At 42.3% G+C, this 288,358-nt stretch overlaps 1 protein-coding gene across 3 annotated transcripts; it reads right to left on the bottom strand.

Moving 5' to 3' along the window:
• Positions 1 to 23,345: 23,345 nt before the first annotated feature.
• met (MET proto-oncogene, receptor tyrosine kinase) lies at positions 23,346 to 182,752 on the bottom strand. 3 transcript variants are annotated; one of them, XM_063057851.1, is made up of 21 exons: positions 182,239 to 182,752; positions 142,349 to 143,569; positions 110,711 to 110,902; positions 80,810 to 80,944; positions 73,247 to 73,414; positions 66,068 to 66,225; positions 63,550 to 63,661; positions 61,440 to 61,576; positions 53,879 to 54,043; positions 53,695 to 53,794; positions 43,593 to 43,811; positions 42,224 to 42,376; positions 41,070 to 41,223; positions 40,774 to 40,917; positions 39,133 to 39,363; positions 36,782 to 36,862; positions 36,468 to 36,649; positions 33,347 to 33,456; positions 31,634 to 31,799; positions 27,251 to 27,387; positions 23,346 to 26,341 (listed from the first exon to the last, which is right to left on the bottom strand). In XM_063057851.1, exons 2-21 carry the CDS (start codon positions 143,564 to 143,566, stop codon positions 26,131 to 26,133), a joined length of 4,173 nt encoding a protein of 1,390 aa, XP_062913921.1. In that variant the 5' UTR covers positions 143,567 to 143,569; positions 182,239 to 182,752; the 3' UTR covers positions 23,346 to 26,130. The 3 variants fall into 3 exon arrangements, with proteins under 3 accessions (XP_062913921.1, XP_062913922.1, XP_062913924.1); XM_063057852.1 differs by lacking the exon at positions 182,239 to 182,752 and adding an exon at positions 155,221 to 155,387; XM_063057854.1 differs by lacking the exons at positions 142,349 to 143,569; positions 182,239 to 182,752 and adding an exon at positions 112,319 to 114,012.
• Between the last annotated feature and the right edge of the window lie 105,606 nt (positions 182,753 to 288,358).

Genomic DNA, 288,358 nt, shown 5'->3' on the forward strand with positions numbered 1-288,358 from the left:
AAAGTGCTGGTGAACACAGCAGGCCAGGCAGCATCTCTAGGAAGAGGTACAGTCGACGTTTCAGGCCATAACCATTCGTCAGGGTCTTGGCCCGAAACGTCGACTGTACCTCTTCCTAGAGATGCTGCCTGGCCTGCTGCGTTCACCAGCAACTTTGGTCTCGGCCCGAAACGTCGACTGTACCTCTTCCTAGAGATGCTGCCTGGCCTGCTGCGTTCACCAGCAACTTTTATGTGTGTTGCTTGAAATTCCAGCATCTGCAGATTTCCTCGTGTTTTCACATCTCAAATACGACGAATTGGAATAATGGAAGGAAACAAGAGCGCTTAGTAACGTGTTACATTTCTCCATTCTGTTATTGTTTTAGCTCGACACACCGTGTAATGATTTTTTCTCTATTGTTATGTATTGCTGCTGTTAATAACTTTCATGACATTTGCTGGTGACATAAAATCTGATTCTGTATGAACAGTATGTAAGACAAAGCCTTTCACTGTACCTTGAAACATTATATAGGCATCTGTTAGTCTCATGAGACCATGGTTTCCAGGGGGCAGGCCTGGGCAAAGTTGTATGGAAGACCAGCAGTTGCCCATGCTCCAAGTCTCCCCCCTCCAGGCCACCAATGTTGTCCAAGAGAAGGGCATTAGGACCCATACAGCTTGGCACCGGTATCATCGCAGAATAATGTGTGGTTAAGTGCCTTGCTCAAGGACAGATGTGCTGCCTCAGCCAAGGGTCGAACTAGCGAGCGTTCAAATCACTAGGCGAACGCCTTAACCACTTGGCCACACGCCAACACACCTTGAAACATACGCCAATAATAAACCAACCACAATTCAAATTTTCCTGTGCAATCAGATAATAAACGTTGATATAAGACTGTAAGATATTGGAGCAGAACTAGGACATTTGGCCCATTGAGTCTGCTCCACTATTTTGTCATGGCTGATCCATTTTTCTTCTCAGCCCCATTCTCTTGCCCTCTCCCTGTATTCCTTCATGCCCTGACAAATCAAGAATCTATCAACCTCTGCCTTAAATATATGTAAAGACTTGTTTTTATTTTCTTTTGCATAGAATAGTGGTAGCCAGTTACAGTTTCATGAATGCAGTTGAAAATGAGCTTAGCTTTAGAAATATATCGTGGGTGAATCTCGTCCTCCGCCTATGAATGACTTTGAACTATTGAAAGGTGTGTCACTCACAAAGAGGGCAAGTCAGGGTGTAGACCTCATCATTAGCTATCAAATGAAACATCAGCTTAAATCATTGCTCATATATAAAAAAGAGCCCGTGTACTTGAACAGCAAGTCACTGAAAGCAAACATGCACATGTAACTAGCAGATAACGAGGCAAATGACACATTAGCCTTCTTTGTGGATGTTCTGAGAACAATAGCAAGGATGTCAAACAACAACTAATCTCATTTTTTTTGTGATCTGCTAATTTGTTATCTGTGGATTTGCATACTTGTGAGGTTGAACTTCCATTACTGAGGCTGTTGGTAAGTGTCACTTGGTCCCTCTTCCTGGTGCCTGCGTGTCATGAAGACTTACGCATCTGGAAAATAAAACCTTTTCCTAATGAGCGGAAGACTTAAGTACAGAGTGGGAACAGGGCTCAGCACCGAGTGACTGGTGCCTTGCCTAGAAACCCATGTGGTCCCATGGCTTCAAACTAAGAAACACCAGTTCCAAGAATCAAAAAAGAGTGGCAATTTATCACAGGTACTAGTTGAGCCTTTGGGATTCAGGAAGCCTCTGAATTAGGGTGATGGTTGCCGGGGAGAAGAGTGGGAATCTCAGCAAGCCACTTCCCTCTGAGCACCATTTCCACAAAGTAAGCTTAAAGTTTCCAAAACTGATATAAAACAGGAGGATATTGGAGTTGGCCTTAATGGTACATCTGGTTTTTGTTACCTGTGAGAATTCTGTGCCCACATCCTTCTACGATATCAAGGACTGAGTCTATGCAGGGCGTTAGAGAGAATATCTCTGGAGTACTGTCTGCAGTTTGGGTTCACCTCCTGAGAATAGATATACTTGGCATCAAGGGAATATAACAGAGGTTCTGCAGACTGATTCATTGCCATTCTGGAACTGTCACAGGAGGAGAGATTGAGTCAACACCTCCTGTGTTCCAGAGTAGTGAGAACCCTCATTGAAAGGTACATGATTCTGAAAGGATGCAGAGAAAATCTTTCCCTTAGCTATGGCTACATCACATTATATGATTTTCACATAAAGAATTATATGATATTTACATTAAGAAGATGGCGCCAGTGAGCAACACGGCCAAAGGCAACGTCCTTCGGACAGTTCACAAAACTTCCTTCAACTATGATTCTGCTGCTATTGGAACGTATGACTCGCATTGTGACAGTGCGTTTTCCGGCCGATTGAGTGAGCTGGTGCTTTGCTGTCGATAAGGTTTGGAGTGAAGTCTGTGGCCTGGAGACGGGGTGCGAGCCCATGGGCAACTCCATTTCTCATTGATCTCGCGGATTAGAGTGGAGAGCAAGATTGAAATCAACGAGGGCAAGAGTGAAAGGGGAATGGATGTCCTGCGCCATCTGCTTGCTTTTGACCAGTCTCTCTCTATCTCTCTCTCACTCACTGCTCTGAGGAAGGAGCCAGAGTCTAGGTATAATCAACATGGCTTGTGGATTGGACTCTGTAGTTCATGTTATGACATGGTTACTCCTTCTACTATTGCTATTTTGTGCGATTTTGATTGGGGTGGACCGGTGCTGCAGCCTGCACAATGAGCGACAAGGCGCTAACTTGAACTGAGCCAAACTTTATGAACATTCCGAGGCCATTTCAACGGTTTGATGCTTTATATTCTCACTTTTTGCTGCTTGCATGATACGTTCCTTTTTTCTGCGTGTTGGGTGTTTGATTGTTTTCTTTGAACAGGTTCCAGGGTGTTTCTTTGTTTCGTGGCTGTCTGTGAGGAAGACAAATCTCAGGGTTGTATACTGCATACGTACTTTGATAATAAATATACTTTGAATCTTTGAATTATGTAATCATATCTCCAGTTATGAAGATATATGGTTAGGGCAGAGATATGGAAAAAAAATTCAGTGAGTGATGAACCTGCAGAATTCTCTACAGTAGAATTTTAACCTGGGATGGGGCCAGATCTGGGGAAAATTAACATCAAATTGCTGCTGAGGTCTACACCCATCTAAACCCCTGCTACAGATTTACTTCAATAGTCGAACATGAAGGTATGGATCCCTCATGCTGATAGGTAACGACTAAAAGAGAGCTCATTCTAAGATGCAGTCAACCTCTGGCTCTGTATTCACAGAGCCCATGTCCAGCTCTCAAAAAATTGTAAAACACAATAAAACACCGATTAACAGCGCTCAGATAAAGTAAAGCAAGTGGACAGCCTTCCATGCTGTTTCTAATGAATGGCTAGATATTTTTCACTAGATTAGTTTAGTGTCTTTGGAAGGCATATTGCATGTTACTAATAGAGGAGATAATCAGACTCAGGTTTGTGACATGAAATTTGTTAACTTAGCAGCAGCAGTTCAATGCAGTACATAATCTAGCAGGGAGAAAAAAATAAATAAAATAAAATAAATAATCATAATAAATAAACAAGTAAATCAATAACATATATTGAATAGATTTTAAAAATATGCAAAAACAGAAATACTGTATATTTTAACAAAGTGGGGTAGTGTCCAAAGATTCAATGTCCATTTAGGAATCGGATGGCAGAGGGGAAGAAGCTGTTCCTGAATCGCTGAGTGTGTGCCTCCAGGGTCCTGAACCTCCTACCTGATGGTAACAGCGAGAAAAGGGCATGCCCTGGGTGCTGGAGGTCCTTAATAATGGACGCTGCCTTTCTGAGACACCGCTCCCTGAAGATGTTCTGGGTACTTTGTAGGCTAGCCCCCAAGATGAAGCTGACTAAATTTACAACCTTCTGCAGCTTCTTTCGGTCCTGTAAAACAAAATCAAACCAAAATCATAGATTGTTTCCTAGAAACAAATTCATAGATTTTTTATTAATGAGTAGGCTTCCTTGTACCTGCCCTGCAGCCTTCCCTGGCACAAGGCAATGCTCCGGGTGGGAAGTGCAAATGGGGCATCTCTGTTCCACTACTGAGCTCAATGGTGGTCCAATGGAGGAGCAGATTGTCAGGTGCAACAACGCCTGGTGGCTCTGGCAATCGTTTAGCATAATTTGTTCCATTAAAGATCACAGAAAATTCTACCATAACTTGCAATTAAAATCGCTTTGCCTTGGTCTGGCTGATTGTGCTGAAACCTGGCTGGAAAGCTAGCAGAAGAAAAAAGATGGACTGCCTATCTTGCTATTCCTAATGAATGTGTGATGAATTTTTCACTTGGTTGCTCCAATGTCTTTGTATGCCACACTCATTAAAGAGGGCTTAAAAACAAAACCATAGTCTTTCCCTCTGATGAAGGGCCTTGACCTGAAACATTGACTCTTTATTCCTCTACCTAACCTGCTGAGTTCTTCCAGCATTCTGACATGTTACGTTGGATTTCTGGCATCTGCAGAATCTCTTATGCTCATAGCTTGTCACAAATAGATAGAACATGAAATAGTAAGATAAAAAGTCCTTTAAGTGAGATAATTGGTTGTAGGAACATTTCAATAATGGGGCAAATGAGTGTAGTTATCCCCATTTATTCAAAAGCCTGATGGTTGAGGGGTAGTAATTGTTCTTGAACCTGGAGGTGCGAGTCCTGAGGCTCTGGTGCCTTCTACCCGATGACAGCAGCGAGAAGAGAGCATGGCCTGGGTGTTGGGGATCCCTGATGATGGATGCTGCTTTCCTACGACAGTGCCACACTGTCAAAATCAAGGTCACACTGTTAAAATAAGGCTTTGCCATTCTGGGCTGAGATAGAAACAATTTTTCCACCAACAGGAAATTGAACCTTCTCAATTCCTCATTCAATACAGAGGTCATATGGATTGGATAATAAATGATATATGTCTAGTGCAGTAAAATGTTATTAAGGAATCAGATCAGATTTTGTTTGAATGGCAAAACAAGCATGGGAAGTTGGAAACCTCCTATTTCCGTTTCTTATCTCCCATTTTATAGCCACAAAATCCCAACTTATATCTACGTTTTCCTGAAAACCCTTCTGTCATTCACCCTCCTCCTTAGTCACCTCAGGGTGCTTTAAACTGTTGAGGCTACAGTGGGGAAAATATACCCCCAACATTACTTTCATCTGTATACTGTAAGTACTGCAGTGTAAATAAGTAATCTTTTGCAATTATTTTCCAAAACCAAACTGCAAACTCAAGACAGCTACTTAGATCAGGGGGTTCCCACCCTGGGGTCCATGGGTACCTCACTTAATGATCGGGGTCCATGGCATAAAAAAGGTTGGAAATTCCTGAGTTAGATGATCTTTAGGAACACATTCACCACGGCTACATAGTTTATTTTATAAGTTGCTTTGCGGTTGTTCCCAAATGTAGTCTTCATCATTATATTGCCCTCTAATTTTCTTCTTCCTTCATTTTCCAGAAGACATTCTTCATATGTCGATCCATTTTTAATGCAAGTCGATTAGGTAATTGATCATGGGAATGAGCGAATCCCATAAGATGGTAAGTAGTCAGAATTTGGCCTTTGTCCCATCATACTTACTGGAGCAATTTAGTTCTCCCAAATGCACTAATGCAGAAAACTCTTTAGAAATCTGCACTCTAACTGCAAAAAAAGCTTTATCTTTTGTTTCTATCCCTTTTTTGTATTATTTTTTGAAATATTGCTTAATCATTTACAATTTAGCCTTTTCTTTTCAAGAGCAGCACCCACCCAAAACTGTACTTTCTCCTTTCTGAGTATTACATTTAGGTATCTCCACTGACATCTATCTCCAATCCTCAGCAAACATCATCAATTGAAATAGGACCTAAAAAAAGCTACAGATGCTGGAAATCTAAGATAAAAACAGAAATTGCTGCAAATACTCGGAAGGTCAGGCAGCATCTGTGGGAAGAGAAACAAAATTAATATTTCAGGTCAAAAATATCTGACTTGTAACATTAAATCTGTTTTGTTACCTCAGGAATGGCCTGACCTGCTCAGTATTTCCTGCAATTTCTGTTTTCATTTTAGCTAATCAGAGATCAATTCGTCACCAGGACCCCTAAGTCTAAACTCGAGCCATAAGCAATGCCTTCAGTGACCTCATACTCCCAGTACGGAGAATAAGGACTAAAGTTTGAATGTTGAATTTAACCATAGGTACTTCTTGCAAACTGTGAATGATAATATTGAATTAAATTCTAGTTGGGTGGATAACCATGTCCTTAAGATTGAAATTGACAGAAAATCTCGCCCAACAGATTGCATGTGAGAAAATTTGGGTGTAATGGCCACTTCAACCATGAAGTCTGAAGTGTTGCCAAGTATCAGCATTATTTGTTTATTTATTGACATACAGTGCGGAATAGGGCCTTCTGGCCTTTCCAGCTGCACCGTCCAGTTTTAATCCTGGCCCAATCATGGGACAATTTATAATGGCCAATTAGCCTACCAACCAGAGGAAGCTGGAGCACCTGGAGGAAACCCAAGCATGGGGAAAACGTACAAACTCCTTACAGACAGTGGCAGGACTTGATCCTGGATTGCCTGTACTGTGAAGCGTAGTGCTAACCAGCATGTTTTTGAATAGCACACAGAACATAGAACAGCCCAGCACGGTACAGGCCCCTTGGCCCATTATGTTGTCCTGACAACGTAACCTACTCTGAGATCAATCTAATCCTTCCCTCCTACTTTCCCCTCAAGAGTTTTGGCTTCTATTTTTTTGAGTCTGTGTTTACTAATCATACTGTTATTCTGTAATAAAATGATCCATTTACACCATCTTACAGTGTACTGGTGTGTCTGATTTCACTGTCAGATACCAAGTCTACACATCTCCAAACCCTTTGACAGAAGGATATCCCTGCTATGATTCTGACCTCTATTATCAAAATAAAAACTGGGTGGACAATTTCATAAATTTCTTAACAGGCATCAAAATTAAAGGTGAACTGTTGAATGACTAACAATGTGCTAATCAAAATATTCATAATTACTGAATTTCTGCGTAATTACCCCTTCTGACAGGAAATGGCAAGTAGGAGCATGCATATCGGAATTAGCCAGTCCTGTGCACCATGAATTTACCTTCAGAAAGGCAGGAAGATATGTTCCAGTCTCATTCTTGGAATGGTTTGCACCATAAGATGAGAAAATGTAAAATTAAATTGGGTGTGGATAATAATTAAATGATACAGGTATTTTATAACTTTTTCTTACACAATTTGTTGAGCCAATATAGAAAGTAACATTTTAATATTTTGTTCACATGCTTGGCAGTGTTTTGATACTTTATTTCATGTGAGTGGATGTCGTGTATATACAATCCCAGTCTTGAAAACAACAAGGGGAAATTCATCATGATTACTTTATGACACAGCACATAATGATGATGTTGATGATAACCATGATTATTATCTGTTTATCCTGTTTACTTAATTGCAGCTAAACATGACATTGCTCCAAGAGGACCACAACTTCATCGTGGTTTAGAGGTTTGCGTGCCTCAATGACCCGGAGAGCTATGTTGGCTGGAGTCGGGGCTTTATGCTATGGCTCTTGGATGCGTGACCCCTGCTACACAGGTCAAAGGGTAGAGGTCAGACTAAGAGTGGTCCATGTGTCCTCCAGGTTCAGGGGTTCAGCTCAGGGCTAACAACCTCGATTGGTAAAACAAAAGTGTTACGGAAACAGCGATGAAGAAACCTTCTACAACTGAGTGCGACGGTATTCCTGGCTGACAGTAGTGAAAACTGAGAGTATGCTACTGAAATGGTGAAGGAAGCCCTGACTACCGCTAGAATGGAGGGCCTCCATTGCTGCCCTAAGTGCCAACAATGTAATGAGCAGTAAGACAGTAGACTTGGCATTGGACATTCTTTCTACGAAGTGTCAATCCAACTTTGTTTTGAACAATGTTGTAATTTGGAATCCACGGTACAAAAATGTAGCAGCTTGAGATTGTTTCATGCAATGTTTACATTTTTATCGTCTTTCAGTACATCCAACTCAATGCTGAAATAACCTCCCAAATACCAAATAGCTTTACTTAGATTTTGATTTAGTTTTTTTTTATTGCGTAGTGAAGCCTTTTCAGGTGGGAGAAATTTTCAGAAATTGCTCCTCGAAAAAGGCAGTTTCTCTTTTGCCATATTGACAACCGCAGTAGATTGTACTGCAGGCAACATTATTTACTCTCAGCTGTACCTTTTCTCTGAAGAAACTAAAGCACAGGATTCTAATTTGCAATAGCCATATTTCATGTGTGCTCTGATACTTATAGCTTTTTCAAGGGTCCTGGCTTTGCTGGCAGATTTGTGCAAAAATGCCTGAATTTCTCTACATAAGTGTGAAGAAGTTTGCATTCTCTACATGTGAGCTCAAATGCGGAAGTCCAGAATGTGCTGGCAACAGTCTGATGATGAGTTCTCGACCGTACACTGATGTCGTCATTGTGATCAGTGGCACAAATACTGGGAAATATATAAATCTGCAGAGATTGAAATGTAAAGTAAAAACGTAAACTCTCTTCGTTGATTTTTTTTGAGGAGGTGACAAAAGTGCATGACGAGGTTAAGGTAGAGTAAAGCATTTGATAGGTCCCTCATGGTAGGTTGGTTGAGATGATAATGATACATAGGATCCAGGGTAAATTGCAAGTTTGAATTCAGAACTGGCTTGTCCTTAGAAGATCGAGAGTAGGGTTGGAAGACTGTTATTCTGTCTGGAGTTCCGTGGTCAGTGGCGTTCTGCAAGGATCGGCAATTAAATCAATGGTTTAGTTGAAAATGTAGACCAGCAAGTTTGTGGACAACACTGAGATCAAAAGCAATGAAAAGAACTATCAAAGAATAGAGTGGGATGTACATCAGTTACAGATATAGGCAGAGAATTGACAGATGGAGTTTAATCTGGGCAAATGTGTGGTGCTGTACTTTGGAAGGTTCAATAGGTACACTCAATGTCTGAGAAATGTATACAATATACATCCTGAAATACTTTTTCTTCGCAAACATCCATGAAAACAGAGGAGTGCCCCAAAGAATGAGTGAGAGTTAAACTTCCACGCACAAACAGCAGCAAGGCAACGACCCCACCCACCAGCAAAAAAGTATCAGCACCCTCTGCCGAGCACTCAAGCGTGCAGCAAAGCATCAATAAAGACATAGACTTGCAGTACCCCAACGACTACTCGTTCCCCCGGTAATTCGACATACCATAGACTCTCTCTCTTCTTAATAAGGGAAAAAGAGGTGTCCCTGTTTCACAGTGTCACGCACTGTAAGGTTTCACTGCTAATGTAATGGCTTCTTTGTAATGTTCACTGCTGAAGTAATGTTTTTTCTGTAGCAGCAATGTTTGGCTTATGGCTGGAGATAACAGGACAATGAGATGTATATTAGCCAAACAGGATTTTGTTGCCCTGTCTTGTGAATCTGGAAGCAGTTGATTTTGTGGGCTCTTGCCAGCGAGAGAGAGAGATATGAAGAGAGAAGACGCAAATGGAGAGATTTGGTAGACCGCCAGATGAAGTGGACTCAGAGCGAGGGTCCGAAGGGCAGTGACGATCGGAGGAGGTCAATGGGGACCGATCGGCCTATGAGTGAGCTCCAACTTTGCACACAGACTGTTAATAAGATTGGGCCATTTTTTTTTCTTTTATTTCGTTTCTCTACCAACCCAATAGTCAAAGTAAGCGTTATAAAGCTGAATCATTTAATTGCATATTGTGTACTGTTTGTTATTTCAAAGCACTGATTTGTAACAGGGGACACATCGCTCAGCATCCACCCAAATGAGATTTCTTAAGTTTGGCCAGGCCGGAGGGTTATCACCCCTTATGTTAAGCTGCTAGGCGAAGCGAGAGTTACAACAGTGAGAGGGGAGACATAACAAACAGCTCGCTGATTTATGATGTTAAAAGTCTGTTGCGTTGCTTTTTCCGAGCTCTGTGCTCAGAGAATCGGTCAAATGAAAGGGGAAATTAGACCGTTAATGGTAGGCCCCTTGACAACATTGAAGTACAGAAGGATCGAGGATTCCGAGTCTATATCTCACTAAAAGTGGCTATCAAGTGGACAAGGTGATAATGAAGGTGTATGGCATACAGTGTGCTCTCTCTCAGGGGTGGGGCGGGCTCACTCACCAATCTCCGGTAAGTTATGCTCCAATACCTTAAAGAGATCAACTACAAGGGATGAGATGTTGTTGATTTTTGGACATATTTAAATTGTTTGTGTCAATTTCAATATTTTTCAGTGTTTTGTGTGTTTTAATTTTTATCCCATTTTATAATAACTTTAGAACATTTTAATAGTTGGATTAACATTTTACTACATTTGGGATATATTTCAATGTGGAAATATTGATCCAAAATATTGGTATCTACTGTCACCACACAAAGTATCTAAGGCAATTTAATGATCCTGATTTTGACAAAATTCCACTGTGTGGTGCACAGGGTTGTGTAATGTGTTATTACTTCCAGCCTTGTGTTTACATGCTTTACCCTCCTAAAAGGTCTTCCCTTCTGAAAGACAAATTAAAAAGCTGCCAGCTCTTGCAAAGCTATTCAATAACCAAATAAAAGTTACTTCACAGCTGGAATAACTTGTTACCTGTGGTTTTCACTATCTTTTATTTCAGAGTGGGAGAATAACAGTCTCACCTTTGATTAGAAACATTCCATAACAGCAACTTCGCCGTGGATGGTCCCAAGCCTGGCTGTGAAAGGAAGAGGGTTGGGCCTGGGGCTAACAACCCATCCCATAAAAACCCAATGCTATAGAAACAGCAACAGAAGCTCCATGGACCTCATCCCCGGGAGAGGATGGATGTACCAGGAAGATAGGCTACCTGGGGACAACTTGGAAGGCTTGCCCAGGACAGAGGGCTCATCGGGCTGCTGTCAATGACGTATGCCCCATAGGGACGATGAGCTTAAGTAAGTAAGATCCCATGGTAGGAAAGTATGGTATCTGGAAGTCGAACCTGACCAGAGGGCTTAAAAAGAGGATTTTCATAGCAGTCATAGAGTCCATTCTCACATACGGATGTGAGACGTGGACACTCACCAAGACAATGCTAAAGTCTCTAGATGGTTGCTATGCACCAATGCTCCGGATGGCTCTTGACGTGAGTTGGCAACAGCACATGACGAACGTCGAGCTCTATAACAACCTACCGATGCTCACCACTAAAATCGAGGTGAGAAGACTGAAACTAGCGGGGCACTGTCTACGCCACCCCGAGCTACCTGCCAGCCTAGTCATCATATGGGAGCCCAAGCACGCGGGGATGAACCCTGGGCGCCCTCCCAAGACTATGGTCAACATGCTCCTAGAAGACAGCAGCACGGCTAATGTAGATGAACTGAACACACTGATGAGGGAGAGGGAGAAGTGGAGAGTTCGTCATCGTGCCCGACGCTGGCCCCCTAGGCCTGAGTCGACGTGGTAGTAGTAGTAATAGCAAAGGATGTTGTGTAATCATTTACCTCACATTTCAGCATGGTCACTTCACAAAGATGTCGCAACATAATAATCAGCAACCAATAGTTAAACAGAACTCCCTCAACAAGTCCAAGGCAAAGGGAGAAGTGGTAACGTATGCTTTAACAATATTAAGTCAGTTGTTTTAAAGGATTTTACACATAATGATTCAATCTTGCCTTTCCCTGTGAAAAGGTTCTCAAGTTATTTTCCATGTCCTGCTGAAGTAAAACAAACAAAACTTCAAGATTCATTACATTCAACACAATAAAGCAATTCTCCTTAGCAGCTTGGTGTTTCCATATTTCTAACAACTTAAGTGTCACTCTGCTGCGTCAGCATTTCATAAATTCCTTACATAGTTAACCTTGTCTTCGATGATCTGCGTCAAGTTCAACAAATAATTTAATGGACAGTGATGTTGATGATTTTCGACCAGGCATATTTTCAAATAGTAGAGAGGAAGGTAAATAGAAATAATGATGTATCATGATTTTAAGAGGCACATGAACAGGCGGGTTGGTGCAAACGTTGTGGGCCAAAGGGCCTACCCCCTTACTGTGCTGATCTCTATGCAGATTTATATACAGTATGTTCACTCGTTTTGTTCCGTGTTGTATGACGTAGGCCTTTCCATGGCCATGATTGTTCCTGGCAAATTTTTCTACAGGTTTGCCATTCTCTTCTTCTGGGCAGTGTTTTTACAAGATGGGTGACCCCCAGCCATTATCAATATTCTTCAGAGATTGTCTGCCTGGTGACAGTGGACGTGATGTGCACCAGCTGGTCATATGGGCCATCTACCACCTGCTCCCATGGCTTCACATGACCCTGATTCGGGGGGGCGTGAGGGGGTTAAGCAGGTGCTGCACCTTTCCCAGGGGTGACCTGTAGGCTAGCGGAGGGAAGAACTGCCTTACACCTCCTTAGGTAGAGACGTATCTCCACCTCACCACCCTATATATGTTACACGAGTTTAATTTTGTAGCCTATGATTCATTGGTACCTATCCACAGGAAAATCAGGAATAATGCAATGCTCAGAAAGCTGGAGAAACTGAGCAGGTCAGACAGCATCCACGGAGGGAAATCGATAGTCAATGTTTCAGGCTGAAACCCTTTATTAGGACTGAATATTGGATAACTGAATAATTTTGGACAGTCAAACCGGGGAAGGACTTATACAGTGAATGGTAAAGCACTGGCAAGTACTGTGGAACAGAGGGACCTGGGGGTACAAGTGCAGAGTTCACTGAAGGCAGCCACACAAGTAGACAGGGTAATGACTGCAGTATTTATCATGCCCGCCTTCACCAGTCAGGGCATCAAGTTTAGGAGTAGGGACACTATTTTGCAGTCATACAAGTTGCTGGTGATCTTGCATTTGGAGTACCATGTACAGTTTTGGTCACCCTGTCATAAAAAGACGTTATCAAGCCAGGGAGGGTGCCGAAGAGATTTATGACGATGCTGTCAGGACCTGAGCTATAGAGAGAGATTAGCTATGCTGGATCTATATTCCCTGAAGCATTAGCAGAGTGAAGGGGTATCCTCACAGAAATTTATTAAATCATAAGGGTTATGGGCAAGGTAAATAGTGATAGACATTTCCCCAGGACTGAGGAGCCCAAACCTAGAGGGCATAGATACAAGAGGGGAGAGATTTAAATAAGACTCAAGAGGCAACTTCTTTTCACAGAGGCTAGCGAGTATCTAGAATGAGCCGCCAGAGGTGGGTACAATTGAAATATTTAAGAGCCATTTGGTTAGATACCTGGATGGGAGGGGATGGGATTGCAGGTTTATGAGCTGAACATGTGCACCTGGGACTAGCAGGGAAGATGTGGTGGGCGTGCACCAGTTGAGCCAAAGGGCTTGTTCTGTGTTGCATTACTCCATAACTAATCTTTAATCGCCATGGAAACCTCACCCCGACTTTGCATAATACTGACCTTTGAGTTGTTGAGCTCATTGACTCTCTCCCATCTTACATTACCTTTTCTCCTGCTTTCTCATGGTTGACTCAGTCTGATAATATCAGCTTGAGAAGTGACTTTCAAAAAGACCAAGACAAAGAAAATTTAAAAACTTCCAAAGAGCTGCTATTAAAATTCACTATGGTAAGGTACAGAATAGGATTTATTTTAAACATACATGGTTGAATGTACATATTTAACGTGTTCCCTTCAAGACAAAGATTCATGGTGCTTTATCAGCTTATGTAGATGCTGCCTGACCTGCTGTGTTCCACCAGCAGTTTGTGTGTGTTGCTTGAATTTCCAGCACCTGCCAATTTCCTCCTGTTTATGAGCTTATCTTGTATAGATGTTTGATCATTCGTGCACACCCTCTCGATTGATGCCAGTATAGTCTGTGTTTGCAGACACATGCAGTCAGCAAACCTGAATAAAATAAACTTCCTACAGTATGAAACTCAGATTCATTTTCTGTATATTGAGATATAATAATTATGTATATATAAAGCACACAGAATGTCCATATTGAGTACATCTGTATGGACAGCCATCACAGGAAGGCAACATCCTTCAACAAAGACTCCCACCATCGAGGCCATGCTCTCTGCTCACTGCTGCTGTCAGGAAGAAGGTACAGGAGCTTTACATCCCACACCACCAGGTTCAGGAACAGTTATTATTCTTCAGCCATCAGGTTCTTGAACTGCGTTTAACTCTAACTTCACTCAGCCCATCACTGAACTGTTCCGAAACCAACGGACTCACTTTCAAGTATTCTTCATCTCCTGTTCTTAATATTTATTGTTTATTTGTTTGTTTGTTTACCTATCTATTTATTTATCAATTTACTTATTTATTTACCTATTGACTTATTTATCTACCAAAGTATTTATTATTATTTTAATTAATTTATTACTATTATTTGTTTATTATTATTGTTTTCAATTTATTATTTATTGTTTTGTTGATCGATTGATTCATTCATTCTTTTGTATTTGTACAGTATGTTGTCGTCTGTCCTGATGGGTAAGGTCTTTCACTGATTCCATTGTATTTCTTGGATTTACTGTGTATGCCCGCAAGGAAAGGAATCTCAGGTTTGTATGTGGTGACACATATGTAATTTGATAATAAATTGACTTTGAAACTTGACATTCCCCTTCTCCTCTGCGGTCAGATTTCTGAATGGAGCACGAACCCATGAATATCACCTCTCTATTCCTCTTTAGTGCTATGTATTTATTTTTAATATTGTAGCTTCTAGTGATTTCTTTTATGGCTTGCGCCATACTACTGTCACAAACCAACATGTACCACAACTTATACCGGAGATAATAAACCTGATTTTGATTCTGATCAAAGACAAAGCCTCATTTTGACCAGACACAACTGTCAGAAAGGTGATTTGCGTCGACAATTAAGCCTTGAAAGCAGGCAGAGATATTGTAGTCCACGACTAGTCTGGGTTTACTCACTGGAATGCAGGTCAGAGTTGTGCTTTTTTATCTGAGCTAGCAGGCAGCCATTCATTGTTTGGACACGTCAACAAGAAGCTGAAGGGTGTTAAACGAAGGCAGTCAACGTCTCTTCTATGTGGTTGGGATAGGTGGTGGAAATGATTTCAGAAAGAATCCTGTCATGTGAAAGAAGGAAAACGGCTCTTCTTGTGAGGGAAGTTCTGTCAAGTTCAGGATCAAAGGAAGAAGTAGAACAAAGAGGGAGGTCCTCTGCCTGTGGGACGACAGAGGCCTTGTAGATCTGTGCTTGGAGGAGGCAGCAGGAAGAAATCACAGCAGATGCTGATGACAGGAATATTGTTCCTTGAGCATGGACGTATTGCAGAAATACATTTAATGATCTCACATGAGAGTGATCATGAGGGTGAATTCACCCTCAAATTGCACAGGCTACCACTGAGCCCTTCTGCTCCTCAAATACAACTCTACCTCTCTTCTGTTGATAATCTCTACCCGCTGAGGTGGCACAATTCCACGTCCATGTTCTTCACCTATCTCTTACTCCTTTAGTATGTTGGAAGGCTCACGCACCCAGCTCACCCATGTCCACGCTGGCAGCAATTCATCCCTAACTGTGTCTTATTTACTATACTACATGATACCAATTGACACATTTCCAACTTCTTTTGTAGGAGAACAAAGTGCACAACAGTAGACAGCCAGTAAGCACTGAGGGAGGACCCAGTGCCTGCCTTCCACACAGGAGATGCACGTCACAAGGTAGCTGGTCACAATGGGATTAACCGGTGGTGATAATTTTTGTCTATATTGTGTCAGGATTGACTTTGTACATTTGGATTTTAATGTGTGCTATCTTCAGATTTTAATATGTGTATGGTAGGAGAGAACTGTGAGTTAGTTGGCGATTGCATAACAGGAAAGGGTGTGGGAATGTTGCTGATTGTGATTGAGATCACTGCATCATTCACAAAATATCTGATAATTTATTTATTTATTGAGTTACAGCGCAAAACAGGCTCTTCTGTCCCTTCAAGCCGCACTGCCCAGCAACCCCCTATTAATCCTAGCCTAATCGAGGGTCAATTTACAATGACCAATTAATCTACTAACCAGTACGTCATTAGACTGCAGGAATAAACCAGAGCACTTGGTGAAAACCTTCACATTCCACAGGGAGGACGTAGAGATGATGCTGGAAATGAACTCTGAACTCCGATGCCGCGAGCTGTAATAGCTTCACACTGAAGTTGGCACTGAGCCAGGGCAGAAATAGATGGCTGGCAGTGAACCTGCCCCTTCTTTGTATTTCTGTGCTTTCTGGTGGACACAATGGGAAAGCCGAATACCTTTCCGTTCATGTAATGCCACTAGGAGTACAAACAGTGGTATTTTGCATCGTGCAGAAACATCAGTCTGTGTAAACACTTGTGTTGGCTATTGCCACGTCAGCAACAAGAGGGAAAGATAAGGAACATGTTTCAGAGTCATAGATAGGCAGCATATTTTGCCCCAGTCAATGACTGAATATGAGCTGTTCCTTTTATCCACAGCAACATCCTGGAACAAGCCATGCATATAAACATTGACTACCACATGACTTTGAAAGAGTAGCGTTTCAGAACTTGCCCTGCTATGAGACTGGAACTGGGACTACATCTGTTGGCACAGCTTCACCACAATCAAACATACATGCCTCAAATATTCACAAAAAAAGATTCTGGGAATGAAAGGGTTAACATATGAGGAGTGTTTGATGGTTCTGGGCCTGTACTTGCTGGAGTTTAAAAGAATTTGGGGATCTCACTGAAACCTGCGGGAGGAGAGAGAGAGCAGGGCGCCGCGCGTGCGCAGCCCTCCGGTGAAAAATGATATCGTATCCGTTAAATAGGGGCTGTGGACAATTCTCATTTGATGGAGACGGACATGAAAGCACAGAGGAACATCTGGAGAAATTTCTGAAACGCTCGTTCGCTGCTGTCGTTACTGCGTGGTCGGGAATCTTCCAGAGGGAAGGCCTCAAAATCCCCGGCTTTGCCTGCTGTTGGCGACCGAGATTGAGGAAGAAGAAAGAAGAAAGAAGGGACAGAGCCAAAAGCAGCGTTACATCCTTGCTTTTATGTTCTAGTCCTCTCAAAATGAATGCTAGCATCGCATTTGCCTTCTTTACCACCAATTCAACCTGCAAGTTTACCTTTAAGAATCCTGCACAAAAACTTCCAAGTGCATTTCCACTTCAGATTTTTGAATTTTTCTCCCCATTTAGAAAATAGTCTATGCCTTTATTCCTTCAACCAAAGTGCATGACCAGACACTTCCCTACACTGCATTCCATCTGCCACTTCTTTGCCCATCCTCCCAATCTGTCTAAGTCCTTCTGCAGCCTCCCTGTTTCTTTAACACTTCCAGCCCCTCCACTTATCGTCGTGTCATCTGCAAACTTGGCCACAAAGCTATCAATTCCATCATCAAAACCATTGACAGGTAACATGAAAAGAAGCTGTCCAAATTCTAACCTTTCTGGAAGACCACTCATCACTGGGAGGCAACTAGAAAAGGCCCCCTTTATTTCTACTCATTTCCTCCTGCCAGACAACCAATTTGCTGTCCATACTGGTATCTTTCCTGTAATACTATGGGCTCTTATCTTGTTAAGTAGCCTTATGTGCGGTACCTTGTCAAAGGCCTTCTGAAAATCCAAGTAAACAACATCCACTGATTCTCCCTTGTCTATCTTGCTTGTTATTTCCTCAAAGAATTCCAATAGATTTTTCAGGCAAGATTTCTCCTTAAAGAAACCATGCTGACTTTGGCCTATTTAATCAAGTGCCTTCACGTACCCCAATCCAGAAGTCAGGCTAATTTCCCTATAATTTCCCACTTGCATACAAGCATTTATTGGATGGAAAACATGCACTGAATCCCCTTTCAGTTCTTACCTGTTGCTTAAGTTTGACAATTAAGCTGAAAAAATAGCTCCCAATGCCAATACAACCTCCTGTTGCGTGCTGCGTCTACAAGCAACTTGTTCTGCCCTGTGTGTGCCTTGCAAAGAGAGTGACATACCACACCTAACAGCATCACACAGAAAATGGTCGAACTCAGGAAGCCAGTTCCCTTCCATAGATGCTGCCTGATTTACCCATCCATTGAGACGTTCCCACAACCAACGATTGCACCTTAAGGACTCTTTATCTTGTTATTTCATGTTATTTATTTCAGTGTGGGCACGTGGTTAAGGCATTTGACTAGCGACCTGAAGTTCGTGAGTTGAAGCCCAACCCAGGTGGCGTATGTGTGCCCTTGAGCAAGGCACTTAACCACACAGTGCTCTGCGACGATGCGGGTGCCAAGCTGTATCGGCTCTTGCCCTTCCCTCGGACAACATTGGTGCTGTGGAGAGAGGAGACTTGCAGCATGGGCAACTGCCGGTCTTCCATACAACCTTGCCCAGGCCTGCGCCCTGGAGAGTGAAGACTTTCCAGATGCAGATCCACGGTCTCCCAAGACTAACAGATGCCTTTATTGCTATTTATTTATATATGCATTTGCGTAGTTCATTGTCTTCTGCACTCTAGTTGACCTTTCATTGATCCTGTTGTAGCTACCATTCTATAGATTTGCTGAGTATTCCCACAGGGAAATGAACCTCAGGGTTGTATGTAGTGACATATATGTACTTTGATAATAAACTTTACTTTGAACTTGAGTTCCTTGAGTGTCTTATGTGTGATGCTAAATATTTCCAGCATTGGTAGAACCTCTTATATTTGTGACCATGTCTAACAGTGATTTGTTTCAGCAAGAACTCTGATTGACGTGTAAAGAAAAACTTACTCTGACATTAGGTAGAAGAATCCCTGTAGAATACCGACATTTTAAATAGTGACATTTGGGATTTTACTAACTGGCGGAAAAAAAAAGGTGACATTATTGTGGGAATAGACACAGCTCAAGGGCTAAAGCAGTTCAGAAAGACACTTTCTCAAGGGCAACTAAGAATAGGCAACTAAATGCTGGCCAGCGAAGCCCACATCCCTCAAATTAAGATAAAAATAGGGTTATCAGTTTGTGCCTTCTCTCTGTAGTATTGGTGGGCAATTATTCATTCCGTTTTATGTGGTAATTTTAAGATTGTAGTACTGGGCTAAAATGAATATCGCACATTTAATAATGTAAATGCAAGAGATCCTGCAGATGCTAGAAATCAAGACACATAATCAAGATGCTAGAGATGCAAGACACATAAAATGCTGGAGGAAGTCATCAGGTGAGGCAGTACGTATGGAAATGCAGAAAGAGCCGATGTTCCTGGTCAAGACTCTTTGTCACAGTCTTGATGAAAGGTTCTGGCAGGAAACATCGACTTTGTTCATTTCTATGAATGCTACCTGACCTGCTGAGTTCTGCCAGTATTTTCTGTGTGTTGCATTGACTAATGTCACAATCTTCCTGCTCTGCACTTCGTTGGCAGTCATTAGATGCCAGTATGCACACTTCTTTACTAAGATGAGCTGCTTTTTAAACCATTTGTTCTGGCGGGGGAAGGCAAGTTAGCAACTTCTGAGTAGAGGCCATACAGCCCAGTTTCTCTGCTGACAATCTATATGCCAAGGCAGTTGTTTGAGGATAAGCAGGTCTATTTTACATGCTGAATATGTCTTATTGATGTCAAATATACCGTGACAAGCTGGCAGGATCATGGATGATGCTGTCTTATGAACCTCATCTGGATTCATAACCAGATGTAAAGTGGGTATTGATTAACTCATTACTCACTATTTTCATTGTGAAATTTCCTCATAGACAGTAACATGGTAAAGGTGGAAATTCTCCAATTTTGGATTGTACCTGTAGCTTCCAATCACACCAATGCCAGAATCAGATTTAGTATCACTGGCATATGTCATGAAATTTGTTGTTATGAGGTAGCAGCATATTGCGATACAAAATAATAAAAGTTGTAAATTACAGTTTTTATATATATATTACAAAAAGTTAAATACATAGTGCAAAATGAGAGAAAAAAGTAGTGAGTTGGTTGAATGTCCATTCAGAAATCTGATGGCAGAGGGGAAGAAGCTGTTCCTGATCGTTGAATGTGTGCCTCCTGTACCTTCTCCCTGATGGTAGCAATGAGAAGAGGGCGTGTCCTGGGTGATGGGGGTCCCTAATGATGGATGCCCCCTGTCTGAGGCATTGCTCCTTGAAGATGTCCAGTATGCTGGGGAGGCTGGAGCCCACGATGGAGCTGACTGAGTTTACAGTTCTCTGCAGCTTACTTTGATCCAGACGGTGATGCAGCCAGTTCGAATGCTCTCCACGGTACATCTGTAGAAATTTGCGAGTTCTTTGGTGACGTACCAAATATCGTCAAACTCTTAATGAAATGCAGGCAATCTCGTACCTTCTTTGTAACAGCACCAATATGTTGGGCCCAGGGTAGATCCTCAGCGATGTTGACACCCAGACCTGCATCCACATCAACTTAATATACCGTCTTAAAAATTCACACAGTTTAAAAGGACACATGCTGGTCTGCTCAGCACCTGTATTGTCATGTCTCAATCCTTTCCCCCATAAAGACAAATTCTTGACTGCCAATGAAATGGGAAAGAACCAATCTGAGGTGAATTACATCCAAAATCAGTTATTTTCCCTGTCTTAACCCAGGACTTTGTAACTCCTTTATCCCTTACCACTGGTATCCAGGACTGTGTGATTGAGTTAATCGTGTAATTACTGCTCAAACAACACAGCAGCTGGCAAAACCACACTGTAGTCTTGTAGTACAGTATACCAATGTAGATCATGTTAAATCCATTGCACTCTCGAAGGTTATCCCACTTAAGGGACATTGTTGAACCCAGCATTGTTTGTAGTTAGCAAAGGATCAGCAATGTGTCTGCAGAGTTGCAGAGATCGTAATTATGTCAGTAGACTATCAATTAATACATAGTAAACCAAGAAATTAAATAATGAAGCCCTACAGTGATTGAATGATGTTATTTATCCTCCTGTTAAAAAACAAACAGCAGAGATTTAATTTTCTTTCCATTTTATTTCTCTCTGCGTGAGAATATCGGAAGGCTTTTGTTTTGCTCTAGAACACGGTAGTGATAATCTGCAGATTTAACAGTAGTAACGGAGTTGTAAAGAAATTATACCTATAAACAATAAATAATGAAGTAACACTATTTGAAATAATGCACAATCATGAGTTCATAACGAGAAGCACATTTTCTAAACATAAACTATAAATTATAGTCATTTTTAAAAGTCTCAGTGAGTTTTAAAAAATATTCAGTTCACAGAGAAGAACAATGGCTCCATCTAGTGGCTACTACGTGCAGAGCAGTTCACCTATTTTAGTACTGTGTACAGTGTACTGCAGTTTCACAAGTCTGTTTGAAATGATTCAGCACTGAGCAATGTGATGCCCCAGTTTATGAACAAATATGTCCTTAATGCATAATCACATATTTAATTTTATTACTAATCTCCCAGCTGTACACTGTGTTTTTCTTTTATTGTGGGCAGGGATTGGAGGTGGGCAGCTGGTTAGAAATTGAACTCTTTTAATTTTTGTTTTTGGCAGTAGCAGCAGTAAATGGTTCAATTTGAGGGCTAAATGGTCAGGCTAATTACTGAGAACAGAAAACTGGATTACTTGGTAGCACACGCATGTAGGGACATGTGAAATTCCTGTCGACCTTCGTGTAACACCAGTAATGTTAAATTAGGTCCTGTCGTAACGTTCTCCATGCCATTAAGCAAATAGGTAAAACCTATTATTGAGTCATGGGTGAGGCATCCTCTCACTACCCCATCACTAATGGTATATAAAAGAATGGTCTCTTACTTGTACCTTTTTTCAGGACCAAGTTACCATTGTGGGGAGTGGAAAGTTACAAGGGCACAATGGTTGGGCCTGTTGGCATTGAGATGGCATTGGTTACCTCCACCACATCTGAACAGATGGGCTCCAATCACCAGGACAAGTGTTGGAGTTGGACGCCCTTCAGTTCCTTGACGTTACGCTCAGCCTTTCTGACTGGGATAGAGAGTGCCTTAAACAACTCACGTACAGGTGCTCACCTGTACTTTTAGTAGCAAAACCCAGAAATGACCCATCCTCTGCCACACAGGTCCTTGTCCTTTTGCTACTGTCACAGTCATCACGTCTGGATCCTGGTTCTAATCTGATATTTAAATCACAGTGTTGCTGGTGATCATGTACAGGGCGGATTACCTCCACCTCAACATACTTGCTGGGTCTGCTGGCTGCTCACAAGCAGCTGGGATTCCTGTTGCTGTTCCAGTTATGGGGGGGGGGGGGGTGGACTCTCTCCCTCAAGGTACTGAATCAGTACAGGCACTTAACATCCAGCGATCCGCTGCTGTTTTGGGTTTTAATCTTCAGTATTGACCCAGAGACTCACCAGTGATGGGACACTGAACTCCAGGCCTCATATTCCAGACTCACTAATTCACTAAAGATTGTGTTTCATCTTTCCAATGAGTTTGCCAGGGTATAGAATTCACTAGGAATTTCTCCCCATTCAGCTTCAAGTGATATCTCCAGGAAGAACAGGTAGGCAATCAAAGGCAATGCTGACTTCTTGAGGAGGCTAAAGGAGAAGGGCAGAAGGTCTCTGGCTAGGAAACTCTAACCCCTTAAGTCTTCTGCAAATCACATCCTTACGTCCAAGTGTCCATAAAACAATAGATTCAAAGCTTAAGGATTTGTCTAGCATTTCTGAGTAGAGTTAAATCATTTTATCAGCCAGAGCTCCTGTACAATGCACAGGTGGCTGAAGGACCTTAAGAACAGAGTTACTGTCCGACTCAAGTCGTTATTGTCTGGATATGTGTAATATTCAGTTTGAAGCTTGCTACTGCATGTGGAATTTTAGGGATTTCTCCAATCAAGGTGGCACCAAGTCTCCTAAGTCGAGGTTGTGACTCGGACTTAGTTGTGTTTTAGGTTCACAGGGATGGCTTTAGGGACAGGGGGGGAGTTAAGGGTTAGGATTTAGGGGCTGGGCGGAGACCAGGCCTCCACTTCATGTTCTGTGTTCTGCATCTGAAGGCCAGCGGTGTAGGACATCAGTGGATGGATGTTGGGCCTGACGAAGACCTGAGAGGATGAAGACTGGTGGCCCGCCAGATCCGCGAGTAACCCCGGGTTCCGGGATCGGAGGTCCTTGCAGGCAGGAGGTATCAGAGCTGGCGACCCCCCTAGGGCGGTGAATTAGTGAGTCTGGAATATGAGGTCTGGAGTTCAGCGTCCCATCACTGGTGAGTCTCTGGGTCGATATCGAAGATTAAAACCCAAAGTCGTTGGGGGGGGGAGGGGTCTGGAAGTTAAAGCCCAGTGGCCAAAGTCTTCAGTCTGTGAGTCTACTGGGGAAATCAGAGGCCCGAGGCAGCCTGCCCTGAGGTTGGAGGACTGTCTGGGTGGATGGATAGGAAGGAGGGAGGACATGGGCTTGTTATGCTGCTGCTGTTGTTTTTATTGCTGGTGCTGCTCCACTGACATGGGGGGAGGGGGCTTGCTAAATTGGCACCGGAATGTGTGGTGATGATACTTGCCGGCTGCTGCCCTGTACGTCCTTAGGCTGCATAGCCTCCTGAGCTACGCCATCATTCTCAGTAGCCACCCCTGCAGTTTGCTCAGCCCAGTATCGCTTCTGTTGCCAGGGACAAGGAAGTATGTGACAAAGTGTGTGCCTGGCATGGTTGGGTAGGTCCACAAGCAGAAAGCGTGTGGGTGAGGAAGTACCTGGGTTTTCAGGTAGAATTTGTCCATGTTTCTGTTCCTTTTGAGGAAGCAGCCACGATTTTGCATCCCTTGGGGCTATTATTCTGGACATTGATCTGTTAGGTCACAGGTGTTCCAATTCTGTGTAAGGGCTTCCCGTGACCATACCTACTCTCAGCACTTCTAGGTGTATTAGAATGGAGTGGGGTGTGCACCATGGCGCTATGGCAGCCTTGTGCTCTCCTCAAACTGTACAATCATTTCCAACAATTGTTGGATTCATTGGTCACCTGCCCTTTGAGACACACAGTGTATTAACTGCTTGTGGTCAGTTTCAACAGGCGGACAGGAACACTGACATTAGTCAAGCTTAATGTGTGGTCAGAGAAGCATCAGGATTTTCAATTCCAATGCGGACGTGTGTTTGCATGCTATCGACTTGTGGGGAAAAGTCTCCTCCGTGCCGTTTAAGCAAATATATTTTTATGGGGGTTTAGAAATGTCCAGCTCACAGCCTATCTATATAGCCTCCAAAGAAAAACAAAATTTAGCCTCCAAAAATATTAAACCATTGAGATACAAACGATCTGTGGATTTCTTAATTGTTTATATATATTTTCATATTGACAGCAACTGTTTTGTATTTAATAATTTAATACTAGATACAGTAAATTGCAGAAACAGGAGATTGCATATACCACAGTGGTTATTTAACATCTCACTTTCACTGGACTCTGGGAAAAAAAATGCATTACTGGTGATCCTGAAAGAACAAGTATATTTCATTAACAGAGGTACACAGATGATGTATGAAATTAAGAAAAAGCATTAATTTATAAAAGGTTTTGTACGCAATAATAATATGGTCCAGTTTTACTGTTGCTATTGATGGTTAATTAATTAAAAATAAACCTATCTTTGTTAAAAAAATAGAACACTCCATTAAATTTTCAGGATGGAACTTGTCTTTAAATCTATCATGACTTTTTTCTCTCCTGCAGTCCACAGAACAGCCTTATTCTGCAGCAGAAGTTACAAACAAGATTCCCAATGACAACAATAAAACCAGAAATGCTTAAAGAACTCAGCACAGCCGAGCTGCATCTGTGTAAAGAGAACTCATCAATGTTTTGGATCAGCAAACCTTCCCTAGAACTGGGTGGGTGGGGTGGCGGAGACAAGTGACTACAGATACTGAAATGTGGAGGACATAACGACCTGCTGGATCAACTCAGTGGGCTGAGCAGCAGTGGAAATCCTCACAGCTTTCAAAACAGAGCTCGGGGAAGTGAGAGAGGTTTAAGGCAGAACACCAAATGGTGATAGGTTTAGAAAGGGGTAACCCATGAAAAATACTCAGCAGGTCAGGCAGCATCTATGGAGAAGGATGAAGCAGTTGATGTTCTGGGCCAAGTCTCTTCATCAGGACTGGAAGAAGCCAGAATAAGAAGGTGGGGAGAGGGGACGGAGTAGAAGCTGGCAGGTGATAGGTGAAGCCAGGTGATCGGGGATATGGAGTATGAGTTTCAACCGTCAGTCAGGCATTTAGAAGAAACGGGGTGAACAACGGGCATAAGCATGATAATGGTAAATGATGACAGAGGTTTACCATAAGTTGGAAAATTAATTCACTGTTCACTTCAGTGCCTGGAAAGAAGACAAGATGTTGTTCTTCCAGTTTACACTGTGGCAGTGGAGGAAGTTGCAGGCAGCAGTTTGGAAAGGGGTGGGATTGAGAATGGAACAGGAACGACAGGACACCTCCTGACAGACTGAGTGCAGACACTCTGCTCTGCCATTAGTCAGTCTGATTTCGGTTTCTCCAAGGCAGTGAAAGCCACATTGTGTGGACTGACTCGAGTGGGAGAAGAGCAAGTGAGGCGCTGCTTCGCGCAGAATGATTGTTTGGGTCCCTGGATGGTGAGAAAGAAGAGGTGAATGGACAGCCACAGGAGTCAGGAAGGAAGTGGTCCCAGTGGAATGCAAAAAAAAGACAGAAGATATTACTAGTGGTGGCATCATGTTGGAGCTGGTAGAAATTGGGAAAGACAACGTGTTGAATGGGAAAACTGGTGGAGTAGGAGCAGAACTTCATCTTTGTTCTTCTTTGGGGGAGAGGGGGTTCGTTTCCCAGTGATGTCAGACAGCTTTAACTGGAGTTCATCTCTGTCACTTCGTTCTGCAGAGTTCATCACAGTTGATACCGTTGAGCCAGCAGTGCGTTTAATATAGGGCTTCTCCCTTGTAATGGCCAGAATGGATTTCTTGCATTCGCCTGCTGATAAAATATCCTTTCCTGAAAACCCGCCTTCCATCATGCATGGGCATCCCTGTCCTCACTGTCTTGAGATGAATAAACGGGTGGATAGGGGACTCCACAGTTTAAGTTGACGTAGGTTGTATTTAACTGTATGTAGTGATCTCCAGTAATCGTGGAAAGAATTGATGACAGGTTCGAAACAATTTCCGAAAATGTTGGCCGGATTTCCTGCTTTGGGTGCCAACATTTTAGCATTATTGCATACCTGTAATGAGGGAAGAAAACGGATTAATGTTCTGAGAACATAAGAGCACAGATGCAATGCACAATGCTCAGAATCAGATTTAATATCAGCGACATATGTCGTGAAATTTGTTAGCTTTGTGAAGTACATGATAAATAGACAATAGAGAAAAAAACTGAGTAGTGTTCATGGATTCAATGTCTATTTATAAATCGGATGGCAGAGGATAACAGTATGAAGTGGGCATTTGGAGGTGGTGGGGGTCCTTAATGATGGACTCTGCCTTCCTAAGACACCGTTCCTTGAAGATGTCTTGGATAATTATGGAGGCTGGTGCTCATGATGGAGCTGACAAATTTTACTAGTTTCTGCAACCGTAGCCCCACCCTCTCCCCATACCAGATGGTGATGCAGCCAGTTAGAATGCACTCCACGGTACATTTGTAGAAGCTTTCAAAGGTTTTAGTTGACAAACCAAATCTCCTTAAGCTCAAGCTTCTTCTGACACCCAAATACGAAATATTTCCTTTAATAATGAAGAAGGACACCACGATAACTGGGACACCGCGGAGGTTCTGATGCAGACAAACACCAAGCAGACACAAGTATTTTTAGGAGCGTGGTTCTCTTCTGATAACGCCGTAAACAAACATTTCGAAATAGACAACATTTATGAACTCCTAAGAGCCAAAGAAATGTGGGCCAATAGAATTCAAAGGTCAGATGAAGGGGTAGCCAATCAGGACCGAGGCTAGCGATTGAGGGGAGGAGGGGGAGAGCTATATAAACGCGAGCAATCCCAGAAACACCAGCAACTGCGCACTGAGGATGTCATCTTCGACGGGTGAGAAAGCATCCGTAAGTCATTTGCCAAGCTTGGTGAACACTACAACATCAAACACCTTCCGTAATTCTGAGCCATCTACTTACAGCGAATCTGGACAGTATTCAGGTTGCAGCAACCTTCTGCCTTGTAACAAGTAAACAGTAACATCAAATGAATCAACATCGGGATAAGGTGGCGCTCCTCGTGTCATCAGCTCCCACAGCAGTACACCAAAAGACCACTGTTGGAAACAAAATCATCATGATTCGCAAAACTCAATTTCAAAGAATAAGAATGACAATGCAATATTTCTTTTTGAAAAATACAGAGCTACGAAGTTCTAAGAGCAATAGATTAGCATTAAGGAAGTCATCTAGGCTCAGCAGTTGACGATTCTGGTTGAGATGAAGGGTCTTGATCCAAAATGCCACATGTCCATCTCTGTCCACAAATGGTGTGTGACACGCTTAGAATCATCCAGCATCCTGAGTTTTGCTAAGTGTATGATATGGTGCATCTGCCTCTAAATGTTAATCTGCTGACTTGATATTACAATGGCAAAGAGTTTTTAGTCAATGGAGTTTTGATTATATTCCTAACATAGCCAGCACAACTTGGATATATTTAGTCCAAAAGGAAAACTGCAGATGCTGTAAACCTGACATTGCATTTACATAGCATCATCAATGCAGCAAAACCTCCCAAGGTCATTACTGAAGAAAATAAATGATAGATGGAACGAGAGAGTGGTTAGCTACCTTGAGGCAAAAGCAGATCAGTGTATAGCCAGCAGTGATAAACCAATTAAAACTGAGATGATTAAGAGGCCAGAGTACAAGGTTCTCAAAGAGATAACAACTCAAGGGTATGGAAGAAGACAGGAGAGAATTTTTAGAGGGACTTAAAAAGAAGAATGAGAATTTTAAATCTCAGACAAAACCACTTAGGATCCAATGTAAGTCAATGAGCCCAAGAAAGATTAGGGTAATGACTCTGGCTGTGTTTAAATTAAAAATATCCAAACCATAAAGACAAATGTTATTTTTGTCACATGTACGTTGAAACGTGCAGTGAAAAGCATCGTGTGTGTCAAATCAAATCAGTCAGGATTGTGCTGGGCAGTGCACAAGTGTCGCCACGCTTCTGGAGTCAACAGAGCATGCTCGCAACTCTCTAACGCTAATCCATGCATCTTTGCTGCAATGCGAGAGGAAGCTGGAGCACCCTTGAGGTCATGGGGAGAAGGTACAAACTCCTTCTGGGAATTGACTGGTGACTGGTAACGCCATGTGCTGATATGCTACCGCGCTGCCTCATGGTGCCACGTGCTTTGGCCAGATTAGTTTTGTTGTTAAGTCTTGGTTTAGTGCCAGATGTTGCACAATCCATGCATCATGAGGCTTTGCGAAAGAGTGATTTTCTGTAATCTTCTCCCATTTCGGACATGGCAGAGAGTTAAGATCATAAGATATAGGAGCAGTATTGGCTCATTGAGTTTGCTCCACCATTTCATCATGGATGATCCATTTCCCTCTCAGCCCCAATCTCCTGATTCTCTCCATAACCTTTCATGCCCTGACGTATCAAGAATCTCTCAACCTCAGCCTTAAAAATACCTAATGACTTGGCCTCCACAGCCACCTGTGGCAATGAATTCTGCAGATTCACCGCTCCCTGCTTGAAGAAATTCCTCCTCATCTCAGTTCTGAATGGTTGTCCCCCGATTCTGAGGCGCTGTCCTCTGATCTCAGACTGCCCCGCCACAGGAAACATCCCCTCTACATCCACTCTAATTGAGGAGTCAAAGGGAGGTCTGAGATCGAAGGAAGGGATGGGCTGGGATGACTTGTGACCTGGGCAATTGGGTGAAGAGATGATCTGGGTATTATGGTCAGAGAAAAGACCAAGAAGAATGATACGATTTGTAAATGTTAGAATGATGTGATTTGTAAATATTAGCAGTAAAGGTGACAGATGCTGTGGTTGGTATGAAGTGACCCCTGAGGAGGAAAAGGAAAGGAAAACTATTACTGGTTCTCCCCAGATTATGAACATCTGACCAGTGCATACATATAAGAACAATTATAATGTTTGAGAGGCATTTACATAGAAAGGAATGACTCACAGGAATATGAGCCAAATGCAGGCACATGGAATTAGTGCAGGCAGCATGGGAAAGTTGGGATGAACAGCCCATTTCCATGCTGTCTAGCTCAATAAACCTATTTTATGTAATACTGTATATCCAGGGACTCCTGTGTCCATGGAAATGCTGACAATATTTTCAAGGACCAATTAAAGATAAAGATTAGCTTTATCTGTCCTACGTACATCGAAACATACAGTGGAATGCATTGTTTGCGTCAAATCGAATCAGTGAGGATTGTGCAGGGCAAGCGTCACCGTGTTTCCAGCACCAACATGACATGCCGACATACTAAGTATGTCTTTGGAGCGTGGGGGGAAACCAGAGCAGGAGACGAAGCCCATGGTCACGGCGAGAACATACCAACTTGTTACAGATAGTGGTGGCAATTGTACGCCGATCTTACGTTGTAATAACGTTACACTAACCGCACCGCCCATTTTCTTCTACAACTTGAGGGTAGCTCCCTCAAGCACAAGGCATTGAGCATTTTTCATTAAATACTAAAGATAAAAACTGCTCCCTTAAACTGCAGAGGAAACACACACAAAAGACAGAGTCGTAGAGTGATGCTGCATGAAATCCGACTCTTTGGTCAGACATCCATACTGATTGAGATGCAGTTAAGCCTACCAGCCCTTGTGTGATCCATTTTTCTACACTGGTTTCTCCCCCCTCCCTCCTGCTACACTGTCATTTTGAGTCCCACCTTCCCTGTATCACGAGTTTAAACCATTTGTTTGATATGTGCTGTGTCATACAATGCGGGCGGTCTTGGTCTTTTCATGACCATAATTGTTCTTGGCAAATGTTTCTGCAGAAGTGGTTTGCCATCGCCTTCTTCTGGGCAGTGACTTTACAAGAGGGGTGACACCAGCCACAATCAATGCTCTTCAGAGATTGTCTGCCTGGCGTCATAACCAGGACTTGTGACCTGCACCAGCTGCTCATACAACCATCCACCACCTGCTCCCATGGCTTCATATGACCCTGATCGGGTGGCTAAACAGGTGTCCACGGGTGACCTGCAGGCTAGCGGAGTGAAGGAGTGCCTTACGCTTCCTTTGATAGAGACGTACTGTATCTCCACCCTGCCATCCAGCGTCTAAGCTATCCACTTGTAAACTTCCCTTCCAGAATGTTGGACCCCTTCCATTTCATTTGCAAGTCATCCTTCCAACTGCTTCAGAAGAGATTCCAATAATTCAAATATCTGAAGCCATGCCCCTTGTACAAGCTCCCCTGCTACACATGTAGCTGTTTCTATTCCTAAATATTTTATTTCTATTTCTAGATTTACTGCCTTGTGGCACAGGGAGGAATCCTGATCACTCCTGCTATATAACACTCTACTGAACTCCCTTTGCAGGATCTCATCATTCTCCATTCCCGTGTTAATAGCACCAACACAGACCACAACCTCTGGCTGCTCACCATCCCCTTTTAGAATGCTCTGCACCCACTCAGTCAGCCCCTTGACACCCTGGAGTCACGCCTGCAGCCACAGCAATGCCTGCCTGTTGCGGAAAGGAGCATTTTGAAGCCTCTCCCAGTTTTCTGATTAGCGGGATTTATGTCTGCCCAAAAGGAGGTGAGGTAAGGACAGCAGCCATTGGAAGGGACCACAATTGCTTGATTTTCAGAGCATTAAGGCTAACAAGACAGAATTGGAAAAAAAAATGGCTTTGTGCAAGAAAATGGGCCTTTATATTTGATAGCAACACACACAAAATGCTGGAGGAATTCAGCAGGTCAGGCAGCATCTATGGAAATTAATAAACAGTTGACATTTCAGGGCGAGACCCTCCTTCAAGATTGTTATATTTGAAAGTCACATCAAGTTGATTATTGTACTTGATAGTCTGAGTAGAATAGCAAACATTGTTCACATTTATAAACACAAGAGGCTCTACTGATGCTGTAATCTTTGAGGAACACACACACACACAAAATGCCGAAGGAACTTAGCAAGTCAGGCAGCATCATTGGAGGAGAACAAACAGTTGACGTCTTGGGTTGAGAACCTTCATCAGGATTTGAGACATTGACTGTTTATCCCCCTGCCTGACTTGCTGAGTTCCTCTATCATTTTGTGGATCTTGTTCACATTTAACTCTGTTTTTGTCTCAGACATTTTCAAAGTCAAATTCCCATCATTATACACCTACATAACATTTTTCCTTCTTCAAATGCACTGTGCATTAATGGAAGTAGTGACTTCTATGCTGATTAACCACAAAAGAAGATTATTTTCTTCTCCATTATGTCACATACATATATTAGTATACTGTATTTTACATTGCAGTATTACTAACATCCAACTAATGAGATTGTACATTACCACATCAGACTTGGTTGTGAATTTCTGAGTCTGCAGACTTTCCAGTGCCATCCACTTCACTGGCAGTTTGGCACCACTTTTATTATTAATGCTGTAATATTCCTTCTCATAGATATCTCTTGCAAGCCCAAAATCGGCCACTTTTACAGTGTAGTTCTCATCCAACCTGGAATGGAAATATCACAGGGTTTTATACTGATGTTAGTACATAGATTTATTGCTTTGTTTCATTAATTGTTTGTCATATTTAAACATAATTACTTCCCAAGAAAGTTTAGAACATCTGCAAGTTACTCAGGCATTTTGTAAAATAATTTTATGTTTTATTGTGTGTGTGTGTTTGTTGAGTGGAGAGAGGGCGACAGCTATCTTCAATCTAAAAGAAATATCCCCCTTCCGAATGGACAAAATGTGAATTTTATTTTTTTTGGAACTAATTTTTATCTATCTGGAAGTCAAAAGCAACAAAAAAAGTTATTGGTTTTGTACCCTTCCTGTTGATTTAAAAAAAATTATGTAACAAATGTGAACTTGTGCCATTTATCCTCATTCAGCAAACTCTAATCCAACCATTCTCACAACATGAAACAGAGGCTATTTACAGGTTTTCAGGTTCAGGCTCGCAACAGAGTTGCTTGTCTGTTTTCTTACTATGGATTCTGGGGTATAGAGAAAAGCGAGCCCACCAAGAATGCACCAACATCTTCCTTCAGGCTGATAAGGAGTTAAATTTAAGACCATTCCCATTGTGAAAGAGATCAGCTATCTGCATCAACTTAATCCTTCCACTGAAAAAAGCATGAATTATGGATGAAAGTAGAAAGTAGGACAGACATCTGTGTTATTTGTGGGAAATAAAAGTCCTCAAAATCAGTTTCAACATACTCTTAGAGGATTCGTTGCCAAAAGACTAAAATCAATATTCTTCTCTTGTAAGAGTTTTGTTTGGTGTAGAGGAAGAAAAATTGCAAGTCATATTCTATAGATCAGGTTGCAATGTAGACCATATTAATAATTGACAGCTAGTTTAGGACACTTTAACTTATTTAGCAACTTTAATAGAGGACAGAAGGAAGACAAAGGTATACCTAGCAGTATTGGAATGATCTGGGGAAATAGCTTGGGTAGTTTTGGGGTACTGTAAGAAATGACATAAGGAGAACCACTGGAGAGTTGGGTGGGCTGGAGGAAGGAGTGAACAGGGGGAGGACTGCCCATTAGTAATGGAACTGTGGAAATATTAGACTGGAAGAAACACCAGTAGTCCAAACCACTTGAGTATGTTGAGTTGCAGGAGTCTACAAAATTAGTGAACAGTAAGCAGGAGAGTTTAATTGAAATAAATGGGCTGGGATGTGAGTCAACTGGAACAATCAGGGGAGCAGGTGAATTCTGTTGAAGGGCAAGCTAGCATTTTAAAGGAGGACAAATTGGGATATGTCTTGGAACATTTATAGGTTAATTAGTACAACAGCGTCATTTGCAGCGGTGTAAAACTCATGCTGGAAGCGCACAGTACATCATAATCAATCAATAGCTGTCCTTGACTTGTGCCTTAAACAAACACATGCACTTTAAACAAACACAGATGCTAGTTAAGTGTAGCAAACATTTTGAGTAACTACTTGAACACAGCAATAGTACAGCACACAGTTCTGGCAAAAGAAAGGTATCTGCGGTAACATGCAAAGCATGTTTGATTTTTGTACTCACATGCAGTTTCTTGCTGCAAGATCTCTGTGAACAAACTTTTTGCTTGCAAGATATTCCATCCCTTTCGCAACATGAAGTCCAAAATGAATAAGATCCTTTACTGTTGGATTCTGTAACACAGGTTTCCGTAGTTATTAGTTATAGGCAATGAAACAAATATTCAATGGTTTATAATGATGAATATTCTTAGGATTTTGTGGTTTGCTGGTCGTGGTTAGCAATTCTTTCACCTTTGAACCACATGCTTTGCATTCAAAATCAATTCTACTTATAATTAGAGTATAATCTAAACTGGTATTTGAATGAACCAGATACTTTGCATTCAAAGTCAATTCCACCTGTTACTCGAGTATAATCTAAACTGCAATTTGAATGTAATGTAAACAAAGTTTAAGATGACTACAACCAGAGGTCATGGATTAAGAGTGAAAGGTGAGACGGTAAAAGGGAACACGAGGGGAAACTTCTTCATAGAGTCGTGAGAGTGTGGAATGAGCTGCCAGCACAAGTGGTGCATGTGAGCTCGATTTCAATGTTCAAGAGAAGTTTAGGTAGGTACATGGATGGTAGGAATGTGGAGGGCTATGGTCCCAGTGCAGGTCGATGGAAGTAGGCAGTTCAAATGGTTTTGGCAAGGACTAGATGGGCTGAAGGGCCTGTTTCTGTGCTGTACTTCTCTATCACTTCATGACTCCATGAGATTTTAGTGCAGTACTTGGGAAGTATTCTGAGTAAGCCTATGTCATCACTGGGATTTATGTTCAAAGAGGGACAGTGTTCCCTTCTGGCCAGCATTCTTCCTAATCCTACCTTCAGCATCGATCTGCTTGAGGAACTCAGTGGGTTGAGCAGCATCTGAGAGGGGGAGAAGGAGGTGTTGACATTTTGACCTGAAAAATCAACAATTCCCTTCCCTCCACAGGTGCTGCTTGACTTGCTGAGTTCCTCCAGCAGATGATATGTTGCTCCAGATTCTGCAGTCTTCCACATCTCCACTTCCTTCCTGGGGTTGGAGGGCTCTGTTTGTCTGGGAGGAATAGGGCATGTTTCGTTGCTGGTTGTGTTCCATGTTTTCTGCTGACCGTGGTGGGCATTCTATGTTGGTGCCAGAGTGTGTGGCAACACTTACGGGCTGCCCCCAGCACATCCTTGGGTGTGTTGGTTGTTAACAAAAATGATGCATTTCACTGTATGTTCTGATGTGCTGTATGATAAATAGATCAGAATTTTGAATATGGGTGAAGGTAAAGATGGCACCACATGGTGACTTCTCCAAGCTCATCAGCGAAATAGTTAAACTCTTTCTATTCTAATGTCTCTATTTTCCTTTTCAGGGTCGCTGGGGTCCTATCAAGATCTTTGATGTACAACGGCACTCAAAAGCTGTGGTTCTGCATGATGGCATGTTCCAGTTCTCGGAGCTCGCCGATTGCCCGCGTTACAGTACGTCCAGGTTTGGCTTGAAATCGGGTGACTTCGGGACCTGTGCGGCCCTGTGGACACAAACTCTCGCTGGTGTTGTGTACTGAACCGGAACATCGAAGGCAGCGAGAGTAGCTGACGGAGGATTCTGCACTCAGTAATCGATTTGCCGACTCTTGAAAGTGCAAAAGCAACGCTTCAGACTGACCGTGACATCGAACTAGTGACTGCTGCCTCCCCTGTCACTGTGGAAGAAGCGATATCTGTCTTTCCCTTGTTACTGAGAGAGAAAGCCCATGGGATGTTGGAGTGAACGGTTAGTTTTTGATGGACTGTAGGCCATTTTCTCTCTTTGGACTTTGCTGTTGCTTGCAAGCCAGGTTTTAGGAATGTTGATGTTTTATGCTAGAATAATTTGGGGAGGGGAGGGGGAGGGTTGATGCCGTTTGTGCGTGGGAGGGGGCAGGGGGCTTTGGGGCTCTTACGTCTTTTTCCTGTAAGTCATTCTTTGGGGGTTCTTCTTCTGTTCTGAGGATGTCTGCAGAGAGTAAGAATTTCAGATTGTTTATTGTATACATTCTCTGATATTAAATGGAACCATTGAACTATTGAAAATGATTTGCAGAATCTTGCTGAGTGTAATTTGGGAGCAGCTTCTGTTTATATTAATTACAGTGACTTAACTTCAGAGATAACCTAAGAGGTGTGGAAATTTAATGATACAACACTCGATTTAAGTATATGTTTAAGTTCAAAGAAAAAGAGTTAAATGATTTATCTGGCACATCACGGCTAACGCCTTCCCAACCATTGAGCACATCTACAAGAAGCACCGTCGAAGGAAAGCAGCATCCAACATCAGGGACCCCTACTGCCCAGGACATGCTCTCTTCTCGCTGCTGCCATCAGGAAGGAGGTACAAGAGCCTTAGGAACTGTTACTACTCTCAATCATCAGGCTCTTGAACCAAAGGGAATAACTTCACTTAACTTCACTCACCCTGTTATTGAAATGTTCCCACAACCAAAGGACTCACTTTCAATGACTCTTCATCTCATGTTCTCGATATTTATTGCTTATTTATTTATTATTATTGTTTCTTCTTTTTGCATTTGTACAGTTCGTTGCATCCTGCACTCTGGGTGAATGCCCTAGCTGGACGGTCTTTCATTGATCCTGTTATGGTTACTATTCTATAGATCTGTTTAACATGCCCACAAGAAAATGAATCTCAGTGCTGGATATGGTGACATATATGTACTCTGTGTTACAATATGCACCCAAACGTGCCACCTTCCGGGGCTTAGATGTTACAATACTCCGGAATATGGATACCCTTTAGAGGTGCAGGCCTGCCCCGCTAATTGGCGGCCATGTTTTGGCACCATGATTTTAATATTTGAAGAGCATCTGAACTGACTTTTGGGAGCTCAACGATCAGCTCTACTTGGATTCTCGTCCAGTGTCTAGTTTAGAACCCTGTCTTCGTTTCAGTCTCGTATCCTGTCTCGATTCTAGTCTCGGATATTCCAGTACTTGAGGCCTCACCATCCTCGCCTAGGCCCCTTGTCATTCTTTGATAAAATTTACTTTGAACATGACTATGCACACCAGATTTCAAACAATCCAGGTGTGAAGTGAAATCTATTTAGTGCATCTTGTTCAAGCTTTTCCCAATGCATGGATGTGATTCACTTACATGACTCTCATCTCTGATAAAGTTCCGTAGGTCACCATGTTTCATGTATGGTAGAACAACCAGAGGGGATCCTTGGTTCGGAAGGCAGATCCCAAGCAGGGAAAGAACATTAGTGTGTTTGAAATCTTTCATTATTAATCCTTCCCTCAGAAATTGGGTAACTTGTTCTATGCAAGTGATTCCTGTGCAAATAGATATCATATATTATGTTTCACATAGAATGCTTTGCAACTCAAAGTGAAGAGCTTACTAGAAATTTGCAGCATTGCAGAATATTCATTGGGAAAATGAAATTTACAGGCTTGTTTACTTACTGTTCAGACACTTCACTGCACAATGTATATGGTTCCCATCTGGAGCAACAAGAGTTCCATGGCATACACAGCCAAAGTGGCCTATTAAATTTTGAGGTAACAAGGAGAATAAAGCTTTAATGAATAAACATAGAGTGATTATGAGCAGACTTTACTGTCGAAATACATACAGTTAACTTCAATTTGAAAAACAATAGTTAGATGTATCGAATCATTGCAGTCCATGAAATACTTGAAAGAGCACATTTGCCCAGGGAACTCATCAATTCTCCAGGGAACCTAAGGCAGCCTTTACAGAGGCAAGGTTATGTCTTGTTCTGTTGAGAACAAGAGCAGAGGCAAAATTACCCTGAGAAGCCCTAAAGCCAACTCCAGTTTTTTTTTATCATTTGCAATAGGTGAGTATCATTAATTTCTGTCAAACGTCCATCCCTAATAAGTAGATGGCAAAGAGCTTATTTGCCTGAGTGGAGAGATTTTCACGCACATCTGGGTCCAGGCTGTGGCGTGGGGACTTGCATCGTGATCAGAATTCCCTCAAGTACAAGCCTCACTGACTGCACCCACATCACTGTGGGCTTTTTCACCACATGCTGTTGCTCGTTTTGAATCTCCACAGAAGTTTGATCCTGGATGGAGCAAAGGCATTTTATTTGTGTCGGATGACTTTGGGTCAGGCATGGCTTTCAGAGTTCCCTGTCACAGTTAAGAGATTTGATTCTGCCTATCGCCATCATAGTAGGCAGTGAAGCCGATCCATGCCTTTACAATTATGGGATGCTAGCCCTGACTAAGTAATCCCCTTAAACATTGTAGCAACGTCTTTACTCTTCTGCTGTAGGCTGTAGGCTATAGGAAGGGGAAACTTGAATAAAAGAAAGTTAAGAACCAAGGGGATAGATGCAGACCCAGGCTGTGTGGTTTTCTTGACCCGTCTGCCAATCAGACCTGACTGGATCTTGGCCTCTACTCCCCTTCCATGCTTGCTTCTATACCCTTTGATTTGCCTGTCGTTGTCTTTGTCAATGATTATGAACAGAACCTCAGACTTAATATTTCCTCAGCAGGCTAAAGAAATTTTGCACGTCAATCAACCTTTATAATTTTTTTTTATTGACGCTCCATAGAAAGCATTCCATAACTGCTCGGCATGGCAACCGTTCTGTGTGTGACGGCAAGAGTTGTGGACATGGCTCAGCACATCATGGAAACCAACCTCCCTCCTATACTTGTCACTGGCTCAGTAAAGCGGCCAGCATAACTGAAGACCCTCCCCACCCTGGGCATTCTCACTTTTTCCCTTTTCCACTGAGGAAGTGATACAAAAGCCTGAAAGCCCATACCACCAGGCTTAAGGGCTGTTACTACCCTGCTCTAATAAGACTATTAAATGGTTCTCTAGTATGATAAGGTGGGCACGTGGCCAAGTGGTTAAGGCATTGGACTAGCGACCTGAAGCTCATGAGTTCGAGCCCCAGCCGAGGCAACGTGTTGTGTCCTTGAGCAAGGCACTTAATCACACATTGCTCTGCGACGACACTGGTGCCAAGCTGTATGGGTCCTAATGCCCTTCCCTTGGACAACATTGGTGGCGTGGAGAGGGGAGACTTGCAGCATGGGCAACTGCTGGTCTTCCATACAACCTTGCCCAGGGTGAAGACTTTCCAGGCACAGATCCATGGTCTCGCAAGACTAATGGATGCCTTCTAGTATGATAAGGTGAACTCTTAACCTCACAATCTACCTTGTTATGATCCTGCACTTCATTGTTTACCTGCACTGCACTTTCTCTGTACCTTTTACACTTTATTCTGCATTGTTTTAATTTGTTCCGCCTCAGTGCAGTGTGTAATAATCTGATCCATATGAGCAGTATGCAAGCCTTTCACTGCGACAATAATAAAGCAATACTTGGTCTTCTCTGCCCATTCTTCAGATTTCCAAGTATTTTCTACTATTAGTAAAGCAAAGGTCAACAATCCTGCAGTTTGCGGCTATGCTTATGGATCTGTGCGAGGAGTGGCGCCTCACACAGGCTTCCAATCTGTACCTTGTAAGGCATGAAAATGCCCGACGCAGGCCTCTCATGGTCTGAGTCGATGTTCCCTCCCCTCCCCTTATGGATCACTGGTAAATGCAAACCACGTAGTGGAACTTAACCAAAAAAAAGAGCAAGATTTGATTCCTGGTCTATGCTAAATCTCCACCAGCGTGCCACAAAGACAACATTTAAACAATGTGGCAGTTATTTTTACCTGCTAAAAGAAATGGAAGAAGTCTAAAGACATATTAAAATATTCAAATATATTTCCTTGGCTTGCTATTAAAGTCAGGATCTGTTTGAAACTTGCCTCTTCCTATCACCTCTGTGGTGTGCATTGTGAGAGCATCGGTGCTGATAACCATGTGCTGCACTTCTTTCAGTAGCTCAGAGTCCAAGCTGCTGAAGCTGATGTTCACGTCGCCCTGCAGTAATGGCGTGGTTGGATCCAAGTCCCCAGTTGACAATATGCAAGTCAAATCTGAGTGCGAAAACTGGGCCTGTCTATATGATGCTCCTTGCGTCAAATTCTGAAAAGGATCTGTAAATGAGAAGGTGTCAAGTTATTTTCATGGAACATAGAACAGTATAGCACAAGAAGGGGACCCTCAGCCCGCGGTATCTATACTGAGCATGATGTCAAATTTGACTGATCTTAAAAATATATTTCACAGGCATTTGCTAAATAAAAGTCAGCATGATGATTTTTACTCTCTTAGCTTCAGGGAGCAATTTCATTCTATCGTCCGGCAGCCTGGATTTCGCTAACCTTCCCTTAATTACAGGTGGCTGAAGTAATTTCATGGGTTTGGAGCTCTGAAGAATGAGTGTTGCAACTAAATTTCTTCCAACATCAGACATTGTGAAGGATATTACAAATGCTTATTAACCACTGGCAGCATTTGTTCTCAGCCAAGCAAATCTAAAGTTAGCTGAAAATATTGTTTTATTATTGATAACAAGAAACTCACATTTTCTTGCGTCTCCGCCAACACAAGGAGAATTTAAATTAATGTGAATTTAAACAGTCTGACCTATTTCCACACTGACACGTCCGCCCTAGGCCTCCCCCACTGCAGGATGAGGCTAGGGGCAAACTAGAGGAACAGCATCTCATATTCCACCTGCGTAGTCAGAAAAAGTATTAAATTCTCTAATTTCAGGTAAACTGCCACCCCCATCTCTCTCTCTCTCTCTCGTTCTCTCTCTCTCTCTCTGTCTATCTGTCCATTCTCTGGTCTCCAGCAGGTGGTGGTAGATTTAAAAAAAAATGATTTATCAAACTCGTTCCTTCTTGGGGAAATCCAGCAAAGTCTCTGACACTGACCGATATCCTGCAAATTTTATGCATAGCTTGTGTGAACACCTGCTAAGGGAAGGGTGGGATCTCACTGATGAAATAGCTATATCTTCTTATGACTACACAGCTATTTGGTTCCTCACAGTGCTTCTGTAGGCATCTTCAAACGACAATGCTTCAAAAAGATGTCATCCATCATTAAGGACTCCCACCACCCAGCATACTCTCTTCTCATTACTACCATCAGAGAAGAGGTAGAGGAGCCTGAAGACATACACTTTACATTTTAGGAACAGCTTCTTACCCTCCACCACTAAACGTTTGAATGGGCAATGAAATAGCTATTTGTGTTCCCTTTTTGCATGACTTATTTATGTTTCTAATATATACATATTTCTTATTATAATTTGTTGTATATTTTATGCATTGTACTGTACTGCTGCTGCAAAACAACAAATTGCACGACATACGTCTGTGATAATAAACCTGATTCTGACTCTGATCCTTAAAATGAAGAACAGTCACTTGGGTCAGGCATTAGAAAACAACTAAAAGCAGAGCATGCATTTAAGATCTTGGTCTCAGGAGAATGCAGAAGATTGCAAAGATGTGCCTTAAATTTAATCTCAGGTATGGGCTAGATAATCATACCTTCTTGAAGGGTTGTTCGATAGTCAGAGGATTCATGAGAGATCATTTCTGCAGTGATACTGTTTCGTGCTCTTGTATTCACAAGCCTATCCAGGTGCAGTGTATGTGTCCCTCCATCAAACCGCGCGATATCTGGGTTTAGATCTATCAACGAAACAAGCTAAGCTTACAGAGTGCAAATGGAGAACCTTGCAGCTTAAATTAGCACAAGACCTTATTGGCAAGAAAAGTGATTTTTTTAAATATATACTGCTGCATGCATTAAAATTGTCCAACAATTGAGGAATGGTATGTACCTTTCATCTGTTGCTTCTTGTACCTCCAAATAAATATTCCAAGTGTCAAAAAAAGCAGCAACATTATCACGACCATGCCAACAAGTGTAATAAGATTCTTATTTTCAAGTATGATTACTTTTCCCAAATAAATTGATGAATTTGCTTTTTTCCACTGTGAGGAAAGAAATATATTAACAAAGATATTAATTATTACATTTGAGTGAAACTGATTCTATTTGCTGATATAATGGAAGCTGGCCTAGAACTTTATATATCAAATGTTTCAAAAGAAAAAAAAATGTTACTTACAGAGTGATATAGCAGAGAAACATTTTAGTTTGCCATTATGCTCTGCATAGACATCATGGACTGAAAGATATATTCCTATGCTCTGATGTTCTAAAGCAGCTTATTAGCCTATGATGTCCATGAGGCCAATCAAGTACCTAGCTACTCTAATCCCATTTTACCCGCACTTGGGCTTTCATGTCTTCACTCCGGAACAGTTTGTACAATATGCTGAGGTTTTGGACCACAGTGAAAGTGGCCTCAGATCTGTTTTTAAAGGAAATTAAAGGAAATAAGAGTTTAAAGAACAAGCGATGAAAGGCGAGGCATCCTATGATAATACCTTGAGGGGATAGGAAGACAAGTGTTGGAAAGGCTGCAGGTGACAAGCTTAGAAATAAGTTGGAAGGTCCAGTGATTCTGACGAATTAGAAATTATTCCAAGGGTTGTAAAAAAATAGTTGCGAGGAATTTTAAGCGAAACCTTAATTCTGACACCAACTAAGAAACAAGATGCTTCTAATTTTTTATCTTAAGCTCTGGATATACCAGATGAAACATTGTATTACGAGGACAACATTTTAAATCGGTGCTTTATGGTTTTTGAGTCATCAGCTAAAGGGAGCAGTTTTCCCCATTTAACTTCTCGAATTTTTAATACAAGTGTTTAACACACTGGTAGTATCACTGAATAAATTATACTAGTAATTAATGCCAGCTTCTTTCATCATTCGTTCACCGCCATGTTCAAGAGTATAAACTAATATCACACAGAGAATATAAGTAACTAAACAACCAGACTGAAGTTTCTGTCACATGATCATTATATTCTAATAGTCTGATAAAATCTAATCATGCAAGTTTGAATGTTAAAAATCTCTTACTTCTACATCGAATTCTCTTCTTGAAGCCAGAAATTCCTTGGGTATGATACAGACTAAAGCATTTGGCTTCAGGTGAATATGCTCACAGCTCCGGTTTCCAATTGTTAGTATTTTACCATCAATAGCTTCAGCTTTAATCTGCGTTCCTTGAAACTTCAAACAAAAAAAAATCTAGGTAATTTGCTATTAGTATTGCAAAAATGATTGGTTATGCATTAAACACTTTTGGACAGATGCACAGCTATAAACTTCAATCCACTTCTTGAGAGGAAAGCCCCAGGCATGGATCAATAGCAATGAAATCCCAGATCCATTAAAGTTCTGCTATAATGCAGCATGTGAACACATCTCCCTTCGACTGCGATGAGTCACTCTTAGGGGTTTAGCATAAGACAGTTGTTTCAACACTGGGACAGAAAGCAGTATTTGTGGACAAAACAGATGACTACTTTTCTGATTCAAGGTGCAGGGACCAGAAAGCAGGTTATTTATCTGGCAACTCAGTTCTAGACAGAAACTATGGAAATGGCTTTCAATTTTGAATGAATGAATGAATGAATTAATTAATGCATGTTGGTATTGTTCTTAGAAAGATGGTTTTTTTCCTCTACAAAAAAAATATTTTGCCAGCCAGTGAGGAATAAAATGAACAACAATACTGTCTGACACGGATCTGCAATGCACAGGGGCTTTGAGCTCTTTTGGACGCAACCTGCTCTACCCTATTGAGGACAGTTCCCAGAGGCGCAGTCTCAAGAAGGCAGTATCCATCATTAATGACTCCCACCATCCAGGGCACGTCTTCATCTTGTTAGTACCATTGGGGAGGAGGCACAGGAACCTGAAGATCCACACTCCAGGTTTTATATCAGCTTCTTCCACTCTGCCATGAGACTTCTGAACAGTCCGTGCACCCACAAACACTACCTTGTTATTCCTCTCTTGCACTATCGTTTTTGAAACTTATTGTAATTTTTATGTCTTGCACTATACTGCTGCCACAAAACAATAAATTTCACAACATATAGTATGCCAGAGATAACAGCCCTGATTCTGACTCTGAATTATGCTGGATAGTGATCAGTGAATATGTATCTGCTCGAAGTTGATTTCAGTATTTTTTGATATCTTGTAAGCAGCCATGTTCTGCTTTATCTGGTTTACAGCTGTATACTTTAAAAGATGTTCCTTGTAAAACTCATTAACCATATTTCTTAGGAGACTTTGGGAGAAACCATTTGAAAAATCATCACTTCAGAAGTAAGATCACATAAAGTCATGTCGTAATACTCAAGTCTTAATGGTTTGTTTACAGGCAACACATGCTTAAAAATAAATGATAAACATGTTTCGATTTCATTCCACTTACTTTAATCTCAAGAGCATTACTGCCACTCTTTTTGATTTCCTTCGGTACTTGAAATGTCTCAAACAGAGGATCTTCTGCATATCCAAAGTCAAAGGATCCCACAGTGACGTTGTCAAAGATAAAAGATGCTTTGCCCTGCGTAGGCAGTGTGAGTTTAAAGTGATCCAGAGAGGGAGTTGGACAGTAGATCACCTTCATGTTAACTTCATATCTACATGCCTAGTTATGGAACAAAATGTAACATGATTCCATGAATTAAGTGGAAATGCAAAGCTTCAAACATGACTCTGCCTTTAATGTCACATTGATTTGCTGATGCAGTACAGGTTTTTTAAATCAGGAAACTTAATTAAAGCGGAAGCTTTCACCACTTCTGTGCAACATTAATTTCATGTTGTCTGTTTCTGATAAATGAACTAAATGATTTCAATATCTCAACATCATCATTATGTGCTGTGTCACAGGATGCAGAAACCATGGTCTTCCATCTTTCTTTAATCTGCCCGTGGTGAAGACCCCCTTCATGCAACACACACAAAATGCTGGAGGAGCTCAGCAGGCCAGGCAGCATCTATGGAAAAGAGTGAATAATTGACGTTTTGGGCAGAGATCCTTCAGTGATGAAGGGTCTCGGGCTGAAAAGTGGAGTGTTTACTCTTTTCCAGAGATGCTGCCTGGTCTGCTGAGTTCCTCCAGCATTTTGTAGGTGTTGCTTTGGATTTCCAGGATCTACAGATTTTCTCATGTTGGTGAAACCCCCTTCATGTTCTTATTTCTTCTATCTGTGGCTATAAGTATTCTTGGCAAATTTTTCAGAAGTTGTTTGCCATTGCCTTCTTCTGGGCAGTGTCTTTACAAGACGGGTCACCCCAGCCATTATCAATACTCTTCAGAGATTGTCTACCTAGTGTCAGTGGTCGCATAACCAGGACTTGTGATATGCACCAGCTACTCATATGACCAAGCACCACCTGTTCCCATGGCTTCACGTGACCCTGATCAGGGAGGCTAAGCAGGTGCTACACCTTGCCCAAGGGTGACCTGCAAACCATCAGAGGGAAGGACCGTCTTACTCCTCGGTGCAGACACATCCCCACTCTGTTACCCAAGACATATGCAACATTTAAAATGTGTAAGCAAACTAAAAAATGTCCCAAATGCAGTACTTCAACTGCTAAACCAAAATAAAAACTACGAATCAAAGGCATTAAACTTTAAATGGAGTGACAGCCTAAAATCCCTTTTCACAGATTAATATAATTGTGTTTATTTATAAGTAACTTGGACTTGTGTCCAAGGGACAGAGTTTTGAAGTTTGCTGATGTTACAGACCATGGCAGTGACGTAGAATGCACAGGTGGTTTCAAGGGGAAAGAGTGAGATGGCTAAAATGAATAGAGGTCTAGCGGACAGAATACAATGTAATAAGTGTGAAGTTATCTCCTTTGGTACAAGATAGTATGGAAAGGTAACATAAGTTAAATGAAATGGAGTAGCAGAGTAGGATGTTGCCAGGTCTGGAGGACCTGAGCTATATGGACAAGTTAATAGATTAGGACTTAATTCCTCGGAACACAGAAGACTGAGTGGAGATTTGATAGAGGTATACAAAATTATGTGGAGTATAGATAGAGTAAAAGCAAACAGGCTTTTTCCACTGAGGTTAAGTGGGACTACAACTAGAGGTCATGGGTTATGGGTGAAAGGTAAGCAGCTTAAGGGGAACATGAGGGGACACTCCTTCACTCAGAGGGTCGTGAGAGTGTGCAACCAGCTGCATGTGAGTTCAATTTCAATGTTTCAGAGACGTTTAGATGGGTACATGGAAAGCAGAGGTATGGAGGGCTATGGCCCCAGTGCAGGCCAATGGGAGTAGGCAGTTTAAATGGTTCAGCATGGACTAGATGGGCTGAAGGGACTGCTTCTGTGCTGTACTTCTCCGTGACTTTAAGACTCTAATTGTTCAACAGAGGAACTGAGATGTATAATCTTTTTAAGGTGGCTGGGCAAATTTAGATGATATGTTTATGGAATACTTCACTTTGTAAGCACAGATAACAAGTACAAAAATAGATTATACTAAGTCCTGTGCAAATTTCAGGTTGGCCTTTACTTTGAATACTGTGTCAAGTTCTATGTGCTACCATTTAGATAGATTTGACAGCACTAATTTCAGCGCATGGTTATCAGAATGATACCCAAGATAACGGACATGATGGACTTCAGTTCTGTGGGCTAAAAAAAAGTTGAAATATTTCTCCTTTACTTTATACTTTATACTTTATTGTCACCAAACAATTGATACTAGAACGTACAATCATCACAGCGATATTTCATTCTGCGGTTCACACTCCCTGGATTACAAATATGAAATATTATAAATATTAAAATTAGTTAAAATTAGTAAATATTAAAAATTTAAATTATAAATCATAAATAGAAAATAGAAAAATGGAAAGTAAGGTAGTACAAAAAAACCGAGAGGCAGGTCTGGATATTTGGAGGGTACGGCCCAGATCCGGGTCAGGATTCGTTCAGCAGTCTTATCACAGTTGGAACGAAGCTGTTCACAAATTTGGCCGTACAAGTCTTCAAGCTCCTGAACTCCCGGAGGGAAGAGCGAAGAAAAGTGTGTTGGCTGGGTGGGTCATGTCCTTGATTATCCTGGCAGCACTGCTCCAACAGCGTGCAGTGTAAAGTGAGTCCAAGGATGGAAGATTGGTTTGTGTGATGTGCTGTGCTGTATTCACAATCTTCTGCAGCTTCTTTCGGTCTTGGACAGGACAACATCCATACCAGGTTGTGATGCACCCTAGAAGAATACTTTCTACAGTGCGTCTATAAAAATTAGTGAGGGTTTTAGGGGACAGGCCAAATTTCTTTAGTTTTCTCAGGAAGTAAAGGTGCTGGTGGGCCTTCTTGGCAGTGAACTCTGCTTGGTTGGACCAAGTCAGGTCATTTATGATATTGACCCCGAGGAACTTAAAGCTTTTGACCTGTTCCACTTGTGCACTGCTGATGTAATTTGGGTTGTGCGGTCCGCTACTCCTTCTGAAGTCAACAACCAATTCCTTCGTCTTGCTGACATTAAGGGATAGGTTATTGTCTTCGCACCATGCCACCAGGTTCTTAATTTCCTCCCTGTACTCAAACTCATCATTACCCAAGATACGGCCTACAATTGTTGTGTCATCAGCAAACTTATATATTGAGTTTGATGGGAACTTGGCTACACAATCATGGATGTACAGTGAGTACAGCAGGGGGCTGAGTACACAGCCTTGTGGGGAACCGGTGCTCAGAATGATTGTAGAAGAGAGCTTGTCCCCTGTTTTTACAGCCTTGGTCCTGTCTGTGAGGAAGTTGAATATCCAGCTGCAGATCTGAGTGCTAAGGCCCAGGTTCCGGAGCTTAGGAATCAGTTTATTTGGAATGATGGTATTAAAGGCAGAGCTGTAGTCAATGAAAAGGAGCCTTATGTATGCGTCTTTATTCTCCAGGTGTTCTAAGGAGGAATATGGGGCCAGAGAGATGGCATCTGCCGTTGACCTGTTGCTCCGGTAGGTGAATTGCAAAGCATCGAGGTTGACCGGTAGGCTGTGGTTGATGTGTGCCATAACCAATCTCTCAAAGCACTTCATAGCAATTGATATCAGAGCCACAGGTTGACAGTCATTCAGGCATGCCACCTTGCTCTTCTTCGGCACTGGGATAATCGTTGCCTTCTTAAAACACGAGGGGATCTTAGACTGAAGCAAGGAGCAGTTGAAGATGTCAGCAAACACTCCAGCTAGCTCGCTTGGACAGAACTGAAGAACCTGTCTTGGGACACCATCTGGGCCCATCGCCTTCCTTGGACTTATCTTCAGGAAGGCCCTTCTAACGTCCTCCTCGGTGATGATGAATCTCGATGCCACCAGGTCCCGGTTCACTTGGAGGGAGTGGTACACTCCTCTTTTGTTCGAATCTTGTGTAGAATATGTTCTGTTCGTCAGGAAGAGAAGCGCCACAGTTATTGATATTCCCAGCCTTTTCTTTGTGACCAGTGATCTCACTTAGACCCTGCCATAGTCTACTGGCATCCCTTTGGTTAGCCTGGGCTTCCAACTTGGCTCGATATTGCCTCTTGATGCCCTTAATGGCTTTCCGGAGTTCACGCCTGGATTCTGTGTAGCGCCTGATATCCCCGGACCTAAAAGCTGCAGCTCTAGCCTTTAAAAGGGATTTGACCTCATAATTCATTCAAGGTTTCCGGTTAGGGAATACTCGGGTCGTCTTGCGAGACACACAGTCCTCCGTGCATTTCCAAATAAAGTCCGTGACAGCTGAGGCTTACTCATCGAGGTTAGCTGCCGAGTCCTCGAATACTAACCAGTCCACCGATTCAAAGCAGTCATGGAGGACCTCATCCGTTTCCTCCGTCCAGTGCGACACTACCTTTGACACCGTGACCTCCCGCTTCAGTTTCTGTTTGTAAGCCGGGAGGAGGAGTACGGCCTGATAGTCTGATTTTCCGAAGTGAGGTCGTGGGACGGAACGGTAGGCATCCTTGACTGCTGTGTAGCAGTAGTCAAGTATATTTGGGCCTCTAGTGGGGCCGGAGACACGTTGGTGTAACTTTGGCAGCGCCTTTCTGAGGTTGGCCTGGTTAAAGTCCCCGGCTGTAATGAGCAAAGCCTCCGGATACCTGGTCTCAAGTTCACTGATGTTGGCATACAGTATATTCAGAGCACACTCCACGTCCGCCTGGGGGTGAATGTAGACCGCTGTCAGTATGACTGAGGCAGATAGTAGGGATGGCACTTCACTGACAGGTATTCCAGGTCCGGGCTGCAGGAGCTTGTCAGTGCCACTGTGTCCGAGCACCATCCAGTGTTGATCAGTAGGCAGACACCACCTTCCCTCATCTTGCCCGAAGATGTCGTGCGGTCCATCCGATGGATCGAAAATTCCTCCGGTCGGATGGCACAGTCTGGGGCGGCAGGGGAGAGCTAGGTCTCGGTGAAACAGAATACACAGCAGTTCTGCATCTCCCTGAAGTAGGTGAGTCTCCCTTTAAGATCATCCACCTTGTTCTCTATGGCTTGCACATTAGCTAGTAGGATGGTGGGCATAGGGACCCTGAAGCCCCTCAGCTTCAATCTGACCAGTAGCCCAGCTCTTTTCCCACACTTCCTCAGTAAGTAGTACATCTTTCCAGGTCTCCATTGATGCAGTGTGTTGTTGTCAGCTCTTTGATGTTGGTGGATGCGTCCCGCGGGTCGCGTCGTCGTGCGCTCTGGGTCGGGCTGAGTAACGGGGGAGGCTCCGCTGCCACTTCCAGTTGCCGGGGGCCCGGGCTGTTGATTGGGTTGGGCCCCGAAGCCGACACTTAATCCTGGATGGCTGGATCCTTGCTGAAACAAGTCCGTAAGCCGAGTCACGGTTGCGGAGGCCTCCGCTCCAGTCGAGCCTCGGGCTCGATTTCCCAGGTCATCAGTGGAGGCCTCACTTCTGGCAGCTGTGTATGGCCACCAACGGAGACCCTAACCCCGACCCTAATGATACAATATTTGTTGTTTGATTAGAGATAGGGAAAAACTATTTCCTCTTGCAATTGAGTGAGCTTCATAGGTTATTGATTTAAAATAATTGGTCAAACAAACTAAAGGGAATAAGATCAAACATCTTCATATTGAGGGTTGTGAAGATCTGAACTGTAATGCGTGATGGGCGGAATTAGCCACCAACATTAAAAGGTGATTGGATGTACTTGCACCATGATAATTTTCAGGGCATTGAGGATAAAGTTGGGGTGCAGTATAGCTCCAAAACACACAATTAAGTATTTTCATTAATTCCTTAATTGCCTTCAGAAGTTGCTCACTCATTATCAAAGGTTTGCCTGTATGAACCTTTGGTCCTTCAGCTCTTGTGCCTGCCTATTCCCCATGAAAATTATACAGGACCGCTAGACAATGATGCTGGAGAAATAATAATGGGGGATAAGGAAATGGCAGATGAATTAAAAGAGTATTTTGCATCAGTCTTCACTGTGGAAGCCACTAGCAGTGTGCCAGGTGTTGAAGGGTGTGAGGGAAGAGAAGTGAGTGCAGTTACTATTACAAGAGAGAAGGTGCTCAAAAAGCTGAAAGACCTAAGTCATCTGGACCAGATGAACTCAATCCTTGGGTTCTGAAAGAGGTAGCAGCAGAAATTGTGGCATTAGTAATGATCTTTCAAAAATCACTGGATTTGCCAAGGTTCCGGAGGGCTGGAAAATTGCAAATGTCACTCCACTCTTTAAGAAAGCAGGGAAGGAGTAGAAAGGAAATTATAGACCAGGTAGCCTAACCTCAGTGGTTGGGAAGATGTTGGAGTCAGTTGTTAAGGATGAGGTTATGGAGTAGTTGGTGACACTGGACAAGACAGGACACAGCCAACATGGTTTCCTTTGGGGAAGATCTTGCCTGACAAACCTGTCAGAATTCTTTGAGGAGATTACAAGTAGGATAGATAAAGGGGATGCAGTGAATGTTGTATATTTGGATTTCCAAAAGGCTTTTGACAAGGGGCCCCACATGAGGCTGCCTACCAAGTTAAGAGTCCGTGGTATTACAAGAAAGTTATTGGCATGGTTACAGCATTGGTTAATTGGTAGGAGGCAGTGAACAGGAATAAAAGTATCCTTTTCTGGTTGGCTGCCAGTGACTAGTGGTGTTCTGCAGGGGTCAGTGTTGGGACCACTTCTTTTTATGCTGTTTTTCAATGATTTAGATGGTGGAATAGATGGCTTTGTTGCCACATTTGCAGAAGGTACCAAGTTTGCTGGAGGGGTGGGGTAGTATTGAGGAAACAGGAAGGCTGCAGGAGGTCTTAAAACAGATTAGGAGAATGGGGAAGAGAGTGGCAAATGAAATACAATGTTGGAAAATGCATGGTTATGCACTTTGGTAGAAGAAAAATGTGCAGACTATTTTCTAAATGGGGAGAAAATCCATAAATCTGAGATGCAAAGGGGCTTGGGAGTCCTTCTGCAGAACATTCTGAAGGTTAACTTACTGGTAGAGTTGGTGGTGACGAAGGCACATGCCATGTTAGCATTCATTTCAAGAGATCTTGAATATGAGGGCAGGGATGTGATACTGAGGCTTTATAAGGCACTGGTGAGGCCTCACCTTCAGTATTATGAACAGTTTTGGGCTCGTTATCTGAGAAAATATGCGCTGGCATTGGAGAGTTCAGAAGAGGTTCAAAAGGATAATTCTGGGAATAAAGGGATTATCATATGAGTAATGTTTGATGGCTCTGGGCCTGTACTCGCTGGAATTTAGATAGATTAAGGGGGATCTCATTGAAACCTTTTGAATATCAAAAGGCCTAGACAGAGTAGATGTGGAAAGGATGTTTCCCATGGTGGGGGAGTCTAGGACGTGAGGGCGCAGCCTCAGGATAGAGGAGCATCCATTTAAAAGAGATGTGAAGAAATTTCTTTAGCCAGAGGGTGGTGAATTTGTGGAATTTGTTACCACAGGCAGCTGTGAAGGCCAGGTCGTTGGGTGTATTTAAGGCGGAGATTGATAGGATCTTGATTAGTCATGGTATCAAAGATTATGGGGAGAAGGCTAGGGAGTGGGGCTGAAGAGGGTAGAAAAGGATCAGCCATGATTTGAATGGCGGAGCAGATGCGATGGGCCAAATGGCCTAACTCTACTCCTATTTCTTGTGTTCCTTAATGTCTCAAATGGTCACAAATCTCCAAGCCTTATTTGCTCCTCATTCGGGATGGTAGCTAACCCATGAGTCTCCCTGCATTCCTTGAGTGCTCTCTACCCAACCTCGTTTGGGAACCAGGTCAGTTGCAGTCGGCACTCTACTGGACAGTATTTTTCACCTGTTTGCTCATACATTTTCAAACCAAATGTGAATCTGATTTGTTCACCCAGCCCAATTGCCTGTAGTCATGTACACCTGCTGAAACAAGAACGTGGGAATTTACTGTTCACTTTCTAAGGAATTCTCTTGTGCAGGAGCGAGATATAATGGCTAGTTGAGTGGTGTCGCAGCAACAACCTGGCACTCAATGTTAGTAAGACCAAACAGCTGTTCGTGAACTTCAAAAAGTGTAAGACCAAGGAACACACACCAGTCCTCAAAGAGGGATCAGAAGTGGAAAGGGTGAGCAATTTCAGGGTCCTGGGTGTCAAGATCTCTGAGGATCTAACCTGGTCCCAACATATCGATGCAGCTATAAAGAAGGCAAGACAATGGCTATATTTCATTAGCAGTTTGAGGAGATTTGATTGTTACCTAAAACACTTGGAAACTTCTACTGATGTACCATGGACACCATTCAGACAGGCTGCCTCACTGTCTAGTATTGGGGTGGTGGGGGGCAGGACAGGACAGAAAGAAGCTACAGAAAGTTGGTAAATCAGTCAGCTCCAGCTTGGGTATTAGCCTCCATAGCATCCAAGACACCTTCAAGGCGCGGTATCTCAGAAAGTGAGCGTCCATTATTAAGGACCCCCATCACCCAGGACATGCCCTCTTCTCATTTTTACCATCCGGAAGGAGGTACAGAAGCCTGAAGGCACACTCTCAATGATTCAGGAACAGATTCTTCCTGTCTGCCATCTGATTCTTAAATGAACATTGAACCCATGAACACCACCTCACTTTATTTTTAACATTATTTCCGTTTTTGCACTATTTTTAATGTAACTATTTAATATACATATATACTTACTGTGATTGATGTATTTATTTATTTTTCCCTATATTATCATGTTTGGCATTGTACTGCTGCCGCAAAGTTAACAAATTTCACAACATATGCTGGTGATATTAAACCTGATTCTGAAATACTTTTAAAAGTTCTTTCCCTTCTCCCTCATCAACTTTGTAGCCACTGACTCATCTTGAGCAAGTTTATGCACTGACATAATATTATTTAAAAAGCTGGTCTTGGACTTGCTTATTTTTCTTGTTAATCAAAAACCCCACCTAGTTACTAAGCAACTGAATCCTGAATATTTTTCTTATAAACTCAACTGCTCAGACACTTAACCTTTAAAGATAATTTTAAGTCATTGGGCTGTGACAGTATTTTGAGCTCTGGAATAACGGATGGCAATCCTTTAATGATAAGACCAAAGGAAAATGGTAATTAAAAAGGATTTTGGAGAGGACAATCATCGTATCAATGAAAGTTTCCAATAGAGTTAATCACTGTTTAACATGTATCAACCTGAATATTAAGCAGGGTTAATTATAAACCTGCCTTACATTCCTCCAAATCTAGTAGATTTATTGGAAGACCTTAAAATTGTGAAAGGTTTAACAGTGAGACGGCAGGGTAGCATAGAAGTGAGCACAACTCTTTATAGTACCAGCGATTTAGGTTCAATTCCCACCGCTGCCTGTAAGGAGTTTGTACGTTATCCCTGTGACCAGCTGGGTTTCCTCCAGGTGCTCTGGTTTCCTCCAACAAAGATGAACCGGTAGGCAGCTTAATTGGTCATTGTAAATTGTTCTGTGATTAGGCTAGGATTAGTTCAGGGGATTGCTGGGCGGCGAGGCTCGAAAGTCCGGAAGGGCCAGTTGTTGCATAGCAATAAAGAAAAGATGCACAGCAGCTAGTTTTTCCTATCAGAAATTCAGAACAAGATGATAGTTTGAATTATGGATGGGCCTTTCCAGAGTGAAAAAAAGGATAAACATGGTATTCTGCAGATGCTGGAAACACAGAGCAACACACCCAAAATGATGAAGAAACTCAGCAGATCAGGCAGCATCGACTGAGAGGAATAAATTGTCGATATTTCGGGCTGAGACCCTACTACAGGACTGGAAAGGAAGATTACACATGATTGTCACGGCAATCTGGAATTCTCCCACCCAACGAGATGTGGTAGTCAATTGATACAAACAAATCCACAGCTTATTAATGGTAAAGTTCCTGGGGGAGATGGAGCTGAGGGAGACAAATGAGATTTGACTGCCTTTCTACCAGGTCCTAATTGAATTGCTGCAAATGGTTCAAATGCAGACAATCAGCATATTTTCCTATCTTTTGGTAAATGGGCATGTTTTGCCAGCCAGGGGTGAATGGAACACTTACCACATGAAAAGTCTTTGATATTTGTTGTATAGTGATTACCATCTGGGGTGATTGCACAAATTTCAAGTTAATTCCTTGCACTGTCACTGTACTGCCTCCACTGTAACGAGAGAAATACCAAAAGCTTTCATTGCAACACTCTTAGACAGGAGAACAGGTTAGAAAGAACATGACATTATCTTACCTGCTGAATGACCAAACAGGATAAATATTAATGATTGACGGACTTTCCACATACGTGAAACAATCTTTGAATTCACGGACAGCAGCGTCTATTTTCAAAACTACAGAATACTTCTGCAGGGATTCATGGGCGGGAGTAACGCACTCAATCCTCATCTTGGAAACGCTGGAACGAACAGATTGAGAAAAAACAGCGGGGCGTGAAAGGTTGGCTTTCAGAGTAGGCTCCCTGTGGAGTATAGTGATACCAAAGAAAAACTACAGAATTCCAGCTCCATTTCATTGCCCGCGTTAAGAAAATCATGACTGACCAACATCTTGGGTAAGGCAAGAAAACTCAAAAAGATTAAAAAAAATCTTTCGCTTTTGATGGCTGACTACTGACTTCTGCAGGAAGTTGGCAGAGAAATTGAGAGATAATGGATTTGTCATCAATGAGATGCTTTCCTCAGTGAAATTTTATTTGGATAAGTTACATTCTGCAATGGAACTGGGACTATAATAATAAATGCCCTAATAGAGAGAAAGGGGCCAGAATTTATTCTTCTCTGATACGGTTTTAGGCAAAATGGCTCTATTGATTCCTGGGAATGAGGAGCTTGTCCTGTGAGGAAAGAATGGCTTAATTTATTGGAGATTAGCAGAATGATAGCTATTCTAACTAAATGGGTACCATTTTAGTTCTACTTCCCATTCCCATTAGTCCATGGCCTCTTCTACTGCCACAGTGAGGCCACTTTCAGGCTGGAGGACCAATACATATTCTGTCTGGGCAGCTTCCAACTTCATGATATCAATATTGACTTCTCTAACTTCCGGTGATTTCTTCACCTCTCCCTTCTCTCTTTTTCCATTTCCCATTCTGGTTCCCATCTTACCTCTTCTCTTCTTTTACCTACCCATCACCTCCCTCTAGTGCCCCTCTCTCCCTTTCCCACATGCTCCACTCTCCTCTCCAATCAGATTCTTTCATCTTCAGCCCTTTATCGTTTCCACCTATCACCTCCCAGCTTCTCACTTCATTCCACCTTCCCCTCACCTGGCGTCACCTTCTAGTTTGTACTCCTTCTTGTTCTGGCTTCTTCCCTCTTCCTTGCCAGTCCTGATGAAGGGTCTTGGCCTGAAAATTGTCTTTTCACTCTCCTCACAGGTGCTGACTGACCGGCTGAGTTCCTCCAGCATTGTGTATGTATTGCTCTGGATTTCCAGAATTGGCTGAAACTCTTGTGTTTATCGTCTTCTAACTGAAATATGTAAACTTAAACAGAAGAAAACCTGCAGGTGCTGGAAATCCAAAGCAATGGACATAAAATTCTGGAGGAACTCAGCAGGCCAGGCAGCATCTATGGAAAAGAGTTCTCCCCTTCCTTTCCAGTTCTGATGAAGGGTCTCGGCCTGAAACATCGACTGTTGACTCTTTTCCATGTAAACTTAAAGAGAGGTATCGGCAGGGGAGATGCTGAGCAGTTATTTCCTCAGACAGCTAGATGTGGAACTGGGTGATATTACTGCAGGGTGTCCTCATCTTTTTTTTTTATGCCTTAGACCCCTATCATTAACCGAGAGGTCTGTCGACCCCAGGATGGGAACCCCCGTGTTAGAGGAAGGGATCAGTCCCATGTGACTGAGATGAAGAGGGTTGATTATCTTTGAAATAATTAATTAGAAACATAGAAAACCTACAGCATAATAAAGGCCCTTTGGCCCACAAAGTTGTGCTGAACACGTCCTTACCTTAGAAATTACTAGGGTTACTCATAGCCCTCTATTTTACTAAGCTCCATGTACCTATCCAAAAGTCTCTTAAAAGACCCACCTCAGGCCAGCAGCCCATTCCATGCACTCACCACTCTCTGTGTAAAAAAACTTATCCCTGACACCTCCTCTGTATCTATTCCCAAGCAGCTTAAACCTGTGCCCTCTTGTGGCAGCCATTTCAGCCCTGGGAAAAAGCCTCTGATTATGCACACGATCAATGCCTCAATGGGGCTTGCAAAAGATCAGTTGCTAGTTACGTTTGAGGCTAGGATTGAAAGAATTCTGGTCAAGACAGAGAACTCGGGGACATAGCCTCAAGATTCGGGGGAGTTAATTTAGGATGGAGATGAGGAGGAACTGCTTTTCCCAAGGAGTTGTGAATCTGTGAAATTCTTTGCCAAAGAAGCAGTGGAGGCTACCTCAGTAAATATATTTAAGAGAAGGTTGGATAGATTTTTGCATAATAGGGGAATTAAGGGTATGGGGAAAAGGCGGTAGGTGGAGTTGAGTCCATAGTCAGCCATGATCTTACTGAATGGCGGAGCAGGCTCCATGGGCCAGATGGCCTACTCCTGCTCCTATTTTTTACGTTCTTATGTTCAAGGAATATTGCAATCATGGGACAAAACTCAGGGCCCAGAGTTGGTGTTTCCATATTACTTTATGGTGACAGAGGCACCATAAAGATCAGAGAAAGGCCACTAAGTCTTTGCTGGCTCATGAAACTAAGGCATTTTCCACCAATTTTCTGTATAATCTATTCTCTTCATTTACCAATTAACTCCACTCAGGTTCTATTGCTCATTCACACGAGGCAAATTTAACTGCCATAAAATCTGCCAATTACATCCCTTTGAGATGCTGGAGGAAACTGGAGCACCAGAGGAAACTCTCACAGTGATTGAGAGGATATTTATTTATTTACTGAGATATTGCATAGAATAGGCCCTTCTGGCCTTTTGAGCTGCCTCACCCATCAATCCCTCTAGCCTAATCACGGGACAAATTACAATGACCAATTAACCTACCAAATGGTGTGTCTTTCATCCGTGGGAAGAAACTGGATCACCCAGAGGAAAACCCACGCAGTCATAGGGAGTACATATGAACTCCTTGGAGGCAGCGGCGGGAATGGAAGTCATGTCACTGGTATGGTGAAGCATTGCACTATCCACTATGCCACCGTGCCAGGCTAGGATTGAATCTAAGTCACTGGAAGTCAAGATCAGGGGAGGCAGTGGGATTATGGGATGATCACACTACCTCCATGGTAGTGGGGGTTGGAAAAGCCAATTTGAGAGTCAGGCACAAATAAAATGTGTTGGCCGGGGAGTGGGTGGTTAGTTGCAGATAGGATGGGGCCACAGAGAGTTGGAAGATGGTGGGCTTTGAAGTTGGAGGTTGCTGGAAAATGCAAATGCACACATTGTATTTTCTATAGTATTACAGTATTTACTCAAATGCACACAGTGTATTTTCTACAATATTCACTATGTAACCACTGTTAGCTCATTAGAAGGTATTCACTATGTAGCCATGACTTTTGACCTGTTCACTATTAATTCATGAAGAGAACTAGAATGAAATCAAGTAGAAAGATAACGGTGGCGAGTAAGGTGATGAAATATGGGGCAGTAGGTCAACGCAAGACTAATTAAGAAATAACTGTGGTTAGGGATGAGAAGACATATGGTCTAAAAATGTAAACTAGGACATAGTTAAGTTGGGGAGTAAAACAATAGTGGAAAATCAAGAGCGGATATATTGATGATATGTAATCACAGGCCGACTGGATATGATAAGATAGGAGAGTTGCTATAAAAAATGCTATGTACAAGGTTTGACGGGCAGTCAGCATCTAGCTTTCTGATTGTCTCAGCTTTGAGTTGCAAATTAAAGTTTAAAACGTCTTGAAGGATTTTCTGCGTCTCCTTGTCGTTTGTGAGAAACGAGAAACGACGACAAGGTTCGGCCATGTGTTCAAGAAAACAATGTGCTGAACACTTAATAGCTTTGTGGAGAAGGAGCTTCCGCTGCTGAAGAGGGAAGTGGTTAAATTGGGTGAGGAAGCCCCTCTATTATTGTGGTAGTTACCACCTGGGGGCCACACGAGTGGCAAATGTTCTACTAGATTTAAGAACTAAAAGCATTGGCTATGAACGTAAGATGGAAAAGAGATTGCATGGCCTTTCTCTTAAATGTAATTTTGTATTATAAATATACTTTATTTTGATATAGAAGTGTTTTTATAGTGTCAGGGATTAGGGGAGGGGCGGTGATGGTTGGGCTTAGGAGCCCTTAGTCATCAGCTGTGAAGCTGGGATGGTGAGTTAAAATGGCAGCAAGTACTGTGATACTTGAGGAAAAAATGGGCGTGCCTGGCTCTTTGAAAGCAAATCAGGCAGTCTCAAAAATGTCTCAATATTCAGGTGAAGGCTCAATTTACAGTGAGCCACTTCCCAGAGATATTGGAATTTTGAGCAATTAATAAAATATACTTTGCTCATCCTCCATGTTTCTGGTGGGCTCTGCATTATAGGTTGGATTTGGTGCATGTTTTCAAAGTTCAAAGTACAAAGTACATATATGTCACCATATACAACCATGAGATTCATTTTCTTGTGGGCAGACTCAATAAATCCATAGAGTAATAACCATAGCAGAATCAATGAGAGACCACTCCAACTTAGGCATTCAACCAGTGTGCAAACGAAAACAAAACAGCATAAAAACAAAAAGAAAGTAAAAATAATAACAAATAAATAAACAATAAATATGGAGAACATGAGCTGAGGAGCCCTTGACAGTGAGTCTATAGGCTGCGAGAACATTTCAATGATGGGATGGCGAAGTTATCCCCTTTGGTTCAAGAGCCTGATGGTTGACCGAAAGTGTTTGACAATCATGTTTAGCAGTTGATCAAATTCAATCAGAGAATATGCAAACATGATGTGTTACACAACAGAATTACCAGACCTCTATAAGTAAAAACTGGCAATATCCAAAAAGAGTATATATCAGTAACCAAACAATTTTCAAAGATGGGATTTAAAAACAGAAGCTCAGTTGTGGACTATACACTAACACACAAACAAATGCTATTACTGTAATATAAATTACAGAATACATTGTCATGATTGCACAATCAGCAGCACTGGTGAAGTTCAAGTGTAGGTTTTCTGATGAGCAAATTGACACAGAGAAGTCCTCAACCTTTATATAAAACAATAAACACAAAATACTCTGCAGACGCCGGGGTCAAAGCAACACTCACAACACGCTGGAGGAACTCAGCAGGTCGGGCAGCACCCGTGGAAAAGATCGGTTGACGTCCCGAAGAGTTCCAGCCCGAAACGTCGACCGATCTTTTCCACGGATGCTGCCTGACCTGCTGAGTTCCTCCAGTGTGTTGTGAGTGTTGCTTATATAAAACAATACTGTTTATTTAAACGAAAGGTAAAAGGCTAGATTTTTAAAAATCATCACTTTAACTACTAACACGAGAAAACCTTTCCCAGGGAAAAGGTCATGCAGAATAAACTCTGAGCCAACAGATATAATTGATTACTGAGGACTTCTTCAGGACACTGAAGTGATTTGTAAGTGATGAAAATCTTCAAACTGAAATATTCACCTGTTCTCTTCGCACAGATGTGCTGAGTATTTCTAGCGTTTTCTGTTTTTCATTTTAGATTTCCGGCACTGTTGATTTTTGTAAATTCTTACAGAATGATAAGTATTCACCTCCACTGTCACAATGGCGGGGGCATTGGGAGCAAGGGTGGACCCAAATGCAAGACACATCTTGTGAGGTTACTTCGATTTAGTTTATTGTTCGATACCAGGAGAGCAAGGCAGGAGTAGGAATAGCGAACTGGACAAGGACTCAGGACTACGACTAGGCTGGGGCCAAGGGTCTGGGCTTGGACTCTGAATCGGATCCCAGAACTAGAGGAGACGTGAAGAGGCTAGGGTATGGACTCTGAGCCAGAGACTGGGCAAGGACCCAGTACCTGGGTCTTGCCTCTGGCTCAGACCCCAGAACCAGGCAAGGACATGACATGGGCTAGGGAGAGGAGGAACATGGAAAACAGAGCCTTGGTCTCGGGAGAGCAGGTACATGGAACCATGGACACATATACGGAACACAGAGCCGGGACCCCTCCTTGGGTACAGGACATAGGGCCGGGACTCGCACACAGAACAGAGAGCCGGGACCCCTCCTTGGGTACCGGACATAAGGCCCGGAACTCACACACAGAACAGAGAGCTGGGACCCCTCCTTGGGTACAGGACAGAGGGCCGGGATTCATGACCCACCGCGGGGGAACGGCAAGACAGCCTGACTTACCCCATGGAGGCGAGGACAAGACAAGACATGACCCCTCGCGGGGCAACGGCAAGACGGCCTGACTTATCCAATGGAGGCGAGGACAAGACAAGACAAGACATGACTCCCTGCGGGGCAATGGCAAGACGGCCAGACTTAGCCCACGGAGGCGAGGACAAGACAAGACCAACATGAATGAACACCAGACAGTACCTATCTAGCTCCGGTGATGGAACTAGACCGAAGTGCAGGCGGGGGCTGCAGACGAGGGCTAGAGGCGAGAGGGGCAGAGAAGGGATTCAGACAAGGGGGTTGGACAGGAATCACTGACCGCCAGGGCCAAGACTTGACTAAGACCTGGGAAGCCACCAGGGCCAGAACTTGACTGGGTGCTTGAATGCCACCAGGACCAGGACTTGACTTGGTGCTTGAATGCCATCAGGGCCAGAACTTGACTTAGTGCTTGAATGCCGCCAGGGCCAGAACTTGACTTGGTGCTTGAATGCTGTCGGAGCCAGGACTTGACTTGGAGCCTCCGGGTAGTGGCGAGCTCTCGACTCGGACCGGGAACAGTAGACAGCGGTTCTTGATTCCCTCCGGCGGGTTAACTGACGGACCCACCTCGGTGAGGAAACTTTGCAGGCTCGCTTTGGTGAGGTAACTGGACAGGGTTGCTCCAGTGAGGAGAGGCGAATTACCGGCATTCGCTTTGGCAGAGACTAGGCTTGCTCCGGCCAGATGACATCCGCACGCCGTGACTTTGCAGACGCTCCCGCGCCGAACGGCTGAAAGCCGGAGACTATAAACTACCGGTTCAGCTGAGTGTTAATTGCCTCTAATCACCAAAGCTGAGGGACACAGGGGAACAGGGAATCAACGGTCCGGATCGTAACATAAACAAGGTAAATTTAAAGGGACCCCGATGCGGACCATGACATCCACTTACCATAAGACTATAAGGATCATCTGTGAGAGTTTCCAGCTGGAACAGTAGGTGGAGCTATTGGGTCAGCATCGGGTTTTCCACTTTTATATGTGGTTTCAATGACCACAGACTCGCTATCTGGCAGAACAACTTGTTGTGAAAACTGCTTTGCTCTTCCCAAAATCCCCTGGTCCTCAAATCTGCATTTTTCTTTCAGTCATTTACAGCTCAGCAGGTCACATGAATATATTGTCAGTGAATACAATGTACCGACAGCAATGAAAACAGGAATTGCTTGAAACACTGGTTATAGAGAAGGCATCTTTGGAAGGAGATTCAGAGTTAATGCTTAATGTCAATTGATATAGCATGGATTTCCTGAATAAATTTCAAACTCCACCAACTACAACATTGTGTTTGTGTATTAATTATACCATATTCAAATTTATGCAAATATTAAAAAAATAGGAGGCTAAAAAATTGGATCTTGCGCTCTAAACTTTTTCTTTTGAGAACCACCAAATTTTTTTTTAAAAATGAAGAACATACCTTTTGAGATCACACACTCTTCCTCCGATTAAAACTTCCCTTCTGCTTCCGCTGTCCAAGTACTTTCCCATGATTGTTAGTACGGTTCCTCCTGATTTTGAACCGTGTTGGGGAGAGATGCGAACAATACCTGGATTCTGTTACCCCATCCCAAAGAAAAGGAAGCTGTCAAACTTGGCATCCTTTGTGAGTAAAATTTAAACATTTGTTAACCATACTTTTAAGATGTGCTTGCCTGTATCTGTTCATCAGTCTCTCTACTTTTTAGAAGGTACAGAAATATGAAAGCCTGGACAAGTAGACTTCTTCTCCAGTGCTATCAGACTTCTGAATGAAACTCCTCTTTTACCTCCCTTTCCTGGAGGGGCTGCCATGTTCTCAAACCCTTCACTCTACTCTGTTACGGTCACTTCAGCACTCCTCTTCTGCACCAATTCATTTTGTGCTAGCATACTTTGCACCACGCCGCCCAGCAATCCTTCAATTTAGCCCTAGCCTAATCACGGGACAATTTACAATGACCAATTAACCTAATTAATTATTAAGTTAACCTACCAACCGGTACGTCTTTGGGCTGTGGGAGGAAACTGGAGTACCTGGAGGAAACCCACGCAGGCGCAGGGAGAACATACAAACTCCTGACAGGCAGCGATGGGAGCGGAAGCCAGGTCACCAGAACTGTAAAGCGTTGTGCTAACCACTGTGCTACCATTTTGCACGTGTCATTGTACTATATTGCTGTACTAGTGTTTACTACGTATACTGTTTATTCCGTGCACTTCATGTGAGCAAGGACTCTCGTTACATTCTGGTGTATATGATAATAAGCTAACCTGAAGCTTTTCGTTCTGAAGGCTGATTGTTGTGGTGCGTGGATATTTGCCAGCACTGAGACTCTCAGCCAAGTGACCATTCTGCTCAGCAAGATCTTCAAGTCAGTATCCATCTTGTTACTCAACAGTAAGCATCACGTCCCTGGTCGCTACCATCACTGCATTTGCAGCAGGATATTCTAGATGATGTTCCCCTCTCTAATTCAGTGATGATGAAACTAACTGTAATGGATAAGCCCTTGCTCTGGCCTAGAACAACAAGCTCAGCCTGGAGAGGAAGTATGGCAGGTTCAGGCCTGACTACCGAACCGCAGGGGTACAGAAACTCAAAGCTTTACACTTCAAATTTATTGTCAACATGTACTGATCATTCAACATGGACCATCTTCAACTGAAAATGCGCGAATATTGTAACAACTGCTCAAAAACCAGCCAATGATATTCAAAGTCTGAAGAGAAATATGAATCCATTGATTGATCTCTTGTGTATTGTAATTCTCTTGTCCTTCTTTCACAGCAGTTTAGACAATTCGTAGCAAAGAGGTTAATTTGGTCAAATGACAATCAGATGTTGCTAGCTTAGTGGCAGGTTCAAGCCATCTAAAAAAAATCTATCTTACTTTGGATGATACATTCACTGGCTTCCAGCTGCAATATGTGCATTTTTCTAACAGGTTTCTACTTAGTGGCGATCTCTTCTGAAGTTCACTCATATTTTTATTGGCAATCTTAACATCGTGAGACAGGTTTGTGCTCGCTGATATGTGCATCAGATCTGCAGTATTTCAACTTGCAGAGGGAAAATAACCCATACATAAAAAATAGTTTTGACGATAGCTCTGTGAGGGTTGGTACCGAGGCAAATAAGATCATTAGACCATAAGACACACAGTAGAAGCAGAATTAGGCCATTTGGCCCATCATATTTGCTCCACCATTTCATCATGGCTGATTTATTATCTCTCTCAACCCCATTCTCCTGTCTTCTCTTCTTAACCTTTGATATCCTGACTAAGCAAGAATCTATCAAACTCCGCCTTAAATATACTGTGGTCTCAATGTTAACTGTTACGTTACTGATCTCCCTTTCTTGGAAAAGTTGTATTAAAATGAAAAATGTACTATCTTGCCAAAGAAACATGGACCAGTGGCCAAATGCTTAACAAAAACAGTTTTGTATAGTCCTGCTCACAATTAACATAATTATCAAAAGCTCAGACTGTCACATTCCAAAAGTGTAGGAATACTTAAAAAATGAAAAAGAAAACCTTTCTTACCACAAAAGAAAAGTTGGCTGCTTGTGTTGTCAAATTTTTGTTCAGCGTTAAATTAATATGGACAGGATTATAATCTTGTGTGGTGTTAAATGCTTCCAATATGCAAAGAAGTCTTTAGAGAAAAAAAATGTTAACTGACGTTACAAAATAGGAAACAAGACTCATACTAATATAGCTTTGTTATTCTTTATATTCTCCCACATTAACTAAAATGATGCATGAAAAATTGATTTTTATTATTATCTTTATCTGAATGAAACATTTTTTATTGAAGCTGTAGATCTAGAATCCTCAAATAGATGAGCTGGATTTCACACAACCATTATTGCAGACTTTAAAGGACAAAAAAAAGAGGGAAAAATTAACGTCACGAAAACAGAAAAAGCAGGGAAGCTCAGCCAGTGAGCAGCCCCTGTGAAAGAAGAAACCAGATAACACTTTGGAGCAGGGACGTTTTCCCAGAACTGGGGGAAGAATAGAGAGGTTACATTCTTTGGGTGGTAATGGGCAAGAATATGGTGTATATTGGACTATATAGAGGCTAGTTAAGAGCAATCTAATGACAAGCACGAGGACTGACTGAAGGGGAGGCACTTTATGGAAACAAAGTGAGAAAGAGGGATAAGCATGATTATGATAATAAACACAAGACATTCTGCAGATGCTGGAAGTCCAGAGTAACACACACAAAATGCTGGAGGAACACAGCAGGTCAGGCAGCATCCATGGAAAGGAATACAAATCAACATGTTGGGCCAAGACCCTTCATCAGAACTGGTTGGTGTGCTAACATGATAATGGACAATATAATGTCAAACCAGGATACAGGGAAATAGAGAAGAGGCTGCATTTTTACACTCTCCCTGCTTCCCAAGATTTTCAACTTTTTTGTCAAATTGAGTTTTTTGTCGTGTACAAAGCATGGTGAGGTACAGGTTCAATAACAAAATTTGCTTGTAGCAGCATCATAGGCACATCAGTACAGGCAACGTGCAGAATCTAGGTTGTACAAGACAAGAGAGAGGGAGAGAGAGAGAGAGAGAGAGTGAATGAGAGAATGAGAGAATGACACAAACTGAGACAAGTCCATGGTAGTTCAGGAGGTGGTCTGCAGTGCTCCATTGCTGAGGTAGAGATAAGGTTGGGCATGCTGGCTGTAAGAAAGTAGCTGGCCTGAACCTGGTGGGGTGTGGTACTTCTGGCTTCTGTATCTCCGATGTGATGGTGGCAGCAATGAGCGGACAGGATCCCGATGGTGGGGATCCTTGATTATAGTTGCTGCCTTTCTGGAGCATCTCCTGTACTGACGTGGAACACGGTTTGGTAGTGACAGTATAATGGAATATGTGGGTTTTGGAACAGAAGACATGTATCCCAACACAGGTAATCTGAGTTTTGTTTTAATGTCACCAGCCTCATTCTGTCCCACACTCAGAAAACAGACAAGTTAAGTAATGGTTACGTAGCCTAGAACAAGACCTTAGGCAGCAGGAATTTGTCGGTAGAAATTGGAGAGAGTGAACCCCCTTGCATCGTTTTAACTCATTGGGTGGAGGACTGTTGAAGCGTGATTTAGCCCAGGACAGAGGAGGCCCATAATTTACTTGTTTGACTGAAATGAAGCCCGCAGGTTGCTCCCAACCCACATGAAAACATTGCATACAAAACAAAAAAAAAATACGTATTTTAATTGCTGCCTTCTGTGATTGCATCCAAACTCCCAACAGCTTTCCCTGTGGGTCCATAGTGTTACAATCTGACATGTGGTTCCTGAAGTACAATGGCCAAAGATGTGGTGTGTGTAACGAGTGGTCCCAATAATGCACTCTGCACTGAAACAGACATCAATTTAAAAAAATTCAAGTTGTGTTTTCTTGCAAAAACTATAAATAATTTATATTTGTCTTGTGAAGGCTGCTTAGGACACCATGGTAGCATAGCGTGACGCTATTACAGCTTAGGGTGTTTGGAGTTCAGAGTTCAATTCTGGAGCTGTCTGTACAGAGCTTGCAAGTTCTCTCCATGAGCACATGGGTTTCCCCTTATAGTCTAAAGATGTACTAGTCAGTGGGTTAATCGGTCATTGTCCTGTGATTAGGCAAGTGTTCAGCAGGTGGTTTTTTGGGTGGCACAGGTCGTTGGGCCAGAAGGGCCTGTTCGTACTTTTTCTCTAAGTAAAATAAATTGTCTGATGCTGTATGCCTGCAATGCTGCTGCAAGTAAGTTTCTCATTACAATTGTGCACACATGTACTTGTGTATATGACAATAACCTCAACTTTGACTTTGAACGAACTGGTCTATATACAGGTGACACTCAATTAACTTTGAGCAATAGATTTTAACCGTAAATCACACAAACCTGTGCCAGTGTTCAGACCTGTAAATTTGGGAGAAACCAGGTAATCAGATTCAAGGGATCATTCATCTGACAGAATAGAAAATGTTATAATAGGACTGTCTTATGTATCTCATTGGAACAGTTAATATTTAGCCACAATTGCAGATTCTTAGGATACCTGTTTCTGTTGCTTCTGTATGCCTCCAATTTGCAGACAGTATTTCCAACACTAATGGAAGTCATTTTCGGATTTATTTTACTTTTCATTGATTCAAAATTCCTTCCACAAATAATCAGCCTTGTTCCACCCTCCAAAGGCGCAGTTAACGGGGAGATCTGGAAATTGTTAAAGGAAGTGAAAAAAACAGTAGGCATTTGCAAACACTTTGAGTGAAAAGCCAGAGAGAAAATCAAACAACACACAGAATGTCCAAAAATGTTCAATTCAGAATCAGAATCAGGTTTAATATGACTGGCATATGCTGAGAAATTTGTTAACCTAGCAACAGCAGTACATTGCAATACATGATAAATATAGAAAAAAACTGAATTATATTAAATATATATGTATATTGAAGACAGTTCAAAGGCAGAAAAAAAAAGTGAGCTAGTGTTCATGAGTTCAATGTCCATTTAGAAATCAGATGGCAGAGGGGAAGAAGCTGTTCCTGAATTGCTGAGTGTGTACCTTCAGGCATTTGTATCTCCTTCCTGATGGTAACAACGAGAAGAGGGCATGTCCTGGGTAATGGGGGTCCTTAATAATGGACAGCGCCTTCCTGAGGAACCACTCCTTGAAGATGTCTTGGATACTATGGAGGCGAGTACCCATGATGGAGCTAATTTTACAACCCTCCGTAGCTTCTTACAATTCTGTGCAGTAGGCCACCCCACCCCACAGACGGTGATGTAGCCTGTAGAATTCCCAATTCTTGGGGATGCTAAATAAGTCCTTTCACATTGAACGTTCAAGGGATTACTACAAGAAGACATAAATATTAGTTATATAAGTAGCATTGTTCCTTTAGTGTTACACACAAGAAACCTGGAAATTTCTAAAAAGAAACAGGTTTTTAATCATTTCTATGTTGAACTGCACTACTCTAGAAAGTAAACCAGCCACTTTCAACCTTGAATCATCATTTGTTTGTTATGTGCTGTGTCCATGATTGTTCTTGGCAACTTTTTGACAGAGTGGTTTGCCATTGCCACTTTCTGGACAGTGTCTTTACAAGACAGGTGACCCGAGCCAGTATCAATACGCTACAGAGTTTGTCTGCCTGGCGTCAATGGTCGTATAACCAGGACTTGTGATATGCACCAGCTGCTCATTCCACCTGCCACCATCTGCTCCCACACTTGTGCTAATAGTGCAATTTTGAAGTCAGTTGCAGATGCGGATACAGAAGGTTTAAGGAAGGATGGCAGCAGGAGGTGAGAAGACATAGTCTGTGCCTAGAGGTGGAAGCTAGTTATACTGGTCATAGCATGGTGATATAAGACCCAAAGGGCAGAGAGAAATGGACAACAGTCCCAGTCACCGATGTGCTTACTGGATGAAATAAATGATCACATGAAAGAGGTACTGGAAAGGGCTGCATTTTCATCTCAGTCTATTTCCCTCCTTCTAAACCGTGTCAATGCCCAAGGACACCTTCTTTGGGGTTCACTAGATAAAATCCACTGTTTTATTTTGTTCAGCTCATTAGCAGTCCCTTGAGATCAAGAATGATTTACTTCTACTCTGCTTTTGTAGGGTATGACTGCTGATACATACCATGGAAACCAGCCTCCCCTCCATGGTTTTGTCTTTCCTTCTCAATGCCTTGGTAAACCAGCCAGCATAATCAAAGACGCCATCTACCCAGACATTCTCTCTTCTCCCCCTTCTATCGGTCAGAAGATACAAAAACCTGAAACCACCCGGCCCAAGGACAGCTTCAAACCCATTGTTATCAAGCTATTGAATGGTTCCCTTGTACAAGAAGATGGACTCTTGACCGTGTTATGATCTTGCACTTTATTGTTTACCTGTACTGCACTTTCTCTGAAACTGTTACACTTTATTCTGCATTCTGCTATTGTTTTACCTTGTTCTACCTCAATGCACTGTGTAATGATCTGATCTGTATGATCAGTATGCAAGAGAAGCTTTTCATTGTATCTCAGTACGTGTGACAGTAAGAAACATAGGAACTGGATCTAATTCCAACGTGAGTCAGCGCAGAAGGGGTGAGAGCAGACGCACTTGAGATGTCCTTTTTGTTTCTGAACTGTGGCTTCCACTCTACCATGATTAACATTGACCTTCACTGCATCTCATCCATTTCCCATGACTCTGTTCTCATCCTCCTCCTTCGATGGAGCAAGGTCAAGGTTGGGGTCACCGTAGCGAGGCACAACACTACTATAGGTCGGAATGTTCTGGAGTTCAGAGTTCAGCTTTGGTGCCATCTATAAGGAGTTTGCACATTCTCCCCGTGAACCGCGTGGGTTTCCCCTGCATGCTCTGGTTTCCTCCCACAGTCTAAAGATGTGCCAGTTAGTTGGATAATTGGTTATTGGAAACCGTCCTGTTATTGGGCTAGGGTTAACTAGGTGGGTTGCTGGGCCGAGGGGCCTGCTCCACACTGTATCTTCATAAAAAAAATGAACTGTTTTATTATTATTGTCACATGTAATCTCTTCCTTATTGTCACAGTAAAAAAGTAATCTCGTATACTGTCTACTCACGTAGATCAATTGATTACAGGTAGTATAAGTTAATATAAACGCAGAGTGACAATAAAGTGCTACGATACAGAGAAGGCACAGTGCAGGGAGACAGCAATGCGAAGATCATAAACAGGTAGAATGTAAGATAAGTATCCTTCTTACCATACTAGGAAACCATTTTTACAGCTGGGTAGTAGCTCTTTTTGTGCCTGGTAGTGTGTTTTCAGGCTTCTGTGTCTTTTGCATGATGTGGGAGGGAGAGGGGAAAAGAGAGAATATCCAAGTTGTGTGGGGGTCTTTGATTATCTGGCAGCTTCATCCGTGATGCAGTGAGAAGTGTAGTCAAAGTTCACGGAGGGAGCCCAGTTTCTGTAATATTCTGAGCTGTGCCCACAACCATCTGCAGTTTCTTGCAGTCCATTAATATTTTATATTTGATTGGACACAGAATAATCTCCTTTGTATTGGAAGCATCAACAGATATTCATTTGAAAGGTTTGGCATACCTTCTGGTCTCTGTGTGATAAAGGGCTTTTGCAAAATTTAATTCCTCTTTATAGCTTATGGCTTTTCTGCCTTTGGCCTCTTCAGAACAAAGTCCAAAAAAGAAATGTGAAGAACATGACTTCATCCATAAACTCTTTGGTCTGGCTTGACACCAATATACCCTACATTTATGTCATACAGTACATGGGATTGCTGGAAAAGTGAAGTTTGCTATCTGATGATGAGTGGGCGAGTTGGCCATGTTTCTTAGGGTGACGGGAGATAATTGAGTATGGTAGGTGAAGATCACAGGTAGGTAAAGCACCCTCTCTTTAGGAATTTCCTTTTATTCTGACCTCTGAAGATTTATTAGTAGTTTTTTTTCAAAGAGGATTGTGGATAAAATTAAACGAATAGGCAAGAGAACACGGGAAATGGAACAGGGTGAGAGTCAGAGAGTTTTACATGCATGTACCCAAACTCATTGAAATTTGTTACAAATCCACACCACACAAAAACGAAAAGTTTCCAACTTAAAAGGTATCTTTAAAGGGTAATCTATAATGCAGTTGTTTTAAAACAAAGGCAGGAAGGAAGTTCAAGAATTTACCTTGTGCTCTGGGACACAAAGAGATGAGGATAAATCCAATTTATTGACCATTGCAATTCTTAGACTTTGGCCGAAAGATTATTTCCTGCTGGGGATGGAAAGTTGAAACAATGGAGCACAAGAGGCTTGTGGTAGGTTCGTCCAATGACTCTTGTCAGAGAAATCCTATCATACCCAAAGCCCAATGCGTTCAACACTTTGAACACACAGAAACATTGGGGATTTTGCCCACTGGCATTCCCACTATGAATCCTGTCATTGCTGGTGTGGTGGAAGGAATCAGAACGGCAGTGAATTGTGGGTTGGGTGAAGCAGTATAATGATGGGAGGGAGGGTAGGTGGGTGAGGGGCGGGGGGGGTGGTAGGTTTGCTGGTAGACCAGGTCAACAGATGGAGGGCCAGTGGGGGAGGAGAGTATTGGTGGCAGGGGTGAAGGAGGCTGGATCAGGATGTAGGGATAAGGCAGTAGTAGAGGATTGAAGATTGTAACAGGGATGTGATTGAGTAGCATTGGGTTAGTAACATGGCTACGTGGTGATGAATAGTAGAGTCCGGCCATCTTGAGAGGAGATCCTGAGATACTTACAATCAGAATGGGAAAGAGGCAAATACCAACAAACATAAAGAGTAGATTAAAAGTTCAAGGTTCAAAGTAAATTTATTATCAAAGTACACGTACACCACATACAACCCTGGGATTCATTTTCCTGTGCGCATACTCAGCAAATCTATAGAATAGTAACTATAACAGGATCAATGAAAGATCGACCAAGGTGCAGAAGACAACAAACTGTGCAAATGCAAATATAAATAAATATCAATAAATAATGAGAACGTGAGATAATAAGATAAAGAGTCCTTAAAGTCCTTAAAATTATTGCCCTTGAAGATTATGGAATTGAAAAACTTACTAATTTAATCAGTTATATTTAATTAATTAATAGGCATCTGTTAGTCTTGTGAGACCATGGATTTGTGCCTTGGAAGGTTTCTAGGGCGCAGGCCTGGGCAAGGTTGTATGGAAGACCGGCAGTTGCCCATGCTGCAAGTCTCCCTCCTCCACGCCACCGATGTTGTTCAAGGGAAGGGCACTAGGGCCGATACAGCTTGGCACCGGTGTAGTCGCAGAGCAATGTGTGGTTAAGTGCCTTGCTCAAGGACACAACACGCTGCCTCAGCTGAGGCTCGAACTAGCGACCTTCAGATCACTAGACCGATGCCTCAACCACTTGACCACGCGCCAACACTCAATGACATTTATGAGACTGGAATAATAACAGAAGAGATGAAGAATCAGTATTTATCACTCTTCCTAAGAAACCTGGAGCAATAGAATGTGAATTACATAGGACCATAAGTTTATTGAGTCATATCACCAAGATACTTCTAAGAATTTTGATGACAAGAGCTAAAAGTAAGATACAAGCTGAAACAGGCAAAGGACAATGTGGATTTGTGAAAAACAAAGGCATAAGAAATGGAATATTGATGTTAAGGATACTATCAGAACGAGCTATTCAAGTGCAAAAAGATTTCTTTGTTTTATCGCATACACGAAAGCATTTGATAAAGTGAAGCACAATAAGTTATTTGAAATATTACAGGAAACTCTAGATCTAGATTTGAAAGATCTCCGCCTAATCAGAAATCTGTACTGGGAACAAACTGCCGCTGTAAGAATAGATAGGGAAGTGAGTCAGTTTACAAAAATTAAGAGAGGTGTTAGACAAGGGTGTGTTTTCTCCCCTGATTTATTTAATGTGTACAGTGAAACAATATTACAAAAAATAAGAGACATCTTGGGAATCAAAGTTGGCGGTGAAAACATCAATAATCCTGACACTGTGTTAATTGCAAGTATCGAGGAAGAACTACAAAACTTAATTGATATAGTTGTTGAAGAACGTGCAAAAATGGGTCGATCTATCAATTGAAAAAAGACAGAATGTATGGTGATATCCAAAAAGCAGGAGAATCCTATCTGTAGGCTGAGAATAAATGGGGAAGACATAAAACAATTACAGAACTTTTGCTGCTTAGGAAGCTGGGTGACATCAGATGGCAGGTGCGACATGGACATCAAAAGAAGAATAGGGACGGTGAAAGACACCTTTACGGAATGAAGAGTATACTGACCAACTCTAAACTAGGCATGACAACCCGCCTCACAGTATTGAAATTTTATGTTTACCTAGTTATGTTATATGGCTCAGAATGTTGGACAATATCTAGTAACATGAGGAAACGAATTGAAGCAACAGAGATGTGGTTTTTGAGGAGGATGTAAAGAATATCATGGACAAAACGAATATCTAATGAGGATGTCATGAACAAAGCAAACACAAAAAGAGAAGTAACGTATGAGATCATGAAAAGGCAATGTAACTCCAATTGGACATGTGATTAGGAAAGAGGAGTTAGAATGCAGAGTAATTATGGGAAAGATTGAAGGGAAGAAAGCAAGAGGAAGACAAAGACAAATGATGATGGAGACAGCAGCCAGAGAACTGGAAATGAACACTAATGAATTGATCCACTTGACCTGAAACAGGAGTGTGTGGGCCATGGCAGTCAAAGCTCAAACTGGGCATGGCACCTGATGATGATAGTCATAGTCATACTTTATTGATCCTGAGGGAAATTGGGTTTCGTGACAGTTGCACCAACCAAGAACAGAGTATAGATACAGCAAAATAAAACCGTAAATAATTAAATAATAGTATGTAAATTATGCCAGGAAATAAGTCCAGGACCAGCCTACTGGCTGACGATGAAAGAGAGATCATTGGTTGTAAGAACATTACAATGATGGGGCAAGTGAGTATAGTTATCCCCTTCTGTTCAGGAGCCTGATGGTTGAGGGGTAGTAGCTTTATTTGTCATACAGTATGTACATCAAAACAGGAAGAGAAATGCATCTCTTGCACTGGTGATGTGCTAGGGCAGCCCACAAGTGTAACCACACTTCGGGCATGAAAATAGCATCCCCACAATTTACTGAACCCTAACTTGTACATCTTTGGAACGTGGTCAGAAACAGGAGCATGGAGGAAAACCCACGTGGCCTTGGGGAGAACATATAAACTCCTTACTGACAAAGGTGGGAAAGAAACACACTGGTTAAAGGAGAGCCTACTTGTAAGACAATGAATATCTTAAACTAATGTGGAACTACGCTTCAGCTCTCTAGTTGATGCTTGCTTCAACATGTGTACTTAAGGTGTCTGAGGGCGCCGTTTTGGATCAAGAAATTGCAAAATATTTGAGTAGGCATGTTGTGTTTCATATGTACGGACGAGGCAGGCTGAATGGACAGCAGCATTCCATAAATATGTCGAAGTGGGTGTGCTTTGAATCCACTTCTGTTACTTAGAGTTAAAATATATTGCTCTATGCAATCGACATTTAAATCAGGATTTTTTGTCATAATATCTATTTTTGTTTGGAAGATTTAGAAGAAATTCATGCAATGCACTTTTCAAATTCCAATCAATATTACCCAAGTGAAAGCAACTTAGCATTTGTTTCACCTTAAGAGTTTCTTACCTGGCTGATAACAGGAGGGCAGATATTCCACTTGTGAGTCATACAGTCTTGCATTCTGGAACACCTACCACTGCACCACGCACAGCCCATGAAAGAAGGAGCTGTTAAACACTTTGTGCATGACAAGAAATAGCCACACCGTGCAGCTGTTAAAGGTAGTTTGCTTATCTGGTAAAAAAAAACACACACACAAATTTTTATTATACAAACAAGAATTGATTACATATAAAAGCCTCTCCATTCCATTAACAAAGGAGGTAAGGAAGCTATTAATCTGTTCTACATTTAAAACTGACTGGTATTAACATTCTAAATATATTGTGCTGTCAGGATCAAATTAAGCATACTAGACCCAGCCGATGCTCTCTAATTGTCAAAATCTACTCACATTTTCCATTACAAAGGTGCCATTCAGCCCATTGAGTCAATGCCAGCTTTCTCATCAGCCCTTTCCCTTGCGAGTGAAAGCATGAGAAAATGCAGATGATGGAAATACGAAACAAAAACAGCAAATGCAGGAGGTACCCAGTCTTGACACAGAAGCATTGAAACAGTCTTGAAATGGCCTCACTGGCTGAATGTTTCAAGCATTTTCTATTTTAGTCTCTTTCACCCACATACAACGTAGAACAGTACAGGATCAGGTCCTTTGGCCTATAATATCTGCTTTGAACATGATGACAAATTAAACTAATTCACTCTTGCGTGCATACAATCCATAGAGACAGAGACAGAAACAGGTGAGTTGATTATGGGGAGCAAGGACATGGCAGACCAATTGAATAACTACTTTGGTTCTGTCTTCACTAAGGAGGACATAAATAATCTTCCAGAAATAGTAGGGGACAGAGGGTCCAGTGAGATGGAGGAACTGAGCGAAATACATGTTAGTACGGAAGTGGTGTTAGCTAAATTGAAGGGATTGAAGGCAGATAAATCCCCGGGGCCAGATGGTCTGCATCCTAGAGTGCTTAAGGAAGTAGCCCAAGAAATAGTGGATGCATTAGTGATAATTTTTCAAAACTCTTTAGATTCTGGACTAGTTCCTGAGGATTGGAGGGTGGCTAATGTAACTCCACTTTTTAAAAAAGGAGGGAGAGAGAAACCGGGAAATTATAGACCGGTTAGCCTAACATCGGTGGTGGGGAAAATGCTAGAGTCAGTTATCAAAGATGTGATAACAGCACATTTGGAAAGCGGTGAAATCATCGGACAAAGTCAGCATGGATTTGTGAAAGGAAAATCATGTCTGACGAATCTCATAGAATTTTTTGAGGATGTAACTAGTAGAATGGATAGGGGAGAACCAGTGGATGTGGTATTTTTGGATTTTCAAAAGGCTTTTGACAAGGTCCCACACAGGAGATTAGTGTGCAAACTTAAGGCGCACGGTATTGGGGGTAAGGTATTGATGTGGATAGAGAATTGGTTGGCAGACAGGAAGCAAAGAGTGGGAATAAACGGGACCTTTTCAGAATGGCAGGCAGTGACTAGTGGGGTACCGCAAGGCTCAGTGCTGGGACCCCAGTTGTTTACTATATATATTAATGACTTAGATGAGGGAATTAAATGCAGCATCTCCAAGTTTGCGGATGACACGAAGCTGGGCGGCAGTGTTAGCTGTGAGGAGGATGCCAAGAGGATGCAGGGTGACTTGGATAGGTTAGGTGAGTGGCCAAATTCATGGCAGATGCAATTTAATGTGGATAAATGTGAGGTTATCCACTTTGGTGGCAAAAACAGGAAAACAGATTATTATCTGAATGGTGGCCGATTAGGAAAAGGGGAGGTACAACGAGACCTGGGTGTCATTATACACCAGTCATTGAAAGTGGGCATGCAGGTACAGCAGGCGGTGAAAAAGGCGAATGGTATGCTGGCATTCATAGCAAGAGGATTCGAGTACGGGAGCAGGGAGGTACTACTGCAGTTGTACAAGGCCTTGGTGAGACCACATCTGGAGTATTGTGTGCAGTTTTGGTCCCCTAATCTGAGGAAAGACTGGATCAACTAAGCTTATACTCGTTGGAATTTAGCAGATTGAGGGGGGATCTTATTGAAACGTATAAAATCCTAAAGGGATTGGACAGGCTAGATGCAGGAAGATTGTTCCCGATGTTGGGGAAGTCCAGAACAAGGGGCCACAGTTTGAGGATAAAGGGGAAGCCTTTTAGGACCGATATTAGGAAAAACTTCTTCACACAGAGAGTGGTGAATCTGTGGAATTCTCTGACACAGGAAACAGTTGAGGCCAGTTCATTGGCTATATTTAAGAGAGAGTTAGATATGGCCCTAGTGGCTAAAGGGATTGGGGGGTATGGAGGGAAGGCTTGGGCGGGGTTCTGAGTTGGATGATCAGCCATGATCATAATAAATGGCGGTGCAGGCTCGAAGGGCCGAATGGCCTACTCCTGCACCTATTTTCTATGTTTCTATGTTTCTATATCCCTTTACTCCTTGCATATTCATGTGCCTATCTTACAGACTCTAAATGTTACTCTCATATCTACTTCCACCACTTCCCCACCATTCTGTGTGAAAAAACTTGTCCTGCACATCTCCTTTCAACTTTCCTCCATTTCACCTTAAATACATGCCCTCCAATACTTGATATATCTACACTGGGATACGGATTCTGATCACTTACCCCATCTATGCCTCTCATAATTTTCTGAACTTCCATTAGACTTCCCTTCAGTCTCTGGTGCTCTAAACAAAACAATCCAGGTTTGTCTAACCTCTCTTTAAAGCTCGTACTCTCTAATCTAGGCAGCTATCTGCACCCCCTCCGAAGCTTCCACATCCTTCTTGTAAAGGGGTAACCCGAATTGCACACAATATTCCAAATGTGGCCTGAATAAAATTTTATACATCTATACCATGATTCCTCAGTTTTATAATAAATGGCTCAACTAATGAAGGAAAGCATACCATATGCAGCCTTTGACACCCTTTCTATTGTATGGCCACTTTTAAAGAGCTATGGAATTGGACTCCAAGACTCCTCTGTACCTTAATGTAAATATGGAACCTATTTCCCCTCACACACCTTTCAACTCTTGTAGATATAAGCTTCTTCTTCAGCCGTCCATCGATTTCGATGTTGACTGAGGCCTGGGCAAGGTTGTATGGAAGACCGGCAGTTGCCCATGCTGCAAGTCTCCCCTCTCCACGCCGTCGATGTTGTCCAAGGGAAGGGCACTAGGGCTGATACAGCTTGGCACCGGTGTCGTCGCAGAGCAATGTGTGATTAAGTGCCTTGCTCAAGGACACAACACACTGCCTCAGCTGAGGCTCGAACTAGCGATCTTCAGATCACTAGACCGACGCCTTAACCACTTGGCCACGTGCCAAGATATAATATGGAGCACTCAATAACCTATCAGGTCTTTTAGACATGTGAGGAAACTGGTGCTCCCAGAGGAAACCCATTTGGTCACGGGGAGAACCTGTAAACTCCACATGGGCTGTAGATGAGATCAGGAGAGTACCCATGCTGCTGGAGCTGCAAGGCAAATACTTCACAGGGCAGATCAGCTCACCAGCCTGCACATTGCTGGTAAAGGTATATCAGAACTTGTTTTTATATCCAATCTGGAAAAGAAATTCAAGATTTCTGCTGGAGCAACTTAGTAGATTCAGCAACATCTGTTGCTGGGGATGGAGTGAAGGGAAGAATTGACAATGCTTTGGGGCAAAGTCCTGCAACAGTTGACAACTACTTTCCCCACAGATGCTACTCGACCTAATGAGTTACTTGCAGTTGATTGTTTTGAAATTCAGGCTTACATTTATTAACTGAACTATTTGTGGTAAAAAATTCCCTTCAACCCAGAAAGTAGGTACAGCACTAACAGAGCATCTGGGATCCTTGTAAAGAGTGGGACCAGCGTGTTAACAGCCTTGCCAGTGACACTGGGCAGATGGAAAAAAAAAGTTAAGAATGACAGAGAAAGAGGGTGAATTTGAGTCTAATTAGCAATGAAAGAGAAATAAGCAGAGGGAAAGACTGAATTACAAAAGTGGGAAATAAGAAACAGAACAGAAAATAGGAAAACACCTCATTAAAAAAATTTAAATCCTTAAAAAGGCATTTGCTTTCCAAAGGTAATCCTGCATGGTGTGTTGTCTTGGGGGTATGGCAGTAATCTATTTTCAGCAGGAAATGGATTTTCACATTGTTAACCCTAATTTCTGTGGCCAAATGAACAAATTCATAAAACACACACAGGGAAACTTGCTCTTGCAAGATTACTGGTGGAGATATGAAAATCATGCAGCAATTTGTGGTGACATATAACTTACAGGCATGCCTACCTACAAATTGCTGGTTCATTATACATTTGACATTAACTTTCAAACAAATTACAGGTAAGAAGTACAATAAGAACATTTTTGCTTTCTGGAGAGATCAACAGGTTATTGCTAAAAAGCAAATATGGCAAATGCTGGTGATCTGAAATAAAACCAGTAAACTCTGAAAATACATCAGCCAGCATCTCTTAAATGTCAGGTCAGAAACTTTTCATCAGGATGAAAAGTTGCAGTGAGGGAGCATAGGTATTAAGACAGAACAAAGAGAATGTCTGCAATAGGGTGATCTGGATGACACAGGTAACGCTTGACAGGGATAGCAAAGGCTCGTTTATTGCAATCTGTCTGAAAGAGGTGGAATTAGAGGAACTCTATCTCTCTCTCTTCTTTGCAAATTAAACGATGCTGATTTTGTAAGTTATCCTAGTTCTGACCACAAGATCACAAGACAAAAGAGCAGAAGTAGGCCATTTGGCCCATCGAGTCTGCTCCGCAGCTCCTCCATGAGCTAAACTATTCACCCATCTGGTTCCAACTTCCGGCTTTTTCCCCATATTCCTTGATACCCTGACTAATTAGATACCTGTCAATCTCCTCCTTAAACACCCTCAATGATCGGGCCTCCACAGCTGTATGTGGCAACGAATTCCACAAATCCACAACCCTCTGGCTAAAAAAATTTCTCCTCATCTCTGTTTTAACTGGGTACCCTCTAATTCTAAGACTATGGCCTCTTGTCCTGGACTCACCCACCAAGGGAAACATCCTTTTCACATCTACTCTGTCCAACCCTTTCAACATTCAAATGACAGTGCATTTATCTGAAATGGTCAGTCTATCTCTCCTTTGATGCTGTCTATTTAAGATCATAAGACATAGGAACAGAATTTAGGCCTTTCAGCCATCGAGTCTGCTCCATCAATCCATCATGGCTGATCCCAGATTCCACTGAACTCCATACACTTTCCTTCTTGCCATACCCTTTGGTGCCCTGACCAATCAGGAAGCTATCAACTTCGGCCTTAAGTAATCCCACGGACTTGGCCTCCACCAAAATGCATTATCATACATTTCCCAACACTGTATTCCATTTGCCACTTCTTTGCCCATTCTTCCAATTTGTCTGAGTCATGCTGCAATTACATTGCTTCCTCAGCACGACCTACCCCTCCACTATTTTTGTATCATCTGCAAACTTTACCACAAAGCCATCAATTCCATTATCCAAATCATTGACAAACAATGAAAAAAGTAACGGTCCCAAAACTGATCCCTGAGGAACACCACTAGCCACTGGCAGCCAACCAGAAAAGGCTCCCTTTATTCCCACTCGCTACGCCTGCCTGTCAGTCATTCCTCTATCCATGCCAGTATATCTCCTGTAATCCTATAGGATTTTGTCTTGTTAAGCAACCACATACATGGCACCTTATCAAATACCTTCTGAAAATCCAAGTAAATGACATCCACTGCCTCTCTTTTGTCCACCCTGCTTGTTACTTTTTTGAAGAACTCTAACAGATTTCCTTTTACAGAAACCATGTTGACTTTGACTTATTTTGTCATTAGTCTCCAAATACCCCAAAACCTCATCCTTAATAATAGACTCCAATACTTTCCCAACCACTTGAGGTTAGGCTAATTGGCCTATAATTTCCTTTCTTTTGCCGTCCTTCCTTCTTAAAGAGTGGAGTGACGTTTTCAGTCTTCCAGTCCTCTAGGACCATGCCAGAATCAAGTGACCAATGCATCAGCTATATCTTCAGCCACCTCTTTCAGAACTCTGGGATGTAGTCCATCTGGTCCAGGTGACTTATCCACCATAAGACATTTTAGTTTGCCTAGCACTTTTTCCTTTGTCATAGCAATGTCACTCACTCCTGCTCCCTGACACTCATTGACCTCTTCCACACTGCAACTGTCTTCCACAGTGAAGACTGGTGCAAAGTACCCATTAAGTTCACCTGTCATTTCCTTGTCCCCTATTGCTACCTCACCAGCATCACTTTCCAGTGGTCCAATATGAATTCTCACCTCCTTATATAACTGAAAAACCTACAGTTTCCTGCTTTATGTTATTAGCTAATTTGCCCTCATATTTAATCTTCTCCCTTCTTATAGCTTTTTTAGTTTCCTTTTGCTGGATTTTAAAAGCTTCCAATCATCCAACTTCCCACTCACTTTTGCTACTTTATATGCCCTTTCCTTGGCTTTTATGTAGTCCTTAACTTTCCTTGTCAGCCATGGTTGCCTAGCCCTGCTATTTCAGAATTACTTCTACTGTGGGACATATCTATCCTGTGCCTTGTGAATTATTCTCAGAAACTTCAGCCATCTTTGCTCTGCTGTCATCCCCACCAGTATCCTCCTCCAATCCATCTGGGCAAGCTCCTCTCTCATGCCTCTGCAATTCCCTTTACTCCACTGTGATACTGATACATATGACTTATGTTTCTCCCTCTCAAATTGCAGTATGAATTCAGTCGTACTATGATCACTGCCTCCTAAGGGTTCCTTTACATTAAACTCCCTAATATGATCTGGGTTATTACACAACACCCAATCTAAGATAGCCTTTCCCCTAGGCTCAAGCACAAGCTGCTCTAAAAAGTCATCTCATAGGCATTCAACAAATTCCCTCTCTTCCTATCTGACACCAACCTGATTTTCCTAATCCTGTTACATATACATATTGAAGTCCCCCGTTACAATTGTGTCATTACCCTTATTACATGCCTTTTCCAGCTCTCTTTACAATCTCAACCCCACATCTTGGCTACTATTTGGAGGCTTACATATGATTCCCATAATGGTTTTTTCACTCCTGCAGTTTCTTAACTCCACCCACAGAGATTCAACATTCTCTGACCCTGTATCACCTCTTTCTAAAGATGTAAATCCATCCCTTACCAACAGAGCCACACCACCGCCTATGCCTTCGTGCCTGTCCTTTTGATACAAAGAATATATTTTGATGGTAAACTCCCAATTATAGCCTTCTTTCAGCCACGATTCAGTGACGCCCACAACATCGTACCGGCCAATCTGTAATTGCACCACGTGTTCGTCAACCTTATTCTGAATGCTCGGCGAATTTAAATACAGCGTCTTCAGTCCTGCCCTTTCCAGCACTATTGGCCTTATGTAAGTATTCCCAATAATTATATCAAACAGCACACATGTCAACTCTAATAGTTGAAGGCAGAAAGTAAAATGATTAAGAAAATATATACAAGCAACAAGAATTACCTTCTTCCCTGTAACGACGACTATGTAGCCTTGTTCAGATCCAGATTGCTCAACTAATATTTGAGGGGATACTGAATTTGAGTCCAGCTGTAAATTGAAGTGAGGTGTTGATCGCTCAATTCGTGAAAGCACCACCTGCAAAAAAATATATTTGAAGCAATTTTTAAAACATTCTTCTATTTGTTCAGCACAGAGTCACAAAAGGCAAATTCCTCGCAGCAGTAAAGTTTCTCACAAGAGATTTTAAACCTGCTGTGGGTTAAATAGAAATTTAAGTTATTTCCTAAATTAAGAATCCCGGCTCTGAACCTTGATTAAATGTGATCATTTTCCTGTGGCCGACTGAAGTGAAATGATCCAAATGTATGCAGGCTGTCAATGGTGAATCATGATTTCTTTTGGGAATTTGGTTTGGATGTCCTGAAAATATAAAAGAAAACTCAAAATATCTTCTGCTGACCACATCTACAGGAAATTCAAAGGTCTGTGGATACTTGAAGCGCTGGATTACCTTGGAACCAGGGTCAGATGGATGGAAGCCAACACCATACACACAAAGGTCTGGGGTGCATTTCAGAGAGATTTTAATTAGAATGGGCTCTGTTAGAATAAAAATCTCTCCAAGGCTGTAGTTAAAATAAAGTTTATAACTAGGTAGTGTTCCTGCGAAAAGGTGCAATCATCTGAGTCTCCCTCTCCTAATGGCCATTAATCAGAGATGTTGAATCAGAATCAGAATCAGGTTTATTATCACAAGCAAGAGAAAATCTGCAGATGCTGGAAATCCAAGTAACACACACAAAATACTTGAGGAACTCAGCAAGCGAGGTAGCATCTATGGAAAAGAATACAGTTGACATTTCGGGCTGAGACCCTTCGGCAGGATTATCACTGACATCTGTTGTGAAAGTTGTTGTTTTGCAGCAGGAGTACATAAAATACTATAAATTATAATACACCCACATATACATGTAATTAATGAAGTAGTGCAAAAATAACGTAAAAAAATCCCAGACTGTATTGATGAAATTGAATAGAACTTTCCACTAAATGGAAGGAAAGACAAGGTGTACTGGGCAAATAGAAGCAGCAGGCTTGAAACAGGAACCATACAGTAATCTCAATTGAACCTCAACGGTGGACATAATTGTGAATCTTTGTATCAATTTCAAAATTCAATGTGGCCAGCAGCAACCATAAACTGTTTCCAACCACTCAAAGACATCAAGTTAAAGTAGCATTAATCAAACAGTCAAGTATTTTTGTGTAATATAGTCACACTGATTTACAACACAAAACAGGCTCCTTAGCCTGTCTCATTCATTCGTATTGATTCCTCATGCCCCCCCCCCCCCACAACTGATTCTACTTGCTGGTATCAGGTCCTTATCTTTCTGTGCCTTGCCTATTAAAGTGCCTGTCGAAACATGCCTTAAATGTGGTGATTGCATCTGATTCTCATGTGGCTGTGAGCTCCAGATATCAAGCACACTTTGTGTACAATATCTTTCCTCAAATCCCCTCCCTCCCTCCCTGGATTGACTCACAACCATGTTGTATATACTCTATAGAAGAGTCATGGAGTTTTATAGCACAAAAGAAGGCCCTTTTGCCCAACATGCTGACTGTTAGGGTGTACTCTGAAAATTAGGATATACGGCAAACAGCAGCCATTCTTCAGATTAGAATGTGGATTGCAGACTGAATTCACAACACAGCTCAGGACAATGGCCTTCCTGGTGCTGCAGGCTGCGGTCAACTGAAAACAAAGAAACACTCAATTTACACCTCAGATGCCTGCATATGCAAGAATGTGGCCCAGAGTCAATTTGGGATTAACATTCATTTTGGGTGTCTGGAGTGTGGGCGCGAAGGAGGAGGTGTTTGAAAATTATATGTAATTCAAAGGAAGCATTGTAGATACATTCTAATTACAGAATTGTCCTGCTGATACCTTTGATATTTAGCATATAAAAATGTCATGTAAAATTGGGTTGTGCAGGCCTCTCCTTCCAAGAGTGTCTTGGAAATGATGCCTGTATACTCGTTGTACTAGAATAAATGCTTCTATATCCAGCAACATACATCAAAGTTGCTGGTGAACGCAGCAGGCCAGGCAGCATCTATAGGAAGAGGCGCAGTCGACGTTTCAGGCCGAGACCCTTCGTCAGGACTAACTGAAGGAAGAGTGAGTAAGGGATTCCTTACTTCAGTTAGTCCTGACGAAGGGTCTCGGCCTGAAACGTTGACTGCGCCTCTTCCTATAGATGCTGCCTGGCCTGCTGCGTTCACCAGCAACTTTGATGTATGTTGCTTGAATTTCCAGCATCTGCAGAATTCCTGTTGTTTGCTTCTATATCCACTAGCTTCAGTGTCTCTATGGTGACTTTGTTCGCAGTTACAACACTGACCAAGGTCTCTTCTTGAGCTAGTCCCATTTACCTGCATTTGCCCTATATCCCTCTCCTATTTATGTACCTGTTCAAATCTCATAACTGTTGTCATTGTACTCACAAAATCCTATTACAGGAAAAGTAAAGCAGCTCCACTTGTACGGTGATAGGAAACACACTATATCTCCGGTCTTTCTTCACAGTGGAAAATGAAGATGAAACATATTTCTACGTACTTCCCCTTGACCCTTGTCCCCCTTGACACTGGGGTAATAGTGCAATCAGAAGCTGAAGCATTTCACTGACCCTGCAGCAAGCAATTTGTTTTTCTACCATTTCACAGCACCAAGAGTTGGCACAGATGTTGCAAATTGATGGGACTACATTTGGGGATATGAAATTCTCATGGATCTGCATTATAGTAGCAATATCCACAGACCTAGACCAGTGGTCCCCAACCTCCGGGCCGCGGACCGATACATTGCCGCGAAGAATGCAGTGGTGCAGCGGTAGTTGGAATGCACTCAGCACATCTTTAAGAAAAATGCTGAAATAAACAAGCTAGTTAATTAGGTGCGGCCTGGCACGTAAATGTCAGCCCAGATCAGAGGCGATTGCCGATTGCGTCGCCTCTGATCTGGGCCGACATTTACGTGCTGGGCGGCACCTAATTAATTAGATTGTTTATTTCGGCTATGTGCTGGGTGCGTCCCGGCTACCGCTGCACTACTGCATTCTTCGCAGTAATGTATCGGTCCGCGGCCCAGGGGTTAGGGACCACTGACCTAGACTCATAAATCTGAAGAAATGAATTTAGTTTACATCACACCTTAACAGATTGGGAATTTAAATTCAACTTGACTAGATACATCCTCAAATAAAAATTGTCAAGTATGATCTCCACTTTTGTAAATCCATGCTGACTTTGATCATGACATGCACAGCCTGCCTGCAACATTTGAGCTGGTGAATATGGCCGAAAGAGCTACAGTAATAAGCCAGAAGACACTTAAGATGGTGACAGCATTTTATCTCAACCAAGCAAAATAAAACATGAATGTATTTGATTCCCAGTTGTTTCTGACAGCCCTTCAGCACCAATGCAAATTGAAGACAAATAAGAAAACAAGAAGAATTGCAGCCATTTTTCTTTTTTAAAAGGGTATGTGAAACAAATTACAAAAATGAAACAAGAAGGCTTAATGGATTTCATGATGATATTAAACAGATTTGTGTCAACTACTGGGATTCAGAGTTACAGCAATACATAGCCAATATGCATAGGTATCTCAGGAGCGTTCTGTTTGAAAGTCAATTACTAAAGCTCAGTTCCCACCCTGTTGCATTGCCCCATCTATTCTGCCCCCACCATGGAGTTGAGATTGAAGATTTAGTCACACTTAATTGCTGGTCAGTCCTTTTAATCCTCGTGGAAAATTACCCGTTAAGAGCATATACTAAATCAAATCAGCAAAAATGGTTTTGAGCACAGATTGCTTTTTCAAATTTATTATAATAAAATTAGGGCTCTTACATAACCTAGCAAACCACTGCACCACAGTCACAACTCCTGCTAAATCAGTCACCTCATCATTATATAATTTAACTGCATTTTTAAAATTTAATGTTAATCTTTCTTAAATATATAACTGATCAGTGTTTTAAGTCCATGCCCAGAACTTCATCCTTTATCAGCAGTGCTAAATGTTCTATTTATTGGTTAAAATTTGTTAGACTGCATCTGAAATTAATTTCACATATGCACCTACATGACTATGCATTGCATTAGGCATAAATCTCCTAAATTGATAACCAAACACATTTAATTATTTTTATTTTACTAAACACCACTTGGAAACATCACTTCAGAACTATGCAACTGTCAGAATATCATGTCTTTTTTTGAGGCACAATACATGATTTCTGAACTACTGCTTGCATTAGGTGATAATTTTTTCCATCTGTACATCAAGATTTTGATGCCCAGAATTTCTTAAGGAGGAAACAGCAATTATTCATCTGGAATCATTGAGCCATAAAAAGCAAGGCACAGAGGGAAACCATTTAGCTGTCTAATAGATTACAAATCTTGGTGTCTGTACTGTCTCATTGCAAATGGATAAATTTAATGCCAGTGCTTTGTTTTCTCCCCATTGCCTACCTCCTTCATCTGTTTCAATTATTTTGCAAATTCTGTCTTAAAAGATGCAGTGCCTCTGTCTTGAGTACTCCCTAATCTGTGTTCCACCATTTCCCATAACCTCTTTCCTCCCTCTGATAATTTAAAATTGATGATCCCTCATTGCTGTTTTCTGAACCAGAGAAAGTAATCGTTCCCAACTCACTCTTTGTAATTCTAAAAGGCTCCTCTTTGTCTTATGCTACTCTCTGCTCTGGTACAAATAATTTCAGCCTCTAAAAGTCAATGGTTAGCTTTATTTGTCACATGTACGTTGGAGCATCGGAAAATGCTGTGAAATGTGTTGTTTTGCATCCACGGCCAACATAGTCCGAGGTGTGCTGAGGGCAGCCCACAAGTGTTGCCATGTTTCTCACGCCAATATAGCATGCCCACAATTTACTAACCCTAACTCATACATCTTTGTCATGTGTGAGGAAACTGGAGTACCCGTGTGCTCACAGGGAGAACATACAAATTCCATATGGACAGCAGTGTGGACTGAGTCCCGATCTTATGCTACAAACCACTGAGATATCATGCTAACAACAGGAATTCTGCAGATGCTGGAAATTCAAGCAACATACATCAAAGTTGTTGGTGAACGCAGCAGGCCAAGCAGCATCTATAGGAAGAGGCGCAGTCGACGTTTCAGGCCGAGACCCTTCGTCAGGACTAACTGAAGGAAGTCCTTTAGTCCTGACGAAGGGTCTCGGCCTGAAACGTCGACTGCGCCTCTTCCTATAGATACTGCTTGGCCTGCTGCGTTCACCAGCAACTTTGATGTATGTTGCTTGAGATATCATGCTGCCCATTTTTTATTGTTCTTATCCATAATCATCCTGAAAAAATACTCATGATCTTAAACCCCTTCTCTAACATGTTGATTCAATGTATAATGATTTAAATATTTAGGTTCCAGTAGTGTCTTGTTTATAAAATCCAACATGAGAGTCAATGTTTTTCTTCATGAACTTCCCTGCAATCCATCTCTCACACACAAAACACACCTTTCTGGTGTATTTCCTGTCTTTTCTGTCAAGCTTATTGTCATTTAATTATATACATGTATATAACATATATAACCCTATAATGTGTAGAGAAAGGAGACGTTTCTCCGAACCAGGGTGTAAAGCACAGTAGTACACCTAACACACAATAACTTATGAAAGTAAGGATAAAATCTGCAGGGTGAAGTATTCATAAATAACAAATGGAAATGCGTAAATTAAATATTGTGAGGTACAGAACAGATTAACCAGCGACATTTCAAATGCGATGCGGCAGGGAGAGCAGAAGCCTAATGGACTGAGGGAAGAAACTGTTTTCTCTTTTTTTTTGCATTGCCATCTATCTGCCCTGCCCTCGTCTTCTGCAGTTCTCAGTGTTATTTGTGGTCTACCATATGGCCCACTGCCAATTGTGCCCCACCCCAATTTCCCCCAACTTGTGCAGTCAGACCGGGGATGTCAGAGGTGTTTTTTTTAAAACACAGAGAGAGGTGAGTGTATGAAACTCACTGCCGGGGCTGGAGGAAGAGACAGATACATTAGGGACATTTAAGAGAGTCTTGGATAGACACCTGGATGAAAGATAAGTGCAGGGATATGTAGGAAGGAAGTTTTAGATTGATCTTGGAGTAGGCTAAAGGTTGGCGGAACACTGTGGGCTCAATGGCCTATTCTGTGCTGTACTCCTCCATGTTCTATGAACTTCCAGCATCTTCTATTTTGCTACAAACAGACAAACTGGGCCTCAGTGATTATTGTTGAACATACCTTTTCACAGAAGCAAACAACTCAGGCCTACGCAAGGCTGTAACAGCAGAAATAGGGTACAGATGGCACATCTTGGCATCAATGTTTCTTTGTATTAGAGTCTTGATGGCGTATCAGATGTCCACAATGAGAATAAGGAAGGGGAATCACTAACATTCAGTGCTGCTATATGAGAAGTTGTTGATCTGGACTGACTATAGAACATTACACACAATACTGGTCCTTTGTTGCACAATGTTGTTCGAACTTTTAAATCTACTATAAGATCAATTTAATTTAACCCTCCCCTCCTACATAGCCCTCCATTATTTTTATCATTCATATCTATCTGATGAATTTTCATTGAAGTTTCATAAATTTATCTTTTTATCACATAAATAAATCTTTTTCCAAATATTTATAAAATTGTGTAATCCTTTAACAGATTTTAACCTTAACTGATGATTCATTTCTTAATGTACAGATTAAGTATAATTGATGAGCTGGAATGTCTGACTAAAGGTTCGTCAACTCAATTTTGGGTAAAACATGTAGGAACTAAGTTTTTGTAACTCTTCTGCTCCTTGGAGGAAATGATTGTCACTTTTTTCTGGGGCGAGGGAATGGGGGCTTTGATGCTATTGTTGCTGTTTCTGTTCTGCGAGGAGGGGGTGGGGGGATTGGGGTTTATGAGTTTTGTTTCTTTTTCTTTTTTGTGCTGGTAGGGGGCGTTGATGTCTTTTCTTTCCGTATTTTATGGTTATCTGGAGAAGGTGAATCTCAGAGTTGTATTTTACGTACATTCTTTGACAACAAAATGAATTTTTGAACCTTTTTGAACCTTTGACAGGGAAACAAGAATGGGAAATGGTGAAGGAGGGTGGGCAGTCAATTACCAGAGGTTTGAGAACCGGATGTTCATGTCATCAGGTTGGAGGCTACTCTGTTGAAATATAAGGTGTTTCTCTTCTAATCTGAGTGTGGCTTCATCATGTCAGTGGAGGAGGCCATGGATAGACATATCGGAATAGGAATGGGAAGTGGAATTAAAATGGGTGGCCACTGGCAGATCCTGTTTCTTCTGGTGGATGCAGTGTAGATGCTCGGCGAAGCAGTCTCCCAATGTAAGTCAAGTCTCACGGATATACAGGAGGCCACACTGGGAGCACCGGATATACAGATGACCCTAACAGACTCACAGGTGACATGTTGCCTCAGCTGGAAGGACTGTTTGCGGCTCTGAATGGTAGTGAGGGAGGAGGTGTGGGGGTCGGTGTGGCACTTGTTCTGTTTGCAAGGATGTACCAGGAGGGAGGTCAGTGGGGAGTGATGAGTGAACAAGGGAGTCGTGTCGAGAGCGATCCCTGTGGAAAGCAGAAAGATGAGCTTGGTGGTGGGATCCTGTTGAGGATGGTGGATGTTATGGGGAATTATGTGCTGGATGTGGAGGCTTGTGTGGTGGTAGGTGAAGACAAGGGGAAACCTATCCATGTTGTGGCGGTGGGAAGATGGGATAAGGGCAGACACACGCAAAATGGAAGGGATGTGAGTGAGGGCAGCGTTGATGGTGGAGGAAGGAAAGCCCCTTTCTTTGAAGAAGGAGGTCATCTCATTAATTCTGGAATGAAAAGCCTCATCTGAGAGCAGATGCAACAGAGACAAAGGAACTGAGAGAAGGGGATGGCATTTTTACAAGTGACAGGGTGGGAAGGGTATAGTCCAGGTAGCTGTGTGAATCGGTGGGTTTATATAGATATCGGTAGAAGGACTCTCTCTCTCTCGAGAGCGAGACAGAGAGAGAGAGAGTGAGAATGAATGGGGAGGGAGGTGTCAGAAATGGACCGAGTGAATTTAAGGGCAGTGTGGAAACTGGAGGCAAAGTTAATGAAGTTGACGAGCTCAGCATGGGTGCAAGAAGCAGCACCAATGAAGCTGTCGATAAAGCAGAGGAAGAGTTGGGGGATCATACCAGTGTAGGCTTGGAAATTGGACTGTTCCACATAGCCAACAAAAAGGCAGGCATATCTAGGCCCATGCAAGTGCCCATGGTTTGAAGGAAGTGGGAGGAGCCGAAGGAGAAACTGAGCGTGAGGACCAGTTCCACCAGACGGAGGAGAGTGGGGGTGCAGGGGAACTGGTTGGGTCTGTTATCCAGAAAGAAGAGGAGAGCATTAAGGCCTTCTTGATGGGGATGGAGGTGTGTAGGGACTGGACATCCATAGTAAAAATGAAACAACCGGGGCCACAGAACTTGAAGTCATTGAAAAGATCATGAGGATATGAAGTGTCATGGATGTGGGTAGGAAGGGACTGAACCGGGAGGGGGGGATAAAAGAGAGTTGAGGGTTGCAGATATAAGCTTGGTGGGGCAAGAGCAAGCAGAAACATTGGGTGTACCTGGACTGACAGGAGAAGTGGAGGAGGTAGAAACAGGATGTGCAGGATAAGGAAACTATGAGGTATAGTACACATACTTTGATAACAAATGTACTTTGAACTTTGAAGGTTTCCAGCACCTGCAGAATGTCTTGTCTATTTTCTTCTGTCTTATTTCTCTCTCTCTCTCTCAATCCTATCATTCTAGTTATTTTGTTTTCCGTATGTTATGTAACAATTAATTGAGCTTGAGGCTGTGTATCTCAAAAAAGACTCTTCAGTCTGATGACTACAAGAACTGATGTATAGGGCAACTCAGTAGTTTTGAAGAGGCCTTAAAGATGGAAGCCTCCAAGAGGACCACAACTATGTCGTCGTTTGGAGGCTCGCGTGCCTCAATGATCCAGAGAGCTATGTTGGCTGGAGTCAGGGCTTTCTGCTTTGGCTCTTGGTAGGGTCACCCATGGAAAACAGGTCAAAGGGTAGAGGCCAGACTAAGAGTGGTCCGGGTTCAGGGGGCTCAGCTCAGGGTGAACCACCCTGACAGGTAAGACAAAACTGTTAGAGAAATAGCAATGATGAATTCTACATCTGAGTGCGATGGTATTCCTGAGTCTCCACCTGGGACGTGCATGAGTGGCAGTAGTAAAAACCAAGCTACTGACATGATGAAAGAAACTCTGAGCACTGCTGGAGATGGAAGACATTCATTGCTGCCCCAAACGCCAGTGGCGTACCATGCGGTCTTTTAACGGGGCATGTGGGAAGATCTGAACAATACAGTCATAAACAATAAAGTGATACTTGCTAAATGAGTCTTGATAAAATTCAGTGTTTAATGTTTACATTTGTTCCCATTCACAGAAGATACTGCAATAAAAGGAGCAGTAACATCACTGGAGGTAAAAATGGGTAGATATATTATGCATACAGAAACAAAGCAATTAGTACAATGAAGAAAACCTCATTGATTGCAATATACCTCTAGATCTCGAGGCATCACCCTGACAGATTAGATAAAAAGAATTATTTGCATTATTGAGCAATTGCCTTATTAAGTTAATTTTGCCATTTCCTTTGAAGAATGTGAAAAGCAGATATCCAACTATTTCCATGATAGACATCCAAATGATTGGCCATGAGAGCGACTCAGAATATAATGCATTTAACATTTTTAAGACTGAGCTAATATTTGGAATTAATTTGGCTCATATAGCTTTTGATTTCACTCACACTGCTGTGGAATGTCCTTCCGTGTCTACCTGCTAGCTGCACACGTAATTTGTGTGGTTTCTCCAATGAGAACTTGTTCAATGAGGTTAACTCTGACCTGAAGCCCTTTGAACTCTCAGTCCTGATTCAGGGTCCACAGATTGAATGCTGCCTCACCCTTTGAGTTCCTGCTGCAGTATGTTTTTTTTTGTTTCAGTTCTGATCTGATTGGTGTGACACTTACACAATGCAGCATAGAGAATTCTGACTACAAATCACTTGGGAAAACCAGATCGAGGAGGAGTTTGAGTGTAAGAAAGCCAAATACCAGGAGCCGCTAGAGCACTGCCAGAGATGGGTTGGAGGGTACAATGTGAGCCTATAGAATTGGGGTGTAAAGGTTTTGCTGGCTGTTTGCTGTGCAGAAGCTACTCTCTCTCCTTGGCATTAGGGGGTTGCAAAGAAAAGAGACACCAGGACCGTCAGAGAGGCTGCTGTGTGAGACTCCAGGGGGCTATGGATCAAGAGCTGGGACCCGTGGACCAAAACTTCTGGGACACAAGCCAGGGCCTGATCAACCCTGGCTGGGTCGCCTGGGTAGAGAGCCTGTTGCTGAAAGACCCGAAACACCTGATGACCCCAGGTTACATCACTAATGGTGTATCCCAGCACATCCTAGGATGTATCTCAGCACCACAGGCACACTTTGACAGCCACAAGGCTGAATCGACTGTCAAAGCTATCAAAGACCTTATATGCTCTGCCAAACACTGCAGGAAATCACTATATGTGACGAACAATTGGATTTTAAAAATAAAAACAAAATGAAAACTTTAAACAAACTAGAAAATATGTAGAAGTAATTTATTAGATTTAAAAACGTAAATACGAGGAATTCTGCAGATGCTGGAAATTCAAGCAACACACATCAAAGTTGCTGGTGAACGCAGCAGGCCAGGCAGCATCTCTAGGAAGAGGTACAGTTGACGTTTCGGCTGAGACCCTTCGTCAGGACTAACTGAAGGAAGAGCTAGTAAGAGATTTGAAAGTGGGAGGGGGAGGGGGAGATCCAAAATGATAGGAGAAGACAGGAGGGGGAGGGATGGAGCCAAGAACTGGACAGGTGACTGGCAAAGGGATATGAGAGGATCATGAGACAGGAGGCCCAGGGAGAAGGAAAAGGGGGAGGGTGGGAAAAAAAAACCCAGAGGATGGGCAAGGGGTATAGTCAGAGGGACAGAGGGAGAAAAAGGAGACAGAGAGAAAGAAGGTGTGTATATAAATAAATAACGGATGGGGTGCGAGGGGGAGGTGGGGCATTAGCAGAAGTTAGAGAAGTCAATGTTCATGCCATCAGGTTGGAGGCTACCCAGATGGAATATAAGGTGTTGTTCCTCCAAAATATTAGATTTAAGTTAGGTTTACTGGATCAAACAATATTAATTAGCTGCAGTTGATGGATTTCATTGAACAGTCCAGGAAGAACTACAGGAAGTCTGCACCTCATTCTATGGGGAACCTTTGGAAAAACAGTTGCGTTCAGCAGTGAGGAAGTTTGGGATTTCTGTATCTGTACACCTGTACACAGGAATCCCAAACTTTATTTTACAGCAGATGTTCAAGTTTTGCACTGTATTGCCAACCTTTTAGCAAATGCTTCCCACAAGGGATGCTTCAATAATGCTGTCCAAACCTGCAAATTCTGACTCTGATGCATGATTTCAGGCACATGGTTCACAACTTCCTGTAGTTCCCCCAAGGTCATAGATCCTAATTTGGAAATGTAATTACTATTCATTCCTTCATCACAGCTAGGCCCGAATTTTTGGAGCTCCTTGTATTATATTAAATACGAATCTGCAAGATGGAAACAGTTACGCGCCCTTCAAATGGGCATTAAATAGAGTTACAGAGCACTACAGCACAAGAACAGGCCCCTTTGGCCTAATAGTCTGTGCTGGCCTGGTTTTCTGCCCCACCCCAAACCATAGCCCTCCATACCTCTCTCATCCGTGCATCTATTCAAACCTCTCTGAATGGAATACAGTGTTGGGAAATGTATGATAATACATTTTGGTAAAAGGAACAATAGGGCAGACTATTATATAAATGGGGAGAAAATTCAAACATCAGAGGTGTAAAGGGACTTAGGAGTCCTTGTGCAAGACTCCCATAAGGTGAATTTACAGGCTGAGTCTGTGGTAACTCAGGCAAGTGCAATGTCGGCATTTATTTCAAGGGGGATAGAATATAAAAACAAGGAGATAATGCTGAAGCTTTATAAGACACTGGTCAGGCCACACTTGGAGTATTGTCCACAGTTCTGGGTCCCTTATCTCTGAAAGGATATGTTGTCATTGGAGAGAGTCCAGGGGAGGTTCACCTGGATGATTCTGGGAACGAAGGGGTTAACATACGAGGAGCATTTGGCAGCTTTGGAGCTGTACTCATTGGAATTTAGAAGAATGCAGGGGGATATCATTGAAACCTACTGACTGTTGAAAGGACTAGATGGGGGTGAATGTGGAGAGAATGTTTCCTCTTGTGGGGGTATCCAGAACTAGAGGGCACACTCTCAAAATTGAGGGGCGACCTTTTAGAACAGAAGTAAGGAGAATTTGTTTTAGTTAAAGAGTGGTGAATCTGTGGAATGTTCTGCCACAGTCTAGAGTGGAGGCCAAGTCTGTGGGTATATTAAAAGCGGAAGTTGACAGTTTCCTGATTGGTCGGGGCGTCAAGGGTATATTAAAAGCGGAAGTTGACAGTTTCCTGCTTGGTCGGGGTGTCAAGGGGTATGGTAAGAGGCCAGGTGTATGGGTTTGAATGGATCTGGGATCAGCCATGATGAAATGGCGGAGTGGACTCGATGGGTTGAGTGGCGTAATGGTCACATGGTCTAACATGTTAAGATTGAACCTGCATCTACCATTTCTGCTAGCAGCCCAAAACACTCCTTCTGATCCATGCCTGGACTCCCACCTCTAAGTTCTTCAGTCCCCTACTATTCCGGGCCTGGGACATCTCCAATCTCATTTTCATACTCTGCATGAAGCAGTTCCTGTGTTTAGTGCAAGGCCTGTTCAACGTGGCTGACAACTTGAGCTTCCGGTACTACTGACATTCCAAGTCAGTGTTTCCACCACCAAAACTGTGTGTCTGGCAGTGGCCAAGGTGCACTGAGGAAGCACTGGGCGAGTGTACTTTAAAAGGCACAACATTGCCGGTGCGATCAGATGCATGAAGCACTTTGTGGAGACTATTTTAATTTGAAAAAAAATGATTACTAGCTATTTTTATCTATTATAAGAATAAATCATGTCATTGTGTCCAATTCAATTACTCATGTAAGGCATTAGTAACGTGGTCAAAGCTGCTTTTCCTCTCATTATTTTCTAAGAATGAGGGGCTATTATTTATTGTATTAAATTGCCAATTAAGTTGATGACGGAAGGATGGTTCAGACCTGTTAAACAGTAACAGATCTGGCACCAAGCCTTGGTTTTAGCTCATTACCCAGCTTCAGAGACGATGACCTGGGTTTAGGAATTGGCCCTGATGTGAGGAGAGCTCAAGTCTTTCAATCAGGGAACGGCAGGAGAGAAGGTTTTGACTGGAAGCCTGCCTTTAAAATGTTTCACTTCGCTGTTGTTCAGCAATAAGTAACTCAGGTCACTGATTCTCTGATAACTCGGGCCTCCCTTCAAAATGTTTCACTTTGATGTTTTTCGGCACACAGGTAACACAGGTCACTGTTTCCGTGGTAACGCTGGCCGCCCTTCAAGAAGGTTCACCACAGAAGTTTAGCAACAGATAACTCAGGTCACTGACTTTTTTCCTCTGAGGTCTTCCCGACATGCACCCTGGTACCATGTGCTTCCTAATCTGTTGCCAGTCAGCATCCGCTTCCTGCCTGTTCTGAAGCAGTTTTGGCTTTTTACATGTTAACAAACTTGAGAATGAAATGTAGATCCAGTAGACTGCAGAAGCAGCCAGAGATGAGATTTTGACTCAGCCTGTTACCTAACCATCTAGAGCTAAAGACCCTGATATTAAGGCTCCTAGGCCAGAGAAATTCAAGGGCTGTATGTGAGGGTGAAATCAGTGCACTTCTCTCTATTTACTTGTGACACTGAAAGGGGCCAATTTGACCCCCTGATTCGATGCAGACTCAGGACAATCCCTATCCCGACCTTGCTATTCCACCGACCTATTCCAACAACTTTCCCATCAACCCCGCTAGATTGTACCATTAACCCACCTACTAGAGCAATTTATAAACACAGAGGTACTGCAGATGCTGGAAATCCAGAGCAATTGACACAAAATACTGGAGGAACTCAGCAGGTCAGGCAGCATCTATGCAGAGGAATAAAGAGAGGATGTTTCGAGCCGAGACCCTTCATCTAGAGCAACCTACAGTGGCCAATGAATCTACCAACTTGCATAGCTTTGGGATGTGGGAGGAAACTAGAGTACCTGGGGCAAACGCACACCATCATAGAGAGAACATGCAAGCTCCACAGACACACCATTGGAGCCAGGATTGAATCAGCAAGACAGCTGTTCTTCCAGCTGCACCAGTGTGCTGCAACGGTTGCGTGGAATACTGTTTGCAATTGCACTGTTCAAATTAATTTTCATTTCTGGCTGCTGTACTTCCAGCTGTGAAGGCTGTCCACGGGGTGTGAGCGTGGATGAAGTTACAGAATGCACAAGAGACCATAGATGCTGCTTGACCTGTTGAGTTCCACCTGCAGACAGCCTGTTGCTGAAGTTAAAGGAAGGTGTGCGAAGAGAAGCTATAGGAGCTCAGGAAGAATATCGAAGAAGAGGCAAGGGTGCATCCTCTTCATTGGAGTTGCTGCTCATGCGGTCATGGAAAATGGGCAGAGATCACACCTGCAAGGACAGAAGGAATCTCAATGGCCAGATTCGCACTGGGCCATTCACTAGGAGTACGGCGAGTGGGCGGGTAGAAGAGTAAGTTGCAACCATATCCAACCTCTGCTTTTCTGGCCACAATGCTGAAAATGGAGGCAGAAACGGAGGAGGAGGAAGACACTACAGGTGCATCAGCAACTTCACCGGATATTGGCAGGCATAAATCCCAAATTCTCCATACTACCTGGAGGATGGAGAAGCTCAGCACCATTGTTAATGGATCATTAACAAAGGGAATGCCTAACATGGAGTACCAGACTCTGTGGAGGCTCAAGACATGACCGCAGCCGTTAAAGCTTTGTGTGACAGTTGGTCTGATGCCATTAACAAGGTACCAGGCAACCGATCTGTAGCTTTAGGTGTTGCATTAACATTAACCAACGTGGTCCTTGGCAGAGCTGCAGAAATAACAAGGTGTGGAAGCTGAAGTGATCAGTGAAAGAGAGTGACCCCAGTCCAAGAACTTTCAATGCTTATCCTTCTCCCTTTCAGCCAATAGACAACATGGTGTCTTAACTCCTTGTGGCTGAGTTTGCCCTCCATGAGTACAGATAAAATATTTTTTACAGGGAGAAGTCCAATCTCCAAGCAATCAACACATGGACCTGAATAAATTCCCCTACCGCTCTCTCTGAAGCACTGTATAGATGCAGTCAGAAGGATAAAGGGCTTGTAAAAGGATGCTTGATAAAATGTATAAAAGGTTACGGTGTTGAAGAATACCTCCAAGATGCATTGAATCACATTATTTCCCCATTAGTGCCCTCTTGGCAGTCACATGACTCATATCTGATTAGGCCTTTTTCCATCTCCCTGGGAAATGGAAGGCTTGAACAAATGCAACCCTGAGGTGACACCAAGATATTGCCAGCAAAATCCCAGAAAATGAGTCACACAGTATAACGTACACAAACCTCATTGTTTTCTGATAAAGTTCAGTGATCAATCAGGTAGCATGTGATTCAGGTAAAATAAATTTACCTTATTCATACCTAATATTGGTGTGTCATTAACTTTTGGAACTTATTATTTGGGTAGTAGTTAATATTCTGGTCAGGTAAATTAACCCATATCTCCAGTGTTACAACTGTTATTAAAGGCCCACCAGCATCTTCACTTCCTGAGAAAACTAAAGAAATTTGGCCTGTCCCCTATAACCCTCACTAATTTTTATAGATGCACCGTAGAAAGCATTCTTCTAGGGTGCATCACAACCTGGTATGGAAGTTGTCCTGTCCAAGACCGGAAGAAGCTGCAGAAGATCGTGAACACGGCGCAGCACGTCGAACAAACCAATCTTCCGTCTTTGGACTCACTTTACACCGCACACTGTCGGAGCAGTGCTGCCAGGATAATCAAGGACACGACCCACCCAGCCAACACACTTTTCGTCCCTCTTCCCTCCGGGAGAAGGCTCAGGAGCTTGAAGATTCATACAGCCAGATTTGGGAACAGCTTCTTTCCAACTGCGATGAGACTGCTGAATGGACTCTGACCCGGATCTGGGCCGTACCCTCAAAATATCCAGACCTGCTTCTCGGTTTTTTTGTACTACCTTACTTTCCACTCTATATTTTCTATTTATGATTTATAATATAAATTTTTAATATTTACTATCGATTTGTAATCCAGGAAGCGGGAAGCGCAGAATCAAATATCGCTGTGTACGTTCTAGTATCAATTGTTTGGCGACAATAAAGTATAAAGTATAAGCATAAAGTTATTACCTGAGACCAAATGCTGGAAAAGTCAAGCTACATTAAAAACATTTAACCCAGGAATTCTTTGATACTGGGAAAGGCAATGTTAGACAAGCAGTGTGTGGTAGGCCAATGTATATGCCCATCAATTCACTGGAATATTTTGGGCAACATCTCAGGCAAAATTCTACAGTACACAAAGAAAGCTGTGAATTGTATGACTAACGTACACAAAGGACTTTCCTCCATTTATTCTGCCACTGTGGAGCAAGCAGAAGAAAACAGGTTACAGCTAGGTGTCAGAGAGCGAGGTTCATAGGTGGGGATGGGTAAGATTGGGATCTCAACCATTGAGTTGGAATATAAAGAGGTCAAATCAGTGATTGGATAGAGGGAGAGCTGTTAAGATGAGATAACATTGGAAGTAGGGAGCCAGATTTTGCTTACCTTATGGCCCAAGGGACAAGCCAAACAATAAGTTAGCTTCAAAGGGCACTTACTTTGAACAGATTCCCACTACTGGACTCTGTAGACTCGAATCTCCTCAGAGTGGTTCCTTTTAAATGTTACCCAATCCAGCTTCATAAACATGAAGATCAGGCTAGCCCAAGCTTGCTGGCCTGAAGAATGTACCAGTGGCCCAAGGTTTGCTGGGACACATGCTGAATACGTGTTCTGCAGGGCTGTGTGTTTAGCCCTCTGTTCTACTCGCTTTACACTTATGTGTGGCTAAGCACAGGTCCAATGCCATATTCAAGTTTGCTGATGATACCACTGTCGTAGGCCAAATCAGAGGTGGGGATGAATCAGCATAAAGGAGGGAGATTGAAAAACTGGTTAAATGGTGCCAGACCAGCAACCTCTTAGTCAAGACCAAGGAGCTGATTATTGACTTCAGGAGGAGGAAACCAGAGGTGCATGAACCAGTCCTCATCAAGAGATTAGAGTTGGAGATGGTCAGCAACTTTAAGTTCCCCATTGTTATCATTTCAGGGGCCTGTCCTGGGCCTAGCATGTAAGTGCAATTACGAAGAAAGCACGACAGTGCCTCTACTTCATTAAGAATCTGTGAAGATTGGAATGACATCTAAAACGTTGACAAACTTCTATAGGTGTGCGGTGGACAGTATATTGACTGGCTGCATCAGAGCCTGGTATGGAAGCACCATTGCCCTTGACTGTAAAATTCTACAAAAGTTCGATACAACCCAGTCCATCATCGATAAAGCCTCCCCACCACTGAGAACATCTACACCGAGAGTGGTCGCACAAAAGCAGCACAGATCAATAGGGATCTCCACCACCCAGGTCATATTCTCTTCTCGCTGCTGCCATCAGGAAGGTAGTACAGGAGTGTCAGGACTCACACCACCAGATTCAGGAAGAGTTACTCTCCTCAACCATCGGCTCTTGAACCAAAATGAATAACTTCACTCAACTTCACTTGCTCCATCACTGAAATGTTCCCACAACCTACAGATTCACTTTCGAGGACTCTTCATCTCATGTCCTCGATATTTATTGCTTATTTATTTATTATTATTATTTATTTTTCTTCTAGTATTTGCACAGTTTGTTGTCTCTTGCACACTGTTTGTATGCCCATTTGATGTGGTCTTTCATTGATTCTATTATGCTTATTGGAGTTATTGAGTATGCCTACAACAAACTGACTATCAGGGCTGTATATGGTGACATATATGTACTTTGATAATAAATTTACTTTGAACTTTGAAAACATTCCTGAGCAAGTCTATTGTATAACATTAAAGCCATTTGCCTAAGCAACTGTGATATTATTCCTCAAATTCACACCATTATCATCAAGAAGGACATGGATATTGGGCTCATTGTTTAGGATTTCTCCATCAGGGTTGGGAATGTATTACTGTTCCTTTAGTATTGGTGGTCTAAATCATAAATCAGAGGTTCAAGGGGACTTGGGGGTCTTGGTGCAGGATTCCCAAAAGGTTAACTTGCAGGTTGAGTCAGTAGTGAGGAAGGCGAATGCAATGTTAGCATTCATTTTGAGAGGACGAGAATATAAGAGCAAGGATGTGGTGCTGAGGGTTTATAAGTTATTGGTCAGACTGTATTTAGAGTATTGTGAGCAGCTTTGGGCCCCTTACCTCAGAAAAAACATTCTGGCATTGGAGAGTGTGCAGAGCAGGTCAATGACAACAGCAGAATCATTAACAGCACACATTTTCTGAAAACAACTATGATGTGATCTGTCCAGGGTATTTTGCTTTAGAAGAGTATTTGATATTCATAAATTTAAATACAAGTCATCTATGCAAAATTCTATTGACTTTGTCCATCCAATGCCAACTCAATGAAGACACTAATTAATTTCAATGTTCCAGTAATACATTATAATGAGAACACAGCACCATTATTTATTTCAATTAATGTAAATTCACTCTAACCTCATCTTAACAACTTTAATTAAGCCAGCTCTATCCTGGTTCACAGCTTCCTTCTCATCCTGCAAGATGTCCTTATCCACTACTGCACCTGTGCCATCCAATACACAGGAGACCTCAGTACCATAACTCTACAGGGAGGTAGAGCAAACATTCCCCAGGTGGTAGAATGCCAATGTCCCACCACTAGCTCTGTCCTGGTGACCCTTGTCAGCCTACTGCTATTAAGGATAATTTCACAATGTTTAAATGACTCTGTTGTTAGAGACATTGTTACATACCTCGTGGGTATCTTGTGACTGTCTTATGACCATGATGTAAGTGAGTATCTTGTGAGCCTGATGTAATGGTCTCATGATGGTGGGATGATGTGATTTTCCCGCCAGTGTGAGGTCATGTGACGACACGTTCTCAACAGGTATATAACGGGAAACCCCTGTTGTTACGCAGGTTGCAGTTTAGTTCGTCAGTTAATTTGACAGTTACTCCGTTATGCTGCGTATTCGTCTCAGGACACAGTTCTGTTTTAAAGTGGAGTTTTACTTTCTATTGTAAGTCTAGTATTGGAGAGTGAAGACCTTATTAAAGTACGGGAACCTGAAGGATCCAGTAAAGTTGGTGTCGTTTGGTGGTTTAATATAGGATTGACCTTATGGGATCTTCTTTCAAAAATTGTGACCTGCATCTGAGATAACTCCTGCAAGGTCTGGGAAGTTTGTGCAGTGTTCACTCGCCAGAAAAAGGTCAGTCCCTTTAAGCTGTTTTATTTCCTTTGTCGTGAATCCTTTGAACAGAATCAGCAGTAATTGCACGTCTCCGAAGAAATCTGTTTCCAGAAAAGTCTCTCCTAATTGACTGTGTAAATCACTTGGATTTTCGAATTTACCGCTTTAAGACTGTGTTCGAATTTACCACCTTAAGAACTGTTCCAGATTTGCCGTATAGCCGTTAACTTCTGGTTAAGTTACTGGTTTGAATACTTTTTGCTATTGTTGAGCGGAGTTTAATAAATGTTTGTTTTTTTAAAACCTGACTCAATTATATTTTCATTGTTGCTGGTCACGTGACAAAGACTGGGGGCTCGTTCTGAATTGTTCCGATTTTGAGCTTAATTGCTTGTTTAACTATCAATCTGATTTGGAAAAGGGAAATACCTGATTCTTTTGAGGGTGGTATTCGGCAGCAATGAATATTGACGACTTTATGGCATTGCCAGACCCGGAGGTATTAGCGAAGGCAAAAAAGGGTGAAGTATCCGAGATTGCTAGAAGGTTGGACCTTAAAGGAATTACGAAGGGTACAACAAAGCCAGTAATTCAGAGGAAAATCGCAGCACACTATAAAGAGTCGGGTGTTTTTGATGAAGAAGTGTTAGATATATTTCCATTGAGTAATCTAGAGATGCAGTTACATATCCAACAAATAAAGCTAAAGCAATTAGAAGCTGATTTGGAATGAAGTCAGTTAGAAGCTGCAAATAAACAGAAGGAATTTGAAGCTAGAGAAGCCCATAGGAAAAGGGAATTTGAAGAAAGAGAAGCAGAGGAACAGAGGAAATTTGATCTAGAGATGGAGAAATTAAAGTCCGAGAATCAGTCCTCTGGTTCTAGGAAACAGTTTGTTGCTAGTCGGGAAGTTATACTGGCTCCTCCATTTAATGAAACAGAAGTGGACAAATATTTCCAATATTTTGAAATTGTTGCTCTGATTTCAGGGTGGCCGAAAGAGAAATGGCCAGTGATATTATAAAGTGTAATTAGAGGGAAGACACAACAAGTTTATACAACTTTAACTGCTGAGGAAGCACTTGATTATGATATTGTGAAGCAGCATATACTAAAAGTGTATGAACTGGTTCTGGAAGCTTATAGAGAAAGATACAGAAATTTGAAGAAATCTGTGGAAAAAACTTACGTGGAATTTGCCTATGATAAATCTGTGTGTCTTGAGATATGGGTTTCCTCTAAAAATGTGAATGGGGAGTATAAAAAATTAAAAGAATTGATTTTATTGGAGGAATTTAAAAGGAGCATCTCTGTTGAAGTAAGGACATACTTAAATGAGAGGGACACTGCCACATTGCAGGAGTCTGCTAAATTAGCGGATGAGTATGCTTTAATCCATAAGAGTAAATTTCTTCCAGGTAGAACTTTTAAAAGGAAAAATAGCACAGAGAGTCTAGATAAACCAGGAATTAAATCAGAAGTTAGTGAGAAAGGTAAGGATGAAGGGAAACATGTGAGGGAAAGACATTTTGGTCCTATTTGTAATTATTGTAAGAAACCTGGTCATGTAATAGCTAACTGTTTCCGATTGAAGAAGAAGGAGAAGGAAGCAGTCCCAGATGCTTGTGTGCAACACACTGAAACACCTGTAAATCCACAGGGTTCAATAAGTACAAATGAGGCTTTGTCGGAGTCTGACCAAGTTAAGAGGGAATATGATCATTTCATAACCGAAGGATTTGTATCCTTGAAAGAGGGATCCACTCCAGTGCCAATAAAAATCCTTAGGGATACTGGAGCTTCTCAGTCACTTATGTTAGACAGTGTTCTAAAGTTTAGTGATGAGTCTGACATTGGTGAGGTAAAGTATATACGAGGTGTTGGGAGTGCCCTTATGCCTGTATATTCGCATAAAGTAAGTGTAAGGTCAGGGTTAGTTACAGGACTTGTTAAAGTAGGACTCAACCCAGTTTGCCTGTGAATGATGTTTGTTTATTGTTAGGAAATGACTTAGCAGATAGACAAGTTTTTCCTGAAATGTATTTGACAATAAAGCCCATTTCTGAGGAACCAAAGATGGATTCTAACACGGATTCCTCCTGTGTTGTAACCCGAGCTACGGCTAAAAAGATTGATGTGCAGGATGGGTCTGTTACCCATGACTGTTCAACTCGGGATTTGAATTTTGAGGATGTGTCAGAAACTTTCTTACCTTCATTGTTTGATCAAGATTCTGGTAGTAAGTCTGACCATGAAGATTTGTCTCTATCTCAGAAGGAGATGATAGCAGAGCAGAGTAGAGACCCTGAGATTATCAAGTTAAAGGAACAAGCTCTTCCAGATAGTAAAACTGAGAAGGTGTCAGTAGGATATTATTTCGAGAAGGGAGTATTAATGAGGAAGTGGAGATCACCTACAATTCCTGCAAGTGAAGAATGGGAAGTTAATCACCAGGTAGTAGTTCCTAAAGTTGATCAGAATGAGATTTTAACTATGGCTCATAGTATGCATTTGGGTGGCCATCAAAGTGTGAAGAAAACTATGAACAAGGATTTTAAACATTTTTACTGGCCTGGTTTAAGAAAAGATGTGGTGACATTTTGCAGAACATGTCATACTTGTCAAATTGTGGGTAAACCTAATCAAGTTACTCCAGTGGCCCCACTGTAACCTATTCCCGCATTTAGTGAACCGTTTTCAAAAATTATTATAGACTATGTAAGCCCATTGCCAAAAACCAAAACTGGCCATCAATATTTGCTGACCATCATGCGCACAGCGTCTAGGTTTCCAGAGGCAATAACTTAGGAATATAACGGATAGAACTGTAATAAAGGCTGTTATAAAATTCTTTACTTTCTTTGGGTTGCCTAAGGAAATACAATCTGATCAAGGTAGTAATTTTATGTCTGGATTGTTTCAGCAGATAGTTTATAAACTGGGAGCAAAACAGATGACCTCATCTGCATACCATCCAGAATCACAAGGCGCTTTGGAGAAGTTCCATTCTACCCTCAAAACTATGATTAGTACGTACTGTGTGGAAAATGAAAATGACTGGGATGAGGGCGTATATTTACTTCTATTTGCAGTATGGGAGTCAGTGCAGGAATCCCTAAGTTTTAGTCCTTTTGCACTTGTGTTTGGGCACAGAGTGAGAGAACCTTTGGCCTTGTAAAAAGAACAGTGGATTAATAAAGGGTTTGTGACGAGAATACACATAAACTAAGATGTTTGCTGGCCTGGGCTAGCACCAGTGGCATCAGCAGTTGGTCTGCCACTTGTCCTCAGGGGAGGGAGAGATAAGGAACAATGAAGCAGCATTTGGAGATGTTAATGAAGGAGCCATCAGTCTGGGTATTGTCAAGATCGGCTCCCCCTTTGAACCCTGAACCGTTTGAAGTGATGGACAGGCGATCTGGAGATGTGTAATGAAGGGACGGGAGAGAGAGTTGTCTAGAGCGGCTCCCCCTTTGAACCCTGAACTGTTTGAAGTGATGGACAGGCGATACCCCAGCAGGGGGATAAAAAGGGACAGGTTCGCTAAGGCAGGACACACATGACACCACGAGGTAACGAGACCCTGGAATCGGTGCCCCCCCCCCCGCAAGTGGCGGGAGTCGGTTCGAAGGCTGGTTACGGAACCAAGCCTTAGACGCACAGGGTGGAAAGGTACGATTAGCGGGAACCTGGTGTGTGTCCGCCCTTGCTTGGGTGCCGGGTTCACTGCAGAGGATTGACCGCATCTGGAGGAGGGGTCACAGTCGGTGACCCCAGGTGACATCACAAAGGACTCGCCCGAAAGCTGCTTGTGAGCAATATCGCAGGTCTGTGAGTGGAAGCCGTTTTGAATGATCATTCGTTCTCGTTCTCTCTCTCCTTCCCCCCACACCGTCCATCGCCATGGCAACGATTACTGCGAACTGAACTAAATTGAACTGGACTTTATGTCACTTTGAAATTGGTCATTTACCCCTAGACAACGATAGAGCTTGATTGATCCTGTTATCTTAATTCTGTGCACATGTGTGTTTATCATTGCTGAACTGTTGCATTTATTATCCTTTCCATTACTGTGTTGCTTGTTTCTTTAATAAAACTTTCTTAGATCTAGTAATCCAGACTCCAACTGAGTGATCCATTTCTGCTGGTTTGGCAACCCAGTTACGGGGTACGCAACAGGTTACATACTAATTTGCTGGATTATTTTTTAAAATTTAAGGAAAGATTGCATAAAGCTTGTAGCTTACCTAGGGAAAATTTAAAATTGGCTCAGGAGAAAATGAAAACTTGCTGTGATAAGGAAGCTAGAATGAGGTTATTTAAGCCTGGAGATAAGGTGTTGATTCTTTTCCCGGTGCAAACGAACCCTTTGCAAGCTAAATTTCATGGTCCTTATGAGGTTATATCAAAGTTAATGATGTGGTTTATGTGATAAAAACACCAGATCAAAGAAGGCCAACACAGCTTTGTCATATAAATATGATAAAACCATATCATAAGAAACAGTCTGCTACTATGACCGTTGCGGTGAATAATAATGAGTCTGATCCCACTAGGAACTTAATAGATGATTCATCTGAAACTCATTTTAAACCCAGCATTATTTCTGCCAGATTACCAAACTCAACAGTTCTGGAAAATATTGATGAGAAATTATCTCATTTAAAGACAGAGCAGAGGCAGCAGATGAAGTGGTTAATTTTTAAATATAGGGATTTATTTCCAGACGTTCCTAAAAGAACCACAGTAGCTTCACATGATGTAGATGTCGGAGATGCCAAACCTATAAAGTAACATCCATATCGGATGAACATGGAAAAATGTGAACTTGCTAAACAAGAAATTAAGTATATGTTAGAGAATAATATTATTAGACCTTCTAATTCAAATTGGAGTTCACCATGTGTTATGGTGCCTAAGCCAGACAGTAGTATTTGATTTTGTACTGATTACAGGAAGGTGAATGCTGTGACAAAAACTGATACATATCCAATCCCTAGAATGGATGATTGTGTGGATAAAGTGGGAAACGCAAGGTTCCTCACAAAGATTGATTTGTTAAAAGGTTATTGGTGTGTTCCATTGACGGATAGAGGTAGAGAGATTTCTGGATTTGTAACCCCATCTGGGTTATATGAATATAATGTTCACCCCTTTGGGATGAAGAATGCACCAGGTACTTTCCAGCAGATGATTAATTCTGTAATTCATGGGTTAAAAGATACAGATGGCTATATTGATGATTTAGTTACAGGAAATGACACTTGGGAAACACATATTACTGTGGTGGAGAAACTATTTGAAAGGCTTTCAAAAGCTAACTTAACTATTAACTTAGCTAAAAGTGAATTTGGACATGCCACTGTGACTTATCTTGGTTATGTTGTGGGTCAAGGTAAGTTAGCTCCTGTTCAGGCAAAAGTTCAGACAATTTTAGAGGTACCCACTCCAACAGGTAAAAAATTCTAAGGAGATTCTTAGGAATGGTAGATTATTACCACAAATTTTGTAAAAATTTTGCTGACATTGCCCTTCCATTACTAATCTCTTGAGGAAAAGTGAAAAGTTTGTTTGGACAGAGCCTAGTCAGGAGGCATTTAATAAATTGAAACCTATGCTATGTCATCAACCTGTGCTCAGGTCACCTGACTTTGAAAAACCATTTTCATTAGCTGTAGATGCTAGTGATGAGGCTGCAGGAGCAGTGTTACTTCAAAGCAATGAGGGTGATGAGGTTGATTGTCTCATAGCTTACTTTTCTAAGAAATTTAATTCGCATCAAAGAAATTATTCAACCATAGAAAAGGAATTATTATCTCTTGTTTTGGCTTTACAACATTTTGATATGCATGTTGGTACAACTCAGAAACCACTCATAGTTTACACCGATCATAATCCATTAGTGTTTTTGAGTAATATGAAAAACAAAAATAGAAGGTTACTGAATTGGAGTTTGATGTTACAGGAGTATAATATTTTGATAACTCATATTAAAGGCAAAGATAATGTGATTGCTGACTGTCTATCTAGATGTTGAATGTACAATGTAAATTTTTTTGATGGAGTGGTATTTTAACATTTGTAACACTCCTACTGTATATTAGTTTGCAAGGTTCTGTATGATAATACTGTGGATATTGTGTATGTTGTAAATTTTATACATTTGTATTTTTTTTGTGAATATAGTTGTTAAAATTTTGCTCATACAAGACCAAAATTTTCCTTTTTTTGGAGGGAGGTGTTACATACCTTGTGGGTATCTTGTGACTGTCTTATGACCATGATGTAATTGACTATCTTGTGAGCCTGATGTAATGGTCTTGTGATGGTGGGGTGACGTGATCATTCCGCCAGTGTGAGGTCACGTGATGACACGTTCTCAACAGGTATATAACGGGAAACCCCTGTTGTTACGCAGGTTTTAGTTTAGTTCGTCAGTTAATTCGACAGTTACTCCGTTATGCTGTGTACTCGTCTCATGACGCAGTTTTGTTTTAAAGTGGAGTTTTACTTTCTATTGTAAGTCTAGTATTGGAGAATGAAGCCCTTACTAAAGTACGGGAACCTGAAGGATCGAGTAATGTTGGTGTTGTTCGGCAGTTTAATACAGGATCAACCTTATGGGATCTTCTTTCAAAAATAGTGACCTGCATCTGAGATAACTCCTGCAAGATCAGGGAAGTTTGTGCAGTGTTCACTCGCCAGAAAAAGGTCAGTTCCTTTAAGCCATTTTATTTCCTTTGTCGTGAATCCTTTGGACAGAATCAGCAGTAACATCATGTCTCCGAAGAAATCCGTTTCCAGAAAAGTCTCTCCTAATTGACTGTGTAAGTCACTTGGACTTTCGAATTTACCACTTTAAGACTGTGTTCGAAATTACCACCTTAAGAACTGTTCCAGATTTGCTGTATAGCTATTAGCTTCCGGTTAAGTTAGTCGTTCGAATACTTCTCGCTATTGTTGAGCAGAGCTTATTAAATGTTTTTGTTTTTTTAAAGCCTGACTCAATTATATATTCATTGTTGCTGGTCACGTGACAAAATAGATCAACTTAAGAAAATGCCAGTAGGTTTAATTGTAAGTAGATTAACTTAAAACAAATTAAAGAAAAATAATCAAAAAACTTAACTTGAATATATCTTTCTTATGATGACATTGATCTGAATAGATCAGGGAATATAAATTAAAATAGCTAAAATGTTTTGCATTATTTCTTGCTTTGCATTACAAGAACAAATAAATTAGGGAGAAATTATTTTGGCATTTAATAAGATTCAAAGCCCTTCTTAATTTCTGTTTTATACAACACGTTTCCTGTTCCAAGCTTTGGTTGACCTTGAGCAGATATATATAAAGCATGAGGTTCAAAATTATTGCCTGATAACATGCATTAGCTGGAGTACTGAAAGAAAGATATGGATTTATAATCACAAGTCTGCAGATGCTGGAAATCTACAGCAACACACAGAGTGCTGGAGGAACTCAGCAGGTCAGCCAGCATCTGTGGAAAAGAGATGAATCTGCTAGGGGTGTCTTATCACGTCCGGTGCTCCCAATGCGGCCTCCTCTACACTGGTGGGACCCACTGTAAATTGGGGAACTTTGTTGACCACTCCGTACCATCTGCCACAAGCCGGAATTCTTGGTGGCAAAATATTTTAATTTCGATTCCCATTCCCGTTGATCAATGGTCTCCTCTTGTGCCAACATAAGGCCACCCTCAGGGTGGAGGAGCAACACCTTATTTTTCGTTTGGGTTGGCTCCAACCTGATGGCATGAATATCGATTTCTCTTTCTGGCAACAAATTCCACCCCCCCTCCTTGAATCCCCATTCTGACCTTTCACTTCTTCTAGCCCGACTATTTCTTCCCCCGGGGCCTCTCCTCCTTCCCTTTCTCCTATGGTCCACTCTCCTCTCCTATCAAATTCTTTCTTCTCCTGCCTTTCACCATTCTCACCCACACGGCTTTACCTAACAACCCCTCCCCACCTTTTTATTCTGGCCTCTTCACCCTTCCTTCTCAGTCCTCAAGAAGGGTCTCGGCCCAAAACATTGTTTACTCTTTTCCATTGTTGCTGCATGATCTGAGTTCCTCCAGCAATTTGTGTGTGTTACTATGGATTTATAATGATTCATATTAAACAAGTTTCATTTTGGAAAACATCTGTGCTAAGCTTCCAACTGAAAGTTGTGTCTGGCAACTTTGGTCAGCTGATTCCACTTCAAAATACTCGATACCGCTTTAGCCTGTGTATCTATCGTTCCTTTGTAATGATTACAACTTTTCCATTCAAATAGCACCTTTAATGTTGAAGAAGACAGTCACATGGACTTAAATACATAATCAGATACAAATGGATATAGCAGGAAAGAAGGTGACATAAGAAGGACATGAAGCTAATGGAAAAGTTTGTTAGATTGGTACTAGATCTGATTGGAAAGGCTGCCCATACTGAGGGTTCTTTGAGAATTGAAGTTTTAGTTGTATGAAAACTCTGAAAACTTATCAGAGAAGAAAAAAATGACGGCCTTAAACTAAAATCATAAATATAAAACAGTCACTTATAAATGAAGTAAGGAATTCAAGACCAATTGTCAGAACCTAAATAAAATGTCTCATCAAATTAGAAGTTAGAAAAATACATGATAGAGCAAACAATGGGCTTTTGTTGTCACAGTTAATTTGTGAGCAGCAGAAATAACAGCTCACATCTCTTGAACCAAATGATTATGTGAGTATCAGAGAATTGTTTCACTGTTAAAGGTGAGGAGGGTTCAAAGAAGACGTCTTAAAGGAAGCAAAAGTAGGTAGGAGGCAGGGAGTATTAGGAGGGATCTCAAGACTGTGCATTCTCCATCAACCATCTTACATTGAGAAAGATGGTGGACAATGGAAAAGAAAAAGTCTGGTTCTCAAGGTTCATTCCAAAATAGGAAGTATTTCTAACACAGTAGCTTTAAACCACTTGGGGGAGGAGAGCCTGGTTATCTGACTTGTGTGTTAGGTTCAAGACAGATATACAGTATTGTTCATTCGCTACGTGCCATGTCATATGACCTGGATGAACATGGTCCTTCCATGACCATGACAGTCTTTGGCTAATTTGTCTACAGAAGTGGTTTGCCACTGCCTTCTTCTGGGCTGTGTCTTTACAAGATGGGTGACCCCAGCCATTACCAAGACTCTTAAGTCAGTGGTCACATAACCAGGACTTGTGATATGCACCAGCTGCTCATACAACCATCCACCACTGCTACCTCCTCCCATGGGTTCATGTAGCTCAGATCATTGGGGGGGGGGGGGGATCTAAGCAGGTGCTACACGTTGCCAAGGGTGACCTGCTGGGAAGGAGCCTCTTACACCTCCTTTGCTAGAGACGTATCTTCACCCTGCCACCTGACACAGTATACACACTCATAAAAAATTCAGATAAAATATGATCAGGATGGGTATTATACATCAGCAGAGCTTTTCTGATGAGATGCATTTAGTTTGAAATGGCTACTCCAGTTAAGCACCAGATATGCTTATGTCAGCAATGTTTGGACTTGTAGAAGTAAATATCAAAGCTGTGATGAGAAAGCAACTGGGGGAACATAATGGTTTCTCTAATAAAGATAATATCAGGTCAATGGGAAAGGTCAAAAGGACAGGCAACTGGAAATAATATGGTGACTGAAATACCAAGATTAGATAGTGAAGCATTAAAAACTGCACTTCCAAACAATTTTATTTTAATGCCTGCATTGTTTTGTGCACTTTATGCAGTCCTGGGTAGGACTGTAGTCTAGTGTAGTTTTGTGTTGTTTTATGCAGTTCAGTGTAGTTTTTGTATTGTTCATGTAGCACCATGGTCCTGAAAAATATTGTCTCATTTTTACTGTGTACTGTATCAGCAGTTATGGTCGAAATGACAATATAAAGTGACTTGACTTGACATTATTTTGTGAAGTGGCCTTGTGTGGGATCAAGAACAGAAGCAGAGAGGTCAATGGAACTGGCAAAGCTTGAAGTGGTGGTTGTGAACAGGGATAAGGGATTTTCAATGGAAAAAGAAAGGTAAGTTCAGAGAAATGAGGAGGAAATGTAGAGACTGAAGAAGGAAGATATTTTGTTAAGAAATTCAGAGCAGTGCATTAGTGAGGTTGCTGAATAAAAGAAGGATAATATATTTTAATAGTCTACCTGCATAACGCGACCATCGGAAGTTCCCAGATTTGCAACAGTCACTTTTCCCATTGTGAAGACTGCAATTGACGTTAACAAGGTGTTTTGGAATTGCCCAAGAAACAAGTCGAGCCGTTGTGCAGGAGTTGTGCTTTCCATCTGAAACCCATCATTGTTTCCTCCGCAAGCCTTCTCTTTGGGTGTGAGGCTCTACAGGATTAAACCAAAAATTAGAACAGAATTGTTCAATTCGTTTTGCAATGACATTCAATGTGCTACATGCAAGTTGCTTTGTGAGAGTTATTTATTATGTAAAGTGGAGACATTGAATAGATATTAGTAAAGCAGAAATATTCAAGCTAATTTTCAAACTAGCTTTCAATCTTTCTAGCTTTGTTTCCTTTTGAAAGCATCATATAGAACTCTATAACACAAGTCAAAGACTGTGGACAACAGTGTTATTCAAATATCCTTCAGGAACAAAACATGTTCAGTAGAGAGGAAAACATTCAGATTTTAACTTCAGTGAATAAACTGAACTTTTCAGCTAACAACTCCAGGATCAGGAATAATAAATTTAGATGCTGGATACGTTCAACAGGTCAGGTTTGGTAGCATCTAGAGAAAACGAAATAACGTTAATTTTCCCCTTTTAAGCCCCTTCATCACAAGGTAGGGAAAGAAAACAAGTTAATTTTAAGTTGAAGAGGGTTGAATGAAAAAGGGAGTGAGTAGTAGAGATCGAAGTCCACACAAGGGACCTGCAAAGGACACAGTCCTTTCAGAAGCAATACACGAACTGCAAGATGACCTCAGTGGGTCAAGCAGCATCCGTGTAGGAAGAGCAACTGTCGATGGTTTGGGTCAGGAATCTTCATCAGGACTTACAGAATTCTTAAAGACAATAGGAGGGCAAGAGATGTCTGGTTGGAGGTGGCGGTATTTTCAAAAGATTATCTACTGAATGTGGAGACTAGTGGAGTAGACAAGGACCAGAGGAACTCTATTCTTGTTCTATCAGGGGGTGCGAGCAGAGATGTAAAAAAAAATCAATGAGCTGTGCTCAATTCAAAAACTATAGTGGAGAAAATGTATCTGACAGTCAGAGACACTAAACCAGATACTTTCACTGACAGCTTCAGCAGAAGGCAAAGCTCAAGCTCCACATTCTGTCTAAGGCTAAGGGGTGCTGTGGGGGCGATATCTCTCTGCAACACAGCACAAAGTCTAAGCTTGACAGCGGACTGGAAGGTGCTGAGAGCCAGCATGATCAGCCTTCTGCTCTGGACGACGTAGGGAGAATGAGATGGGTACTGCTGCAGGTAATTCAGGACAGCTGGTTCACTTAGCATTGCCAGACCATCTTTTTAAATTAAATTTCTAGTTTGAACTACATTTTGTTTTAGCAGAGCTACATTACCTTCTGTATTACCAGCTTAGCACAGTGGCGTAGCTATCCCTTTAGATGCCTGCAGACTTTAGCTTTTCACTATTTATAAAGTATCATCTTCTACATTCACAAGACTAAAGCGCATGAACTTGCATTTATTAATATAGCAATCAATTTGCCACAGTTTTGGGGTTCAGATAATAGCTATAATTTATGCATTCAGCTACAATACTTACAATGAAATTCCATCTTTGTCTCATTGCCAAAGGTATATTTCTTTCTGAAAATCAAAGTAAAGTCTACAGTTGTTGAAAATCTAAAATAAAATCAGAAAACTTTGGAAATACTCAGCAGGTCAAGCCGCATCTGTGGGATGAGAAACGAGCAATAGGATTCAGATCAAAGACCCTTCATGAGAACTTCTGAAATAACTTCACATTGATGCAGCTTGATTTGCTGAATGTTTTCAGCATTTATTGTATTTAGTTATTTCTTACCCCACCAGCTTGGTCACTAATAAATATAGAGAACAACTGAAGTCTCAACAAGATTCCAGGGGGACATCACAAGTCATATCTTGCCAATTTGAGCACCTTCCTGATATTCTCACTCCCTGCCTCCCACAATGACCTAATTTTGTAATCAGATGAATACTTTACATTCTGTTACTTTAGTAATATCTTTTAAATATTCAACAAGATCTGAAGCATCCGGGGAACAATGCCAAAGATGTTTGTAATATGCCAAAGTAGTAGTGGCTGCCACGACAGAAGTACAAATCCATACTTCACTAATGGGTTCATAACAAAACCAATGTCAGTGCTGACTGGAGACACAACAGACCACAAATGCTAAAATCTGGAGCAACAAACAAGATGCGCAGGAGAAACTCGGTGAGTCGGGCAGCATCTGTGGAGGGAAATGAACAGGTTTCAGATTGAGATCCTTCATCCTGACCCCTCCTTTGGAGGAATCAGGGCTGTCAGTTGCCAAACTGGATTGCATACGTGCTATCACACTTTTCTCACTGTAATGCCGCAGTTCCCCTCTAACAAGCTTCCTGCTGGAATGGAGCTAATCAAAAAGGATAAACATGTTCCAATGGAATTCAGGTGATAGGAAGTTGGCAGCCTGTTTCACATCTCTGGGCCTTTTTTTCTTCTAGTGTCACAAGTGATCTTCCTCCTTTAACCCTATTCTATCACTTGTATTGATTAATTTTGCTGGGAACTTAAAAAGCTTGTTGGCTTACCACTTTTTCAAGGTATATTTGAGTTTGACATGATCTGCTGCTCTTTTGCCCAAGTCCTGCAAATGTAACTTTTTCCTCGTGTATTTCTAATTCCATTTGTAAGAAGAAACTATGAAATCAGTGTCCATCACCACAGTACGCCACAAATGCTAGCTTCTTCTTCCCTCCCAGATCAGCCACTTCCCTAGTTACTGCCAATTATTTAAAGTCGGAATCCTCTGGTTACTGACCCCCCCATCACGGACGCAGTCACTATATATTAAAAAAAATGTCATGGTTTTGAAACTCCCTGCTGACTACTTCCCCCATTTTCTCTGCTATCGTCTCTTTGGTAACTGAAATCTGTGAGACCATTCTGGTAAATCTCCTCTGCACCCTCTCCAAAGCATTATACCCTTCTTGGTCAGTGGTGCCTCAACTAGGCACTGTGTTGAACATGAGAAGCATGGAAGAACTGGGTGAAGATGCGGGAGGTGGGAGACTGAGGGAAGCAGTCAGGGGAAGGGTAACGGAGAAGGGGAACTAGAGTAAGGAAGGATTCAGAATAGGATGGGTCTGCAAGTGAGGAAAGGTGGCATCAATGGGTGAGTGTCTCTATGCATGAGTAGGTTTAAATTGTACAGCGCAGCCAATCTCCTGTTGTATTCGAACCATTTGCAATCGGCATGTTCAGTCCATCAATTCTGCATGTCCACCTAAAAATAAATCAAATATTGGACTCAGAATTGTGGAGGAAGTAAATTTTCTTCAATGCTGAGAGACTGCACAGATGATTACATTTTGTTAGCTATGGGTAACTCGGAGGTATCTGATTCAGAGGCAGAAGACTTAGGGATCCGTGTTTGCTTCTAGTGATGGCAACATAAAATTACAGGCCAATGCTCGAGATCTGCATCAGTAAAATTGCTGCTTCTTGTGTAAGATGTTAAACTGTGGCCTCATCTTTTTGGACTGGATGCAAAGATTCCATGGCAATATTTTGAACAGCAAGGAAGATATTTCTGCTATCCTTGCCAATATTTATTTCTTAATCAACATTATTGATAGAGATTATCTGATTATAACCAGATTGCTCTTTGTAGTGCTTAGATTGCTATCTTTGTTACAACAATGACTTAATTCTTTGGCTGGAAAGTTACTTTGAAAATCTTGAAAGAACCATGAAAGGCACTGTATAAATGCAAGTCTTTCCCTTCTTTAATTTATGGATACAAGCTATATTTCAGGAATGCCAGCAATATCAGGTGTCATTAGTCATTGTCTAATTTATTTTGCCGCAAATTCAGCATCTGAATTCCACTCCAAAGATAAGATTGAATATAGATTTTCCATTAACACTGACCTCTCTGTCATTTTCTCTTCAGGGAGTGTGCATCAATCAATTTTGTTTCTGTCAGACAGAGAATATTGGCAGTTTTAAAAAAATTATTTATAGCAATAACCACCGATCAGTAAGCCCAAGGCATTCAGCCTGAAATTACTGATTTTAGGTGCTCTCACCAAAATGTTCAAGGCTGGTAGAGATGGAATTAGCAGTACGGACAATTGGATATAATCTCATCAGGAAGGATAGAAGGAAAGGAGGAAGGAGAAAAGTTTAAGACTTGGCTGACGTCCATCATTATACTTCATGCCTTGTCATTAAAAGACTGATTCACAAGTCCTAAAGTGCAATTAGGATCAAGCGCAAAAGAAATTCCCCATGATGAATAGCCCTGTTCAGGCTCCAATGTGAACACTATCTTGATGAATTTTGACTGGTAACATGCTACTTAATTTTCCTGAAAGAATGAGTAATCTTTTCCCTTAGGCAATAATTTAAAAAGGAAATCTATATTCAAGCACAGACTGATCACAGAAACATCGGTTGCAGTGTTTACTATTAAGATTGGAATAATGATATATACAGTAGATAATCTTACTGACATGATGAATCCTAAAGGTATTTATGAGGATGCATTTTTGAACTAAAACAACTATGTTAGTGCCTTTAACACATCAAAACATTTCCAGTTGTACAGAATTATCAACAGATTGAGCAACGTAAGGATATATCAGTGAGGTGGCTCAAACCTTGGCCAACATATAATAAGGGGAGAGATTCAGAGTGGTAAGACAACAATCTGCTGGAAAACTATCCAGAAGTCTCGACTTGTCTTTTTTTTTTGCTCATTGTGTCAACCATCCATTAACCAATGAAACAAGGCAGCAGCTTAATAAAAAGGTGGAATAAAAAAAAAGAGTAGCAAATCTGGTGGGATTTTATAGTACTTCTGAAAATGTACTTAAGCACAAGAATAAACAATTTTAATTAGCCTGTCTAGCAGTCCACTTGTGAATAATCTGATCTCAAATGACTGGAAAGGACTTAAAAACTAAATGGATTTTTACTGGAGTTCTATTGTCAGTTTCCTAATAAATTATATTTTATTAAAAGCTTTAGCATGACTTTTGCCTACAGTAATTGCTTCTTTTCATAGGGAATAAAACACATTCCATTACCAAACATAAAAGAAATTATTACCAAAACATATAAGGGGCTGTTAGAGGAAGCCATTCAAAAGCTTGTAAGAGGAAGTGAATTTTGAGAAACTGACTACAGCAGCAGAGACGAGTGATGAGGCGAGGGAATTTGAGATCTTAGGGCCTTGATGGTGACGCCAAAATCATCAATGGAGAAGCAACTATGATGTAGAACAACCCATAATCAGAGTCTAGATATTTTGGTAGATTAAAAGGTTATAATAGATTACGAAGGATAGGATTCAGGAAGGAGTTGAAAATATGAATGTGAATCTTAAAATAAAGGTGTTGTTTGAAACAACAATAGGAATCAGAATGAGCCAATGAGCACAGGGTGAATAAAATAGTGAAAGTTAGGGCTGCAGCTAAACTCAGGAGTTCTGTCTGATCCACTACTTAAAGGCAGCAGTGTTTTGGATGATGCAAGTTCACTGAGAATGGAACAAAGAGAGGGCAGCCAGGAACGCAGTCAAATAGATCTATCCAGAGGTAACAAAGGCAGGGTGAAGTTTGCTGCAGTGGATGAGCTGAAGCAAGGCCAAAGTTAGAACTTGCATCATTGGTGGAAGCAGGTAATTGCAGGAAATCGGGTCCCAAAACCCAAACAGATGACACTGAGGCTACAAATACTCTGGCACAATCTGAGGAAGTTGCCAGTAGAGGGTGGGGGTGGGCGGGTGTTAGGAGGGAAAGGGTGTTGGAGATGGTGAGAGAATTGGAAGAGTCTAAGGATGCAGCAAGGGAATGGAGTTTGTATTGGGCCCTAAAGGCAATGGCTCCAGTCCTCCCAGTACTTGAGGAAGTTTCATTTGACCCATTTCTGGATTTGGACAGGGAGACTGAAAATCTAAAGACACTGAATAGATCAGGATAGGTGGCGATGTAAAGTCTGTGTTCATCAGGAAGTCAATTGAAACGGAGGTTCTGTGTGTGTCTGTGTGTGGTTGATTGAAATGCAACATGTAGATGAGAACCTGGAGATGAGCAGGAATGGAGCTTTGGGGAACTTTGGAGGTGATAGTGAGAAGAGACACCATGACCCATGATTACCTGGCTGCACCAGACAGGTAAGAATGGAATGATTGTGCATTTGATGGCATCAAGACAATGGAAGGGGAAAATATGCACTGTGCCAAAGGCTGCAGAAAAATCAAAAAAGGTAAAGGTGGTTGGATTTGATTTGTCATAATCATATTAATGACTTTGATCAGTCCATTTCAGGGGCAGAATCTGAGCTGACTGATTAGGACAATCAGTTCCAGGTAAATAGGCAATAGTTTGCGAATCCATAGCTCATTTAAGGAGAGGAAAGGGAATTGGAGAGGGGGCAGAAACACGGGATGGTCAATGGCTGGGTTTTGAGGAGACCAGTATTGATGGCATTAACAATACCAGCTGATGCGGGCCCAGAAAGGGGCTGGATCATTGGTAGATATGAAAGAACTTACCAAAGGCAGGGAGAAGAGAAAAAAGACAACCCAGAGAAAGACGTGAGTTTGGGACAAGGGATGGAAGTGACAGGGGAGGTGAAAGTAAGTTAAGGGGCAGAGGGACAGAATAAACAGCTTCATTCTTGATGAAAAAGAGGATTATACCTCCTCATGGTGTTTTTGAGAGGTTTTGCTGAAAAAGTTCTTCGAGGGTTTTAAAATGACTTGAAATTAAGAAAAGAAGCTATGGGTTATCACTGCTGATCTTGGAATGGATGGACCTACCGACACTTTATGTCATCTATCAAAGCACTTCAGTAAAATATTAAACCAGTTGCTTGTCACGTCTATTTAATTCTTTATCTGTTGGATTTAAAGGAGCAAAAGTGAAGACTATACCAGTAGCTTGTGGAGGTTTAAAGAAATTTAAAGTTTTAAATGAATCTAGAGTGTCAAAGCTGGAAACAAGTGGTTTGCTGAACAGTTTGAGATGGTTAGGTTTGCAGAAGTCCAACCATTATGAACCAGGAGTGAACCTCCTCCAGGGGCAGACAAAGGAAGAAGCCAGGAGGAATTGGATGGAGAGCGAAATAGGGAAGTGAATGAAGACAGGCCTACCAGTAACTGAGATGATGAGAGTGATAAACCCACAATGGATGATGTGGTGAATCAAATGAATAAGGCAGGTTGGTGTTTACGCGGAGGCAGAAAGTGATGATAGTAGGGAAGTAAACTCCAAGGTCAGACAGTAGGTTATTTGAGATACTGGTTGAAATCATGAAGGATTAGCAGTCACACAATGGAGAGGATGATGGCAAAGAACAGTGAAACTAAGGCCTATCAAGAGCTTTCTTGAAGGTCTACTACAAGTACAACTAGCAGAATTTTGACGAAATTATTATTTTAGTCTGGGGTTCTGCATGCATTTGTGGGTGGGGTCGACTTCTAACTAAATTAGCATAAATCTTCAAGGAAAATCATGCTGTGCATTAATTCAGTTCTACCTTTTGTTGGAAACCACTGTTTCTTAAAATAATACTTTTTATAAGATTTGTACTTTTTAACAAACTCATGTATTTTTCACTCACCGGCAGAAAGCGTTACAGCAGCTAAACTAACAGCTTATCACTTTAAACAACAGGAATTCTGCAGATGCTGGAAATTCAAGCAACACACATAAAAGTTGCTGGTGAACGCAGCAGGCCAGGCAGCATCTGTAGGAAGAGGTGCAGTCGACGTTTCAGGCCAAGACCCTTCGTCAGGACTAACTGAAGGAAGAGTGAGTAAGGGATTTGAAAGTTGGAGGGGGAGGGGGAGATCCAAAATGATAGGAGGAGGGGGAGGGATGGAGCCAAGAGCTGGACAGGTGATAGGCAAAAGGGATACGAGAGGATCATGGGACAGGAGGTCCGGGAAGAAAGACAAGGGGGGGGTACCCAGAGGATGGGCAAGGGGTATATTCAGAGGGACAGAGGGAGAAAAAGGAGAGTGAGAGAAAGAATATGTGTATAAAAATAAGTAACAGATGGGGTACGAGGGGGAGGTGGGGCAGTAGCGGAAGTTAGAGAAGTCAATGTTCATGCCATCAGGTTGGAGGCTACCCAGACGGAATATAAGGTGTAAGGGAACATCAACTTCTCTAACTTCTGCTAATGCCCCACCTCCCCCTCGTACCCCATCTGTTACTTATTTTTATACACACATTCTTTCTCTCACTCTCCCTTTTCTCCCTCTGTCCCTCTGAATATACCCCTTGCCCATCCTCTGGGTCCCCCCCCACCCTTGCCTTTCTTCCCGGACCTCCTGTCCCATGATCCTCTCGTATCCCTTTTGCCTATCACCTGTCCAGCTCTTGGCTCCATCCCTCCCCCTCCTCCTATCATTTTGGATCTCCCCCTCCCCCTCCAACTTTCAAATCTCTTACTCACTCTTCCTTCAGTCAGTCCTGACGAAGGGTCTTGGCCTGAAACGTCGACTACACCTCTTCCTAGAGATGCTGCCTGGCCTGCTGCGTTCACCAGCAACTTTGATGTGTGTAGCTTATCACTTTTCTCATTTTTCATTGGCTAAGTATTAGCACATTACCCATGTGAGGCAATTGTATCAATTATGTAGCCTAATTCATTCCTATCTAAGGAATTTTTTAATCTTATCTCTAAAAGTGATGCTAGAGGAGGAGAAGACGGCGGCGCGATGCAGCTCGCTGCAGCCACTCCGGTGGTGATATCTGTAATCTGTCAAGTATTGTGCCGTGCATAATCCTGATTTGATGGAGACGGATGTGAGAGCATGGAGGAACATCTGGTGAAACTTCTGAAATGCCTGCTTCACTGCCACTGCTACTGTGTGATCCAGAATCTCTGGGGGGGGAGGCCCCAAGTCCTCGGCTTTGCTTGTTGCTCAGCGGCCGGGGCAGGGTCAAAGTGCTCGGCAGAGGATAGTGCTCAGTGCTCGGTGTTGGAGGGCTGGTTGGGGGGCTCGAAGTTTTCAGACGGACTCAGAGTCCGCTGCGGTTGGGTGCTTCCAATGGTGCGGCATCGGCAAATTTGCGGCGCTTGGAGGTTCATGGCAGGAAGAGTTTCTCCCTTCTACCGTCTGCGTGAGACGATGAGACTATCGGAACTTTGAGACTTTTTTTTTACCGTGCCCATGGTCTGCTCTTTATCAAATTACAGTATTGCTGTGCACCGTTGTAACTATATGTTATAATTATGTGGTTTTGTCAGTTTTAGTGTTGGTTTGTCTTGTGTTTCGTGTGATATCATACTGGAGGAACAATGTATCATTTTTTAATGCATGCATTTCTAAATGACAATAAACGAGGACTGAGCATCCTCATAATCTAATCTAAAAAAAGTGATTGATTTTTCAGAGGCACCATTTTGTCTTCTTGGCCATCTTTATTCCTTTGTCTTACACCTCTTAGCATCATTTCTCAGCTCTTTATCTAGTTTGATTAGTATTTGTAAGTTTGTACTCGAAAATAAACTGAAATCTTAGAATTAAGGCTGCTTGTCATTCTTGGCTCATGGAAGAACCCCAAGGATCAGAAATGAACAGAGATCCAACAACTTCGTTGATCTTTTGAGACTGATTTCAGGTAAATTCCAGGCCAGAATAAAAACAAAATTACCCCATATTCGACTCTGTTTATCAGTTTAATATCAACTAGCTTTAAATAATCCTGAGTACAATAATTATCCCCACAAAGACTACATAAATCTCACAATCAAAAAGAAATACCATATACCCATTTTGAATTTTTGCTAGATTTGACAATCAGAAACAAACTATGCTCATCATCAGTGTCCAATCACATGCACAGATAAATGCATTGTGCAGGGGATGAACTTTGAAAATAATCTTTCCATAATTAGCAACAGCAGAATAAAATTAATTGTATACACTCAGAATTATAAGCTTTTATTAACAGCAGCCTTTTCACTGCTTAAACATCCCCAGAAACACACGCTGTCTGCCACACTTCACACCACACAATTCATAACCAAAGTCTATTATGCGAAACTTGCTGATCAACAGTCTCTTTCCTATATTGTTGAAAGCAGCTTTGTTCACTGACATGATGCAAGTAATAGATGAGGTTTCTATCTAAGTTTAGATCATTTTAGTGGTGAAAGTCATTGCCGCAAGCTAGTGATATTCAAGGTAGTAATATTACTTTGTATGCTCCAATATTGGACAAGGATTTATTTTCGCAAATTTCTTTATTCAAGTTTCAAGTTGTACCATGTAACAATAATCACCAAGCATCCCTAGGCACTTTTACTGTGATACCATTTCAACGTGTGCACTAAGTTTAGAACAAAACACCTAACACGCAGTACAAAAATAATATACAACCAAATACAATGTCTATCATTATGAAAAACAAAACTCTGCAGTCTTTCTTTTCACACCACAGAAACTTCCATCCTAATGTAGCTTCCTGGTGTTTTTCTGCACTTCCAATGGACTGAGAGATTGAATAATCCCTCTCCTTGCCCAGAATCTCACTCAGAACTCCCTCCTGCTTTCAACTACTGGTTTTGTCCAGCTGACATGGTTGACATCTCCGGACAATCTGCTGCTGCTCCCTTGCTTTGGAAGGCTGGTATTAATCATGTGTTACACATCAGTATAGCAACTAACCATGAAGCAGTTATGTGCTTGACAGTCATTCAACATTCACACTCACTACACTTGGTGCATTATCTGCAATTGTAGGAACCATGGATCCGTTCTCTATCTGCATTGTTCTCTGTGTTGGATGTTTATTATGCTTATTGCGGGAACAAGTTACGAGTGGGAGCCTGGTAAAGGCAAAGGGAATAAATCACATATTCTTGCTTATTTCGTGGCAGTTTGTAGCTTGGGATCGGCAGAGCTTGTACCTTTTGCTGACTGCTAAGAGAACACTGAATAATGCTTAGCTTACACCTGGGTATGCTTAAGTTCATTGGTTCAAGATTGTAAGTTTGCAAACTGCTAACAAAGGATTGAATAAAGGATTCGAATTTTGAAGCAATCTGTGGAACTAGGGGTGTGTCATGCAAGTATAACAAATCCCTAGGGTCGCAGGCAGTGGCAATTGTTTTGTTTCGGTTTTGGTTTAGTTTTGCTGCTCAACAATGTTAAAAATGTTTCTTCAAAGCCCACAAATTTTCCACCTGGAAGGAGAAAGGTAGAGAAACCACGAAACCCTCTACAAGTTCCCTTCGAAGTCATGCAACAATTGTAGCATATCAATTGAAACTCTCGATGCAACAACGGTGGAGATATCTCCAGTTATGGGAAGTGCCCAGCTTCAAAGTGAAAATCCTGACATTCTTGATGTAAATTAATGGTAGTCTTGTCATTAAAAAAACACACCTCATAGATGAATAAAACATAGGATATAAAGCAGATGCAACAATCAGAAATGTTCTGGGTTTTGTCAAAGCACTTTTCATTAAGATGGTTAATACACGTATCCATTCACTACATGAGTGTTGAGATCATGTATAATTAAGAAGTCTATTATTCATTTTTGTCTATTAATTAAAAATTGTGATTAATCCTATTAGTATTTCCCAATTAGCTACACAAAGCAAGTGGAAGAAGAAAATAAACTGATTACAAAAGCCTTGAGTTTTGCTTCTACTTGAGTAATTAATGTTGGATAGATAATCTTAAACTTGCGAAAACCCTCCTTACTGACTTCCTCTTCCCACCAGTCCTCATAACGTTCAAGATACAAAGTATGATCCATGCATATTCTGCCACAAACACAATAAATTATTCTTATCTTCAAATTTTATCATCACCCTGCTCATTTGTAAACTTTCCTATTCTTGCTTTATCCTCAAAGCTTTATGCAATTCCATGGATTCCTTTTAAGCTTCATGTTCTGAGAGAGGCTCAGCAACTTTAAATTCTTCAGTGCTACAGACATCCCACCTCTCCTGGAAGTTCCGGAAGTCTCCCACATATTAATAGTGGCTCCCTGATGCCCGCAAATTATATACAATATCCCGGAAATCAATTTTTTGAGAGCGAGCGAGAGCGCACGCGAGAGAGAGCGTGAGAGAGAGCAAGACAGTGCGCGAGGGTGACCACGAGAGAGAGAGAGAGAGAGCGAGCGCGTGTGAGAGAGAGAGAGAGAGAGAGTGCGCCATGGCTGAGTGTTCCAAAAAAAGAAAATATAAAAAGTACGTCACCCCAGACTACCCTAAAGTGTACCCCTGCCTAAAAGGGGTCAAAAATAATGACAGTGTTACTCGCTGCACTGTTTGCAACAGTGACTTTTCTATTGCCCATGGTGGGTTAAGACTGTAAAAGACATGTTGAGGTGTCATTCGTTCATTAGCATAGCTAACGTTATTTAAACTAGCTGGCTCGCTGCTAAGGAGCTACTCTATTGCAGACATCCCACCTCTCCTGGAAGTTCCGGAAGTCTTCCGCAAATTGATGGTGCTACTTCCCTGAAATGAGTTTTTGCAGGGTGGGATGTCTGGTGCTACCATTTCAGAAGACCTGTCCTGGGCCTAGTAAGTGCAATTAAGAAGAAAGCAAGGCAGCACCTGTACTTCCTTAGGAGTTTCCAAAGATTCAGCATGGCAACTAAAACTTTGAGAAACTTTTATAGAGGTGTGGTGGAGAGTATTTTGCCTGGCTGCATCATAGCCTGGTATGGAAACACCAATGCCCTTGAAGGGAAAGTAGTGGATATGGCCCAGTCTATCATGGGTTAAAGCTCTCCCCATTATTGAGCATATCTACACAGAGCATTGTTGCAGGAAAGCAACATGGACCCCACCGCTCAGGTCACACTCTTTCCTTGCTGCTGCCATCAGGAAGAAGGTACAGGAGCTTCTGGACTCACACCACCAGGTTCAGAAACAGTTATTACTCCTCAATCATCCGGCACTTGAACTAAAGTTGATAACTTTACTCAACTTTCCTTATGCCATCACTGAAATGTTCCCACAACCTATGAACTCACTTTCAAGGACTCTTCATCTCATGTTCTCAATATTTATTGCTTATTCATTCATTTATTATTATTTCTTTTTTAAATATTTGCACAGTCTGTTGTCTTTTGTACACTGGTTGAGCATCTAAATTAGTACGGTCTTTCAATGACTCTATTCTGGTTTTCATTCTATTATGGATTTATTGAGTATGCCTGCAAGAAAATGAACCGCAGGGTTGTACATGATGACATATATGATAATAAATTTACTTTGACCTTTGAACTTGAACTTTGAACATCAGGCCCCGACAGTCTAACTGGCCAGGTACTAAAAGCCTGTGTCAATCAACTGGCTGCAGTGGTCAGGACATTTTCAACCTCTCACTCTTGGGATCTAAGGTTGCCACATGCTTCAAAGGGGCAACAATCAGCTCAAGAAGAGCAGGGTGAGCTGCCTCAAAGACAATCGCCCAGTAGCACTTACATCTACTGTTATGAAGTGATTGGTTATGACTAGAGCAAGTACCTTAAACAGCTGCAATTTGCCTACTACTGCAATAAGCCTAGAACAGATGAAATCTCACTGGCTTGTCACTCTGCTTTGGAGTGCCGAGACAGCAACAAAACATACATCAGATTGCTGTTTATTGATTACAGCTCAACATTCAATACTATCATTTCCTTAGTATTAATCAGCAAGCTTCAAAACCTGGGCATCTATACCTTCTTTGCAGCTAGATCCTTGACTTACTCATTGGGAGATCACGTTTAGTGCAGATCAGTAAGAACGAACCCGCTTCACTGACCGTCAACACTGGCTCACCTCAAGAATGTGTGTTTACCCCACTGCTCTACCCTTTTTACACTCACAAATGTGTGACTAAGCACAGCCTAAATGCCAACTAGAGATTCACAACGACACCACTGTGATTGATGAAGTTTCACATGGTGATGAGGAGGTGTACGGAGGTCAGATATGTTAGCAGGTTGAGTGGTGTCACAACAAGAACGTTGCATTTAACGTCACTGAGATCAAGGAATTGATTGTGGACTTGGTGAAGGGATAGTTGGGAGAAGTCGTACCCGTTCTCAATGTGGGGTCAGCAGTGCAAAGGATGAACAGCTTTAAGATCCCGGATGTCAACATGTCTGAGGATCTATCCTGGGCCCAACACATTGATGTAATTGCGAAGAAGGCACGCCAACAACTTTACTTCGTTAGGAGTTTGAGGAGATTTGGTATAAATGTATAGTGCATTTAAAGTTCAAAGTAAATTTATTATCACAGTACATATATATCACCACTTACAACCCTGAGATTCATTTTCTTGCAGGCATTCACAGTAACTACAAGAAAGACAATAGAAGCAATGAAAGACTGCACACAAAGGGCGGGCAAATAAACAAGGTGTAGAAGACAATGAAATGTGCAAATACAAAAAGGAAAAAAAAAACAAGTAATAAATATTGAGAACATGAGGTGAAGAGTCCATGAAAATGAAGCCATACGTTGTAGGAACAGTTGAGTACTGTGAATGGTTTTGGGCTCCTTATCTAAGAAAAGATGTGCTGGCTTTGGAGACGGTTCAGAGGAAGATCACAAGGATGATTCTGGGAATGAAAGGGTTATCATACGAGGAACCTTTGATAGGTCTGTGTCTGTACTCGCTGGAATTTAGATGGATGAGGGGGGAATAACACTGAAATCTTGGAATGTTGAAAGACCTAGACAGAGTATATGTGGAAAGGATGTTTTCCATGGTGGGGGAGTCTAGGACAAGAGGGCACAGCCTCAGGAGGGAGGAGCGTCCATTTAAAACAGAAATGCAGAGAAATTTCTTTAGCCAGAGGGTAATGAATTTGTGGAATTTGTAATCGCCTGCCACTGTGGAGGCACGAGATTGATAAGCTCTTGATTGGCCATGGCATCAAAGGTTATGGAGAAAAGGCTGTCGAGTGGGGCTAAGGAGGGGAAAAAAGGATCGAATGGCAGAGCAGGCTCAATGGGCCAAATGGCCTAATTCTGCTCCTATGTCTTATGGTCTTGTATTTTGAGGTCCATGCAGTAACTTACACATAATCTATCATAGTATGTGGATAAAGAGTGTTATCTTACTTTAGGTTTTGAACTGTATTCAATTTGTAGCATTTGACAAATTAGTCCTTGACATTTGCTAGGAAGACTTCAAGTCTCCAAGCAAATACAACAAAAATAGGCAGACACAAAAGTGAAAAAGAAGTATGCTGAACATTACTCCTAAGTGAAATAGGATCTGCCAAACATATCATGTACTTCAGCTTGGAGGCAATTCTGAACATGAAGTGGTTTTGATTTCAGCCTTGAGCAAAAGCTACAAGCCTTTTCACGTTGCTCAGCACAGCCCTAGATTCTACAGTGCGTGTCATCCTCAGGTTCATTATGATGTTACGAGATACAGCCCAATAACCACAGAACTGCAATGGTGAATCTGTGGCAACATGCTCCCTTTGCCACTTTCCTTCCCTAGTTGCTACTGTACCATTCTTACACTGAAGTGCACTGTGGCGTTAACACCAATTTCATGACTTTGTGAATGAGAGAAAACAGTCAGGTTGCTATCTTCCCTTAAAAAGGAGTTGAAAAATTGTTGCCATTGAACACACACTATCATACTTGCTTCTTGTAAGTAATAAAATAGCTTTTATTTTACTGTATTTCAGATCAGCTTGCATTCTTTTAAAAATCTCTTTTCAGAAGGGTTGAAACTAAAAGACTACTGATGGTATTTCTTTTAGCCACACAATATAACATCTCTAACATCAATGCATATAAAACTAAAATCCAACTTTATATTAGCATGATACTTCCAAAATTATCACTTGTTTCAAATAAACTGTAACCTGCCATTTATTTTGTAAATACCTGGAAATGTTATCTTCTAGCTGGGTGAAAAATGAGGGCAATTGTGTGATATTAACATTCAAAATGGGGGCATCAATTAAGCTTCGAGTTGTACAGATAGAAACAGGCCCTTCAACCCACTACTTCCATGCTGACCCCTTTGCTCATCTACACTAATCCCATTTACCCATATTAGGATAGCATTTCTATGCCTTGTCTACTTCGCTGTCTGTCTAAATGTCTCTTAAAAGTAGAGATAGAATCAGAATCAGAACCACTAACGTAAGTTGTGAAATTTGCTGTTATGTGGCAGCAGTACATCGCAATACACATTAATAAAAATTGAGAATTACAGTAAGTATATATAAAGCAAATAGTTAAATTAAATACGTAGTGCAAAAAGACAGAAAGTAGTAGTGAGGAAGTGTTCGTGGGTTCAATGTCCATTCAGAAATCTGATGGCAGAGGGGAAGAAGCTGTTACTGAATCACTGAGTGTGTGCCTTCAGGCTCCTGTACCTCCTCCCTGCTGCTTGTTTCTGTCTCCTCTGATGTGGCTCCGATGGTTTGCTGTAGATAATGAGAGAAACAAATTTGGAGACACAGGAAAGAATGCAGATCATAAGCACAAGAAAGCCTGCAGAAGCTTGTAATCAAAAGCAACACACACAAAATGATGGAGGAACTCAGCAGGTCAGGCAGCATCTATGGAAATGAATAAACAGCTGAAGCTTTCAACCGATACCCCTGAGAAGGAAGGGGGAAGATTATAGAGCAACACAAAAATAAACGGCAGAGAAATTCAGCAGGTCAGGCACCATCAATGGAGGGGAATGAACAGTCAATGATTCAGGCTGAGACTCTTCAACAAGACTGGAAAGAAAGAGGGCAGAAGCCAGAGTAGAAGGGTGGGGGAGAGGGGAAGGAGGACAGGTTGTTAGGTAATGGGTGAATCCAGGTGGAGGAGGGGGGAAGGTGGAAGGTAGGTATGTGGGGGAAGGGGTGGAAGTTAGAATGAGAGGAGGTGTTAGGTGAAAGAGGCAAATAAGTGATGATGGAAACTGATAGGAGAGGATAGTGGACTGGAAAGCAGAGAGAGGAGGAGAGGATGTGCCTTGTGGGGGGATCCTGTTGGAGACAGCAGAAGCTGTGGAGAATATGTTGGATGAGGAGGCTCATTGAATGATACGTGAGGATAAGGAGAACACTATCTTCTATGTGGAGGCAGGGGTGAGGGTAGATGTGTGGGAAATGAAGGAGATGCAGGAGAGAGCTCAATGGAGAAATGTCCTGGAATGGAAAGCTTCATTGTGCAAACAGATATAGCAAAAAAGTTAATAGCATCCTCTCAAGTGACAGGGTGGGAAGAGGTGTCGTCAAGGGAACTGTGGGAGTCAGTGGGTTTGTAAAAGATGTTGATAAATAATGAGATCAAGAAAGGGAAGAGAGATTTTAGAGATGGACCTAGTGAATTTGAGGGCTGGCTGCCTCCAGGCTGTGGTTCCTGCTCCCCGGGTTGTAATCTTGGTCCCAATTGCTCCTAGAACAAATCCTCTCATGGCTCTGCTGGGTCCTACTGCCCCTCTGCTTCCTCCACTACTCCTCACCCACCTCTGGTCTCTTATGCCTTTTCACTGGAACATGGGTTGTTCCACAGAGTCAAATCTACATACCGATTTTTTCTTCATTACATTGATGACTGCATTGGTCCTGCTTCATGCATGGAAATTTTATCAACTTTGCCACCAACTTCCACCCCAAAACATCAACTATTCATTTCCCTCCATACAACTCCCTACCTGCTTCAAAAAAGCAGCAATACCGGTGCCCAGGAAGAGCAGGGTGAGCTGCCTCAATGACTATTGCCTAGTCGCACTCACATCTACTGTGATGAAATGCTTTGAGAGGCTGGTTGTGACTAGAATGAACCACTCTGCTTTGGAGCACTTAGACAACAGCAAAACATCTGCCAGACTGCTGTTTATCGATTACAGCTTGTCATTCAATACCATTATCCCCTCAGTATTAACCACCAAGGTTCTAAACCTAGACCTCTACAACTAGATCCTTGACATCCTTACTGGGATACCACAATCAGCCTGGATCGATAAAAACATCCTTCTCCTCAGTGACAATCAACACAAACTTAGCCCAATTCTCTACTCACTCTATATTCATGACTGTTGTGGCTAAACACAGCTAAAATGCGATCTACAAATTCACGGGTGACAAAGCTGTTGTTGGTAAAATCTGAAATGACAATGAGAAGGCATGTAGGAGTGAGATAGATCAGCTGTTTGAGTGGTGATGCAACAACAGCCTTGCACTCAATGTCAGCAAGACCTAGGAATTGACTGTGGACTTCATGAACGCACCGGCCCTCACTGGGGGGTCAGCAGTGGATAGGGTGAGCGGCATTAAGTTTCTGGGTGTCAATGTCTCTGAGAAGCTGTCCTGGGCCTAGTACATTGATACAATCATGAAGAAGGCATGCCATGCGCTTTCCACTTTAAATATGTCAGGAGATTAGTATGTCAACAAAAACTCTGGCAGATGTCTACAGATATACATTGGAGAACATTCCATTCAGGAGCTAGCAGAGTTGACGCAACGCTCCCCACCATCAAAGACATCTTCAAGAGGGGGTTCCTCAGACCCTCACTATCTGGCACATGCCCTTTTTGTCATTACCATCATCAGGGAAGAGGTACAGGGGCCAGAAGACACACACTCAGCAATTCAGAAACGCTTTCTCCTCCTCAGGCGTCAAATTTCTGAACTACTTATGAACCCATGAACACTACCTCAAGATTTTTTTTTGCACTATTTATCTATTTTGTTATTTATAGTAATTTTATGTTTTTGCATTTAACAGAGGCTGTAAAGCAACTAACGTCTCTACATATTAGGCTGTGATAATAAACCTGATTCTGAGTCTGAGATGATAGTCTAACAAATGGAGGTTTTATTCCTCAAACCAATATCTTATCACTGTATAGACACATCACCCGTTCTGCTGGTATAATAATGACCGACATATCATTTCACATCATGAATTTACAAAACAAATGATTGAACTGATTCAAAACTGGTACTTTAGTTTTAAGTGGAAGTAAGGCCAAATGCAAAATGAATGTATGTTCCAAATGACACAGAATTTCAAAAATACTTTTACTCTGGTGCTTAAAAAGTGTGAATGATGAAATCTGAAATAAAAATAGAAAATAGTGAATACATGGTACTTTGATGTTATAGTGTTGCCGAGCTTGGCAATTAGCTTGCAGACATTTTATCCCCAGTCGAGGCGACATCCTCAGTGCACAGTTGTTGGGAGCTTCTCTCTGGGAGTGCGCGCGTTTATATAGACACCCATTTGCTTGCCTCAGTCCTGATTGGCTACCCCTTCAGTTGACCCTTGTTAACCGTGGCGGTAGCCAATCAGGACTGAGGCAAGTCAACAGGGGGCTATATAAACCTGCGCACTCCCGGAGAGAAACTCCAACAACTGCGCACCGAGGGTATCACCTCGACTGGTGATGACACGTCTGAAAGCTATTTGCCAAGCTCGGCAAACACTGCAACATCAAATGCCTCAACGCGAGTTACCAATATTCACCACCATTTTACATGATATTTTAGGCAGTATTCACGGAGGGGAAACAAGGATGAACAATACAGACTTATGGTCATTCAAGAAAATCTACAGCAGTTTAGTTTTGCATCTGTGCTGACCAACCATGTCCAAAATGGAGATGTAAACCAGCTTTCATATTCTAGGCATTGAGATTAAATTGAGTTTGTTAATATTAATGCTTAAGAAAAATCATGAAATGGTCTGGTAGAAAAAAAAGTTGAAAATATACAATTCTAATTCACAGTTATTTCCAAATTAGTATTAACGTGTTCCCAGTTAAAACTATCAATTTTCTTTACACAATACTTGTGGTTTTTGTTTCATTTCAACATTCGTAGTCGAGACAAATCAATATTGATCATTACCAGACATTAGTCTCAACCCATGAGGGACACAGACTATCACAATATAAGTGCCTTCACAGGCAGAAATCAATTTGCTATGTCAATTTATGTAATTAAACAATGAGGTATGGGTACACTCACAGAACTAATGAATTTAACATGCACACGGGTTTCCTTCGAGAAATCTAAAGGGTTTTAATCAATATTTCTAAAAAAGGAATTGTTTCTATTTTCAGTGTATAATACCATGGTCTACAGCAGGCAGATAAGTTAGCATTAACTTATGCAATAGCTTTTCTGGTCCCCTTTTGTTTATCAAAGGTTAGTACAGTATACACAAGATGCTACCACAGACACATGACTTTGCATTACAGATGCCACCATGTTAGTCAGCAGTTTAATCAAATTATCCCTGAAATAATGCTAATTGGAATCAGTTAAACATCTTCATAGCCATTAACCCAAAATAATGGTTTCGTCTACATGAGTGATTAGAAGACAGAAAGAGGAGGAAAACTAGAATTGAAAAGGAGCAAATCGATGAGCCTGTTATTGTGAAGGATTGTGGAATGGAGGTGAAAAAAAACAGCATCAGAAATAAAGCAAATTTGCCAAAAAATTAAAGCTCTTTTACTATTAAACATCAGCTGAAATTTGGCCCCTGATCAAACTTCTTTTGGATGAGTATCTCCATGTAAAAATAAGTTATCTATTTCAAAGTTGAGAAGTTCAAAGAACATTTATTATCAAAGTACGTATACCATATACAACCTTGATTTTCGTCTTTCTGCAGTCAGCCACAAAACAAAGAAATACAATAGTGCCCACACAACAAAGGCTGTCAAATATCTGTAACCCTAGTGGCTTAATCTAGAGGAAGACAGCCCTCGGCCCAGCCAAACTTAAGAAATCTTGTTTGGGTGGTTGCTACATGATGTATTCCCCTGTTACAAATCAGTACCATGAAATAACCAACAGTACACAATATGCAATTAAACGGTTGAGCTTTATAATTCTTTATTTGACTATATGGTTAGTAAAGAAACAAAAAAGGGGAAGGGCCCATTCTCATGAAACAGTCGCAACGTTGGAGCTCACGGTTCTGTCCATTCGTTCCCCGTCCACCTCCTCTGAGCATAGCTGACTTTTGGATCCTCGCTCCAAGTCCATTCCATCTGGCAGTCTACCAACTCTCTCCATTTGCGTCTTCTCTCTTCACCTCTCCCTGACAAAAGACTGCGAAATCCCTTCTCTCAGACCCACAAGAAAGAGCAACGTGCCTCTCATTGGATGGCACACATTCCAAAGCCCCCGTTATCTCTAGTCATAACCCAAACATTGCTGCTACAGAGAAGCCATTACATCAGCAGTGAAACATTAGAGAGGCCATTACATCAGCAGTGAAATCTTACAGCACGTTACACATCCAAATTGTGAAAAAAAACAAAACACACCAACAATAAAAAAGTAAACAAATAACACACAGAACATGAATGATAGAGTCTTCAAAAGCCAGTCCACAGCCACAGAGCCAGTTCTGATGGCTGCAGGCCACAGACATGGAGTCAGTTCAGTGTTGAGATGAATGCCGATGGGTAGGCCACAGCTGCAGTTACTTCAGCGCTCAGGTGGGCTCAACATCGGTTTGTCCTCCATTCTTGTCCTCAACACCTTGATCGTTTTAATCTGGCGCAGCGCTTAAATCAGTTAAACGTCAGTTCATTTTTTGCTCTCGGCCTGGGCCCCATCGCTTCAATCAGGCCCAAAATCCGCTCCTGTAATAGCCCAGCAAATAAAGCAAATTTGGAATTTGCTTTAAATTTCAATGCTGTTAGCTTATCCTAATGGAATGCCTTAATGGAATTATCCTAAATGGAATGTTAACAACAGACAATCCATTAAAGGAATAATACAGAAATACACATAATTCAGAAAAAAAAATTCTGTACTACTTATTTCTTTATAAGTGGACGAGGTTCTGACAGAGCCTGTAAATAAAACCTTAATTTCTGTGCAAGAAAACGTAACGAGATTTTTCCCTAGAGTAATTGAATTGCATGAATTTCCTCACCGAACCCTATTGCACCCTCACTGCGGAACAAATCCATCGTGCTCCTCTTGACAACTGATGACAGCAATCTGTCTCACAAGCTATCTTTAAAAGCATGCAGTTGTGCACAGAACCTGTGGCACACTGGTGCGGCAGGTAGTGCTGCTGTCCCAAGGTTCCAGTGAGCTACGTTCCAATCTGACCTCTGGTGCTGTCTGTATGGAGTTTGCATGATTGTGTGGGTTTCTTCTGGGTGCACTGGTTACTCTCGTATCTCAAAAGAAGTTTACTTGACCGCTGCTTATACCTTGCATTTCATAAATGGATGGTAGGCAAATTATGGGGAGTAGCTTGTATAGGCATGTAAAAGAAATCAAGCTACAGGGGAATGCAGACATCCCACCTCTCCCGGAAGTTCCGGGAGTCTTCCGCAAATTGATAGTGGCTCCCTGATGACCGCAAATTATATACAATGTCCCGGAAATTGATTTTTTTGAGAGCGAGCATGAGACAGTGCACGAGAGAGAGCGAGCGCAAGAGCAAGAAAGCAAGCGCGAGAGCGAGCGACCACAAGAAAGAGCGAGAGAGTGCGTGCGAGAGAGAGTGAGCGAGAGAGAGAGAGAGAGCGAGAGCGAGAAAGCAAGCGCGAGAGAGCAAGAGAGAGCGAGAGCGAGAGCCGGAAAATGAGCGCGAGAGAGCGAGAGAGTTCCAAAAACAGAAAATATGAAACGTACATCACCCCAGACTACACTAAAGTGTACCCCTGCCTAATAGGGGTCAAAAATAATGACAGTGTTGCTCGCTGCACTGTTTGCAACAGTGACTTTTCTATTGCCCACGGTGGGTTAAGACTGTATAAGACATGTTGATGTGAGTTTAACAGGTGTCATTCGTTCATTAGAATAGCTAACATTATTTAAACTAGCTGGCTAGCTGCCAAGGAGCTACTCTACTGCAGACATTCCACCTCTCCCGGAAGTTCCGGGAGTCTCCCGCAAATTGATGGTGCTACCTCCCTGAAATGAGTTTTTGCAGGGTGAGATGTCTGGGAATGGGATTGCAGAAAATGCTCTGAGATAGAATTAATGCATTTTGTCAATGTTATAGGAGAATAGAGTAGATTCAAACAGAAGAAATCATGACATAAATGCACACCTGGGGTTTAAATCAGCGGTCCCCAACCACCGGGCCGCGGACCGGTACCGGGCTGCAAAGCATGTGCAACTGGGCCACGGGCCGCGAGCCGCGAGGAAACGATATGAGTCAGCTGCACTTTTCCTCATTCCTTGTCATGCCCACTGTTGAACTTTAACGCACGCGAGGTCATCAGTGACCCAAGACGCAAATGACCCAAGACGTGCAAAGGAATGGGTCCGTGAGCCATTTGTGAATGTTTCCGGTGAATCATCCATGTCAGCGTGGGAAAAAGATCAACTCCTCGAGCTTGCAAATGACGGTGGGCTGAAAAGTATGTTTGACATAACATCTCTGCTGACATTCTGGATCAAAGTCAGGGCTAAATATCCTGAGAGAGCCACAAAAGCACTGAAAACGTTGCTTCCATTTCCAACATCATATCGCTGTGAAGCGGAGTTTTCTGCGATGAATGCAACGAAAACTAAATTGTAGAATAGACTGGACATAAGGAACCCCCTTCGAGTATCGCTGTCTCCCATCACCCCTCCACGGGACCATCTTGTTGCAGGAAAACAAGACCAAGGCTCCCACTGATTCAGCGATATTGGTGTGTTGCAACAATTTTATATGTTCATACGAGGAAAATATGCGTTGTGTGTTTAATATTCAAATGTTACTTAAAATGTTATGATGCTATTGACTCATAAGTGACTTATAATTCAGTTGTCCCTAACCTCCGGGCTGCGAAGAATACAGCGGTGGCCAGAACGCACCCAGCACATCTTTAAGAAAAAAGTCGAAATAAACAAGCTAATTGATTAGGTGCTGCCCGGCACGTAAATGTCGGCCCAGATCAGAGGCGATGCAATCGGCAATTAGAGCATTGGCAAAAATCGGCATCTTAAAGATGTGCTGGGTGCGTTCCGGCCACCGCTGTACCGCTGCATTCTTCACGGCAATGAATCGATCCGTGGCCCGGAGGCTTGGGACCACTGTTATAATTGACTTATCACTATATTCATGCGAGGAAAATATGTACTGTGTGTTTAATATTAAATTCGTTAGCTAAACCCCTTTAGAAACGAAATTGAGTGTATTAGCCACTTATAAGTGACCTATCACCTATATTCCGGTTGTGATTAACACCCACCCCCCCGCCCCCCCACATCCGCAAGAATATTGTTAATATTAAACCAGTCCGCGATGCAAAAAAGGTTGGGGACCCCTGGTTTAAATCATCAGTTGTATACAGGTTTTAGTGAAACATGATAGTGTTCTCACATCATCATAGTTCAGGCAAAACCTGACTCTCGCTTGAAGGTACCTAAGGTGGGACAGTGATATCTCGGTTGGGCTGTGGGCCCAACTAATGGTTCCCAAGTGGACAATATTGACAACTCCCTGAGAACAATGGGAGTTTCTATGGGACAACAGAGATAAAGGGGTGGTGGGGGGGGGCACTCAGTACCAAGGGGGCAGTTGAGGGATTACAGGCTTAAGTTAAGAAATGAATTACTTATTATAATCATTTGATTCTCAGTGCCTCATAATTGATTACAATGATCTCTTGCTAATCCACCTTTCTCTTAGACTTTGCTTGAAGCACATTATAGGTGTTTAAAAGCAATGGGATACTTCTGTATTTGGCATATCATGAGAAATCTGGACTGAAGATATCATGTTATTTCCAGGCCTGGCCCATGCATTACTGCCATTCACTACTGTAGTGCAGCGTTAACTAGTACAATTCCCACACTATAATCACACAGTTACACAATTCCTATGAATTACGGTAGGTGCTCAATGGGGTAAAGTTCAGAATTTGCCCTTACAAATGGTCTTGACTGCATTTCTGTAGCCCACAGCCCAATCGAGATATCGTTGCCTCCCTGTAAGCAGGGAGTCAGTTTGCCTGAGCTATGATGATGTCATAATTTTCCGCTTTATTGACTGCAGTATTGGAGGCTGGAATAAAACAATACGCAATTGACTGTGGGTCGTTAATCTACAATGAAAATGGCAGAAGCAGAACAAACAAGAAAGAAGTGTAGACAGTATAGTGTGGTGTATCTGAAATGTGGATTTATACCAGCACCAAGCAACCAACAGCAGCCAATGTGTCTGTTGTGTGAAAAAGCTTTTTCAAACAAGACAATGAAATTTGGCTCCCTGAACGTTTGAAGAGAAGACATTCTGATAAGCAAACAAAAACTTGGCTTATTTCCAGTCACTTTGTGAAAACTTTCAGAAACAAAAAACTTCAAAACATGTTTGCCAGTAATTCACAACAAAACAGTGATGGTTTGCATGCTTCGTGCAACATTTCATTGCTCATTGCTAAATCTGGAAAGCCTCATACAACTGAAGAAGAACTAATCCCATTATGATAGTAACCTCCCTGTTTGCTGGAGAAATTGTGGAAATCAAAATGCAAACCATTATCATATTTTCTGGGAATGACCCATTGTCAAAGATTATTGACGTGGAATACACAATGCCCTACAAGACATTGTGGCGACCCACTTTCTAGCGCACACAAACCGGCCCACATTACCTCCGACAGGGGCGCCCAGTTCACCTCCAGCCTGTGGTCGGCTATGGCCAACCTTTTAGGATCGCAGCTACACCACACAACTGCCTACCACCCACAGTCGAACGGACTAGTGGAGCGTTTCCACCGTCACCTGAAATCGGCTCTCGTGGCCCACCTGGAGGGGCCTAACTGGGTGGACGAACTTCCCTGGGTCCTGCTCAGAATCCGCATGGCGCCCAAGGAGGATCTACATACCTCGTCAGCCGAGTTGGTGTACGGCGCACCCCTGGTCGTCCCAGGAGAGTTCATACCAGCCCCAAGGGGGCAAGAGGAAGAACCCACAGCAGTCCTGGACAGACTACGTGAGAGGCTCGGTAACCTGGCCCCCATACCCACTTCACAGCACGGACAGAGCCCGATCTGCGTACCCAAAGACCTGCTGAACTGTAAGTTTCTTTTTATACGACGGGGCGGACACCGGGCACCGCTATAGCGGCCCTATGAGGGGCCGTTTCAGGTGATCAGGAACAACGGGTCCACGTTCGTGCTGGACATTGGGGGGAGAAAGGAGGTTTTCATGGTGGACCGACTCAAACTGGCCCATGTGGACTTGGCGCAACCGGTCCAGGCTCAGGCACCGCGGCGCAGGGGCAGACCTCCCAAACAGAGGCCGATCCAGACGGTGGACATCGGGGGAGGTATCGCCGGTTCTGGGGGGGGGGGGTTATGTGGCGACCCACTTTCTAGCGCACACGAACCGGCTCACGAAACAGCGCGCACAAGCAGAGGGCCGGCAGCAGAAAGGGCGCCAGGCCATCTTCACCAGCAGGGGGAAAATCCCGCGCGCGGGAAGGGTCTGGGAATATGCATTCCCCACAGCAATCCCGCCCCAGGGAGGGCGGTAATGGGAAGGCTTTAAAAGCAGGCCGCGAAGTTTGAATATATCCCTTTCATCGCAACTCTAACTCACCGACTCCGTGTGGTTATTCTAGCGCTGTGTGTAGCACACTGCTACAACATCTTTAAATGTGAAATATCCTTAGAAAGTAGGACCATATATTTTGGGTATGTACCTCAAGAATGGTTGAAAAGAGATAAATATTTAATGAATATACTGCTGGTGGCTGGTAAAAAGACCCTTACCAGGAAATGGTTATCACAGGAGAGCCCAACTTTAAATGTATGGATGGAAATTACAATGGACATTTACAAAATGGAGAAGGTAACAGCATCTGTTAATCATAAGCTGGAACAGTTTGATTCATACTGGGAAAAATGGTTTAACTACATAACACCTCATAGGCCTAATTTTATTCTCACAAGTTAATGAATATGTTGTAAAAAAAGATCATGCCCTACTTTGTACATAGTTTTCTTCTTTTGATTGTTCTTCCTTTCCTCTCCTTTTTATAAATGTATACCTCAGATAAATATTATGTGGAGATTTGTGACAAATATGACTATATGATATATATGTACAGTATCTGAAATACATCTTATGGAAAGTTTTGTTTGATGATGAACTTCAATAAAAAATAAATTACAAAAAAAACAACTGAAGAAGAACTGACTCTGTCAGCAGTAAGGGATGTTCTGAGCAGGGTTTGCATGTCACCAGATCAAATAATTAAAGCAATTCCATTCAGCAAAAACTCTTGTTCAAAGACAAATAGATGAAATGTGGAAGTCACATTGTGCAACATACTTAGGACAACAGAACTTGCTCGGCATTTGGATGAGTCAATTTTGCCAGGCAAAAAATCTTGGCTTTTTTGTGGTAAATTGGATCAGCAAATTTCTCAATGACATCAACATTAGGGGCTTAGTGGACATTGAGGAAGGTTATCAAAGATTTCAGCGGGATCTGGTCCAGCTGGAAAAATGGGCTGAAAAATTGCAGACGGAATTTAATGCAGACAAGTGTGAGATGTTGACCTTTAGGAGGACCAACCAGGCGAAGACGTACACAGTGAATGGTAGGGCATTGAGAAGTGAGATAGAACAAAGAGTTCTGGGAATGTAGATCCATAATTCCTTGAAAGTGGAGTCACAGGTAGATAGGGTTGTAAAGAGAGCTTTTGGCACATTGGCCTTCATAAATCAAAGTAGTGAGTACAGGAATTGGGATGTTATGTTAAAGTTATATAAAAGTTTGGTGAGGCCAAATGTTGTGAGCAGCTCTGGCCACCTATCTACAGGAAAGATATCGATACGATAGAAAGAGTACAGAGAAAATGTACAATGATGTTGCTGGGACTACAAAACCTGAGTTATAGGGGAATGTTCTATAGGTTAAGACTCTATTCCCTGAATCATAGGAGAATGAGGGGAGCTTTGACGAAGGTTTACAAAATTTTGAAGGGTATAGATATTGTACAGGCAAGCAGGATTTCTCCCACTGAGGTTGGCTGAGACTAGAGCTACAAACCATAGGTTAAGAGTGAAAAATGAAATACTTAAGGGGAATCTGAGGGGTAACGTCTTCGCTCAGAGGGTGGTGCGGGTGTGCCAACTCATTCCCTGGTGTGACGTTTCAGAGGATCCGTCCTGGGTTCAGCACATAAATGCCATTACAAAGAAAGCAGAGCAGTGACTCTCTTTGAAGTTTGCAAAGATTTGGCATGTCATCTAAAACTTTGACAAACTTCTAAGATGTGTGGCTTACAGCATATTGCATCACAGCCTGGTATAGAGACACCAACACCCTGAAAGGGTAAAGTAGTGGATTCAGCCCAGTCCATTGCAATGAGGACCACCACACCTTTGAGCACATCTGTATGGAGCGCTGTTGCAGGAAAGCAGTGTCCATAATCAGGGATCCTCAACATCTTGTGACTGTCATTAGGAAGGAAGCACAGGAGTCTCAGGACCCACACTACCAGGTTCAGGACCATCAGGTTCTTGAACCAAAGGAGGTACCTTCACTTAACCCAACACTGAACTGCTCCCACAACCTAATGGTTCACCTGCAAGGACTCTTCATCTCACATTCTTGATATTTATTTATTGTTATTTTTTTTCACTTTTTTTTCTTTTTGTATTTGCAGTTTGTTGTCTTTTGCACACTGGTTGCTTGTTTTATTATGTATGGTCTTTCATTGATTTCATTGTGGATCTCTGCATTTATTGTGAATGCCCGCAAGAAAATGAATCTCAGGTTTGTATATGTACTTTGATGATAAACTTACTTTGGACTCCGAAGTGGTGGATGCAGGTTTGACTGCAACATTTAAGAGAAGTCTGAATAGGTACACGGATGTAAGAGGTATGGAAGGCTATTGTCCCTGTGCAGGTTGATGGGGTTACGCAGCACAATGGAGTGGATGGGCAAAATGCCTGCACCTGCACTGTAATGCTCTATGACACTCTGACTCTAAAATCCTGATGAAATGCTTACTCAGTTGGAGAGCTGGGCTGATGAGAGTTAGATGTCACTTAAGATCAGGACTCAACTTACAATGTGTTAAATCATCGGCAGGCACATTACTGCCAATGATGAACTTCAGTAGTGCAGAGAAACATGGCCAAGAATTAATAACCAGATGCATGTCTCTAAAGTGATCAATACTGTTAAGATAAATATTGGTCAAGACAGCATGAAAATTCCCCTGTTTTTCTTGGAGCTGTGTCAGTCAATCTTTTGCATCCATCTAACTTGGGAAGATGGAATCTCAGCTTAACATGTAAACTGATGGATAGCCCCACAACAGAGCCACACTTTCTCAGCAATGTCCTGAGAAAGATATGGGGCCAGATTTCTGGATGGTACTCAAAGCCAGCAGGAGGTATTCAGAATCGGAATGAAGGTTTATTATCATTGACACGTGTCATGAAATTTGTTCTTATGCAGCAGCAGTACAATGCAATACATAATAACAAAAACTGAACTACCATAAATATATATATATATATTTCAAAAAAGTTGAATGAGTAGTGCAAAAAGAGGAGGAAAAAAAGTAGTGAGGTACTGTTCATGGGTTCAAAGTCCATTTAGGAATCGGATGGTAGAAGGGAAGAAGCTGTTCCTGAATCACTGAGTGTATGCCTTCAGGCTTCTGTACCTCCTCACTGATGGTAGCAATGAGAAGAGGGCACGTCCTGGGTGATGGGGATCCTTAATGATGGATGCTGCATTTTTGAAGATACCCTGGATTATGAGTTCTCACTAAATCTGGTTGCATACCCATTTTAAAGTGGATGAAAAAAATTGAAGAGATTTGGAAAAGATAGGTGATATACTGATTGATTAACTGGCATAATGACATGGCAATTCATTTCCTGTCAATGGTACTAAGTGTACTGCACATGTAGATCAGCATGTTACACTTTGACTTTGAAATTCATGGCACTGACTACCATGGATTAAGTTTCTGAGGCAGAGGAAAAAATACCGACAACTACCCAGCGCAGGTGTTCCCAACTTAGGATCCACGGATCCCTGGCTTAATGATATTGGACCAAGGTTGGAAACTCCTGATCTGGAGTATTTAGTGTTGTTAGACATTGAACAAATGAAGGAAATAGATTTGGAGGTGGCCGGTGGACAGGTGATTGAAGACATCATATCCAAGGTACTGGAAATAAAAAGAGTAAAATAATAATAGACTTTATAACAAGGGAATAACAATGTAAAGGAATTCCAGGTTAGAGCATTTTCAGTGTGTGCTGGGTTAACCCTTTTTGAGGAAAGTTGTGAGAAGCCATGCCTCCTCCGACTTTAGTAGCATAGAAGGGCAAGTATAGGGGTTGAAGGATATTGCCGAAGAGAAGAGTACTGGGGCCTGGGCAGGAGACCTGATTAGAGGGAAGGGAGTGAGTGCTAGGGGAGATAGGAATGATGATAAATGCACAGTGAGACGATCAAGGTAGAGCTGAGGAGTGGGGAGGGTGGAGATGAAATCAGGGGGTTAGAGAGATAAATGCAAGCGAAGAGGCAAAGACTGTTGGCAGCAGGCAGGCTGGTGATTGATGTGATGGACACAGGAGAAGTTAAATCAGTGAGGGGCTGGGCAAAAAGTATGGTGGGGAGATCCATGGGGCCATGGAGGAGATCAAAACTGAGTGGAAACCATTCACAGCAGGGTGGGAGATGCTGGTACAATGTGGGATGTGAATGGGCCAGTCACTGAGGATACAATACAGTCAGAGAGACACAGCATGGAGACAGGCTTTTCATTGTACTGAGTTTGTGCCAATTTACAACCACCTCTTTAAACTACTTCATAATAACCTTCCCCACATCCTTACAAGATGAGGACAGAAAATTTTGAACCCTGCCTTGACAGAGATTACATGAACTCATGATTTAATTTCTCCATTTCCCACAAGGGTATTACCTAAAATGTAAAAAAAAATGATGCAGAGATTGGTGAATACATGGAATAAATTGCCTGAGAAGGTGAGGGTGACTGTGATGGGATAGATTTTATTTGCTGATAGCAATGAATTGGATATTACTCAGGAAGGAAAAAAAAATCAATGGAAAGTATGTTAAAGGCATTGTGGAATATAGCATTATTCAATTATTCCAATGGCCTTCAGTAACTTTGCACATTCCATATTTTTATAGATGCAAAATTATTCTTAAAGGAACCAAAGTCTTCTCAATGCCTTTGACAGACCACGTTAACATCAGCCAAGCTCTTTCTTCTAATGGAGGTGTTAATTAGTTTAGAGTAAACCAGTTAATAGCACGGGTTAAAGAACAGAAGAGAAAGGAAATTGATACAACTGCTTTAGGCATCTGCACAATTACATTACGGAGAGCCTTTCATTTCTCCTTCCATACATTACGAGTGGGAAAAAAGAATGACTCATCTATTGCAGCGATCAAACTGATATGAAAAATCCATCTGGTTAAATGCATCAGGGGCCCATTCTGAATTACCAGTTCAAGCACTCGTGAAAGACACATTGGCATTCTCCCAACATTTGCAAGGTAATGTATTATAATATTCTGCAGGAAAATGTCTCTTTTTTGGCTTCATAAGTCAGAGATAAATCATGATACTATTACTTAAATGTCAACTTACTTCACTGATGCAGTATCTATCGGCACCACTGTGAAAATGGTGAAGGCCTTTTGGAAGATTTTCTTTCTGACACCTGTCAATGAACAGCTCAAAGAATTGATTGATGAATTTTACAGAAAATGCACAGACTGTTGATCTGTTGGTAGGCTCCAAGGACTCCGGTTTACTTTGTACAAATACTGCAAAGAGTACATCCTCTTCAGCAGAAACCCCCAGTTGCTCAGCAAGGTCTGCACCCGGTTTGGCTACGTATGCAGCCTGAAGGATGTTGTACACTTCTATACTTGAGGACCTCTTTCTTCGCTTCTCACTGATTATACATTCCAGCGGCATTTCAACATAAGAGTTCAGGAAAGGATCTGAAGTGCACAGTCGAATAATTCTGGTGTGAAATGACTTAGACTGCAAACTTTCTCTTTGCACAGTTAAAAAGTACACGTAGTTCCCACTTTCAAAAGTGTAAAGATACTTAATTGGGTAGGTGTCCCTATACTGTGGAATAACATCCATATATGAATGATCAGAGATGAACTGAAAGCCATCTTCGGATTCCTTTAACCTCCTTATAGATACTGAATGTAACCGGGAATACAGAGGAGCAGAACTCAATGTTGCACCGATGTACAAATTCACAAATCGATCGTTCTTCTTTATCAATACTTTTGTACCTAGGGGGCTGGCAATACAGTCTGGATACATGTCATGGTTATTGTTGGCAAATGAGTACATACACCGGGCATTGTTTGAAAAATTGGCAAGAGCATTTTCCTCGAGATTGTGAAGGAAACAAACGCCGTTCCTTGCGCTGCCACAGCTGATAAGTTGATCTCCATAGAACGTCTCGACCAGCAAAACCATGTTCGTATTGTTTCTCCACACAGACTCAGAGTGGTTTGCCATATCCTCACAGTTGTCACATGGTGAACAATTCAAGGATTCCAACACGGGGCCTGTTTTGAACTCAGAAATCTTTTCTAGTTTACTGTTCAGGACGTAGATCTTATTTGTTGCTCCCACATAGATGCGTTGTTTGTGGAGGACCACGTTCTGTATGAAAGTTTCTGTGCTGAAGCTGGAAAGGCTGTACTGCATGTTCAAGTCCAACTCCACATCCTTTTTTGCATCCTCACAGTCTGCACTGCTCAGCTGAACCAAGCTCCCCAGAAGCATCAAGAGACCCCAATTTCCTGCTGGAAATCTCATGGCAGAATGTTTCATGAGCTGTAATACAAAGAAGACTATTTAATACAAGGCATATGACAACTAATAACAGGGCAACTAACTGAATGTTATAATGCATGTATTTTTAACTTATAAGTAAATCTTTTTACAACATTGAAACAAATTACAAAAATTAGCAATTTTTTGATAATTAGGCCAGTTTATTTAATGCACAGATAGCTGTACATAAGTGGATTTGGCCCAGTACATCACAGGTAAAGCTCTCCCAACCACTGAGCACATCTATATGCAACGCTGTCATAGGAAAGCAGAATCCATCAACAGAGATCTGCACCACTGAGATAATGTTCTATTCTCACTGCTGCCATCAGGTAGAGGGTATAAGAGTCTCAGGACTCGCACCACCAGGTTCAAGAACAGTTACAACCTCTCATTCACCAGGCTCTTTAATAAGAGGATAACTGTACTCAATTGCCCCATCATTGAGATGTTTGTACAACCAATGATCTCACTTTAAGGACTCTTTATCTCATTATCTCTAATTCTTCTTATTTATTGCTATTTATTTATATGTTCATTTGCACGGTTTGTTGTCTTCTGCACTCTGGTTGATCTTTCATTGATCCTGTTATATTTATTACTCTGTAAATTTGCTGAATAGGCCCATAGGAAAATGAATCTCAGGATTGTATATGTACTTTGATAATAAATTTACTTCAAACTTTGATGTCTGGCCAGCAATCTGACGAGTAAGTGGGAGATCTTAGGGAAGGCATGGTGGGATTGTTAAGATGCTTAAGTAGAAGGAGAAAGATGCAACTAATTACCAATCCAGAGATTCCCACTGACTTCAGGTTAGGGTTGCCAACTGTCCCATATTAGCCAGGCCATCCTGTATATTGGGCTAAATTGGTTTGTCCCATACGGGACCGCCCTTGTCCTGTATTCCCCCAGCTAAGGTAGAGCGTTCCTATGAAACCTTTCGTGCCGAAATGGCGTAATGCGAAGAAGCAATTACCATTAATTTATATGGGAAAAATTTTTGAGCATTCCCAGACCTAAAAAAAGCCTACGAAATCATACCAAATAACACATAAAACCAAAAATAACACTAACATATGGTAAAAGCAGGAATGATATGATAAATACACAGCCTATATAAAGTAGAAATAATGTATGTACAGTGTAGTTTCACTTAATAGAATCGGGAAGATTAAGCCAAAACCGATTTGTAGAAAAAGATCCGCATGTACACGCATGCGCACGTCATGTATGTGCATGTCACACATGCGCACACAGGTGCCCGCGCAAGGCTTCTTGGTCATAGTAGTCTTTCTTGGGGTAAGCACAAGAATCCCGTATTTGACTGCTACTTTTGTCTCTTATTTGGGAGTGAGAAAGTTGGCAACCCTACTTCAGGTCCTTCCACTCCGTTCCTGTCCACTCAGTCATAATAACACACCACATAGGCTAAGGCCCACAGCATAACAAGCAATGCACAGTGATATTCAATTAAGAATCAGTAGCTTGGGAATGTAAGGTGATAAGATGATAGGAAAGAAAATATTTGGTATTTCCTCTGACTCAAGCAACAATTCATCAAATTCCCGAAGCTCAGTTATCAGCAGATACTTTAGTGGAAGTGTGAAAGGTTATGAACCTATTTAACAGTACCAGGTGGTATTTCAATATTGACAACCATAAATACATGGTAAATTCCAAGTAGGGTTACACTGGGCAGTATATGACAGCAATTTTCTTCATGCTGAAGCAGGAATGTTGGGCCCAATCATGCCAGCATTCAGACATCCCCAGGAAACTCAGTCTTTGGTCTTGTCAGACTAACATAAATTCATGACCAACTGGATGGAAGGAGTTGCTACATCACTGCCACCAGAAAAGTGCCAGTAAGAGGCCAGCAATATCATGAAGGATCCCACCCACCCTGCTTACGGACTGTTTGACACACTTCCATCAGGGAGGAGGTTACACAGCATCCACAACAGGACCACCAGGCTCACAATAAACTTCCCCCAAGCTGTCAGTCTGATCTACAGTTCCACCTACTAACCAGCCCACCAGCCCCCACCACTATTACATCCACGTCAACCACTTTACTATTTCCTGTCAGAGCTAACTTATGTTCCGATCGTCCTGCAGCTAGCATCACTTTATGTACACCCAATCAGTCTATTTATATAAACTGATCTTATGTATATGACCACACCCAAACAGTTACTTGTACATTGTGTTTTATAGGATTGCTTTTATATTTACTGTAAACATGAGAAAGTTTGCAGATGCTGGAAATCCAAAGCAACACACACAAAATGCTGGGAGAACCCAGCAGGTCAGGCAGCATCTATGGAAATGAATAGTTAACATTTTGGGCCGAGACCCTTCTTCAGGACTGAATAGAAGTGGGAAGACACAATTATAAAAAGGTGGTGAAGGGGAGGTGATAGGCAAGAGGTAAGAGGCTGGTGGGGGAATGGAGGGAAGAGGGAAAGGAATTTTTTTTTTAAAAAAGGAAGGGGAAATCAATATTCATTCCATCAGGTTGGAGACATAAGGTGATGCTCCTCCACCCTGAGATGTGACTCATCTTGGCACAAGGGGAGGTTATGGACCAACATGTCGGAACGGGAAATGGAATTAACATGTTTGGCTAATGGGAAGTTCTGCTATTTATTGTGGTTTTTATGCTTACTATATATTTTTATGCTACATTGGAACAAGAATCATTTCGTTCTCCCCCTACACTTCTATACTGAAGAATGACAATAACAAATCTTGAATCAGTCACTCTACTTCATGGCTGGATTTCAAGTGGAATCCAGAATTGATACCCTATTTTGCTGGAAAATACAGCTCTCTGAACTTATGTTAATTAGAATAGGGAGTCATAGCTTGGGGATTTAGAGAGAAAAAAACACTGTGATTAAGTTACAGTATTTATTTTTACTCATTTAATTCGGCTCTAAAGTTTTTAATTCTTCAGCTCTGAGTTTTCATTAGAAATAAAAATTGTGTTGATCTTATGTTTGTTAACAGTACATATTAAATCATTTGCTCTATGCTTTGAAATGTCTACCACTTCACTTCCTATATTAAAATAACTCATTACTGATGCTATTTCCCATAGTATTTGCTACAGGTAATAATGTCATTAATTACTTAAAATATAACTTTGGTGAACCTTTCACCTTCATAACTACCTTATTGTTCACCATGGACCTTATTGTGAAATGTGTGTGATACTGAGTTCCCACGAGATGTTGTCTTATACAAACATCATTCCCTGTAAACTTTTATTCTCATAAAGCTTCATTGCAATCTGTAGCTCTCTGTACTTGAGGCTTCTGTGAGCTGGCAACTGCATTCTTAACCTGCCTTGGGGATACAACTTTAACTGTACTGACCATAGGTCAGGGTGCAATTCCTATCCCAGCAAGTGTCTGGGAAACACACAGCTGGGCTTTAACATTTCTTAAACCACAATTACCACAATCCCACCATGGCAGCTGGGGAATTTAAATTCAGTAATTAAATAAATCTGGAATTTTAAGAAAAGCTAGTGTCCATTATGAAACTACAGACTGTTGTAAAAACCCATTTGGTTTATTAATGTTCTTCAAGATGGAAATCTCCTCTCCATACTTCGTCAGGCCTACAGGTGATTTCAGACCTTTTGAGATCAATGCCTCCTTTAAAGATAATAGGAAAGAGTAGCAATTGTTAATTATACCCTTGAAGTCCACAACACATTAATAAATTTAAAAATATATATTCTTAAAGCATTTTGTGATCATTTTGGTGATTTCTGAGTTGGCATTTGGGTGCCACAGTAGCGTAGCCATTAATACAATGCTATTACAGCTTGATGCATTCTGGAGTCTGGAGCTAAATTCTGGCACTGTTCTGTAAGGAGTCGTCGTGGCTATCCCTCAAGGTCGAGGGTGATGGTCTTCGTTCTGAAGAAGTGGCCCACAGAGCGAAGACGCCTGTGCATTTGCTTAACGTGTACTTGATGTTGCACTCCAAGAAGCACACGATACTTCACAAATCAACCAACTGATTCCAATGGCATGGAAACCACGACGATTGGAGCTGATGGATTTGTTGCAGCCTTCATCCGCCTTCACAGCCGCTGAGTTCGAAGTAACTTTGTCTGCCTGTTCCACCGTTGAGGTCTTGGTTGGATTGTTCTTTGTCAGGGACCTCACCCTCGACCTTACCGCCATGGGTGACCCTACCAGGAGCATAGCTCCAGACGGCATCGCTTTCGGGATCTCAGGACCACGCAAGCTTCTCCACCATGACAAGGTGACAATCCACTGTTCTGTAAGGAGCCTCTGAAAGCTGCCCCCCCCCCACCCTATGGAATGCATGAGTTTTACAGGGGTGCTCTGGTTTCCTCCCATAGGCCGAAGACGTACCAGGTAGGTTAACTGTTCATTCTAAATTGTCATGTGATTAGGTTAGGGTTAAGGTAGTTAGCTGGTGTGGTTTGAAGGGCCGGAAGGGCGAGACTGCATGCTAAATAAAACTCGGCCTATTTAAATATTTATGGTTTTATTACTATTTATTATTTATGGTGCAACTGTAACGAAAACCAATTTCCCCCGGGATCAATGAAGTATGACTATGACTATGACTATTCAGCCAACCATAAACAGCACAGCAATTTCAAAGGGGAACCTTAATGCATTTAATTATGTATGTTTATATATTTTAATTTTCATTTTAGAGTACTTAGAGCCAATTTTTAAAATGCATCTAAAAACGTCATCAGAATTTTCCAGGAAGTGAAACTCTGTCCCAGCATTCTCTCTTGTCAAAGACTGGTGGAAGGGTGTGAAGCGGGGCCTCAGCAGTAGACTGCAATGATCTGCTCACTGCACTTCACTGGAAGTCTCCTACCTGCAGGGTATCATAGAAAACAGGAGATGGCCAATCGACCCTTTGAGCCTGCTCTGCTATTTAATGATCATGGTACATCTGACTGCAAATTTATGTCCTCTTCATCCTACCCCATTCTACAACTTCTCTGCAACTTCAAAATAACTTGTTCTCTCATTTCTAACAAGGGGCCTTCAACCTGAAACTCTAAGTCTCCTTCTCTTCAGCAGCTGTTGCCTGACCTGCTAAGCACTCTTGGCATTTTCTCACTTTATTTTACATTTCCCACATCTTTGGAGTTTGATTTTCCCTTTGCTGCTGCCTGATCTCTCCACATTGTGACTACTGTTTTTTTAAAATTGTAGTTTCAGTGGGTAACACAATAAAAAACAAGGCAAGCTACGATCAATTCTATAACAATAAATTTGGCTTTACAATAAGTTGCATAGTGGTTCAGTCTTCCTTCATTGGAGAAGAGTAATGAAGCTAAAGCTTTGCTCAGGTACAAAATTAAAACCAGGTTAGACCACTCAAGCCCACTTACTATTATTTCCATACTCAACATGACCTACCATAGACATAAAAAAAAACAAATCTCGGGCATTATTTGTGAAGATGCAATACCAAACATGGATCAAAAGAGATGACATCAATACACAGTGACATTAAACGAATCATCCTTAGCTGAACAAAGTACTGACTCATGTCTGCCCAAAACATTGAATATTCTATCAGGAGTCTTTCGTGGAAGAGAAGTTATCCTTGGACCTATATAAGTGCGCTATAAATTCAGAACTTACTGAGTGCTCCATGCTGATGCAATGGCCATTCTGCTGTATTGCTGGCTTCCATGAATAGATAGAGCCAACCTGAAGACAAAACCTTTAACTGAATATACACCTGATCCAACTTAAACTCAATCCATAGGGTCAGATTCCTTCAAGCTCAAGACAAACTGACACTCCAGTATCAGGTTCTGCAGTTGGTTGGCCATCAATTGCAACATTAGAAATATGCAGATGTTTTAGCTGTATCTTAAATGTTTCTGATAAGAGTAATGAGCAGGCAGTTATTAAATCACAGGTTATAGATCCATATAGCCCAAAAACTGGCCATTCTGTCCACTATGTCCTTGATAACCACTGTACCTATCTATAATAATCCATTTTACTCAACCATGTGAGTCAATTCATCTCACAAGCAAGGAGAAGGCCTTGTAGTCATAGTCATAGAAAATTACAGCACAGAAACAGGCCATTCAGCCCATCTAGTCCATGACAAACCATTTTAACCGTCTCACACAATGCACTGGGTGGCAGCACTGACCTCAAGTCTGTCTGCCTCCAGAGCCACAAAAATCCGGCACCCTGAAAGTGCGCTAGTCTTCTAGGCTGTGTCCTTGGCATATCGAAAAGCAGCTGGTCATGAGATATGGAGGTCAAAACTAACCACAGCATACAACAGAGCAACATTATTTAAAATGTTTATTAGATCCCAAGTTGCCCACTGATGTAAAGCAGTAGCCACTGTGCAGCCATGCTAAAGTTATGGTGAAAATTTAGAATCATTGCAAAAACCAATCCCAAATGGAAATATTGTACTTCTTCCTGGAGAAGGCATCTCACGTAAGGACTATATTATTGCGGGTGTTCTTGTGGTGGGTAAAAGTAGTTGAAAAATTCCCACATGTGGCTTAATCTTTCTGGACATTTTTTACACTTGCAGTTAATGTTAGTACATAGAGAATAGAGATAGTTTTTTTAATTTTTCACCCGTACATTGAAGCACACAGTGAAATGCATTGTTCTGCATACATTTAAATCAGCTTCTGGCTCCAACATGGTATGGCCATAAATTACTAACCATATCCTGTTCATCTTTGGAACGTGGGAGGAAACTGGAGTACCCAGAGAAAATCCATGTAGTCACGGGGAGAACGTACAAACTGCTTACAGACAGTGGCAGGAATCGAACCCCAATCTTACAGCTGGGAGCTGTGAAGTGTTGTGATAATGTCTATGCTATTGTGTGCCACCGCTGCATACAATGCAGAGTCCAGTCTCCAACTAGGTAACACACGAGGATCTGCAGATGTTGGGAAACTTGAGCACACAGACAAAATGCTGGAGGAGCTCAGCTGCTCAGTCAGTATCTATGGAGGGAAATAAATAGTCGATGTTGGTCTTCTGCTATTGTCACCAAGTATGCCAGTGCACCTGAGGAGGAAGATACTATTGCAGGATTTTCCAAGCTCAAGCTACGGACAGCAATAGGGTCAAGGTAAGACAGAAAACCAGCAAACTCTCCCTTTTGCCTTCAACTTGCTTTTACATTAATGGTACATCTATAAGCTGGTAATTATAATAAGAACTCATCAGATAAAAGATTTAATATATAACACTGCCTGTGCAAATATTTTCATTTTTAAACGTACAGTCCTTGTGAGTCATTGCTAGAGTGTCTTGTAAATGATTACTAATCAATTTCTGCATAATATAATGCCTTTTGTGTGGTTTGGGTTATTTTCTGCAATAAATCCATTATTATGATATCTTTGTTATCAACAGCATGTAAAATAACCCTTCGTCTAGTGCCTTTCATTTGAATATATAATGTGGTTTATTATGATCCTTCACCTTTCAAAGATAGGCTTTCACTCGTCTTAGTAATTTCCCCAGGGAACCGATCAGTGGCTTTTGTGGATCTTATGTATATTACCACAGCAAACAACCTACTGACTCATGGAAAGTAACAGTACTTGCTCTTCAAAATTACATTTCCATCCACTGATCTAGCCTAATGCTGTATATCAATCAATTAATTTCATTTAGACAATTATAATTCACAAATGCGCATTTTGATCAACAGCCTAAAATTAGTTTAGTAGTGGAGCCAATCTTTGTGATTGATACAAATTAGACCATTTTGAGAGCAACTTAAGTTGGATACTTCTGTAGGCTATTTATTTTCAGGCGGTGTAAATGGAAAATAAAATAGAGCTGTTTTAACGCAGGGCAAAACTAAAATTTATTTAGTTTCTGGTTTCAGGTTGGCACTGCATTCCATAACACTGGACAACAAAGATTTTGCTTCCTAAATACTTATGGGTGTATCTTATGAATTTTGGGCTACTGGCCATGAAAATCACCATGAAAAGTCTCTATCACGCACCATTATTTTGAAATCGCCTATATTTATTATTCCAGTTCATAATTCAAGTCAATTAAAATGTTGCCCACAATGTAAGCTGTGAAGTTTTCTATCTTATCCAGACATGCCTGGACATTCTTAGGCAGGGCAGATGCTGCATTGCAGGACAGGATTTAGAAAGGCTATAAAAGCAGACATCCCACTTCTCCTGGAAGTTCCTGGAGTCTCCCACATATTGATTCCAGCTCCCTGACGCCCGCAAATTATATACAATATTCCAGAAATTGATGTTTTTGAGGGCGAGCGAGTGAGTGAGAGGAGGAGAGAGAGAGAGAGACAGACAGATAGAGAGAGCGAGTGACAGACGTAGCGAGGGAGTGACAGAGAGAGCATCCTGATTGGTCTCTCTTTGTGCTAAGTAGACCTATCAGTTTCCTCTGTGGGCGGGCTTTGCAGTCGACCTCTCTCTCTCTTTCATTGCTCATCAGTTCAGTTTAGTGTCCTGCAGCGCCATGGCAGAGTGTTCCAAAAAAAGAAAATATTATAAGTACTTCACCCCAGATAAGTACTGTATCCCTGCCTAATAGGGGTCAAAAATAATGACAGTGTTGCTCGCTGCACTGTTTGCAACAGTGACTTTTCTATTGCCCATGGTGGGTTAAATGACTGTAAAAGACATGTTGAGGTGAGTCCTTGATCATGTCTCAACTAACCTTGAAGGACTGGTGCCAAACTACAAAAGTTTGCCAGTTGATGAGTTCTGGGGGAAGCTGTCCAAAGTAAAATCTGTGAGCAAGGGGCAGTTGAGATTCAAAGAGCTCTGTCAGTTGATGAAGCTGCTTTTGGTGCTGCCAATTTCTAATTGTGATGTAGAAAGGGCATTCAGCATTAAGACAGAATTCAGAAGTCAGTTGTCTCACAAAACACTTGTGAATCTGATATCTTGCAAAATTAACAAATTCATTGACACAGTCTGCTATAAGGTTGAGACTTCCGGTTGAGACCTCCCTGAAATGAGGGTGCAGGGTGGGATGTCTGTAAAAGCATCATGCACACACATTCTATGCATTACACTTACATGTCTTATTGGTTTGCGATCACACTGATGTGCATGCTCTACGTGCATTGTGTATTGTGTGTACTCATTATAATAAAGTAATTGTATTTTCCAGAGTATTTGTGATAGCAAGATGTCTCACCAATGCTGCAATAGCCATGATACTTTCTGTTGTGGTGAGCATGCACTTAATTCTCAAAGACAGAGCATGACTCCATTTATTAAGAAAGCCTATGAGCTCTACTTTGGGTGTAAAATTGGCAACCAAGACAAAGCCTGGGCTCCTCACATTTGCTGCACAATATGCACTGTCAATCTTAGAGCTTGGCTCAGACGTACTCGGAAGTCAATGCCGTTCACTGTCCCAATGATATGGCGAGAGCAGAAGGATCATGTGACAGACTACTACTTCTGTCTGACCAGTGTGTCTGGTTTCCCTGCTAAAAACAAGAAATCCACTCAATATCCCTATCTCCCTTTAGCTATGAGACCTGTGCTGCATGACGATAGTCTTCCAGTCCCAGAGCCACCAGAGACATGGAGTCTAGAGGAACCAGGCGAAGATGCCATGATGCATGAGTCAGATACCCTTTATGTCGAGTGAGTTTCATCTGATAACTTAATCTGAGTTAAATGATCTGGTCAGAGACTTGGATTTGACAAAGGCAAATGCAGAATTACTGGGTTCAAGACTGCAAAATTTCTGTGAAGAATTTTGCTATTTGAGACAGATGTTTCTCAAAAAAACTGATGCCAAGATTAAAGAAGGCAGGTCCACAAATCCAACAGGTCATACCTGCAATTCAAAGAATTTCTAGTGAGACTGGAGAAAATCTCATGGAAGGCATTCAAGGATGTTGTTGAAATTATTCTTGGCAACTACAGAGCACCAAACTGCAAGGGGGTCACAAATCCAACAGGTCACATTTATTTTTCAACATAGTCCCCTCCTACATGTACACACTTAGTTCAGCAGTCGTGGAGCATATGGATCCCTTCTTTATAGAAGTGGTCCACAGCAGGGGTGATTGATAGGTTCCTGGCCTAAGGTAGAAGGAGATGAGTTATTAACTTCAGACTTTCTGCATTATCACTCAAAGAGTTGAAATGCACGTGCATGTAACGAGAGCTTCTTAGACCTCCAGGTGGTCCACAACAGGGGTGATTAATAAGTTTGTAGCCTTGGGTAGAAGGAGGTGAGTTATACAGCTCTTGTTACGTGCACGTGCAGTTCAACTCTTTGAGTGAAATTGCGGAATGTTTGAAGTTAACAACTCATCTCCTTCTACCTTAGGCCACAAACTTATCAATCACCCCTGCTGTGGACCACTTTTGGAGGTCCAAGACTATGATTTCTACAAAGAAGGGATCCGTATGCTCCACGACTGCTGGACTAAGTGTGTAAACGTAGGAAAAATAAATGTGGTAGGTTTTCTAAAATTTACTCCTTCTACCTTAGGCCACGAACTTATCAATCACCCCTCGTACATGCAGCTGGTTGACTACATGCTTTAAGTATACAACACCATGAAGTGCAACTAGTCACTAAAGATTTATTTTCTGCATTCTCATTTAGACTTCTTCCCTACAAGTCTTGGCTCTATCAGTGATGAGCATGGTGAAAGGTTTCACCAGGACATTGCAGTCATGGAGAAATGCCATCAGGGCAACTGGAATCCGTCAATGTTGGCTGATTATTGTTGGACACTTAAGTGAGAAGCCGCAGACACTGAGTACAAATGAAAATAATCAACAAAACATTTTTAGCTCTGTTGAACAATTGCAAAGCATCAGCACTGTTATGCAATTAAATGCACTATATTCAATAAAATTTAATTTCCTGTTTCTCCAAATTCCAACGTGATTTAAGGAGTCTGAAATTATATTTGTGTTCAGCTTCAAGTGGTCTATCATAACCACACAAAAAAAATTCTAAGGAAGCAACACCTTCGAAAAAATTTGCTGTCCTGAGTAATTATATAGGATGGACTGAAAAACCACTTTATCAAAATCTCAAAAGAAGCAATCTATTTTTAACGACATGCAAAGAGTTTTGCGGGTGTCACGTAAACACGACAGGCAATTTCAAAACTACAGCAATTATAAGTCATCAACAAATTTGGGTCTATTGAACATATTATTTCCTGTGTGGCTGTCATATGGAGAGATTTATTTCAGCAAAATGGAACTAACATTATGCCCTGATTACAATTAAGAAGCAACTATCATTCTTTGGTCTCATCCGACACAAATTAATATAATCACCAGTGTCCATGAAGCACTAGGTTCAATATTGTCAGATGCTATTGTGGACTAAAAGAAGGTGGTTAAATTGATAAGCTGTAAAAGAATGCTTACTGTGGACTTCACACATAAACAGCAAATTCCTTTGCTTTAGCTCAGAACCTTTTCCCAGTTTGGCAATCTACATCAAACAGTGCAACAGTTTGTCCTTGCTTCCAAGGGTTACTGAATGGACAAAAGACAAACTTATTTCAATCGTATAGGTGAGCTGGAAATACTGTAAAAAATCTCAGAAAATGCTCTATTTTTAAAAGTTATACATATTGAAGCAACATACCAAAAATAGCAGATGAAACTATCCCAAAACAGGTCAGCAAACTTTCTAAGCAGGCTACTCAAAAAAAGCTAAAATGATAGATCTTTTTTGGAGCTTCCTGTTGCAGCATGTGCAGGCTCTTTTGTCTTCATAATCACGGAGATCGTTCAGCATTCTGCCAAGTCGTACTGCTTTGCTGGAAGGCACGTTAAATAAACTGTTCCTACACGGAGTCAAAAGTGCAGAAACAGATGCCTTGCCAACTTGTGCATGAACCCCACAGCACAGTGACACTGGGTCAACAGAGAGCATATTTGTTCTTGGAGGCGTAGTACATTCAACAGCAATCGCATGACTTTACTTTGAAAATATGCTCAAATATTGAGCCAGATGATGCTGAAAGTCATCAGTTAGCTCTGTAGAGAAATGCAAGGTAACCGCAGTCCATATGCAAGCTCATTCAGCATATGCATGCCTATTTACTACAGCCCTGAAACCAGTAGGCTACAACACAGAAGCAGGTCCTTAGGCCCAGCTGGACCATGCCAACCAAGATGCTCCATCCCAAGTAGTTCCATTCACAAGCATTTGGGCCATAATCTTCTAAACCAGTGGTTCCCAACCATTGGTATGCCGTGGACCCCTACCTTTAACTAAGTAGTCTGTGGACCCCAGATAGGGAACTCCTGTTCTAAACCTTTCCAAACCATGTACCTGTACAACTCCCTTTTAGAAGTTGCTATTGGACCTGCCCCAAACGCTTCTTCTGGCAGTTAATTCTACACAGATACCACCCTTTGTGTAAAAACCCCTCAGGTTCCTCTTAAATCTTTCCCCTCTTACCTTCCACCTATGCCCTCTGGTTCTTGATAACCTATCTCTGGGTAAAAGACTGAGTGCATTCACCCTATCTATGCCCCAGATGATTTTAGACATCTCTGTAAGATCACCTCTCTGTGTCCTAGGCTCCAATGAATAACTTGCTGGCCTGTCCAACCTCCACCCAACAACTTAGTCTCTCATGTCCTGGCATCATCCTCCTACATGTTTTCTGCATGACTTCCAGTTTAGTAACATCTTTCCTATAGCAGGGCAACTAAAACTGAACACAAGTACAGCCTCACCAGCATTCTGTACAACTGCACCTTGACCGCGCAACCTTTATACTCAATGGCTTGAGTGGTAATGGCCAAGTGCCAAGTGCAATGCAATTCAACCCATTGACTTAATGAGATCAGAGGCTCTCTTGTTGTACACGATGTCCGTAAACAACGAACTTCATATCAGGGGAAGGTTAGGAAATCTGCCCTATGTTTACAGTTAAAGTGATGAAAATTAACAGGATTCTTAAGCGCAGAACTATTCCATGTTTATGGTGACCTAAATTGGGAATATATCCAAGGCATATTACAGGTATGTCAATGGCTGCAGAAGAGACATGAGGACAGGAAGACAGTTTGAAAGTGTCATTTTGTGTGTCGGGGGAAGGACTGTGGTAACTAAGACGAAGGGGTAACCGAAGATCACCTTGGGTGTATTGGAAATGATGGGATTAGAGAGGTCACTTGCAAGGTCAAGGGGTGGCTTTGGCATTAGCAGAGCCCAACAGACAATTGTGCGGTTGAAACTGCAGATGCAGTATTTTTTAGGAGTATAGATTTTCTGATCACCACTAATCCAGTAAAAGGTAAACACCGTGGCAATTACTTGTGATTCAATATCAGTAATGAAGTTCCATCGTAAGGGAGCCAAATCTTTAGAACTTTTCCACACCATAGATAATGTGTGCTGTAAACCTTGATGGATTTAATACCTTTGCCAATTACTTTTACGATGAAATCTATTCTGGTCTCTGCTGTTTCCCTTTGGTTCTAAAAGCAGGAATAAACACTTTGCTGATGGAGCTAGTTCTACTGCATCATTAAAGGCTAGTTTAAGCTGGAGAACTGGGTTGGCTTTTGCAGCTTCCATGGGAAAATAATGACATTAATGCATGCATGCATGTACACAATAAAAATTGGCACTGAAGACTCCAAAAACCTTCAAGTAACAAACATGCAATTTGAAAATAAGTTTGTTTAATTCATAAACAAATCTGTCAGGACCCAGGAAAAAATTATCAGCCCGAGTTCTGATTGGAAAAGCCATTATCAGATCAATGAAAAGTAAGATGCCATGTCTTGTCACCTTGCTATTGAAGAATTACAAGGATTACCCCTTAGTAATAATGATCAGTGAGGCACCAGGATAATCTGTATTTACTGACAAGTACCTTTGTTGGCTCAGTTCACAAGCATGTGAATTTACACAACCGAACACCAGCTTGCACACCCTCTAGTTTTCCCTGACCCTCCATGAAGAGTCAAAAAAGAGGAAAGGTAAAATCTGGGAACAAGAGTCTATGCTAGCCAGGCATTCTTGTGGTCCCAATGTGATCTCTATGTGTCCGATGTGGGATCATCAATATCCACAATGGTTAGTCTCCAGAGAGCTGTCGCTGTCTGAGCTCCCAGATCTTCTATTTTTATCCTTTTCCTTATCAGTCTATGATGTTATAATTTAATTGGCATGAGTTCACCTGACTGACCTGTATCAGATTCTCACTCGATGTATCTCAGAGCTATCCACAGTATTGTTTATGGCCTTGTCCTTCAACTTAAGTAACTTCTTTTGTTCTATTCTACTCTAACTGTTTCAAACCAGTCAAACAGGATCACCCAGACAATGGATCCAGAAGATGAGATTACTCCTGCAAACCTACCATCTTACACAATAAAAAGCTTCTTATCTGAGAATGGTCTCATAGGCAGCAGATCATTAGCAGAAACTCGTTGCGTCCACATACAATTGCTATGATTAACTTATCCTAAAGCAAGAAACGGTACATCAAACAGTTCACAAAATGGTGGTTGCAGGGACTGTCTCACAAAATGGCTGCCTCCAATCCTGTTCACTGATTGTAGTTCCTTCTGGCCAACAGGAGGATGGTTATAAGGCCACTTATAACCAAATTCGGGCTAACTGTCGATGTAATGAGATGTCGGTACAGCTGATCCATTGGCATCTTGCAAAAACCATCTGTTAGGATTGAAAGTACAAGATTTTTCTGCCGAGAAACTGTTCAATACAGATAAAGGTATTGGTCACTGGCTAAAACGTCTTTAATATCGCCAGATGGGATACATGTTAACGGCATAGGGAAAGAAGACTGGAAGTGTTGAAGGACAACACCCACACTATGTCCATAAATTAATCCAGTTCTAAACACCAGTCAATTTAAGCAAAGTTATGATAAGGGGGTGTGTAAGAGAACCCTTTCCTTGGGAAGTAATAAGGCATTCCTGAATATTTCATTAATATTCAATGATTGTTGACAGCATGGACTTTGGATGATTTTCATCAATTTACATCTGGAATTGCTCTTCTTCCTTTAATTCTGTCCAGAGCTTTATCAGCATGAAACATAATATCATGTTGCCTTATGAAACAATGGCTGCTGTTGCATGAACGAAGTCACCAGAGAGAAGTACTGGTAAAAATGAAGTAGTTTCTTTACTCGACAAAATGAGACTCAGCAGACACCATATTGAGACCCTTTTTTGGAGCAAGAGGGCTGCTTGACCCAACAGCACATGGCATTTTATATGCTAAAGATCAAAGGACAATTCTACATTTACAAGTGTCTACAATGCTTCCTTTGAATTATGTAGAACTTTTACACCCCCTTCTTCGCACCCACACTACAGACACATAAATGAAATCTAAATCAATATTTATGATCTTCCAGTTAACTGCGGTTCACAACTTTTAGGAACCCACTGTCCAGAGCTGCATTTAAAATTTAATCTAGAGCCCCTATTCAGATTTGAAGATTAGTGGCTGAAGTTAGCTGCTGAAGTTATTTGTTATATGTGCTAACCCCAAAAATGCCCTAACAGGTGCCCCGGAATACCAGTCAAATGAAATAGCTTCACCTTTATATTTCAAAGTATGTGTATTCTGTAACTTGTGTGCCATGTTGTTCCACGGCATTTGCATGCATGTGCTTGTCCAACAGAATGACAACATTGACCTTTAGAAATGGCCAGATGCATTTTCAGTTCATGGGAACCTTGCCCTCCTTTTTGACGTGAGCACTAAATGGGTGAAAATCCTGAGACTCCTGGACAGGTACATGGAGCTTAGAAAAATAGAGGACTATGGGTAACTCTGGGTAATTTCTAAAGTAAGTACATGTTCAGCACAGCATTGTGGGCCTGTATTGTGCTGTAGGTTTTCTATGTTTCTAAAACAATAAAGAAGAATACTAGAAATGTCGTAGTGATCTGGTTAAAAGAGCATGGAAACAGGCCAATGAACCCTCTGAGTCTATGCTGAGCGTCTTTTCAGCCCCTGGTCTAAGTAAATCCCAAAGACTTTAGGTTATGGGTCAGTGATACTGTAAGGGGTTTCTTCTTTTATGTTACTGCATTGTCCAATTAAAATGGCTTCTTTGCTATGTTATAATTGAAATGGCTTCTTTGTTATGTTAACTGCTGAGAAAGTCCTCCCACTAGCAGTTTGTTTGGATCATGTTACTGATAAGAGGGTGAACAAACCAATTGGGATAGATGTTACTCTATCTGTGTGTCTGTAAGTTAGTGTGATGCGCGGGTTTTTGGGCAGAGGGTGGGAGAGAGAGACAGAGGATGGACCAGGTGCTGTGAGTCCGCTAATGGGGCCGAGCAGGAGTCCTAGTTCCAGGGTGTTCGGCGAGGAGAGGGGACGGAGACGGACTCGTGTGGAGTGTCTGGTCGACCACCATTGTTGGTCCCAGGCCGCAGGTCGAAGTGGTCCAAGGGTGAAGAAGGAGGGTCCTGAGTTCCAACTGTTTGTGCACGAAGAGATTGAACTTTGATAAGTGCAGCCCTTTTATTTTCCTTTTATATTTTATTCTCAATAACTATTTAGTTACAGTAACATCTATAAACTGTAAATCATTTATTCGTATCCGCTGTATTGTCTTATTTAGGCGGGGTGTGGTACATCACACAGTATCCACACAAACTTTTACTCAATTTGGCAGGGCCAAGGTCTGTTTCCCTAGACGACAGCGAGCTGAGCGACCCTGAGGCTGGCCAGGGGGGCTACAATACCTGTGTTCTATAGACAAACACTACTTGCACCGCTCACGATGGGAAAAACAGCTCATGCAATGACTTAATGAAATTAACCAAAATACGATGTGTTATGCCCTTCGAGTCAGAGGACTGAAGATTCAAATTCCATTTGCCAAAATATTGGGTAATACTTTACTGCAATGCAAGACTCTTCCATGGTTAGAATACCCACTGTTTAAAATGAGATAGTATGTGGTGGATGAAGCCATTTCTTTCTGGAAGATTTGACAGATCTTTATCTTTCGAAGGAACCATTATCTTAGCTACTGTTAACCTACAGTCAACACGACTAGTAAATGAATACATAGGTGTTCGTTGGAACTTGCTGCATGCAAAGTACATGATATATAACCTTCACTATACACCATAGGCTGCTCTTTGGAAGTTTGTTTTCATATGTAAACTGATATCTGAAGGCTGAGAAAACACTGAATGAAAAGAACAATATTTAAATCATTATTCAAATCTTAAACAACAATCCTGTGAACAAAGGTATCACACTCCATCAGTTCTCAAGTAGACTAAAGGAAATCATTCATCTCTAGAAATGTACAGAATTTGCATGTAGGATTAAATTAATCAACTGACATTTGATTAACTTCAACTTTTCTTTCTTTTGTTTTTACAACTTTGACCCTGAGAACTGGACCTCAAATTTGAGTAACTTTGTTTACAACTTTCACCTGTCTACCCAGGACTACTATTCAGTTAATCACCTTCCCCATCACTGCACCATTCCCCCACTTTCTCCCCCATCTGGCCATCACCTCACCTCCTTTCACAAATACCTGGATTTCTTCTCCCTTGGTTCAGCTTCCCTATCCCCTCCTTCACTGGATTCCTTCTGCCCGTCATGGCTACGTTATTTGGTTCCACCAATCAGCTACGAGCCACTGTCTCTCCATTCTCTCCTTCCCTACCCACCTAGTTCCATCTGTCTAACTGTGTTTTTTTATTATGCTTCCACCTCAACATCATCCCTCCAGCTGGCTCTGTTCGTCCATCATTTCCCCCTGCCCACACCCTTCATTTGATTATTAGCCTTCTCCTACCAGCGTCTGCCTCATTCCTCTCACTTCTACGAACAGCCTACTGTTGGATACAACTGTTTAAAAAATAATTGTCTGCTTGTATCTTAATTAGCCTTTATATGTGTAACAGTTTAATATGCCCCCAGTGCAGGGGTTCCTAACCTTGTTTAATGGCATTGGTGAGGAACCCTGCTCTGATGACCATACAGAGTATAATTCTGGAAGCATTGTTCCTCATTAAGTGAACGTGTTTTCTCATTGGCTATTTTATACTGCAGTATTGAATAAGTATTTCAAATTAGTCTATTATTATCTATAGATTGAATTGAATTTTTCTTATCTTTTGGTATAAAAGCAGTTGTTTTGTGCAACGTGCCATCTTTAGTTTCTCTCTTCTTTAAGTAGCAGACGTCTCTCCCTGTTTGTTTAACTTCCCTATATTCTATCAACTCTTAAGAAAATGATCGTGAAGCAGCAAGTGTTGTGCCTCCTTCCTGAATACTAAAGGAACCTTGGACTTAAACACCAAAATCCATCACACATTCTCAGTCCTGATGTAGGTTCTCAACCCAAAACATCAGCCACCCCATTTGCCTCCACAGTTTTTGCTCTTTTATATTTAGAGGTACAGCACAGTAACAGGGCCTTCCGGCCCAATGAGCCTGCACTGCCCAATTACAACAAAAGTTCAAAGTTCAAGTTCAAGGTGTACATTTATTATCAAAGTATGTATATATTATACAACCTTGAGATTCATCTCCTAACAAGCAGCCACGAAACAAGGAAATTGCAAGCAAATAGCATTCTGAACTGAAGCCCATAAAGAGAGTCACTGACCCTGAGTAACGCGTACATCTTTGGAATGTGGAAGGAAACTGGAGCAACTGGAGGAAAGATCATGGTCATGGGGAGAATGTACAAACTCTTTACAGACAATGGCAGAATCGAACCCAGGCTGCTGGCACTGTAATAGCATTGCACTAGTCGCTACTCCACCGAGTTCTTTCAACAGTTTATAATTGCCTCAGTTTGAATATGCTGTTTTGGGCTACTTGGACTTTAAAAAGGATAACATACTTAGTACTTCATTCTTCTGCTACCAAATTAAACAATGGCCTTAGATTTAAACAAGATAAGAATGGAGCAGGCAGAAAGTACATGTAATTCAGAATCTTGATATCTGTCATGAATATCAGACAAAAAAAAAACCTGAGAAACAGCCAGTGGTGGGGCCTAAAGGGGCTCCAGGAAAATGATACATCTGGGCACAGGCATGGAGGCAGGGGAGCGTAAAACAAACTGCACAAAGTGAAGAGTGGAAAATAATATAGAGGGAGAGGAAAAGGGAGAATGGGAGGGAAAAGAGAACAGTCCTTCAGGACAGAGATAATGAGAAGCATTCTCACTCAGTGATTATGGATACATGGAATGATCGCTATAAGAAGGTGTGAGATTCAATCAGTTAGTATGTTCACTGGACTGGAAGCTTAAATATTAAGGGAATCAAGGTATATGGGGTCAGTGTAGAAAAGTGGTGATCAGTTATGATCTTACTGAACAGCACAGGATAAGTGGTCCAGCCTGGTTTTTATTTCTTAATTATGTTCTTAAAAGAGAGGTGTGGTAAGAGGCTGAATTAAAAAGCACTCATGGAGAGGGGAAGAGTCGAGAAGAGAGAATATGGTGGAAAAAAGAGACAAAGGATAAACCATTCAGTCGATCTGTTGTAGTGACTCTTCACTCATAGAAAAGTTGGGAATTATAAGGATTCACTGCTGCTTTTATGGCACTCTTTCAAACATAAAGAGTCTGAACAAATTGCAAATGAACAATGTGGCTCACTTATAGTTCAAGTCTATCCTGAATATAATTTGTGTTGCAAGGCTCCAATATGATCTTTGCTCTTATCAGTCCCATAAAATGTATAAAAGAATTGGCTCTTTCCCAAAGCAGTAAGAAACAAAAAGTTCCGATCATAGTCATAGTCATACTTTATTATACTTGGGAATCAAATTAAAGAGGCTAGGCGTGAGGAGGTTAATTCACAACAGGGGGATGGGAACCAGTGCAGAGAGACAGAGGGGTGTAAAGTGAGGGTAGAAGCAAAAAGCACTAAGGAGAAAAGTAAAAGTGGCAGGCCGACAAATCCAGGGCAAGCATTAAAAAGGGCCACTTTTCAGCATAATTGTATAAGGGCTAACAGAGTTGTAAAAGAACGCCTGAAGGCTTTGTGTGTCAATGCAAGGAGCATTCGTAATAAGGTGGATGAATTGAAAGTGCAGATTGTTATTAATGATTATGATATAGTTGGGATCACAGAGACATGGCTCCAGGGTGACCAGGGATGGGAGCTCAACGTTCAGGGATATTCAATATTCAGGAGAGATAGACATGAAGGAAGGGGAGGTGGGGTGGCGTTGCTGGTTAAAGGAGAGATTAACGCAATAGAAAGGAAGGACATAAGCCGGGAAGATGTGGAATCGATATGGGTAGAGCTGCGTAACACTAAGGGCAGAAGACGCTGGTGGGAGTTGTGTACAGGCCACCTAACAGTAGTAGTGAGGTCGGAGATGGTATTAAACAGGAAATTAGAAATGTGTGCAATAAAGGAACAGCAGTTATAATGGGTGACTTCAATCTACAAGTAGATTGGGTGAACCAAATTGGTAAGGGTGCTGAGGAAGAGGATTTCTTGGAATGTATGCGGGATGGTTTTTTGAACCAACATGTCGAGGAACCAACTAGAGAGCAGGCTATTCTGCACTGGGTTTTGAGCAATGAGGAAGGGTTAATTAGCGATCTTGTCGTGAGAGGCTCCTTGGGTAAGAGTGACCATAATATGGTGGAATTCTTCATTAAGATGGAGAGTGACATAGTTAATTCAGAAACAAAGGTTCTGAACTTAAAGAGGGGTAACTTTGAAGGTATGAGACGTGAATTAGTTAAGATAGACTGGCAAATGACACTTAAAGGATTGACGGTGGATATGCAATGGCAAGCATTTAAAGGTTGCATGGATGAACTACAACAATTGTTCATCCCAGTTTGGCAAAAGAATAAATCAAGGAAGGTAGTGCACCCGTGGCTGACAAGAGAAATTAGGGATAGTATCAATTCCAAAGAAGAAGCATACAAATTAGCCAGAGAAAGTGGCTCACCTGAGGACTGGGAGAAATTCAGAGTTCAGCAGAGGAGGACAAAGGGCTTAATTAGGAAGGGGACAAAAGATTATGAGAGAAAACTGGCAGGGAACATAAAAACGGACTGTAAAAGCTTTTATAGATATGTAAAAAGGAAAAAGACTGGTAAAGATAAATGTAGGTCCCCTGCAGACAGAAACAGGTGAATTGATTATGGGGAGCAAGGACATGGCAGACCAATTGAATAATTACTTTGGTTCTGTCTTCACTAAGGAGGACATGAATAATCTTCCAGAAATAGTAGGGGACAGAGGGTCCAGTGGGATGGAGGAACTAAGCGAAATACATGTTAGTAGGGAAGTGGTGCTAGGTAAATTGAAGGGATTGAAGGCAGATAAATCCCCAGGGCCAGATAGTCTGCATCCTAGAGTGCTTAAGGAAGTAGACCAAGAAATAGTGGATGCATTAGTGATAATTTTTCAAAACTCGTTAGATTCTGGACTAGTTCCTGAGGATTGGAGGGTGGCTAATGTAACTCCACTTTTTAAAAAAGGAGGCAGAGAGAAACCGGGGAATTATAGACCGGTTAGCCTAACGTCGGTGGTGGGGTCAGTTATCAAGGATGTGATAACAGCACATTTGGAAAGCGGTGAAATGATCGGACAAAGTCAGCATGGATTTGTGAAAGGAAAATCATGTCTGACGAATCTCACAGAATTTTTTGAGGTTGTAACTAGTAGAGTGGATAGGGGAGAACCAGTGGATGTGGTATATTTGGATTTTCAAAAGGCTTTTGACAAGGTCCCACACAGGAGATTAGTGTGCAAACTTAAAGCACATGGTATTGGGGTAAGGTATTGGTGTGGGTGGAGAATTGGTTAGCAGACAGGAAGCAAAGAGTGGGAATAAATGGGACCTTTTCAGAATGGCAGGCGGTGACTAGTGGGGTACCGCAAGGCTCAGTGCTGGGACCCCAGTTGTTTACAATATATATTAATGACTTGGATGAGGGAATTAAATGCAGCATCTCCAAGTTTGCAGATGACACGAAGCTGGGTGGCAGTGTTAGCTGTGAGGAGGATGCTAAGAGGATGCAGGACTTCAATTTTTGCACTACCTTACTTTCCCTTTTCTATTTATGATTTATAATTTAAATTTTTTATATTTACTATTGATTTGTACTCCAGGGAGCACGAAGTGCAGAATCAAATATCGTTGTGATGATTGTACGCTCTAGTATCAATTGTTTGGTGACAATAAAGTAAAGTAGACTGAGCACACAACCATAGGAAACACCATTCTTGAGGTCAGGGCAGATGAAATATTATGACTAATTCTAACTGATTGAAGTCTATCAGTTACAATGTTCAGAAATTAGTTATAGAGGCTCCGTCATCCCCAAGAATAACAGTCAAAAGTTTGGTGATGAGCTTATTAGGTATAATGTTGTTGAAGGCTAAACTGTAATTGGTAAAGGGTTAGGTGTCATATTGTTGATAATATTTATTGCTCAATTGTTCCAACGTGGGAACTAGCCTCCATAGTATCCAGGCCACCTTCAACGAGCGGTGCCTCAAAAAGGCAGGACTCCATCACACAGGACATGCTCTCTGCTCATTGCTACCATCAGGAAGGAGGTACAGAAGCCTGAAGGCACATACTTCAGGATTCAGGATCCCCTTTGCCATCAGATTTCTGCACGGACATTGAACCCATGAACACTACCTCACTACTTATTTAATTTACTGTTAAAATTTTACGGCATGTGCTGATGATATTAAACCCTATTCTGATATTTTATTCTGACATCCTACATGTTGTCTTGTTCAGGAAAGTTTTGCCAACCATCTGACAACACTGGAACTTTTCCTCAGTGACTCATATCGTTGAAAATTTATTTGTGTTACCGTAACCAGTGGTAGCTCGTCTGTGTACATCATTACATACCACCTTTGATTCAACATCTCTCTTCCACAGCCACAATGTCACCAATTCATTGTTCAGGCATTGCTTCTGTATTACTTTCTTCCAGTTTATTCAAAAAGATGTTGCAAAAAGATGCAACATTCATTGCACACACCCACTACCTTTACAAGGCAGTGGTGAATCATCTTTCTGAGCCACTCCAATCCGTTTCAATATGATGAAAGCATGACTATGATGCAAGTAGGTAGCAAATTCCAAGGTTTTGTCCTAGCAGCCATCTCCCAATCCTTAGCTTTCTAGAAGGAGGAAGAGTCTGCATTAAAGATGGTGAACAAAAGGTCATTCAAAGGTCTACCTTGTTCTAAATAGGGTCAATCTTCTTAAGTGCCATGGGAGCTGAACTCATGTATTCAACACACTCCTTATTTGTGCCTTGTGAATGATGAAAGAATTTAAGAGTTTGGAAGAGAATTATTGATTATAGAATTCTCTACATTTGAGCTACTCTTACAGTCAAGTTATTTATAGGGCTGATCCAATTAAGCCCCTGGTAAGTAACGATTCCATTGGCTGTTGCAGGTGAGACTTAAGGAAAGCAATGCATTGAAACCTAAGGGGAGTCCGTTTCTATTGACACTCAGGATGATGAATTGCTATAGAAATGTCAGTGAACGTAAAGGCATGGTAGTTAAGCTTATGTATTGAGTAGAGACACGGAACACACAAATATTACTTGTCATTTATTGGCCCATGCCTCAAAAGTCTTTGATGTCTTGTTGTATGCAATAATATTCCACTCTAATTTCAACTTGAGCATTCGGTGCAGAAGTCTTATTTTTATTTTCATCTTGCTGAGCTAGATACCTGGAGGAAATTAAAGGTTATTCTGTTTTATTTCCAGAAAGCTTACTTTGATGTAGAGTTCAGTCATTAACTTAATTATGCTTGAAACATGCTAAAGCAGTTACATAAAGGAACTTCTGATAATTGATACAAATTACAACCTTAGTCGATATGATCTGAAGTATAATGAAACAAAAATAATTTACGGTATCTGGCTTCCAGATGACATCCCATTCTGTCATTTGAAAGCAAACAACAGGAATTCTGCAGATGCTGGAAATTCAAGCAACACACATCAAAGTTGCTGGTGAACGCAGCAGGCCAAGCAGCATCTATAGGAAGAGGCGCAGTCGACGTTTCAGGCCGAGACCCTTCGTCAGGACTGTCATTTGAAATCCAATTCCTGGAGCAGGAGATCATTCATTCCATTTAGATTATGTTAGCCCATTAATCTAATTCCTACACATTTTTAACCTGTAAATTATTCTTTCACACGTACTTTGATTCCCTATCAAGGCACCTCACTAGGGGTGATTTAAAACAGCAATTAGCTTATGGCCATCAAATCTATGGGAACTTGGAAGAAACTAGAGCAACCAAGATTAACAAATGGTCACAAGGAGAAGGGACAATCTTCACACAGACAACACTAGAGGTCAGAATCAAACACTAGTTTGTTGGATCACAAACACGAGAAAATCTGCAGATGCTGGAGGTCCTGCAGAAGAGTCTCAGCCTGAAACATGGACTGTTTACTCTTTTCCACAGATACTGCCTGGCCTGCTGAGTTCCTCCAGCATTTTGTGTGTATTACTAGGTTGTCGGAGCCGTGAGACATTTCCTGCAGCATCAACGTGCTATCCAAAAATTGCATTTATAGAAAGTGAATTGCTTGCTCTGACTGGGATTTGAACCATGGTAAGTGTGGGTAGAACACAGAGTACTCATGAACAAGGGCAAACAATACAATTACAGCACACCTGAGTGATTACAGACTATGAACATGTCACAATGAGGTGGCTAGGAACGGACCCAAGTGCAAGACACACACACTGAAGTACTAGAGACAGGATTAGGATACAGGGTGAGAGCAAGGACATGGACACGAAAACCAGGAACCCGGAACAGGACTGGACAAGAGAGCTAGGAGCCCGGGCTTGGACTCCGAGCCAGAGACTGAACAAGGACCCAGTACCTGGGTCTTGCCTCTGGCTCGGCCCCCAGAACTAGGCAAGGACAAGACTTGGCTGGCAGTCAGGACAAGGCTGTAATCTTAAGGCTTTAGGCTAGAGGCTAGAGACTCGAGGCAAGGCTTGGCAGGAGGCAGGAGTCTTCACGCTTGAGGCTAGAGGCTAGAGACCTGAGGCGAGGCTTGGCAGGAGGCAGGAGGCTGGAGTCTTCAGGCTTGAGGCGAGCCTTGGCAGGAGGCTAGAGGCTAGAGACTTGAGGCAAGGCTTGGCAGAAGGCAGGAGGCTGGAGACGAGGTGAGGCTTGGCAGGAGGCAGGAGGCTGGAGACGAGGCGAGGCTTGGCAGGAGGCAGGGGGCTGGAGACTTGAGGCGAGGCTTGGCAGGAAGCAGGAGGCTCCTCCTGGGCAGGGCGCGGTACTCCTGGGCAGGGCGTGGATCTCCACCTGACGGAGGCAAGGGACAGGAAGGGACAGAACCAACTGCAGGTAATGGCAAGATGGCTTGGCTTACCCAATGGAGGCAAGGGTTAGGAAGAGACAGAACCAACTGTAGGTAACGGCAATACGGCCTGGCTTACTCAACGGAGGGAAGGGACAGGAAGGGACAGAACCAACTGTAGGTAATGGCAATACGGCCTGGCTTACCTGATGGAGGCAAGGGACAGGAAGGGACAGAACCAACCGTAGGTAACGGCAATATGGCCTGGCTTACCCAACGGAGGCAAGGGACAGAACCAACCGCAGGGTAATGGTAAGACGGCCTGACTTACCCGGCGGAGGCAAGGGACAGGAAGGGAGCTAGGTACGGGGTGGCTCCAGGACAAGACTGCAGGCGAGACGAGGGTTACCAGCAAGACAAGACAAGGCTTCAGGTGAGGAAACAGAAGGCAAAGGAAGGGATACAAGGAGTAAGGACAAGAACAATCCAGCAGCCACGCCCTGGTCTCTGAAGGTATTTATGCAGCCAGCCCCAACGAGCATCAGCTGCCTCAATTAGAGCTCAACAAGAACAGAAACAGGGTAGACAGGAAAACCTGGAGCAAGGGTAGATGGACCGGACCGTGAACTGGAATACGGACTTCACGGATTGGACCATGACAGAACATCAATGCTGACTTTATTAGGAAATGCAAGACATGGCTGATGAGTGCACAATTTGAATAACAATGATTTTCCAGGAAAACATTAGCAATTTGCTCCAGGGAGCTCACTGCTCTATCCTCACTAGTGACATCCTCAATACTAAATCTACCTTCCTGAAAATTCTTTTGATTACCTATGCCTTATATTATCTTGTGTCAGATCTTGTTTGAGAATGCTTGTGTACTTCGACGGTTTCCTGATCTAATCATAGAACCATAGAACCATAGAAACTACAGCACAGAAACAGGCCCTTTGGCCCTTCTTGGCTGTGCCGAACCATTTTCTGCCTAGTCCCACTGACCTGCACACGGACCATATCCCTCCATACACCTCCCATCCATGTATCTGTCCAATCTATCCTTAAATGTTAAAAAAGAACCCACATTTACCACCTCGTCTGGCAGCTCATTCCATACTCCCACCACTCTCTGTGTGAAGAAGCCCCCCCCAATGTTCCCTTTAAACTTTTCCCCCCTCACCCTTAACCCATGTCCTCTGGTTTTTTTTCTCCCCTTGCCTCAGTGGAAAAAGCCTGCTTGCATTCACTCTATCTATACCCATCCTTAACTAATTATAATCTTTTGGTTGCTTCTTTATTAAAGGCACTCTATAAGTAAATACCATTGCTAATGTTGATTAATGACTCAAACTCGTACAGTAAAAGTGATTGATGGCATAAATTGGAATTGTGATCTGCAGGCAATACTTAGAACAATTCTGCTCAGAATTGCAATGCAAGTAAGAAGCAATCACTAAATCATAAAATCATACAAAATTCATGAGACAGGAGGTGGCTATTTGGCCCTTTAAGTCTATGCCAGTTATATAAGAGCTACCTAGCCTAAACCCACTTACAGAGTCAGGGTTTTGGCCTGCAGGTTATGGATCTCTAATTAGATTTCCAAGCTTTTTGTTTACAATGAGGGTTTCTTTCTTTTTCATCCGTTCAGCCAGTGAATTCCAAAACTTTGTGAACGTTTTCCTCATCTCCTGTCAAGTTCTTCTAAAAAGACTTCAAGTCTGTATGGCTTGCGTGGTGTATTTTATATTCAGTAATCTTGTAAATATGCTGTTGATTAAGTCTTTGTCGATTTAAATAGTTATGGGTTATAGGTAAAAGAATGTGCATTGCATACGTCACTCTACGTGTGATACGTACGGGCCTCGCTTAAAGTAAACCCAAAGGTAGACCCCCATTCCCGGACTCCCGTGTCTTCCGTTGAATCAGCTCAAAGCTTTTAAGTTACAAACCACGACAGCTTGGTTTTGAATCCTGTCATGAAAATTAGATCCTTCCTATTTACTCTATCCAACAGAGTCCTCATAAATTTATTTACTTTTAAATCTCCTCTTAGCCTCCTCTGTATCAGAGAAAACAACCTTAGATTGCTTTAGCTCGTGGCTATAACTTTGTCTATCTGATACACCTTTCTTACTCCTGCGTCCCTTATGTGTGATCATATTATTCTTGTAACGTACTGACTATAACTATATTCTGTACTCAAGCTGTGATATGAAGCATCTTACAATTAAAGTGCTTCAGTATATTATATTGTGGTTAAAAGAAATTACCAGAAATGTGCTTGCCCATACGTGGCCCTTCACCTTCTACAAACTTCAGTGTATACATAGCTCCATCACCCACGACATGCCCTGTTCTTATTGCTACCATTAGGAAGGAGGTACAGAAGCCTAAATGCACACACTCAATGATTCAGGAACAGCTTCTTCCCCTCTGACATCTGATTTCTGAATGGACATTGAACCCATGAACACTATCTCACTACTTTTTAACTTCCATTTTTGCACCACTTATTTAACTATTTGATACATACATATATATATATGTATTTACTATACTTCAGTTTTTTCCTATTATTATATATTGCATTGTACTGCAGCCGCAAAGACAGCAAATTTTATTACATATGCTGGTGATATTAAACCTGATTCTGATAACCAGAGGTAATTTCCTCAAGATAACATCAATAATATTTATTGATCGCAAATGGAGAAATTTGGTGCCACTATTATACCGTAAATGCCGCTTTTAGCTACTCTTAAAGTGTTCCTACCCCAACCTAGGTTTGAAAGTGTTTTGGGGTTTTCAATGGACTATCCCCTCCAATGGCAAAATTCTAGATTAGTGATCAAACCACATCTATGGGAAGAGAAACAGTCAATGTTTGAGGTTGAGATTCTTCATCAGAATGCTCTGACCTGAAACATTGATTCTGTTTTTCTTCCTACAGATGCAGGAATTATTTCCAGCATTTTCTATTTTAATTTTAGATTTCCAGCATTTGCAATTTCTTTTAAAATTTTCACTAATTTTTTCACTCTGTGCCTGGGTGTGAGAAGATACTGAATACTTCTGATCACTGCTTGTAGAGAAACTGCACTTTTCTAAACAAAAAAAGTTGTAGCACACAACCGAAAATCAATTTCCCTCATCAACTCCATCCAGAGCTGCCAAAAAGAATGTGTGGCATTTAGTTGAATCACCTGAAGTGCAATGATTTGGAATTTTCTGAATGCCTCTGATATGAAAGTTATTCTATACTCTGATGAGTTGTTTTTTGTATTAACAATGAGTCTGTGTATCAGTCCTGATGAAGGGTCTCGGCACAAAATACTGAGTGTTCGTTTCCCTCCATACATGCTGCCTAACCTGCCAAATTCTTCCATTTCTTTATGCTGTCAATTTTCCTTACAGTCTTACAGAGAGAGTGAGTAATTTCAAGTTCCTGGGTGTCAAGATCTCTGAGGATCTAACTTGGTCCCAACATATCAATGCTGATATAAAAAAGGCAAGACAGAGGCTCTATTTCATTAAGAGTTTGAAGATATTTCATTTGTCACCTAAAACACTCAGAAACATCCACAGATGTACTGTGGAGAGCAATCTGACTGGCTGCATCACTGTTTGGTATGTGGGGTGGGGTGGGGGGGGGGGGTGGGTGGTGCGGGAGCTACTTCTCAGGGACCAAAAGAAGCTGCAGAAAGTTGTAAAATTTGTCAGCTCCACCTTGGGTACTTGCCTCCATAATATCCAAGCCACCTTCAAGGAGTGAAGCCTCGGAAAGGTGACGTCCATTATTAAGGACTCCCAGCACCCAGGGCACGCCCTCTTCTCATTATTACCGTCAGGAAGGAGGTACAGAAACCTGAAGGCACACACTCAGCGATTCAAAAACAGCTTTTTACCCTCTGCCATCCGATTCCATGAACACTACCTCACTTCGTAAAAAATATGTATTACTTCTGTTTTTGCACTATTTTTAATCCATTTATTATACATATATATACTTATTGTTATCACATATTGTATTGTACTGCTGCTGCTACCAAATTTCACCACACATAATAAATCTGATTCTAATTCTGATGTGTTTCAATAAGATTGCCTTTCATTCTTCTAAACTCCAAAACAGTCCCAGCTTATACAGATTATTCAACTTGCCCACATAGGACAGTCCCTTCAGACCCAGGACCATCGATTGAGCTTGATTAGAATAAATACACGACTTTGACAATGGTAGCATAGTGTTTAGTGCAATACTTTACAGTACCAAGGACACAGGTTCAATTCCCACCGCCATCTGTAAGGAGTTTCTACGTTCTCCCTGTGACTGTGTGGGTTTCCTCCAGGTGCTCTGGTGTCTTCCCACAGTCCTAAGACATACTAGTTGCTTGCTTAACTGGTTATTGTAAATTGTCCAGTGATTAGGCTTGGGGTACATAGAAACGTAGAAATCTACAGCACATTACAGGCCCTTCAGCCCACAATGTTGTGCCGACCATGTAACCTACTCTAGAAGCTGCCTAGAATTCACCTCTACCATCGTCGCCAGCAGTGCATTCCACGCACCCACCACTCTCCTTATGAAAAATTTACCTCTGACATCCCCCTTGTACCTACTTCCAAGCACCTTAAAACTATGCCCCCTCATGTTAGCCACCTCAACCCTTGGAGGAAGCCTCTGGCTATCTACACGATCACCTTATGCACCTCTATCAGGTCACCTCTCATTCTCTATCACTCTAAGGAGAAAAGGCCAAGTTCACTCAACCTATTCTCATAAGGCATGCTCTCCAATCCAGGCAACTTCCTTGTAAATCTCCTTGCACTCTCCCTCGATAGTATCCACATCTTTCCTGTAATAAGATGACCAGAACTGAACATAGTACTTCAAGTGGGGTCTAACTAAGGTCTTATATAGCTGTAACATTACCTCCCGGCTCCTGAACTCGATCCTATGGTTGATGAAGGCCAACACACCATATGGCTTCTTAACAACAGTCAACCTGTGCAGCAGCTTTGAGTGTCCTATGGACGTGGACCCCTAGATCTCACCGATCCTCCACACTTGGAGGATAATTCGGGGTTTGCTGGATGACGCAGCTTGAAGGACTGACAGGGCTTATTCCGGGCTGTATCTCAATAAATAAATAAAATACTGCCCAAAACCTGAAAAGATTGGAAAAAAAAGCTGAAGATGCCAGAAATCTGAAATAACAGAAAATATTGGAAACATTGAACAGGGCAGATAGCATCTGTGAAATGTGAATAGAATTCACGTTTCAGATCATCACCAGCCTTGGAAGAGAAACATATTTGTAATTTACATTTTTGCTTGTACTACTGAAGCTGGCTGTGCATAAGATAGTGGTAGAATCAATAGCTTGGTTCCCGACTTTCGCTACCCTCAAAACAAAGATTTAGTTTGCTTTGTTTTGTTTGGCTTCTTGAACAATCGCCTAATTTAACCAAGGAACTATGGTCATCATCAGACTATCCAAAACAAGCCTCAGAATCTGCCTGAACTTGTATAACTTCTATTTTAATGTTTTTTTTGCACATCTCCATAGAAACCATGGTATTCTCAGATTACAGCTAGCAAGTTAGATGCAATTCTCTAAATCTGAAATAAAATGGAACATCAGCGAAAATACACCAGGTCTGAGTACAGAAAAAAACAGAATTAACTGCTAAAAACAGCAATAGGAACAGAAATAGGCCATTCAGCCCTTTAAGCTTGTTCCATCATTCATTAAATTGTGGTTGATTCAATATTACTCAAGTCCACCTCCTGATTTAGCTCCTTGACTCCATCACCGATTAAAAATCTATATCAGCTTTAAATACATGGAACTCAACTGTCACAGTTTCCTGGGGCAAATTCAAATGACTGGCATCCTTTTAGAGAAGAAATCACTCATCTCTGTTTTAATTGAGCACGCACTAATGTTGCATCTGTGACCCTTGGCTCGCCCAACGAAGGAAACATCCTCTCAGTATTTATCCTGTCAATTTCCCTAACAATCTTTCACATTTCAATGTTGACTCCCATTCTTCCAAACTCCAATACAATCCCAACATTTAGCCATCCCACACAGGACAATCTCTTCAGATCCAGGAACATTGTTTGAGGTTGGTTAGAGTATAAGGACATAAGGAGGGATAGACATGAAGGAAGGGGAGGTGGGGTGGCGTTGCTGGTTAAAGAAGAGATTAACGCAATAGAAAGGAAGGACATAAGCCGGGAAGATGTGGAATCGATATGGGTAGAGCTGCGTAACACTAAGGGGCAGAAGACGCTGGTGGGAGTTGTGTACAGGCCACCTAACAGTAGTAGTGAGGTCAGAGATGGTATTAAACAGGAAATTAGAAATGTGTGCAATAAAGGAACAGCAGTTATAATGGGTGACTTCAATCTACACGTAGATTGGGTGAACCAAATTGGTAAAGGTGCCGAGGAAGAGGATTTCTTGGAATGTATGCGGGATGGTTTTTTGAACCAACATGTCGAGGAACCAACTAGAGAGCAGGCTATTCTGCACTGGGTTTTGAGCAATGAGGAAGGGTTAATTAGCGATCTTGTCGTGAGAGGCCCCTTGGGTAAGAGTGACCATAATATGGTGGAATTCTTCATTAAGATGGAGAGTGACATAGTTAATTCAGAAACAAGGGTTCTGAACTTAAAGAGGGATAACTTTGAAGGTATGAGACGTGAATTAGTTAAGATAGACTGGCAAATGACACTTAAAGGATTGACGGTGGATATGCAATGGCAAGCATTTAAAGGTTGCATGGATGAACTACAACAATTGTGTTCATCCCAGTTTGGCAAAAGAATAAATCAAGGAAGGTAGTGCACCCGTGGCTGACAAGAGAAATTAGGGATAGTATCAATTCCAAAGAAGAAGCATACAAATTAGCCAGAGAAAGTGGCTCACCTGAGGACTGGGAGAAATTCAGAGTTCAGCAGAGGAGGACAAAGGGCTTAATTAGGAAGGGGAAAAAAGATTATGAGAGAAAACTGGCAGGGAACATATAAACTGACTGTAAAAGCTTTTATAGATATGTAAAAAGGAAAAGACTGGTAAAGACAAATGTAGGTCCCCTGCAGACAGAAACAGGTGAATTGATTATGGGGAGCAAGGACATGGCAGACCAATTGAATAATTACTTTGGTTCTGTCTTCACTAAGGAGGACATAAATAATCTTCCAGAAATAGTCGGGGACAGAGGGTCCAGTGAGATGGAGGAACTGAGCGAAATACATGTTAGTAGGGAAGTGGTGTTAGGTAAATTGAAGGGATTGAAGGCAGATAAATCCCCAGGGCCAGATGGTCTGCATCCTATAGTGCTTAAGGAAGTATACCAAGAAATAGTGGATGCATTAGTGATAATTTTTCAAAACTCGTTAGATTCTGGACTAGTTCCTGAGGATTGGAGGGTGGCTAATGTAACCCCACTTTTTAAAAAAGGAGGGAGAGAAAAACCGGGGAATTATAGACCGGTTAGCCTAACGTCGGTGGTGGGGAAACTGCTGGAGTCAGTTATCAAAGATGTGATAACAGCACATTTGGAAAGCGGTGAAATGATCGGACAAAGTCAGCATGGATTTGTGAAAGGAAAATCATGTCTGACGAATCTCATAGAATTTTTTGAGGATGTAACTAGTAGAGTGGATAGGGGAGAACCAGTGGATGTGGTATATTTGGATTTTCAAAAGACTTTTGACAAGGTCCTACACAGGAGATTAGTGTGCAAACTTAAAGCACACGGTATTGGGGGTAAGGTATTGATGTGGATGGAGAATTGGTTAGCAGACAGGAAGCAAAGAGTGGGAATAAACGGGACCTTTTCTGAATGGCAGGCGGTGACTAGTGGGGTACCGCAAGGCTCAGTGCTGGGACCCCAGTTGTTTACAATATATATTAATGACTTGGATGAGGGAATTAAATGCAGCATCTCCAAGTTTGCGGATGACACGAAGCTGGGTGGCAGTGTTAGCTGTGAGGAGGATGCTAAGAGGATGCAGAGTGACTTGGATAGGTTGGGTGAGTGGGCAAATTCATGGCAGATGCAATTTAATGTGGATAAATGTGAAGTTATCCACTTTGGTGGCAAAAATAGGAAAACAGATTATTATCTGAATGGTGGCCGATTAGGAAAAGGGGAGGTGCAACGAGACCTGGGTGTCATTATACACCAGTCATTGAAAGTAGGCATGCAGGTACAGCAGGCGGTGAAAAAGGCGAATGGTATGCTGGCATTTATAGCGAGAGGATTCGAGTACAGGAGCAGGGAGGTACTACTGCAGTTGTACAAGGCCTTGGTGAGACCACACCTGGAGTATTGTGTGCCGTTTTGGTCCCCTAATCTGAGGAAAGACATCTTTGCCATAGAGGGAGTACAAAGAAGGTTCACCAGATTGATTCCTGGGATGGCAGGTCTTTCATATGAAGAAAGACTGGATGAACTGGGTTTGTACTCGTTGGAATTTAGAAGATTGAGGGGGGGGATCTGATTGAAACATATAAAATCCTAAAGGGATTGGACAGGCTAGATGCAGGAAGATTGTTCCCGATGTTGGGGAAGTCCAGAACGAGGGGTCACAGTTTGAGGATAAAGGGGAAGCCTTTTAGGACCGAGATTAGGAAAAACTTCTTCACACAGAGAGTGGTGAATCTGTGGAATTCTCTGCCACAGGAAACAGTTGAGGCCAGTTCATTGGCTATATTTAAGAGGGAGTTAGATATGGCCCTTGTGGCTACGGGGATCAGGGGGTATGGAGGGAAGGCTGGGGCGGGGTTCTGAGTTGGATGATCAGCCATGATCATAATAAATGGCGGTGCAGGCTCGAAGAGCCGAATGGCCTACTCCTGCACCTGTTTTCTATGTTTCTATGTTTCTATGTATATATTTGATTGTGCCAATGAGGCCCAGATCGTGAAAAAGATTGATAAATTGAAAGAAACTGGGTAGAATATAGAAGTGAAATGCTATCCTGTTTCCTTCTCCATGGATGCTGTATGACCTGTTGATTTTCTTTCATTGTTTCTGGTTTACAATGATGGTAACATTCTTAATGTGCTAGTTTACATACAGATTGACAAAGGAATTGGATCATCAAACACGTACAGGGCTATGTCTGGGGTTTAGGTAACTAGAAAGCTCATACCATAGCAACATGGGTGTAAGGTTCCTGTTATGACTCTCTGAAAATTATCGAGCCACTCTGCTGCCTAGTTAGTAGTTTCATGGTAGATCAGAAAAAAGCACCTAGCTGGCAAATGTAACCCTAGGATAAATGTTGTCCAAGCCTAAAAGATGCAGATCACTAATTGTTGAATATGAAAAGCTGTAAAGTAAAAGTTTGCTGTGCAGCTCCCAAAAAGTTAGAACAGATACACCTGATAGTTTCACTTGTACTTAGAGAACCATAATCAAAATGACTACAGGCCAATTAGTAGACCAAGGGACCACAATATAAATATTCTTTCAAGAACATACATATATATTAGCTAATATGGTGATTTATTTAATAAGATGGAAGTAGGTGCACAGGGGAGGGGCGAATGGTTCTGGTTTCTTATGACCCAAATGATAGAGGGGAGGGGAAACCTATCTGGAACATATAAGTTTCCCCTCCCCTCTATCATTTGGGAACATGTATGACCATTGCATTGCTGGAGCTCTGTTATCCATTCACTGGGACAGTCCGGACAAGACAGGTGGGGGGGGTGGAGAGGGAGGGGGAGAGGGAGGGGGGAGAGGGAGAGGGAGAGAGGGAGAGGGTGAGAGAGAGGGGGAGAGGGGGAGGGGAGAGGGAGAGGGGGAGAGGGAGAGGAGAGGGGTAGGGGAGAGGGGGAGGGTGAGAGGGTGAGAGGGGGATGGGGGAGGGGGGAGAGGGGGAGAGAGGGAGAGAGGGAGAGAGGGGTGGGAGAGAGCGGGGGGTGGGGGAGAGGGGTTAGGAGAGAGCGGGGTGGGAGAGAGCGGGTTGGAGAGAGGGGGCAGAGAGGGGGGTAGAGAGAGAGATGCAGAAAGAAAGAGAGGCAGTGGTAGATAAGGTTACTGTTACCATTATCTGACTGCTAGATAAATGGCTGGACATAGACTACAATTCGGCATTCCCTCTGTGCCAAGGGCCATACAATCTCTTGTATCACTCACTGAATGAATTCATTAATTTATTGCATTTTTTCTCAGTCTGATATACAGCAATTCATTAGGGTGTTAAACAGCCTCCAAATCAAACCTCTTGAAAAACATCCACAACAGTTGATGTTTCCCTTGCTTGTACAGTTCAATATTTCTCTTCTATAGTGAAACACTTCACTCACTCAACAGTTAAAAAAAACAAATACAATTTGGCAAGAGCCAATGTTGAGAGAACATTGCTGGAATTTGATCAGTTTCACAGCAGATAAGCAAAGGTGTCTGCTTATCTTCTGAGTATAAATAGATTCCTTATTTTTCACTCAATCCTGTGCATTAATGTGGCAATGGAAATTGTTCTGGTTTTTCATTTAGTGTGTGAGAAAAGTCATGGTCATAGAGTGGTATGACACAGAAATGGGTCTCTCCACCACCATGCACATGACAACATTTATACACACTTACAGCATTCCTACTTGCTTGTATTAGGGTCTTCATTCTTTTATGCCTTTTTTACTTAAAAGTCGGTCTGAGTGTCTCTCAAATGCAGAGAGTTCATCTGATTTTGCCATCTCCTCTGGCAAAATGTTCCAGATAAAACCACTCTCATGCTATCAACTTGTGTTACAACTTCCAGGAAACTGGGAACTTGAACCATAAGCTCACTAACATTCCTTAACACCTACCATTAACTGTACATATCCTATTTGATTTCCCAAATGCATCACCTTGCTCTTGTCAAAATTAAACTCTATCTTCCAGTGGTCTGTCCAAATTTCCTCCTGGCCTGTATTCTACCTTAAGCAGCCTTCCCCACATTACACAACAACACCAACTATCAAATTGCTCCCAATCTACTTTCACCTGGTCCTCTCTGCTTCTCCTCCTCCTGGTGATAAGTGGGCAGACAGGGGTGAGATAGGTCAGCTGGTTGAGTGGTGTTGTAACAACAACCTTACGCCCTATTTTCACATCCATTATGTTAGTACATTTCGCAAGCTAGGATCCCAGTACTGCTCTGGGTCACAGATTTCCAAACAGAAAAACATCCATACACCACTACCTTCTCTCTAAACCAATTTTGGATCCAATTAGCCAATCCAACTTGGACCTCATATGCCTTAATCTTCAGGACCAGCCTCCCATGCAAGAGTTTGTCAAATGCTTACTGAATCCCATCTTGACCATATAGATGTCTACTGCCCTCCCTTCATCAGTCTTAGTTAACTCCTCCAAAAGCTCTATCAAATCAATGGGACAGGACCTTCCCTATGCAAAGTTGTGCTGACTATCCATGCTTACTGCCTGCTTTCCAAATGTATATGAATTCTATCCTTCAGGGCTTTCTCCAATTATTTCCATAACATTGATGTAATTCTTACTTAACATCCCTGCTGCCCTTCTCAAATAAAGCTATCCTCCAGTCTCCAGTATCTTCATCTACCATTAACAAAGATGCAAAAAATCTCTGAAAGGGCCTCAGCTTTCTCCTCCCTTGCTTCACATACCAACCTGGGATACACCCTGTGGATTTGTCAATATTTCTCAAAGGGCACACTCAATTTCAGATGCCAAACCTGCCATTTGCTTCTTTAATAAAACCTTCAATATACTTTGTCATCCAAGATTTCCACATCTTGACATCTTTGCTTTTCACCATCACTGGATCATGCTGGTCTTGCACTACTACCTCCCTTTTGAATAACTCCCTCTTGCTGGCTGTCCTTTATCTGCAAGCATCTGCTCCCAATCTACTTCCACCTATCCCTCTCTACTGCTCCTCCTCCTGGTGATAAGGGAGCACACGGGACTGAGGGAGGTCATCTGGTTGAGCGGTGTTGTAACGGCAACCATGTCAGCAAAGCCAAGGTACTGACTACAGACTTCGTGCAGGTAAAATCAAACAGGGAAACAAGCACCAGTGCTCACTGAAGGTTCTGCAGTGGAAAGGGTGAGCAGTTTCAAATACTGAATGTCACTATATCAGGGCATATAGACGCCGCCATGGAAGCATTCCAACTGGCTGCATCACCACCTGGGATGAGAACCCAATGCACAGTAACACACGAGGTTACAGAGAGTGGACTCAGCCATTTCCATCATGGGTTCAACTCTCTCCACCATCAAGGTCACCTGCAAAGGGCAATATGTCAGGAAGGTGACTTCTCTCATTAAAGACCCCCCAACATCCCTCTCGCCGTTGCTGCCATCAGGCAGGAGATATAAAAGCCAGAACATCCACACCTCAAGGTTCAACAGCTTCTTCCCCACTGCCACCAGGGTTTTGAACCAAAACCTGAAATACCCTAACCCTATCCTGGACTACATTTTTCTCCTCTCCGTCAACTTCCATTAATGCTGTCATGGTTAGTTTTGTTTAATTTGATAAGTTAGATAGGTACTGTATATTTTATGTTAATCATACACAGTGCTGCTGCTGCAAACTGCTAATTTTCATGACATCTGTACCCTGAGTATATATGCCCATGACAATAAAATTGAACCTGAATTTGCTAGGGAAATCAGCTTTCCACGAATTCGTGACCAGGTGGAAGTAGATTAGGAGGGGAATAAAACCCTATCCTTTTCCTTAACTACCCTTAAACTTTTAACATTGAAATGAACTATGGTCATTGTGTTTCCTCAGCAGTCACTGCCTATCCAGTTTTGTTCTCTCGGAAAAGGGCGATAACATCCTTGTACGATGATAGCTCTGGTCAAGCAACATAGCCCAATTCTAATTTATTTTTGAAGAATTAGTTAACTAACAAACTATAACAATCGTTACTTTCGGGGGAAGCACGCCCCTTCCAATGTAAATGACTATTCCTGTTCAGCAGAGCAAGCTGGGATCGTTTGGATCTGCACAAAATCGTTAACACTTTCTCTGTTCCACAAGTAATGATCACAGAAAGATGAATCACGCTGAGCACATGATCTAATCCCACAATTGATTCTTCAGTTGTAACAGTTGGTGTAAAAATCAGACAATTTGCAACGTACACAATTTGAAGAAGAAAATCAAACGTCATCAAACGCCGTACAAAGTTTTCATAACTACAATCTATCCGAACTCAGACATCCTTAAAAATTAAAAAAAAACGAAGCCGAAAGTTAACAGATTGCTCAACCTCACAGAATCCGCACTGGCTTCATACCTGAACCTGCCCTGAAGTTAGACTCGGCACGATTTTTAAATATTCTTTAAAAGCCGGGGCAGCGCTTCATCCACTCGCTCCAGTGCACTTCTCGCATTCCTCCTTCGCTGCCGAAATTTAATCAACAAGTCCCTCCGGACAATTGCTCTAGGAACAGATTTCCTCTCCTATCATATGTTGCGATTTTACCGCTTCTCTTCTTTCCACGTTGTCGAGTCCGCTACTACGGCCAGACTTGCCCTGTTCCCCACTGTCCGATCATGGTCAGCTGAGGGAAGCCAGCCCTCCTGCTTCAGCCCCTCAGGTGAGCAACGCCCCACGAGCGACCACCCTGCTATCAACACAAAGTGGATGACTTGCGTGAGACCAGTGCCAGTCTGTGAGTTCCAGGGTGAGTAACCTGCTACTGCTGACGCACTATCTAATGATCCTGGCGCTTACGCTCCGCCCCGGGGCATGTTCGTGCACTAAGGTGCGCGGATCTGTCCTTCAGCGCTCTGTGCCCAGCGGCGCAGATCCGTGCGGCGCCCATGCCTTGCAGGTCGACTGCGTACAGAGCAACCGCTTCCCTTCGATTCGGGAGGGCGGTCTGCCATCATCCAATCATGTTTACGGGCTGCATGATAATACTGAAAGGTGGGCAGCTCAGTACTCAGGCTGCCTTACTAGACCACGTCTTTTCGTATGGAGTCCATACTCGGCCAGATCCTCAGTACGGAGAGTCCATACAGGGCCGGATGCGAACTACATGATGACCATAACGGACTAGACCCTTTGTACGCAACCTCTCTATAAAGGACTCGATTATTAGTACAGGGTCCGTATACTGGACCAGATCCTTAGTCCATCCACATAGGGTCAGATCCTCAGTACACAGTCCGACCGTACAGGGCCAGATCCCAAGTATAGAGTCCGCCCATATGTCCTGAGTGCAGTCCATTCGTACAGGACCAGATTTTCACCACACAGTCCGTTCAGAAAGGGCAAGATTCTCACTACTCAGTCTGTTCAGAAGCGTTCCCCGGAGCATAGGAGGATGGCTTATGGAGGAAAATAAGATCATGAGGGAAATAGATAAAGTGGATAGCAAACTAGAAGACAGCATTTCAAGACAAGAGAAGAAAAAATTAAAATGGATCTGAATTTATTTTTTAATACAGAGGTGATGAGTATATGGAACAAGCTGCCAGAAGAAGTTGTAGAGGCAGGTAAAATTGCAATGTTTAAAATACATGTGGATGAATACATGGATAGAAGAGATTTGGGCCAAATGCAGACAAATGGGACCAGCTCAGATGGACATCTTCATTGGCATGAAGGAGTTGGGCTGAAGGTCTGTTTCTATGACTCCATGGCCAGATCTCAGTATTGAGATTGTGCATACAATGACACAAAAATACCATCAGCAAAATGTCTATGAGCAGCAATAATGAGCACTGGCCCCTCAAACCTGCCCCACCATCTTGTAAGACCATGCCTGATCCACACTGGCTTCTACTCTTTTGTTTTGCTAAATTCCCATAACCCTCAACTCACCCATCTTTCAAGTATTTATCTATCTCTACCTTAAATATATCTGATGGTCTGGGATCTTCCATCCGCTGGCAGAGAATTTCAGAAATTCACCACCCTTTGAAGAAAAGAGTTTTTTACAGACCTCAGATGTAAATGTCTGACTTTCTATTTTGTAACGATGTTTCCTGGTTGGGGAAATCTCTCACGCGTATAAACACCTCAACATCCACCTTATCAAGCTCCTCTCCACAGGATTTTATATGTCTGAATAAGGTCATCCTTCATTCTTTTAAACTCCAAAGAACAGGATGAGGAGAAGATGGCGGTGCGTCACAGTTTGCGCGGCCACTCTGGTGAATGATATCTGTAATCTGTCAAGTAGGGTGCCATGCCCAATTCTGATTTGATGGAGACAGATGTGAGAGAACAGAGGAACATCTGGAGAAACTTCTGAAATGCCTTTTTCGCTGCCGCTGTTGCTGTGTGATCCTGAATCTTCGGAGGGGAAGGCCCTGAGTCCTTGGCTTTGCTTGTTGCTCGGCGGCCGGGATGGGGTTGAAGCGCTTGGCAGAGATGGTGCTCGGTGTCAAAGGGCCTGTCGGAGGTTCAAAGTTTTTGGACGGACTCAGAGTCAGCTGGGGTCGGGTGCTTCCAATGCATCGACAGTTGTCTGTGCCTGGAGGTTTATGGCAGAGAGAGTTTCTCCCTTCTGCTGCCTGCTATCGTGGACTATCGGGAGTTGATCGGAACTTTGAGACTTTTTTTTTACCATTCCCATGGTCTGTTCTTTATCAAATTATGGTATTGCTTTGCACTGCTGTAACTATATGTTATAATTATGTGGTCTTGTCAGTGTTAGTCTTTGGTTTGTCCTGTTTTTTTGTGATATCACTCTGGAGGAACATTGTATCATTTCTTAATGCATGCATGCATTTTTAAATGACAATAAACGAGGACTGAGTGTCTTCATAATCTAATCTAATCTTCTCATCCCAACAAAGAGCCCCTTGAATTTCCTTTTGAAGAGCCTCCAATGCAGCTATTTCCCTTTTGTTTGGGGAGATACCAAAAACTTCACAGTATTCCAGGTATAGCACCCTACATAACTATGACAAACCCTCACTATCCTTAAAACTCCAAGCTCATTGAAATAAAGACCGAAATGAAATTTTGCCTTCATAATGACAGTAGTTATTGGACCTGCCTGCTAACATTTTGCGATTGATGCACTAGAATTCCCAGATCTCTCTGAACTCTACTGATTTGCAATCTCACTCTACACTCTATTTACATAATAATCCACCTTTCAATTCCTCTTGTCAAAGTGCAAGCTGTTCTACTTCCCCACAATAAATTTTATTTGCCAGGTATACACCCATTCTTATAAGCTATCCATATCTCATTGCAAAATCATGATGTTCTCATCACAGCATACCTTTTCACTTATTTTGCATCTTATTGGGTAACTTGGAAACATTACATTTTAATCATTCCTCCAGGTTATTAGTGTAAACAATGAATGATTCAGGAGCAAGAACCATTTCCTGGAGTACTCAACAAGTTACAGTTATAGAGTTGCACAGCATAGAAGTGTGTAACCCACTGCATATGTGCCAACTGTTATGCCCATCAATAATAATCTCATTTGCTGGCGTTAGTTACATATCCTGCTATGCCTTGCTCAGTCAAACGCCTGCCCAGATGCCCCTTAAATGTTACTGTTTCCACCGCCACCACCATCTCTAGCAGCTCATTCCAGATACCAACTATTCTTTGTGTGAAGAATTTGTCCCTCAGATAAATCTCTCTCTCAATTTAAACCTATGCCCGGTACTTTGAGATGATGCTACTGTGGGAACCAGACTCTGACTATCTGTCCTGTCTATGCTCTTCTCAACTTTGTATATCATCTTACCTCTCAGCCTCCTTTATCCAAGGTGAACAGACCCAGCTTTTCCAATTTCTCCTAATAACTCAAGTCCTCCAATCCTGGCAGCATCTTAGTGAATCTCTTCTTCACCCTCTAACTTATCCACTTCTTTGTTGCAGAGTGGTGATCAGAACTGTACACCGTGCCCCAAGTGTGGCTTACTAAAGCTTTGTTCAACAGTAACATGATGTTCCAACATTTGTACTCAATGCCCTGGCCAACAAAGTATGCCAAATGCCTTCTTCACCATCCTTTCTACCTGCGCGGCCACTTTCTGGAGACCACATACTTGTAGCCGGAAGTCTGTCTGTTCAACAACACTGCCCAAGGCCATTCGCAGTGTATGTCCTGCTCTGATTTAATGATCATCTGCCTTGAGTTAAGACCCATCTGCTATTCCCTTTCCCATTTGGTCTACACCCTGTTATAAACAGACAACCATCCTCACCAACTATTATACAATTAACTTTGAAGTCGTCTGCAACTCACCAGTCTCAAATGTGGCAACTATTTTACTGCCTACTGGAGATCGAACTGCACTATTTCTACAGGTTCCCCTTTATCAACTCTCCTCAAAGAATTTGGGCAAACTTGTCAAACATGCTTTACCTTTCATAGCATCATACCAACTATAGATGTCAAACAAACTGACTTGTATTTGCTCCCCTTCTGTTTTCACCAAAGTTTGAATAAGCCAGTCACATTGACTTTTTTGCTATTTTCTTGTCATCTCCCAAAACTTGGCATGTTTTGAAAACTTTCAGCTGATAGGTCCACCAACTGTAGCCACCTCCATTAAGAAACCCTAATGTGCAGGTCATTGTGCTTATTGATTTGTTTGCTTTTAGCGACATGAGTTTCTCAAATACCATTTAGAACAGAGATGGGGAAGGATTCCTTTAGCCAGAGAGTAGTGAATCTGTGGAATTCATTGCCACAGGTGGCTGTGGAGGCCAAGTCACTGGGTATATTTAAAACAGAGGTTGATGGATTCTTGGTTAGTCAGGGCATGGAGGGTTACAGAGCAGAGGTAGGAGATAGGGGCTGAGAGGGAAATAGATTAGCCATGATGAAATGGCAGAACAGACTCGATGGGCTAAAAGGGTTAATCCTGCTCTTATATCTTATGGTCTTATGGCATTGGTCATTTTTTGCCATGTTCTTATTGCTATAACATGGGCAAGGGGAATAATGTAAACAACAGTCAGTTAACATTGTTTGATTTATTTGTTGGCAGTTAGATGCCGGCGCTTACAAAATGGCCACAACTGCAGCCCGGAAAGGAATGGCGACAGAACATCTGCATTAAGAGTACCAAACCCATAGGGTCATCGTCTCAGGGAATTACACAGCAAAGAAACAGATCCTTCAGGCCACCACCCCATTTCAACCATCTTTACTAATTCCATTTACTAGCACTTGCCCCCTAATTTTAGACATCTCTGCAACATTTCTTACTGTCTACCTTATCGATGCTGTTAATAATTTTGTAGAATCAGGTCCAACCTCAGCATTTTTCAATTCAATTCAAACAAACCCAATCTAGCTAAACTTTTCTCATAATTGGAATGTTCCATCTCAAGCAATATCCTGAAAAACCTACTCTGTGCCCTCTTCAGTGCAACTATCTCCTTCCTGCAGCACGACCAGATCTTCACACATTACTCCAGGTGCGGCCTTACCGATGTTTAATAAAGTTGTACTATAATCTCCTTCCCCTTACTGTGGAAAAGTGATTCTGTCTTACATCTTTATCATCACCTTGTCTGTCTGTGGTGCTACCTCAAATTATCCTTGGAGTTGTACACCTTGTGTTCCTATTGTTTACTTTAGATCTCATGGCCCTTAATTATCTGGCTTATCCCTGTTGTCCTTTTTGAATGAAGATAATACAGTTCTGAAACTTAGCCACAGCAGATCCCTTCTGCATCTGCAGTGTGATGGGACAACTAGAAATTAATGTCTAATTTTTGTTAAGAAGTCATAGTTTATCTGAAAAGTGCTAATTTCAGGAGCAGTTCAGACTGACAGTTATCCATTAGTTTTTAATCATATGAGAGGTGATTGATAAGTTCGTGGCCTACGGTAGAAGGAGTCAATTTTAGAAAACCTAGCACATTTATTTTCCAACATAGTCCCCTCCTACATGTACACAGTTAGTCCAGCGGTCGTGGAGCATACGGATCCCTTCTTTGTAGAAGTGGTCCACAGCAGGGGTGATTGATAAGTTTGTGGCCTGAGGTAGAAGAAGATGAGTCATACAGCTCTCGTTACATGCACGTACAGTTCAACTCTTTAAGTGAAAATGCAGAAAGTTTGAAGTTAATAACTCATCTCCTTCTACCTTAGGCCACAAACGTATCAGTCACCCCTGCTGTGGACCACTTTCTGGAGGTCCAAGACGCCAACTTCTACAAAGAAGGGATCTGTATGCTCCACGACTGCTGGACTAAGTGTGTAAATGTAGGAAAAATAAATGTGCTAAGTTTTCTAAAATTGACTCCTTCTACCTTAGGCCATGAACCCATCAATCACCCCTCGTACAGGAGGTATCAATGTCACTGGTAATACCAGCATTTACTATCTATTGGTAATTATTATAGAGCCAAATAAGAACCAGGAACATTTCTGTGCCTGCGGTGACCTGGAAGCCAGACCAGGTAAGGATGGCAAAATCAGTGGTTAACTTGGCATGGGTATGGTGCAGAAGTGCAGGAAATTAAGAGCTGCTTCTTAGTAAAGTTCAGTGCCTTTTCAGCATGTTAAGGAGACTTTGCCACATGACACTAGCAGGAAATTAAATCATCAATTCTATGCATTGAGCAAGATGAGCAAGGAGATTCCAACATATCCATCAAAAGTTTTATAACTGGTTTTGTTGAGTGGGATTTTCAGCTTTGTAAGTAATATTATATTTCCACAGAAGTACAGAATGCACATAATGCAATTAAACTTTATGGTTATATATTGATTTGGACACAGACATTCTGTTGAGAATCATTTTCTTATTTTCATATTTCGGTAAGATCTATGCAAATGAAGAATCATTGAAGACTGAAATCTTTTGCTAATACTGCATTAGGAGTAAGGATCTCTAATGGAATTTCAGCACGTGCACTGAAATGCAACGCAATAAGAATAATATGTTCCTATTAGTAGCTCAACTATTTCAAAAAAGAGATAATCACTCAGTAGTTTATCGTAATCACTTTCATTCCAAAAGCAAATTCATGTTTCAAACAGAATAGCTATATTTAGTTTGCGTGTATTAGCTAATAGCAATCCCGAACATTCTCCTGTCTTCTACAATGTTTATGGTAATGTGAAAGCTCCCAGACTGATTAAAATACTCAGTCATTTAGACCAGCCACATTCCTTTATTCCAGTATAAAATATGGCAAAATTCTTGTTGTTACGATAATGATAATCCAAGATTTCAATCAGTCATTTAGGAGAGCCATTAGTGACTAATAAGTTTGAATCACGTTATTATATATGGTATAAAATGATGATCCCTGTGCCCATCTGTTACTAAAAGATAGCTCAGCCTTACAATATATGCCAACTATAAGTCAAAGTAAGATTTCACAATCAAAGAAATTCAGCTAAATAAACCACACAAGACTTTAATCAATTATAAAGCATTGGTGTGAATTATGATGATCTGAACAATTTTTATGCTCTCAGTTGTTGCACTAATATCAACATACATTTTGACCAAATAACTCTTGAGTCTGAAAGCTGTTCTGACTATTTTTCCACACTTTTGTCAATATTAGCATTTTCCATTGCAGATCAAATATTTCCAGTTTTCAGTCATTCCACAATTGCCTTTTGTTGGTTTTCTAGAAAATATCTACACAGAGATCCATGGATAGGTTTTCTACTGGCAATTTGTCAGCTCATCAACGTCAATCTTATATATATATATCTGTAAGAAATGCTTAAAGAAACATTTGCAAGTGCCCTGCTTTCCCTCACTGTTTTTGATGAGCATTGAATAACCTCGGGAGAATACTGGTGGTATATTTGAGGAGCTCATTAATTATGTGAACATGTTGCCTGCTCTTGTCCATGGTATTGTTGCTTTGTCTGTATTCTTGATGCTCAACAATCCCATAACAGTTTCCTCCCAAATTCCAAAGACCAACCAGTTAGTAGGTTAACTGGCCATTGTAAGTTGTCCTGTGACTAGGCTAGGAGTTAAATCGGTAAAATACTTTACAACTCCTCCTTTGGAGGGTCAGACACCCTGAGCCGATAGGCTGGACCTGGACTTATTTCATAATTTACTGGCATAATTTACATATTACTATTTAACTATTTATGGTTCTATTACTATTTATTATTTATGGTGCAACTGTAACGAAAACCAATTTCCCCCGGGATCAATAAAGTATGATTATGACTATGACTATGGTATGTTGCTGTGTGATGTGGCTTGTTGGGCCAGAAGGCTTAATCTCTAAATGAAACTAAAATAATTGAATAACCTAAGAACAGAATGAAAGTACAATAACTTCCTTTAGCAAGATGGTGGTGAATCTTTGATATTCATTGCCACAGATGGCTGTGTAATCCAGGTACTGGATATACTAAAAGCAGAGATTGATAGGTTCTTGATGAGTAAGGGTGTCAAGGGTTACGGAGAGAAGGCAGGAGAATAGGGTTGAGAGGGATAATAAATGAGCCACGATCGAATGGTAGAGCAAACCCAATTGGCTGAATGGTCTAATTCTGTTCCTATATCTTACAGGCATGTAATTCTTAGAAAGTGCTTCCCTGGACATAGCAGTAAAGTTCAGACCTACAGCTGGCGATCATGTCTTCTGTTTGCTGGCGGTCTCTACATACCCAGACCTCTGACTTCACCGGCCAACCAAAATGACCTCCAGTTGACTGCACCCATGGGTGAAGACAATTTGACTAGCAAAGGTAGCACTAGGCAGTTTAATTTATCCAGGTAACTAGCCCACAGAAGTACAGCATAGATCCCATTGTTAGAGTGTAGAGAGATGTACATATCATAGAGTTAAAAATACACTTGGACTGAGATGTTAACTGTCCTGTGCTATCACCAGTGGGATCATCAGTTGATCTGCTACCTGTCTTCAGGAGTTTCAGCCTGCTTATGATCAAGGCTCCCTCGAGGTGGTGGGCCAGCAGTGCTAAAGCACCACCTCCCACTGGTGAGCTTAAAAACTTGGTATCTGCCTCTATCAGTCACTTCCATCCAACAGATAGTCTGCTCTTCAGGTGTCTATGCAACTACTGAAGGTTTTGCCAGATATGTATACACTGTCTGACTATCTGCCCCTCTGGACATACTTGGTCCACACCCATGCTGATTCTTTCTCTGCTGCCTCAGCTACAGCCCTGCTGGTTGACTTGATCTCTCTTCGGGTGAAGCCAAGGTCATGCAGCCACTTCTGGAAAGTGAATGCAATAAACCCACGGCAGCCTACTTCGAATGGATAGCATGAGACCTTCCACCCTCTGTCTCTGCACTCTGATCTTAATTCTGCATACTTGGTTAACTTGCGCTCATGGGCTTCATCGATGTTGTCTTCCCAGGGGACTGTGAGTTCACTAATAACCACTTCTCTACCGGTGTCAGACCATACGATTATATCTGTACACAATGTGGTGAAAGCTATTTGCTCCGGGAAACTGCCTTTCCCATCCAGGTTGGCCTTGACACACCAATCATTGGCTGAAGAAAGTATGCTTGATCGTGAGCCTGCACTGTACACCCTTGACTTGGAGCCTTCTTTCACAAATGATATGCGATGTTCTGTGCAGCATGGGGCACGAGATAAGTTGTGCTGCAGTACTCTCTGCTCAACTGCTTCTGTCACAACTTTGAGAACATTGTTATGTCTTCAAGTGTACATGCCGCTGAAAAGATTGACTCTGCATGCACTCAAAATATGTTGAAGTGTTCCCTTCTTGCCACAAACAGCACACCTGTCTGTCTTATCTTCATACCAGATGCTGAGGTTGGCAGGTGTTGGGAGCAGGTCGTACACTGCTCTGCATAGAAAAGAAATGCGGAGCGGTTCCATCTGCCACAGAACATTCCAAGATAGATGTCGTTGTTCAACACTTTCCCACCAGGTCCAAGCCCCTTGTTTGGCCAGGCCAGCTGTTTTAGCTAACCTCTTCTCCTCTTCTACCCCTCGTACTTCTTGTGTTGCAAGCTCACAGCGCTCCTTACCTGTAGAACATGACACCACTTATGGGTAGTCCACCCAAGTCCCTGGCGGCCTCTAATACATATTAGAGGGTACATAGTTAATATCAGATGTATAAGAGAGGGCATACTTAATATGGAAACTACTGATATAAGCAAGAACCCATCTATAAACTGCGTCAACTGGATTTCCATATTGTACCATAAAATTTTATTGATTCTTACAAGCAGTGAACAGCATTGAAGTCACTAGATACTTGTGATATCTCATAGACCACACTCAGTTAGAACAGCAGCAGCAGCAGATGATTGATCTCGACTGTAGCCACTTGAAAGTAACCATACAGTGTGTTTACGTAGCAGGCAGCCACTTGGTACAAGTGCTTCTGGAAAGGAAACACACTACTGTACTTACACATTATAATTGGTTCCTCAACATGCCCGTGTTTACAGATACTGAAACAGAGTAATGCTGACATGATCGTGAGGATGTTTGGTCAAATGGTGACATAGAGGGCTATGTCGAGACAGGGGAGGCTCCGAGCTGTGCAATACCTCACAGCCCGATCGAAATGCCAAACCACAGCACATCAGTGAGATCAAGAAAAAGAGAAACAATAAATCAGGGTACTATAAAAAGATGTGGATTGTACCATATGAATGAGAACAGTTGCTGATAAACAGCAGTCTAGGTGTTAGCCATTTAGGCTACTGCTTATTTTAAAATTAAGGTATTTGGCACCATGAAGACTTAGGTAGCAAGATGGGCTGCTTGTGTCAAAATTAATTATGACACCTTTGGGTGTATTCAAAACAGCTACCTGATGCTGCCTAGCCTCACCAATACTGGCTACGGCCACACTGGATGAGTAACTATCATCTGTCCTGAGCACAAGTGACTCTGCAGATGCTGGAAATCTCAGACAGCACACATAAAATGCCGGGGAAACTCAGCAAGCCATGCAGCATCTTGGAAGGGAATGAACCGTCAATGTTTCGGGCCAAGACCCTTTATCAGGACTGGAAAGGAACGGGGTAGAACCCATAATGTGAGGGGAGGGGAAGGAGCACAAGCTCGCAGATGATAGGTGAGACCAGGCAAAGGGAAAGGTGGCTGGGTGCCAGAGGGGCAATGAAGTAACAAGCTGAGAGGGGATAGGTAGAAGAGGCGAAGGGCTCAAGAAGAAGGAATCTTAACAGGAGAAGGGAGTTGACCATGGAAGAAAAAGAAGGAGGAGGGGAACCAGAGGGAGTTGATGGGAGGTGAGGAGAAGAGAAAAAGTGCAAGGGTAACTGGAATGAAGAATGGACAAAGAGAGGTGGGAGGGGAGAAATAACCAAGTTAGAGAAATGGATGTTCATGTCATCAGGTTGGAGTCTATCCAGATGGAATATGAGATGTGGCTCCTCTGCATGTCGTGCATTCGTATTGTATTTAAAATTATAGCATTCAAAGTAATTAGATTCTCAGGAACTCTTTGACTTGATCTCCCTTGCAGATATGCTTACACTGAGATTGATTGAATAAAGGCTTGTTGCATCTACATCTCTGGTCTCCAACTGCCCTTGAACCATAACATGCCTTGTCTGCACCTTTTAATGCTTGGAAGAGACAGAAGGATCTACTGGCCAGTCTTTCTTTAGATGATTAGTGGTCCTCCTTTAAATAATATTAGCTGTTGTCGTCACTTCCTTTAGGTGAAGGTGAGCGTGGAGCCAGTACCTGAAAAGAGCATCAAATATCCTTCATTTTTATGTTTGCCCTGTGACTGGAAGAAACATAAACTTTTTCCTTCCCCCCCCCCCCCCACCTCACTCTCCCCACAGGCTTTATAAGGTAACTTCTAGACCAGGGGTTCCTAACCTGGGGTCCACAGACCCCTCGGTTAACGGTAGAGGTCCATGGCATTATAAAGGTTGGGAATCCCTATTCTAGAACCTCTGCTGCAGTTCCTCATCCATTCCCCATGACACCCACTTTGGTATCAGCAGAGGCCACTAACTTGCCTTGCCTGATCCAATCTCACTCTGTTTTAAAAGGGATTTGCATTCTCATCTGCTCCTGCTCCTACTGACCTTCTGTGAAGAGTTAAAATTGGGACTGATTTTTTTTTCCCTCTGGTAGTGTAGTTAGGTATCCACACTTCATCCAAATCTTCTGTGTAATGTATCCATTGCAAGCAATTTCTGTTTGAGTAGTGAATATTTTTTAACTGAATGGAAAATTATGTGGTACAGAAGGGAAGTGATTAATACATAAAGAATTGGGCTAGTGATTGATGTTGCTGTAGATATTAGTTTGTCTGATCAGAGGAGCTGCATCAATCTGAGATTACACTTTGATATACTTGGATCCTTTTAATAGTTTCTTCAATGTTTAAGAATGCTCGATCGAATGCTTGGACAGCCAGGGGCTGGATATACAAGTACTTGGACAGCCAAGGGCTGATTAAGGATAGTCAGCCTGGCTTTGTGCATGGTAGATCATGTTTAACAAATCTTGTAGAGTTTTTCAAGGAGGTTACCAAGAAAGTAGATGATGGAAAGGCTGTGGATGTTGTCTACATGGACCTTAGTAAGGCCTTTGACAAGGTCCCACATGGGAGGTTATTTCAGAAGGTTCAGCCACTAGGTATCCATGGAGAGGTTGTAAACTGGATTCGAAATTGGCTGTGTGGGAGAAGACAGAGAGTGGTAGTGCATGATTGCTTATCAGATTGGAGGCCTGTGACTAGTGGTGTGCCTCAGGGATCTATGCTGGGACCATTGTTGTTTGTTGTCTATATCAATGGTCTAGATGATAATGTGGTAAATTGGATCAGCAAGTTTGCTGATGACACTAATATTGGAGGCGTTGTGGACAGCGAGGAAGGCTTTCAAAGCTTGCAGAGGGATCTGGACCAACTAGGAAAATGGGCCAGAAAATGGCAGATGGAATTTAATGCAGAGAAGTGTGAGGTGTTGCATTTTGGAAGGACAAATCAAGGTGGGACATACACAGTAAATAGTAGGGCACTGAGGAGTGCGGAGGAACAAAGGGAGCTGGGAGTTCAGATATGTAGTTCCCTGAAAGTGGCGTCACAGGTAGACAGGTTTGTAAAGAAGGCTTTTGGCATCCTGGCATTCATAAATCAAAGTATTGAGTATAGGAGTTGGGATGTTATGGTGAGGTTGTATAAGACATTGGTGAGGCCAAATTTGGAGTATTGTGTGCAGTTCTGGTCACCTAACTATAGGAAGGATATCAGTAAGATTGAAAGAGTGCAGAGAAGATTTACTAGGATGTTGCGGGGTCTTCAGGAGTTGAGTTACAGGGAAAGATTGAACAGGTTAGGACTTTATCCTTGAAGCATAGAAGAATGAGGGGAGATTTGATAGAGATTTACAAAATTATGAGGGATATAGACAGCGTAAATGCGAGTAGGCTCTTTCCACAGATTAGGAAAGATAAATACGAGAGGACATGGCTTTAGGGTGAAAAGGGAAAGGTTCATGGGGAACATTAGGGGGAACTTCTTCACTCAGAGAGTTAATGCCCCTCCTTCCCTTCTTACCCCATCCCTTATTTATTTATTTTTATTCCCCCCCCCCACTTTTTTTCCTCTCTCTGCCCCTCTCATAATCACTCCTTGCCTGCTCTCCATCTTCCTCTGGGGCTTCCCTCCCCATTTCTTTCTCCATAGGCCTCCCATCCCATGATCCTCTCCCTTCTCCAGCTCTTGTATCCCTTTTTCCAATCAACTTTCCAGCTCTTGGCTCCATCCCTCCCCCTCCTGTCTTCTCCTTTCATTTCGGATCTCCCCCTCCCCCTCCCACTTTCAAATCTCTTACTATCTCTTCTTTCAGTTAGTCCTGACGAAGGGTCTCAGCCAGAAACGTCGACTATACTTCTTCCTATAGATGCTGCCTGGCCTGCTGCGTTCCACCAGCATTTTGTGTGTGTCACTCAGAGAGTGGTGGGAGTGTGGAACGAGGGGCCATCTGATGTGGTAAATGCGGGCTCACTCTTAAGTTTTAAAAATAAATTGGATAGATACACGGATAGGAGAGGTCTGCAGGGTTATGGACTGGGAGCAGGTCAATGGGACTAGCGGAATAAAGTTTCGGCACAGACTAGAAGGGCCGAATGGCCTGTTTTCTGTGCTGTAGTGTTCAATGGTTCTATGGTTCTATGAAGTGGCACAATAATAGGAGTGTTGTACACCAGGATATGAACATCTCTTGCTTATGAACACATCAAATTGTCTTGAATACAGCTAGGTTATTATCCTTGTTTTCAAACCTCCTTCTGTTCTCTTACATCTCTCTGCCTCTGTAATGTCCTTCAATCTCCGATATACCACATCTGAGATCATGCTATGACCTTTGTATCCACTATTGATGGCTGTTCCTTCAGCTGCCATGGCCCTAAAGCCTGGAATTCCTATCAAAACCATCTGGCCTCTCTACCTCTTTTCTCCCCTACCTCTTCAACCAAGTCTTATGTCTCCTTACGTGCCTGTTGTGACTTTTCCATCAGATGAAGGCAAATCCTGTGGACAGGTTTGGCCAGTTCTTTTTAAATTTACCCATGCTGCTGTCAAGGGGGAAAAGGCAGGCATATCAGTTTTTGTTATATATCTCATAGCCACCATGGATGATAGAGGAAGAACAGTATTTCAGAGCTTTAAAATGTCATCTTTTATTTTATAGCCTTTGAGTATAAATTGTTTGATGATATCCTGAAGTACAGTCACTGTAGTAGCTAATTGGGGCACAGCTTTCCTACAAGACAGCAATGTGTTAGTGACTAGATGACCTTTCAATTTTATTTTGACGCTGAGGGACAAATATTAGGAAGGAGACCACAGAAAACCCAATGGCTCTTAATCAAAAGTTTGCATCTTTGGATCTCTTATGTTGACCAAGAATGCCTCTTCTGAAAGAAAGGACTGGAGTATTAATTTAAAAATGTAAACATGAGGAATTCTGCAGATGCTGGAAATTCAAGCAACACACAGCAAAGTTGCTGGTGAACGCAGCGGGTCAGGCAGCATCTCTAGGAAGAGGTACAGTCGACTGTTTCGTCCTGATGAAGGGCCTCGGCCCGAAACGTCAACTGTACCTCTTCCTAGAGATGCTGCCTGGCTTGCTGCATTCACCAGCAACTTTGATGTGTGTTACTGGAGTATTAATGCCAATTATTATGCTCATATCAGTGGCATGAGTCTTGAATCTGGAGCCTTCTAGTGAATGGTAAGAGGGTGAACTACTAGGCTTGAGGAAGGACTTGAGATCAGGTAACATGTCCACCAAGCTGATAGGGTTGTGTATTCAACCAGACATCCTGCCTGTTTTGTTTCACTATAGGCAGTCAAGTAGATATTTCCTCATAAGATTGTTGCTCTTCTTGTCATCTCACTGACTGCCAACAGCAGCCGATAGTTTTGACCCAGTTCCTTTTCTTTCTTTTAGACTTCACAATCTGAATAAAAACAGAAGCCATTGATGGTACGCATATCTGTATCTAAAAATGTGAAAGCTGCAGAGAGTCATACAAAATGGAACCAGGTTTCTACCAGCCAATTGTATTAATCCCAACTTCTGGCACTTGGCTTGTACACTTCTGTGCCATAGTGATTGAAGTGCAATTTAAGTCAATATTTCAGGCTGAAACCCTTCATCAGGACTGATGAAGGATCCAGACTCAGCCCAAATCGTCTACTGTTTATTTCCCTCCACAGGTGCTGCCTGACCTACTGAGTTCCTCCAGAATTTTGTCTGTGTTCTTCAAAATGCTTATCACAAGGAAACTGCTGCTGAATTGGAAAGAGATTAATCCTCCCACCACATTTCATTGGTTCTCTCAAACTATGTTGTGTTAAAACTTAGAAAAAATTAGAAGTGTTATTTATGATCCCGCTAATAAATTCGAAAAGACTTGGGAGGCCATTTATTCAACATTTCCATACGATGTAATTTGACCTTTTCCAAACTTATTCTATTTCTTTTTAATATATGTTGAGAGGGGCAGAGTCAACGACACTAATGGTTCTTTTTTTTTGATGTTACATAACAGCCCATGTCTTTTTTGTTAGTTTAGTTGGCTAACACTGTTTAGGCTAGTTTTTCTTTTGGGGTATATTTCTATATATTTTTTTTTCCTTTTTCATGTTTTTTTTTCTTTTTTTGTATATTATATTTGTATCCTGTATGATTGGGAGGTTAAATACCCATGTGTCAGCTGGGTTTATATTTAACTATGTTAATCATAACAATGTAATCCCAATAACTTTATATCAATACTATGGTATGTTTATCATTATGAAACCAATAATAAGATTGAAAAAGAAAAAAAGAAAGAAAAAAGGAAACTTTCCCAGATGTTTTACTAAAGGCAGTTCAACTTTTATCTTCAGTGAGTATATCTGGTGGTTGGAGTAGGCCGTGCCCAAACTCTAACCAACTCCACACTGAAGAGCTCTGAGTTTGTCATTGGATTCCAATTTCCATATCAAAAGTTGTCTTTCTATTATAGTGCAGTATTTTGGATACGCAGTGATCAAGCCCTCTAAATATGAAACAGCTGTGTTGCTCATGTCAATGAAGACAATTATTGCCTGTTAACACTATTGTAGATAAAAGCAGTGAAAATTGACCTATGGCTTTTAATCCATGAGAGATAGTGAACTAACAAGACCACAACTTCAATTACTTTTCTTGACGCCTTCCAAGAGATTCCATTACACTAGCTGTATTGCATGAGATTTGGGACAAATGTTAAAATAATTATGAGTTCAAAGAAAGAGTTTGGGGCAATTTTCATCTATCAAACGGGCACAGTGACAACAGAATATTTTAGGAAAGGGAAAAAAATAGAAAAAACAAGCAGCCTGGAAGAGACACCTGAGGTGATTTCCAAGCAGGCCTTGAAGTGGATGGTTGGTATGGCATGCCAAAGAGATGAGGAACTTGTTTTGTTCCTTTACCCTGCGTAAAGACTTTAGCCATATAGCTAAATCTTGTTCAATTACACTAGCTTAAAACAGGTGTGGAATCAATCCCAGAGCTTTAGGCACAGTACAAAATATTCCATTTGTTTTGCTGTTCTTCCCCTCATCATTGAATACTTTAGGTTTTGTAAATCACACTAATTCAAGTTCTGTATTTACTGTTTCCTTAATTAAATTCTTGTAGTTCAGTCACATGAAAAATGATTACAAGCTGTGCCTAACATGCATAAATCAGAGGGAGAAGACTCGGAAACTAAATTTTGTACCTGAATGAATATATGGTGTGAATTCAAGCAAGTTTAACTTGTTTTAAACCCATTTATTTATTTTTAAAAATTTCTTGAGATGTAATGCAGAATAGGCTCTTCCGGCCCTTTGAACTGTGCCACCCCTGATAGAACCCTAGCCTAATCATGGGACAATTTACAATGACCAACCGGTACGTCTTTGGACTGTGGGAGAAAACTGTAGCACGTGGAGGAAACCCATGTGGTCATGGGGAGAACATACAAACTCCTCACAGACAGCAATGGAAACTGAACCTGGGTCAGTTGTACTGTAAGTTGTTTTGCCAACCACTACTCTAAACCCATCTGTACATTATGGTGCTTAATAATGAGGTTTGCAGGAACTTGAAAGTCAATATTACAAGTTCAGAATCAAGTTTATTATCACTGACAAATATGAAATTTGTTGTCTTGTGGCAGCAGTACAGTGCAAGGTATAAAAATTACTGTATGCTACAATAAAATAAATTGTGTAAAAGAAGAATAGTGAGGTAGTGTTCATGGGTTTATGCACTGCTCAGAAGTCTGATGGCAGAGGGATAGAAACTGTTCCTGTAAATTATCCAATCAATTTATTTTTAGCCAGCTTCGCACTTAAAGTATTTGCCAATTTCACCGTCATGGAGTTAGCATTCATTCTGAGAATATAGAGTAGGACAATTGGTTGGTTCTTCTGTATTAAAATATGACAAAAAACAATTAAACACAATAAATTTAGCAAAGTTGCTGAGCAGCACCTTGTGTGTAAGCCTTTTGACAATTGCAACTGAAAATTTATGACTATTAAGCTCGCTCTGAACAGCTTCAAGCAACAGAGCAATGCACAAGGAATCCCCATTCTCCCATCCTCAACCCTCACGGATTTGCGGTAAAGTTTCCTTACTCCATAACAAAGGGGAATCATAACAGCGTTGACCCATGCAGAGCTGCCACTTACATTAATGTTTAAGTACATTTGATTCATCTTTCAGTCTCTCCCTATTGAACTGAGAATTCAAACAGACAAGCAGCCAGATGCAATACCTAACCAGAAAAGTACTGGGAAATGTTTTGTGAGATAGACTGATGTTAAGATGTTAATATCATTAAAATAAATATATAGGAACATATTAATACAACTGTGTCTTATTGTAGCGAAGTACTTGTGAATCATCTTATTATGTGTGTGAAAGTATACGCAGTCACATTAGGCCACTCATTTCAAGGTATATTTTGGTTCCTTGGCATGAACTCAAGGTTTCCTTTTCTATTTTTGCTTTGATTTTGGTGAGGGCATTCACATTGGCGCCTCTGATTCCCAAGAGGCTGGTTAATGTGATGATGTGGTGATGTTACTCTGCCTGTGCTAAGAAACACTTTGGGTAATTTTGCAGCAATTAAACATATTTTTCATATTATTATGTCCAGGAGGAGCAACTGATCAGGGAGAAGTCTAATGTGTTTACAAAGTTTTCTATGTCTGGCTTCAGCTTTAGAGACCTAAATTAAGAAGACGTCATTTATATTGTGATCTGAGAGCTGTAATTCAAGTCCTAATCCATTAAGATGCTGGTGTCTGGAGATTGAATTGATTGGCAATTGACCCTGTATAAGCACCAAATTCAGCAGCATTAACCCTCTAAATGCTGCCACAAGAAGATTGGAATAAGCAACAGCAAAATGCATCAGAGACAAAAATGCTTTGTTCTTTCCCATGCTGCAGGAGCTCTGGGTTTCAATATGCCATTCTGCTAGGAGTTAGGAGGTTTTGTCCTTTTTGCAGACAAAAGAGATTTGTCACCAGGACTGAGAAGTTCTGAAATAAGATTTTCATTGGCTTTCATCCACTTATAGGACAAGTTATAGTGCAGAGGACACTCTGTCTAAGGAGGGATACCATCACTTTGATGACACTCAACTTCAGTAAGGTGAAAAATTAGTGCTTTTCCTGGATGTCAGGATCCTGGCGGCACTCATAATCTTGGCCAGGGGCAAGGACAAGCATTGGGGTCACGCAGAAGCGACTGTCCCTGAGAAAGATCTGATAATCCAACAAAATGAAAAACACAAGGTTATGTGCACAAACATGTTTGCACCAACATGATGAATGTACTCCAAAATGAGCAGATTTAGAAGTCTGTGCACGTCCATGGAGGTGGGTGGGTAAAAAAGTTGGAACGTTTGGGATCATTCAACTCAGTTGTCTATTTTTTGCCTACATCTCATCAAAGGGCATTAAGAGACCAGGTTCAATCTACAAACCCACTGAACAAATGAATCACAAACCACTATAAAGAGGATGGCTTTGATCTCGGGTGCTTTGCATGTTGAATCACAGAAATAGGAGGCACCAGTCTGAAACCACCTCTTACACTTCATTAAAATATCAAAGTTGTTTAAAATATTTAAACTTAATTTACATCTTCCACTCATAAAACAATTTATTGTTATTGGAAGTTAAGATTACTCCTTGCTGGTGGTCTGGTAGAAGTTTCAGCACTGAAGAATCCTGAGCTTTGCACTCTCCCTCAAGCAAATTGACAGGTTGAATTAACCAGACGTTCTAGCATCCGACTATGGAGCCACCAGCTTACAATGGAGAAAAGAAGGAATTTCTGTTTTCAGAGTGTCATGAATCTTTGCAGTTTTCTATTACAGAGAGCTGAGACATGGAATACATTAAAGGATGAGTTAGATTTTTTGGACCAGAAGATGAATGTGGGTTATGGAGAGCAGGCAAGAAAGTGTTGAGGTTAAGTTCTGATCAGTCTTATTGTAACTTATAGTAACTCACAGCAAAATGCCAAATTTCACAACATATGTCAGTGATAATAAACATGATTTTGATTGTGATTGTGACTGAAAAGATGGCGCCTGAGTACAACGCTCCTTCAGTTGACATCTTCTGGATAGATCATGAAACCATACATTTCACTTCTTTTATGTCGTTTACATCTGTTTTTAATCTTGAATGTGATTTAATCTGGAACTGATGGAGCCTGTGATTTGCAGTTTGGAGATCATTTGGGTGTTTCAGGCTCTGTATTCTCTGAGAGGATTCTGGGAGGCAGAGGCAGCGTGTGGGAATCTTGTGGAGAGAAAGCTGAGAGCTGATGTCCAATTACATTTTGCTGATTAAAGCTATGAGGGAGATCAAAACATCGAGGCCTATGCAGAAGGTGAGTGCTGGCTGTCTGTCTTTTTATCTCTGTGGGATCGTTCTACTACCAGCGAGGGGAGACTACCTTTTGATCCCTGGGAAAATCGCTCTGCTGCTGAAGAGGAGAGACTGTTTTCTGGTCTCTGGCAGAATCGCTCATTGCCAGAGAGGGAAAGGGCTGCCACTGTGCCTGGAGAATGTTAACCAGATTTTCTGTGTTTTGGATATGGAGTTGAACTATGGACATTTTTTTCAGTGTTACAGTATTTTATATTCTGTGTTTTTCATCCAATCTTTCTCGTTTTCTTTTGTGTATGGGGAGGAGGTCAATGTGCCTGTTCTGTTTTTGTTTTTTTTTGTGGAGGAGGGATTTAGAGGTTGATGATTGTATTGCCATTCTCTTCTTTCTTGATTTCACGGCTATCTGGAGAAGAAGAAATTCAGAATTGTATAGTTTGATAATAAATGAACCATGGAGTTTTGAATTATGGAGCAAACTCAAGGGAGCTGATGCCTTGCCATGCTTCTATTCTTTATCTTCTAGTCTTTTTAATTGATTGATGACCTCTGGTCATTAGTGTGGTTGGCCCAGAATTAGTCAGGTTTGTGCCTTGCACAGTATTTGACACCCTCAAATCTTCAATTACTTATGCAACAGAAAATATTAATCAAGGAACCATTAATTTCCATATGACCATAAGACATAGGAGCAGAATTAGGCCATTCAGCCCATCAACCACTCTGCCACTCTATCATGGCAAATTTATTATCCATCTCAACCTTTTCTCTTGCCTTCTCCCCATAATCCTTGATGCCCTTACTAATCAGAACATTTCAACCTCCATTTTTCTTGGAGATTCTAGGATTTTTTTTTATCTCTGCCTGAATTTTAAACTTCATGGATAAACTGAACCAAGCTTTTTTTAGGCCCTGAGGTTATTGGAACATTGGCATTGCATTGCTTATTATGTTAGACCATAAGACATAGGAGCAAAGTTAGGCCATTCAGCCCATTGAGTCTGCTCTGCCATTTCATCATGGCTGATCTATCTATAGAAGTCAGATAATATCAAAGCATGGACAGGGCAGCCACACTATCACAGTAAGTTACCCACAAAAGATGAGCTTTTGCCACAAGATCAGGGCATTCCACCTGTGCTCTCATCAGCTTCTTCATTATACAAAATCATTTATCTTTAATTAGTGCTATGTTAGCAGCCAGGCTCTGTGAAGCTGAACTGTTTCATTGCTAGGAAGAGGAAAGGACTGCTGGGAATTTGATAGAGAGTGGAGGAAGGATCACATTCAAAGGCTCTCCCTTCTACTTTAGCAGAAGTTGAACAGGAACCATTACAGCACTGGACAGGCCAGTCAGCCCACAATGTGTGCTGAACAATACTAAATGTTCTCCTTAGTATCATCCCCACCACTCCATTCCCTTCATGTTCACGTGTCTATCTAGAAGCCACTTAAACTCCACCAAAATGCCTGCTTTCACTCTCACTCCTGGTAGCACCCCACTACGACTCCAGGCATCACCACTCTCTAACCCTAGAAGTATATCCTTTGGTGTTTGACATTTTTACCCCGGGAAAAAGATTCTGCAGTGAACCCTATTTAAAAAAAAACTCCATTAAGACTCTCCTCTGCCTCTGATGATCTAGAGAGAACAACCCAAGGTTGTCCTTATAGCTCATACTGTCAAATCCAGGCAGCATCCTGGTAAACCTCTCCTTTGCCCTCTCCATAGTCTGCACATCCTTCCTATAGTGGAGTGACCAGAACTGTATGCAGTACTCCGAGTATGGTCTGACTGATTTTATCTAGCTGCAGCATGGCTTCCTTATCCTTGCACTCAATACCCCCACGAATGAAGGCAAGCATGTCTTACCTTGCTTTAACCTTGCGTTTAACTAACACCTTTTTGATTTTGTTTTCATTTTTTTTGTCTGTACTTTTATCCTATTGTAAATCACTTTACATCATCTGTAGAAAAGTACTCTATAAATAAAGTTATTATTTTTCATATTATTATACAACTTTTTTACCACTTTATCCACTTCCATAACCTCTTTCAGAGAACAATGGACCTAGATTCCTCTGTATTTTAATTGCTCTTAAGGGGTCTACTATTAACTGTATACTTTCCACTTTAATTTGATCACCCAAAGGGCAACAACTCACTCTTCTTTGCGGAACTCCATTTGCCTCTTCTCTGTCCATATCTGTAAGCGATCTATATCCTGCTCTATTCCTTGATAGTTCATTACACTGTTCACAATGCCACCAATCTTGGTATCAAATGCAAATGTACTAACTCACCCATTTACATTTCCATCCAAGTCATAGATATTGTATATGTATCTCAAACAACAGAAGTCCCAGCACCAAACCCTGTGGAACACCACTGATCATAGAGGGGAGGGAACGTTGACTCAGACCATGAGAGGCCTGCGTCGAGCATTTTCATGCCTTACAAGGCACAGATTGGAAGTCTGTGTGAGTCGCCACTCCTCGCACAGACGAAAGCAATGTGTGATTAAGTGCCTTGCTCAAGGGCACAAACACACTGCCATAGCTGAGGCTCGAACTAGTTACCTTGAGATAACTAGATGAATGCCTTAACCATTTGGCCAAGTGCCCAACACAGATCATGGAGCTCCTACCAAAATAACTGCCTACCAACACTATTCTCTGTCTTCTATGTGCAAACCAGTTCTGAGTCCCAATTTACAATTCGCCCTGATGCCATGCATCTTTAGCTTCTGAATCAACCTACCATGACAGATCTTATCAAATATCTAACTACATGTAGGTGTGACACAGTAGCTTTACGGTTAGCATAATGTTTACTGCACCAGCTATAGGAAGATTGAGGTTCAATTCCCACCGCTGTCTGTAAGGAGTTTGTACTTTCTCCCCGTGACTGCGTGAGTTTCCTCCCAGTGCTCCAGTCTCCTCCCACCTTCCAAAGATGTACAGGTTATGATTAGTATGTTATGGACATGCTACGCTGACACTGAAAGCCAACACTTTCAGGCTGCCCCATCACATCCTCGGCTGTGTTGGTCATTGACACAAATGACATGCTTTACTGTATGCTTTGATGTACATTTGCAAATAAAGCTAATTTTTATAATAACCACTATCTTCTTCTTACTATGCTCCTTAGTCACCTCCTCAAAAAACTCAACCATGTTTGTAAGGCATGACCTGCTCTGCAGAAAGCCATGCCTCTCCAAATGCACATAAATTTGATTCTTCGGTTTCCTATCTATTGATTTGTATGTGAGACTCACTGGCCTCTAATGATCTGAATTATCCTTATTTCCTTTCTTGAGCAAAGGCAAACAATTGCTACTCTCCAGTCTGCTGGGACCTTGCTTGTTGCTAGTGAAGACACGCTGGGAACTTATCCTCCCTGTTTTTCAGAAGATCCAGCACCAACCCAGCTCCTCAATCTCAACATGTTTCAGCCTACTTAGTTTTCACTATCCTCCAGTTCCTTCTCCTTGGTAAATACTGACACAAAGTACTCACTTAGCACCTCAGCCACTTGTTCTGACTCCAAGCACAAATTTATCTCCTTCATCCGTGAGCGTGCTTGTCCTCTCCTAAGTTTACCTCCTTTTTCTTAATAGTATAACATATAAAATGCCTTGAAATTCTTCTTGATCCTGCTCACCAAGGATATTCCATGGCCCCTTTTGGCCTTCCTAATTCGCTCCTCAAGCATTTTCCTACTATCTTTATATTCCTCAAGGGCCCAGCATGATTTTAGCTTCCTAAGCCTAATGTATGCCTCCCTTTTCTTCCTGACTAAATTTAGGACTTGTTGGCTCAGCTATGTTTCTCTTACCTTATTATTCTTGCTCTTACCCCTTAATAGACCATGCCAATCCTGAACTCTGCTCAGTTGCTCTTTACACACCCTCCGCATGTCAGATGTTGACTTGTGTACCAGCAGCTGTCCCAATCAACATACGTTAGCTCCTGTCTTATTCTGTTGTGATGTGCCTCAATTTAGTACTTTCCTACAAGGTCTGATTTTATCCTAATCCATAACTACCTTTAATGAGTTGTTGTCACTATTCCAAAATGTTCACCCAGTATCAAGTCTGTCACCTCTCCTGGCTCCTTTCCCAAATCTAGGCCAAGTATGCACTCTCCTCTAGTTGGACTCTCCACATACTGCTTCAAAAACTCTCTGATTCTGGTTCCTTCTGCTATTTAAAAATGCAAACACGGGGAATTCTGCAGATGCAGGAAATTCAAGCAACACACATCAAAGTTGCTGGTGAACGCAGCAGGCCAGGCAGCATCTCTAGGAAGAGGTACAGTCGACGTTTTGGGCCAAGACCCTTCGTCAGGACTAACTGAAGGAAGAGCTAGTAAGAGATTTGAAAGTGGGAGGGGGAGGGGGAGATCCAAAATGATAGGAGAAGACAGGAGGGGGAGGGATGAAAGGTCTCGGCCTGAAACGTCGACTGTACCTCTTCCTAGAGATGCTGCCTGGCCTGCTACGTTCACCAGCAACTTTGATGTGCGTTCCTTCTGCTATTTACCGCTTTCCAATGGTCCCTATTACCACCTTCTTTGCTTATCAGTGTCCAACTCTAGTAGCTGATTGTGTTTTAGTTTCTCTCCTTCCATCAGCTGTCTCAAATCTTTACACATCTCTCTCCCCACCTTGTTCCACAAGTGTCTCAATTATTATTTCTTTCTCTGCCTCAATCTATTATTAACCTATCTCTCCCAATTCCACCTACACTCTTGTCTACTACCTGCCTGCCATCTCATACTTCTTCTCAGTCTACTAATGACCTCAGGCTCCTGTCTCACCACTCCCTTTCTCCTCTTTATACTGGGAACCTTGCTTCTCTACTCTCAATACAGATGCAGGTTTTCTACTCGAAATATTGACGATTCCTTTCCTCCTATGGATGCTGCCTGATGTGCTGAGTTCCTCCAACAGATTGCTTGTGGCTCCATATTCTAGACTTTGCAGTTCCTTGTGTCTCAGTTGTGAACTTTAATTATGAGATTGATAGAGTTTTATCCCTTCAGAGATCATCGGATTTGCAAAAAAGTTGGGAGTAGGAATTTGGACATGGAGTGCCTATGACCTGATTAAATAGTAGATTGGGTTAAAGGAGCTAAATGGCAGTTTTGTATTCCTATTTATTTCTAATCCAACATAGAAGAAGGAAAGAAAATCAGTTGATAGTTATACATTGGAAGAAGGAAGAGTTTTAGATTTAGTAATTCCACCAGTCAATAAATGAGTCACAAACCACAAACAGCTTTCCTGTAGCCTTTGCTTCCAAGATAACCCCTGCTTCATGTGGAAATGATTAAAAATCTGTAAGTATTATTGAAAGCCAAGGAAGTAGTCAGAAGCTGGCAAATACTTCAGGAAGAGTGTCTGGGGAGTACGCGACATCATGTCATGGTGACTATATGTGGCTTGCATTGGTAGGTTCAATAACAGTTGCTGATTGCTTGGATTTAATGACTGGAATTTGTTGTCATGATATTTGAGCCAAAATGCTCTTAAGTTTCCAGAATTTCAATGGCCGATTACCTTTCAGCAGCAGAGTTTCTATCATTTATCTCTCTAAAGTGTAGATGAATATTGATTTTTTTTTGCTTCTGTAAAACAATGGTTCAGATTGTTCCTACTTTTAGCCAGTGTTGCTGTGAGGAAGATCTGGTAATCTTCCTCCACCTGATAGGTCAGATGAAATCATAGCTGAAGGAATGGTGCAGGAGGAATTGCCTTCCGTTGTCACCCCTAACCAGCCAACCTTCCCCCTCAGCTATCACTTGCCAGCTTGTACTCCCCTACCCCCAGCCTTCATATTCTGGCTTCTACCTCCACCCTTTCAGTCCTGATGAAGGGTCTCATCCCGAAATTTTGACTGTATATTTCCCACCACAGATGCTGCCTGACTTGCTGAGCTCCTTCAGCAATTTGCGCATGTCGCTCAAAATTTCCAGCAATCTGCAGAAGCTCTTGTGTCTTTATTTTAGCGGTGTTGCCTGGGAGAAAATCTTGGCTGTGAGGATGGTTCTACATAGGCTAAACTCCATCTGGGACAGAGGTTCCTGACCTGGGGTCCATGGACGCCTTGGTTAACGGTAGGGGTCCCTGGTGTAAGAAAGGTAGGGAACCCCTGATCTAGATGATAGTGCTGGATGGGAGGAGCATGTCCCTTTGCAAATCACCACCAGCGCTACCAGAACCAGAGTACCAGTGCTTGGATACTAATATTGGAGAAGGTAATGCCCTGCATTGGTATGTTAATAACAGTTGCTGACTGCTTGGGTGGAGATAGAGGAATTCTCACTGGGGGAGTATTTTCGAGAAGCTGACCGTAACTACGTATTCATTAAAGTGTTTACAGAAAAGGATAGGGATGGACCGCTAATTAAATTCTTAAAATAGAGTAATGCCAATTTCATTAACCAGAGGGTGGACTTGATAAAGGTAGATAAGGAGCATTTTCTTTCAGGCAGGTCTACATCTGCACATTTAAAGGAGAAATAACTAGAGTTCAAAGTCAACATGTTCCTGCAAAGGTAAAAGCCAGGGTAAATAAGTATAGGGAACCAAGGATGATGATAGATATTGAGAGCTGGATAAATAGGAGAAAGGAAGCATAGGCTGGTTATCAGGAACGAATTAAAGAGGAGACACAGGTGACAGCAGATGCTGGAATCTTAAGTAGTGATTCTCAATCTTTTAAGGCCATGGACCCCTATTATTAACCAAGGAGTCCGTGAACCCAGGTTGGGAACCCCTGTGCTAGAGGAATTCAGCAGGTGAGCAGCATATGTTCACCACTAGCCATGCCACAGATATATTTCTGAGCCAGATATCAACTTGGATCCTTTGTGTTCCAATCAACGTGTACTAGAGATACAAATGGACTAATGTAATGGGATATAATGTTAAGGCAACCACTTCAGTAGAAAATATAGAAAAACAGATTAATTTCTGAAGGACAAGAAATTAAATCAGTGTCCAAGGTAATATTGGTGTCATTGAACACAAGTCACTGAAGCTAATATCAGGTACAGCAATCTATACAGAAGGCAAATTGTGCTTCTGTAATAATTAATTGCCATCTCCATGCACCCTGCAATTTACCTGGATAATATAGTTTAAATTATGTTGATTGTGACCTAGTTATCCTGGAGTCAGCTATGGTAAGAATGTTTGAAATTTAAGCCAAAGTTAAAGTTTAACATGAAGAGAGAAGATGTAATTGTATAATATGTTTCATAACCCAAGGATTATTCAGACATACTCAGAAGAATAAATGTAATAGTAAAAATGTAAATACTATTATATCATGTAAGCATGAAAACTGTTCCTGTTGCTGCCTGGAAGGAGCTTATACATCCTTCCCATGACCGTATGGGTTTCCCCTGTGTGCTCAGGTTTCTACCCACAGTCCAAAGATGTACCAGTTGGTAAGTTAATTGTTGATTGTGAATTGTCCCATAGTTAGGCAAGGGTTAAATTGGGATTTAGTCATAGTCATAGTCATACTTTATTAATCCCAGAGGAAATTGGTTTTCATTACAGTTGCTCCATAAACAATAAATAGTAATAGGACCATAAATAGTTAAATAGTCATATGTAAATTATGCCAGTAAATTATGAAATAAGTCCAGGACCAGCCTATTGGCTCAGGATGTCTGACCCTCCAAGGGAGGAGTTGTAAAGTTTGATGGCCACAGGCAGGAATGACTTCCTATGACTCTCTGTGCTCATCTCGGTGGAATGAGTCTCTGGCTGAGTGTACTCCTGTGCCCACCCAGTACATTATGTAGTGGATGGGAGACATTGACCAAGATGCCATGCAACTTAGACAGCATCCTCTTTTCAGACACCACCGTGAGAGAGTCCAGTTCCATCCCCACAACATCACTGGCCTTATGAATGAGTTTGTTGATTCTGTTGGTGTCTGCCACCCTCAGACTGCTGCCCCAGCCCACAACAGCAAACATGATCGCACTGGCCACCACAGACTCGTAGAACATTCACAGCATCGTCTGGCAGATGTTAAAGGACCTCAGTCTCCTCAGGAAATAGAGACGGCTCTGACCCTTCTTGTAGACAGCCTCAGTGTTCTTTGACCAGTCCAGTTTATTGTCAATTCGTATCCCCAGGTATTTGTAATCCTCCACCATGTCCACACTGACCCCCTGGATGGAAACAGGGGTCACCGGTTTGCGGAGTGAACTGGCTTGAGGGGCTGAAGGACCTATTTCATGCTGTATCCCGACAAATATATAAATAAGTAATATCTTACAAAATCGGTATGAACTTTGAAATGTTCAAAGGTACTTTTCAAAACATTCCTTTTGACAGAAAAGACAGAAAATAATGTTACATTTTCAGTTCACCTTGTAGTGTCAATTAATTACCTCGAATTATAATTACTTTAATTTGTTACCAAATTTAATCAAGCAATTGAGCCTGGGAAAATTATTCCTCTATGCCATGGATGCATGATTATAAGGAGGAAAAATATTAAGGCGTTCACTTTGATAGAAAAAGTAGAAAGCAGAGTATTTTCTAAATGTTGAGAATTTAAATACATTGGGGTCCAAATGATCTGGATGTCTTTACTTGCAAATAATTGAAGGTTAATGTGGAGGTATCTGGTTTAGCACTCAGCTTGAAAAGCAAACTGAGCACTGGGCCCTGAGTGCAAGAATAAAGATGCTATTCTGAGATTATGTGCGTCTGGAATATTGTGTAAAGGAAGGAAACACTTGCAAAAGTGGGAGTACAACAAACATTCAGTCAATTGTTTCTCGAGAAGGAGACATTGTCTAAGGAGAGATTAAGCAAACTAATTCTATGCTCTCTGGAGGTTAGAAGATTGGAAGGAATTTCATTAAAAACTGACAGAATTTCGCAGGAATCGAGTGATATGCAAATGTGTGGAAGTAGTACTGATGTAAAAACATCAGCTATGACTTTTTTTGAGGTAAAAAATCAATCATGGATGTCGAGGCAGGACTTTTTTTTCTATTTCTTATGCTGTCCCGTAACTCCATTTTGAAATGTGAACACTAAGATAGCCCTCCAAACAACAAGCACTGCTTAAAATAAGTTTTCCTAAATTCATTTTTCAGCTGTACTTATACTGAATGGTAACTGAAACACTGCTAGGAAGAAAGCATAAGAAATAAGCATTAAGTCAATAATAGCACCTTTATTTTTGGACATTCTGTGGTTGAAGTTCTGACTGGGATACAATCCATAGATCATGTTCATCAAAGCAGTCGTGTGCTGAGTCAGACATGAACACAATTGTGGAAGCTGGTGCCTGGAGCAATTCCTGCTATATGAGACCTTCACTCATTTCCCTTTATTTTCCTGTTCATCTTCTTCTGAATGATTTTCTTCTGGCAATTAAATCAATGAGGCCATGTCAAGGTAGCTTTGGTGATTAAGACTAGCATCCCAAGGAACAGTATAGTTTGTCGAACAAAGGAACGAGTGGGAGACAGATCTGTAACAAAACTGGCAGTTTGTTCTAAAACCAAAGTACTGTATTCGAATTTATCAGAATGCCTGAAGTTAGATTATTTAGATTATGAGAACACTCAGTCCTCTTTTATTGTCATTTAGAAATGCATACATGCATTAAGAAATGATACAATGTTTCTCCGGAGTGATATCACCGAAAACAGGACAAACCAAAGACTAACACTGACAGAACCATATAATTATGAGGTATAACGTATTACAGCAGTGCAAAGCAATACCATAATTTGATGAAGAACAGACCATGGGCACGGTAAAAAGAAGTCTCAAAGTCCCGAGTTGATCGATTCCCGAGTCCCTGATAGCAGGTGGCAAAAGGGAGAAACTCCCTGCCATAGACCTCCAGGCACCGTCAACTTGCCGATACCTTGGAAGCAGCCGACCACAGCCGACACTGAGTCCATCCGTCCGAAAACTGAGCTTCCAACCAGCCTCTCTGATACAGCCTCCCGAGCGCCATCCTCTGCCGAGTGCCTTCGACCTCTCCCCGGCCGATGAAACATGCAAAGCCGAGGATTTTGGGGCCTTCAGCTCCAGAGATTCTGGTTACCACACAGTAGCAGCGGCAGCGAAGCGGGCATTTCAGAAGTTTTCCAAATGTTCCCCCGTGCTCTCACGTCTATCTCCATCAAATCAGAATTGTGCACGGTCCCCTACTTGACAGATAACAGATATCATTCACAGAAGTGGCCGAGCACGCTGCCGTCGCGCCGCCATCTTCACCCCCCTCCCGGGAGTTACAGAGAGTTCTTTCATCAGTGAGGTGGTTTTTAAATCAAAATAGCTTCCAGAGTCTTGATCTGAAGTTGATTTTGATGTCTACTCTGGATGCTGCTGGTGATGGATAAGGATTGGTCAGGGATTTGGGACCGATATTATACCTGAGCTGAGGTGATTAAAACAATTGAGTAGTTTTCATTTATAGATTTTAATTTCCTTTCTCTATAATAAAGCTAGACTATAATTATTTTACAAATATGCTGCTCCTAAAATAGTATCCAGACCTGACTGTGCAGAACTGTTTTGTTCTTTTACTTCTTCATGAAGTATGTGAGGAAGTAAATCTTTCCAGGCCATTTTCTAGTGGATGGTACGAGAAGCTGTCAGTCCAGGTGGATGAGGGAATAATAGTTGGTGATGTCTTTCTATCCGTGCTAGACAATGGATGTGCACTCTACAAACTTTGATACCTCCACATCAAGCATTGCATTTTCATTGATGACGAGAAAAGCTGATTTTAGAAAAACAGAGTTGGCCCTGTAAGTCACAACTTAAAATGCCATTGGCTGATGAAATTGGACAATATGTAGTCATGGTCTTGGTTTATTAAAATCATTGATTATATGATGGACTCCCTAGCCATAGCCAAGAATGTGATTCAAAAATCACATTTTTACCAAGTCTTTAACTTTAGGACCACTCTTTTGGCTTTGCCCTTCCCTTAGAGTAGGGGTTCCCAACCTTTTTATGCCATGGACCAATGCCATTAAATAAGAGGTCTGTGGACCCCAGGTTAAGAACTCCATGCTTAGAGTATATCATTCCAGTTGTGTCCACCTTCTGTCCTGTTTAATGTAGCTTAATGAATACAGAGGCTTCTATGAGCACTATTGATTTTGGAACTTTTTCCTGCATAAGATGTCAAGACAATGCACCAGGCATCAAAAGTGGAAGCTATTTTGCTTCCTTTCTTGGCAGTTGATGAAAATGCAAGGTTGCTATTAAATGAAGTGGGTTAGAGTAACTCAATTATTAGAAAATTCAATCAAGACTGCATGCTTTGGATTTTGTCATCAGTTTAGGGAGAGTCATATATGGCATGAAATATGTCATTTAACCAAGTTGTCTACTTGAGCTTAGTCCAGTTTGCTCATGTTTCCCTTGATCCCAGCTCCCTGTACATGACCTACGCCTCCAGCTTTTTCCTGACCCAAACCTCAATATCCCTCATGAAGGAGGGTTCCCTAATTTTGGCAAACTTGATCTTCACTCTAATAGGAATACGATAGCACTGAACTCACTTTTAAAAGCCTCTCACTTGCCTGATGTGGTCTTACCAGCAAACAGCAAATCCCAATCAAACTTTGCAAGCTGCTGTCTAATGCCATCAAAGTCCGACTTGTTCCAATGTCGGCCTTTGACTTGTGGAGCATTCCTATTTTTTTTCCTGTACCTATTTTAAAACCATTAAGTTATGGTCAGTGATCCCAGGTGCTCCCATTGACACTTCAGTCACTCGCCCAGCCTCTTTTCCCAGTAGGAAGTCCGGAGTTGCCCTTCTGGAAGGACCATCTACATCTTGCTTGAGAAAATGTCATTATACAGTACTAATGTGTACAACTACCTCTTGCTGCTCCCCCTGCCCCTCAAGAATGTTCAGCAGCGCTCATGGCATCTTTGAAGCTGGCACACTGGAGGCAGCAGACCATTCTGGAGTCTTGTTCATAGCAACAGAAGCTCCCATCTGTCCACTTCTCTATCGAGTCTCCTATCACTTACAGGTCTCCTTGCCCTCACGCTGCCCTTCTGTGCATCAGAGCCAGTCGTTATGCCACAGACATGGCTGCTGTTGCTGTTCTCCTCTGAAAGATCAGCCGGCCCAGCAGTATCCAAAACAATGCACTTATTAGTGAGGGAAATGGCTAGAGTTGAATCCTGCACACTATGCCTTCTCTCTCTTCCTTTTCCAATGTTCACCGAACTACCTGCTGCCTGCACCCTCAGTGTGACCACCTCACTAAAACTCCTGTCAATGAAGCTTGCAGCATCATAGTCCAAATACAGCTCTAGCCGAACAATGTGGTCAGTCTGGAGCTGCAGGTGGACACACTTCCAACAAGTATAATCACCAGGGATGATGACAGATTGCCTGATCTCCCATATCTTGCAGGAGCTGCTCTGACTGTCACCTCTAACTCAACAAGACTGCAGGGGAAAATATCAGCCTGGTAGTCAGCCAAATTGAAAGCATGCCAAACAGAAAGCTCGCAGTATCAGATCAGGCAACGGATCTTAGCTTATACGCATCAGCCTCCGTGCCGAAGCCTTTTGAGGCAAAGCCTCAGCACTTACAACTCACACATAGCCACTCTCATGACAGATGCTCCAAAATACTCCTCCTTTTAAATTCTCTCTTCAGGGTTTGCTTGCTATAACTGTGGGGACCAGAAACCAAAAATATGTGATGTCTTTTGGTCACGTTGGCTAAGAACATTATCAGTATTGTTTATGGATCAGCTGGCCCTGGGGTACTTCTCAGAAGCATACCTGTCCTGGTCCTTTCCTTCCAATACCTGTGGCTCATTCTCCCTGCCAGTTCCTGCCTGTGATTCCTACTGATGCTGGCATTTTTCCACAATCAATCCTCCCCTCTGATTTGTTCCTGGTGTGATTACTGACCAGCTGTGGTGCCTGCTCCTGGATCACGCTGCAGTCTTAGATGCTTCATGCGTGAGCTCCATATATCTGATCTTAATCCGCATCAGGATCTTGGACCTCCACAGTCTTTTACCCTTCATGGCCTCTTCCACAATGATTCTTCCACCACAATCACTTCTTCCCTCCTATGTCTTCCTTGGGATCTCTTCCCAGCCATCACTCCTCAATGCCTTACCCCTCTTGTTCTCTTCTCTCCTTTTATCTCAGCTCACTTCTCATTCCAAGCTTCTCATCCTTCTCGTGCTAAGACGTTTGCCTGCCTGATCTTATACTGCAGGCTTTCTGACTTGGTATGCTTTCAATCTGGCTGACTACCAGGCTAAAAAAAAAATCATGTAGTTTTCGCTGTTAAATTCGACCTGCCATCCAAGGCTCTGGCTGTCCTAGATTCTCCAACTGCAAGCAGCTTGCCTTCCCCCTTCTCACCTCGCTGGAGACCTTGTGCCTGAAAAAAAAGCGTGGAATACCTACATGTGGGAGGAATCAATTAACTTGGAAATAAGCACTAATTGCTGATCTATCACAACGGTATAACTATGACTACCCAAAATTTGTCAAATGTCCATCCTAAACAAAAGTAAACATAACTACCACAGATGAAGGAAGAGAGCCATCATGGGTTAGATAGAAAACGAGTGTTACCATGCAACAATAAAATGGTGGATTGTAATCTAAATGCTTGAGATACATATTCTATAGTGATGCTGTTCTTCAGTGTTGGATTGATAATATTTAATTGTAATAGTTATGCTGATGATACAAGACACCTTGAGCTGTTATAAGTTTGAGGGTGAAGCAAAACAACTGTAAGAAAGATTAATGGCTGCACATTAAAGGAAAGAACTTAGAGGTAGCTCTCTTCCAGTTTCACTGTGATATGGCAATTAGTAAGAGCAGCAGAACGAGAAGGCACACTGCCAGGCCTGTAGGATTCCAATCTACTGACATTATGTTAACTTGGTACAGTGCATTAAAAAGACTGGACTTAGAGTAATGCACTCATTTTTGGTTATCATTTCTCCACTGGGAGATCGGTGCATTAGAAAGAGCAGAGTAGAGTAATCGAGAAGTTCCAGACATCAATTGCCTTTGCTTTGAAAATAGGTTAAAGGAACAAAGAATATTTCTCCAGCAAAACCAAAAGATCAAAGGGGAGCCAACAAAATTTTTAAAAATTAATGAGACGTGTAGACAAAGCAGAAACTCTGGGGATCTCTGTAAAGGTCAAATGCCCTGCGTTGACAGCAAATCCCATTAAATGAATTGAGAACAGAAGACAAAAGGGGAATGGATTTGTATTTAAGAAAAGCATTAGCTGAAGCAAACAGATGTAAGTCCCCCCTCTCACATTAGCTTATCAACTAGTGGAATGACCTGCCCCCTAATATACTGGAGGTACCTTTGTTTAATTTTGCTATCAAGTCACGGGATCAAAAGTTGTTCAATTGGGAGTGCTAAGAGCAACACCTGGCACCTAAAATGGAAACTGTAATACATACAGTCCAGACCAAACAATCAAAGCAGTATGCACCAGACAGAACTAAGCAATCTGACTGCCAAGGAGCTGAGGCTCTGCAGTAATACCATATCTGGACTTGGTTGGCGGTGGGCAATGAAACAGGAGCTTCGCAACCATTCCTATCCTTTCGATTTTGAGGGGCTCAGCACACCACTGTGGGATGAAGGGCCCCTTCCTGTGCTGTACTGTTCTAAAAGCAAAGGCTGAAGCATTTGCAACCGTGTTCAGATCTGTATGGTGAGTAAATACCATTTCAGCTTTCTCCTGAGTTTCTCTTCATCAGGGAAGCCAGTCACCAGTCAACAGAGAACAGTACAGCACAGGAACAGGCTATTCGGCCCACAGTGTTGCACTGAACCAGCTAAAAAGCAAATCAAAAACACCCAGACATTAATCCTTCATAACCTATACCATCTCCATATCTCTCCATCTTCATTTCACCCATGTACCTATCCAAACAGCTCTAAAAGGCCTCTGACATATTTGTCTCTACCGCCATACCAGACAAACACGACTCTCTGAGTAAAAAATTTACCCCTCATGTCCCCTTTGAACCTATCCCCTCTCACCTTCAGTGCATTCCCTCTGGCATTAGACACTTCAACCCTGAGAAACAGATACTCTGTCTTCCACTCTCTCTATGCCCTTATAATCTTGTAAACCTCTATCAGATCTCCCCTCAGCCTTCAGTGCTCCAGAGAATTCAACGTGTCGTGAAAGCACGTGCCCTCCAAACCAGGCAGCATCCTGGTAAACCTCTTCTGCACCCTTTCCAAATCTTCAACATCTTTCCTACAATGGGGCGACTAGAACTGTCACAATACTTCAGATATGGTCAGAGGTTTATACAGCTACAACATAACCCCCTGTTTTTTGAACTCAGTGCCTCAACTAATAAAAGCATAAACCTTCTTAGCCACCTTATCGACCTGTGCAGCAACTTTTAAGGAGCAATGAACTTGGATCCCAAGATCTCTCTGCTCATCAACATTGTTAAGTATCTTGTCCTTAACAGTTTACTGTCTCCTTGCATTTGCCCTAGCAAGGTGCAACATCCCACATATATCTGGGTTTTACTCCATCTGCCATTTCTTAGCCCATACCTATGACTGAACTATATTGTGCTGTATTTTTTGCCAGTCTTCTACACTATCCACAACTCCATCAATCTTGGTATCATCAGCAAATATACAAACCCACCCATCTACCTTTTCATCCAGGTCATTTATGTACATACATCACGAACAGCAGAGGTTCCAGCACAGATCTCTGCAGAACTCCACTAATTACAAACCTCCACCTTGAACAAGTCTCTTCAACCACTACCCTCAGATTTATCTACTGAAGCCAGTTCTGAATCCAAACAGCCAATTCACCGTGGACCCCATGCATCTTAATCTTCTGGATTAGCCTTCTATGTGGGACTTTGTCAGACGTCTTAGTAAAATCCATGTAGAAAACATTCACTGCCCTACCCTCATTAATCTCTCTCCTCGCCTTGTCAAAAAACTCAATCAAGTTGGTAAGACAAGACCTGCCATGCACAAGGACATTCTGGCTCTCCCTAATTAGGCCATGAGTTTCCAAATGCTCATATATCTGGCATAGTTTGCATACTGTTGTTTGATTGTTTGTGGTTTTTGTATTGCTATATTTATGCTCTAGGTTGGTGCAGCTCTAACGAAACCCAATTTCCCTCGGGATCAATAAAGTATATCTATCTATCTATCTTTCTATCTATCCATCTATCTATATATCCTATCCCCAAGAATTTTCTCCAGCAATTTCCCTACAACTGATGTGAGACTCACCAGTTTATAGTTCCCAGGATTTTTCCTTGATCCCTTTTTAAACAGAAGTATAACATTAACCACTTGTCGGTCCTCCGGGACCTCGTCTGTGGCCAGAGAGAACACGAGCCCAGTGATCTCGTCTCCTACTTCCTTCAATAACCTGGGGTAAATGCCATCAGGCCCTGGGGACTTATCCACCGTACTACTCATTAGGATGCCCAACACTTACTCCTCAATCTCTAAACATCCTAACATATTTATGCACTCAGGTCCTTCATAACCTTTTCCTTGCTAAATACTGGAGCAAGGTACTCATTAAGTACCTCACTCACATTCTCTGCACCCACCCTCTCCCTAGTTATCCTCTTACGCTTGATGAATGTATAGAATGCTTTGGGATTCACGTTAATCCTACTTGCCAAGGACTTCTCATGGCCAGTCCTGGCTGTCCTAATTCCATTCTTTAGTTCCCTTTTGTTTTCTTTATACTCCTCATGTGCTTCATTTGATCCTAATTTCCAAAGCTTTACACATTTTTCCGTTTTTTCCTGAACTAAATTCATCATCTCTCTGGACATCCAAGGTTCTCTTATCTTTCCATCTCCGTCCTTCCTTCTAACAGGAACATCCCTTTCCTGTGTTCTGTGCAATTGATTCTTAAACACCCTTCACATGTCTGATGTGGACTTGCCAGATAAAAGATGTTCCCAAATAACGCTTCTTAGTTCTTGCCTAAATCCCTCGTAATTTGCCTTATTCCAATTTAAAATTCTCTCACAAGGATTGTCCCTATCTTTATCTATAGCTGTGCTGAAAGTTAAGGAGTTGTGGTCACTGTTCCTTAACTGTTCACCCAGTGAAAAGTCAGTCACCTGGCCTGGTTCATTACCCAAGACCAGATCCAGAATGGCCCCTTCTCCTGTTGGACTGTCCACATATTGATTTAAGAAACCTTAATAAATTCTGCCCCATCTAAACCCCTTACACTAAGAAGGTCCCAGTTTATATTAGGGGGTTGTATTCACTCCAGGTGGTATTAACAATCAGCGGAGAGAAATGGATACTGCAAAGGTGTGATCACTGAAGTTGAGCATGATGTTCTCCCAAAGGGTTATTCCCTAAATGGAGACTGCCCGTGTGTGACTTTATTTAACATGGGGAGGCTGATCCATGGGCAGTTACCACACAGTCCATGACAGATTAGGTTTAATGTCTAGGGGCATAGCATCCAAGATGACTGGGGACTCTTCACTTCACCTTCGCTGCCTTTGTGATGTGTCATATCTTCTGCCAGTTCCACCATCGAGGTCTTGGTTAGATTACTCTTTCTCTGGAACCTTCCCCTTGACCTTACCGCCAGGGGTGATCCTACAAGGAGCTAAGCTCCAGGCGGCATCACTCTTGGGATCTCAGGAGCTCGCAGACCTCTCCATCACGACAAGCCGATGATCTTCGGAGAAGAGCAACGGTTATTCGACTAGACAACGTGTGGTACGAAGGACCTGTGTTCCATAATGAGCTGAACCTCTGGCTAAGCTGTTTCAGTACAATCGCAACACTGGTATCGAACCTAACAATTTGGAAAGTTACCCAGATATGTCCAGTTCACAAAAGAAAGATTATTGCTCAGTCAGTCTTTTCCTAATCATCAGAATAGAGACAGAAGCTGTTACTGAGATCACAAACAAAAGACTCCCATTTACTGATAGCTTACTCAACAATGGTTCCAAGGTTGTCAAGCCGAGGAGTGGTAGTGGGGACAAGCTCTCACTACCTAAAAGTGCTGCTCACAGCATGCACCTCAAATAGCCTCTGACAACCAAGTCCAACTCCTGGCCTTCTCGTGTGGCTTAGCCTCTAAGCCCGGCGGAACTGTTTCGACTGACAGGAGAAGGGGCGAAGGCGGGTCCTGCTGTCTTAAAACCAGTGCTTCGGGTAGATGGAGCTCGTCAGCCTGGGAAGGCAGTCCACCTAAGTGAGGGAAATCTCTAATTTCAAACCTCCGCTGCCTTGCAGGCATACCCACTCATGGAAATGCCTTTGGGAGTAAACCCTGAGGACAAATCCGGAGCTGGAGTCCCTAAGGCAGTCCGACATTGCCCTCAACCTCGTTCTGGCAACTCCTGCGATGACACTGGTGCCAAGCTGTATCGGCCCTTGCCCTTTCCTTGGACAACATCGGTGTCGTGGAGAGGGGAGACTTGCTGCATGGGCAACTGCCGGTCTTCCCTGCAACCTTGCCCAGGCCTGCGCCCTGGAGATCCAGGCGCAGATCCATGGTCTCGCGAGACTAACGGATGCCATGTTTGGGTTTTCACCAGCATCACTTGCCAACATTTGACTGAGTCTGGCATCAGGGTGCCATGCTAAAGATGAGCACAATGAGCATCAAAGATAGGAATCATAGCTTGCATTGATGAACAGAGTTGGGGGTAAGTCATCTTCGATGACAATGAACAAGATTGAAAAAAGCTGTAGGGGATTGTAGACCTAGCCAGTTCCATCATGGGAACTAGCCTCCCCAGCATCGAGGATACCTTCAAAAGGCAGTGCATCCATCAGTCCATCATTGAGAACTCTCACCGTTCAGGCCATCTTCACATTACTACCAACAAGGACGAGGTACAGGAGCCTGAAGACACACACTCAACTTTTTAGAAACAGGTTCTTCCAATCCACCATCAGATTTCTGAATGGTCCACGGACACTATATCACTATTTTGTTCCTTCTATTTTTAACACTTTTTTAAAATTGTAACCTATAGACATTTTTGATGTATTGCACTGCTTGGCTGCTGCAAAACAAAAATTCGTGACATATATCTGTGAGGATAAATCTGATTCTGAAACTAATTCTCTCTTCAATCCATATAGCCACTTACCTGGTGTAGTTCACTTCCTCCAGGTTCGACAATGTTTATTCCAAAACATAAAGAAAAAATAATTATTTCCAGTATTAGTAGAACTTTTAATTCCTCAAGGTATTCAGAAGGTAGATCCCTGCAACACTAACCTTTGTGGATCACAATGTACTTCGTTTAATCCTGATCTTTTCCGAAGAGCTGTTTTTACAACAATCTGAAATAATGAGACTAAAGATAATTTGTTTTTTTGGCGATACACAGGCTATCTCGGGGAAAGTTCACTATGGTGGGAGCAGGTCATTTGTTCAAATATTTGGGACATTCAGTGGATGAACAGCAGACAATGAACATCCTTATAGTTACATAAGAGTACTCAACTAAGTTAACAGCTGCCTAAGAGCAGTGTACAGATCTGGGGCACAATGAAATGCTAGTAATTCCAGCTGTCCATTTGGACTGAGGGAATTCTCCAGCTATCCTTGACTCAGAAGAATGTGATTTCACATTTTATTAAAAACTAATTGAGTTCCCCACCGTTATGTGTGGATGAAACAGGGCTTCCCGACCTCCTTAATTATTTTTGTCCTATTCATTTTTAAATTTTTCTAGTTTTTTTTTCATTCCCCAATTTTACAAACAAAGAAACATAGAAAATAGGTGCAGGAGTAGGCCATTCGGCCCTTCGGCCCTTCGAGCCTGCACCGCCATTCAGCCCTTCGAGCCTGCACCACCATTCAGTATGATCATGGCTGATCATCCAACTCAGAACCCTGCACCAGCCTTCCCTCCATACCCCCTGATCCCTTTAGCCACAAGGGCCATATCAAACTCCCTCTTAAATATAGCCAATGAACTGGCCTCAACTGTTTCCTGTGGCAGAGAATTCCACAGATTCACCAATCTCTGTGTGAAGAAGTTTTTCCTAATCTCGGTCCTAAAATGCTTCCCCTTTATCCCCAAACTGTTACCCCTCGTTCTGGACTTCCCCAACATCGGGAACAATCTTCCTGCATCTAGCCTGTCCAATCCCTTTAGGATTTTATACGTTTCAATGAGATCCCCCCTCAATCTTCTGAATTCCAATGAGTATAAACCTAGTTGATCCAGTCTTTCATCATATGAAAGTCCTGCCATCCCAGGAATCAATCTGGTGAACCTTCTTTGTACTCCCTCTATGGCAAGGATGTCTTTCCTCAAATTAGGGGACCAAAACTGCACACAATACTCCAGGTGTGGTCTCACCAAGGCCTTGTACAACTGCAGTAGTACCTCCCTGCTCCTGTACTCGAATCCTCTTGCTATAAATGCCAGCATACCATTTGCCTTTTTCACCACCTGCTGTACCTGCATGCCCACTTTCAATGATTGGTGTATAATGACACCCAGGTCTCGTTGCACCTCCCCTTTTCCTAATCGGCCACCATTCAGATAATAATCTGTTTTCCTGTTTTTGCCACCAAAGTGGATAACTTCATATTTACCCACATTAAATTGCATCTGCTATGAATTTGCCCACTCACCTAACCTATCCAAGTCACCCTGCATCCTCCCAGCATCTTCCTCACAGCTAACACTGCTGCCCAGCTTCGTGTCATCCGCAAACTTGGAGATGCTGCATTTAATTCCCTCATCCAAGTCATTAATATATATTGTAAACAACTGGGGTCCCAGCACCAAGCCTTGCGGTACCCCACTAGTCACTGCCTGCCATTCTGAAAAGGTCCCATTTATTCCCAATCTTTGCTTCCTGTCTGCCAACCAATTCTCTATCCACATCAATACCTTACCCCCAATACCGTGTGCTTTAAGATTGCACACTAATCTCCTGTGTGGGACCTTGTCAAAAGCCTTTTGAAAATCCAAATATACCACATCCACTGGTTCTCCCCTATCCACTCTACTAGTTACATCCTCAAAAAATTCTATGAGATTCGTCAGACATGATTTTCCTTTCACAAATCCACGCTGAATTTGTCTGATGATTTCACCGCTTTCCAAATGTGCTGTTATCACATCTTTGATAACTGACTCTCGCAGTTTCCTCACCACCGATGTTAGGCTAACCCATCTATAATTCCCTGATTTCTCTCTCCCTCCTTTTTTAAAAAGTGGGGTTACGTTAGCCACCCTCCAATCCTCAGGAACTAGTCCAGAATCTAAAGACTTTTGAAAAATTATCACTAATGCATCCACTATTTCTTGGGCTACTCCCTTAAGCACTCTGGGATGCAGACCATCTGGCCCTGGGGATTTATCTGCCCTTAATCCCTTCAATTTACCTAACACCACTTCCCTACTAACATGTATTTCGCTCAGTTCCTCCATCTCACTGGACCCTCTGTCCCCTACTATTTCTGGAAGATTATTTATGTCCTCCTTAGTGAAGACAGAACCAAAGTAATTATTCAATTGGTCTGCCATGTCCTTGCTCCCCATAATCAATTCACCTGTTTCTGTCTGTAGGGGACCTACATTTGTCTTAACCAATCTTTTTCTTTTCACATATCTATAAAAGCTTTTACAGTCAGTTTTTATGTTCCCTGCCAGTTTTCTCTCATAATCTTTTTTCCCCTTTGTAAATAAGCCCTTTGTCCTCCTCTGCTGAACTCTGAATTTCTCCCAGTCCTCAGGTGAGCCACTTTTTCTGGCTAATTTGTGTGCTTCTTCTTTGGAATTGATACTATCCCTAATTTCCCTTGTCAGCCACAGGTGCACTACCTTCCTTGATTTATTCTTTTGCCAAACGGGGATGAACAGTTGTTGTAGTTCATCCATGCGATCTTAAATGCTTGCCATTGCATATCCACCATAAACCCTTTAAGTGTCATTTGCCAGTCTATCTTAGCTAATTCACGTCTCATACCTTCAAAGTTACCCTTCTTTAAGTTCAGAACCTTTGTTTCTGAATTAACTATGTCACTCTCCATCTTAATGAAGAATTCCACCATATTATGGTCACTCTTACCCAAGGGGCCTCTCACAACAAGATTGATAATTAACTCTTTCTCATTGCTCAATACCCAGTCTAGAATAGCCTGCTCTCTAGTTGGTTCATGTCTTCTTCCCAGTCACTTCCTTGAACCAGTAAGTAAATAGGCGCTGCATTGATAAACTGTTGGGAAAAGTGACCAGAAGTAGCCCTGGTCAGGTGGTGTGGGTACAACTACAGAGTCGCCACTAGATGGTGCTGATTTACAGGACCCCAAGACATTTTGGATCAAAGCATTTCTGCAGTAAAAGTGAACACAGTTGCTCTAGATTTCCAGCACTTGCAGAATCCCTTTTGTTTAGAATTGTTTCCCTTTTCTTTCTATTCCAAAAACATTCCCTTTGATGTACTTTATAATAGTTTTAATAATGCAAATTATAACAAAATGCATTTTGGGATCAGGATCTGATTCTGATTCCAATATTTATGAGTAACCATACATGGACTCTCCACAAACAGGGGGCTGCGCAGGAATTTAAATATACTTACCTCTGCTATGGGGGAGTGTATTCATACATCTTTAATGTAATGATGATAATGGCATGTGTCCATCTCGGAGGACAATGGAATCAGCACTGGAGAGACCTCTCCAGGGCACAAGTCTGGGCAGAAAGTATGGAGATCCTGGGATACCCAGTGGTCAAAATCCCCCTCTTGGCCTCACCAGTGTAGTTCAAAGGAAAGCTTATGAAGCAATATGGTTGGCACCAGCTTGGATGCAGGAGCTGCTGGAGGGATGTTCAGTGACATCCAGCTGCCTTAGGGGCTCCACTCCAGATTTTCTGTCTGTGTTTACTCCCGTAGCCTTTGTCTCTCCTGAAGCTGCCCGCAAGGCAGTGGGCCATTTACCCATAGCTGGGGATCTAGTTCACGAGCACCAGGGCATCACTTGTAACAGGGTAAGCTTATCTATGCGTATCCATAATCGCACATGGCATTTATCTTTTAAGCATGATGTTTGGGGTGTCCATGCTCCTTTTTGGTCCAGGTTAAATGTGCAACTAACTACAAAACCCCCATACAAATAATTTAATTGGCATCAGTGTCTTAGGTTGGGGTAATCTTTCAAAAGATGCATAAAGGAATGAACTCAGTTTGAAGATCAATTGAAAACCATGAGGTGAGATCTTGCCATCTTTCAGAATCTCAGGGCAGTTCTGTGAGTGAGAACCTATATAGGGTAATTTAACCTTAAACCAGAGTATAGACTTGTGAAGACTACAAACATAAAAGATTCTGGGGGTAACTCACAGTGCATTTTGAAGGTGTGAGTGGTCACCTGTAGATGACCACATTCCATATTTTTAATCTCAGTCCTGATGCAGTGTTTCAACCCATAATGTTGACAGTTCCTTGCCTCACACAGATGCTACTAGATCTGCAGAATTCCTCCTGCAGATTATTTGTTGCTCCAGATTCCAGCATCTGTATAACATTCTTAATCACTCGAGAAATATTGTCCTTCCAACTCTTGAGTGCCCACTGTATTTAGAAACCCACAGCTGATCCTGGTCCTTTCATAGTTCAAACTTTACATGTGTTTTTCTTTTGATCAGGTAAAAAACAGGAATATTTGCTGACTTATCTTTCCATAACTTGGTGAGGATGGGGGTAAGCTTGTTGAAATAAATTGTAGTCACCACAGTTGATGTTAACAACTCATCTCTGCAACTTACAATGTAAGCAAGGGGCAAGATATAGGGAGTTCTTTAATGCAATAACTATTGATTAGGAATGTAGCAGGCAGTGGGAACAGGTTCCTTTGTAGTTTATCCATTGCTCTTTTGCAATGACCATTGTATAGAGGTGGGGTCCTTCTTATCATAAAAACAGAAGAACGTAAGGAATCGGAGCGGGGTAGGTCATCTGGTCCATCAAGCCTGCTCCACCATTCAATAAGATCATGGCTTAAAATTATGAAAGGGATAGATAAGATAGAGGCAGGAAAGTTGGTCCAGGTGACTTATCTACCTTCAGATCATTCAGTTTCCCAAGAACCTTCTCTCTAGTTATGGTAACTTCACACACTTTATGCCCCCTAACTCCTGGAACTTCCACTATACTGCTAGAGTTTTCCATAGAGAAGACTGATGTAAAATACTTACTCAGTTTGTCTGCCATTTTGTTGTCTCCCATTACTACCTCTCTAGCATCATTCTCCAGCGGTCTGATATCCTCTCTTGCCTCTCTTTATCAACCAACAATCACATGATTGAATGAAACCTTCCTGGTCTGTGTTTATAGGCCCTTTCTTAAGCATTTACCACAATAACTTGTGTAATACTTACCATCAAAAAGATGTCAAGAAACATAACAGAAACATGCTTAGACCAAAATTAACCAAGGGTTAATATTGGAACCACATAAACAGATGAAATTACCAGCTGCTGGTAAAGGGAAGAGGGGTAAAGGTGGATGATGTTGGTGAGGTGTGAGTGGCAGCCTTTGCACTGTGATGAATAACTTTGACACAGTTGAACTGAAGGAGTTTTCAGCTCATCAGTAAATATGTTGTTGCATTAGATGACACACTGATCAAACACTCTAGCCAAGGAAATTTGGGAGGAGAAACTGGAAAATTGTTTTCCATAGACAACTGGCCTTCTGCAGGTGTGAGACTCTGGTCACAGATGAGTTCTGCTGGGCAATGCCTGATATCTACAAAGTTGCATCATTTCCAATAAAGAGTTGGATTAGAGTTTCCACTGTATGGAATTGCTGCATCCCTGCGAAAAGCAGCTGCCTTATCTCCTGCCACATGTTCAACAAGCCTTGTTATTTAAGTAATTATTTAGACTCTTTCATCTAGCAGAGGAATATTGGTTGCCATGCAAGAAAATCTGAATTATTAAAAGATGAACATTTACAAAGCAATCAAGAAAAAACTATTGTACTAGATTTAGTTTGCAAAGATCTCTGCTCTCCATTTCTATTTCAGCTGCTCTTCAGACTCAGACTGAAGACAGTCAAATGGAAGTCAGACTTCAAAATTAATCAGAGCCTCTTTATATTCACATCTAGCATTTGAACCACACCACTATTAGTTACTGCTTACTCATGAGAATAATAATACGATCTTATTTTCCATCAGTATTAAGTCAAACCAATAATGTGTGCAGAGAGCAGTGCATGTTTTTTGAATTAGCTAGCTTTTGAATAGCTGTCAAGAATGCATAACTGATCCATCTATTTATGGTCAATGGAGTAAGTTAGTGTGTAGGAGTTTTTTCTCCTCCCTCTGCACTTGTGCTTTAAAGTTGCAGAAGAATTTGTTTTACAAATTTTGAACCACTTAGCGTTTGCATTTCTATTATTTATTCCTAAAAAAAGTCAAAAGTTTAGGTCTTTGAAAATAAAAAAAAATCATTAACATCTTTAGCAGTAATTGCTCAAACCAGTTACAGTATTTATAATGACTTATAATATATATTAATGACTTGGATGAGGGAATTAAATGCAGCATCTCCAAGTTTGCGGATGACACGAAGCTGGGTGGCAGTGTTAGCAGTGAGGAGGATGCTAAGAGGATGCAGGGTGACTTGGATAGGTTGGGTGAGTGGGCAAACTCATGGCAGATGCAATTTAATGTGGATAAATGTGAAGTTATCCACTTTGGTGGCAAAAATAGGAAAACAGATTATTATCTGAATGGTGGCCGATTAGGAAAAGGGGAGGTGCAACGAGACCTGGGTGTCATTATACACCAGTCATTGAAAGTGGGCATGCAGGTACAGCAGGCGGTGAAAAAGGCGAACGGTATGCTGGCATTTATAGCGAGAGGATTCGAGTACAGGAGCAGGGAGGTACTACTGCAGTTGTACAAGGCCTTGGTGAGACCACACCTGGAGTATTGTGTGCAGTTTTGGTCCCCTAATCTGAGGAAAGACATCTTTGCCATAGAGGGAGTACAAAGAAGGTTCACCAGATTGATTCCTGGGATGGCAGGTCTTTCATATGAAGAAAGACTGGATGAACTGGGCTTGTACTCGTTGGAATTTAGAAGATTGAGGGGGGATCTGATTGAAACGTATAAGATCCTAAAGGGATTGGACAGGCTAGATGCAGGAAGATTGTTCCCGATGTTGGGGAGGTCTAGAACGAGGGGTCACAGTTTGAGGATAGAGGGGAAGCCTTTTAGGACCGAGGTTAGGAAAAACTTCTTCACACAGAGAGTGGTGAATCTGTGGAATTCTCTGCCACAGCAAACTGTTGAGGCCAGTTCATTAGCTATGTTTAAAAGGAAGTTAGATATGGCCCTTGTGGCTACAGGGGTCAGGGGGTATGGAGGGAAGGCTGGGTTCTGAGTTGGATGATCAGCCATGATCATAATAAATGGCGGTGCAGGCTCGAAGGGCCGAATGGCCTACTCCTGCACCTATTTTCTATGTTTCTATGTTTCTATAATTATGGTAGGTTCTATCGGCCTGGATTTTCTGGTCAGAGGGAACTTTGGCTGGTAACCTTGAAGAAATCTTCATACAGTGATCTAGTGTGATTTGTGATTGGGAATCCCCATTTTGAAATAATTTTAGTTGTGGCACCTTTTATATGGGACTGCATCCTACATTGAGAATGTCAGAACAGCCAATCAAACTAACAAGTTCCCACAGACAACAAATCAGGAATAAAATAAAAACTTCATTTAAACTAAACACAAGAAAATCTACAGATGCTGGAAATCAAAGCAGTACACACAAAATGTTGGAGGAACTCAGCAGGTCAGGAATGTTGTGTGCATTGCTTTTTACTTAAAATAACATTTTTAAACATTTTCTAGAAAGTGAAATAAAGATTGGGATGTATAAAGGATAGAAGCTGAAATGTCAAAAACAAGCATCTTTTGAAAGACATTGTTTGATATCATCTCAATGACCTTGGAATATTTAATAAGTACTTCTGAGGAAACAAAGATGCATATATGTAAGGTTAATTTTCAGACCCAGAGCTATTTTTTCATGATTAGTTTTTGTTGAGCATTAAAATCTTGGTTAGGTCATGCTTCACAAAATTTAATATTTTCAGTGGATAGATATTTGTGTAAGTGTCTAAAATGCATGCCAGATATCTAATTCTGGACAATCCCAACAAGTAATCTCTTGGCAGAGCAGAGCATCATTGACATGAGCTTCACATACTCATGCCAGAAGCTCCTGTCAATTTTGCAGATTAAATACTGTGAGTACTAACAGTTTTACAGTTATTACAAGAACAAATTCCATGTCATTAAGCTAAGCTCAATACAAAGGAGCTACAAATTAACTATGAAAGACACCAAGTTTTATGACTTAGATTTATTTTTTTCCAATATATTTTTATTGAAGAAATAACACAATGCAGAATACATAATGGATTACATTTTCCTCCATTTTGCTTTTATATCTTACCCCTAAACAAACCTTTCCTCACCTGCCCTCCCCGAACATACCATGGCAGCTAATGTATTTACAATACAACAATTTTTTTCATTTTATTTTCCATCGGCATTCAAAGAGGCAGGACTGCACAGGCGTGTGACGTCGGGCAGTGAAGCACGGAAGATTTAAAAGGAACAGAGCCTTATACAGCGGGCAGCATAGTTTGCGGGCAGTGGAGTGAGCCGGGAGCAGAGTGAAGGCTTAAGGGCTTCGGCTCAACGGGCTTAGGCAGAAATGGGCGAGGCGAGGAAGGTTTGGTGTTCATTTTTTGTTGTTATTTGAGGAGAGGGGCAGTATGAGTGTGAGGGCAGTTTGTTGTTCTTGGTGCCGGACGTGGGAGGTCCTGGAGTCTCCAAGCCTCCCGGACGTCCACATCTGCACCAGGTGTGCTGAGATGTAGCTCCTAAGGGACCGCGTTAGGGAACTGGGGCTGCATCTCGATGACCTTTGTCTGGTCAGAGAGAGTGAGGAGTTGATAGAGAGGAGTTACAGGCAGGTGGTCACACCGGGGCCATGGGAGGCAGACAAGTCGGTCACGGTTAGGAGGGGGAAGGGGAAGAGTCAGGTAATAGAGAATACCCCGGTGGCTGTGCCCCTTGACAATAGGTACCCATGTTTGAGTACTGTTGGGGGGGACAGCTTACCTGGGGGAAGCAACAGTGGCCGCGCCTCCGGCACAGAGTCCGGCCCTGTAGCTCAGAAGGATAGGGAAAGGAAGAGGAGGGCAGTTGTAATAGGGGACTCGATAGTAAGGGGGTCAGATAGGCGATTCTGTGGACGCAGTCCGGAGACCCGGATGGTAGTTTGCCTCCCTGGTGCCAGGGTCCAGGATATTTCTGATCGCATCCAAGATATCCTGAAGTGGGATGGTGAGGAGCCAGAGGTCATGGTACATATAGGTACCAATGACATAGGTAGGAAAAGGGAAGAGGTCCTGAAAGGAGAATATAGGAGGTTAGGAAGGGAGTTGAGAAAAAGGACTGCAAAGGTAGTAATCTCGGGATTACTGCCTGTGCCACGCGACAGTGAGAGTAAGAATGCAATGAGGTGGAGGATAAATGCGTGGCTGAGGGATTGGAGCAGGGGGCAGGGATTCAAGTTTTTGGATCATTGGGACCTCTTTTGGCGCGGGTGTGACCTGTACAAAAAGGACGGGTTACACTTGAATCCTAGGGGGACCAATATCCTGGCGGGGAGATTTGCGAGGGCGACTGAGGTGGCTTTAAAATAGAATGGTTGGTGGGTGGGAATCAAATTAAAGAGACTAGGAGAGAGGAGGTTAGTTCACAACAGGGGGATGGGAACCAGTGCAGAGAGACAGAGGGGTGTAAAATGAGGGTAGAAGCAAAAAGTAGTAAGGTGAAAAGTATAAGTGGCAGGCCGGCAAATATCAAAAAGGGCCACTTTTCAACATAATTGTATAAGGGCTAAGAGTGTTGTAAAAGCGAGCCTGAAGGCTTTCTGTGTCAATGCAAGGAGCATTCGTAACAAGGTGGATGAATTAAAAGTGCAGATTGTTATGAATGAATATGATATAGTTGGGATCACAGAGACATGGCTCCAGGGTGACCAAGGATGGGAGCTCAACATTCAGGGATATTCAATATTTAGGAGGGACAGACATGAAGGAAAAGGAGGTGGGGTAGCATTGCTGGTTAGAGAGGAGATTAACGCAATAGAAAGGAAGGACATTAGCTGGGAGGATGTGGAATCGATATGGGTAGAGTTGCATAACACTAAGGGGCAGAAAACGCTGGTGGGAGTTGTGTACAGGCCACCTAACAGTAGTAGTGAGGTTGGGGATGGTATTAAACAGGAAATTAGAAATGTGTGCAATAAAGGAACAGCAGTTATAATGGGTGACTTCAATCTACATGTAGATTGGGTGAACCAAATTGGTAAGGGTGCTGAGGAAGAGGATTTCTTGGAATGTATGCGGGATGGTTTTTTGAACCAACATGCCGGGGGACCAACTAGAGAGCAGGCTATTCTAGACTGGGTATTGAGCAATGAGGAAGGGTTAATTAGCAATCTTGTCGTGAGGGGCCCCTTGGGTAAGAGTGACCATAATAGAAACATAGAAACATAGAAAATAGGTGCAGGAGTAGGCCATTTGGCCCTTCGAGCCTGCACTGCCATTTATTATGATCATGGCTGATCATCCAACTCAGAACCCCGCCCCAGCCTTCCCTCCATACCCCCTGACCCCCGTAGCCACAAGGGCCATATCTAACTCCCTCTTAAATATAGCCAATGAACTGGCCTCAACAGTTTCCTGTGGCAGAGAATTCCACAGATGCACCACTCTCTGTGTGAAGAAGTTTTTCCTAATCTCGGTCCTAAAAGGCTTCCCCTCTATCCTCAAACTGTGACCCCTCGTTCTGGACTTCCCCAACATTGGGAACAATCTTCCTGCATCTAGCCTGTCCAATCCCTTTAGGATCTTATACGTTTCAATCAGATCCCCCCTCAATCTTATAAATTCCAACGAGTACAAGCCCAGTTCATCCAGTCTTTCTTCATATGAAAGTCCTGCCATCCCAGGAATCAATCTGGTGAACCTTCTTTGTACTCCCTCTATGGCAAAGATGTCTTTCCTCAGATTAGGGGACCAAAACTGCACACAATACTCCAGGTGTGGTCTCACCAAGGCCTTGTACAACTGCAGTAGTACCTCCCTGCTCCTGTACTCGAATCCGCTCGCTCTAAATGCCAGCATACCATTCGCCTTTTTCACCGCCTGCTGTACCTGCATGCCCACTTTCAATGACTGGTGTATAATGACACCCAGGTCTCGTTGCACCTCCCCTTTTCCTAATCGACCACCATTCAGATAATAATCTGTTTTCCTATTTTTGCCACCAAAGTGGATAACTTCACATTTATCCACATTAAATTGCATCTGCCATGAATTTGCCCACTCACCCAACCTATCCAAGTCACCCTGCATCCTCTCAGCATCCTCCTCACAGCTAACACTGCCACCCAGCTTCGTGTCATCCGCAAACTTGGAGATGCTGCATTTAATTCCCTCATCCAAGTCATTAATATATATTGTAAACAACTGGGGTCCCAGCACTGAGCCTTGCGGTACCCCACTAGTCACCGCCTGCCATTCTGAAAAGGTCCCGTTTATTCCCACTCTTTGCTTCCAGTCTGCTAACCAATTCTCCACCCACACCAATACCTTACCCCCAATACCGTGTGCTTTAAGATTGCACACTAATCTCCTGTGTGGGACCTTGTCAAAAGCCTTTTGAAAATCCAAATATACCACATCCACTGGTTCTCCCCTATCCACTCTACTAGTTACATCCTCAAAAAATTCTATGAGATTCGTCAGACATGATTTTCCTTTCACAAATCCATGCTGACTTTGTCCGACCATTTCACCGTTTTCCAAATGTGCTGTTATCACATCCTTGATAACTGACTCCAGCAGTTTCCCCACCACCGACGTTAGGCTAACCGGTCTGTAATTCCCTGGTTTCTCTCTCCCTCCTTTTTTAAAAAGTGGGGTTACATTAGTCACCCTCCAATCCTCAGGAACTAGTCCAGAATCTAAAGAGTTTTGAAAAATTATCACTAATGCATCCACTATTTCTTGGGCTACTTCCTTAAGCACTTTAGGATGCAGACCATCTGGCCCTGGGGATTTATCTGCCTTCAATCCCTTCAATTTACCTAACACCACTTCCCTACTAACATGTATTTCGCTCAGTTCCTCCATCTCACTGGACCCTCCGTCCCTTACTATTTCTGGAAGATTATTTATGTCCTCCTTAGTGAAGACAGAACCAAAGTAATTATTCAATTGGTCTGCCATGTCCTTGCTCCCCATAATCAATTCACCTGTTTCTGTCTGCAGGGGACCTACATTTGTCTTTACCAGTCTTTTCCTTTTTACATATCTATAAAAGCTTTTACAGTCCGTTTTTATGTTTCCTGCCAGTTTTCTCTCATAATCTTTTTTCCCCTTCCTAATTAAGCCCTTTGTCCTCCTCTGCTGAACTCTGAATTTCTCCCAGTCCTCAGGTGAGCCACTTTCTCTGGCTAATTTGTATGCTTCTTCTTTGGAATTGATGCTATCCCTAATTTCTCTTGTCAGCCACGGGTGCACTACCTTCCTTGATTTATTCTTTTGCCAAACTGGGATGAACAATTGTTGTAGTTCATCCATGCAACCTTTAAATGCTTGCCATTGCATATCCACCGTCAATCCTTTAAGTGTCATTTGCCAGTCTATCTTAGCTAATTCACGTCTCATACCTTCAAAGTTACCCCTCTTTAAGTTCAGAACCTTTGTTTCTGAATTAACTATGTCACTCTCCATCTTAATGAAGAATTCCACCATATTATGGTCACTCTTACCCAAAGGGCCTCTCACGACAAGATTGCTAATTAACCCTTCCTCATTGCTCAAAACCCAGTCCAGAATAGCCTGCTCTCTAGTTGGTTCCTCGACATGTTGGTTCAAAAAACCATCCTGCATACATTCCAAGAAATCCTCTTCCTCAGCCCCTTTACTAATTTGGTTCACCCAGTCTACATGTAGATTGAAGTCACCCATTATAACTGCTGTTCCTTTATTGCACACATTTCTAATTTCCTGTTTAATACCATCTCCGACCTCACTACTACTGTTAGGTGGCCTGTACACAACTCCCACCAGCGTCTTCTGCCCCTTAGTGTTACGCAGCTCCACCCATATCGATTCCACATCTTCCCGGCTTATGTCTTCCCTTTCTATTGCGTTAATCTCTTCTTTAACCAGCAACGCCACCCCACCTCCCCTCCTGAATATTGAATATCCCTGAACGTTGAGCTCCCATCCTTGGTCACCCTGGAGCCATGTCTCTGTGATCCCAACTATATCATAATCATTAATAACAATCTGCACTTTCAATTCATCCACCTTATTACGAATGTTCCTTGCATTGACACATAAAGCCTTCAGGCGCTCTTTTACAACTCTCTTAGCCCTTATACAATTACGTTGAAAAGTGGCCCTTTTTAATGCTTGCCCTGGATTTGTCGGCCTGCCACTTTTACTTTTCTCCTTTGTACTTTTTGCTTCTACCCTCACTTTACACCCCTCTGTCTCTCTGCACTGGTTCCCATCCCTCTGTTTTGAACTAACCTCCTCACGCCTAGCCTCTTTAATTTGATTCCCACCCCCCAACCATTCTAGTTTATAATATGGTGGAATTCTTCATTAAGATGGAGAGTGACATAGTTAATTCAGAAACAAAGGTTCTGAACTTAAAGAAGGGTAACTTTGAAGGTATGAGACATGAATTAGCTAAGATAGACTGGCAAATGACACTTAAAGGGTTGACAGTGGATAAGCAATGGCAAGCATTTAAAGGTTGCATGGATGAACTACAACAATTGTTCATCCCAGTTTGGCAAAAGAATAAATCAAGGAAGGTAGTGCACCCGTGACTGACCAGGGAAATTAGAGATAGTATCAATTCCAAAGAAGAAGCATACAAATTAGCCAGAAAAAGTGGCTCGCCAGAGGACTGGGAGAAATTCAGAGTCCAACAGAGGAGGACAAAGGGCTTAATTAGGAAGGGGAAAAAAGATTATGAGAGAAAACTGGCAGGGAGCATAAAAACTGACTGTAAAAGCTTTTATAGATATGTGAAAAGAAAAAAGATTGGTTAAGACAAATGTAGGTCCCCTACAGACAGAAACAGGTGAATTGATTATGGGGAGCAAGGACATGGCAGACCAATTGAATAACTACTTAGGTCTCAAAGCTCTACGCTTCTTTTTGGATTCCAGACCTAATCAGTTCCCCTCTACCACCACTCTGCTCCGTCTAGCGGAATTAGTCCTTACTCTTAATAATTTCTCCTTTGGCTCCTCCCACTTCTTCCAAACTAAAGGTGTAGCTATGGGCACCCGTATGGGTCCCAGCTATGCCTGCCTTTTTGTTGGGTTTGTGGAACAATCTATGTTCCGTGCCTATTCTGGTATCTGTCCCCCACTTTTCCTTCACTACATCGACGACTGCATTGGCGCTGCTTCCTGCACGCATGCAGAACTCGTTGACTTTATTAACTTTGCCTCCAACTTTCACCCTGCCCTCAAGTTTACCTGGTCCATTTCCAACACCTCCCTCCCCTTCCTAGATCTTTCTGTCTCTGTCTCTGGAGACAGCTTATCCACTGATGTCTACTATAAGCCTACTGACTCTCACAGCTATCTCGGCTATTCCTCTTCTCACCCTGTCTCTTGCAAAAACACCATCCCCTTCTCACAATTCCTCCGTCTCCGCTGCATCTGCTCTCAGGATGAGGCTTTTCATTCTAGGACGAGGGAGATGTCTTCCTTTTTTAAAGAAAGGGGCTTCCCTTCCTCCACTATCAACTCTGCTCTTAAACGCATCTCCCCCATTTCACGTACATCTGCTCTCACTCAATCCTCCCGCCACCCCACTAGGAATAGGGTTCCCCTGGTCCTCACCTTCCACCCCACCAGCCTCCGGGTCCAACATATTATTCTCCGTAACTTCCGCCACCTCCAACAGGATCCCACCACTAAGCACATCTTTCCCTCCCCCGCCCCTCTGCATTCCGCAGGGATCGGTCCCTACACAACTCCCTTGTCCATTCGTCCCCCCCATCCCTCCCCACTGATCTCCCTCCTGGCACTTATCCATATAAGCGTAACAAGTGCTACACATGCCCTTACACTTCCTCCCTTACCACCATTCAGGGCCCTAAACAGTCCTTCCAGGTGAGGCAACACTTCACCTGTCAGTCGACTGGGGTGATATACTGCGTCCGGTGCTCCCGATATGGCCTTTTATATATTGGCGAGATCCGACGCAGACTGGGAGACCGCTTTGTTGAACATCTACGCTCTGTCCGCCAGAGAAAGCAGGATCTCCCAGTGGCCACACATTTTAATTCCACATCCCATTCCCATTCTGACATGTCTATCCATGGCCTCCTCTACTGTAAAGATGAAGCCACACTCAGGTTGGAGGAACAACACCTTATATTCCGTCTGGGTAGCCTCCAACCTGATGGCATGAACATCGATTTCTCTAACTTCCGCTAGGCCGCACCTCCCCCTCGTACCCCATCTGTTACTTATTTTTATGCACACATTCTTTCTCTCACTCTCCTTTTTCTCCCTCTGTCCCTCTGAATATACCTCTTGCCCATCCTCTGGGTCTCCCCCCCACCTTGTCTTTCTTCCCGGACCTCCTGTCCCATGATCCTCTCGTATCCCCTTTTGCCTATCACCTGTCCAGCTCTTGGCTCTATCCCTCCCCCTCCTGTCTTCTCCTGTCATTTTGGATCTCCCCCTCCCCCTCCAACTTTCAAATCCCTTACTCACTCTTCCTTCAGTTAGTCCTGATGAAGGGTCTTGGCCTGAAACGTCGACTGCACCTCTTCCTACAGATGCTGCTTGGCCTGCTGCGTTCACCAGCAACTTTGATGTGTGTTGGTTGAATAACTACTTTGGTTCTGTCTTCACTAAGGAGGACATAAATAATCTTCCGGAATAGTAGGGGACAGAGGGTCCAGTGAGATGGAGGAACTGAGGGAAATACATGTTAGTAGGGAAGTGGTGTTAGGAAAATTGAAGGGATTAAAGGCAGATAAATCCCCAGGGCCAGATGGTCTGCATCCCAGATTGCTTAAGGAAGTAGCCCAAGAAATAATGGATGTATTAGTGATAATTTTTCAAAACTATTTAGATTCTGAACTAGTTCCTGAGGATCGGAGGGTGGCTAATGTCACCCACTTTTTAAAAAAGGAGGGAGAGAGAAACCGGGGAATTATAGACTGGTTAGCCAAACATCGGTGGTGGGGAAAATGCTAGAGTCAGTTATCAAAGATGTGATAACAGCACAGTTGGAAAGCGGTGAAATCATCAGACAAAATCAGCATGGATTTGTGAAAGGAAAATCATGTCTGATGAATCTCACAAAATTTTTTGAGGATGTAACTAGTAGAGTGGATGGGGAGAACCAGTGGATGTGGTATATTTGGATTTTAAAAAGGCTTTTGACAAGGTCTCACACAGGAGATTAGTGTGCAAACTTAAAGCACACGGTATTGGGGGTAAGGTATTGATGTGGATAGAGAATTGGTTGGCAGACAGGAAGCAAAGAGAGGGAATAAACGGGACCTTTTCAGAATGGCAGGCAGTGACTAGTGGGGTACTGCAAGGCTCAGTGCTGGGACCCCAGTTGTTTACAATATATATTAATGACTTAGATGAGGGAATTAAATGCAGCATCTCCAAGTTTGCGGATGCACGAAGCTGGGCGGCAGTGTTAGCTGTGAGAAGGATGCTAAGAGGATGCAGGGTGACTTGGATAGGTTAGGTGAGTGGGCAAATTCATGGCAGATGCAATTTAATGTGGATAAATGTAATATGACCATAATATGATGTTTTTATCTGCAAGTTGAGAGGGATAGGGCAGATCAGAAGTGTCAGTATTGCAGTTGAACAGAGGAGACTATGGAGCCATGAGGGAGGAGCTGGCCAAAGTTGACTGGTTGAATATCCTAGCAGAAAAGACAGTGGAACAGCAATGGCAGGTATCCTTGGGAATAATGCACAGGGTGCAAAATCAGTTCATCCCCTGGAGAAGGAAGGATTCAAAGGGGGGAAAGTGGCCACAGTGGTTGACAAAGGAAGTCAGAGATAGCATAGCATTAAAAAAGAAGTATAACAGAGCTAAGGTGAGTGGGAAGACGAATGATCGGGAAATTTTTTGGAGCAACGGAACTTAACTAAAAAGGCAATACGGGGAGAAAAAATGAGATATGAACGCAAGCTAGCTAGGAATATAAAGGAGGATAGGAAAAGTTTTTTTAGGTATGTGAAGAGAAGGAATAGTTAAGAACAATGTTGGGCCCTTGAAGAATGAATTGGGAGAAATTGTTATGGGAAACAGGGAAGTGGCAGACGAATTTAATAAGTATTTTGGATCTGTCTTCACTCGGAAAGACACAAGCAATCTCCCAGATGTATGGATGGGCCAAGGACAGAGGGTAACAGAGGAACTGAAACAGATTGACATTAGGAAGGAAACGCTGATGAGTAGACTGATGGGACTGAAGGCTAACAAATCCCCAGGTCCAGATGGTCTGCATCCTAGGGTACTAAAGGAGGTGGCTCTGGAAATTGCGGATGCATTTGTGATCATTTTCCAATGTTCCTTAGATTCAGGATCAGTTCCTGAGGATTGGCGAATGGCTAATGTTATCCCACTTTTTAAGAAAGGAGGGAGGGAGAAAACAGAGAACTATCGCCCTGTTAGCCTAACATCAGTAGTGGGGAAGATGCTAGAGTCCATTATTAAAGATGAAATAGTGGCATATCTTGATAGCAGTGATAGGATTGGGCCGAGCCAGCATGGATTTACGAAGGGCAAATCATGCTTGACTAATCTATTGGAGTTTTTCGAGGATGGAACCAGGAAGATAGATGCGGGAGATCCAGTGGATGTGGTGTACCTTGACTTTCAGAAGGCATTTGATAAGGTACCACATAGGAGATTGGTGGGTAAAATCAGAGCTCATGGCATTGGGGGGAGGATATTGACATGGATAGAAAACTGGTTGGCAGATAGAAAGCAAAGGGTAGCAGTGAATGGGTGTTTCTCGGAATGGCAGGTGGTGACTAGTGGGGTGCCACAGGACTCGGTATTGGGACCACAGCTGTTTACGATTTACATCAATGATTTAGAGGAAGGCATTGTGAATAACATCAGCAAGTTTGCTGATGATACTAAGCTGGGTGACAGTGTGACATGTGATGAGGATGTTAGGAGAATTCAAGGTGACTTGGATCGGCTGGGTGAGTGGGCAGAAACTTGGCAGATGGCGTTTAATGTGAGTAAGTGTGAGGTTATTCACTTTGGGAGCAAGAACAGGAAGGCAGATTATTATCTGAATGGTGTGGAGTTAGGTAAGGGAGAAATACAAAGAGATCTAGGAGTACTTATTCATCAGTCTCTGAAGGTGAATGAGCAAGTGCAGCAGGCAGTGAAGAAGGCTAATGGAATGTTGGCCTTTATTACAAAGGGAATTGAGTACAAGAGCAAGGAAATCCTTTTGCATTTGTACAGGGCCCTGGTGAGACCACACCTGAAGTATTGTGTGCAGTTTTGGTCTCCAGGGTTAAGGAAGGACATCCTGTGGAGGAGGCGCAGTGTAGGTTCACTAGGTTAATTCCTGGGATGTCCGGACTGTCTTACGCAGAGAGGTTAGAGAGTCTGGGCTTGTACACGCTGGAATTAAGGAGATTGAGGGGGGATCTGATTGAGACATATAAGGTTATTAAGGGATTGGACAAGATAGAGGCAGGAAATATGTTCCAGATGCTGGGAGAGTCCAGTACCAGAGGGCATGGTTTAAGAATAAGGGTTAGGTCATTTAGGACAGAGTTAAGGAGGAACTTCTTCTCCCAGAGAGTTGTGGAGGTGTGGAACGCGCTGCCTCAGAAGGCAGTGGAGGCCAATTCTCTGGATGCTTTCAAGAAGGAGCTAGATAGGTATCTTATGGATAGGGGAATCAAGGGCTATGGGGACAAAGGAAGGAACCGGGTATTGATAGTAGATGATCAGCCATGATCTCAGAATGCCGGTGCAGGCTCGAAGGGCCGAATGGTCTACTTCTGCACCTATTGTCTATTGTCTATAAATGTGAGGTTATCCACTTTGGTGGCAAAAACAGGAAAACAGGTTATTATCTGAATGGTGGCCGATTAGGAAAAGGGGAGGTGCAACGAGACCTGGGTGTCATTATACACCAGTCATTGAAAGTGGGCATGCAGGTACAGCAGGTGGTGAAAAAGGCGAATGGTATGCTGGCATTCATAGCAAGAGGATTCAAGTACAGGAGCAGGGAGGTACTACTGCAGTTGTACAAGGCCTTGGTGAGACCACACCTGGAGTATTGTGTGCAGTTTTGGTCCCCTAATCAGAGGAAAGACATCCTTGCCAAGGAGGGAGTGCAGAGAAGGTTCACCAGATTGATTCCTGGGATGGCAGGACTTTCATATGATGAAAGACTGGATCAACTAGGCTTGTACTCGTTGGAATTTAGAAGATTGAGGGGGGATCTTATTGAAACGTATAAAATCCTAAAGGGATTGGACAGGCTAGATGCAGGAAGATTGTTCCCGATGTTGGGGAAGTCCTGAACGAGGGGTCACAGTTTGAGGGTAAAGGGGAAGCCTTTTAGGACCGAGATGAGGAAAAACTTCTTCACACAGAGAGTGGTGAATCTGTGGAATTCTCTGTCACAGGAAACAGTTGAGGCCAGTTCATTGGCTATATTTAAGAGGGAGTTAGATATGGCCCTTGTGGCTAAAGGGATCAGGGGGTATGGGGGGAAGGCTGGTACAGGGTTCTGAGTTGGATGATCAGCCATGATCATACTGAATGGCGGTGCAGGCTTGAAGGGCTGAATGGCCAACTCCTGCACCTATTTTCTATGTTTCTATGTTTAATTCACAAATACAAGTACAGACATTTCACAGCCATACCCCACACTACTTCAAGACGAAGGCCCACACACATCCACAACACGTCAGATGATCCAAAATACACTCATATTACAATTCATCAGCCACCCTGTGAGGTAAACCATATGCGTGTTAAAAGGGAGGCAACTTCCCAAGTACAATCAAATGCCCTCAACTAGTAGGTAATTCCTTAAGACTCCCAAATTATGACAAGGAAGGTCCCCATTTTGAATAGAACTTTCTGACAGACCCCCTCAGATTTATTGAACTAAAATGGTTTTCTGGAAGAGTTAACACTTGCCACCTTGAGCTGATCGGAAGTTTATTTTTTCTCGAAGGAGCTTTCTTTATTTCCCATAGATTGGTACATAGTAATTCATTGAATCTTCTCCCTCAATGAAAATGATGAACTAGAGTTCCATGTACAATCCCAGAAATGTAGAGATTGTGGTTAACTTTAATCTGCCCCCCCCTTATAATGCCCAAAAGTAAAATTTTGGTAAATCACCATCAAAATTTTCCTTACATCCCATTATTAATATCTGGCTGGAATGCGGTTCAACGTCACCATTTGATGTCCCCCATCCAAATGGTCCTGTTATGGTGTGTGCTCGTCGGACTGGGCCCAAGTGTGGAGGTACGGCAGACTCCCTCAGTCACGGTGGCCACTGGCACTGACTCAACCCAGGTCAGAGGATAGGCAGACTGTCACAGTGAGCTCTGGCAATGAGGAGGAGAAACAGCAGGAATCTTGAATCTTTTGTTTTTGGAATGCACATATCTCATTTCCCTTCCAGCTCAGGTTTAAAATGTTAAAAAACTGCTCAGTGAGAAGATCTTATAGATCCCTGTCAATAATTGCTTTCCACATGCCAACTACACCCTTCTTAACAAATTATAGTCCTGAAAGCCCTTTTGGATAGACTTTAAATTGCTGCGTTTCATTTTTACAACACACTATATCTCATATTTCAAAGTTTTTTCTATTACTGAATACCCTGAGGAGTGGTTTAGAGATTTGGAAACCAAGCTGATACTAAGCTGACATAAACAGGTAGTTTATGAGTATTAGCTGGAATCCTGCTGAGAACAGTAGCTTTACAACAAGCAGCACACAATCTGACTGCTACTGTGTGCTCCCTTCACCTGCGTATCTACTGGGGTCATCTGTTGTATCTGGTGCTCCTGATACGCTCTCCTCTTACCTGATGTAAGTTGGGGGACTGGAATTTCCCAGTGGCCAACCATTTTAAATGGTATCCCCATTCCCTTTCCGACATGTCGGTCCATGGCCTCCTCTTTTGCCATGATGAGGCCCCACTCAGGGAAGAGAAGCTACACCACATATTCTATCTAGGCAGTCTCTAGCCTGATGGCATGAATATCAATTTCCTCTTCTGGTAATTTTTTTCTTTCCCCTTTCCTCTTCTTCTATTCCACACTCTGACCTCTTACCTCTTCTGCTCACCTGCCTATCACCTCCCCCGGTGCCCTTCCTTCTTCCCTTTCTCCCTTAGTCCACCCTTCTCTCCTATTAGATTCCTTCTTCTTCTGCCCTTTAACTTAACCCCCACCTGGTTTCACCTATCACCTTCTAGCTATCCTCCTTGCCCTCCCCCACCACCTTTTTATTCTGGCACCTTGCCCGTTCCTTTCCAGTCCTGAAGAAGGGTCTTGGCCCAATACAGTAGCTGTCAATCCCAGGGGATCATGGGTTTGCGCCTCTGGTGGACTGTGTCCTCTCCAGGGCGCAAGCCTGGGAGGGAAGATTTAAAGAATCAGCTGTTGCCCGTGCAGTGGGTTCCCCCTCTCCACATCACTGATATAGTCCAAGGGAAGGGCAATCGCCGATACAGCTTGGCACCAGTGTCGTCGCAGAGGTTGCCAGAGTGAAGTTGTAAACAACATCAAACTGCCTTGGGGACCCTGGTTCCGGATTTCTTCCTTGGGGTTTACTCCCGAAGCCTTTCCCACGGGTGGGTATGGCCAGAAGGCAGCGGAGGCTTAAGATCAGAGGTTTCCTTCTCCTAGGTGGGCTGCCGTCCAAGGCTGATGAGCTCCACCTGTCAGAAGCAATTGCTTTTGACGTGCCAGTGGTCCACTCTGCCCCTTCTCTTGTCAGTAGAAACAGTTCCACCAGACCTTGTAGCTAAGCCACACATGAGGACCAAGAGTTGGACTTGGTTGTCAGAGGCTGTTAGAGTCGCACACCTCTTGGAGCACTTTATAGGTAATGGGAGCTTATCCCCATTACCACCCCTGGCTATGACAACCTTAGGCCCAAAACATCGACTGCCTATTCATTTCCATCGATCTTGCTTGACCTGCTGAGTTCTCCCTGCATTTTATGTGTGTTGCTCTGGATTTCCAGCATCTGCGGAACCTCTTGTGTTTTTGAAGAGAATTTTTTATGATGAGACTTTTTATGATGAGTCTTTTATAATAGGAACAAAGGGGATCAAGAGATCTGTTTTACTGAAAACTCCAAGCATGCATTTCTGGAATTTGAACCATTCCAAACAGTTGTGTGCTTTCTGTGTAAATACCCTCCAGAACACATTACTATTGCCCTTTAGCTGGACTGCAACATGAACAGACAAATTGTGCATTACAACAAAAATTATAGTCTATAGAATGGAAACATTATAATTATAATGCTCATTATAATACATGACTTAATATTTATGTACATATGCAAGTGAATTCCACTTCAAGAATTCAGTTCCATTGAAATTTGTTTTTTAGATGCTTATATATTACCGCCTTTGAACTTTTATGCCTTCTACAGATAATAATATGGTTCAATGTCTCTTCTGCATTTTTTATAGATCGGAGTGCTCCTGTCACTTTATTGGAGGAATATTTCAGGCAGGAGAGGTCACATTCAGTAACTCAGGACCATGGTATTCTTTGTTGAAGATTGCTATTCAGATTCCACTATTCAATTCACTTGAGCACTTGATGTAGTTCTTCTCTTTCTTCTGAGACAATTCTTAAGAGTTGAGGATGACTAAATTCTGAGGTGCTGAAGAGACCTATGTGGGATCTACATATTCTCTTTCAGGTATGCTTAGTGCAAGCGGGTTCTTTGAGACTTTGCAACACTTACAGTACGCTGGATGAACTCAGCAGGTCGGGCAGCATCCGTGGAAACGATGAGTCGACGTTTCGGGCCGGAACCCTTCGTCAGGACTGAAGAATGAAGGAGGTGGAAGGATTTGAAGAATGCTTGTAGGTTCAATATAAAGCCCAGTAATTTGAAAGACAAAGGGGTAGGGGAGGGGAAGCAGGGACGTCATAGGGCAGGAAAACAATGGGTAGTAGAAGAAGGAGGCAGAACCATGAGGGAGATGATAGGCAGCTGGGGGAGGGGGCAGAGTGAAATAGGGATAGAGAAAGTGAGGGGGAGGGAACTACTGGAAGTTGGAGAATTCTATATTCATACCAAGGGGCTCAAGACTACCTAGACGATATATGAGATGTTGCTCCTCCAACATGAGTTTAGCCTCATTATGGCAGTAGAGGAGGCCATGTATGGACATATCTGAATGGCAATGAGTTGAAGTGGGTGGTGTGGTAAACCACATATATGTTGTAACTGGGTTAACTGTCTGGACACGCCCCTCTGCTGACTGCCCCGTGGCTCCTCCCACAGATTCCCGTATAAAGGTGATTTTGCCTTGCCCCTTCCCGTCAGTCTGGGGGCAGACACTCACCGTGGAGGTCGTATTGTACAGCGAATAAAAGCCTTTCAGTATTTTACCCAACTTCAGTCCTTTGGAATTATTGAAGGTGCTTTAATTTTATTTGCTGTACATTTTAAAGCATGGAACACACCCTGAGACCCGACAAGTTAGACATCGATCCACAAACGTCTGAAGCTGGAAATGCTTTTGATCTCTGGCTGGCCTGCTTCGAAGAGTACCTAGAGGAGATTAAAGTGACCGACCCCGTAGCGAAGCGCAGAGTTCTACTTTCCAGTGTCAGTCCACAGGTCTATTCGCTGATCAGAGACCAGCCGAGCTACGACGGCGCAATGAGCACCCTCAAAGGACAATACCTGCGGCCGATAAACAGCGCCTATGCTCGGCATCGCTTAGCAACACGGCAACAACAGCCCGGGGAATCGAGTGCTGAGTTTGTCCGGGCCCTACAGACACTCGTGCGAGCCTGCAATTGCCAGGAGCTGACGGCGGCGCAGCATGCAGAACTCCTAGTGAGAGACGCCTTCGTTACGGGGACCAGGTCAGTGTACGTGCGCCAGCGGCTGCTGGAAAAAGCCGATCTTACCTTAAGTTCGGCAATCGAGCTGGCCGACACGCTGGAGGGAGCTCTGCACAACTCTGAGGCTCTCAAGACATGTGATCCCCCGATGGCCTCGTGGGCGCCACAGACCCCGCAACCCGCCGGCGAATCAACCTCAGCTGCCGCCAGTCGCAAGTCCGCGAAGTGCTACTTCTGCAGACTCGAGAAGCACCCCCGGAAACGCTGCGCGGCCCGACAAGCTACCTGCTCCAGCTGTGGAAAGAGGGGCCACTTCACCAAGATCTGTAAGTCCAAATCGCGAGTGGGATTGAGCAGCGCCGCATGCGAGACGTGGGGGTCACCATCTTGCCTGCCACCATCTTCCCTGCACGCCACCACCACGTGCGAGACATGGGGGCGGCCATCTTGGTCGGCGCCCCCTCCCACCGCCTACGACCAACGGGTGCTCACGGGGCAGCCCACCGCGCCGGACCAAGACAGCGACTCAACCCTGGCCTCCGTGACCCTCGACCAAAGCGCTCCCCATCAGCTCACAAGGTCAATGATGGACATCCTGGTGGAGGGGCGCAGGACAAGCTGCCTGTTTGACACAGGCAGCACGGAGAGTTTTATCCACCTGGACACAGTGCAGCATTGCGGACTCGTGATACAGCCGGTAAGTCAGAGGGTCACCATGGCTTCCAGGTCGCATACAACAGACATCCGGGGGGGTTGTGTAGCAACGCTAGTGGTGCAGGGCGCAGAATATTGAGACTTTACATTACTGGTTATGCCTCAACTGTGTGCCCCTGTGCTATTGGGGCTCGACTTCCAGAGCCACCTGAAAAGCGTGACAATGAAGTATGATGGGCCCCTCCCACCAATTACTGTTGTAAATCCCCAGTTTTGTAGGGATACGTCACATACCCTGCTACTGACCACACACACACACACATACACACACACACACACACACACACACCGACTCGCACATCCCACCCAACACCATACCAACTGCCACACTACCGACGCCACTTGTGGCCTCTCCACCCTCAGGATCCCTCCCCCACCGCTGTTCGCCAACCTGACCCCCGACTGTAAACCCGTGGCAACTAAAAGCAGGAGGTACAGCGCGGGGGACAGAGCTTTTATTAAGTCGGAGGTGCAGCGGCTGCTCAGGGAGGGGGTCATTGAGACAAACACAAGTCCTTGGAGGGCACAGGCAGTCGTTGTTTGGAACGGGGAGAAGAATAGGCTGGTTGTGGACTATAGCCAGACCATTAATAGGTTCACGCAGCTCGACGCGTACCCTCTACCCCACATCACGGATATGGTCAGTCAGATAGCACAGTACAAGGTGTACTCGACCATAGACCTAAAATCCGCTTACCATCAGCTCCCCATCCGCCAGGAAGACCACCCTTACACTGCCTTCGAGGCGGATGGCAGGCTTTATCAATTCCTGCGCGTCCCCTTTGGTGTCACAAATGGTGTATCTGTCTTCCAGAGGGCAATGGACCGGATGGTGGACCAGTGCCAACTGAAGGCCACGTTCCCATATCTGGATAACATCACCATCTGCGGTCACGACCGGCAGGATCACGACAACAACCTCCAAAAATTTCTCCAAGCGGCCAAAGCCTTCAATCTCACCTATAACAAGGACAAGTGTGTATTTGGGACCACCCGACTTGCTATCCTTGGGTGGAGAATGGAGTCATTGGCCCTGACCCTGACCGTATGCGCCCCCTGTTGGAACTCCCTCTTCCCAACAGCCTCAGAGCCCTCAAAAGGTGCCTGGGCTTCTTTTCATATTACACTCAATGGGTCTCTAACCACGCAGACAAGGCCCACCCCCTGGTCAAGTCCACCACATTCCCCCTCTCTGCCGAGGCCCACATGGCCTTCAACCGCATAAAAGGGGACATTGCCAAAGCAGCAATGCATGCGGTGGATGAGTCCATTCCCTTCCAAGTAGAGAGTGACGCCTCCGACTTTGCGCTGGCTGCTACCCTCAACCAGGCAGGAAGACCAGTGGCATTCTTCTCTCGTACCCTTCAAGGCCCTGAAATTCGGCACTCTGTGGTAGAGAAAGAGGCCCAGGCCATAGTGGAAGCTATTAGGCACTGGAGGCACTATCTTGCCAGCAAAAGGTTCACCCTGCTAACTGACCAGCGCTCAGTCGCATTCATGTTTAATAACCAACAGCGGGGCAAAATCAAATATGATAAAATTTTGAGATGGAGAATCGAACTCTCCACCTACAACTATGACATCATGTACAGTCCTGGGAAGCTCAATGAGCCCTCCGATGCCCTATCCCGGGGAACGTGCGCCAGCGCGCAGATCGACCGGCTATACGCCCTACATGTAGATCTTTGCCACCTGGGGATCACCCAGCTTATCCACTTTGTGAAAGCCCGGAACCTGCCTTACTCCCTTGAGGAGATCAGGACGATGACCAGGGACTGCCAAGTCTGCGCAGAGTGCAAACCGCACTTCTACCGACCCGAAAAGGCACCACTCATCAAGGCCACCCGCCCCTTTGAGCAACTGAGTGTTGACTTTAAGGGCCCCCTTCCCTCCACTGACCGCAATGTGTACTTTCTTAACATTATCGACAAGTACTCGCGGTTCCCCTTCGCCATCCCCTGCCCGGACACCACTACCACATCAGTTATAAAAGCCCTGCGCAAGCTCTTCACTCTGTTCGGATACCCATGCTATATCCATAGTGACAGAGGGTCCTTGTTTATGAGTGACGAGCTGCACGAATACCTACTGGCTAGGGGAATTGCAACCAGTAGGACCACGAGCTATAATCCCTGGGGGAATGGACAGGTGGAGAAGGAGAATGGCACGGTGTGGAAAGCCACACTCTTAGCCCTCAGGTCAAAGGGACTGCCGGTCTCCCGCTGGCAGGAGGTCCTTCCCGAGGCAGTCCACTCCATCCGCTCCCTGTTATGCACGGCCACCAATGCCACCCCTCATGAGTGGCTCTTTTCTTTTTCCAGAAAGTCGACCACTGGAACCACCCTACCAACTTGCCTGATGTCCCTGGGGCCAGTGCTGCTCCAGAAACATGCGAGGAGCAATAAATACTCCCCGATGGTCGAGAGGGTTCACTTACTTCATGCGAACCCTCAGAATGCCTATGTGGTTTTACCTGATGGGCGGGAGGATACGGTGTCCATCCGCAACCTGGCGCCCGCAGGAGCTCCAGGCCCCTACCCTGAACACTCTGTGGTGACTATTGACCCCGTACCCACCAATGTATGTACCTACGAGACACCGTGCACCCCAAACCCTATACAGACACCACACGACACTCCCATACCGGGCGCGACGCACACGCACAAAGGATTAACAACGCCTAACATGCTGGCACCTCAAGTCAGGCCGGAGCCAGCACAACCGCCATCACCGACGCAATCACCGCCGGTGCTACGTAGATCACAGCGACGGACTCGACCGCCTGATAGACTTGACCTGTAAATATACTTGTTTTAAATATTGTCAGTCACTTCACCCTGCGGGACTCTTTTTAAAAAAAAGGAGGGGTGAATGTGGTAAACCATATATATGTTGTAACTGGGTTACCTGTCTGGACACGCCCCTCTGCTGACTGCCCCTGTGGCTCCTCCCACAGATTCTTGTATAAAGGTGATTTCGCCTTGCCCCTCCCCCTCAGTCCGGGGCAGACCCTCACCATGGAGGTCGTATTGTACAGCGAATAAAAGCCTTTCAGTATTTTACCCAACTTCAGTCTTTTGGAGTTATTGAAGGTGCTTCAGGTGGCTACCGGAAGATCCTGTCTGTTGTGGCAGACGGACTGGAGGTGCTCGACAAAGCGGTCCCCCAATCTGCGTCAGGTTTCACCAATGTAGAGGAGGCCGCACCGGGAGCATCGGATGCAATAGATGACCCCAACAGACTCACAAGTGAAGTGTTGCCTCACCTGGAAGGACTGTTTGGGGCCCTGAATGGTGGTAAGAGAGGAGGTGTAGGGACAGGTGTAGCACTTACGCTTACAGGGATAAGTGCCGGACGGGAGATGGGGATGGACGTGTGGATAAGGGAGTCGCGGAGGGACCGATCCCTGCGGAAAGTGGAGGGGGTGGAGAGGGAAAGATATGCTTAGTGGTGGGGTCCTGTTGAAGATGGTGGAGGTTGCGTAGGATAATGTGCTGGATCTGGAGGCTGGTGGAGTGGTAGGTAAGGACAAGGGGAACTCTGTCCTTGTTGTGGTTGCGGAAGGATGGGGGTGAGGGTCGAAGTACGGGAAATGGAGGAGATGTGGGTAGGGCATCATTGATGACGGTAGAAGGGAAACCATGATCCTTAAAGAAAGAGGACATTTGAGATGTCCTGGAACGGAAAGCCTCATCCTCGGAGTAGATGCGGCGGAGACGGAGGAACTGGGAATAGAGAATGGCATTTTTACATGTGGTGAGGTGGGAAGAGGTATAGTCGAGGTAGCTATGAGAGTCAGTGGGCTCGTAGAAGCTGTCAGTGGACAGTCTGTCTCCAGAGATGGAGATCGAGACATTGAGAAAGGGGAGAGGAGTGTCCGAGGTAGACCAAGTGAATCTGAGGGCTGGGTGGAAGTTTGAAGTAAAGTCGATGAAATTGATGAGCTCAGCATGGAGCACCAATGTAGTCGTCAATGTACCGAAGGAAAATTTGAGGAGCAGTACCAGTTTGAGTTTGGAGCACAGACTGTTCCACATAACCAATGAAGAGGCAGACGTAGCTGGGTCCCATGCGAGTTCCCATAGCTACACCCTTAGTCTGAAGAAAGTGGGAAGAGCCAAAAGAGAAGTTATTAAGTATGAGAACCAGTTCCGCCAACAGGAGAAGGGTAGTGGTGGTGGGGAACTGGTGAGGTCCTTCCTTCTTCTTCTACTACCCATTGTTTTCCTGCCTATGACGTCGATGCTTCCCCTCCCTCACCCCTTTGTCTTTTAAATTACTGGTCTTTCAACTGAACCTACAAGCATTCTTCAAATCCTTCCACCTCCTTCATTCTTCAGTCCTGACGAAGGGTTCCGGCCCGAAACGTCGACTCATCGTTTCCACTGATGCTGCCTGACCTGCTGAGTTCATCCAGCGTATTGAAAGTGTTGCTTTGATCACAGCATCTGCAGATTATTTTGTGTTTCTTTGAGACTTTACTGCTTACACTTGGCTTCATCTGTTCCCACTGTGGTGACTTGAAGAGCAGTGTGCCTCCGCTACTTAGGGCTTCCGTTTGTGGAGAAAGTGAACCGTATATTGTCACAGACAAAGGCAGAGAAATCAAAACCTGGTGGGTTTTATGACCCTCGCTTATTAGGTAAAAATCTGAAAGTCACGCTTCAAACATCCAATGAAGTAGGAAAATACTTGAAAATCAGGTTGAGTAATCAAGAATGCTCTGCTAGGTAGGGAATCACAATGATATGTCACAGCGCCATCTAATGGTGGAAGGACTAGCACTACAGTGTGCTGCAACATCGACACAGGAAATTCTCATTTAAACATTTGCTAAACCTTATTTTTTCCCCATTAAATGTCAACAGCAAAAACAGCATCACATTGTGCTAGATTGCTGAGCAGGTTAATCACTTTGCCTGCCATATCAGCCTTTAGATAAGGTGGATAGTAAAAAATCACATGAACAATACTGTAAAATAATCCATTTGATGATTTATGGTTTGTCTGAAATAGATTGGCCATTTCAAATGCACTTAAATTTGTTAGTATTTTATGTTAATTGCTCAGGACACTGTCCTGTGATGTGCATAAACTTCAAAGCATGGTAGTTTATTGCAGGCATGATAGGATGACTGTGGGTGTGGTTGGTGCGAAGAAACATCTGATTTTGAAAAATATTTATACTCTCAATGGGCTGCTTGTTTCTTTGCAACCAGTGACATTACTGACATTTCACCATGCGTGAAGGCTGAATATTGTGACCATTGTTAATTGCTCCACAAATGGATGAACAGCTGAGCTCATATCAGCCCAGCGTCTAAAGTAAAGGAACACATCTGTTTTTTATCCTTGGAGAACGAAGACAACAACAACTGGCAAAGGGGCTCTTTGATCCAAATTGAGCTGTCAGGACCTGAGAACCCTGAACGTGCTCTTCGTTTTTGTTGATTTTGAAGGAAAACTTGACAAAATTGTCACAGAAGGGAAGAATAGTAGTCAATGTAAGTACAGAAGTATATATTCAAATTAGTTCAGATCACCTAAAATGCTGTTGACTTCAATATGTTCTGAAGAAATAAGGTTAATACACCAATGGTTGGGCCTGTTCCTGTTTGTGATGCAAACCTTTATGACATGTCTGCATAGCTGGCCACAGCACGAATGATTCCACTGTTAATGGGAGGCAGGGAGCAGCTAGTTGATGTCAAGCAAATTTCTCAAATGTTCTTCCATTCTGTTTTTCCAAGTATTTCAATCCACCACACTCAACAGCTCCCCATCTGTTAGATCCCACTTGAATCCCAGATCCCACTAGCACTTCTTTCCAGGTAAACATTGTGTGATGGTAGTCACCTTTGGCCATCTGACCTATACAGTTTATTAGCAGCCTGTTTATTTCAGCAGAGAAAAAGTTTTACTTTGGGGCTTTGTTCTCATTTCATCTTGGTGGCCAAATTGTAGAATCTCAAAAAAGCATTGCTGCTCAGCTTACCAAAGTGCTGACTGAAAACTGGGCCAGTGCAGGGGTCAGAGAGGTTAGCAAGACATGAAAGGGTCATGGATATGATACATCATATGAACATGGACATAGAAGACCTTCATTAGTTTTAGTGCATTCTAGTAGCTTACATCTTCTCCACTAGCACCAAAAAAAAAGAAATTCAACACTTACCTCTAGATGGCCCATGTTGATACAGATCTATATCTACATCAATCAACTCCAACCAGTCTGGCCTAGGATGGTTATCATTTAATCACATTGTAATACTCATCTTCCACATTCTTAAGCAGCTCAAAGCATGAAACATCCAGTGGTTTTAAACATCTGGCTGTAAACTGCTTTGAATATGAAGCTGGCCATATTAATGGCATGATCTTACTGATTCTGAGGAAGTTTTATAGATTTTACTTTTAGGAAGATTCAGATTGAGGGCAACTCCTTGTAGGCTGATGAGGGGCCTTAATTTTCCTTAGAGAATACGAACCTTTGGAATTCTGCGTACCAGAGGGCTGTGAGTCAAAGGTTATATTCAATGCTGAGGTGTGCAAACTTTAGAGGAATTAAGGGTTAAGCGTGCTGTTGAGGACAGGTTCATCTGTATGGTCAGGCTCAAGTGGCCAAATGACCTTCTCCTTTGCCTTTTCCTTTTATTCTTCATTAGCATTGAGGCCACTAACACACATTTGAGGTCAGTAGTTGTCCCTCATGCCAGCTGCGGCCAAGTGCTGGAAATACCATGATTATAGTGGAGGAGGCGAGGTAGCTGGAGAGGAAACATGGTCATCAGAGCTTTTAGAAGATCACAACATTAGGTGGATACTTTCCACCATTTACTTGACTAAAGCGACATGACCTAGATCACCATTTTGCAATTTGAGTTTATCTTCTGGTAGAAGAGGTTTAAAGTTAACCTGGAAAGAAAACACGTTCTGGAAGCCTGATATTAGGACCCTGAGAACAAGGAATGTTCAGGAAACAATGTGGGGAGTGATTGTTTTGGGGATTCATATGATCAGGAGTCATTGGGTTTCAGATTAAACTTTTATATTTCACGTTGGGAGTGGGAGTGCACAATTGAGCATGGGAAGGTTTTCAATAATCAATCATCAGGTCTCGGGTGAACTTAATCGACTACGATACTGTCACGGTGCAAAAGTTGGATGGAACGGTAACATAGTGGTTGGCACAACATTTTTCAATGCCAGCTGTAAGATCGGGGTTCGATTCCTACTGCTGTCTGCAAGGAGTTTGTACATTCTTCCCAAGACTGTGTGAGTTTTCTCCGGATTCCTCCCTCATTCCAAAGTCCTATGGTTAGGGTTCGTGTGTTGTGGGGCTGCTATGTTGGCACTGGAAGCAAGGGGGAACTTGAGCAGAGCAAATCCTCGCTGATTGGATTTGATGTAAATAACACAATTCACTCTTTGTACATGTAACAAATAAAGCTAATCTTTAACATTTTCTTATGTTGGGATTAATATATAAGTCAGGCACCTCAGTAAAAATCAGAATTGGGAAGCCAATATGCATGTGGAATGCTTAAGTGGGTTACACTCAAACCAGAAGAAATGAATTACTTCCAGATAATAGATCCCAGTGGAAGAAATGCCATTGGATTTCAAACAGTGCTACACCCCAGTGTACTACTGGTTTCTTAACTTCTCTCTGCTGCTGTGTTGGGTTCTGGACAGAAATCTGTTTTCTCTTGGGCCAGTTTGAATTTCGCTGCTGGCTTCAAGCCTTTAGTTGCTGCAAGGCTGTGTACTGAGCTGGGTGTAATACATGCTAACCCTGTTTCCATCTTGTTTTCATCCACATCCAGAAGATCCAGAGTCACCAACCCTAGCACACTATCCTCCACCTTCTCATTTCATGTAATCCCCCACAGATGACTAAACACTGAGATGTGACCCTTCCAAAAAAATCATCGGAGCTTTGTGTTTGTTCCTCTTATGAACCTGTGGTATTTCCACAGTACTTGTACTGGGGAACCTGCCTACAAACCAGCACCAGCTTTGACTTTTTTAATGGAGAACATTAGTTCTAAGGGAACAGAATGAGTAAAAGGATTGTTCAGGTTTGTTTAATTATTGAGGTTTGTTAAATGGTTTTGAGTGGGCACGTGGCCAGGTGGTTAAGGCATTGGACTAGCGACCTGAAGGTCGTGAGTTCGAGCCCCAGCTGAGGCAACATGTTGTATCCTTGAGCAAGGCACTTAATCACACATTGCTCTGCGACGACACTGGTGCCAAGCTGTATGGGTCCTAATGCCCTTCCCTTGGACAACATTGGTGTCGTGGAGAGGGGAGACTTGCAGCATGGGCAACTGCTGGTCTTCCATACAACCTTGCCCAGGCCTGCGCTCTGGAGAGTGAAGACTTTCCAGGCGCAGATCCATGGTCTTGCAAGACTAACGGATGCTTTTAAATGGTTTTGATTGCAACCATTTCCAGGCAGAACAAAGTTCCTCAGAAAATTGGCTCTGGCATATTCAGGCCCAATCCACGTTAGTGTATCTGCTCTTTTCCCAACATCAGACACGTTCTTTGGAAGGCCCAATTTTGCCCTTACCAGTTTACACTGAGCAGAGAGCTGTAACCTCAAAAGAGAATTTTGTAATGCATTCTCAACAAAGCAGTTAACAAACCCATTGGGATCAGCAAGGAGAAATGAACTGAAGGGTCTCTATTCTAAAGATACAAGTTGTGCCTTCCATACCTGCTGTCATGGAAATTGTAATTTTGAGATCCAGAACACTTCTCAGTGGTCATTTTGGCCAAATCTGGCAAGTTGGGACAGCAGGAAGGACTGGGTTGTGGTTTAGTGTGGGATTCAGGGTGGAAATCATTCTAATACTATTTATAACAGCTCCATGTCTATTTTCCAGCATCTTTGCAGGTCACCTGATTCAGTGTTAGTGCTGTATAATTTGGCTGTTTCGTTCACCAAAAATAGTGAAGTGCATTTTCTAGGCATTATAGTTTTTGACTGGATTGGCAGCCAGAGGGTGTAGCCTAGCTGGCTTTGTGAGCTTTCTATACCGTTTTTCATGCAGGCCTTCTTTTATTCCAAACACCACCACCCCAATCGCCCTTTACCCAAATCCACTTTAAACATTTTCCATGGTATTTGTGAAAGCAAGGCCCAGGGCTCAACCATTTAGGATTGGGGCAGTCTTAGTCAGGACATTGACCCCAGTAGATCAGTAAAAGGAAATTCTGTACTGATGGCACAGGCTAGGAGCTCGCTATAAAAATAAATTTGGGGCTAGAAGTGATTGCATTCTTATTTTGTCTTTAAAGACCCTCTAAGCTATATACAGTGGTAGTGTAGACCATTGCATGGTTATACCTTAGACATAACTTCTGTTATGCTGGTACCTCCTTCCCCTTGTACTAATCATTGCAATTTTGCAACTCTTCTCCCAGTTTATCTGAGCTAAAATTAATTACTGAAATACCTTCCTTCCTTTCCTCCTTCAGTTTTTGCACTCAGTGTCCCCTCACCCTCGGCGATTTCCATCTCCATCTTACTCTCCCTTGCCTCTCACTTCTAATATTGTGAGCACTGCGAATTGTTTCACAAGCGAACAGCTGCACGCAGCCCAGGGATGAGTGTAAGAGAAAACATCTGTTTTGTACCCTAGAGAAGCTAGAACAGTGGCAATTGGCAAAGTCCTTTCCTGGAAAGCCCTGAGCAGTCAGATACCAGGAGCCAAGTCGATGATGCAACATTTTCTCTTCATGTCTGCTGTTACTGCCATTTCAATTAACACACAGAAAATTATTCACATTAAGGAAGAATCAAAATCAATTTAAATAAGATTGTATATTGAGATTAATTACTTCAATTTACTGGGAGTGAACATTGGCAATATCCTGGCTTGGTCCAACCCCATTGAAGATTTGGCCAAGAAAGTTTCATCAGCACTTTGACTTTTTCAGGAAGCTAGTATAATTTGATGCTCACCGTTTTTTTATTATTACACCAAAGGAAGCATTCTGTCTGGATGCATTGCAGGTTGGTACAGCAACTGCTCTTTCCATGACTGTGAGAAACCGCAGAGAGTTGTGCAACCTGCCCTCCATGGACTCTATCTATACCTCACTGTCTCAATAAAGAAGCCAACATAATCAAAGATCCCACCCACCCCAGACATTATCCCTCATACATCCCTCCCTTCAGTAGAAGAAACAGAAGCCTATGGACTCACTTTCAAGGATTCTGCAACTCGTACGACTTGGGGGGGTTTAAACTAATTTGGCAGAGGGTTGAGAACTGGAGTGGTAGGGCTGAGGATGGGGCAGTTGGTATACAGGTAAGTGCACTGTGTAGTGAGACTGAGGTAGGACAGGCAGATGATAGGGCAAAATTGCAGTCGGCGGGATGAGTTGAAGTATTTAACTATTTATGGTTTTATTACTATTTAATTATTTATGGTGCAACTGTAACAAAAACCAATTTCCACCAGGATCAATAAAGTATGACTATGACTACTATGTAACATGGGGGAAAGATGAAAAGGGTGATGACTACAGGATTGAAGGTGTGATTTCTGAACGAACACAGAGTACAGAATAAGGTAGATGATCTTGAAGCGCTGTTAGAGATTGGCAGGTATGATTGTAGTGACCATCACTGAGTCGAGGGCTGAAAGAAGATCATAGTTGGGTGCTTAACATCCAAGGACACATATTGTATCGAAAGGACAGAAGGTAGGTTGAGGGAGTTGGGTAACTCTCATTTAATTTTTGTTTAAAAAAATGAAATCAAATCCTTAGAAAGAGGCAACCTAGGATCGGAAGATGTAGAACCCTTAAGGGTAGAGCTAAGAAACTGCAAGGGTAAAAAGACCCTGATGGGAGTTGTATACAGGCCTCTGAACAGAAGCTAGGATGTAGGACACAAGTTACAATGGGAGATAGAAAAGGTATGTAAAAGGGGCAATGTTACAATAGTGATGGGGGATTTCAATATGCAGGTAGATTGGGAAACACTAGTTGGCCCGAAACATCAACTGTTTATTCATTTTCATAGAGCCTGTCTGTCCTACTGAGTTCCTCCAGCATTTTGTGTATGTTGCTCTGGATTTCCAGCATCTGCAGAATCTTTTGTGTTTCTGTCTTTGATAATAAATTTACTTTGAATGTTGAAAGCATGTACCACCAGACTCACGGATAGCTTTTATCCTGCTGTTATAAGACTATCGAATAGTTCCCTAGTACAGTAAGATGAATTCTTGACCTCACAATCTACCTCATTATGGCCTAGCACATTGTTGTCTGCCTGCACTGCATATAAATGTAACTCTTTATTCTGCACTCTGTTGTCGTTTTACCCTATGCTACCTCAATACACTATTGTAATGAATTGATCTGTATGAATGAAATGCAAGGCAAGTTTTTCACTGTACCTGGGTATATGTGACAATAACAAACCAATTCCAGTCACCCAAATTTAAGTCTAGTCTGTTGAAACATGGTTGATGTGCCTCTCAAATGTTCTTATTATTGTGACAGAGGAAATTCGGAAAGTATTTGTGCGCAAAGCGAGTTCCCACCAGCTACAATGTGATAATGATCAGAGAAATCTGCATTTGTCAGATTGATTGAGGGTTAAATAACGGCCAGGACACCAGGATTAATAACTCAATTCCTCTTTGAGAATGTCTCATTCAACTGTTTCCAAGTATACATACTGAAATAAAAGGAATTTAAATTTTCCTTCCATTCCTACCTTTATAGATGTGTGGATCAGGAAGTACACAATTTTTGAATCACTCATCTATAAAGGTAGGAATGGAAAGAAAGTGGAAACTCTTGTTTTTTTTTCTATTTATTGGCTTCTGTTTTTAACTGGCCCACATCTCAAGTAAAGAAAATGATGCAAACAAATTCTTGCAGTTGAGCAAATTTCAAAGGAAGCATTGTAATTTGCATTTTGTACTCAGCCTGATTCTGGCTGTCAAAGTGTGAGTAGAAATTTACAAACGAGAAAATCTGCAGACGCTGGAGATCTAAGCAACGCACATAAAATGGTGGAGGAACCCAGCAGGCCAGGTGGCATCTAAGGAAAAGAGTACAGTGTTGGCCCGAAATGTCGACTGTACTTTGTTCCAGAGGCTTAGTAGATCAGTCACCTACCTGATATTAGACCACAGGACCATAAGATATAGGAGCATTATCAGGCCTTTTGGTCCATCGAATTACTCTGCCATTCTATCATGGCTGATTTATTCTCCCTCTCAGTCTCATTTTACTGCCTTCTCTTGATGCCCTGACTAATCAAGAACCTAACAACCTCGCTTTAATTACACCCAATGACTTGGCCTCCACAGCCACCTGTGGCAATGAATTCCACAGATTCACCCTCTGGCTAATGAAATTCCTTCTCACTTCTGTCCTAAATGGACAACCCCTCTATTCTGAGGCTGTGCTCCCTGGCCCTAGAATCCCTTACTTTGGAGGTATCCTTTCCACATTCACCATATCTAGATCTTTCAATAGTCAATAGGTTTCAATGAGATCCCCCTCATTCTCTAAACTCCAGTGAGAATAGCTCCAGAGCCATCAAATGCTTTCACTAGTATCCTTGTCAGCCTCCTCCAATGCCAGCACATCTTTTCTTAGATAAGGGGCCCAAAGCTGCTGACAATACTCCTTGGTCTAACCAATAGCTTGTAGAACTTGAGCATTACTTCCTTGCTCTTATACACCAGTCCTCTTGATATAAATACTAACGTTGCATTTGCCTTCCTTACCACTGATTGAACCTGTAAGTTAGCCTTTAGGGAATCCTGCATGAGAACTCACAAGTTCCTTTGCAGCACTGATTTTTGAATTTTCTCCCCTTTATTCCTTCTACCAAAGTGCATGACCTTATATCTCCCTACACTATTTCCTGCCACTTTTTTGCCTATTCTCCTAATCTGTCCTAGTCCTTCTGCAGACACCCTGCTTCCTCAACACTTCCTGCCTTCCACCTAACATTGTATCTTTGTGAACTTGACCACAAAGCCATCAGTTCTGTCATCTAAATATAACATGCTGACATATAACATGAAAAGAAGTGGTCCCAACACTGACCTTTGGAAAACATTACTAGTCACCAGCAGACTACTAGAGTAGGCCCCTTTATTTTCACTCTTTGCATCTTGCCAGTCAGCCAATCTTCCATCCATGCTAGTATCTTTCCTGTAATACTATAGGCTCTTATTTTGTTAAACAGCACCATGCACGTCAACATGTCAAAGACCCTCTGAAAATCCAAGTAAAGAACATCCACTGACTCTCCTTTGTCTATCCTGTCTGTTATTTCCTCAAAAAATTCCAACAGATTAGTCAGGTAAGACTTTCCTTTCAGAAAACAATGCTGATATGGGCTATTTTATCACATGTCTCCAAGTATACCGAAATCTCATCCTTAACAATGGACTCCAACCATTGAAGTCAGGCTAACTGGCCAGTAATTTATTTTTCTTCTGCCTCTTTCACTTCTTAAAGAGTGTATTGACATTCAAAAATCAGTGATTCTAGAAAAGTCACCACTAACGATTCAACAATCTCTTCAGCTACCTCTTTCTGAACCCTGGTGTTTAATTCATCTGGCCCAGGTGACTTATCTATCTTCCGACCTTTCAAATTCCTAAACACCTCGCTTGTAGTAGCCGCTACACTCACTTCTGCCCCTCTGACTCTCTCAAATTTCTGGCAGTCTGTTCGTGGCCACCACAGTGAAGACTGATGCAAAAACCTGTTAAGTTTGTCTGCCATTTCTTTGTTACCCCCTCACCTCCTTATTTACTAGAGGTCTGGTATCAACTCTCACCTCTCTTTTACTTTTAATATATCTGAAAAACGTTTGATATCCTCTGTTATATTATTGCCTAGCTTAACTTCATGTTTCATCATTTCTCTCCATATGGCTTTGTCAGTTGCCTTCTGTTGGTTTTTATAGCTTCCGAAGTATCTAACCTCTCAAACACGAGGAAATCTGCAGATGCTGGAATTTCAAGCAACACACATAAAAATTGCTGGTGAACGCAACAGGCCAGGCAGCATCTATAGGAAGAGGTGCAGTCGCCATTTTGGGCCGAGAACCTTCGTCTGGACTAGCTGAAAGAAGAGATAGTAAGAGAAGAGTCTCTCGGCCCAAAACGTCGACTGTACCTCTTCCTATAGATGCTGCACAGCCTGCTGCATTCACCAGCAATTTTTATCTAACCTCTCACTACGTTTTACTATATTATATGCCTCTCTTTTGTTTTTATGCTGTCTTTGACTCCCCTTGTTAGCTATGTTTGTCTCATCTTCCCCTTAGAATACTACTTCTTCTTTGGGATGTATCTATCCTATGCTTCTGAATTGCTCCCAGAAACTACAGCCACTGCTGTTCTGCCGTCATCCCTGCCGGTGTCTTCTTTTGTAAACTCCTTCTGATATTATTCAGAAAGTCTTTACTTTACAAAAGCTAGCAGACAAACTTAAAAAATACATTGAGTGTTTAATAATAATAATTTACATGATACATTGGGGTGTCCGGGGAGAGGTAGCTCTCTGGTGAAATGGTCCAGTCTGGGGAGTTCACTCACCTCTGGGCTTCACTAGATGGTCAGCCCTCCCCTGTGGTTCCAAGTAGCTATTTGCATGTGACAGCAGTCTCACCTTGGTACACCGCTTCGACAGGTGGGCCAAACCAGGGGTGGATAGCCAGCAGGCCTGACACCCATGTGAGATAGGGATATGCCTATCCTGGCATGTGACGGCAGCTCCGGCTGACTGGGCAGATGAAATCTAACGGCCAGGAGGACGGTTCTCCGATGCACTGTGGAGAGTGAAGAGCATGATGAGGCACAGAAGAAGCCATGGTCATCCACTGCAAGCGAAGACGACCCCAGCTGGGATGACTACACGTACCACTAGACCCAGACTTCTGAGGCAAGAGAATGGAACTGGTTCAGTGCAATGACTTTCCCACTTAAAAAGATTTCTGTGCAGATTTCCTGTCATCTTCAGATATGACAGATAACCACCACATAATGTATTGCATATATACAATCTATCGAAAGGTTTTGGTGACTTGCGAGTGAGGAAAAGTTAGGATCAATGTTGTCCTCTTTTTCAGTTACTGTATATGCATGTAGAAGTGAGGTTTCTCAACTGTCAATGAGACATTTGGGCTGTTTTTTGATGTGAAATTATGACTTACGTTTTCTACGTATCCACAGGAACTAGCCAATGCACTTCGGTGATATAACAAGAAATAATATTATTTACTTAATTTAAATATATACCTTTTAAGACTGGTAACCTATTGTAGTTTAATCATACATCTGAAACAGAGTTTAGCACAAAATATGCAATTTTAATGTGATTGTCTAATCCAAAACCTGTGCATAACCTGACTTTAATATAACAGAAATGTTACTGAAGCACTCTATACAGCAAACTACCAGCTCTTTGGAGTACAATGGACTGTTTCCTCATTTTTAAATATTTCTTAACGCTAAGCGATTTAAAAAAAATGTTCCTTCTCAGCTTTGGGTCTAAAATAAAGTTAATTTGAACAATAATTTGAAAATGGAAGAAATAGGCAGAAATTTGGCAATGTTAATTATTTCAACTTAGGAACCTGTTCACTCTTGAGGGCAGGGTCTGTCAATAGCCTTATCATAGCACTGACATTTGCAGAAATGAGGGCAGGGTCTGTCAATAGCCTTATCATAGCACTGACATTTGCAGAAATCTATCATCTACAAAGCTTAAAAATATGTGAGGTTTCCCATTGATGTGGGTGAATTAAATTGAGATATGTGAAATAATTAGTGCTCCACACACATTTCTCTATCAGACCATTTCCTAGATTTCAGCTGGTACGAGAACTTTGTTACTGGTTTAACAACTGGGAAAGCTTGCTTCAGATTTTGTCTATTCTCCACAGCTTTTGCTGAAAAAAAATTAGTACTACAATATCAACAGAATCCTCTTCCAGCTATACCGCTGTCACCATTTCTCAGACAGTCTGAAATTGTTTGAGTGTATGTCTGGAATTTTTGGCGTGTAGTTCGCTGAACATCTTGAATGGTCTTTTACTTCACATATTCGTGAGAATAGATTGCACTTTCATTACTTCAGTCTACAGATTTCTTATTTGATAATGTAATTGTTTGGTTCCAAGTTTGTGTTACTGTGCTTGCTTTATGTTTTTCCTTGTTCCTTATCTCTGTCAGAGCATATGAAGAATCTCAGGCAATAATGCTAATCAGACCATGTCACTCCTAATGTATCTTTACTGCTTGCCTGCTTACTTACTTGGGTCCTTAGCTCCCAGTGGAATATAGGCCATTGATGATGTCATGTGTGAAGCCAAGCAGAGCTGCAGAACGGATGATGTTAATGAGAGAGATAACGAGAGACAACAGAGGGCCATTCAAAATGCTAATAAGAGAGAAGAGAGAGATAACAAGAGAGAGACACATAATTCAGATGTTGGCGTCTGCCACAGACAGTTGCTTTGAACCTGAACTGTTCATTAACAATCCTGCTGAGACAATAGGAAGTGTGAAGTTTGATGGACAGGTGATACCCCATCAGGGGGATAAAAATAGCAGATTTGCTAAGGCACAAGACACATGCCACGAGACCCTGGAAAGAGCATTGTGCCCCACAAGTTGGTGGGAGTTGGAGGACCGATTCGCAGGAATCGGCCAGAGGCTCACAGGGTGTAAAGGTACTACTGGTGGGGACCTGTTGTGTGTCCGCCCTTGCCTGGGTGCCAGGTTCACCACAGAAGAACGGTCGCATCCAGAACGGAGGGGTCACAGTTGGTGACCACAGCGGGATCAGAAGGCATCGAAAGGTTTGCCTGAAACCTCAACTGTATCTCTCACTCTCTCTTCGCCCCTCCCCCAACAGTACAACAACAGCGATTACTTCAAACTACACTAGACTGAACTGAACTCTGCTTCACCTTAAGACTGATCATTTTATCCCTAGACTGCGATAAAGCTTGGTTGATTCCTATTACCCTATTTCTGTGTATACGTGTATACTATCATTGCTAACCTGTTACATTTATATCCTTGCGGTTAGTGTACTGTATTACTTATTTTTGTTAATAAAACTTTCTTAGTTTCTCGTAATCACAGACTCCAACGAGTGTTCCATTTCTGCTGGTTTGACAACCCAGTTACGGGGTACGTAACAATAACCTCCCGTCTCCATTACCCTCTGAAGTTGATGGTATGGTTGGAGTTCATCAACACTTCTGGTAATCCATTGCACCCATTGTTCAGGGGGTTGGCCTAGCCAGCTTCACCAGAGCCCTGTTGACTGGCCTTACTCATTTCCACCTCTCATGACGGGGAAGTAGGGTTGGACTTGAGTCCCCACAAAACCAAGCTGAGGAAAAGAAAGTGTCCCTGCCCTCCTGATCCTCCCAGCACTTGATTCTGCCTCAGAATGCCTCTAAGTTGTGACCTTATGTTGGCCATGTTGTACTTTATTGAGCTGAATATGTAATGATTTAGCAGTGTAAGAGTTATATATATATGCTGCTGTACCCTTACAATGCTATTTGTTCTCCATATATAATGGAAATATTCATCTTTGACGTAACTACAGATTGCATTTCTGGTAGATTATTTGTACAGATTTCTGCAGTGCTTATAGTGTGAGGTAAAATATTTCAATTCACTTAACAGATGTACTCAGAAAGATGTATACACAGGATCAAAATACTGTACTTGCTTAAAGCTAAGCTATAAACAGGAAATACTGAAAGCATGCAACAGAGCAGACAGAATACATGGAGAGAAAAGAAGCTAACTTTTATAGTTTTCTCAAACTTCCAGTAATGCCCCCAACTTCACCATTTCCTATCCCTTTTCCCACTCTCATGTTATCTCCTTGCCAGCCCATCACCTCCCTCTGGTGCTCCTCCTCCCCCTTTTCCTTACTTCCATGGCCTTCTGTCTCTTTCACCAATCAACGTCCTAACTCTTTGGTTCATCCCTCCCCCTCCAAGTTTCACCTACTGCCTGGTGTTTCTCTCTCCCCTGCCCCCATCTTTCAAATCTACTGCTCAGCACTTTTTCTCTAGTCCTGCTGAAGGGTTTCGGCCCAAAACGTCAACTGTGCTTTTTTTTCCCCCATAGACGTTGCCTGGCCTGCTGAGTTCCTCCAGTATTTTGTGTGTGTTGCTCCGATTTCAAGCATCTACTAATTTTCTCTCGTTTGTAACTTTTATAGTTGATGACCTTTTGGATGTTAGGAATCAATGGGAGAGGACCGACCATTTGGTGCGCATGAAAAACTCTTTCTGGGTGCTGTGTCCATAAATGTAAGTGTAAATTTAAGAATTGAAAGTATAATGGTATAAATTTGATACTTTTATACTAGAAATTACTGTTAGTTCAGACTTGACTGCTTCTAATAAAGGATGTTTTGTTGATAGCTCTTCCTCTATTGTCCAACTCAAAAGAGCCTACAGGCAATATATTACATTGACTTTTGATGCTGATTAAAAAAAAGTCAGCTGGGAGTAAACATGTTGTTGGGATTTGCGCAACACTCTTGTAATGGCTGGGCAGATTGGAAAGTGGATGAACAATACGTTTCTTTTTTAATTCAGACCATGATTAGCTCATGCAATAAGCTAGAAGGTAAAGGGAAAAGGAGTTCAAATCACATGCAAGATGTCTACCTGGAAGTACAAGTCTGCTTGGTGTGGGGGGTGAGGGGCAGGGACACTGCACAGGATTGAAAAAAGCTGCAGGAAGTAGTAAATTCAGTCAGCTCCATCATAGGTACCAGCCCCCCCAGCATCCAGGACATCTTCAAGGAGCGGTACCTCAAAAAGGACCCCTATCACCCAGGACATGCCCTCTTCTCACTGCTACCATCAAGGAGGAGGTACAGAAGCACATGCTTAATGATTCAGGAATAGTTTCTTCCCCTCTGCCATCAAAATTCTGAATGCACATTGAACCTATGAATATTACCTCACCACTTTTTTTCTTTATGCACGACTTTTTCTTGTGTACTTCTGTGCTTCATTATTCACTGCTGTCGCACAACAAATTTATGGCACGTACCAATGATATCAAACCTGATCCAGATTCCAATTTTGAAGTGATAACAGGGATCTTAACTGAATTTTACAGGAGCACTATTGAGAGCATCCTGATCCTTACAAGCTGTATCTCCATTTGGTATGGGAGCAGCTGAGCATCAGACCAGAAGTCCCTAGTCTGAGAATGGCTGAGAGATCATAGAGGTCTATACCATCCATGGGGGACATTTATCAGGAGCACTGTGTCTGCACAGCCCTTAGTATTATCAAGGATCCCACACATCCATCCAGCATCCTTTTTGACTCTCTACAATGGTCAGGAGACCCTGCTGCATAAAGGCAAGGATGGTCAAGATGGGAAACAGCTTCTTCCCTCAGGCCATGAGGCTCCTGGACTCCCTGCTGCATCACATTCAAAGTGTCACTGGATAATTTGTATTGTGCCCTATAACAATTAATTTATGCACTTTACATTGTTTAACTATGTGGAACTCATTAGTTGATTTGATTCTTACTTTCCTAAGTTAGTGTGCCACATATGTGTTGTGTATTACTGTGCTTTACACCCTGGTATAGAGAAACATTGTCTTGTTTAGCTGTACACATGTATGTCGTTAAATGACAATAGACTTGATTTGACTTGACTCTAAACTTCAATAAGGAAAGACACTAAGGGTCAAAGGTTAATTGTGAGGTTGGATTTCTGTTGTATTGACACATTGTTGGCAACTGATTTTGATTTAGTCATTTTAAAAATGTATAATTTCCCAATTGATCATTCATGATTCTGGAGTGAGCTGTAGGGACAATCTACCATGCTGAAAGATAAATTTGGCTGAGATTTACATGGTCAGTGTGAGAAAATAACTATTGTGAGTGGTAACCAAATCTCCAAGGTGGCTGCTCACATTCTCAATATATTGTGGTTTTCACCAAAGGAGCAAATTCTATTCACAAGTAGAAATACAGTTGCTACTTTGTATGTTGCTGGTTTATTAATCCTTTCTCATCCCTCCTGCATATTCTGTACTCATTTGCATTTCTTCCATCTTCTCTGCTAAATTTCCTGTGGGTAAGCAGAAAACAAGACAATAATTTAAAATCCTGTGGAACTTTGTTACAGTTTCCAAGAACTACCCTGCAGATAAGCAAGTTAAAACGTGAGCTCTCAGCATTCCTGAGAGCTTCAATTTCAGTACTGATCGTGCCCTTTAAAGTCCTAAAAAAAAATTCATTAAAAATATAACATTATATAAACCAATAAGGCAAGTGGCTGGGTAGGATCAATTAAACTCGGCATAATATTTGGTAATTTAGATTGTGCTTAAGAATGTACCAAGTAATTTCACAAAGTGAAATCTTGTGCTACATTTAAGTTAATTTTTATAAATTTAAATTTAATAAAACTTTAATGAAATGAAAGCTTCTCTCTTTATACAGTAAATCTTGCTTTGAAAGTATACTCTCTGCCAGATGCACATATTTAAAATACAAATATACAAGAGCTGATATTTGCAATGAATGCTTTTGTGACATTTTCAATATAGGAACATTGTCAAGCTATGGCCAACAGATGGCAGTATCAGGCACTCCCTGACACCCTTCCCATCTCAACCACCCCTCCACCTCCATAACCACCCAACCAGCAAATCGGCTGCTGTCACTGAACTTCAAGTCTCAGAGATAATTGCTACTTTGATGATTTTAGAAATGCAGGATTCTATTGTGGAGTAGGGGAGAAAATGGATGTAAAAAATTAAAACTAGGAGTTGAATGTATTTGTTTCTAAGTGAAATTAGGAAACTGTTTTATGAATCACCACACTGTAGGAGAGAAGATTAAGCGAGACAATGTGCAGAAAATACTCACAAGGATGTCACCTGCATTGGATGGTTCAAATTGCTGAGAGATTGGATAGACTGGGTCAGTCTGCAATGGAATGAAAGAGGCTGAAAGGTGATAGAGTTATATAAAATTATGAGAGGCATTGACTGTTTCTCACAGGAGGTATCCAAAACTAGACAGCATAGCTTTAGAGTGAGAATGAGGAGTTTTAAAGGAGTTGAGGAGCAAAATTTCACACAAAGATAGATGGCGTCTGGAATGAGCTACCAGAGGTGGTGGAGGCAGGAACAGTAACAACATTTAAGAGGTATCTGGACAAGTACTTGGAGTAGGGCATTGAGCAGGGGTTTCCAGTCTGGGATCCCAGGACACCTTGCTTAATGGCATTGGTCCATGGCATAACAAAGGCTGTGAGCCCCTGGCAGAAAGGGGAATAGAACTAATGCAGGCAAATGGTATTACAATGGGATAAGCATGATGGTTGGCATAGATATAATGATCCAAAGCACCTGATTTCATGCTGTACAACTTAAATGAGCAATTGTAGAATAGTACAGCACAGTTCAGAGCCATCAGCCCACAATGTTGTGCCAACCTTATAACCTACTAGGAGAGATCAGCAGTCCACCAACTGGCTGACTAGAAATCCTCAAGTCTAGTCAGCCAGATATGAAATATTTTGCATATCTTACCAAATGTAATTATATTAACTATATTAAATGTATAGATGTCAGGTTTCAGTGGGACTCAAGTGCAGACCAATGAAAAGCTTTTCACCAGGATTTATTAGAGAGCACAAAGGCAACAATCTTTCAAAAACAGAAGGCAGGCACAAATCCAAAATGGCAGGCAGAGGTCTTACCAGGAAAGGCAGTCAGGCAAGGGCAGACAATCCAGAGCACACAGGCAAAAATCAGGTCCAAGAACAGGCAAAATGCAAAACACAGAATCAGGCAAAATCAGTTGTCAGAAGTCACAATGACAGGCTAGAACAACACAGGTCAGAATTGGGACAAACTGACAGCAAATACTAGTCAAGGTAGGATTTAAGTGGACAGGGTAATGAGTGAAAAATAGAAACAGGTGCATGCAATTGAGGAGACAAGCAGGTAATTGGAGGAAGTCCAAATAGGAAAGGGGCTGGGCCAGAACCCACATGGCCAGGTGAAAGAAAACAGAAATTAAAGACTGTCGTGATCCAGAGCTACCAGCAGAGGCCTTTTGACCCAGTGTTCAGGCTGGATCCTTAACAGGATATTAAATATATCTGTTGGTAAAGTTTGCACTTATTGCCCATCTCCAACCGTGCTTGAGAAGGTGGTGGTGAACTGTCTTCTGATAAAGGCATTCCCACAGAGCTGATTGGTGGGGAGTTGTAGGACTTTGATCCAATGGTGACGAAGGGTCAGGGTGACTTGGAGGGGAATGAGCAGGTGGTGGTGTTTCCATATGCCTGTTGTACTCTTTTTGGTGCTAGAAGTTCCTCTTAACCCGAAACTTTTTTATTACTTTTGGGCTCCTAATTTAATTCTAGCTTACATCATTTCCCTCTTGATTTTCTGTTCTTTTTATAACTTTACTTCTCAATAATTAAACCAATGAACTGTTGGCCCTCTCAGATGACTTAGATGTCAAATTGGAAAGTGAAGCCAAAAAAATCAATGGAACATCTGTCAAAAACCGGAATACACGTTTAGAGACTGTTTCCTCCATTTTTCCTAGGGACATGGCTGATATAGCCCAGCCACAATACATCATCTAGATGCTGGATGTTTCAAGATGCTTCCTGGATTGTAGAACGTGCCTCATGGGAAAAGGCTGAGCAAGCAAGTGCTTTTCTCTTTGGAGAGAAGAAAGTTGAGAGGCAGCTTCATAGAGATGTATGAGATGATAAGAAGCATAGCCAGCCAGCACCTTTCCCCCAGGGCGCCAACGGCTAATATGAGAGGACATACTTTTAGGGTGAGTGGAGGTAATTATAGGGGATGTCAGGGGTAGGATTTTTACACAGAGAGTGATAGGCACATGGAATACACTGCCAGGGTGATGGCAGAGGTGGAGACATCAGGAGATTTAAAAGACACCTAGAGAGCCACACGGATAAGAAAAAATTGGAGAGCTGTGTGGGAGGGAAGTGTTAGATTTTCCTTGGAGTAGTTTAAAAGGTCAACCCGCATCATGAGCTGAAGAGCCTGTATTGTGCTGTGATATTCATGTTCTATGGTTCTAGAATCTAGATATCTATAAGTTGCTACTACTCTATGACAAGAAGACAGGATCGATCATAATTTTATTAAATGGCAGAGCTGGCTCCGGAACCACAAGGGCCCACGTCCAGTTTTATTTTCAATGTACTTGCATTTAGAGGCCACTTTATCAGGCACCTCCACTGAGTATATGTTCATGACCTTCTGCTGCTGTAGCCCATCCACTTCCAGTTTTGATGTGTTGTGCATTCAGAGATATCCTTCTGCACACCACCACTGTTGTAACACATGGTTTTCTGAATTACTGTCACCTTGCTGTCAGCTTGAACCGGTCAGGCCACTCTCTTCTGACCTCCCTCATTAACAAGGCATTTTCACCCACAGAACTGTCACTCATCGGATGTTTTTTTTTTCCGCGCCATTCTCTGTAAACTGTAGAAACTGTTGTGTGTGAAAATCCCAGGTGATTAGTAGCTTCTGAGATGCTCAAACGACCCTGTGGGCACCAACGATCATTCACAGTCAAAGTCACTTAGATCACGTTTCTTCCCATTCTGTTGTTCCGCCTGAACAACAGCTGAATGTCTTGACCAAACCTGCGTGCGTTTATGTATTGAGTTGCTGCCACATGATTGGCTGATTAGATATTTGCATTCACGAGCAGGTATACAGCTGTACCAAATAAAGTGGCCACTGAGTGCATAATTATTAATGAGCAACGGCAATTTTTAATATAAAGAATGTCAGATGACAGATGAGGAGAGAAACATAACAAAATAACATGATCTTGGATGTCCTTTTGCTGCAAGTTCAAGAGCAGGGGTTCCCAACCTTTTTTATGCCATGGACCAATATCATTAAGCAAGATATCTATGGACCTTAGGTCTAAAGCTATAAACCAAAAGAGGGGAGTTGTTTCAGTGTGGGCTATCCCGTGCAGAAGGTATCTTCTACTCTATGAGGGGTGATTGATAAGTTCATGGCCTAAGGTAGAAGGAGTCAATTTTACAAAACCTAGTACATTTATTTTTCAACATAGTCCCCTCCTACATTTACACACCTAGTCCAGCAGTCGTGGAGCATACGGATCCCTTCTTTGTAGTAGTCGGCGTCTTGGACCTCCAGAAAGTGGTCCACAGCAGGGGTGATTGATAAGTTCGTGGTCTAAGGTAGAAGGCGATGAGTAGATGAGTTATTAACCTCATACTTTCTGCACAATCATTCAAAGAGTTGAACTGCATGTGCATGTAACGAGAGCTGTATAACTCCTCTCCTTCTACCTTAGGCCACAAACTTATCAATCACCCCTGCTGTGGACCGCTTCTGGAGGTCCAAGACGCCGACTTCTACAAAGAAGGGATCCATATGTTCCACGACCGCTGGACTAAGTGTGTAAATGTAGGAAAAATAGATGTGCTAGGTTTTCTAAAATTGACTCCTTCTACCCTAGGCCACGAACTTATCAATCACCCCTCGTACAACTGGAGGCGGAGGTTATGGAATATCAGGACCCTCATGAACATGGACAAGAGTGGGGAGAAGTAAAATTAATATTGTATTATGCTTATTAATATCATAATAGAGCTGGCCTTGGTTGATTCAATTTTGTGACTAAAAGCATCAGCTTGCCTGTTTATTGGAATGTTAGATTTTTAAATGGTTTTGAACTCTTTCACTGTATTCATGTGATTTTTTTTTACAAGTCTTGTGATACTTAATTCAGTTTCCCTCCAAGCACTTTGCTTTCTCCTGTCTGGTATTCCACACAAAATATTACAACTATTTAAGTTGGCATAATTAAACATTTTAAATAAACCACAACACCGATCAAACAATCAAGACTGATTTTAATTAGTTTTCCAACTGCATATAAGAATCATTTCCTTCTATAAAGTCAACATTTCTCTTTTTACAATCTTTCACAGACTGTGTGCTGTCCAATTCTAATTGCCATTGAAATGAGTCACCTTTTGGACCATTTCAGAGACTCGTAAGATTCAACACACTGCTTTGTGTCGGGAGTGACATATAGGCCAGAGTGCATAAGATGAAACTGGTGAACCAGATTGGTTTTGACAACAAATAGTTGTTTCATTGTCATGATTAATAATTCTGTTTTGTAAAATTGCAGATTAATTTAATTAACTAAATTTAAACTCTCCAGCTGCTGTCAGATTTGAAGTTATGTCACTGAATCATTGGCCTATGTCACTGGATTATCTCCATATCTTATTTCTACACTTTCTTCTTGTTATATCCTGTAATTTATCTACTTGTTACTAAACTCCTAGATGGAAATCCATATCCTACATACTTGATTGTCATCCAGGCCAAAATTAAAGAATAAATGCAAACAGTTGGGAGATTAAAAACACATTTTAATTGCCCTGTAGAGTACCGTTTTGACACAGCAAACTTCTTGTAAACACGAGAAAATCCAAGCAACACACACAAAATGCTGGAGGAACTCAGCAGGCCAAGCAGCATCTATGGAAAAACGTAAGCAGTCGACGTTTCAGACTGAGACCCTTCATCAGGACTGGTTTAAAATTGTTAAAAGCTAACTCTTAGTTTAAATTAAAATGAATTAACACAGCATTTTTAAAAAAGTGACTTTTAGTTTAAATTAATTCCTACTTGATATTTTCGATGATGAATTCATTGCAAAGCCCTAGAAAACAGACCGGGAGATAATTTTATTACAGAATATTGAAATGAATATTGATGATCTTGTAGTTTTATTGGGTAAGGTTTATAAAAAGTACGTAACTGGATTTACCTCTAATGCAATCATAATTTATAACCAGGGAAATTGTGTCAGTAAAAAACAAAATTTTATTCTATATTATCTGTCTGTATTAAATTGAATTCATTTTTAGTCCTTAGCATATTTAGTGTCAGTCTTGAAATAAAAACATAAAAAAAACAGGAAATCCTCCACAGGAATTTTGTGCTTTTATTTCCAATGAAACCCCCTGGTTTCCTTGGCTACGCAAGTCTAGGGAAGACACTCTGCGGTCCCGCCAAACCCGTGAGATTGAGACGGCTCTCCCACCCCAAACCCCGGATTCGGTGGATGCTGTTTAATTTGCTACTGTTACAAATTAATGCCGGCAAATAACAGACTGCATACGGCATGCAATTAAAGGAATTATATTTATGAATCTTATCTAAAGGATTAGTAAAGAAAAACTAAAAGGAAAGGGCCCATTTTAATTAAACAGTCAAATGTGCACAAGTTGGAGCTCATCATTTTCACCATATTCACTGATCCTCAATCGATCCCGGAACCTGGCTTTCTTGGTTCACGATCCCGCACCGGATTGAATCCTATGACCTGTTCTCTCCAGGATCTTCTCTCTTCATCTCCTGCTGAACAAAAGCCCCAAACCCAACCTTAGTGTCCCTCACCATAAAAACCATCCCCCAGTTCCACCATCCTAAGTGGATGGCACAGATTTCTCATCATCAACAATAACCCAAATAGGCTGAAAGCAGAACAGACTGCTCTTACAGAACTGCTAAATGAACTACCTACAACATCACAGCAAAAAAATGTGAACCAGGGCATTACACCAATTGCTGGCAACTAGAAGTCTTGATTTTTATTGTCTCTATCTGGTTGAGGAGTTTTTGTCTCTCTATATTAAGGAACAATTTCAGTGATTACAGATTATTTTGGCGGACTCTCCTGTACCTTTAATCTTTTTAAGTAGCTGTGTAAAGGTGATGTGAACTCTATATCCTTGCTTCTAAACTAGCTAAAAGTTGGCCTGTTGAAAGTTTTTGTTGGTGGTTAAAATGACAACTTAAGTTCAGAATACATGAGGCCAATGTTGGCTTTTATTTGGAGAAGCCTTTAAATCCCTCTTACTACTTTGCAACTGAAGCTCATGTCAAGAATTCAGTGCTCAGTGAAATAACTTCAGGCCATGTGACTGGCTCCATAAATGTGCCATCCTATGCCAAAAGAGGGTGAGGTGTTCTTTAACATGATCACAATAATTCTGCTGAGTTCTAAGTCTCAGTGGTGAGAAACTTCAGTCACAAAATCCCAGCCTCATTGCCTTGCACTTGCATAATGGAGGATATGCCAGGGACATGAGACACCAAGTAGTAATGGGCATCTTCACGGAAGGAACCAAATTCAACGTTAGTAACTACAGAAGGATCTTCCCGCTGTTTGTCTTGAAAGAGTCACCAATCAGGGTCCACCTCAGTTGTCTCAGTGGCTGAAAATCTGCTTCCTGAATTGCAGTATGGATCCTGTTCATCCAGAGGACTTGACGTTCAATGCATGACCACTCTGAGAGAAGTGTAGGGTCAATCAGTGTACGTGGCTTTCATTCCTTACTGGAACTTTTGGCTCCTTCAACAAGGGGAGACTGTGGTGTACTTTTCTCAGGTTTGGCTCCCCATAGAAATTTGTCTCGATCTCATTTTTGTTTCATGATAACATGGCGCTAACCACAGCATCACCTCAGAAACAGAACCCGAATAGGGCATGTTATCCTCAATCCTGAGTGGTTACCTGAGATGAAGCAACAACAAGGGATGGACATTTGAAGAAAGAAGGAGGAAAAGGGAGAAATGAAAAAAAAATTTAAAGAAAGATTAATATATATTGATGAAAAATAATTAAAAACAAGTAAAGAACAGAAATGAAAATTAATATCCTGCAGATGCTGCAAATCTGGATCAAAAGCTGAAAATACTAGAAACAGTCAAAAGGACAAGCTCATCAGTAACTTGGTTTCACTCTCCACTGATGCTGCTGAGTGCTTCCAGCATTTTCTAGTTCTGTTAATGGACTAAAATAAAGAATGTGAAACATAAATGTAGAATCTGAATTAAGGGAACGCATTGAAGGGTCTCAAAATAATGGAGTGTTTTTGATCAAAATAAAAACAGAAAATGCTGGAAATACTAACCAAGCAGCGTCTGTGGTGATGGAAGCAGAGTGAATATTTCAGGTCAGTGACAACTTTGGCTTTGTGGCTCCATTAATCACACTTCTGCTCTCACTGGATAATATTACCCTTGTCTTTGCTTTGCACTTCAGTGTTCGATGTCCATAGTAAATTTATTATCAAAGTACCCTTACGTCACCATATACCAACACTGAGGTTCCTTTTCTTGTGGGCATACTCAACAAATCTATAGAATAGTAACTATAATCAAATCAATGAAATACTGTCCAACCAGGGGATTCAGCCAGAGTGTAGAAGACAACAAACAGTGCAAATACAGATATAAGTAAATAGCAATAAATATCGAGAACATGATATGAAGTGTCCTTGAAAGTGAGTCCATTAGCTGTAGGAACATTTCAGTGATGGGCAAGTGAAGTTGAGTAAAGTTTTGTTCAGGAGCCCGATGGTTGAGGGTTAGTAACTGTTCCTGAACCTGGTGATACGAGTGCTGAGGCTGTTGTACGGTATCTTCTTCCTGATGGCAGCAGCAAAATGAGAGCACTTCCAGGGTGGTGGGGATCCCTGATGATGGATGCTGTTTTCCCACAACTGTGTTTCATGTAGATGTGTTCAATTGTTGGGAGGGCTTTACCCGTGATGGACAGGGCCAAATTCAGTACTTTTTGTAGGATTTTCCATTCAAGGCATTGGTGTTTCCATACCAGGCTGTGATGCAGCTCGTCAACATACCGCTGTTGCGTGAATAAAATTGCCGGAGAAAAGCACTGGTAGATGCAAAGCAGCTTCTCTATTCGACAAAACAAGGTACAGCAGGCATCATATGGAGATCCTTTCGGTGGAAAGACCGTAAGACCATAAGAAAAAGGAGCAGAAGTAGGCCATTCGGCCCAGCGAGTCTGCTCCGCCGTTTTATCATGAGCTGATCCATTTTCTCCTATTTAGTCCCACTCCCCTGCCTTCTCACCATAACCTTTGATGCCCTGGCTACTCAGATACCTATCAATCTCTGCCTTAAATACACCCAATGACTTGGCCTCCACTGCTGCCCGTGGCAACAAATTCCATAGATTCACCACCCTCTGACTAAAAAAATTTCTTGCATTTCTGTTCTGAAAAGGGCGCCCTTCAATCCTTAAGTCATGCCCTCTTGTACTAGACTCCCCCATCATGGGAAACAACTTTGCCACATCCACTCTGTCCATGCCTTTTAACATTCGAAATGTTTCTATGAGGTCTCCCCTCATTCTTCTAAACTCCAAGGAATACAGTCCAAGAGTGGACAAACATTCCTCGTATGTTAACCCTCTCATTCCCCGAATCATTCTAGTGAATCTTCTCTGTACCCTCTCCAACGTCAGCACATCCTTTCTTAAATAAGGAGACCAAAACTGCCCATAGTACTCCAAGTGAGGTCTCACCAGCGCCTTATAGAGCCTCAACATCACATCCCTGCTCCTATACTCTATTCCTCTAGAAATGAATTCCAACATTGCATTCGCCTTCTTCACTACTGACTCAACCTGGAGGTTAACTTTAAGGGTATCCTGTACGAGGACTCCCAAGTCCCGTTGCATCCCAGAACTTTGAATTCTTTCCCCATTTAAATAATAGTCTGCCCGTTTATTTTTTCTGCCAAAGTGCATAACCATACACTTTCCAACATTGTACTTCATTTGCCACTTCTCTGCCCATTCTTCCAATCTATCCAAGTCTCTCTGCAGACTCTCTGTTTCCTCAGCACTACCGGCCCCTCCACCTATCTTCGTATCGTCAGCAAACTTAGCCACAAAGCCATCGATTCCATAATCTAAATCGTTGATGTACAATGTAAAAAGAAGCAGCCCTAATACTGATCCCTGCGGAACACCACTGGTAACCGGCAGCCAGTGAAAGGTCTGCTGGCACAATGTGCGGCTCAATGTGGGGCAGGGATTCAAGTTTTTGGATCATTGGGACCTCTTTTGGCGCAGGCGTGACCTGTACAAAAAGGACAGGTTACACTTGAAGCCTAGGGGGACCAATATCCTGGCAGGGAGATTAGCGGGGGCTACTGAGGTGACTTTAAACTAGAATGGTTGGGGGGTGGGAATCAAATTAAAGAGGCTAGGCGTGAGGAGGTTAGTTCACAACAGGGGGATGGGAACCAGTGCAGAGAGACAGAGGGGTGTAAAGTGAGCGTAGAAGCAAAAAGTACAAAGGAGAAAAGTAAAAGTGGCAGGCCAACAAATCCAGGGCAAGCATTAAACAGGGCCACTTTTCAACGTAATTGTACAAGGGCTAAGAGAGTTGTAAAAGAGCGCCTGAAGGCTTTATGTGTCAATGCAAGGAGCGTTCATAATAAGGTGGATGAATTGAAAGTGCAGATTGTTATTAATGATTATGATATAGTTGGGATCACAGAGACATGGCTCCAGGGTGACCAGGGATGGGAGCTCAACGTTCAGGGATATTCAATATTCAGGAGGGATAGACATGAAGGAAGGGGAGGTGGGGTGGCGTTGCTGGTTAAAAAAGAGATTAACGCAATAGAAAGGAAGGACATAAGCCGGGAAGATGTGGAATCAATATGGGTAGAGCTGCGTAACACTAAGGGGCAGAAGACGCTGGTGGGAGTTGTGTACAGGCCACCTAACAGTAGTAGTGAGGTTGGAGATGGTATTAAACAGGAAATTAGAAATGTGTGCAATAAAGGAACAGCAGTTACAGTGGGTGACTTCAATCTACATGTAGACTGGGTGAACCAAATTGGTAAAGGTGCTGAGGAAGAGGATTTCTTGGAATGTATGCGGGATGGTTTTTTGAACCAACATGTCGAGGAACCAACTAGAGAGCAGACTATTCTGGACTGGGTTTTGAGCAATGAGGAAGGGTTAATTAGCGATCTTGTCGTGAGAGGCCCCTTGGGTAAGAGTGACCATAATATGGTGGAATTCTTCATTAAGATGGAGAGTGACATAGTTAATTCAGAAACAAAGGTTCTGAACTTAAAGAGGGGTAACTTTGAAGGTATGAGACGTGAATTAGCTAAGATAGACTGGCAAATGACACTTAAAGGATTGACGGTGGATATGCGATGGCAAGCATTTAAAGGTTGCATGGATGAACTACAACAATTGTTCATCCCAGTTTGGCAAAAGAATAAATCAAGGAAGGTAGTGCACCCGTGGCTGACAAGAGAAATTAGGGATAGTATCAATTCCAAAGAAGTAGCATACAAATTAGCCAGAGAAAGTGGCTCACCTGAGGACTGGGAGAAATTCAGAGTTCAGCAGAGGAGGACAAAGGGCTTAATTAGGAAGGGGAAAAAAGATTATGAGAGAAAACTGGCAGAGAACATAAAAACGGACTGTAAAAGCTTTTATAGATATGTAAAAAGGAAAAGACTGGTAAAGACAAATGTAGGTCCCCTGCAGACAGAAACAGGTGAATTGATTATGGGGAGCAAGGACATGGCAGACCAATTGAATAATTACTTTGGTTCTGTCTTCACTAAGGAGGACATAAATAATCTTCCAGAAATAGTAAGGGACAGAGGATCCAGTGAGATGGAGGAACTGAGCGAAATACATGTTAGTAGGGAAGTGGTGTTAGGTAAATTGAAGGGATTGAAGGCAGATAAATCCCCAGGGCCAGATGGTCTGCATCCTAGAGTGCTTAAGGAAGTAGCCCAAGAAATAGTGGATGTATTAGTGATAATTTTTCAAAACTCGTTAGATTCTGGACTAGTTCCTGAGGATTGGAGGGTGGCTAATGTAACTCCACTTTTTAAAAAAGGAGGGAGAGAGAAACCGGGGAATTATAGGCTGGTTAGCCTAACGTCGGTGGTGGGGAAACTGCTGGAGTCAGTTATCAAGGATGTGATAACAACACATTTGGAAAGCGGTGAAATGATCGGACAAAGTCAGCATGGATTTGTGAAAGGAAAATCATGTCTGACGAATCTCATAGAATTTTTTGAGGACGTAACTAGTAGAGTGGATAGGGGAGAACCAGTGGATGTGGTATATTTGGATTTTCAAAAGGCTTTTGACAAGGTCCCACACAGGAGATTAGTGGGCAAACTTAAAGCACACGGTATTGGGGGTAAGGTATTGGTGTGGGTGGAGAATTGGTTAGCAGACAGGAAGCAAAGAGTGGGAATAAACGGGACCTTTTCAGAATGGCAGGCGGTAACTAGTGGGGTACCGCAAGGCTCAGTGCTGGGACCCCAGTTGTTTACAATATATATTAATGACTTGGATGAGGGAATTAAATGCAGCATCTCCAAGTTTGCGGATGACACGAAGCTGGTTGGCACTGTTAGCAGTGAGGAGGATGCTAAGAGGATGCAGGGTGACTTGGATAGGTTGGGTGAGTGGGCAAACTCATGGCAGATGCAATTTAATGTGGATAAATGTGAAGTTATCCACTTTGGTGGCAAAAATAGGAAAACAGATTATTATCTGAATGGTGGCCGATTAGGAAAAGGGGAGGTGCAACGAGACCTGGGTGTCATTATACACCAGTCATTGAAAGTGGGCATGCAGGTACAGCAGGCGGTGAAAAAGGCGAACGGTATGCTGGCATTTATAGCGAGAGGATTCGAGTACAGGAGCAGGGAGGTACTACTGCAGTTGTACAAGGCCTTGGTGAGACCACACCTGGAGTATTGTGTGCAGTTTTGGTCCCCTAATCTGAGGAAAGACATCTTTGCCATAGAGGGAGTACAAAGAAGGTTCACCAGATTGATTCCTGGGATGGCAGGTCTTTCATATGAAGAAAGACTGGATGAACTGGGTTTGTACTCGTTGGAATTTAGAAGATTGAGGGGGGATCTGATTGAAACGTATAAGATCCTAAAGGGATTGGACAGGCTAGATGTGGGAAGATTGTTCCCGATGTTGGGGAGGTCCAGAACGAGGGGTCACAGTTTGAGGATAGAGGGGAAGCCTTTTAGGACCGAGATTAGGAAAAACTTCTTCACACAGAGAGTGGTGAATCTGTGGAATTCTCTGCCACAGCAAACTGTTGAGGCCAGTTCATTGGCTATGTTTAAGAGGGAGTTAGATATGGCCCTTGTGGCTACAGGGGTCAGGGGGTATGGAGGGAAGGCTGGGGTGGGGTTCTGAGTTGGATGATCAGCCATGATCATAATAAATGGCGGTGCAGCCTATTTTCTATGTTTCTATGTTTCTATGTTTCAATATTTATTTGCTAAACACGAAGGACAATTCCATATTTACAAAGTATAGAAAATGCTTTCTTTTGAAACTACATACAAACTTCACACCTTATGATTCACATCCATCCCACAGATGCCAGCAGCGTCTGGACTGGGATCCACAGCTTTTAGGAATCCATTGTTCCAAACAGAATCCACAATACATTTACTTGGTATTTTATGTGCTAATCTTAAGGACAATTCCATATTTACAAAGAATAGATAATGCTTTCTTTGAAACTACATGCATACTTCACACCTTCTGATTCGTATCCATCGCACAGCTGCCAGCACCATCTGTGGACTGGGATTCACAGCTTTTAGGAATGCATTGTTCCAAATTAAATCGACAATACAGAAGACTGGTAGCCAAAGCCATTTGCTAAATATAAATGACCCAAACCCAGAAATCACTCTAACACATACTCTGCACCACACACTTATAGAAGTTTGTCAAAGTTTTAGATGTCGTACTGAATCTCCGCAAACTCTTAAGGAGAGGCGCTGCCGTGCTTTCTTCATAATTGCCCTTATGTGCTGGGCCTATGGCAAGTCCTCTGAAATAGTAACACCAAAGCATTTTGCTAACTTACTCCACCCCTGGTCCTCCGATGAGGACTGGCTCATGGACCTCTATAATCCATTCCAGTGTTTTCTACAGTGAATCATCTGCCATAATTTTTGTCTCCTACATTAAGTGTCATTTATAGTAGACAATTAATCTACCAACAAGTACATCTTTGGGAGAACAATCCACATTAAGGAGATGGAGCTGGAACTGGATGAATTCCAGATCATTCGGGAGGCTGAGGAGGTGATAGATAGGACACCCAAGATACAGGGCATAGGGAACTGGATGACAGTCAGGAAGGAGAAAGGGGTCAAGGAGCCAGTGCAGAGTTCCCCTGAAATGTCTAAAACCAGAGGGAATGCATTGAAAGTGAGAGGGGGGTAGGTTCAAGGGGGATGGGAGGGGTAATTATTTTAGTGAGAGTTGTGGATGTCTGGAATGCGCTGTCTGGTATGGTGGTAGAGGCAAGTACATTATAGGCTTTTAAGAGATGCTTGCATAGGCACATGGATGTAAGGAAGATGGAGGGATATGGACATGGTTTAGGTGGGAGGGATTAGTGTATGGGGGTTTTTGATTTGTTTTTTAGCTGGTTTGGCACAACATTATGGGCCTGTGCTGTACTCATCTATGTTCTAATACATATGCCCTCCTTTGATTTTCAATCATTCCAAATGTAACAATATCCCAATTTTTGAACAAATACTAGGAATTTGTCACATAGACAATATGACATGACTCTTTAGTTTGGCAGTCACAATGCCTTAATTGTTATTTTGTACATTTTGAAGAGTGAGATCATGATTAATTTTCCATATAGGACATGGCATTGTTCCAGCCAAAATAAATGTAGGAATGGACATTTTCTGAATTTCACAAATCTTGTGAGCTGGGAGAAAAAGTACAGTCTAAACCCATTACTGTTGTTCCAGCTGTCAGAGATAAAGTTGTAAGTTTAGATATCTGAGTCATTTTATCTCAACAAAATATCTTAGTAGCTGTGGAAACTATGGGCCTGTTTTGTTCAAAACACTAGGAAAGAGGAAATGTTGTTCACCCTGATCAGAAGAGGATTACAAAGCAAGGTCATTAGTTCAGGTGTTTTGACCACGTTGATACTGATCTCTTTATACGAGTTGACTCACGTTAAATTCACATTTCAAGGTTCTCCCTCCACTATTCTCATTGGTATTTTAGCCCAACAATACTCAGCTACACCTCACAAAGTCCAACCCTATGTCGTTGTCATGAGAGGTAGTAATGGGTTAGGCCGTCCAACAGGGCTCTGGTGAAGCTGTATAGTGTAATCCCCTGTTCAATGGACACAATGGGTTACCAAAACATGGATGAACTCCAAGGGAGGTCACTGATGGCCTGTGCTCCACTGGGAGCCTAAGAAGAAGGAGATTATACACCTTCAGTTACCATGAACTGATCCTGATCTCCAGTGGTGTCAGTCATATGCTTCCCCAAATGCTTCTCTTTCTTTCCACATCCCAAAGGCACGTAGACTGGCAGGTTGAAAACTGCAAATGCTGGGAAAGTTCAGAAGGTCTGGCCACACCTGTGGGAAGAAAAACATTTTAGGTTGAAGACCCTTCACTAAAACTGTGCAGGTAAAGGAAGCAGGCTTGCTAGGTTAATTGACCACTGTAAAAGACCACAAATGTGGATGGAAGGTAGGAGAAACAGGAGTCGATGGACAAAGATGATGGGGAAGTGAATGGAGGAATGGGATTGATGGGATTGCTCTGAGAGGTGGCATTGACTTAATGACATAAATGGTTTACATAAGCTGATATGAGAATTAAATTAGGTAGGCTCCCAGAAATTAGGCCAAATGATAACAAGAAATGTGGGCATAGTTTTGAGAGTTATGAATGATCTGCAGAGCAACCAATGAAAATGGAGAGCAAGCTAGAAAACTTGTCCTTGTCTCCTGTCACACTTCTCCAGAACTTTCTAGTTATTTTATTTCTAATCTTCCCCTGTTCTGAGGAAAGATCTGCATAGTATTTCCAGAAAAGTAAACTACCCAGGCATTAAAACCGATAATCTATGTCATATCAGTGATTTTTGTGTCTCAGGATAGCCCAGAGTGCTTTAAAGCCTACTCAGTTCTCATTTTGAAATATGTTAAGTTAGAAACATGGCAGCCAGTTTCTGCATAGTAAGTTGCCACAAACAGCATTGTGGTAAAGACAAATTAACATTAGCCAGTACACTGGAGACCACTACATGATAAAAGCAGAAGGTTTGGTAAGACTGCAAAGTTTTCAGCTTCTGGCTCCTGGTACGAGTTTTGAAAGACAAGCTGGCTGGAAAAGAGAAATGGTGTCTACTTGGTGTCATTATCCTGGAGGCAAAAACTGAAATTATGAGCGTGATCTTCAACTCGTAATGTCGGGGTGGGGGGGGGGCGGAATTCTGGAATGATGACTAGAGGAAAACTGGGAAGAGATTAAAGACAGTAGGTAAAGCAAAAGTACAGATTTAGTACTAATTTATCAGAGCTTCAGTGATATGAAGTTACATTTGGAAAAAAAAACAGAGAACATAAAACAGTACAGCACAGGAATAGGCCCTTTGGCCCACAATGTTGTTCCAAACTAATTAAACTAGTGATTAAATGCTTAACTAAGCTAATCCATTCTGCCTACCGTGTCCATATCCTTGTATACTCTGCACATGCATATGGCTTTCCAACAGCCTCGTAATCATCTTTCCCATATTTGCCTTTACCCCCACTCTGCAAGCACTTACCATTTTCTTTGTTAAAAGAAAACTTGCCCCATTTATCTCCTTTGAATTTACTCCCATATCTTCTTAAATCCATGCTCTCTAGTTTGAGACATTTCAAGTCTGGGAGAAAGACTCTGGCTATCTAACCTGATAAATTTCTATCTGCTCTTCCCTCAGCCTTCGCAGCTCCTGGGGGAAACAGTCCAAGCCACTCCAGGCTCTCCCTATAGCATAAGCCTTCTATTCTGGGCAGAATCCTGATAAACCTCTTCTGCACCCTCTCCAAAGCCTCCATGTTCTTCCTATAATGGGACAACCAGAATAGAATGTATACTACAGGTGCAGACTAACCAGAGTTTTATAAAGCTGCAACATAACTTTCTGACACTTGAACCCAATTCCTTGAAAAATATATACTTCCTTTACCAGCCTATCAACTTGCACTTTCAAGACAGTTATGGACTTGGAAATGGAGTTCTCCCTGCTTCCCCTCCCCCACCCCTTTATCTTTCCCCTTACTGGTTTTTCACCTGGAACCTACCAGCCTTCTCCTTCCCACCCTCCCCCCACCTTCTTTACAGGGCCTCTGCCCCTTCCCTCTTCAGTCCTAACAAAGGGTTCCGGCCCGAAACGTTGACTGATCATTTCCACGGATGCTGCCCGACCTGCTGAGTTCCTCCAGCGTGTTGTGAGTGTTGCTTTGACCCCAGCATCTGCAGAGTATTTTGTGAACCGGAGTCCTCTCTGTACATCAATGCTGTTAAGGGTCCTGCTATTATCTGTGTATTGTCGCTTTATATTTAATCTCCCGAAGAGCAACACTCACACTTGGGAATAATTAGGAGAAATTAATTAGTACCATAATTATGCGCAAATTAAAATAAAAATAAATGGGGAGATCATAACAGTAGAGGAGGTACTAGATGTCCTAAAGGATATGAAAGTAGACAAATCTCCAGGGCCTAACCAAGGCACTGATGGAGATGGACAGCCTGTCTGAGATACCAAAGTGCTGGGTTATGGATTGTAGTTTTGATGGATTCTGGATCTAGGTCTCTTTGGGGGCTTTTGCTGTTGGTTGCATGGTGGAGGGGGGTAGGGGGTCAGTGCTTCTACTGGAACAATTGGGGTGAGGGGGAGTGTCAATGCTGTTGCTTGTGCGATGAGTGGTGGGGGGGGGGTAGGGGGACTCCAGGGGTTAATGTTCTCCACAGTACATCTGTAGAAATTAGATTTTTCCTGAAACTTCTAATGAAATATAACCACTGATATGCCTTCTTTGTAACTACATCAATATGTTGGGCCCAGGGTAGATCCTCAGAGATACTGATATCCAGAAAATTGAATGTATTCACACTTTTCACTGCCAATTCCTCGATGAGGACTGGTGCATGTTCCCTTGTTTTACCCTTGAAGTCCACAATTAATTCCTTGGTCTCACTGTCATTGTTGTAACACCACTCAACCAGCGGATCAATCTCACTCTTGCACCCCTCCTCGTCACCATCCGAAATTCTGCCGACAATAGTTATCCCATCAACCAATTTATAGATGGCATTTGAGCTGTGCCTGGCCACACAGTCGAGGATGTAGGGAGAGTAGAGCAGTGGGCTAAGCACACGTCCTTGAGGTTCACCAGTATTGATGGTCCTCATGGAAGAGACGTGATTTCTGATCCATACAGACTGTGGTCTCCCTGTGAGGGCATCAAGGATCCAGTTGCAGTGGCCCACGTTTTGGGGCTTTTTGATTAGGACTGAAGCATGATAGTGTTAAACGCTAAGTTGGAGTCAATAAAAAGCAGCCTGACGTAAGTATTCTCTACGTGATCCAAGGCTGAGAGGAGAGCCAGCGAGATCGTATCTGCTGTAGAATTACATTATTTCCAAATTAATACCTACATTATCATCAATTCTCCCATATTCTACCACTTACCTGTTATCAGGGCCAAGTTACAGTGGACATTCATCCTCCCAACCCACACATTTTTGGGATGTGAGCACGTGGAAGAAACCCACATGGTCACGGGGGAATGTGCGAACTCTGTACTTACACTATTAGGGTAAACGTTAGATAAATGCAGTCGTTATGATTATCACTATGGTATATTTGACCAAACAGCATGGAGCCTTGAGTTTGTTCTCAAGCATAATACAATGCATAGATATGAGCTGAAATCGGCCCTTTAATCCACTGAGTTGATACTGACCTTCACACACTGATTGACATTAATCTTACAGTAAACCTGTTTATTTTCCCCACATTTTTCATCAGCTTCCCCAACCTCAACCACATACTCAAGGTAATTCTCAGCAGTCAATTAACCTACCAACCTTCACAGGGAACTTTTCCCCACTCTGTGATAATTTTATATTCTGTATTTCCTTACAACATAGAAGGTATCCATTTACTGTACATCCATTGAGCTAAATCTGGGTCTCAACATTCCCATGAGTCCCATTCCCAGACTTCCTCTTCCTCTTCTCTCTCTACAGTCCCACCCGCTTCATTCAGATTCTGTCATTCACTTACACACTTGGGACTAGTTAAAACGGACAACCTACCCATCAATCCACGTGGCTTTGGGATGTGGGGAGGGAAAAAAAAAACTAGAGCAGCTGAAGAAACCCACAAGAATAAGCTATGAATTCCACACACACAGCATTGGAGGTCAGAGCCGAACAGTGTTCGAGATATGTGAGGGAGCAGATCTAATTACTAGGTACAGTGGCACCCTGATTATTTCCCTTAATTGTCACCATTCCTTTAAGTTCAAGTTCAAGTGTAATTGTTATTCAACTGTACAGAATACAGCCTAAAGAGGCAGTATTACTCCTGGGCCAAGGTGCAAACCAGTAACAACAGTCACACACAGCACAATGCAGATACAGCATATATAAAATAACAAGCACATACAAGGTATTAGTAAAATACAGTCACACAAAAAATATAGGCCAAGACCCTGAGGCCATGAATGTTGCAGAACTCGACAGTCGACCACAATACAGCTTGTCTTCTGCCAAGCGAGCACTAGGGGGGCAGCACCAACTCCAGCTTGGATGCATGCCACACCTCCTCGGTGGAGCGCACTAACTCCGCTGCCTCTCTCCTGGGTGGCTGTAAACAGGCAACACTGCAGCTTGAGGCCTCGTCCTCACTACGATCGAGGTCACACAGCTCCACCACCGTCCACCAACGAATCAGTCAATCTGACTCGCAGCATTCCACATTAACATTGTCAAACAGGGTCTTGCAATCACAAAAAAAAAGCAACTTAAAAGATCACTCGCTGTTAGACTGCACTCCGCCTTCATGCATTGACTCCGCCAATGCCTTTCTGATGCAGGCACGAGCACGATCTACACAAAGTCCAGCTCCTTCAGTTTCTCCGCAAACGAGCGACTCACTGATGCACTGACCTGCAGTACTTTAAGTTCTTAATGTCCAGCAGGGTTTGGCGACTGTCAAAATGCGTTTAAAAAGGACACCACCACCTTTGATAGACCTCGTAGAAGCCACTGCAATCAGACATGCCACCATCTTACCAGAGGCTTACAAACCGTGCGATTTTTTTCTTCTGCAATTGCAACTGTCAGGACGAGAGAGAGCAGGGCGCCGCGCGTGCGCAGCCCTCCGGTGAAAAATGATATCGTATCCATTAAATAGGGGCCGTGGACAATTCTGATTTGGTGGAGACGGATGTGAAAGCACAGAGGAACATCTGGAGAAATTTCTGAAATGCTCATTCGCTGCTGTCGTTACTGTGCGGTCGGGAATCTTCCGGAGGGAAGGCCTCAAAATCCCCGGCTTTGCCTGTTGTTGGTGACCGAGATTGAGGTCGAATCGTTCAGATAGAGATGGCGCTCAGTGCTCAGTACTCAGTGTCGGAGAGCTGAATCGGAGGCTCGAAGTTTTCAGATGACTCAGAGTCGGACTGTGGTTGGCATGGTAGGGAGAGTTTTTCTTCCTTCTCCCGTCTGCATGAGATGTGGGACATTTGAGAGACTTTGAACTTTTTACTGTGCTCATGGACTTCTTCATCAAGTTATGATATTGTTGCACTGTTGTAACTATATGTTATAATTATGTGGTTTTGTCAGTTTTTTCAGTCTTGTCCTGTCCTGTGTTTTGTGATATCACACCGGAGGAAATATTGTATCAGTTCTTAATGTATGCATTACTAAATGACAATAAAAGAGGACTGCATGTCTTCATAATCTAATCATCTCTCGGTCCAAATGGAGCTGAAGGATTACCCTTGTTAGTTTGCCCCTGGGAATATTTATAGTAGGTTTCAAGAAGACTTAAAACAATGCTAAAGCAAATAAAAAAAGATTTCCTTTACCTTTATGGAGCTTTCCTTCTCTGTTAATCATTTATACTTAATCTGTTGCTTAAGATCTAATGCTTAAGATTGCCTATGATCTAATGATGTTTATTTTACAGTTTTCTGATTTTGGGGAATCATGTGATGCCATCTGATAGAGACACTAAGTTAAAGTACAATAAGGATATTCTTGGTTTGTTCTAAGCATCGTATGATGTACAAACAGATAACAGAACCCACTAGTTCATAGAGAGCAAGAGCTTCCAAAATATCAAAGTTAATGCAGCCATTAAATCTGAAAGAAGCAGTTGTCTTAACATCATTTAAGGCCTTACAGATGCCACTTTAAAATAAGTGGTTTCATGTGGTCTCAAACATACTTACTGAGAGTTACAGAAACATTTTTTCCCCTTTTCCAAAGTTGCTGTGAGGAGAATTTGCTGAAAAATAATCAAGGAAAGGCAAAGCAGAAAAGGAGGTTTAGAGCAACATTTGAGAAATGCGTTATTAAATGACTGATTAGAAAATAGTAAATATAAATTGAGGTTGTCAGATCTAATGCTGCAGTTGGAACTGAGCTGGCTGTCGTTGGGTTTTCTAAAGGGAACAGCCGAACATGCAGCCGCTCCCAGGGAATTTCATCGCAGGCTACCAATAATTCCATGCATGCCAGGGCATCTAAAACAGCATGGTATCGGAACACGCCCTTTAGCCCACAAACTAATTAAACTAGTATTAGTTACGAGTAAACTAGTGATTAAGCGCCTAAATAAAATGATTCCTTCTGCCCCCAGAGAACCTGCCTCTGCAATCCTGTACCAGTCAGCTCTACCATGGGAGGTTCGAAGGATAATTGTAATTATGCTTTTTCACTGCATTTTACTTTCATATTTTTGTTTCATAATATATTGATACATTTTAGTTTTTCTTATATCTTAAAATATTTCATTTTAATTTTTGAACTATTTAAAGTAATTTTTACATTTCTTTAAATAATCAAGACATTTAATGCAGCTAAAATGTCTTCCCTCTTTGACAGGAATTATGGATGTGGTGTCCCGCTCTTTCCTAATGTAAGAGACCATAAGAATGTTCTAGAAGCAGGTTGTCAGTGCTATTGCTGAAAGAAGCA

The sequence above is a fragment of the Mobula hypostoma genome, chromosome 9 (genome assembly GCF_963921235.1).
Source record: "Mobula hypostoma chromosome 9, sMobHyp1.1, whole genome shotgun sequence".
NCBI lineage: Eukaryota > Metazoa > Chordata > Chondrichthyes > Myliobatiformes > Myliobatidae > Mobula > Mobula hypostoma.

What these genes read in the sequence shown, in the direction of transcription:
- met (XM_063057851.1), bottom strand. Translation starts at nt 143,566, where the DNA reads ATGAAACATTCTGCCATGAGATTTCCAGCAGGAAATTGGGGTCTCTTG. An exon ending in AGAGTGTGTGATCTCAAAAG is followed by an intron (nt 54,044 to 61,439) that starts GTATGTTCTTCA and finishes TGTTCGTTCCAG; the next exon opens with CGTTTCCAAGATGAGGATTG. An exon ending in TTATCAGAGATGAGAGTCAT is followed by an intron (nt 33,457 to 36,467) that starts GTAAGTGAATCA and finishes CCTGTGTTACAG; the next exon opens with AATCCAACAGTAAAGGATCT.